Source organism: Medicago sativa, chromosome 7 (genome assembly GCF_051527215.1).
Source record: "Medicago sativa cultivar Bolivia chromosome 7, Bolivia_mono, whole genome shotgun sequence".
NCBI classification, from domain to species: domain Eukaryota; kingdom Viridiplantae; phylum Streptophyta; class Magnoliopsida; order Fabales; family Fabaceae; genus Medicago; species Medicago sativa.
The window spans coordinates 31,455,348-31,701,308 of record NC_140755.1 but is presented as its reverse complement, the minus strand read 5'-3'; the positions used below and the strand labels follow the sequence as shown (position 1 = coordinate 31,701,308).

General features: G+C 34.9%; 16 protein-coding genes, 5 long non-coding RNA genes and 2 other non-coding genes across 36 annotated transcripts; 13 read left to right on the top strand and 10 right to left on the bottom strand.

Moving 5' to 3' along the window:
• Positions 1-632: 632 nt before the first annotated feature.
• CRK42 (cysteine-rich RLK (RECEPTOR-like protein kinase) 42) lies at positions 633-4,475 on the top strand. The gene is made up of 6 exons (XM_085724349.1): positions 633-1,447; positions 2,205-2,315; positions 2,409-2,759; positions 3,043-3,277; positions 3,458-3,602; positions 3,923-4,475. Exons 1-6 carry the CDS (start codon positions 706-708, stop codon positions 4,301-4,303), a joined length of 1,965 nt encoding a protein of 654 aa, XP_085580475.1. The 5' UTR covers positions 633-705; the 3' UTR covers positions 4,304-4,475.
• Positions 3,771-12,324, bottom strand: LOC146905629 (putative 2-isopropylmalate synthase). Of its 3 annotated transcripts, none has more exons than XM_085724353.1 (10): positions 11,551-12,324; positions 9,903-10,116; positions 9,693-9,773; positions 8,063-8,155; positions 7,831-7,917; positions 6,515-6,615; positions 5,762-5,795; positions 5,603-5,677; positions 4,941-5,024; positions 3,771-4,139 (listed from the first exon to the last, which is right to left on the bottom strand). In XM_085724353.1, the coding sequence occupies exons 1-9, from the start codon at positions 12,090-12,092 to the stop codon at positions 4,941-4,943; spliced, it is 1,311 nt and encodes a 436-aa protein (XP_085580479.1). In that variant the 5' UTR covers positions 12,093-12,324; the 3' UTR covers positions 3,771-4,139. The 3 variants fall into 3 exon arrangements, with proteins under 3 accessions (XP_085580479.1, XP_085580477.1, XP_085580478.1); XM_085724351.1 differs by lacking the exon at positions 3,771-4,139 and adding an exon at positions 4,674-4,847 and having other exon boundaries at positions 4,938-5,024; XM_085724352.1 differs by lacking the exon at positions 3,771-4,139 and adding an exon at positions 4,674-4,850.
• A 1,357-nt stretch (positions 12,325-13,681) lies between these two features.
• On the bottom strand, positions 13,682-17,324 carry LOC146905628 (Surfeit locus protein 2 (SURF2)). 2 transcript variants are annotated; one of them, XM_085731096.1, is made up of 5 exons: positions 16,994-17,324; positions 16,797-16,894; positions 15,166-15,492; positions 14,177-14,225; positions 13,682-14,060 (listed from the first exon to the last, which is right to left on the bottom strand). In XM_085731096.1, the coding sequence occupies exons 1-5, from the start codon at positions 17,254-17,256 to the stop codon at positions 13,976-13,978; spliced, it is 822 nt and encodes a 273-aa protein (XP_085587222.1). In that variant the 5' UTR covers positions 17,257-17,324; the 3' UTR covers positions 13,682-13,975. The 2 variants fall into 2 exon arrangements, with proteins under 2 accessions (XP_085587222.1, XP_085587223.1); XM_085731097.1 differs by having other exon boundaries at positions 13,682-14,057.
• Positions 17,325-31,696: 14,372 nt separating this feature from the next.
• On the bottom strand, positions 31,697-33,035 carry LOC146905627 (uncharacterized). Its single transcript, XR_015019584.1, has 2 exons — positions 32,895-33,035; positions 31,697-32,790 (listed from the first exon to the last, which is right to left on the bottom strand). It is a non-coding gene; the product is annotated as an uncharacterized LOC146905627 (long non-coding RNA).
• An 8,038-nt stretch (positions 33,036-41,073) lies between these two features.
• LOC146905626 (E3 ubiquitin-protein ligase RGLG2-like) lies at positions 41,074-48,449 on the top strand. 4 transcript variants are annotated; one of them, XM_085722664.1, is made up of 12 exons: positions 41,074-41,150; positions 41,851-42,138; positions 42,539-42,623; positions 42,714-42,854; positions 42,946-43,059; positions 43,150-43,247; positions 43,352-43,431; positions 43,508-43,613; positions 43,721-43,848; positions 43,958-44,129; positions 48,016-48,086; positions 48,189-48,449. In XM_085722664.1, exons 2-11 carry the CDS (start codon positions 41,860-41,862, stop codon positions 48,046-48,048), a joined length of 1,236 nt encoding a protein of 411 aa, XP_085578790.1. In that variant the 5' UTR covers positions 41,074-41,150; positions 41,851-41,859; the 3' UTR covers positions 48,049-48,086; positions 48,189-48,449. The 4 variants fall into 4 exon arrangements, with proteins under 4 accessions (XP_085578790.1, XP_085578788.1, XP_085578787.1 ...); XM_085722662.1 differs by having other exon boundaries at positions 41,849-42,138; positions 48,030-48,086; XM_085722661.1 differs by having other exon boundaries at positions 41,845-42,138; positions 48,030-48,086.
• A 965-nt stretch (positions 48,450-49,414) lies between these two features.
• Positions 49,415-50,101, top strand: LOC146905625 (uncharacterized). The gene has a single exon (XM_085722660.1). The coding sequence runs from the start codon at positions 49,675-49,677 to the stop codon at positions 50,032-50,034; it is 360 nt and encodes a 119-aa protein (XP_085578786.1). The 5' UTR covers positions 49,415-49,674; the 3' UTR covers positions 50,035-50,101.
• Positions 50,102-56,168: 6,067 nt separating this feature from the next.
• Positions 56,169-58,546, top strand: LOC146905624 (uncharacterized). Its single transcript, XR_015017541.1, has 2 exons — positions 56,169-57,799; positions 57,901-58,546. It is a non-coding gene; the product is annotated as an uncharacterized LOC146905624 (long non-coding RNA).
• A 3,208-nt stretch (positions 58,547-61,754) lies between these two features.
• LOC146905623 (uncharacterized) lies at positions 61,755-66,808 on the top strand. The gene is made up of 2 exons (XM_085728590.1): positions 61,755-63,192; positions 65,784-66,808. Exons 1-2 carry the CDS (start codon positions 61,764-61,766, stop codon positions 66,806-66,808), a joined length of 2,454 nt encoding a protein of 817 aa, XP_085584716.1. The 5' UTR covers positions 61,755-61,763.
• A 3,687-nt stretch (positions 66,809-70,495) lies between these two features.
• LOC146905622 (uncharacterized) lies at positions 70,496-71,503 on the bottom strand. Its single transcript, XM_085728589.1, has one exon. It carries the CDS (start codon positions 71,501-71,503, stop codon positions 70,496-70,498), a length of 1,008 nt encoding a protein of 335 aa, XP_085584715.1.
• Positions 71,504-86,996: 15,493 nt separating this feature from the next.
• Positions 86,997-92,127, bottom strand: CYP724A1 (cytochrome P450, family 724, subfamily A, polypeptide 1). Its single transcript, XM_085725374.1, has 9 exons — positions 91,861-92,127; positions 90,914-91,241; positions 89,816-89,968; positions 89,472-89,717; positions 88,877-88,963; positions 88,690-88,768; positions 88,014-88,120; positions 87,800-87,921; positions 86,997-87,285 (listed from the first exon to the last, which is right to left on the bottom strand). The coding sequence occupies exons 1-9, from the start codon at positions 92,061-92,063 to the stop codon at positions 87,174-87,176; spliced, it is 1,437 nt and encodes a 478-aa protein (XP_085581500.1). The 5' UTR covers positions 92,064-92,127; the 3' UTR covers positions 86,997-87,173.
• A 2,965-nt stretch (positions 92,128-95,092) lies between these two features.
• LOC146905620 (protein ENHANCED DISEASE RESISTANCE 2-like) lies at positions 95,093-103,340 on the top strand. Of its 6 annotated transcripts, XM_085727550.1 has the most exons (8): positions 95,095-95,306; positions 95,422-95,597; positions 95,850-95,951; positions 96,064-96,114; positions 96,201-96,334; positions 101,306-101,351; positions 102,546-102,594; positions 103,023-103,340. In XM_085727550.1, exons 2-5 carry the CDS (start codon positions 95,439-95,441, stop codon positions 96,315-96,317), a joined length of 429 nt encoding a protein of 142 aa, XP_085583676.1. In that variant the 5' UTR covers positions 95,095-95,306; positions 95,422-95,438; the 3' UTR covers positions 96,318-96,334; positions 101,306-101,351; positions 102,546-102,594; positions 103,023-103,340. The 6 variants fall into 6 exon arrangements, with proteins under 6 accessions (XP_085583679.1, XP_085583680.1, XP_085583676.1 ...); XM_085727553.1 differs by lacking the exon at positions 96,201-96,334 and having other exon boundaries at positions 95,093-95,306; XM_085727551.1 differs by lacking the exon at positions 102,546-102,594 and having other exon boundaries at positions 103,011-103,340.
• A 10,160-nt stretch (positions 103,341-113,500) lies between these two features.
• On the top strand, positions 113,501-113,607 carry LOC146905619 (small nucleolar RNA R71). The gene has a single exon (XR_015020860.1). It is a non-coding gene; the product is annotated as a small nucleolar RNA R71 (small nucleolar RNA).
• Positions 113,608-129,302: 15,695 nt separating this feature from the next.
• On the bottom strand, positions 129,303-133,071 carry LOC146905618 (uncharacterized). The gene is made up of 4 exons (XR_015018355.1): positions 132,714-133,071; positions 131,747-131,873; positions 130,102-130,329; positions 129,303-129,474 (listed from the first exon to the last, which is right to left on the bottom strand). It is a non-coding gene; the product is annotated as an uncharacterized LOC146905618 (long non-coding RNA).
• A 5,638-nt stretch (positions 133,072-138,709) lies between these two features.
• Positions 138,710-150,850, bottom strand: LOC146905616 (uncharacterized). The gene is made up of 3 exons (XM_085728588.1): positions 150,518-150,850; positions 149,772-150,283; positions 138,710-139,253 (listed from the first exon to the last, which is right to left on the bottom strand). The coding sequence occupies exons 1-3, from the start codon at positions 150,848-150,850 to the stop codon at positions 138,710-138,712; spliced, it is 1,389 nt and encodes a 462-aa protein (XP_085584714.1).
• LOC146905617 (small nucleolar RNA R71) lies at positions 150,381-150,487 on the top strand. Its single transcript, XR_015020802.1, has one exon. It is a non-coding gene; the product is annotated as a small nucleolar RNA R71 (small nucleolar RNA).
• Positions 150,851-166,134: 15,284 nt separating the features above from the next.
• Positions 166,135-174,511, top strand: LOC146905615 (proteasome subunit beta type-7-B-like). The gene is made up of 9 exons (XM_085722485.1): positions 166,135-166,191; positions 168,617-168,788; positions 169,389-169,530; positions 169,668-169,764; positions 169,844-169,913; positions 170,014-170,118; positions 171,554-171,652; positions 171,742-171,829; positions 174,239-174,511. Exons 2-9 carry the CDS (start codon positions 168,648-168,650, stop codon positions 174,310-174,312), a joined length of 816 nt encoding a protein of 271 aa, XP_085578611.1. The 5' UTR covers positions 166,135-166,191; positions 168,617-168,647; the 3' UTR covers positions 174,313-174,511.
• A 3,295-nt stretch (positions 174,512-177,806) lies between these two features.
• On the top strand, positions 177,807-182,156 carry LOC146905614 (uncharacterized). Of its 2 annotated transcripts, none has more exons than XR_015017473.1 (3): positions 177,807-178,012; positions 178,122-178,232; positions 181,973-182,156. It is a non-coding gene; the product is annotated as an uncharacterized LOC146905614 (long non-coding RNA). The 2 variants fall into 2 exon arrangements; XR_015017474.1 differs by having other exon boundaries at positions 181,707-182,156.
• A 1,936-nt stretch (positions 182,157-184,092) lies between these two features.
• LOC146905613 (S-adenosyl-L-methionine-dependent methyltransferases superfamily protein) lies at positions 184,093-185,658 on the top strand. Its single transcript, XM_085722924.1, has 2 exons — positions 184,093-184,647; positions 185,221-185,658. The coding sequence occupies exons 1-2, from the start codon at positions 184,150-184,152 to the stop codon at positions 185,533-185,535; spliced, it is 813 nt and encodes a 270-aa protein (XP_085579050.1). The 5' UTR covers positions 184,093-184,149; the 3' UTR covers positions 185,536-185,658.
• Positions 185,659-186,016: 358 nt separating this feature from the next.
• On the bottom strand, positions 186,017-193,287 carry LOC146905612 (uncharacterized). Of its 2 annotated transcripts, none has more exons than XM_085722922.1 (7): positions 193,069-193,287; positions 189,817-190,163; positions 189,086-189,286; positions 187,582-187,671; positions 187,429-187,487; positions 186,736-186,886; positions 186,017-186,492 (listed from the first exon to the last, which is right to left on the bottom strand). In XM_085722922.1, the coding sequence occupies exons 2-7, from the start codon at positions 190,132-190,134 to the stop codon at positions 186,409-186,411; spliced, it is 903 nt and encodes a 300-aa protein (XP_085579048.1). In that variant the 5' UTR covers positions 190,135-190,163; positions 193,069-193,287; the 3' UTR covers positions 186,017-186,408. The 2 variants fall into 2 exon arrangements, with proteins under 2 accessions (XP_085579048.1, XP_085579049.1); XM_085722923.1 differs by having other exon boundaries at positions 187,582-187,641.
• Positions 193,288-197,797: 4,510 nt separating this feature from the next.
• On the bottom strand, positions 197,798-198,652 carry LOC146905611 (glutathione S-transferase T2-like). The gene has a single exon (XM_085728587.1). It carries the CDS (start codon positions 198,650-198,652, stop codon positions 197,798-197,800), a length of 855 nt encoding a protein of 284 aa, XP_085584713.1.
• Positions 198,653-201,149: 2,497 nt separating this feature from the next.
• LOC146905610 (uncharacterized) lies at positions 201,150-201,791 on the top strand. Its single transcript, XM_085728586.1, has one exon. It carries the CDS (start codon positions 201,150-201,152, stop codon positions 201,789-201,791), a length of 642 nt encoding a protein of 213 aa, XP_085584712.1.
• A 10,947-nt stretch (positions 201,792-212,738) lies between these two features.
• Positions 212,739-215,047, top strand: LOC146905609 (uncharacterized). Its single transcript, XR_015017447.1, has 2 exons — positions 212,739-212,914; positions 214,833-215,047. It is a non-coding gene; the product is annotated as an uncharacterized LOC146905609 (long non-coding RNA).
• A 7,551-nt stretch (positions 215,048-222,598) lies between these two features.
• LOC146905608 (uncharacterized) lies at positions 222,599-225,169 on the bottom strand. Its single transcript, XM_085728585.1, has 2 exons — positions 224,847-225,169; positions 222,599-222,803 (listed from the first exon to the last, which is right to left on the bottom strand). Exons 1-2 carry the CDS (start codon positions 225,167-225,169, stop codon positions 222,599-222,601), a joined length of 528 nt encoding a protein of 175 aa, XP_085584711.1.
• Positions 225,170-245,961: the final 20,792 nt, after the last annotated feature.

Here is a 245,961-nt window from a genome sequence, read left to right as displayed (position 1 = left end):
TTATCTCTCTTCTTGTTCCTATTTCTTTAGTTTTATAGCAATTTTCAAGATTTTATTTTTACTTTTGGTTTCTTATCTTGTGTCCTTGAGGAACAAGTTAGCATATCCCAAACTAACATTCTCGTCCCTTATTAATTTTTTTGTGAACAACACAAGTTGTTTAGAGTACGGAAATAATATTTTGTCTACCAAACATTGTACAAGACAAAAAATTATTCAATACTTTAAAAATTTGTCTTGTATTATTCTATCTTATGTTGTTTTGTCATTGTTGGTCCGTTCATTATTTAATTTTTAGTGAATCAAACACACATTTAATAATAAAGTAGATTTAATTATTCACACAATTCTAGTCAGCCGAACAACAAAAATGGAAAATTTATACTATATATAAAGAAAACTACATCTTTCAGCTTTTTTGAACTATCCTTTTTCTCTTTTCAAAAATGCCTTTAATTTTCAATATAAATAATACATGTAACAAATAAATAAGAATAAATTTAAATATTAAAATAAAAGTGTAATAAACACAAATGTCTAGTTTTTTTCTTTATCATTTAAAAAGAATTTAGCATTGAAATTTTTTGTCACAATTTGACAATTTCAAAAAGTATGTCCAGTCTTTTAACCTTTGACAATTTGACAACGCTAAACTCTCACATAAACTCTTCCCAAAAGGTTGGATAACAGAACAGAAACAAAATAATGAGTTCCAAAATGAACAACCAACCACAGGTTATACTTTTCATCATGTCATGTTTATTTTCTCACACAATTTCAGACCCAAGAATCTCAGAAGCTGGACTCTACTGTGGTAAAGACAAAGCACCACAAAAATCAAACTTCATCCCAAGTTTCATCAAAGAAATGGAGAATCTCTCACAGCTTGTGACTGATCATAATTGGGGAACTCAATCAGTAAATATCTCAGGATCTGTTACAATCTATGGCTTTGCACAATGTTTTCAAGATCTCTCTCATACTGATTGTCTTCTTTGCTATGCTGCAAGTCGGACTAAGCTCCCTCGTTGCCTCCCTTCGCTTTCTGCTTGCATATATCTTGATGGTTGCTTCCTTCGTTACGATAATTATAGTTTTTACTCAGAGGAAACTGATCCTTTGAGGGATAAAGTAATTTGCACTTCTTCTGAGAGGTTGGAGGTGCAGATGGAAAGGAGTGTTGAAAGAGTGGTTGATGTTGTGGCCAAGGATGCTGGTGGTGGTGGTGGTGGATTTGCGGTTGGAGAAGTTGAGGGTGTTTATGCCTTAGCACAATGCTGGAAAACTCTTGGGATTGATGGGTGTAGAGATTGTTTAGGAAATGCTGTGAAGAAGGTTAGGGGGTGTTTGCCAAATAGTGAAGGTAGGGCGTTGAATGCTGGATGTTATTTGAGATACTCAACACACAAATTTTTCAATGAAGGAGGTGGAAAAGATGGTGGAAATGGTGAGATATTGTGTTCTTTCTTGATTTTGATACACTAAAGTTTTAGTGCCAACAAATCATAGTCAATTATCTAGACTATATTATAAACAAGATAAATTATTATTAAGTGAATGTTTGGTTCCACTTCTTCTAGAGGGGCCAAAATTGATTTTAGAAGTGTTGAATTGATTCTGATAGGTTTTGTTGTTTTTGAGTAAAATTGATTCTGCCTCAAAAATTGATTTTACTTAAAGCTATGATTTGTAATTTTTCATTTTAGAATTGATTTTTACGCACAAATTTAAAGTTCAACCAACTTTTACATTATTATATCCAAACATAAATCAATTTACTTTAGTCAGATTCAATTTTACAGAATCAATTCATCCAAAAATCAATTCTTGTTACTGCAGAACCAAACATACACAATGAACCTGAAACATGGATATTTGCTTATAATTGTGACCAGAGCGAGTATCTAGGATCACGGAGTAGCTGCTGCTGCAACTTGAACCTTTTACTTGATTTTGGGTAGTTTGTAGTGAGTTAAAATGACATTTGGAATTGAAATTTGAAACCTATCTTGGGATTTTCATGTATTTTGTTTTGATGTTATTGTTTCAAATTTGTTCCTCTTTTAGAAGCAAGATTCTTTCATACTTTTATATTTTCCTAAATAGATCCTGTGATCTCATCTAACACATGCCATTGAGTGAGAAAGTACAATACTTTGTCTTTTCCTTTTATTGATGTCATTGCTTGTGTTTCATTATTTCAGCATCTTTAAGAGGAGTTGTAATAGCAGCAGTGTTAGCAACAGCTGCAATTATTATGCTTGCTCTCTCTGCCTCTTTTGCAGTCTACAAAAAATTGTCGAATCTGAAAAAAGGTTAACATTTCATATTGAAAATGAAATTATTCACACACTATAAACTGTTTGTATGTTAACTTTCTTTCGTTGTTTATCTTTTTCTTTATGCAGAAAAAAATAACCGGGATCAAATTTCATCGTCCATAACAAAATCTAGTTTGAATTACAAATACGAAACGCTAGAGAAGGCAACAGATTATTTCAACTCCTCAAGAAAAATAGGCCAAGGAGGATCAGGTTCAGTTTTCAAAGGTATTCTCCCTAACGGAAACGTTGTTGCAGTAAAGAGATTGGTATTCAATAATAGGCAATGGGTGGATGAGTTCTTCAATGAAGTAGATTTGATCAGTGGAATTGAACACAAAAATCTTGTCAAACTATTAGGCTGTAGCATTGAAGGACCCGAGAGCCTACTTGTATACGAGTACTTACCCAACAAGAGTTTGGACCAATTTATCTTTGGTAAGTTTTCTTACATCTCTTTATCTTAACACATACATTACATAGGTTCTAAAACATGTGTCATCACAAGTGTTTATCTAAGTAGTAGTGATGACACTCGAGTACTAATAATACGTTTTAGGTGGGAAAAAAATTATATAGAGATGATACATGTTTGTCGGAACATTTTGTTATTAATGGTAACTAGATAGATACCGACAGGTCAATATGTTAGCAGATAGAGATGGTTAGATAGATCAAAGTTTGGGGATTGTGGAAAATAAATCTTTGTTTTCGTTTTCAGAAAAGAGCAGAACTCAAATTCTAAATTGGAAGCAGAGGTTTAACATCATTCGTGGAACAGCCGAAGGGCTTGCATATCTTCATCAAGGTTCTATTAAAAGAATCATCCATAGAGATATCAAAAGCAGCAATGTTCTTCTCGATGATAATCTCTCGCCTAAGATTGCAGATTTCGGCCTTGCGCGATGTTTTGCTACTGATAAAACACATTTGAGTACTGGAATTGCTGGAACACTGTAAGTCCTTGGCTTTAGGTAGATCATATGATATTTCTAGTAGAACACTTTGTGTGAAAAAGCATTCATTGCATTTTAAAAACCATATTAAACAAATGTCTTAGGTGTTACTTGATGCCAGTACAGTGTAATATATTATTCAAAGTCGTATTAACAGTCGCATTTCAATACTTGGAGCAGTGGTTACATGGCTCCGGAGTACCTAATTCGAGGACAGCTTACAGATAAAGCCGATGTCTATAGTTTTGGAGTACTTGTTCTTGAGATTGTATGTGGCAGAAGGAATAATGTCATCAGAGAGGACTCTGGATCACTTCTACAAACTGTAAGACTTTAAAACATGAAACTATACTGATTGGTTAATAATTATCCTTATAAAATTGAAAATATACTGATTTTTTCACTAAAACTTTCACTTTTTAGTCCAAATATATCTTATGGAATCAAAGCTTTATGCTTGTTATTCTCTTCGCTCCACAATATAAGTAACGTTAGAAAATAAAATTGTCGATTATATAAGTCGTCTTACACTCTCATCAGAGAAGTATTAAATTTGTATTCCAATTAAATACCTTGCTACTCATCACACTCATTATCCAATTCTTGAAATCTCTCTTTCCCATACCATTGTCTTTTTGGCACCAGGTTTGGAAACATTACCGATCAAACACATTAGTCAAGACTATCGATTCTAGCGTGGGAGATGATATTCCTGAAGTTGAGGCATCCAGGGTGTTACAAATTGGTTTGCTTTGCACACAAGCTTCTGCTTCGCTTAGACCATCCATGACTCAAGTTGTTAAAATGTTAAGTAATTCAGATTTAGATGTTCCTACACCAAATCAGCCACCATTTTTGAGCTCTGCAATTTTAGACTCAGAAAGTTCCATTAGATCTTATAGTACAAACAGCTTTGTATCCAATGCTTTAAAAACGATTGGAGTTTCATACAGCTATTCGGAGTCCTCTTGTTCTCGCAACTCAGACGAGCCATCAAGAAGTGAAGAACCAACTTTCCAAGTTTGATTATAAAATGTAATTATTGGTTTTGAAGGTCTAGTCAAGTGTTTATATTGTTTATAGTAAGAAAAACTGAAAGATTAATTAGATGTAAGACTTACCAAGTCAGAAAATTTAGCAAAATAGGTGTTACAAAGGACAATGTAACAATCTAAATAGTATCAATTTTGTTATGAAATTGAATTTTCTTTCACGATTCAGAAGCACGATGTATAAGAGCAAAAACAAATCAGAAAATGCATGGAGCTGAAATTATATTAAGGACTTGATTCAGATCAAATTGGATAAATACGCTTAATTAGGGGACGCGAGTTGAAACATTTGAATAGAATAGATTACAAATCTAGTGAACTGTAAGTTCTTGAATCAAGAGATATATGTAAAGAAAAAAGTATATAAACCTTAAAACGTATGAACAATTGAGTGAATGAAAATTTATGAATTCCTCTAATATAATTGCTCCACTAAATGCAGCTGATTTATGAATATGAACTATTTCCTTTCAATAGATTAATAGTCTTTCTTGAATTGGATTGAGAAATCCACAAGTAACTTGCATTTAGATATATTGGAATTATTTTGTATTTTTACTTGAGCTATTACATCAAACATTTAGTTTCAATAAAAGAAAATTTCAATTTACCTATAAATCATGCAGATTGTGGACAAGTTCATCTTGGTATGCTTCATTTGACATCAATAACTTGAGGTCTGCATTGGTTACTCTCTATAAGAACATAAAACATTGAAGTCAGGTAGCATCAAGAATAATTAAAGCAAATGCATTATAGTTTTATTAGATTCACACACACACACACACAAATAGAATTAGACTAAGCTTGTTACCAAAACAACCATTGAGACAAGAGGCTCAATTAAGCTTTTATTAGTAAATATTTTAGGGAATTTAATTAGGAGGATATTCATAAATTATTCTGAAGAACCTTTCAATGTTTTTTTTTTTTTTTGGTGGTGTGTTAGATATTTTTAGCTGGTGAGAATCTTTCAAAGTTTAAAATAGCTCATTAATATTTTAAAAGTTGTTTTTATAAGTGTTCTTTCTAAATGTACAAAACCATTAATTTTATATAGATTTATAGGGAAATGCTAACCAGTGCTTGGACACTGGTTAAGCAATCAAATAGTAGTCTTACATTGCAAGTTGTACGATCAAAGTTTCAAAAGTCTAAAAAGTATTATTTTCAACTTAAAACTTCTTCTTTTAACTTCTTTAAACAGTGCCTCTGGGACACTGATTAACTTCTTTAAATGGAAACGGGGGAAGGGAAACAACTAGCTCTTAACCTTTTTGGTCCCAGCCAAAGCTTTGAATTTCCAGAATAGAGTCTCAAGTTCATCATCCTTTAGTTTATAACCATGCTGAAATAACAAAAAATAACACATGAAACACAATTACCAAATAGTTAATATGCTTTTATTGCATATGAATGAAATGATGATTACCTCTTCAAGTCTTTTTCTTAATGCTTGGCGTCCACTGTATCAATTGGTGCAAAATAGTTATTGAAATGGATAAAACATGTCACAAAATAATTGAACAATTACTAATGAAATTAACAATTAGCACAAAACTATAAGCAAAATATAAAATGTAAATCCACTGAATAAACAAATATATAAACCCTTGTGTTTTTATTCATAAACAAAAGGCCCTTATGTTTTTATTTGTTAAAAGAAGCTTTGTATCAAATAGAAAAGTGTTAACTTAAAAGAAGCCTTATAAAGTAAATTATGATGCCGGAGTGTAAATATATAAATTTAAGACATGCCTAAAATTTGAATAATAAAGATAACTTTATGTTCCTGTCAACTTAACTCATATGGTAAAGACATTGTATTATATATGCAGGGGTCGGGGTTTGAATTTCAGATTCCTCTTTTATTCATCTTTTAAAGGTGGAATTATATAGTCACTAGACTACTTAATCAAAAATAAAACGGTAACTCTGCTATCAGAAGTAAATTTTGTACACTTAATTTTTTTATAGATTAAAAATAAATTGAAAAGTTGTTTAGAGATTAACATCAGTAAAACAAAAATATCTGACAATGAATTAATATTAAAACTTGAGAAAGGAAAACATTATAAACTTCTGTATTATGTTGGATTTTATTTATCCCATTCTCTTTTAAATCCTTATAAAGTTCTTAACCTTGCCTAATAATAGGTAATTTAAAAAAGGCCAAATGACATACCTAAGTTTCCCCAACACAATACTAGCCTCAATGGATCTTTCAAGACCAATATCCTCAGGAGATATTATTTCATATGTACCTTTATGTTTTAACATGCCATCCTATATATAAAGCATAAAATTAAGTTAGAGAATTAAAAAGTCACAAGACCAAAGGAAAACTCTAACAATGGTTTATAAATGTATAACTGGAAAATATTAAACGAATTAAACTCTCACAATAGCTATATTGTCTAATGTTTCTGAGTAAGGTTAAGCCACTAGTGTTAGGTAACAAAGGGGTAGGATAGAATTGCGAATATGTTAAGTTAGAGATGTTTGCGACAAATAAGTCACAGTGAGTTGGTGTGTCGATGATTATGTGTTCTACGAATGCAAGAAGATTTGGGGAAGGATGAAGAATAGGAAGATTTGATCTTTAGTTCATGAGAATCATCTTGACTTCATCGCGATTCAACAAAGTTTGAAAGGGTTACTAAAGACTACAATCCTAGAGTAACATGTTTGTTATTGTTGATTCTATGTTAAATAATATTCCTTTTTTTAACTCACATTCCTGAAAACACCTCCAATGGTATGAAATAATGTGATCCAATTATAGTGGGGGGTTTCTGCAGGGTTGGTCGATAAGAGGGAAAATAATATCATGCGTTTAGTTGTTGGATGTTTCATGTTTGTAAGCCAAGACTAGGGTTTGGCTTACAATGAGGAATCTCAAACTCTTCAACCTTATTCTTTTGAGTAAATAGAGGTGGAGGCTCTTTCGTCATAATCTGATCATCTAGAGTAATGATTGACAAAAGAGCCTCCATACTAAGAGTGGCAGCTCGCCACTCTTAGATCAGTAGAGATGGGCTTCGTCTGTATACATGCGGCAGAAGACATTCGTGTGATGCGTGTAAGTAAGGGTTTGACTCATACTAGTTTTATGACAGTGTTACAACTTACAAAGCGAATGGATATGGATCCTCTCCTTCACTTGGTTAGGGGGCCTTTACTTTCTTTTGGTCCGATGCTTGGTTGGGCCAATAACCTTTGTGTAATAAGTTCAAACTCATAACAAATATGTTTTAATTGTCCTCTAAGTACAACTTAGATTATAAAAGACTGTAGAAACAATTGATATGCTGAGGGACATAGTCGAACCCGCAATTCCCGACTTCTTTGCATTTAATGTGCTTGAATTCGATGTTAGGTTCTTTAGAGAGAGAAAAAAAAAGTTAAAATATTTAGGAATTAACTTAAAACACAATGAAAAAGTGTCTTTTATATGTACATTTTCATAAATATAGTAGCAAACATATTGATATCACAAACCTGATGAATGCCACTCTCATGAAGAAAAGCATTAGCACCAACAAGAGCCTTGTGCGGCTGTAAAAGCATGCCTGAGTATTCTTCAACCTATTGACAAAAATTAAAAACATTAGATGTGCGTGCAAAATTATTTTGGACCGTCAATCCACCATCGTTAAACTCAATTTGAATTGTAAAAAAGGAAATTCAATGAAAGGAAATTTAAAAATAACAAGAGTTTCAAATATGTAACCATTTTGCTTGTCCTTATTATGTGTCTTGTATTAATTCCTGTATGTAGACCACCTAAGACATCATTACCCCTGCATGTCAAGGCCATTACAACCTTGAATGTACAAAGATAATATGAGAGTGAGTTATAAAGAACTAGATGTAATAATTTAATTAAAAAATGAAGAACAAGAGTAACTTCTGCTTATAATTCAGCAAGTAGAGAGATGGAGATAAGTATGGACATTAATTAATATAAATAACTTGTCTATGAACTACAACGACAATGAATGAAATGAATGAAAGGGGAACACATTTTTAATAATTATATTCAGCAAAATTGTTGCAGCAAGTTAATTTATATCTGGTAAATGTTTAATTCTATTTTGGTCTTTTTACTCAAAAAAAAACCCCTACATTAATTACCACCAAAAGACCAAAACAGAATTAAACATTTACCGTGTGTACCGGATATAAATTAACATGATGCAACAATTTTGCTAAGTATAATATGAATAGGGGTTTGGTTTTAGGTTTCCACGGATGCATGATGTGGGTTCGATGTACGTGCAGTGGCAAGGGCAAAGTTGAATGTAAGGCATTAATTGGTTATCTGATAGATAAATGATATAAACACTCTCTTAATACTCTTTTAACACTCACTCTTCTATTAGTTCCCCTCACTTTATATGGGATCAATTTCCAAAGTGTGGTACACACATTGATTTCACTCAAGAAAATAGTAAATGTTATGGAAAGTGTTCATAACACTTCACTATCAGATAATATGTAGTGTCGTAGGATATATGATGGTAATTAGCTTACTAACAACATTAGTATGATCTGGTGCGCGTTAATGTGAGCCGTCACTTACAATATTAGTTTCTTATTCTTTCTTCACAAAAGAGGGGTGATAAATTGACTCAAAATCATCACTATAAATCGTGTTTCTCTTTCCCTTTTTTTAAAGAAGTAATTTTCACATATTCTTTTCTCATGATTTCGTTGTTTTAATATATACATATGTACACACACATGTATGTATGTATATTCCAAGACAAACTTTTATTTCTGGGCGATGCTATTTATCGAGAGAACAAAACTCACGAAGTTGTCCCCAAAGCATTATGGCCGTTAGATTTTGCACTAGATTGAATGCATGGGTGGGTCAAGGTTGAAAGGGGGTCCCACATCAAACACACTTCTGAGTGTCGTGATGCTCTCGTGATACATATTCTCGCGAGATGAAGCATTCTCCTTCAAAACTCTACAATTTAGACTTATTGTCCATCAAGGGGACTTATTGTTACGGTTGTGTCGGATATCCAAATCTTGAACCTTATCATTATGGATAATGAATGGTAGTTATAGAATAAATGGCTAGAATTGATAGACTGGCTAGATCATCTGTAAAGAATAACTTAGATAAATAAATAAATAAATAAAAATTCAAAATTTAATAACACATTCCTACTTCTCCATCGGGCTCTGATATCAAACGGGGTTCGGAAGCAGATAAAAATTAATATATAGTGACTAAAAGAGAAGTAATGCCTCATTATTATTTATTTAAAAATAAAAAGTAGAAGATAAACTTCAGTTTTAATCCCTCTTTTATATATTTACAAATAAAAAGTAGAAAATAAACTCACCTCTTCTAATGAGGCATTACCAGCCCTTTCACCAATACCATTAATTGTTACTTCTAATTGTCTTGCACCTGCACGTGCACCCTGAAAGTAGAGAATGAATGTGTAAAATCAGTATTATATTTTTCAAGACTGAATGCTTAAACTTTTTTTAGCCTCAAATATATTTTATTCAAAAAAATTATATATAGTAAAGTGATGGTTATATGGTACCTCAATGGTGTTAGCAGTAGCCAGTCCAAGATCATTATGACAATGGGTTGCAATGATAACATTTTCAATTCCTGGGGTATTCATTTTTATATCAGCAATAAGATTTCCATATTCAAATGGCATTGCTATTCCAACAGTGTCAGGTATGACCACAGTTGTTGCCCCAGCTTTGATAACTTCTCCTAAAACTTGGTAAAGGAATTCCTTCTCTGATCTGGTTCCACAATAAATAAGCATAATTATAATAATTAGAGAATTTATACAATACATGTACAACATCAATGTACTGGGTACTATTGTTACTTTCTTTTTTGGTAGTGGCCGGGATTTGAACCCTGGACCTTGCATATTTTATGCATTGTCCCTGCCAACTGAGCTAAGCTCACGAGGACGAGTACTATTGTTACTAGTTGTAGCTCAGCTAGCTTCAAACTAGCTTTTATTTGTAGGCAAGTTAATAGAGTCGCTCACAATCTTGTTAGAGCATCTATAATTCAGAATGATCCAAATATTTTCTACTCACATTCTAGTTGTATTGAGGCTATTATTTTGAATGAAATGCTATGAGTTTACTTTGCCTCAAAAAGTGTGCAACATCAATGTGATCGGTATAATCGGTCTTTAAATATTGAATGGAATCTTATTTAACTAAATTTATATAATATTAATTAAAAATTGCAATATCTTAATATTATTTACCTCCCTTAAAAAAGTAAATATTATTTACGAAAATATTCAATGAAATAACATTAAAAAAATTCAATTTTTTATAACTAATAATAGTGAATATTGAATTTAAAAAAACAAAATACATTAGAAAGTTAGTATAATGTCTATAGATAATACAATAATGGTCCTCTTGAGCTTAGCTCTGTTGATAGGACAATGCATATTATATGTAAGATTCGGAGTTCAAACCTCAACCACCACAAAAAAAAATACAATACAATGATGTTTTTTATTATATTTAAAGTAGAATAGTTTACAAATAGTTCCTTTCGTCCTCTATCATAAAAAATAGTTCCTTTCATTCATAAAAATGATCATAAGCAATTGCATTGAAATCTTCAATTTGTCAATGCAGGGTAGAGACTCTAGTTTTTTTTTTTTTTTTGAGGAGCAGGGTAGAGACTCTAGTATTGACCATTTTGCCTAGTATGATGTCGACATTCAATTCTATTATTATTTGGCTTTTTTGGATGTTGAAATTCAAAATATTTAATTTCCTCTAATTATTGGCCTTTAAGAATGGTTCTATTCCAAAAATTTATAATTCTTTTGTTTCTATCCTTTTGATATTTTTTTCACTAAAATAGTTATCTTTTAGAATGTGTATGAGCTGTTAAAAAAATATTACTAGCAACACAATCTTTAATATTGTCTCTACAATACACTTATTTATGAGTGTGTAAAATTTATGTGGCTTCAATAGGATCCCAGTAAACAGGTAATGGGATACATTAATTTAGTATGATAAATTTAGTAGAATTTATATAAATTTGATTTAATTTGATTAGTAAGAGTATAAAGAGAGAATATTTTAAAAGTGTTTAGTCCTTTTAATTATGTGTTAGGGTTTTTCCCTTTAAAAAAAATGTGTTAGGGTTTTTCAAAACATATTCACAATAGCAAAATTATGTTGTGTAACCTGGAAGCATCTTCGACACCAAACTGGATATCACAACAACCTAAACTCCGCGCAAACTTCACTGTTTCATGAGCAATCTCAAGAACTTGATCTTTCGTCTTTCTTAGCTTGTACTCCATGTGAATGGGACTAGTGGCTAGAAAAGTACAAATCCTTGGTCTTTTGGCATGTTTGACAGCCTCCCAAGTAATGGCAATGTCCTTCTCATTGCACCTACACATACCACCTATCACGGGAACATGTCCATCATTATCAACGTCGTTCCCAACTTCTTGCGCTATCATTTTGACAGCCATGAAGTCGTCATTGGAAGCAGAAGGGAAACCTGCCTCAATGACGTCAACACGTAGCTTTGCTAGTAGGTGCGCGATGTCAAGTTTCTCTTTGCAAGACATCGCGGCACCAGGGGATTGTTCACCATCGCGTAGGGTTGTGTCCAATATGCGAACATAGGTTGGTATAGGAATTTGGTTAGGAGTGTATAAAATGGTACCGTTTGTGCCATTAGGGGATTTAGAATTTGAAATAGGTTTACTTGCCATGAAATATTAATATAATCAATGAAATGGAGAAGTTTTGAACTTTTATATCTATGAAGCATGCCCTGAATGTTTTATCTCCACTCATACATATTAAATGAATTAAGCAATTTCTACTTGCAAATACCACTATTTTTCACAATAATATTATTATATTTAAATAAAAGATGTCGGGTTTGATTATAAATATTTAAACATTATACATAGGTTTCAGCTTTTCATGGTAATCTCTCAATTGCCCCTCTCTCTCTAGGTTCATTAAAGGTTAACACACGGTTGAAGTGTGAAAAACAACTATACTTTGCTTTGATTGATCAGACAATATTTTTTTGAGTTTGCCATAGGTTAATTTCATCAAATTAATATTATTTGAGATGTGTCTCTTAAAAATGAGTATATCTATTAGTTTGAGAATTTAACATTGATTCGCTACATATGCACTTGGGTTGGTCCGATAGTGTTGACAACAAATCTAGAAGAGTACATTCATCCCAAAGTCTCACGCTCGATTCTCATTAGTGTCAATTATAATTTTAGTGGGTTAGTTTGATTTCTTATGAAAATATGAAAACGTTGATTCCCTCCATTATAGGAGTCTGGTCTAGACTGAACCCTCATATATTAGGATATATTTTCTACTTCTCTTCATGCTTAAAATAAGTTATAGATCAAACAGTACATTTTAAAAGATCTTATAATATGAAAGAAAGAAAAAAAAAAAGTAATTTTCTATGTATAATTTAAAGAACTTTTCAAGAGTCGTTGAGATAAAATTTCAAAACCAAATACGAGACATTTCGTAAATCTGTCTATTTTATTCACAAGTTGCAAGTGAAATTCATTTTTTAGGTCCTACAATATTTGAGAATTTTTAAAAATGCAATAAGTTTAAAATGAACATCATAAGCTAGTAAAAAAATTAATAAGCTCATAGAAATTTAAAAATGCAATAGGTTTGTACTTGTATAGAGTTTTGGAGTATATTGCAAGATTGGTGTGACTCATTTTAAAGTTTTAGAAAAGTGGTATGAATATTTAAAAAATTTAGTTGAATGATATAAATAATTAAGAAATATAAAGTAATGTATTAAATGGGGTCTATTTATACCACTCGTATAGATGACATGGATTAACGAGTGAGATTGGCAACCCTTTGTGCAACTGCACTTGTACTATAAGGAAATTGCTGGAAATCTAGAAAGTGATCCGAAGTAAGCTACATTTTTGGCTCATAAGTAGCAAACAATGTTAAATGATTCACAAGTGTTTGAAGAAATACAAGGGACTTGCTAGAAGCTTGTTTTCCGTAGTGTATTTTGAAAATTAAAATTAGTTAGAACGTTAGTGTTCAATAACCACAATAAATAAGATTACCAATGCATAATTTCATAACTTATATCAAAATTTTACCACATCAGTATTCGGATACACTCCCCTCATGTGAGTTCATACTCTAGCTCTCACACCCTATGAGACTTAACAACATGGGGATAACATACATGAACCTGCATTGAGTTGTTCTTTCATTTGGCATTACATGTGGCACTCTTTTCGACGAATATAGGAACCAATCACAACAGAACAAAAGCTACTAACTCATCCAGAGTTAGAAGTTTATTCAGTCTCCACAAAATTTGCAACTCATATAACTGATGTAAAGGAATATTACAACCATTGTGGTGAAATCATGAAATAATTGTTTAATTGAAACAAAATCATGAAACAAAATTTACTACTGAAAAAGAAGGAAAAATACAGCTTCTTGATACAAGTTACAGTTCAGTTTGTACCCGAATCCGCATTGTTTCATAATGCATAGAGCCTGATCTGACATAACTTAATTCACCTATTTGCTGCAAAACTTGGCTTAATTCAACCAACATATATCAAGTCTCGTCGTTCTTCTTACTTTTCTTCTTTCTAGAAGCAAAGCTGCTGGGTCCAACTTCTATTGACAGTCTTTTTGTTCTGCTGGGTATAAGGAAAAAGAAACTCAACATATAGATTTGGTAATATGGAAAACTAGGTATTACTATTGGTAAGTCCTAATGTTTGGAAACTAGTAATTTCATGCTGAAGTAAAATACCTTGAGGATAACTCTTCTGACTCCTTGCAATCCACATCAGCATCACCGTCTAAAAAAAAAAAATGTCATCTGGTCTGTTAATTTTCTTGTACAAGTAAAATAGAAACCATGTAATATATCACTAATCTCACCCACAATTGTGATAAGGAATAAAGAAATAATATGAACATGTGAACAGTAAAACTTAACCAAAGTTAACATGGTTCGTTGTGCCAAGTCTAATCCTCATATCAGATGAGTAGATAAGAAATAACTATCACAGTTATATTTTATTATTAATTGGCAGTTATGGTGTACTTAAGCTTAGGAATAAAATAGGGAAAGATAAGGAGAGCCCAGGACTCTCGAATTTCTTGGAGGAAACTGCTCTACTATCTTTGATTTTCCTCTTAACTTATCTCTAGTAACTATATATAAACCGGATTTCCCATTTTGTGTAATTTTAAATAAAAGGAGTTTAGGACACAGGCAGCGATTGGGTTGGGAGAGATAGGCTCTCAAATTCCTAGTGGTTACTAGCAGTTACAATTATCCATCTCTTTATTGTATTTCCTTTTCTCCCTTTGTAACAAATCTCTGTTGGAAGATAATTCCCAGATTTTGAACAGTAAAATTTAGAAGTATTATTAGGTAAATCAAAGTAGTTTCATGCCGGTTCTACCAAAGTATCAGTACTTACTATTAGAACAGCAAAATCAATCACTCAAATTTTCACTAGTGTCCTTCTACCTTTGTTATAACAATTATAATCTGTCAACAAAAAACAAGCTAAGCGATAGCATCTAGCTGTTTATGTTTCGGTCAATATTTAGATGTTAAGTACTGATTCCTATTTTCATCCTGTGTCTTCTTTATAAACTTCGGTAAGTATTTATCAGTATAAGTAACGTCTTGTAATAGGCTCTAAGCTATTGAATTGACTTTACAACTTATCGTAACATTAAATCTTATTTGAGTTTAGATAAAATGTGTTACGGTAATATACATACCAATTACATCCCCTTCTTCAGCTTCCGGTTCTGACTCTGAATCGGACCCTGAATCTGAACACCATCGATCTCCTCCATCATCGTTGTCCCAGCGTTCTCCAGCAGGAGGCATCCAGAAGTCTTCCTCTTCTGTCTCACTTTCTTCATTAGAAGACTTCCTAACTTCAGAAATAAGTTCTTCAACTCTCTTATCTTTCTTCTTCTTTGTCTTCTTTTTCTTCTTGTTCTTTTGCTTATTCTTCATCTTCATTTCAGCTTTCGTTCCACAATCTACACTTTGCTGCTCTTGCAAGCTCTCGCCATTTTCCATTCCTTCTTCCTGTTGCTCTGTTTATGAAACCATTAATGCATAAGCTAATGAAGTCCACAAAATACACATTCATCCATTATATAATCAACAAATGAATTTTCATCATCTGCAATCATGCAGTTGTGGATCTCTAATGTCTAGATGAAGACCGAATACTCATATTTCAATATGTATATTTAAAACAATTAGATGAAATCAAAATAGTCTAACATCCAACAGTCGAGATCCCTTGGCTGTGTGAGCGGGTGTTTAGCCCAACCGAAGAGAACTAGGTCCATCAACTAATACTAGTAGGGAAACCGAGGCTTGTCATTTCATTTAAGCACCCACGTTATTTCAAACAAAAAATTGGGTGAATCATAATTTTGGTCCTCCAGATGGTAACGGATGGACAGTTTAGTCTCTTCCAAATTCACAAAATGACAAATTGTACATGCAATTGAAGGTTGTCAGCTATGAAGCACGTACACTCCTCGGATTAGCCGCGTGTCCGACACCAACACAACACAGACACGTATAATTACACTGAATTATGTGATTTTGTCAAATTATTAGCTATGTCGACGTGTCAGTATCCGTGTTGTGTCCGGTCTCTGTGTCAATTAAGTCTTTCTTATCTAACAAGATCATAAATGTTTAGTTGACAAGTTGTTTGAAAAATTCTCAATTAAAGCAAGCTTCTAGAAATTTGTTAAAAACTTCCATGGATATCTAAAGCATCCAAATGAAACTAGATTGAAAAACAATCTTCAAATATAGAAGACGTATTTGGATTTGGCTTATTTGAGTATATCTACTAACATTAATACTTGTGAAACTGTTTGTGAAAAATTATGTAAACAACTTATCACATGTCTGTAAGCTGTTTTCAGTTTATGCAAACAGTTTCTAAGAAAACAGCTTGACTTTACCTTATCTTCTTTCATAAAAATATAGGCCTGTTTGGATAAACTGCTTATTTGCAGCTTATCGCACAAACGCTTACTACAACAAGCACTTATACACAAGCTATATTTATAGGAAAAAGATAAAATAAAGTTAAATTGTTTTTGTATATGCAATAAGCTGTTTTTCCAAGCTAAATTGGAGAGCTTATGAAAATAAGACCAAAAAACTTATAAAAATTGTCACAAACTTTTCATAAGTTCTCCCAAACAGTCTCACAAAACTTATATCAGTAAATAAGCTCAAATAAATCAATCCAAACAGTAGTTAATACATAAGTTGTTTATCCACATTGCTCTAATCCCTACAATTTAAAGTACTAAAACAACATCATTCACCAAAAATTGAATCAATAAAAAAAAAAAAAAAAACTGACCTAGTTTATTGAGGAATCTTTTCCCAGTCATATGCTTCCAAATATGTTCCTCTGACTTATTAACCTTATGACCAGTCAACTTACATATCAACTTCGAACTGCAAACACAAACAAACCAATAACCAACTTGTTCGCGGTGCGGTTTGGATCGGTTTTGAGACGAAAACATAAAAGTGCAAAAGGAACGAAGAAATTACCGGCAAAGAGGATCTTGATTAAACATATTAAGAGGAGATTTATTATTAGCCAAAGCGAAATCGATGAGACCCAAACGACATTTTTTACTGTTGGAGTAAAAAGGTATGTCTTTGGAGAGTACTTCGTGACCTGTCTCTACGCATTTGAATCTACCGTTTCCGATTTCTTTGAATTTCGGTGAACCTAATAGGTTGCTTCCTTCTTTCTGCTTAACATTCTCCTCCGTCGTCGCCACCTCCACCGCCGCCGTCGTCTCCGCCATAACGGAGAAATCTAAGTTTTTATTTATTTTTAGTTTAAAAAATATCGACTCTGTTGTAGCCAAGACCTAACTGTCTCAGCTGAAGTCTATTGCAAATAAGGATTCAGTATACTCATTTAACGGTGTCGTTTCATAAAAAAGACAAAAACCCATTTTGGTCGTAAAAGAAAAAAAAAAATACTTCTTTTTTTTTTTTTTTTGTATTTTTGGTGTGCCAAAGTGGAACCTAGATTATTACTAATGGGCAAAATTTCACCCAAATAATTTTTTAGGTTTTTTTTTATCAGGAGGAAAACAATAAAAAAACAAAAGACTAAGCAACTCGCTGCCTAAAAATTTCAGAGGAGTAGGCGAATCTAGTTGCGAAGGAGGAGATGTTTATATCTTCAAAGTGTCAATGTTGTCAGTATCATATTTAGCCAGTCAATCGGCACATTCATTGTCTTCCCTCAAGGTGTGGGAAAAAGAAACCAACCAAGGAAGAGCTGAGAGCTTTCTAATAAGCGAAAGAATAGTCGCATGAGGATGAAATTATTCCTTCTATTTTAGGTTTAATTAGTCCTTCTATTTTCACTCACTTTTAAAATTGATCATCCATTTTAAAATTATTTAGTTTTGGTTTATTTTTTAGATTTTTGAACTTAAAAATCATGATAAATCATATTTGAATTGAAGTTTTTAGAGTTTTCAGTTAACTTTATGAGTATTGATTAATTTATATCATCAGGTTGTATGATACATCATTTAAAATATGTCACATCATCATTTTTAAGTTCAAAAATATAAGATATTGCCAAATCTTAGTAACTTTAAAATGGAGGGACCAACTTCATTATTATCAAAACTATAGGGACTAAAAATGTAATTAAGTTATAAGCTCATAAATAAGTTCATTCAAACGGGCTCGTAATCTCTACCTTATTTATTCTTTGTTAGATTGATGAAGGAAAGATAAAGAAAAAAGTTAAAATACAATATAATAATATGATTTTTTTTTTAAGAAGAAAATAATATGATTGTTTAGTTATATTTTATAGAAAGGAGAAAATGAGAGGAAAGAAATATGTTTATTAATAAAATTAAAATAAAAAACAAATCAAAAATTATAAATATTTGTATACATTTACACTATATACTATGATTAATAAATTGTAGAGAAACCTCGATAGATGAAAATAAGATAAAAAAATTACAAATCAAATATTATTAAATTATTACAAGGTTAAATATGTTTTTCATCTTTATAAAATTATAATTTTTTCTTTTAATCCTTCAAACAAATATCCGGCGTCAAATTTAGTCCATAAATCATGTTTTGTGTTGAGTAAATAAACATAATTGACAATCAACTTACCAAATTATCCGGCGTGGACTTGGAGGCATGAAAAGAAAGGTAAATATACTTGCTCGAGTGGATACCATTGGCTTCTTCAACAAAATAGAGATTGGAATGTGAGTTGTAACATGAATTGGCTTTGGCGCCTTAAAGTACCAGCAAAACTTCAACACTTTCTATGGCTTTGTTTTCATAATGCTCTCCCTATTAATGCCCGTCGGCATCATTGCAACATGGTAGCTTCCCCAAGTTGTACCCGTTGCTCTTCACCTATAGAGGATATTCTTCATTGTTTACATGATTGCCCGCACTCTAAAGAATTTTGGCTTCGCTTGAATATGGGGCGTTATAATAATTTTTTCTCTGAATTTGATGTCAATGTTTGGCTTCATGAGATGACAAAGGGTACTTCCTCTATCTTGTTTGTTACAGGAGTATGGTATGCTTGGTGTTGGAGAAACAATACTATTTTTAAGGATCAACATTGGCGTATCCAAGTTGTAGTGCGAAAGACTTTTTTGTTACATGATGAATGCATTTCTTACTATCCCAATCTTGGTTTAGACCCACACTCATCGCGCCTCGTAGCTCATTGGATCCCCCCTCCGGAAGGTACACTCAAACTCAATATTGATGGTAGCTTTCTAGAAGATTTTGGTTATTTAGGTGCGGGTGGTGTTGTTCGCAACCATAATGGAGATTGGATAGCTGGTTTTTCTCACTATGAAGCTGGAGGTGATGCGTTATTAGCTGAGTTACGTGCTATCCAGATAGGTCTTGTTTTTTGCAGTAAAAAAGGTTATGTCAACATTATTTCCGAGAGTGATTGTTTGGAAGCAGTTGACATGATTATTTCTGGTCGTGATCATTCCTTGCACACTTATGCTACTGACATCCTTCATATTAAAGATGCTCTACAATGAAATGGAAATACAACATTGGTGCATGTTCTTAGGGAACAAAATATGTGTGCAGATTTTATGGCTAAGGAAGGATCACATGCAAGGTGCTCTGCTCACTGGAACTGTCCTCCGCCTGGCATGGAATCTCTCATCCTGAGAGATAAGCTTGGAACTTAATTTCTTCTGTCCCTCTTTTTTTCTTTTCTTTTTGCCTCGTTACATTGTAACACTACCCAAAAAAAAAAAATATGTGGCATTTGAGTGACATGTGTCGCGTCTTATTATTAATTTTATATTATTAACTACACTTAACTTTATTCAGAGTTTAGGAGAAAGATATAACAGATCTCGAAATCGCTAATCGCAAATCGCTCCAAGAATTAGGGTTTTTTCTTGCATCTCAATTATGGTTTCTTCTTTTCACATCTCTTCTGTCCTTTTGATTTCTGATGAGTCATAAATTAGTATATTTTAATGCTTTATTTAGTTTAGTTTTAAATAAGATTTGATTTGATTTTATTGCATTTTATTTCCTTTTAGAATATTTTACTTTAAATTGCTTTTTATTATATTTTAGGAACGAATATATGATGGAAGGTGTCTTGGAGCAAAAGAAAGGAGTATGGAGCTGATTTGGAGCAAAAATACGAAAGATTCGGAACAAAAATATAAAGCCCCCAAGTCAGAAGCTTGGCACGGCCCGTGCCAATATGTGGCACGGCCGTGCCACCTCACAGAAGGCCTTTTGCTGCTTTTTCTTCGGGCCCAAGTTACCCTATTGCAGCTTTACTGTTTTACCCTTTTAGTTGCTTAGTTTTTAAGTCAAATGTAAAGCTATAAATAGAGTAGCACTCCATCATAAACATTCATCTTTTGTTCTTGGAATAAAAGTTCACTTTTATATTATTGTTCTTTTACTTTATTGCTTTCTCTCTTCTTCCCCTACGTCTACAATGAACGTTAGTGAGTAGACACTTCTTTGTCTTGGGATTGTTGGTAAGTCTAATGACATAATCCTAAACAAACCAAGCTTAAACCCTAATTTCTATGTAACCCTAATTTCTAATCTAGATTCACCTTCTTAACGTGGATTAACAATTATCAAACTGTGGAAGCGAAAGCGGAGGGTTTGATAATCGTTAATCCATCATCCCAAACATCAATTCATAAAGCGAGAGCGGAGCTTTGATGTTAGAACAAGTGAATCTAGACAATAATTGCAAAACAGTGAAATAGTCTTTGCAATTATCGAGACAAAGAGTAGTTTCAATCCTCTATGCATCTTCTAGTAATCAAGTCAGCGAAATAGGCTTGGTTACTAGAAGTAAACTCTCACCGGACTTTCATCGGAAAGGTGAGGGGCTAAGGGAAACCGGTCTTTAGAAATTAAGGTGTAAACCATGAAATTAGATGTTTAAGTCTTGTTTAGTGAAGGGTTTGTTATTATGATAAACCAATAATCCCAAGGCTCTTTTATTATTATTGTTATTTATCTTCAGCAATTAACCCCCTATTTCATAATCTTTCTTCTTTTCTAATCATTCTCTAAAAGTTAATTGAATTCACAACTCCCTAGCGGAACGATACTCTTCTTACTATTATTACTTCGATAGGCCGTGCATTTGCGGTTTGGCCCTATCAATTTCTTCCTCTCTCTATTCCCTTTCTCAGTAATTGTTACCTTTTTGATCCCAATCTGCTATCCTTTTCCCCGTCTTTTCTTCCCTCCTGCCTCTCTTTGTTTTCCTCCCTCACCTTTGGGTGTTTCTGGGTAATTCTATTATGTTTCCATCTTTGGATGAGTTTATGGGTTTGTTAGATATCTTCTAGGTTGTTATCTTGTTTCTTTGAGTTTATCATCGTTTCTCTTTTGGTTTTCATCTTTTAGTTGGGGTTGGGGACTATTCTCTAAACCGTAGTTTCTTCCCATCTTTTCTTCTCGTGTTTCTTGTTTTCCTCTTTTCTCCTTCTTTTTGATCTTCTTGTTCCTCTTTTTTCCTCCCTTACCATGAATACTTAACACGGTAAGGAAACTATTCAGGAACCTCCATCCTCTCTGAACCAAAGTCCAGGCAACTCGGTGCAAAGGCCCTTCAAAATACAGAAAGTCCAACTCCCCCATATGGAACCTATCCTCCATTATCTAGATTGTCACAACCCTGATGGCATTGGATCTTGCAATGGAGCAAGCTTTTCACCCTCAAGTCCTGTTACAAAACAATATCAGCAACATCAGCAAAACTCTACTGAGAATCTAAACCAGTCACTAAAATCCAGCAAGGAGGATCCTTTCTTTTACTATGAAGAGACTCATGTCCAAGAAAGTGTGATATACTGTCAAAAAAGTGTGATTGGAAAATTTTTGACATCCAAGATCATACCTTTCGAGCAGATCAACAATTCTTTGCTAGGTATTTGGGGTAACCCTGCAGGATTCAAGATCATTGAGTTAGAAGATAAACACTACCAAATTACTATGGAAAAAGAAGCAAATTTACAAAATATACTAAAGGGGAGCCCGTGGATCATTAGGAATGTGTGGCTTGTTGTTCACCTATGGGATAGAAAGCTTTGATTGAAAGATCTGGACTTTACTCATGTCCCTCTCTGGATTCAACTGTGGGGTTTCCCTCTTCACTGTGAGTCAGCTCGTGTGGGGTTTCCCTCTAGGGAGTTGTAGTAATTTATTTTATTTACCGGTAAGTATTAGTATTACATTTTACCGTTAGGTGATTAGCAACATTTTGGGTTAGAATAGAAATGGGTTAGGCCCATTAAGGATTGTGAGTTGAGCCCAATTAAGTAAAGCCTATTTAAACACTAGTGTTAATAGAGGAATAGGATTTTACCAACATTTTCACATTTGGGAAGAGATAGAGACAAGAGAAGAGAAAAGGTTTGAAGGAGGAGAGCTAGAGAGAGCTAGAGATCCAAGCTTTAGGAGCTAAAGTGAAACCTTAGCTTGATTTTGTGGAGAATTAAGGTAAGGGGGTTAGTCTTTACTCATAATCACTTAGTTGTAGCTTCTACCCTAATTTCCTACATAAGTGCTTATTTGAATAATTGATTATTTGTGAAATTAATTGTGAAATTCGTGCTTATGTTGTAATGCAATGTTTGGGTATGTAAATTGAATGTTAATTGAGTGGTTGTTGATGGAATTGCAAGCTTAAATCATGTACATATGTATGCTTTGTGTTTTACCCAAAAATTGATGATATGAGATGTTGTTGTTGATGAATTGTGATAAATTCATGATTGGGTGTTGTTGTTGATGTTGTGAGGTGCTGTTGTTGATGTTAGAAACCTTGGGTAATCATAATCTTTGATGTGGATATGAATTTGTGTTGTTCATGAAGTTTTCATAAAAATGGGTCAAATGATGATTTTTGTTGTAAGGATGTTTTGATGCAAGTTTTACATGATTTTGAGTGTCTTTTCATGTTTAGAAATGTTTGGACAAACCTTGGGATCAAATTTGGGCATTGGGAAGTCAAAATTGGGGTTTTGGGGTGAAAATGGAGGCTTTCCCGAGACTGAACTGTCATAACTCGCCACTGCGCTCGCGAGGTGAGATGGATGCGAGCAGTAGGGGCTCCCTGGAGCTTACTTGCCTCGCGAGTAAAGTTACTCGCAATGGCCAGTTGCACAGGGCAGTACCCCCTGTTTCGCGTTCTTGCATCTTTTTCCCTAATCTCTATTTTGATTTGGTTTTTGGTGTAAACATGAAAGTTCTAGATAATTTTGTTATCTTTCCAATGGCGTTGGTTTGACTTGAAAATGATTCTTGGATTTTAAGTTATGAGGAAGATGCTCTAAGGATGTCTTAGAGGAATTTTACGAAAACTCTGCATAACCACTTTTAAGTCAACCCAAACCTTATGGATTGTTTCCTACTTTCAAACTTGGGTTCTATAAGTTCAATTGTGGTTTTCAAACTGTGATGTGTTGGGTCTAACTTGTTTTGGTTAGAAAATGGGGAATTCTTGAAAAATGATAAGAGAAACGAACTTTGGGTTTTTCATGATTTCGTTGCATTTGGCCGGTGAAACGCCAAAGTATCCTCTACTACACCCACATGTGGCCTAGAGGTATACTTAGTTGAGGCATTGAATCTTGTTTACTTGGTTTTGGTTCAATACTTTAATTATTTTGAAAATGAGATATCAATAGACGAACTTGGTTGAAGATGGTTCTTTTAAACCAATTACCTTATAAATCTTTCATGAATGACGTTATATGATTAATTGAGGATATATGAATGGTTGTTGAAGGATGAATATGATGTTTATCATAAATGTTGTATTATCTCACTTTGTTTGGTTTATGAGAAGTATGTGGGATTGTTGCGAGATATTGTGTAGTTGATAATGATGTGTGTGATGATGACTCTTATGTGAATTATAATTGTTGAGTGTGTGGACATGTATACTTGATAATGCAATGTTGTTGAGATAGTCAATGTAATGGGAGGTGTACTTTTACATTGTCGTTGTGATGTTGAAGTTGTGCATTATTGGGTCGTTGTTGTATGTCCATGCATCATATCATATTGAGTCATATGTTGAAATGTAAAAGGAGGTGTACTTTTACATAGTTGTTGTAAGAGGAGGTGTACTCTTACATGTAAGAGGAGGTGTACTCTTACATAGATGTGCAGTTGGCACCTAATGACTGTTGTTTCGGTACCGCATGCATATATGTGTCGAGTGTAGGCGCTTTGCATATTGAAATGTTATCTTGTTGTTGCATGTGAATGGTGACTGTTGATGATAAGTATGGTTGATGAATACATACTTGTGACATTTGGAATTAATGGTTGATGAGTTGTGACATAATTAAATATGTGAATTGATGAATTTGTGTATTGGTGAAATTTGGCGAATGTTGTGATTGTGTGGATTAGTGTATGTGTACATTGGTGGATTTTGTTGATGGTTGTGAATAATTGAACTATGTTCTAATTTCATGTCTTACTTGCTTGTACTTATACACTTGGTGAGTCTATTTGATGATAATTAATTTGATAATAATGATGAGGTGAGAATTGTATATGTATATACATATGATGTGGTGATTTCTTTGATAATGATGATTGCTTGCTTATAACTTTGAAATGATGAATTGTACTTGTTGTGTTAAGCATGCTAGATGAGCAATGAGGTGAGTAATATTTTAATTGGTTGATGTTGATAACGATGAATTCTTGTCGATGACTTGACTAGAGATTGAATATGTTTGATATGCTATGTTAGTAATGTGATGGCTTGAGATGCTAGTAATGGGGGATAATAATCATGTGTTGCTACTATTCTAGGTGGGATGGTTAAGTATATGTGATATGTATGAATCCTTGAATGCTATGTTTTTATATGTTGATTATGATTAATGTAATGCTTACCCTTAGTGGTTTTTGCCGCCTACCTGTCTGTATGGATGGGTAGACGTTGTGCAGGATTAGTTGCTTGGTGAGTTTGCTTGGTGGATGTTTGGATGGCGGGAGCTTTCTCCGCTGTCGTGTCTTAGAGTCTAGGACAGGCTCTGATTAGGCTTTAGTGTCTTGTGTCTGTTGTTGTTTGACTTTTTTGTCTGTGTGTTTAGGACTTGGAGGATTTATATGTTGATGTATTTTGATCATGGCATATGTATTGTTGATGTGGAGATGTATGATTATATCCGTTGTGACTAATGAGATATTATATATATATATGCATGACTGTTGTTATTTGTTTAGACGTAGCGTCTAATTCTTGAATATTTGCTAGATTCACATGTTTTATTGCTTTAATAGAATTAGGGTGTTACAACAGCCAGTTGGGAGAGGTTCAGATGCTGCAGTCTATTAGTTACCAGATAAAGCTAGCTTTGTGAAGATCAAAATTTGGTTCAATGTGGATGACCCAATCAGGGCAGGCATGTATATTGGCAATGAAGTGGATGGGGTCAATTGGATTGATTTCAGATACGAAAACCTCCCAATGTTTTATTTTCACTGTGGTTTAGTGGGACACTCTGAAGAAAATTGCATAAAGAAACAGATGGAAAGTGTGGCTGCAGAGATGAATGGAATGAACCCTAGAGGAGCTTGGCTACGCTCCAATAGCTATGGCAGGAGGATAATGCAACACACAGAAAAAACCTTTAGGAGCAACCCTAGAAACTCCCTTAGTGGTGGGCAATTTAGTCCTATCCCAAAGGGGCTGATGGAGAAGATGGCTAGTCTCAAAGTGCATCATGATTCTCCAAGCCATACTCCTACTGGTCAGAAAGTTAAACCCCAGAGATCTCAGCAACAGAATGCTACAGACTCTGAGGTACGCATGCACAAAGCTCTCTTAAAAAGGAAATCTGAAGATGCTACTAGTTACATTGATAGTTCTCCTGACACTCAGATGGATACTCTAATGATGGCAGGCCTTGAGAACAAGGTCAGCCAAGGCAGATGAAAATTTTAAGCTGGAACTACAAGGGTTTGGGCATCCCTGGTGCAGTTAGAGCCTACAAGAGGCTCCTTAGGTCCAAGTGCCCAGAGGTTGTCTTTTTAATGGAAATCAAGCTGAGAGAGTCTGATCTTAATGTCCCTAGTAAGTTGTGTCTTGGCCACCTTCAGAATCACTTCATTGTGAATTGCAACTCTGAAGGTGGAGGTAGGTCTGGTGTTCTTGCTTTAATTTGACATAATGATGTAAATCTTCACCTTGTGAATCATAATAAAATGCTGATTGAATTTTATGTCTTGGACTCCCCTAATAATGATATTTGGTATGCTACTGGCATGTATGGCTATCCCATTCAAAGCAAAAAACATCTCACTTGTGATACTATTAATACCCACTATAATAGTTATCATAATAAAAAATGGTTACTTTTTGGTGATTTTAATTTGTACATCAATAGCTCTGAGAAAATGGGAGGTAGAAATGTGGATTATGTCCACTGTGACCTCTTTCAGAACACTTTTAATAATTGTGAGCTTTTTGACTTAGGTTATCATGGAAATAAATTCACTTGGGCTAACAATCCAGAGGATTCTCACCACATTAAGGAAAGGCTGGACAGATTATGTGCCAACCTCTCTTGGACTAATTTCTTCCCTAGATATACTAACTATCATTTATTAAGATTTACTTCTGACCACTCCCCCATTTTGTTAGAATTTTGGGATAAGTTTGCTTGCAGGACGACTCACCATAATAGGAAGCATCTCATTAGATTTGAGGAGGTTTGGAGTCATGATAAAGAAAGTTTTAAAATTGTACAAGATAATTGGGTGAAAACTCAAAGGGACAGTGTTTCTAAGTGTAAGGCAGTCCTCCACCAACTGCATCAATGGGGACTTAAGAAATTTGGAGACATTCCTTGTAGGATAGGCTTCAGAGGCTGAAGGACAAGATCCCTAATGCTGAGACTATAAGACTGATATAGAATAATGAAAAACTTCTCAGTGAAGCTCTACTCTAGGAGGAAGTTTGGTGGGCTCAAAGGGCCAAAACTCAATGGTTAAAGTATGGTGATATCAACACTAAATTCTTCCATTTCAAGGCCAGTCAGAGAAGAAAGAAGAGCTCCATTTACTCCATTACTGACAATCAGGGAGTACAGTGGCATGATAATCAACATATTCATGACACTTTTATTTCATATTTTACTAATATTTTATCTTCTTCTAAGCCTATTATTATGCAACACAATTTGGATGTTATTAATAACAGAGTTCCTAAAATGATGCAGGATGAACTCATTGCTGATTTCACTCCAGGGGAAATAGTGGAAGCAATGAAATCTATGAAGAGTACCTCTTCCCCTAGCCTAGATGGGTTGCCTGCTCTTTTTTATCAAACCTATTGGCAACTCATTGACACTAATGTCATCCAGCTAGCCTTACATATTCTGAATCATGGGGGGGGGGGGGGGGGGAATCCCTCTGCTATTAATAAAACATATATTACTCTTATTCCCAAAATTAATAACCCCACTACCCCTTCTGACTATAGACCTATTAGTCTTTGCAATGTCATTCTTAAGATCATTACTAAAACCATTGCAAATAGAATCAATAAAGTTCTTCCTATTATCATTAGTGATCATCAGAGTGCTTTTCTGTCTAATAGGTTGATTGTTGATAATATCTTAGTGGCTTTTGAGGCTTTTCATAAAATCAACAATACCCACAATTCTAGAAATGGACCGGTTGATATTAAATTAGACATGGCCAATGCCTATGATAGAATTGAGTGGACTTTTCTTAATAAAACTCTTCTTGCTATAGGTTTCCCTCTTAGTATTGTTTCAACTATCATGAAATGTGTCTCCAATGTTTCCTTCTCTCTTCTTATTAATGGACAACCTACTAATAGTTTTACTCATCAAAGAGGATTAAGGCAGGGTGATCCTCTCTCTCCCTATTTGTTTATCATCTGTGCAGAAGTCCTTTCTGGACTCCTAACAAAAGGTCAAGCTGAGGGGAGTTTCCAGGGGATCACAGCAGCCCATAATGCCCCTCCTATCTCTTACTTGTTTTTTTGCTGATGACAATTTATTATTTTGCAGATCTGACCTTAAGGAGGCTAGATTTCTCTTAAATACTTTACAACTGTACCAGAGCATATCAGGTCAGAAAGTCAATTTGGTCAAATCTGAAATGGTGTTCAGCCTAGGAATCAAGGAAGATATTAAAAAAGCTTTCCATGACCAGCTTCCTATTAATATTTCCAACAAAATCTCAAAATATTTTGGCTTACCTACTCAGTTTGGAAGATCTAAAACTCAAGACTTCAATTTCATCATGGACAAGGTGACTAAGAAACTAAAGGGTTGGAAGGAAAGAAACTTATCTTTTGCAGGCAGAAGTACTCTTATTCAAGCAGTTGCCCAGTCTATTCCTGTTTTTGTGATAAGCTGTTTTATGCTCCCTCAACAAATATGTGACAAAATTAAGAGTGCTTTGTGTAGGTTTTGGTGGGGCAGTAAAGGTGACTCCAACAAAATTCACTAGGTCAACAAGGACAGACTCCTTAAATCTAAAACAAAAGGTGGCTTGGGATTCAGGATCCTAAAGGACTTTAACATAGCCATGCTAGCCAAACAAATTTGGAGACTTCATACAAATCCTGATTCTCTTATTGCCAAAATCTTTAAAGCCAAGTATTATCCCAATGATGATGTTCCAAAAGCTTCTCTAGGCCCCCTCTCCCAGTTATGCTTGGAGAAGTCTCTATAATTCGATTTGGGTCGTTAACAAGGGATGTTGCTGGCAAGTTGGGAATGGTGCTAATATTCATATTTGGGAAGATAGGTGGCTTCCCTACCAAAATGAGTTTAAGATTCTGTCCCAAAACACTAACAACCTAAATCCTAGGTTGTTGAAGGATTTGATTCTGCAGGATCCCCCCAGATGGAAGGCTGAGATTATTGATAATACTTTTCTTCTTGTGGAAAGGATCTAGATTCAGCAACTTCGCATTCCCCATCAAGGAACTCAAGACATCATTTTGTGGATGTACACAGACAAGGGGTTTACTCTGTAAAATCTGGTTATCAAGCTATTCAATTATGGAAAGCTCATAGAGAACAAGAAGCTTCTAATTCAGAGTTAATGAATACTATTTGGAAGAAAGTCTGGGACCTTGATACCATCCCTAGACATAGAGTTCTTCTATGGAGGATTATTAATAAAGCACTTCCATTCAGAAGCAACCTCCACAAAAGAGGCATTAACTGTTCCATACTTTGTTCCAGGTGTGAATATGGGATTGAAACTTTAGATCACATGTTTATACATTGTGATCAGACTAAAAGGGAGATGTTTGGTTCCCAACTTGGGATAAACTTTCAGAACTTCCCTAGTACTAGCTTCATAGATTGGCTTATAGACTTTATCTTTAGAGTTGATAGAACAACTATTATCAATCTTGCAGCATTACTTTATAGCATATGGCATGCTAGAAACCAGAAATTTTTTGAGGATAAAACTGTACCAGGAGAGTTGGTTATTCAACGAGCTTGCAACAACGTTCTCAGCTTCAAAATGGCTAAAGCAGCAGGACCAGATCTCCAACCACAGCCGCCTCATTCATCCAGATCTCCACTCTCGAGTATTGCTCGCAGCAATAGGTCCCCTCCTCCGAGATCCACACATATTTCGAGATCCACTCATCTTCCTCGATCTCCTGAGGTGGTGAAATGGTTAAGACCGGAAGCTGGATTTATCAAATTAAACAGTGATGCATGTCTTACCTTGGTCGATTTTTGGGGGATTGGAGTCATAGCTCGTGATGATTGTGGAATGGTTGTAGATTCCGGTACATGGCTTTGCCCAGGCTTTGAGTGCGCCGCTGCTGCTGAAGCCTGGGGTTTGTATCAAGCTGCGCTTCATGCTGTGGAAAGAGGGTTCCAAAAAGTACACTTTGAAAGCGATAGTGAACGAGTTAATAAGCTGATTCTGAAGGAAGAAGAAGAGCAAAGGACATACTTAGGGTCTATTGTTCGTTGCATTAAGTCTTTAGTTTCTATGTTTTCTGAGTCTAAGTTTACTCATGTTAAGAGAAAGGGCAACTCAGTGGCCCATTGTCTAGCCCATCTGGCTACCACTAACCCTAATCGAGTTTGGGCAGGAGAAGTTCCTGACCCGGCCCAATCTTTGTACTTTCACGATTTAATTTCTTAAAATATGATCAGTTTACATTCAAAAAAAAAACTTTATTCAATTAAATAATTTTATTATTATGGGATGAAAGCTATTATTGTTCTTTTTATTATTTATCTTTTTAACCATTTAGGAGAATAATTTCTATAATGAATATTTGTTTTAGTCCCTGAAATATGTTTATTTTAATTTTTATAATTATCATAAGAAAAAAAATATTTTATATGTGTAAACATATCTCCAGCTATTATAATTATTTTAAGGGGCATACTAACTTGTGTCCTTAGGGCACATGTTAAACAACCAAAAGTAGAAATATTTTCTTAAATTTTGTACAACAATTAATTAAAAGTAAAAAAATTAAATTCAAATACATTAATTGTAACAAAATATTTTCTTAAATTCAAATACAAGATGGAATGTCATAGATTTGAATTGTTGGAACCAAGTTGCCCTTAGTAAACCGTTCTGGAATTCGACCAATAAAAAAGATGTCTTATGGGTGAAGTGGGTTCATAAATATTACATAAAAGGAAGAAATGTGCTTCTAGTGGAAGTACCCTCACAAGCTTCATGTATAATAAAAAAAGTTTTTGATGGAGCTAACACTTTTTCTATTGCCAATGGTAATGCTTTTCAACAAGCTAACTTCCCTATTAAGCGAATGTATAATGCTTTAAGAGGTGGTTTTGTCAAAGTTAGGTGGAGGAAAATGACATGTAATAATCCAGCTCCTCCTAAGTGTTTGTTTGTTACCATGCTAGCTATTCATGGTCGATTGCAACCTTGTGACAGATTGAGTAAAGTTGGAATTCATTGTGACCAAATGTACATATTGTGTAAAAAAGAGAATGAAACTCATTCTCACTTATTCTTTACTTGTGAGTATTTGGAGGTTGTATGGAAAGGTGCAATGCAATGGAGTAACATGAACATTAATACTAGCAACTGGCAAGTTGTGATGCAACATATTCAAAGTCAATGCAACAGGAACATTGATACTCATCAAATGAGCAAAATGGACTTGAGTATTACGGAGTATATGATTTGGAAGGAAAGGAATGCCAGAAGATTTCAGCACATTCATCAATCGGTCCAGGAACTCCTTAACCAAATCATAAGGGTTGTTTACATTAGTGGGTTGAGATCTAAAAATATGAAGAGCCTAATGTTAAGCTTGTGAGGCCTTTGGCTTTTCTTGTTTTTTGTGAGATTTACTCTTATTTTCTTTGGTTTGTGGCTTCTTGTTGCCATATAGTTTGTAATAACTGTTTTGGTTAAAGAAAGTTATCTCTATTTACCAAAAAAATTACAACAAAATATTTTTATTTTTGACTCATTAACTTGTATCTTAAGAGCACAAGTTAGCATTTCCCTTATTTTAAAGAGATTTTATTCAAGGAATGAATATAGGTGATTGTATCTTCCTTGATTTGAAGCAATCAATTTTTTCCCCATATATTTGAAAAGAGAACAGGCATTTGAGATTGTTACAAGATCAAAGTGTAATATATATATATATATATATATATATATATATATATATATGAGGATGTATACTATGAGAATAAGTATCTTATATTAGAACGGTAAGAATGATCATCAACCATTAGATCAAAAATAAATGGTTGAGATTAAAAAGTTACATTTTAAAACACGTGCACTAAATTCTCATATACTCAACCTGTTCATCTTCTTTAACCCACAATCTCTACAATCAGTTTTCACAAATTAATTGAATCTGATTTCGCAAAACAACCCATTTGAGTAAATTACACTCTCCTCCCTTGAAAGATGCTTGAATTACACTTTCCTCTCCTATTATGTTAAAGTATACACTTCCCTCCCCTCTTACTCAAAACATATTAGAAAATATTTCACTCTCCTCCCTTAAGAGAAGCTTGAATTACATTCCCCACCCCTCTTATGTTAAAATATACGCTTTACTCCCTCAATATTTTTTTTTTATTTCTAATAATCTAGCAAAAAAATCTAACACACTTCGAAGAAAAATAGTATTGCGGGTCCATTTTTGTATAATCAAATTTTGAATACATATTTTTCGCTATTTTTTATTCACAATTACGTTAACACGTAGTTTTAAACCTTATTATAAAATATGAAACAACCCAAAATAAAATTAAAATATGTGAAAAATTACTAAAGTGGATTAAGTAGGGTTATTTAAAAGTGAATATTTTACTCAAAATTATAAAATTAATAACAAAATATTTAAATTTAATTATCACTAATATTTAAATTATAAAGAAACAAATTTATTTTTTCTAAATGGTGATTCAAAATTAGTATATATTATAAAAGTCTTTATCTAAGTTAAAATAGATTAAAAGATAGTGCATATTTAATTATTAAGGGAGAAGATTGTAATTCAAGCATCTCATAGGGAAGGGGAGTATAAATTTTACTTTTCAGTGGAGGGGAGTGTATATTTTAACATAAGAGGGAAGATGAGTGTAATTCAACATTCTTTTAGGGGAGGGAGTGTAATTTACTCTATAATTTTCAAGTAGAATCTTATGGACACATCACTCAAGCACATGCACATATGTTGTGTTTATTACACCATGATATATCAGGAAACGGGCACATATCATCCGGACAATCATAATTTTGAGTACAATATGTAACCGCTGTAAGGAAAAATAAGAGATAATAAAAGGATGTTACTAAAATGGGATCATACATTATGCAGAAATTAACTCACGAAATTTGAGAATGAGAAAAAATGACTTACCATCAACATTCATTGCAATAAGATATATGAAAAGAATGATAATCAAACCATAAATAAACTTGACTATTTCAACCATATTTTTTCCGTATACATGTAAGAAATAGAATATGATTTTAGCATTTTATAATTTATAAAGTTTCATCCGCTCCTTAAGTACATTAAATAGTTTTTATCCCTTATAGATATGTAAACAACTTCCTAAAATAATAATAATTATAAAATGTTTCTTAAGAATAGAGTTTGTCTTTTTAGCACACTTAGTAAATAGGCAAAATAAAAACTCCAATCATAAGAATTTATTCTTATTTTACCAAGTTTTTATTATTTTATAACCTTTTGTGACTAAAATGGAAAAATTAGGATTGTTTTAAGGTTTTTTTCTGATAGGGTTTTGCACTTTATGCCTAGTGTAACACCCTTATAAACTCTTTGTATTTTTACATGACTTTGTTATGTAGAACTTGAATTAAGTCTGGTACCACAAAGTGGTTTTATAAATAGAACCCTTTTGCTGATGCAAAATACACTTCTTCACATAATTCACTTCAGAAACCCTAGCCTCTACATAGGTTCTAAAACGCCTTCTCTCTCTAGATAGGTAGGCGGTTAAAACCACTGGAGGTTAGTATTACATCAATCATAATCAAAAATAATAATTTGAAATGAATAAGACAATTCGGTTTTCCAATAGCTTGCATAAACAAATAACCTCCAAATATTCATTCATTCGACCAATCCAAATATTACAAGCAAGCATCCACATGTCACCAACAAACAACATTCACATATCACATCAAGATTTCATTTCAATATGCAATGCGCCTATACTCGACACATACATGCATGTGGTACCATACAACAACATTAGATGCCAACTGCACATCTAAGTAAGAGTACACCTCCTCTTACTATGTAAAAGTACACCTCCTTTTACATTTCGCAACTAACTTCATATGATATGATGCATGGACATACAACAAAGACCTGATAATGCACAACTTCAACATACAACTACCAACGACAATGTAAATGTACACCTCCAATTACATTGACTAGCTCAACAACATTGCATTATCAAATACTCATGTCCATACACATTCAACCAATCACAATTCACATATGAGTCATCATCAACTACACAATATCTCACAACAATCCCACATACTTCTCACAACCCAAGCAAAGTGGAATAACACTACATTTATGATAAGCATCATATTCAACCTTCAACAACCATTCATATATCCTCAATTAATCACATAAAGTCATTCACAAAAGATTTACAAGGTAATTGGTTCGAAGGAACCGTTTTCAACAAAGTCCATCTATCGGTATCTCATTTTCAAAATAAATGAAGTTATTGAACCAAACCACGTAAACAAGATTCAATGCCTCAACTAAGTATACCTCTAGGCCAAATGAGACGAAATCATGAAAAACTCAAAGTTCGTCTCTCTTTATTCTTTTTACAAGAGAATCCCATTTTCAAAAACAAAACATGTTAAGCTTGATGAAACCAATAATAACTACTTTTAAAAAAGTCATATGAACATGAGCCTAGGCCACTTACAAACAATCAAGCCTTAATTCAAAAATTAGCCTAAGTTCGTTTGAGAAAATCCCAAGTTCACATATTCCACGATTCCACCCGAAAATCAAGTTCAACATGATTAGGACATTGCACCAACTTTACAAGCCTTGCCTAAGTCTATATAAACTGTAGACTAAGCTTGAAATCCCTTATGTTCACAAAAGATCATTTTCCAACACGTTCCGAAAAACCGAATATCGTGTACACAAGCTTGAAGCCATTTGAAAAACCTAAAGATTTGATAAAGCCAAGTTGGTTCCAGTTGAAAAGTAAGTGAAAACAGTACAAGAACACCTTCAAACGGTCGCTACGGACCCCTACACGACTGCCCCCGACCCCCCGAACACGGAGCAACAAGGGTGTTGCCCTGTCCTGGGCGCCTGGCGCCAGGAGTGCAGCGCTGGGCGCTGGCTCTCTGAGTGTGGGCGCCTAGCGCCCTAGCTCAGGCGCAGCGCCCCGTAACGTGTTTTCGTGCGTTTCAGGAGCGGGTTTACGCCATTTTCACCCCAAAATCAGATGTTTAAAACCCTTCAATGTCAAAAGTGATCTGAGGCATAACCAGAGGCTCCAACACATCAAACTCACACGTTTCGTGGCATTTGAATAAGTTATACGAATCTTTTAAAAATTCATTTTCTCAACAATAACAAGTTTTCAACTATAATCAAAACCAATAATCACAACAACTATTTTCAACAACAACACAACAATTCTCATCACCAATTCATAATTAATGATACCCAATGTATCAATGCAACAACAACATGATTCAAATCATCAACAACAACAATTGAACATGAATCCATTCATAATTCAACAACCACAACTTCACAATTTATCAATTTCATACAAAAGCATACTATGTTCATATCTACCCATTTTGACATACAAATTCAACAACAACAACACAATTATCAATCAATTCATGTACATAATCATATCATTATAATTAAGCACGAATTTCTACAACAAAATCTCAATTAACAACTTAAGCAAAGAATTAGGGATGAACTACAACTATTGATTATGCTTGAATTCTAACCCCCTTACCTTAATTCTCCACAATCTCTAGCTAGTGCTTCACTTTAGCTCCAACCCTTGATTCTCTAGCCTCTTCTAGCTCTCTCTAGATCCTTCTCTTCAAAACCCTTTTTCTCCTCTTGTGCTTTCTCTCTCTATCTCTCTCTAATTGTGAAAATGAAATGAAATGTTGGTAAAACCCCAATTCCACTACCAACTAGAGTTTATATAGGCTCTACTCAATTGGGCTCAACTCACAATGTCTTAATGGGTCTAACCCATTTCTATTCTAACCCAAAATGTTACTACTCACTTAACGGTAAAATACAACACTAACAGTCACTTAACGGTAAACTAAATAATTACACTCCTCTCCAACACTTAGTAAAATAATAACTCTCACTAAGCACTAAAAATAACCTTCAGCAAAATTACAAATTTACCCCTGCTCTCAAAATGACCAAAATGCCCCTAAGTTCAAAATGACTAAAATACCCTTCTAACACCGAATTATGCGAATCCCGACCAAAATACACACAGAGGCAAATAATCACACAAGAGCACATATAACACAATTAAGAATAATAAAAATAAATCTAATCGAAAAATCGGGTTGTTACATTGTCGTTCTATAGGTGCTCGTACACGGTTAATTGTGAATGTGAGAAAAACACAAGAAGGGGGTTGAATTGTGTTGACTTTTTCTAAAAACTTTTTCTATGTTGCTAACAAAATAGAGCAAGCAAAGATAAACACACACGCGCGCGCGCACACACACAAACACAGAGAGAAGAGAAGCACAATAAATTAACATGGTTCACCTCACAGTCCGAGGTTAGTCCAATCCCTTGCACTTTCAAGGAATTTTTGACTATAATCACACAAGATTACAATAACTTAGACACACAAGTCTAATATTTCCTTGTCTCACACTTAAGGACTTGTACAATCAGAGTATACAAATAAAGTTGATTGTGCTTACACTTTGATACTCAGAGAGAGGTAATCTAACTTAAAGCTCAATATACTTCTAACACTTAAAAAATACTAGGATTAACAGTTTGTAAGAATTTTTCTAAGTGTTTGTGCACTATGAATTCTGACAGAGTTTTGGCACACTTAAATTTCGTGAAGTCTCTTATATTCTTCAAACGCTCAAGTTCCTTAAATAGGAGAAGAGAATAGAGACATTGTTTAAAGAAGTGCTAACACATTAAATCTTCCTTGAGAAGCTTTGCCAGCACATTAAATCTTCCTCGAAAAGCTCTGTCATACCAAGCTCTGGGAGCTTGTTTGAGACCATAAAGTGATTTTTTCAGTTTGTATACATTGATTAAGGTCTAAAACCTTTAGGGATTTAATAGGGACCTCAACATTTAGAGGAAAATTTTGGTTTCTTACTTCATCTGGGTTTTCCAAGTTCACCATTCGTATGATCAACAAAAAACAAATAGTAAACAGAGAGGAAGATGAAGTAGCTTTGTGTTATCTTAAATCGCGTGAAGGATGGCAAAGAAAACACAAAACAAGGTGAATACTCAACGAGAGATAATAGCAAGGGGTTTCAGAAAGTTTCTAAAATCTGAAAGTTCTCACTTTATAGTATCACTCAAAAGACAAATCAATAGTCAAGATCCATCGGAATACGAATAAAGCCTTCATACACTCCTAATTGTCGCTCGAAGCTACATCCACTCTCAAACAACCATGGTATATCACTACCAAATCCACACACATGTGAGACATGTGTAGACAGTTAGTGCGAAAAGTGTCGCTTTAATTATGTAGACATTTAATGTAACTACTCCCCATCCACATCGTCGATCCAATACATAACTGACCATTAACCCATTATCCTCACTATTCAGGGCAACATAGAAGACCTTCTGAGTGCCTCATTCAATCTGGACCGTTGAACTAATCTCTAGTGGCTTCCAACATATCCCGCCGAGTTTCATGGAGATATCTATTGCCGTGCTTCGCGTATAAGTGTGGAAAATTATATAATTTTTTTTGGTCAAGTAGTCTAGTGGTCAGAGCTCACATATTTTAAATGTGGAGAAGTGGGGTGTTCGGGGTTCGAACCCCGTGAAGTTGATAAAATAGTCACAAGGAAAGGGGGTTTGAATTGTCACCCTTTAAAAATTAACATGCAACTTAAAATTAATTCTCAAGTGGTTTACTTGGAAAAGTTAAGTTAGTGAGATTGCTTCAGAAAGTTCTGACGTTCTTGTGCAGATTATGCAGAAACTGTTTTAATCAAGTAACTGTGTTGTGTGTGTATAGTGTATATTGAATTTATAAGAGTAAAGGGAAGAGAAAGAACACACACAGAGTTATAGTGGTTCACCCAATGTGGGCTAGTCCACTCCTCACAATCTTGTGAGAGTTTCCACTATGATGCTTGAGATAACCTCTCAAATCATGCACCTTACAATCTTTTTTTTTTTTTTGAAGAAGAAAGCACCTTACAATCTTTGTTCACCTGAATAATTACAACACCTGTATTCTCTAAGCCTCAGCAGGCTTGCACCTTCTGACTAAGTTACCCACTTAGACTTTTACACCTTCTGCTCAAACTAACACTTTAGTACCCCTAAAGCTATATGAGACTTTGATTACAATTTGTATGGAGTTTGAATGTTTGAAAACAAATAAGTGGAGAATGGAAAAAGTTATCTTTAAAGAGATAACAGAAAGAATTGATTTACACTTAGAAAGACTTCTTGGAATCTTTGGGATGATCAATATTCGAATGCTAAAGCTTCAAACAATCTTTGTTGTTTTCTTGTATGCTTTGCAATGGTGAAAGTTATACTGAGGCCTTGATCTCTATTTATAGAGTTTTTGGGCTCATATAGCCATTGTAGGGTGACCAATGGTCTTTTTCCACGTGTCCTGTGCCCCACTAGCTTTTACTTGAAAAACTGGGTGAACATTTTGACCATCAGAATGTTGTTGTGTTCTTCAGGATGAACATCAGAATGTTGTTGTGTTCTTCATCAGAATGTTGATGTTCATTATGTTCTTCATCTGGGTTCATCATTGATGAATGTATGATGAGTTTCTGGGTTTTTTCAATGTGTGCCATATGATTTTTCTGGACTATATCCATAAAAAGTAACTTCTCCATATGCATCAAAAAGTTGCTGGATAAAGTTAATCAAATTTGCATTAAACATTGTGCAGGAGAGAGAGAGAGAGTAGTGAATCTGCAACTTCAGACCCATGCTTTGAGAGATATGCAAGATACTGTACAATATCATATCTCAGACATGTCCATCACTGATTGATTAAGACAAGATCTTCACTTTTGCTTTACTTTTTAACTTTTCACCTATTGTACTATTCACAATATAAAGCATGTGCAGAGCTGAACATTCTGACCATCAGAATGTTTCATCTGTTTCACTTAGGATGATTTGTAAGACTTGTATAAGGTGTAATCAATCCTAATAGTGAAAACAGAACTGAAGTGTAGTGATTGCAACATTTAGGATGATAGTCTCATTGGAATATTCCTAGTACTTCAAGTGTTCATAGTCTTGAATGAACATTGAATATCCTTTTTGACATTAATCTTGTAAATGCCTTTATTGTTTGATTGATCCATGCCAATGTACTTTACTGGACATTTATTCATGTCACGTGTACCTTGCATGTTCTTGAGATTCTGAGCTTGTATAAGAACAACCTTCTGAACTCTGCTTGAACATTCTGATCAACTTTCTGAGCAACATTCTGAACTCAGAGTTAGTTCATGAAATCAAATGTCCTTTGATTTCTTGTATCTTGGTATGATTTAAACTTTGTTTGTGTCTTGGTTTATTACTCAAGAATGCACAAATACCAAGAACTATCAAAATCCATTAATCCTTTAATCACCATAGATGCCTTTAATGATTTCTTGATCCAAAGTCAAAATCATTGTCTGCATAAGATATGTTCATGTCACATCTGTTCTTGCATGTTCTTGGTGTGGACATTGATTTATGGGTTTGCTCTAATGAACCTTCTGAACAACCTTTTGAACTCCTTCTGGGTTCATACATATGAACTTCAGAATGTTTCTTCTAGGTTCCTTCCTTTTTGACGGTTGTGCTTTGTGTTGAACATTATGATGTTCTTAAACATTCTATTGTTCTTCAACACTTTGAACCTTATGAAGGTTGTTTATTTATTCCCTTCAAAAACTACTTGAAGCATATAAAGGAGAGATCATTTGTTTTGACAAACAATATGATTCTTTCTTTGAAGTCCAAAAGAATATTTCTTTGCATCTAGTTCAATATTGCTTGTAACCGATGACTTTAAATATTCTTGTTTATCCATGAAATAATCCTTTATGATTTCTGGAAATATTCTGGTTTATGTTCATGATCATTATGAACTCCATTCATATGAACATTCTGAACTCTGTTCATAGGAACATTCTGAACTTTGAACTTCTTATCTTTAGAAGATTTGGAAGTGTGATACTTTGAGGAGGTTCTCAAAATCTTCCTAACTTGTATGCATATTTCCTTTTATCTTCTTTACCCATGGTGGATCTTCAAATCATATAACATAAAACTCAATGTGAGTTTTGTCACATAACTTCAAGCACATTCTTATGTAGCTTGTGATGTAAGTTCTTCCATCATGATTCAAGTTCTTCCATCATGATTCTTGAGTTATGAATCTTCATGGAGATATGATCATGTTGTTTCAACTGATGATATACTCATTCTTTCATTGTTGAGTAGATATAATGCACTTATCAATGTGTGTGGTAGATCACCATTCATAAAACTTATCATTTATTCCACGAGGTTTGTTATCATTAAAACATTCATAATTTTTTTTTTGTTTCAACACCCCGACCCTTGCATATATTATGCAATATCTCTACTAACTGAGTAAAGCTCACGAGGATGAAAATCATATAATTTTATAGAGTAATACTAGCAACACTCTCTTTTGAACACACTCTCTAATACTCACTTTCATATTAGTTTAAATCATTGTGGGTCTACACTTTGAAAATTGAACCTGCACAAAGTGGTGGGACATACATTGATTTCATCCAATAAAAGAGTGAGTAGTAGAGAGTGTTGAAAAGTGAGTGTTGCTAGCATTCCACAATTTTATAATATAGATATAATAAACTTAAAATAAACAACTTAGATATAAATTGATACTATACAAGTAGAAAATGATAGATAGACATGGCTTGTAAATATAAAGGCAGAAGAAACATTTGATATGTTTCGAATATGAATTTACACAAAACTTGAAATTTCCATGTCCTATCATCCCACCACAAAGTCTAAAAATAAGAAAGAAAACTAAAGAGCCTCTCCTTTTGCTTTGCTTTGCTTTGTCTCCCTAAGTGCTGCAACTTTTCAAATTTTCAAAAAGCTTATTATTCGAATCTTCAATTATTGATCATTAGCGTATACACCATTCAAGATTCTCTATCTTACACATAAATAAATAACTTCACGCACTAACCCAAAACGTTCAAACGACACCGTATAATGAATGTATTAGTCTTTATCTTCATCACTTTCACCATTTATTTCAGCTATCACTTCACTTCCTTTTTCCCTTTTCTTCACCTAAACGCAAGTCCTTTTCGTTGCATGAAACATTTTCCGAATCTCGTGCGTTACACGAAACACAAAGCTGTTATGTTTTCTTTGCTTTTGTTGGTTAATTTGTTGATTGATTCTGTTACATATGTTTGCTTTCATATCAATGATTGGTTCTACATTTTATATTTTATTTCTTTTCCTTTCTCTAACTTGAACTAAACTTTGTCTTGTGTTGTCTTTTCATGAAAAGAATCTTGTTGTTGCTAACACTTCATATTGAAGGTTTGTCTGGTGTTTGACATGTGTCGTTGTCCGCCACTGATGAGTGTGGTTATATTTAATGACGTCTATTTTTCTTAGAGGATGTCTAGTTAAGGAAGCAAATATAGTAATAATGTCTTGGAAAATATGTTAATATTGTGTCTCGTATCCGTGTTTGTATTAGTGCTTCATAAGTTGCTTGTAGTTGAAGCCATTAGTAGCTATAACTTGACAATGTTGTGTTACTTAAATTGATGGATTTTGTATTGACTATTGAGGAGTCGTGTTGGTGTGTTGAAAAGTTACTTTTAAATGATTGGAAAAGATTGAGAAGTTGTTTGGAAAGTGGAAGCTGGAACCTCGAAGATGATACCTTAACTCGTTTTTATTTATAGCTTTCGGAATTGGTGTCTATTTGCAACTTTTCATGTTATTTGATTTTTTTTATTTAGCACTTGAAAAAACATAAGATTGGTTTTGTTTGTTTTTTTTTTTTTATAAGAAAGAGTGAGTTGATATGGGGGGACGAAGTTCTAAGGAGGAAAGTTGGAGGCAGAGTTCAAATTCTTGGAGGGAATATATCGATCCACAATCAAGTTATGGTCAAGGGAGTTATGCTTACGAATATGATCCACATCCCTCTTATTCTTCTTCGCAGCTGTATTATAACCCGTCTCCTCCAAGTTATTATGGTGCTGGCGAACTTTATGAGAGTCGCAGAGTGGCCCTTGATGATGGTACGAAGTTACAAAGGAAATACTCAAGAATTGCTGATAACTACAATTCCATAGATGAGGTAAGAGATTCTAATTTGGTAGAGCTTTGTTGAGAAATGTATATTTAATCCTTACGATAACTTTGCGGATATTAGTTGCCTTATGTAAATGACCACATGTTCATCTTTCTTCAACATGCATTTAAAGTATGTTAATTTGAGTTCTCTGAAAAGAAAGATAAATACTCTGCATATTTAGTTAACTATTTTGCAATTTTAATTATAATGATAAATCTAGCATTATAGCTACTTCAGAGTGTATTTTTCGTGTGATTATTAGGGATAATTTGTGTTGCGTGTTGAACATTGACACTGTCTTGTAATTTTCAGATTCCTTTCTCACCGTATTTTGGTGCTCATCTTCGTTCGATACTTTGTTATTATTTTAGCTATAACATTTATATCATTGACTATATTGCAGGTTACCGAGGCTCTTGGACGTGCAGGCCTTGAATCTTCCAATCTTATTGTCGGTGTTGATTTCACAAAGAGCAATGAGTGGACAGGTTAGTATTTACTACATTATTTTTCTCGCTAAAGTTAGAATTTACGCAGTATGTTATAGTGAAACATGTTGAACTTGGTTTTGATTTTAGGGAAGAATTCATTTCGCAGACAAAGCTTGCATCATACTGGGAGTGATCTAAATCCCTATGAACAAGCAATATCAATTATTGGGAAAACCATGGCAGAATTCGACGACGATAACTTGATACCTTGTTTTGGATTTGGAGATGGTAGGTATCTCATAAACTATAATTTAACAATATGGAATTTATTCTTTCCAAAGTTTAGAGCTGTTGTAAGAATTATGTGATGTTGTGGCAGCATCAACGCATGATCAAGATGTATTCAGTTTCTATCCTGATGGAAGTTTTTGCAATGGATTTGAAGACGTGCTGAGTCGGTATAGGGAAATTGTTCCTCATCTTCGACTTGCAGGTTACCTTTCAAAAAAAAAATTCTTGTTCCTAGGTATATTCTACTTATCGATGTCATTGTTAAAAGAACATTTGTGCTTACTATTTTCAGGTCCTACCTCATTTGGGCCAATAGTTGAAATGGCCATGACAATTGTTGAGCAGAGTGGGGGTCAGTACCATGTTTTGGTGATAATAGCAGATGGCCAGGTATTCTTTCAAAAAACCGTGTCTCTTTCGTATGGAGTTGCTATTATGTTTTACAATGAAGTGTAAACATTATACTCACCCGACATCAACAATGGTCGATACAGGTAACAAGAAGTGTTGACACTGAATATGGAAAGCTAAGTCCACAGGAACAGAAGACTATGGATGCCATTGTCCGGGCTAGGTGACTCTGATGTAGTTTTTGCATCAGAATATATATTTTTTGAAATATCATATCTTATATACTTTCTTTATAACAGTAAGCTTCCTCTTTCAATCATATTGGTTGGTGTTGGAGATGGACCATGGGACATGATGAAAGAATTTGACGATAATATTCCAGCTCGAGCCTTCGATAATTTCCAGGTTTGTGATGAGAGGCACACAGAACTTCCTTTAAATCTTGTTCAAATGACATTACTTGTCGAAATTGATCCACTAAATCATTGCAAATTCCCCTTTGTTCTCATCAGTTTGTGAATTTCACGGAGATTATGTCAAAGAATATCCCTCCTTCACGAAAAGAAGCAGCATTTGCACTTGCAGCATTGATGGAAATTCCTTCTCAGTATAAGGCAGCAATAGAGCTTAGTCTATTAGGGTATGTATTTCGGTTCCTTACCGATCCCATTGGTTTTATTTTTTAATTCATATTTTCGAGGAAGTTTTTGTCATCTCATGCCATTTATGCATATTGTTATATCCTTTAGTCGCAAAATTGAGGTCAATGCTTCTCAAAGAGTTCCCTTGCCAACCCCATCTATGGGAACTTCAAAGCCTTCTCATGCAGCTAGGTTTGAGCCAATTATCCCTCCCCAGTATGGTAACAGCCTCCCAATGGGAACAGCTCCTTCTGCTCCAAGTTCGACTTATGACAATCAAGTACAAATTCTCTAATATAATTAGCTCTTCTTAATTTCATAATTTTGTTTTTTTTTTTATCACTATCTTTGAAGAACGTGGTTTTGAATACATGAAATTGTTTGAATGTGTATTTTTTGTCTTATTTGTCATGTTTATTCAATTTAGCTGCTATTCATTATATTACCTATCCACATTACTTACTCTAAGGCTCCTTATATTAATTTATAATACAAAAAACAGAGTTTGTGATCCGAGGTGATCAAGAAAACAGCGTCCGCTGAGCTTGTGTGGTGTTCTTTGTAGAGGTGGTACCTACAAAAGGCGTTTCGACGCTCAATCAGTATATTAGCAAGAGTGGAAGGTTTAGGTTAGATTGATCGTACGTACCTTTAAAGGGCAGCAAAGTGCCCCCCTTTTTATGTGGGATGGAGAGCCTTGTGAGTAAAGCGAGATAGCCGTTGAGCTAGAGTTACAGACAGCTGGGTCTCGTAACCACAGTAATCCTTATTCGTAGTAGAAAGGAGGGTGTAAATAGTGTTTTGGCCTCTTGCAGGATTAATCCTCTTATTGGGCTTCTGCTCGGTTGTAATGTGATGGACTAAAGATACATTATGGAAAATTGCTGTTCCCACTTGTGTTTAGGCTCAAAAACACTAGTAAAATACGCAAATACCCACTCAGTAGTTAACTGCCGTTGGTTCATACCATCGGTAGTTAACTACCGAAGTTTCATCGGCAGTTTGTTGCCGTCAGTTTCATCGACAGTTAATTGCCGATGCGTACTGATGCCTCTGCATTGGCAGAAGCTTCATTTTCTGGACCTATTATGTGTTTTAAACACATAACACAACCTATTCCAATATTTGCGCATCAACAACAATAATAAATTATCAACATTTGATTCAAAATAAACGCAAATTACAACGATGAAATAAAAATATACCAACATCAGTTAAAGTACAAAATGTCAACCTCATAGAAACAATAGTCATCAATGTTTGAAAATGAAACTAACTAAGGCCAAAACGAACAAGTCCTAAAACTAAGAACATAACACTACTCATGGTAGTCCTCATAATACACCTTCAGCGCTTTATAACTAACGTAAGCACTGAACTCGCCCTTGCAATTCTTCTCAGCCTCCGTCCGTGTCACACCTAAGTGTCTCACCATCAGTTCCACTCCATCAGCCTGGGACACCTTTGGATGGCTCAACATTCGCCCTTCAATCGGAAGATGCAACAGACAGGTGACATCATCCAAAGTAATGGTCAACTCCCCCATAGACAAGTGAAAACTGTTGGTCTCGGCATGCCACCTCTCGCATAAAGTAATCAGCAAAGCATGAGGCACAGTGGCGTAACCCGTGTAAACCAAATCATGTAGCCTGCTCGCCCTAAGCGGACCCCAAAACCACGCCTGATTATCGGGTGGACGTCGGAGATCCAAAATCTTAGCCCCATGATTAATGGCTTTTACTTTACGCTCTTTACGAATCTGAAATAATAAAAACAAAAACATATTTTAAACAACATAAACATTGTAAACATTTAAATAAAAAAATATAAATTAACACATTTAAAAATAAAAATCACGAATTTAAATTGGCGCACGTATTTCTAATTTAAGACATAACACATTTAAAACTTAAAAAAAAAATACATAACACATATAAAAAAAAAAATTAAAACATTTAAATTGGCACGCACGTGTGCGTGTGATTTCAATTTATATTACGCGCGACATTTTAAAATTAAATTTCGCGCGCCAATTTAAAACATAACATAAACATCATTCACAACATACATTCATCTATAACATTCAAAACCGCATTCAACCTAAACATAACCTAAACATCTCATTTGGGCATTTTATCAAACACTTTGTGTGCAAAGTATCAAACATATTCAAATTGTGTTCATTTGGCACCACCATTCAAAACCACATTATACTTAAACATCATTTAAACATCAATTACAACAACTACATTCATTTCTCAATTCATAAACTACACATGCCATCTTCAAAATGTCAATTCATTCATAAACCCTAACGACATGCAAACTACTCAAATTTTTTTAAAAAATGAACCTAAACAAACTAACATTAAGATTACAATGATTAATGCTACTTACTTGTGATAATGTGAGGATGATTGGCTTGCAAATCGTGAAAATTTATTTGGTGAGAATTGAAGAGAATTTGGGAAGTTTTGGAGGAAATGAGAAACTGTAAAACTGAGTATCTGTTTTTGCATATGTTCAAGATGCATCGGCAGCTAACTGCCGATGGAACCGGCGGTAGTTCACTGCCAAAGTTTTCCTCGGTAGTTAACTGTCGCTGGTCCTTTTCCTCGGTAGTTAACTGTAGCCGGGGTATTTACATCTTTTACTGGTGTTTTCCGGCCTTCTTTAGTGTGTCAACAACAAATTTCTACATTATGGGCATTTTGCAAGTATTGAGCCTCGAGAGTTGCTCTTCTCTGATTTAGAATTGTTCATTCCTCTAAAAAAGTCGAACGTGAATTAACTCGCGTAGGTGTATTTTCAACGTGAGTTAACTCACGTAGCACGTGAATGAGCAAAAACAAATGGGAGAAGAGCCTCTGCTTGTAGTCCAGACTATCGAACATAGCCTTTTGGGCAGCCTTCTATCTCATATTACTTTTTCGCTTCCTCTTAGTTTTCCTTTCTGTTCCTTTCTCATCACATTCTTGTACACTCTTCTTCTTAATTTCTCGATCTATCTCCCTCTTTCTTACACCACACGCACCTTCTATCAGGCGTGAGAGCAACATTTTGCTGTAAGAAAATTAACATGATCCAAGGTCATGTTGAGTTATTGTATTTGTAGGTCAGAATATTATATGTCAAGTATGGCAGCAGGCAGTAGTAGCTATGCCATCATTATGAAAACACAGTGTGCTTGTGAAAGATGAAAAACTCTGATCTCATTAATTGAATTTAAAGAGGTACAATGAGGTTTTATATAGGTAGATAGCTCTCTAACTACCAAACCTAACTAAAATCAGAAACAGTTACAAACAGATATGCCAATGTGAGCTAGTTAAGCCTAAGCTAATTAGTAACTTCATCCTCTATGATTGATACCTACCATTTTGAAATCCTTACAATAAAATAATTGATTTCGTGTACATTCTTGTAGAAGAAATCAATTAATGTATTAATCATTTTGTGTAAAATAGTTCATGATTTGTAAATCCTGCTCTAGTTAGTAGTTAGTGATAGGATTTGTGAATAATCTTATTTCATATGAGTTAATTTTTATTACAAATAGAGTTGCAAATAAGGGTGGTAATTTGATCCACCAAATCGTTATTCATCCAATCAATCTACTACAAAATTCATCCTATCGATCAATTTAAAAATATGGATGATTCCAATCCTTCCAACTTATTTTAAAGATTCAATTGATCGCTGTTCATTATTTATTTTTAATCCAATGGACCGGACTATTTTATTAAAAAAAAAAATAAAAAATTAACACAAACATACAATTGAAATGTTTCAGTAGTGGTAAAATAAAATGTTTTATTATTTTCAGTTGTTACTGTTGCCTCTTGGATAGATGTCCTCTATATTTACCTAAATAAAAGATAGGAAAATTCTTTTACTCTTGCCTAGGCATACTTTATTGAGATTTTGTGACATAATTGAGTCATTATACAACCAACATAATATTAAATGAGCTCTTTATTTCAGATGAGAAATGATAGGACCTCTATTTCTTAACTTTAATGTCTTTTAGTTTACTCCTCCATTTTATAGGTCTAATTAACATCCTAAAATAATTTCATTGTTTAGTTTCTCTTTTTATTGTTCAATTCAATAGCAATGAATTTATGTTTCCAAATGTGGTTGTAATGTCAAGTTGATTAATTCAGTTGATCTTATCCAGCTTTGTCCTATTTGTCTGACTAATACAAAAGACATGGCCTTTGGATGTGGACATCAGGTAAATGCAACTATTTTTTATTTTTTTTTTTCATTTTGCATTATTCAAAATACATCAAATGAGATATGTTATTTGATGTTTTTGTTTTATGTTTTTTTGAAGACTTGTTGTGAATGTGGAAAAGAGCTTAAGTCATGCCCCATCTGCAGAAGCTGCATTAAGACTAGAATTAAGCTTTACTAAGCTTATTGTTGTTTTTCACCATATTCATGTACGTATCAATCCAATTAATGAATTTTATATTAGTTTTTCTTTCTTTGCATAATTGTTTTGAATGTACTCTTGAATAATTGAATTGTAAAAACTAAATTCATATGTTATTGAGATTGGGGATATCAATCAATTTTTATTGAATGTTTTAAATGTTGATGTAACTCAATGACATTTTTTTTCTTTATTGAGATTTGAGTAGTAACTTAATGACATATGAATAGTTATAGACATATGAATAGTTATAGATTTATATATACTCTCTCTTGTTCAGTTTAACTGAGTTAGTTGACCATTTCACACAGATTAAGAAAAATGTATAAATGAAAGAGAGAGAAAAATGATTTTGAGTGTTTTTGTCAAGTATTGGTGCATTCTTCTTTATCATAAATGTAAAGTAGAATATATTTAATTGGAGTGGTGAAAGTAGTATTAATTAAAGTTATAATTGGAAAAAAGTAATTAGTGTTGTATTGAAAAGTGAAATGAGTCAACGTTCTTGGGACAATATTTTTTTAGAAATGGCTAAGTTATTATGGAACGGATATAGTATTTTTTAAGATGCTCTATACAATATAAAATTTTAATTCATTAGCAAATTTTGTAAAATATGTAAATGATAAACAAGTTATTGAGAACTTGTCTAACAAGTAGGCACTGTTTACTCACCTCCATATTTTGTACAATTTTTCGTTAAAATATCTCCTTAGCATTTTTGTAATTTTAGTGTTCCATTAGTCCCATAATATATCCTCCATATTTTAAATTTTTATTCGTTTTAAATTATGTCAAGATTTGATTAATTGTATACCACAATTTTTCCAGCATCGATATCTCAGGTTACTATACATTAATCAGACATTCCACCTAATATTTAATCAACAAATGTATTTTAGTACAAAAAAAGGTGTTTTAGTAAATTCAACTTTCTCATGTGTCTATTATCTTGAGTAATAGATAATGAAAGTGCCACAAATAAGATAGGTACCTCTTCATTGAAAATAATTGACAAAGAAATAATTGCAAAAGAAATAAAAAAATGACTTGCTCATTAAGATAGAGTGAAACTTCCTAACTAGATGGGTACATAACTGAATTGAGAAATGAAGTAAATTTATCACATGAAGTAAAATATAAATATGTACACTCATTACTCAACAACCTCTTCATATTGCATTTAATACATTCAACAACTTCTTCATACTCACCTCTCCATTTCTATCCATTGAACTTTCCCTTCTCTTCTTTTCATCTCACATTTCTCATTACAAAACCCTATTTATCCACACTCATCAAGAAGGACAAGTTAGTTTTTTTCATTGATATTTTCTCATTTTTGTAGTTTGTTTCATAAGTTTTTTTTTAAAAAACTTCAACCATGTCTTCCTCTTCCATTCAGATGGTATCTTTTAACAAATTTGGTTACCAAAAACTAAGACATGAAGTTGTGTTGGATGATGAAAGAGTGATTCAAAGACCAAAGAATTTTTTTAGGTTTAGAAGGATTCCTATGAGGAGAAGGCTTAGGTTGAAAATACCAAGCTTGAGAAGACTTTGGAGGAAGAAAACAAAGGTGGTATCTTCCATGAGAGTTTCTTGTGCTAAAGTGGTGAAGAGATTCAAAGATGGACAAGTTCATTTTGGTGATCTTTTTGCTGGAAACTACTTGTTCATGCAAGTCAATCCTTCATCACTCAACTACCTTGGAAAAGATATCTCTATTCCAAAAATTGCTTAATGCATGTCTTGTTTAATTACTTTTGGTATGCACTTTCTTAAGAAATAAATATTTTGGTTTTCTTGTCTCTTTATGTTTCATGTTATAAAGCCTAGCTAGTTTGCAACAAAGGTTCATAACTATGCAAAATTACTTTCATGTATATTTTCCTTCAAATTTACTCATATGATAGGGATCTAGTTTACTTGTATAGGGTCGGATCAGTTATGAAGATTGGAATACTTATATTTTAACAACAACCATAAATCAGAATAAAAAAAAGAGTCATTTGATCTTCATAATAGTTAAGATTCACGGATTGTGTGATTCATAAGTACTTTCTTGACCTCAAGGAATTCAGATCCTTATGCTTGTAAACCAAAAATGTTTGCCACTTGGTAATTGTAATTTACTGATCCACAACTAATAATAAATATAGTAGCAGTACTAGTAGTAAGTATAACATTAATTATTCACCCTGCCATTTCCAGAAGAGTTTATTTTGGTTACACAATATACTCCCTCATTCCCTTGGTATAAGAATATTTTATAAAAAATCACGGTATAAGAAAAAATTGTTAGAGTAGTAAATTTGTTTGAAAAGTGTGTGACCAGTGCTAAATCACCTTTTATTTATAAATGTATTTGATATTTATTTTTCATATTCCAAAATATTTGGTAGTATTAATAAGGGGTATATAGTTGAAAAAGAGTAAAGAATGCATCTAAAAATTTCTAAATGATCTTATATTTAAGGACAAACAAATTTTTGCGAATAATTTTATAATTAGGGACAAAGGGGTATATTGTTAGAGCTATTTTCAAGTGTTCTATAAGGAAAGGAAATTCAATATAACGAGTAAGGTTTCTTATTTTTTTTACTCCCTCCGTCTCACAATATTAGTCGTTTAAGGTTTGTGCACGATAATTAAGGAAATGATTAGTTGTGTTGATTTCAATGGTAAAATTAGTGGCATTTACTGAAATACCCTTATTAAATGTAGTTAGTGGAGTAGTTAAGTTGGATGAAATTCAATAAATAAGGGTATAATAGTGGAAAAACATAATAAATGATGCATTGGTATTGTAAAGTGACAATTATTTTGGGAAAAATAAAAAATACTAAAGAGACAATTATTGTGAGACGGAGGGAGTAACAATCAAATCGACAAATTATTAAAAAAAAACTTGAGTTCGATTTTTAGGTGGAACAATTTTTTATCTAACTTTATTTATCTTACGGTTGAAGGTCGAAGAAAACAGTTTCTTATTTTTCTTGAAATTGATAATTAATGGATAGAAAATCCCAATCGTCATACTATAAACTTGTTAATACGAGTATCATATATTATTTTATCTTGTGCAAATAAAAATAGCAATTTTTAATTAAAAAACAACAATTATTTATTTAAAAATTATATATTTAATATAAATTCCATAAATTTCAATAAAGCTCACTATATTAAACTTTTTGTACATATAGAAAAACCCTTTTATCATATATAAATACTAGACCATCGACCCGTGCTCCGCACGGGTCCTACCAGCTTACACATGCGCGTTTGAAGTTACGATTATTAGTCTCTTCCTATATTAATTGGTTATAACTGAATCAATATGTAAGTAATATTTTATAAAATTCCAATTACGATAAATATTAGTCGCATAATGGTGGCTTTAGTAATATAATTTGTTGCTACCATTGGAATGCAATAAATCAAAATATCGTACAAAAATCATTGATTTTTAGCACAACTTATCTTACATTACGAAATACTTTTGGATATACTACATTTGAAGTCACATTGGCATCTTGAACATTTTCATCCATTGTAAGCATCTTCAATCCATCTCTTGAGGTAACTCTTGATATTGCAACATATAACTGACCATGTGAGAACACATGACTTGGCAAATATATCTCAACTTTCATCAGAGATTGTTCTTGACTTTTGTTAATAGTCATTGCGAAAGAAACAACTATCGAAAACTGTCTCCGTTGAAATTTGAAAGGTATCATGACATCAGAAGGAGTAAGAGATAATCTTGGTATAAAAAAATTTCTTGCATATATTGCTTCGAAATATGACCTTTCCTTCAGGCACAAATTTACCCATTCTAGTTATGATTAGTCTTGTGCCATTGCATAATCCTGATCTTTGATCTGTATTCCTTAACAACATCACTGGAACACCAACCTTTAACTTGAGTTTGTGATTTGGAAGACCAGGTGTATTAATTGTGTTGAGAAATTCAGGAGTGAGGACAACATCAATTGCATCGCCATTCGGGTTTGTTGCTAACGGCGAATCTTAACTCAGATACATTTTTGCTTCGCCTGGAATCAAATCCAATATATAATCGTTTATTTGTTTCACAAAAATTTCACAGTGAAAATTAATTTTTATTGTGGTTTCCCGTAAATCTTTTTAGCTCTTCACGCATGACTGTTAACATTCTCAATGTTTAACAGTTACTAAGAGCATCCACAATGGTGAGGTCTTCACCATTTAAGACCTCGTACCTAATAGGTACTCCCATTGTGGAAAAAAAAATTGGGAGTCTTAAAAGATCCAAGGTCTAACTTAAGACCCCCATTCTTAAATGGGCCCACATCACTTTTTATTAAAATAATCATTTTCATGGCCATTAAATAATATTTGTGGGACCCTATTAGACCTTTTGTTATAGGATCTCCATTGGAGTGGTTGAGTACCTATTAAGTACTATTATTAAAAAATTATTAAAAAGTAATGTGTCCATGTGGGACCCATTTAAGACCTCAAAGTTGAGGGTCTCCATTGTGGATGCTCTAACACCATTTAACACAGTAATTATTGAGGCATGCTACACACCATCCAATCCACACATCTATCCATACTAAAAAACTGATATTCTCTATGTAGTTGAACCATGTAAAATCACTTGACATTTATTCCATATTTTGTTAATTGAGACTATTCAGCTTCTCCACACTCAGCAAGATTTGTAACTAAAAAATACATATGTATCTTAATAAATAATTATCCATACATAATATAAGGTTGTAAATACGTATCAAGCATTTTTTATCATGTGCAGATAAATATTAAGAGCTTTGACTATTCATAAAGCATAAAAAAAATTAATCCAATCTCATTAAAATAATATAAATGTATCACCAAAATATTATTATCATTATAATTTGAAGTTGATGCAATTACTTAATTCTTGAAGTAGGTTCTTCATAATGTAGCAAAATTTGAACGGTACAATATCTTGGTAGTTTTTTTTTTTTTTTTGTTGATCAAAATATCTTGGTAGGTTATTTTGACGTTCCAATGTGGCCATTTTTTTATTAAATAAATAAATGACATTAAAAAGGAGCATACATCCTTTCATTAAAAAGGAGCATTAAAAAGGACATGAAAAAAAAATGTCTTTAATAATGACAATGAAAATGGAAGAATACCCAAATAAATGAATATACGTCCTTGCCATATTTTCGATGCATACATATATAAATTGAACAATACTACTTTAAAATGTCTTTGCCATATCTCTTATACTTCCAATTCATAATTTTCCCCGAATATTTATTAAATTTGAAAAATACTACTTCATATCCAAATATTGTTGAAGGGCACAATAAGAAATAAATGATGTAACCTTGAATTAGAGAACTGCATAATAATAATCCCTCAAAAAAAAGAACTGCATATTAATATGGATTCAGCAATAGACCAAACATAATAGATAGATTTTAAAATGCCACATTACATAATTGTTGGAATTGAAACGCACTAAATATAAAAGACAGCCAATTCTCTAATAGCTACTGCCTTACAACATAAAAACTGTCCCATAAACCATACAAAAATTAAGAAGCATAAAAAGCATAAAAAAAAATATTAAGAGCTTTGACTATTCATAAAGCATAAAAAAATTAATCCAAACTCATTAAAATAATATAAATGTATCACCAAAATATTATTATCATTATAATTTGAAGTTGATGCAATTACTTAATTCTTGAAGTAGATTCTTCATAATGTAGCAAAATTTGAACGGTACAATATCTTGGTAGTTTTTTTTTTTTTTTTGAGCAAAATATCTTGGTAGGTTATTTTGACGTTCCAATGTGGCCATTTTTTTATTAAATTAAATAAATGACATTAAAAAGATGGTTATCCACTTGTGAATATACGTCCTTGCCATATTTTCGATGCATACATATTTAAATTGAACAATACTACTTTAAAATGTCTTTGCCATATCTCTTATACTTCCAATTCATAATTTTCGCTGAATATTTATTAAATTTGAAAAATACTACTTCATATCCAAATATTGTTGAAGGCCACAATAAGAAATAAATGATGTAACCTTGAATTAGAGAACTGCATAATAATATGGATTCAGCAATAGACCAAATATAATAGATAGATTTTAAAATGCCACATTACATAATTGTTGGAATTGAAACGCACTAAATATAAAAGATAGCCAATTCTCTAATAGCTACTGCCTTGCAACATAAAAACTGTCCCATAAACCATACAAAAATTGGGACAACCCATTAGAATACCTAAAAACAAAGACAGTAGCACATCATAACAAAAGACAAAATCCCCATCCTACAAATCTCCATGACTCAATTCATAACTTGTGGGCGTTTCACAATCAAGTAGATCTTGTCGTTATTTCCTGCATATGGAGCCCCAATCTTGATGTTGGTACCAACTTTAATCCTGCGTGCATCCACCATACGTTTCCATCCTCCTCCGATCTTGAGATGGTTATATGGACATGTACCATATATGGTGATGCAGTTCCACTTGTTACCGCAGTCATCAATAAGCAACACAGAAGTAGACTTCTTACCCAAAGTCAATTAACAGAAACCTTGATAGAATAGCTTCTGGAAAAAAAAAAAAACACAAACATGCATATTAGATAGTGGCTTTGGCATTATAATAAACCTCTGCAAGATGAAAAAATATAAAGATAAAACTATACCAAAAAACCAGATTCAACATCTTTCTTAGTCAGTTCTTTCTCATAATAAAGCTGGAAATTCTTCTCATCATGACGAAATGATAAGATTTCAGTGGAGACTGGTACACCCTGGAATACAAAATGTGGATCCATTTTTTTCTCTATTTCAAACAACATTGGCGGTGAGAAATGGGGAGGATCAACGATACGGCCAATCCTACTGATAAGGTTAATCCCAAATTGCCCTAATCCCGTAAACACCATCATGACCCATCCCCCCCAAGTTAGGTCATAGAAATCACGGATGGCACTGAACCCTGTAGTAAGAAAAATGCAACCATTAATCTTCTCGGTTAGAACCTCGAACTGGTTGTTATTAGGATCAACAAAAGTAACATAGCTTCCAATCTGGTCACCGAAATCGTAAGAAAACAACTTTGGAAGCATAACAGCACCCTGTCAAAAATAAATCAAACAGTCATGTACAAATGAATACGTGCTATTTAACAACCAAACCGAACTACATGATGGACTCACTTCATGGGCATGGAACTCAACGCATATGGTCCTGTACTGCAGGCGCAAATCATTCACGAGTTTGTCCAGGTCAGTTGCTGGGTTTGGATCCAAAGGAGCTGTTCATGAAAATATACAGCATAAAAGTTAATTAATGCATACAACGAAAATAGAATACAACAACAAAAGGTGTTAACCAAGATTAAACAGTAAGGATACTATACCCTTCAAGCAATGCAATGCAAGCAAGCTTTGGAACTCAGGAAAGGCCATTGAAATGATGAGCAGATGTAATGTTTTTTTGATTTAGGGTTAAAAGTGAATGAAACAGTACCATGAGTGAGTATATATAGAGAACCAAGGTTGAGAGAAGACTCATTGATAGAAGATACGATTTAATTATAGGGAGAGGGAATTAAAATTTCAAAATGAGAATACAAACAGTTACCAAGGCAAGTGTGGGTCTGGCATTAAATAAACGCATAACAGCTTCCAAAGGAAGCTAGGGTTAGTTGTTTTTTTTCCTAAGAATATTGTTGGTGTTGTTACACGTGTAAAAGCTTAGTGTGGAAGCTAGGATTAGTTGATTAAGGAGGGAATTAAGGAGTGTGATTAGGGTTTAGTTATAGCTAAACCTTACAAGCTTTTAAAGTAAGAAGATGTGAATTTTGCTGTATTTATTATTTTCATAACTTTGAAAAACGGAGAAGTCAGAAGACAGTTTTAAAAGAAATTTCAAAATAATAAGAGGTATTACATTATAACTTTGATTGTTGACATTGATATTTTTTTGTTGTATTAATTATTTTCTGTTGTTGTTTTTGTGATAATTGCTTGTTTAGTAAGTAAAGTAGTTTCTAGGTAATGATGTCTAATGTCCTTAGATAATGATAACTAGTGTTTGAAGTAGATTTATTGCGAGTTTTATTTTCAGTTTTACAAGGAAGGTTATGGTTTGACTCTATATATTTGTAATGTATGCTTCAGTTTAATGTATCAAAGTATCTTAACTTTTTTACTTTGTTTTCTAAAACATTATTGTCTTTTCTATATTTCTAGTATTTCTTCTTCACTATTTTCACCATAAGGTCATTTTTTCTACCTAGTATCAAGAGCCTCATTGATCTTTACGGGTATGTGAGGTTAGAAAACCAGTGTGAAACTTTGAGGGTGAGAGAAAACCAGCAAAAAAACCTTCACAAAAAAGTTTTAAACACTAAAAATGGCTTCTAATAGTGGTTTTTTTTACCTCCATCTCATGTGTTTTCAGGACAAAACTATTATTTTTGGGCTGTAAAAATGAAGGCTTATTTAAGAGCTCAAAGTTTATGAGACATAATTGAAAAGGGTAGCAACCTACCACCTCTCCCAAACAACCTAACATTAGTTCAACTCATAAATTAGAGTGATGAAGTGGCAAAAGAAGGTAGAAACCTTACCATAATACATGAATCTCTACATGATGATATTTTTATCAAGATTTTGAATCTTGAAATTGCAAAATAAGTTTAGAACAAGCTGAAGGAGGAGTAGGAGTACCAAGGAAGTGAAAAAACAGAAAATTAAAGTGTTGAACTTGAGAATAGAGTTTAAAGCACTAATAATGAAAGAAACTAAACCTGATAGAGTAATTTCATAATTTGTTACACAAATCAGATTGTTGGGAGAAGATCTCAGTGATCAAAGAGTTGTAGAATTTTTTGGCGTGTCTTCTAGAAATGTTTGAAGCAAAAATTTCATCTCTTGAAAAAATAAGAATTTTTTTAAATCACGGTTGTAGAGTTTGATAATGCTTTCTAAGCTTCTGAGAAAATAACATCTTTAAGGATGGAAGAAAATGTTGAAGGTGCTTTTTTGGACAGCTACAAAGGCAAAAACCAAAGCTTTAAATTTTTTTGGAAAAAGAACTTTCCACCTTGTCTACACTGCAAAAATGATACTCATTTAGATTAGTCTTGTTGGTACAGGCCAGAAGTTAAATGTAGAGCTTGTAATCAACTTGGTCATGTGGAGAAGGTTTGCAAAAACAAAACAAACCAACAGGAACAACTAGCTTGAGTTGTTGAGCACCACCAAGAAAATGTGCAGCAATTATTTAAGGCTTCTTGCTATTTAGTTTGTAGTAGCAATGAAACATGACTAATAGATAGTGGATGCACCAATCATATAACTAACAATGTTAGTTTTTTTTTTAAAGAACTTGATAAATCTTTTTACTACAAAGTTGTTATAGGCAATAAACAAAATTTTAAGGTCAAATGCAAAGGAGTTGTGGCTATTGAAACTCTTTCAGGTATAAAATATATTTCTGATATTTTATTTTTGTCTTATATACATCAAAGTCTTTTGAGTGTTGGACAAATGATGGACAAAAACTATTCTTTGCAATTTAAGGATATAAAGTGTAACATCCCGCTCTTCAGCAATAAGAATTTTACCCATCGGATGTATCAGAGGTTAAGTGATGAAGAATTCTTAGTACTACGGAAGATTTTTTTATGTAATGTCCGTCAAATACGGGTTGAGCCGTCAGTGACGGAGAATATTTATCAAACGATATCAGTTATGTATGAGGATATGTATCAGTGCCAGGCCAGACGCGATTAAGCCGCAGGAGTATTTAAGGCCACAAGGGCCATTTTTCCTTCATTTCCATTTCTCTTTCTCTCTCTAGCTTTTGAGAGAAAGAATTCTCTCCCCCTTCTCCCTAGAATCGCCCCATCCTTCCCTCTTCAAGCAATCAAGCAAGCATCATGGTAGCTTCATGGCTAAGAATCAAATGGAAGAAGAGATTAAAGCTTGATTTCCAACTCTATAACACCAAAGACAGGATTGAGAAGCTTGGGTTTGAGGTGTGAAGTGGTGTGAATCTTGGAGATATTGCAAGATTATGTTAAGGTGAGTTCTATAGATAGTTTTTCCTCCTTTGGGTTGTGTAATTCTTGTGAGAAAACTATGAAATTATGCTTAGTTAGTAAGATGTGAATTTGGCACCCCAAAGCAATTCTTGTTGTTCATATGTTAAAATTGTCATGAAATATGTTTATTAAAGTCTATATATGATGCTGGATGTGTATGGTGCATTGCAGGATCGAATTGGAAGAGTTTTGGGTCAAAATTGCAAAATTTGCACTACAGACCCGAAGAAACTCGCTATTAGCGAAATAATTTAGCTAATAGCGAAATAATTTTGCTAATAGCGAAATTACCCAGATGAAAGTCGCTATTAGCTCAATTTTCGCTAATAGCTAAATTTCCAGAACCTGCCCAGAAAAAGTTAGCTAATAGCGAAATTCTCTGACTTGGCCAACTTCCTTTTGGCTTGTTGGCCCATTTTAGGGCCGGTGGTGCAATCCGAAGCCTTTCTTTCATCGATTTACAACTTGATAACCCCAAAACAACATCTAATCCATGCACATAACATCAAATGATTCTTGAAATGGAAATCATGGCAAAATTAACATATACATCAAAAATGGTATAAGAGAGTTTAAGCCGAGTTACTCGGGTATCAATGAATTAAGAAAGGGAATGAATGTAGAGCCTCGACATAGTTTGTCGAAAACTAGAATGATAGCATGAATCCCTATGTATGTTAAGGCGCGAAGTGTTTTCTCTTTGCACATGAACATGAATGATCAAGTATGTAATTTACCGCTAATCGGATCGACCCCAGATCAGAGGTAAATGAGAAAGCATGTATAGGTTAGAAACCTTTCATGAATGATTAAGATTATGATTATAATGAATGATGTAGGTGTCATGTCTCTTGTGATCCACACTAGGTTGGATTTCAAGGGGTTCTCATCATGGGAACGGGATAAGCTCCGCAAGGGAGGCCCACATGTCACTGAGTATGCAAGACGTAGGTGTTCTGTCTCTTGTCATCCACACTAGGTTGGATTTCAAGGGGTTTCCACTAGGAGAAACGGGATAAACTCCTCAAGGGGGCCCGCACGTCACTGAGGGAGTCCGATGTGCCTTAGCTGGGTTTTCATCGGTTATGTAAGGTTTTGTACTCGGGGTTACTCCACCCGGGACACTCCGTAAAATGAACCAAGATAATGATGTTTGTTCAACGCTAATATAATGAATGAATATGACTATGTATGATTATGATTATGATTATGATATGTTAGCCATGAACAAGTCGAGCAATAGAGCAAGATATTAATGATATACCGATGACGATCTTAGGTTTCCCTAATTGTCCGGTTTAGGACCATGTCATGAATATGTTTTGTTTAGGCCTCGATGCATTAGCGAATCTTGGCATATCGGTCTTAGGTTCCCTTAAACCGCCATGACACGTATGATGTTAGTAAAGACCTATGACAAGTAAAATGAACCTATGACGGATCTAGTATGCACGACCGTCTAGGAAAGCATGACCACACACGTATAATCAACCGCCAGGTTGTATTGTAGACACGTAGTGACCGTAGGTTTCCCCCGAGGTTACCCATAGCCTAGGACTAGGTAGAACTCACTGAGACATTATGTCTCATTCCAATCCTTATTTGTTTCAGATAAGCAAGATGGTTTTGCAAGCTTGTAGCCGGATGGATATTTCAGCAAGTGCTCGTTCGTATCACTGCAGGATGTCTTGGATTCAAGGATGTTTTTATTATGTATGATCGAGATGTATTGTTATTTGTAGTACGAACGTGATTTGTTGTATATAATATTCATTCAAACTTTTATTGTTGTAAATTTTAATGAATCCAATACTGAATATAACGCACATGCTAAACTTCCTAGGTACGTTTAGTATGGGTGTTACATAAAATGCACTATTTTTTATCTTTATGGATCTAAATTTATGATTGTTGAAATAGGAGGTAAAAGCTTTCGAGTAGAGTCGAAGTAAACATCTTTGCGTATTTTTCCAAGTAAAGTCAAAGCAAAATTTTCGGCTTGATAAAAGGGAACATTGGATGATATTTATGTTAGATGCAATATTGCTATGTTTGATACTGAAGGTATACTAAAGATGCTGATTTTGAGGGGTGTAAAGTTACCATGCCAGAGGAGAAAAATATAATAAAGAAGTTTGTTGGTTGTAATATTGGTAATCCCTCTATTTATGACTTGTGTATTTTTTTAAAATAAAAGTGAAGACTTTCCAGGTTATGAAGATAATGATTGTGTAGGAAGTATAAGTGATATCAAGACTACATTTGATTGTTTTTTTTTTATATGGCCATTTTTTGTCGGTATCAAATACAAAGAAGCAAGAAGGGATCACCAATCATCAACTGAAGCTGAGTGTATTTCCGCTGCAACAGATCAAAAATTTGGCCAATGAAGTTTTATCAGATGAAGGTTAAAAAGATGAGATCAATGCTTGGAGTTTTCCCAAGAAAAATATCAAGGCGGAGTGTTGGAGTTTGATATTTTTCTGTTTTATTAATTATTTTCTGCTACTGTTTTTTTATAATTAGATTATTGCTTGCTTAGTAAGTAAAGTAGTCCCTGGGTAATGATGTTTAATGTCATTAGCAGTGGCGGAGGGACCATGGGGGCCAAGGGTGGCCATGGTCCCCCCACGTTTTGCAATTTTTTTTTCATACTAGTAATATTCATGTAGGATGTGGTCAATATTGTATAATGTAGAACAGTGGTCCCCCCATAGTTGATGCTGATAAAAAAAATGATACTAGTAACATATGATGATTTTATATGTTGTTTAATGTGGTCCCCTATCAATATTATATTTCTATTGGGCCTTTGTCTTTTATTGAAAAAAAACCTTTTAACTTCTACAAAAAAAAGCTCTTTATTTTGTCTCTTCTCCCAATTAGTTAAACCTAGTTTTTCTCTCTTCTCCCAATTTTTCAATCGATGCTTTGGCTTGGCCGCTGAACCACTGTTTCGTCTTCTTCCTCTTCACATTCCGTCTTCTTCTGGTAAGTTTTTAACTTCCCTTTTTCACAATAATAATAGTTTAATGCTTTTATTTTGTTGGATTGTTGATAGAGTATTCTATAGTAGTTTGTTAGTACATGTTGTTTTGTCCTTTATTTAGTTGTAGCATAGCACACCATTATAATTTTTGACTTTTGTAGTCTTTTTAACCATTATCATTTATCAATTTATTGATTTTTTTAAAATGATTTTTCTTTTTGCATTAAAATATCGGTTTTTATGCACTATTTTTTAATTGGAAATTCGATGTGCATTATGTTACTTTCTTTAAATTTCATTGAATAATTTGTTTATGTTTTTTAGGTTGAAATATGGTTAAAGTAAAAACAATGCTCTCATTTTATAAGAGGCAAAAGAGAGATGATGAAGAAGTAGAACCATTATGTCCAAAATCAGCAACAAATTCACTGGCTAATGATGAAAGTGTTGATATTGATAATGTTGAACAACCAAAAGAGTCATCAAGTGAGCAACTTCCCCAACCGCCTCTTTTCAAAGTTCCAAAGATTGAACAAGAAAAAATCAGTATTGATGCTTTGATCCATGATCCTGGAAAACGTCCACAAATATGGGATTATTGTGTGAATCAACAAGATGAAATTCGTAGGGCGTATATGATGTTTGGACCATATCAATTTTTGATGGACGTATATCCACTTTCTGGTCAAGAAGCTCATCCTCGACGATTTCAAGCTCATTGGTATAAAGCTTTTCCTTGGTTAGAGTACTCACCTGAAGAAGATGCTGCCTTTTGCTTTCCTTGTTATTTGTTTTCTAAAAAGTTAAGTCCTTTTACTTCAAAGGGATTTAGAAATTGGAAAAAAGTAAACAGTGGAAAAGATTGTGCATTTTTATCTCATATTGGGAAAAGTCCTAATTCCGCACACAATGTTGCTCTTAGATGCTATGAAGATTTCAAGAACCACTCTCGTCACATTGAAAAAATTCTACACAAGCAAGCTAAACACCTAATATTGAGTAACCGGTTGCGACTTAAAACATCGGTTGATGTTGTTAGATGGTTAACATTTCAAGCTTGTCCTTTTAGAGGTCATGACGAGTCATTGGATTCTAGAAATCGAGGTAACTTCCTTCAAATGATAAAGATTTTGGCTGATTACAATAAGGAAGTATATGATGTTGTGTTGGAAAATGCTCCTCAGAATGCAAAATACACTTCACCAACTATCCAAAAAGAAATTTTGCATGTATTTGCTAGGAAGGTACAAAATGAAATTAGAGAAGAGATTGGCAATGCAAGGTTTTGTTTACTTGTTGATGAAGCTCGTGATGAATTGAAAAGAGAACAAATGGCCGTTGTTATAAGATTTGTTGATAAGAATGGTTGTGTCAAAGAGCGTTTCTTGGATATCACTCATGTGGGAGATACCACATCATCCACACTTAAGGAAGGGATTTGTTCAATATTGTCTCGTCATAATCTTGACATTCAAAATGTTCGAGGCCAAGGATATGATGGTGCTAGTAATATGCGCGGAGGTGTGAATGGTTTACAAGCTTTGATTCTCCAAGAATGTCCTTATGCATATTATGTACATTGTTTGGCTCATCAATTACAACTTGTTCTTGTTGCATCAGCTAAAGAAGTAGCTGAAGTTCATACTTTTTTTCAAACTCTGAGTATGATTGTCAATGTTGTGTGTTCTTCTTGTAAACACAATGATGAGTTGCAAGCTGCGTTTCAAAATGAAATTATCCATTTGGTTGAAAATGGTGATATTGAAACCGGAAGAGGGGCTAATTGTAACGCCCTATTTTATTACTTATTTATTTTATTGAGATTAGATGTCTTTTTATAATTTAGTTGATATATTTTTTGAGTGATATTTTGTTATGTTATATGTTGGTATTTATTAGTATAATATATTTGTTATTTTGTGTAGAAATATATATGTTAACTGGTGTAGAAATATATTTGTTATTTTGTGTAGAAATATATTTGTTATTTGATGTAGAGATATATTTGTTATTTGGTGTTAAAATATTATATACATATATATTTTGATGAAATATGCTATTATGTGTTATTTAGTGGGAGAATATATTTAGTGGAAGAATATATTTAGTGGAGAAATATATTTAGTGGAAAAATATAATTATTTAGAATAATGAGGCTTTGGGGCAGAATTGGAAATAAGGGAAAATAAGTAGGTTAAGGATTTATATATATAGAGGAGAGTTAGAGTTAGAAAATAAGGATTATGTGCAAACTGTTTTTGGGAGAAAGAGGAGAAACCTAAAGAAAGAGGAGAAACGAAGAGATGAGAAGAGTCAGAGAAGGAGAAGTTTGTAGAACCTTGCTGTCAATTAATCTAAGGTAAGGGTGGGACTAACCTTCTTTAATCATAATTATATGGTTCTGAAATAGGGTTTAACATGTTTGTTGTTGTTTTATTTTGATGATTAAAGAAGTTAGGGTTTTGAATTGCAATTTAATTGATGAAATTCGTGCTCTAGTTGTAGTGATATGTTTGGGTATGTTAATTTGTTGATAAATGAATTGTTGATGATGAAATTGCATGCTCTTGGTATATGTATTTGAATACTTGATGAATTATGCTCAATTGATGAATTATATTATGTTGTTGTTGATTGTGATGATTTTGAATGAATGTGAAGTTTGAATAATATAAGTTGCTTTTTCTGATTTTTTTTCATCTCTGCCCCGAATTTTAAAATGAAAACTGGTATTGATCCGTGCAGAATTGGTCTTAAGTGTAAACACAAAAGTTGTAGGTATGGATGTTAGCTTTTTAATGCCGTTGGTCTGATGTCAAAATGATTTATAGAACTTGAGTTATGATCAAATTACTGCACGTAGGTCACAGTGAATTTTTATGGACTTCTGCACAACTTTTTCGAATTTAAAATGAAAACTGGTATTGATCGGTACAGAATTGGCCTTTTGGTGTAAACATTAAAGTTTTAGATAATTTTGTTAGCTTTCCAGTGGCTTTGGTTTGATGTGAATATGATTTTTAGTTTTTTAGTTATGATGAAAATACTCCAAGGAGGTCTTAGCGAAATTGTACGGTGACAACATTCTCTGTTTCATGTTTTTGCGTTTGTTTCACATGTTTCTGTTCTAAATTAGTCTTTGGTATAAACATGAAAGTTGTTGATATTTGTGATATCTTTCTAGTAGCTTTGGTTTGACATGAAAATATATTGTGGATAATTTATTATGTTTTTACAAAGATACATAGTGAATTACTGTTGTTGTTTAAATACGATGTTATATGATGTTGTTTATGATTGATGAATATGATGTTTTATGATGTTGTTCATGATTTATGAAGTATTATATGAAGGTATATGTTATTTAATATGATGATATAAGATGTTGTCTATAATTGATGAATTATGATATTATCATGATAAGATGTTGTTGTTGTCGTTGTCACTGTTGTCGTCAATGTCATTAAGTTGTAAGTTGTTGTTGATGTCGTTGAAGTTGTTGATTTGTTGTTGAGTCCATGCATACATCATTCAAGTTGAGGGCTTGATGCCCTGGAGCTTTTGCTTAATTATGTTGGGGGCTTGATGCCTTGGAGCCTTTGCTCAATCACGTTGGGGGCTTGATGCCCTGGAGCTTTTGCTCAATTAAGTTGGGGGTTTGATGCCCTGGAGCCTTTTTACGCTCAAATATGTTGGGGGCTTGATGCCCTGAATTGGTACCACATGCATTTGCATTATCAAGATGGTTTTAAGAAGTTGAAGTTGCATAGTCGAGTCAAAGTCGTCAAGTTGATTAAGTTGATTAAGAAGTTGTTATTATTGATGACTAATTATGAAGTTGTTTATGATGATGCTATGATTTTATATGATTATTAATATGATATGATGATGATGTTTATGTTGTTAAATTCTGTTGAAGAATTATATGCTTATTATTAATGAATGTGAAATCTCACCCCTTCTGCTTGAAAATGTTGCTCTTCGTATGGGTAACTTGCAGGTAACCAAGATTAGTCTCGGTCGTGAGTGGACTCCTCACAAGTGTGTCCTAGGTGCTCTGATACGTAACGGGATGAGAATTTTGTTATTGCTTTTCTGTTCCTTACGTATTAATTTCAGAAGCTTTTCAAGAATTATTGTTGAACCAAGATTTTATGAGATTTTATGTTGAGGCCCTTGTGCCAAAGATTATTTAAGATGTTGAAATATTTCTGCTGCGAAGTTTTAAATATTACGTTGTTGGATTTTTGAAGGATAAATATTTATTTATTCCGTTTACGATTTTAAGAAAAGAAATGTAACATTCCGTTTACGTTGAGAAACTCTGATTTATTTTTGAAATTTTTATGTTGGGAAAACGGGGTGTTACACTAATCAAGTTGGAACATTACAAAGATCCAGAGATACTAGATGGAGTTCCCATTTCAATTCAATATGCAGCCATTTACGTATGTATAATGCCACTATTTCTGTTCTTGAAGATTATGCGGTTAAAGGATCGAATGTTGCTCAAAGAGGTGATGCTAAATATGCTTTTAATGTAATGATGTCATTTGATTTTGCTTTTATTCTACATGTGATGAAAGAAATAATGGGAATCACTGATAGACTTTGTCAAGCTTTGCAACAAAAATCCCAAGACATTTTGAATGCTATGTGTTTAGTCTCTAGCAAAAAAGCACTAATTCAAAATTTCAGGGACTCTGGCTGGGATTCTCTTCTAGAAAAAGTCAAAGTGTTTTGCGACATCCGTCTCATTCAAATTCCTGATATGAGTTCTTCTTTTTCTGATTTAATTCGATCTCGTCGTCAACAGGACTCTATGACAGTTGAACATCATTATCATGTAGACATATTTAATGCCATCATAGATTTTGAACTAAATGAGTTGAATTGTAGATTCAATGAGCAATCAACTCAGCTTCTCATGTTGAGCAGATCTTTAAATCCCAATGATGCATTCAAGTCATTTAATGCTGGTGACATTTGTAGTCTTGTTGAGAAATTTTACGATTCAGATTTTTCTATTCAAGAAATGACTCAGTTTGAGTATGAGGTGCAACGCTATGAGTTTGAGGTGCTAAAAGATGTTAACTTCCAGAATTTGTCAACTATTGGTGAATTATGTCAAAAATTAGTTGAAACAGGGAAACCAATTTCGTTTCCATTGATTGATAGAGTGCTCCGACTTGTTTTGACTCTTCCTGTGTCAACAGCAACAACAAAACGTGCATTTTCAGCTATGAAACTTATAAAAACAAGGTTGCGCAACAAGATGGAAGATGATTTTCTCAAAGATTACATGGTTGTTTATATTGAAGACGAGGTTGCTGCAAAATTCACATCAGATATGATAATTGATGATTTTGACTTCATGAAACCACGACGAGTGTAACGCCCACTTTGATATTTAATTATTTTTATTAAGTTAGAGTCTATTTATGTGATTTATTTTAAATATGTGAGGTGTTGGTATTTTATTAAGTGGCTTTATTCTATTATTTACTATAATATGAGAATTATTAGAGTAAGTAGATTTGGGGGGTTAGAATAGAAAGAAGAAAGAGTTATTGGGCCTAAACAGATTTAGGAAGAGTATTTAGTATTATAAATAAGGAAGCTTAGGTTAGAAAGAGTTTTTACGTAAAACTGCTTTTTGGAAAAGAGGAGAACAAGGAGAGAAGAGAAGAGGCTGCATCGATTGTTAAGGTAAGGGTGAGACTAGCATTCAATACTATTATGTGTATGAATATAATGATTAGATTTAACGAGTTGTAGGAAGAGTTTGTGAGGATTAAGGAATTAGGGTTTTAAGTGAAGAATTGAGGATTAACCGATAAAAAGTTGTTAGATTGATGTAGAAACTGTGTACAGACCTTAGATAATCCATAGGATGATTATTGGATGTAGTTTTGAGGTTAGAACCATGGAATTGGATGAGATGTTGGTGAGTTTAAGAATTAGGGTTTAAGAATTGTAATAGGTTGTTAATATATTTGAGAACCCTTTGAATTTGCATACAGTATGTTGATGAATAATTAGTGTTCTAATGATAGGGTAATTATGGGTAATGATTAGGGTCAAGTATGGAGAGTATTGGATCGAAAACGGAGTCGAAAAGATTTCCCCAAGGCGAAATCGCAGCTGAACTGCGATATTGCTGTCAATGTGCAAAACACGTTTTTATTGTCTCCGTTTGACAAGTTTAAGTTTTGAACTGGGTTTAGGTGTAAACACGGAAGTTGTAGTGAAATTCTAGTGTACTTGTTTTATTAGGTTCTGTCAGATGTTTAAACGTTTGCGATGTTCCGATTAATGTTTCAACATCATGCGATAAACAGAAAATAAAACAAGAAAATAAAGTGCAGAAAAATAAAGAACACAGGAAGTTTGTTGACCCAGTTCAGCACAACACGCTTACATCTGGGGGCTACCAAGCCAGGAAGGAAATCCACTAGTGTAGTCCTTATTCAATAGCTCTCAGCAAACTCCTCGTTTACACTATATGACCTAGGACCTACCCGTCTAGACTTCAACCTAGGAACTCCTAGATCTGAGATCCCATCTCACTATCCTAATGGTCAGTCACTGCCCCAGTGACCTATCAGACCTCAAACACAAAAGATAGAAGTTACCTTCCAACACAAACAACCAAACCTTGTTTCACAACTTCGGTTTGATGCACAAGAGTATCAATACTCACAAAACTAGTCCTAAAAAAGTATCTAAACACGACACTAGCAAGAACACAGTAAAGATCCTAAACCTGCATCACAATCGATACAAGAGTAGAATACATGAAGACTCAAACCCTAAAAATCTAAACTTTTTAGCGTGACGGCTTGATTGAATAATTAGGTCTTCAAGTCTTCCTTTTATACTGAAGCAGCTTGGGCTAAATAATCATTGGGCTTCAGTAAACTTGCAGATCGGTTCAGCAAACCTGCAAAACAGAATCAGAAACAATTCTGGAAAGTCCAAATATGTCGGAACCTATTAGGAAACATTCCAAATCGTAACAAATATTTTCCTAAAATAAATTATCTATTTTAGTAATATTCCATAGCTGATTCTAATAAGATATGCGCGTTACTTGGTCAGTAAGTAAAGGAAATATGGTTTCCTTAATGGATAAACTACGCGCGTACAAATAAGGCAGAACCCAGGCACATTGAACCATGCCAGGATGTTGGAACATTGTATCCAACATCTCACAGAGCTGCCTAACCACATGCTGGAACATTGGTTCCAACTTACAGAACAAGGATATTTGTTTTAGCAATAATGCAGCCAATACAAATACCCAACAATCTCCCCCTTTGGCAAATTTTTGGCTAAAACAAATTAAGCCCAATTCTTATGAAACTGAGGGATACATAAAAAATACCATTCCTCCAAAAGCATGAGCACACACCTATGAAGAAACAGCTAGAACACAAAATCCAAAGAGACACCATAGATACACTTCCTCAAGTCATCACGAACACATATTCAAGAAGAAGAAGTAGCAGATAGTATCACTCTTTGAAGAAAAACAAAGTGTGCATACATAGAATACCTCTCAGATCTTCAATCACAGCTTAAGCTGGCAGAGGTATTACACTAGATCAGAGACATGCAGCAGCGGATCAGATCAGTAGCATAATCTCAAGAGCTAAGGAAAAATAAATTCCTGAGCTACACCTAGGGAACCTAAGTTCTTGTACAGAGGATGAAGAGAGAACCAATTTCTCTCAAAAGCAGAGGAAAAATAAATTCCAAAGCTACAGTCAAGGAAGATAACCTCCAACACAGAAGTGGAGAGAAGCAAGATCTCTCAAGAGCAGAGGAAAAACAAGTTCCAATGCTACAGACATAGGATGTTCCAACATCCTTTAGCACATCAGACAGGAGTACCTGCCACACACAGAGGCAAGGGAAAAAATAAATTTCCCATACCTACAGAGTACTGTCACCCACCAACCATAGAAGCACAAAAACCTAAATTCCTATACTTACATGTGACAGACTAGGATGTCTTCAGATACCTATCACCAACAGCAACAGAAGTCAGGAAACACAAGTTCCCAAACTTACAAGTGATAGATGCAGATGTTTAAACCTTTGACTCAACATCCTTCAACCAGCTTGGACTTAGCACAAGCACACATAGAAGTAGCACTCCCCCTGAATATAAGATCTCATGAGTGACTACTTACAGGAATATTCCAATACTCCCCCTGAATACATGCATACTGAAAATCTGAACAGATAAACTCCTAATGCATAGACATAAAAGATTCAGGATCTGGACACAGATATTCAAGGAATATTCACAAACTAGCAACCATCAGCAGATACATGCTAGGAGACCTATCAAGGGTCACACACATCAACTTTGACTTTAAGAAGTCATTCAGACAGATTCCATAATATAAGCCAGAGGTAGGAAACCTGTACACTAAGAATCCTAAAATAGACTCTCAGGATTACACCAAGATGTTGCAGCTTGAGTGCCAACATTTCCACAGAGTCTCAAAGACATGTTCCAACCTAGGATAGAGCATTTGCAGGGAACATGTACAACATCTGAGAAAGCCAGAATTCTCAGAAGCAGAGAGATGTTTTAGCACAAGTGCTAACATCTACACTAGTCTTCATAGACATGTTCCAACATATCATAGAATGTCAGCAAGGAACATGTACAGACAAAATAGCTGAGAACAGATTCTCAGACTAACATGAAGACCTAACAAATCATCAAGATGTTGCAACATAAGAGCCAACATCTACACATAACCTGAAATAATTGCAACAGAAATGCAACAACATAGAGCAGCAACAGCAGAAGTCATAATCGAAAACAGGCATATATAGATACATGCAAAGCAGCACATATACAGAAAGGAAGTATAAGAAAAGAAACATCAATATCAATTTTTCTTCCCCTTTTTAGTCACAAAATATGCCAAACAGAGATAAATATCACTAGAGGGATAGACCAGAAGAATGATTTCAGAATTGCAGAGTACTAGTAGAATACCAAAAAATAGGCACACATAGGTGCACAAAAGTTCAGGGCATACCACACAAAATAAAAACATCATTCAGCAGTTCCAGAACTGCTATCAGAACCCCCCTTGTTGTCCTCATTATCATTTTCTGCTTTATCTACTCCTTCTCCATCCAAGGAGTGAATCATCAGTTCAAACTGAGCTTTTCTTTTATCCATCAAGACACAAGTGTCTTTAAGTGCCGCTATAATCTCTTGCTTTGTCATAGTAGGTGTACTTCCAGATGTTCCAACAAGGTCTGAAACATGATCAGTACCGACACATTTAGGGTACAAGGTAAGAGGTTGTTCCCTCTTTTCTGGAACATCAGCAACAGTTATAAGTCCTGGATGTTGTTTTAACATAACGCCACACAGCAAAGTAGGAAAAGCAATGGGACACCTTACAGCATCAGTTTTAGCATGCTTGACAGTTTGTTCAAAGATGTACTGTCCAAAGTTCATTTTAGTCTTAGTGCCTACACAGAAGATAAATTTTCCCAAACTTATAGCAATATCAGAGGTATGATTTGTTGGAACCCAGTTGGATGCAGCTATTTGATTGAGAATAACATATTTAACTGACAGCTTTCCAGAGGAAATTTTTCCCTTTTTAGGCCAAATTCTTATACGATCAGCAGTGATTTCTCTACACATCTGGTTATTAGTTACTTTCAGCTCAGCATCATTAATCTCTTCTATCCCCAGAAATCTGTTGATGATATCAGGAGAGAAGTTGACACATTCACCCTTAACATACACCTTCTGATAATCCTGACTCAGAAAATTATCACAGTCTCTAGGCATATTTACCAAGAATTCTCTTACTAGTTTTTCATAGCAATTACCAATATTGCACACAGTTTTCAGTAGCCCTGCTTCTTTGATCATACTAATTACTTGTTCCATTTCCACAGCTTCCTTGCCTAGTTCTCTCTCCATAGCCAACCTTCTGTGAAATATGTACTTCCATCTTAGTGCATTTTCAGGAAAGTGAAATGATACCTTATCAATAGGTACATTTGAAACAGTCTTCACAACTTTCCTCTCAGCAACCATATTTGAAGTAGATACGTTAATGTTTGACACATCTTCTTCAACATAGTAGTCAGACTCATCTTAAGAACCCACATTCTTCCTCCTTGTTCTTCTGTCAGTAGATTTCACTTTTACCTTGCTCCAACTTTTCTTGGGACCGATACCAACAGTCTTGTTCTTTGATTTTGGAGTTTCACCCTCATGGTAGACTACCTTCCTTTTGTTACTCCTAAGTCTTTTGCCTATACATTCAACTTCTCTCTCTGGAGTTGAAATGTCACCAGATACTTTGTCATGATTGCTCACCAGGTCCTTTTTGACCTTATTTGCACATATATCTTTTTCTGGACCAACTTCAATCCTGATATGTTCCTTTTTCTCAGGAGAAGTTTTGTTAACAGGAAGTTCAGAAGGAATTCTCTTGTCTGAGTTAGTCTCCTGATTTGACTCATTATTATTAAGGCCTCCATTAGTCTTACACCCAGATTCTACATTTCCTTTAGAGTGGACAATAACAACCACCCTATCAGAATTCTCTTTCTCTGCTGAAGTGGTCTCAGAACTAGAATTCTTATTTTCAACAGTGATAGCAGTAGACTCATGGTTATCAAGTTTACTCAAGGATGTTTCATCATTTCCCTCAACATTCATGTCTCCATGTTCTTGTGCAGGAACATTAAAGTTTGTCACCTTACCATCATTAGAAGGATCCATGTCTATTAACACAGTTCTATTTAAAGCTCACAAGTTCTCCAAAACTGACTTTTCACTAGATACAGATATATCAAAAATCAGAGAGGCATTAGAGTTACCTTCATCATTCTCAGAAGAGGAAGTAGTTTTGAGGAATCCTTTAGCATCAATATTGTTAGCATCCTTCACACAAGTCTCAACATTGGGTTTGACAGCAGTAGTAACACATGGAGTTGCTTGGTCAACCATACATAAGGTTGTCACAGGTATTCCCACATCAGATTTATCACGTTTCTTCTTCTTTGGACTGGAGTTAGTGGGTGATTTCCTTTTAACCTTTCTGGGAAGAACAGTAGTGATTGGTTCGACCATCAAAGGAACTGAAGTGTTGGTTTCTTGGTGTTCAGTTGCCATGGCTTGTTTGAGAACAGGGTCTGAGTTTTTGCTGGTCTGAAACTGTTGGTTCTGATTGGTGAGAATGTAAGGATGAGCTGTTTGAAAAGGGTAAGGTACAAAAGGTTGTATGTATTTGAACTTGGGAGGATTGAGAGAAAAGGTAGAAATAGGGAAGGAGTTTCTGTGTGTTGTTGGTGTGTTTATGTGGGTTTGAGGCTGAAGAACCGGATTAGTGTGTCCTAATGAATGTGGAACCATGTGCACAAAGTTGTTCAACTCCTTAAGTGGACAGATTTCAGGTTTATCATTCAAATCAACAGGTAGCCTGTCTTTCAAGTTTTTAGCTACAATACTACTTGATTGTTCCTTATGAGTGCAGAAGAACTGATTAACCTTCTTATCATACATTTCATCAGGATGTGACCTATTATATTTATTGAAGGTGATTAGATGTTCCAACATCATGTTTGACATACCAGTTAAGTTACCTGTCAGACCTATTTCTTGTGGTGCCCTCAAACAGTTATTTCCCTCATAGTTTACACCCCTTGGTGCTACACCTTTTTCAATATGAGGCAACACACATTCACCAACAGTTGGAGTTGTTTTACCAGTTTCCCTTTTTACCTGATTCATAGCTTGACTAAGATGTGAGTTCAACAGAGTTACCTTGTGATTTAATTCTGAAATTTTGGCTTGATGACTGATCCTATCATTCTCCAATTTACTGGTGATATTTTTCTGCTCTTCAAGTTGTCTGCATGCGTTGTAGTTTCTTTCCGCAAGACATTTGTAGGATGCAATGAGTTCAGCAACACCCAAGTCTTCTACACATGAGTCAACATCAGGAACAATCTTGCTAGTCAAGGCTGCTATGTGCTTAGCATATTCTCTTTCTCCATCTTCTTCAGATTCATCATCATCAGACCAGGAGGCAGTCAAGCTCTTCTTCTGCTTCTTCAGAAATGTGGCACATTCTGTTTTGATATGTCCATACCCTCCACATTCATAACATTGAACTCCTTTGTAGTGAGAGTCTACTCCTCCATCAGGTCTTGCCACCTTCTCTTTGCTAGACTGATCGTCAATGTTGGGACGGATGTTCTGATCATTTGGCCTGGACCTTCTATCAATTCTTCTTAAAATCTTCTTGAACTGTTTCCCAAGAAGTGCCAGTGAATCTGCCATGTCTTCATCATCTTCTTGCTTTGCTTGTGACTCATCAGATTCTACACAAGAAGCAAAAGCGATACCTTTGCCCTTTTTGTCAGTTTTGCTGTTGACAGTTATTTCAAAGTTTTGCAGAGACCCTATCAACTCATCAACCTTTAAACTAGATATGTCCTGAGCCTCCTCAATAGCAGTGACCTTCATGTCAAATCTCTTAGGTAGAGATCTGAGAATTTTCCTCACAAGCGTTTCTTCAGAGACTTTCTCTCCAAGGGACTCAAAAGAGTTTGCAATGTCTAGGATATTTAGATGATAATCCTGAATGCTCTCATCTTCTAACATTTTCAGATTCTCAAATTTAGTGGTAAGAAGTTGGATTTTAGCACTTTTTACCTTAGTTGTGCCTTCATGTGCAGTTTTGAGAATCTTCCAAGCATCCTTAGCCATAGTGCATTGCTTGATTAATCTGAACATATTTTTGTCCACACCATTAAACAGAGCATTCAAAGCCTTTGAGTTTCCAAGAGCCAATTCATCTTCATTAGCACTCCATTCTTCTTCTGGTGTCAACACATCAGTCATGTTGCCATCAGCATCAAGTTGTACAGGATGTTCCCAACCTCTCAGAACCGCCTTCCATGTTTTGCTGTCAATGGATTTGAGAAAAGCACACATACATGATTTCCAATAGTCATAGTTAGATCCATCCAACAGAGGGGGCCTGTTTACAAATCCACCTTCCTTGTCCATAGTGCTAGAATAAAACTCCCTGGAGCTCACCCTAAAACAGACAGGGTGCCTGCTCTGATGCCAATTGAAATTCTAGCGTACTTGTTTTATTAGGTTCTGTCAGATGTTTAAACGTTTGCGATGTTCTGATTAATGTTTCAACATCATGCGATAAACAGAAAATAAAACAAGAAAATAAAGTGCAGAAAAATAAAGAACACAGGAAGTTTGTTGACCCAGTTCAGCACAACACGCTTACATCTGGGGGCTACCAAGCCAGGAAGGAAATCCACTAGTGTAGTTCTTATTCAATAGCTCTCAGCAAACTCCTCGTTTACACTATATGACCTAGGACCTACCCGTCTAGACTTCAACCTAGGAACTCCTAGATCTGAGATCCCATCTCACTATCCTAATGGTCAGTCACTGCCCCAGTGACCTATCAGACCTCAAACACAAAAGATAGAAGTTACCTTCCAACACAAACAACCAAACCTTGTTTCACAACTTCGGTTTGATGCACAAGAGTATCAATACTCACAAAACTAGTCCTAAACAAGTATCTAAACACGCACTAGCAAGAACACAGTAAAGATCCTAAACCTGCATCACAATCGATACAAGAATAGAATACATGAAGACTCAAACCCTAAAAATCTAAACTTTTTAGCGTGACGGCTTGAATGAATAATTAGGTCTTCAAGTCTTCCTTTTATACTGAAGCAGCTTGGGCTAAATAATCATTGGGCTTCAGTAAACTTGCAGATCGGTTCAGCAAACCTGCAAAACAGAATCAGAAACAATTCTGGAAAGTCCTAATATGTCGGAACCTATTAGGAAACATTCCAAATCGTAACAAATATTTTCCTATTATCTATTTTAGTAATATTCCACAGCTAATTCTAATAAGATATACGCGTTACTTGGTCAGTAAGTAAAGGAAATATGGTTTCCTTAATGGATAAACTACGCGCGTACAAATAAGGCAAAACCCAGGCACACTGAACCATGCCAGGATGTTGGAACATTGTATCCAACATCTCACAGAGCTGCCTAACCACATGCTGGAACATTGGTTCCAACTTACAGAACAAGGATATTTGTTTTAGCAATAATGCAGCCAATACAAATACCCAACATGTAGGTATGGATGTTAGTTTTCTAATGTCGTTGGTCTGGTGTCAAAATGATTTATAGAACTTGAGTTATGGTTAAATTACTGCACATAGATCACAATGAATTTTTATGGACTTTCTGCTCAACTTTTCCTAATTTAAAACGAAAACTGGTATTGATCGGTACAGAATTGGCCTTTGGTGTAAACATGAAAGTTTTAGATAATTTTGTTAGCTTTCCAGTGGCTTTGGTTTGACGTGAAAATGACTTTTAGTTTCTGAGTTATGATGAAAATACTCCAAGGAGGTCTTAACAAAATTGTACGGTGACAACATTCTTGTTTCATGTTTTTGCGTCTGTTTCACATGGTTCTGTTCTGAATTAGTCTTTAGTATAAACATGAAAGTTGTTGAAAATTGTGATATCTTTCCAGTAGCTTTGGTTTGGCATGAAAATATGTTGTGGATAATTTATTATGTTTTTACAAAGATGCATGATGAATTGTTGATGTTTAAATACGATGTTATATGATGAATTGTTGATGTTTAAATACGATGTTATATGATGAATTGTTGATGTTTAAATACGATGTTATATGATGAATTGTTGATGTTTAAGCACGATGTTATATGACGTTGTTTATGATTGATGAATATGAAATTATGGTGTGAAGTCGTTGTCGTTGTTGTTACCACAGTTGTCGTCAATGTCTTCAAAATTGTAAGTTGTTTGTCGATGTTGTTGAAGTTGTTAAGTTATCAAGTCGTTATGAAGTCGTCAAGTTGTTAAGACGTTATGTTGTCAAGATGTTAAGATGTTAAGAAGCTATAAGATGTTCATGATGTTTCTAAGATGTAAGATATTGAGTCCATGCATACTCATTTAAAGCGACGAGGGCTCAAGCCCTGGAGCATTTGCTCAAAAGCGACGAGGGCTCAAGCCCTGGAGCCTTGTGCTCAAAAGTGACGAGGGCTCAAGTCCTGGGAGCCTATTTATGCTCAATAGCGACGAGGGCTTATGCCCTAGAATGGTACCACATGCATTTGCATTGTCAAGACGTTTTAAGACGAAAGAGTTGCATAGTCGAGTCGAGATGATTTAAGACGAAGAGTTGCATAGTCGAGTCAAGTCGTTAAGTTGTGATGTTTGAAGAAGTATCTAATGATGTATTATGATTAAGGTGATATATGATGTTATGACATACGATGATATAGGAAGATGATATATGATGTTTATGTTTATGATTAAGATGATATGTGATATTTATGATTATTATGATGATGATATTTGATGATGCTTATGACTAATGTTTGATGATATATGAAGATGTTCATGATTATTATGTCGATGATACGTGATGATGTTTGTGATATTATTGTTGACATGTGATGATGTTTATGACTAATGTAGGGAGATTAATGATACTAGTTAATGAAGTTTAAGATGTTAGATATAATTGTTGAATTATATGCTTAATATTATTGTTTTGTGAATCTCACCCCTTCTGCTTGAAAATGTTGCTCTTCGTATGAGTAACTTGCAGGAAATCAAGATTAGGTGTGGTCGTGAGTGGACTCCTCACAAGTGTGTCTTAGGTGCTCTGATACGTAACGGGATGGGGACTTTGCTAATGTTTTCTATTCCTTACGTATTGTTTTACGAGATTTATGATTAAGTTACTGGATTTGATTTGTTCAAAAAAAAGTTACTGGATTTGAACTAATGATATGTTTTAAACTATTATGAGACTTTTATGATGAGACCTTTTGTGCCAAAGACTATTTTTAGGTGTTGAATGATTCCGCTGCAAGATATTAAGTACTTTGTTGATTGAATTTTGAAGGATAAATTATTATTTTTTCATTTCTGATTTTTATGAAATGTGACATTCAGTTTACGATGAATTACATATATATATATATATATATATATATATATATATATATATATATTTGACAATATTAGCTTTTTTTTTTTTTTAGTAAATGACAATATTAACTTTGAATGTAGTTGTTTTTCTTCTTTAAATATGTAGTGCATTTGAGAATTTATTTTTACCTTTTAAACTTGGTCACCCCGATGTTTAAATCCTGGCTCCGCCCCTGGTCATTAGGTAAAGGTAACTAGTGTTTAAAATTGATCTACTGTAGAGTTTTATTTTAAGTTTTACAGGCAAGGTTATGACTTGGCCAGGGATGGTCTAAGGGCAAAGCAACACAAGTAAGGGCTTTAGGCCTCAAAATTTTGGGTGAAAAAAAAGGTCTCTAAAAATTTAATTTGGTTATAAGTATATTATATGACAGATAAATTACAGAAATTTGGATAGCTTAACTGATTACCAAAAAGCCCTCAATTACTCTTGATCATGAATTCAAATTTCAATCTCCACAAAATTGATTTTATATAAATATTCTGTTAAAAAAATATATTTGTAAAGGCCACATTAAAAATGTTGCTTTAGGCCTCTTAATCCGTTGAGCCGGTCCTGGACTCACCTCTATATATTTGTAGCTTATTTTTAGTATAATGTATTAAAGTATCTTAGTTTTTTTTACTTTGTTCTCCAAAACTTAATTGTCTTTTCTATTTTTCTGGTTTTTTTCTTTTTTCTTCTCTACCATTTTCACTTTAAGGTCATTTTCTACATATATATTGAGTTTTCTCAGAAACCATGTGAGAAGATACCGCAACAACCGAAAATCATAACTAGGCAAATTAACCGATCCTTAGCGTTTCATTTCATGTAAAGCAACCTTGTGATCTCCTACAAAGATTGCAAATGTGACTCTAGTTCTCGCTGAACCATAACTAGTACATGATCTGTCTATAGGATGGTAGTCATGGACAGTGACAAATTTTTTATTTTATTAATGAGTTTTTTTTAAGTTTTAAGTAATGAGTTAATTTCTTATAAAAAAAAATCGGAGAATGAAAAATTTGTCATAAGTAGCAATTTATAGTTAGAGTTAGAGGTGACAAATGGAAGGAATGGATGAATATGAATATAGATCATAATGAATGGATAAAAAAAAATCTATTAGTTTTTATTAGCCTTTAATTTTTCGTTTTAAATCCATCCAACTAATCTATTAAATATAAAATTCATCCAACCCATCTATTATTAGACTATTAATTGATGGATGAATATCCATTTGATCCATCAATTAAAGTTTTTTTTTGTTACAATGATAAATAGAAGAAACAACAAAACAAACGAAAAATTCTAACTACTCCCAGAGGAACAAAGTGTCATCGGTATCGCTTCTGAGAAGATTGATAAGACCAGCAAATGGTGACTCATGAAGAAAAAGATCAACATTAGAAGAAGCTTCAAGCTTTTCCATGAAGTTTGCACATTGAGTGTGAGAAACCATCAGATTGATTTGATGGAACCCAAATAAATTAGTAGATAAAGAATTCAGCCCAATTTTTTTTGAAAATTGTTGTTGACACATTTTAAAGGGCTGAAAAACACATGTAAATGACTCAAAAGCCCCGACGGCAGTTAACTGCCGATGAATTGCGAAATCCGCGTCAGTTAACTGCCGATGGAATCCATCGGCTGTTAACTGCCGATGCGATCTTGCTACAAATCTGGCAGAAGCTCTCTCATCCATTATTACTCTCAATCTCTAAAAAAATTATAATCTCTCTAAAAATCTCTCTACAAAACCCAACCAAATTTATTCAACAAAATCACAAGTAAGTAATCATAATGCTATTAACTTACATTTTAGTTGTTATAAATGTTTTTTTTTAGTTTTTGAGTAGATTTTGAGTAGATTTGTTTTATTTTAGTTTTTGAGTAGATTTACATGTTATAATTCATTTTTAGAGTAGAAGTAAGTGAAGCCTCTAGCTACAGTTTTGATGATGTTTGGTTTTGTATCTCTGATTGTTTTAGTTCATACCATGTTTGTCTAGCTTTTCTTTTTGATTAGACTATGTTAAAGCACCCTAGTGAGGCAACTTGTAACTGTCCATGTTTGTACCATTTCATTTGTGTCTTGTGTCTGCATGAATCGACTCATTCCTATTTGAATCGTCTCAAAAAAGTTTCCGACTTAGTATGAATCGATTCACACGTATATGAATCGATTCATGTTTAAATCGTATCACTCCTTTTTGAGTCGTATCATCAAACTCTCTGACTCTCTCTGAATCGATTCATTGTTATCCTGAATCGATTCAAACATCCAGCTGGGCAGCTTGAATGGTTTCATACATCTCTTGACTTGCATCAATCTTCATATATTTTCCTTCATCTGGATTTAATCTTCCTAATGTCTGAATCGATTCAATAGGTAATTGAATCGATTCAATCTGTTATTTTGGTGCGAAATTTGTGTCTTTTATCCCTCCTCTATATAAACACTTTTCCTTCTCAACTTCAAAGTATTGAATCATTTGCGACTATTCTCTCTAGGTCTAAAAAACTCATTGTTCATACATTCTTCAAGATTAAACACTTTTTCTTAGAATCACTTTGTTCTTTGTGTGCAGATTCTCTAGGGTGCTAGTAGGGATTGTAAGTTGGTTCTCTCAAGAAGATTGATTGGGCTTAATCAAAAAGGAAGTGAATAATCTCATTCCACCTCCAAAGGACTTGGGGGTCTTTCTAACCGTTCTTGAAGTCGAAGGGGGTTCGTTTGCCGGACGTAGCATTGAAGATTCGAGTGAAGAGTTCGAAGGAGTGCACGGGTAAATCAAGGATCCAAAGATTCAAGGAGCATCAAATTCAAGGGGTACTTGAAGTTTGGGGGAGTAGTTTACATAGGAGTTGAAGAATTAGGGATTTAATATGAAGGAACTCTTGTAAACATTGTAATCAACATTTGTTACATAGTGGATGACCTTGGTGAAGGAGTACTTCATCAAGTAGAGTAGACGTATCTCTAAGCGAGGATGAAATAGGGTGAACTACTATAAACACCGGTGTTCTCTCTCTTTCCCTATCCTTTTTACTTTTCAATATTGCTTGTGATTAATTGAATAATTGATAGGTTAATTGCTAGTATTGATCTAAGTAGTTTTTCATTGAAAATTGACCTAATTCATTGAGTTAGGTTTCATACAATTTGCTTAGATCAATTGATTGTTAAGTCTATTCAATTCATCAATTACACTTGCATTGTATTTTTTATTTGATAGCATATTATTCTTGTTCTTAGGTTTGGTTTAAAATTATGTATTGTTTTGTACCTTGTTCAATGATTGTTAATAATTGATTGTGTACAAAGATTTGTATCGTGAATCTCTCAATTCTAAGATAAAATCTTATTCCACATATATTTGCTATTTGTTGATTCATTAATTGTGATTGTTCAAGCTAATTTCAAATAGTCAATTTATTAAAATCATTTCTCACTAAATCTCCGAAAAGTTTTTCAAACGCGCTATTCACCCCTCCTCTAGCTTGGTAACCATCTAGCCATATAGACCAACAGTAAGTTGATTAATTTAGTTAAAATGTTTGCATGATGTTGATGTTATAGTTTAGAATTTTAGGGTTATTTTTAATTTTGGTGTTTTATATTCATTTTTTTATTTTAGTTTTAAAGTAGATTTACATGTAAGAGTATATGATTTATTTTAAGAGTAGATATAAGTTGATTAATTTTGTTATATTTTTTGCATTTTTATGTTTTTTTTAGAGTAAAACATTTTAGGGTTATAGTTATGATATTTAGGGTTTATGTATAATTTGCACTCCAAGTGTTTGATTAAATGTTTGAATGAGTTTTTCATTGATTGTTTTTAATTTCTTATTGTGTAGATCTGAAACAATGATCGATATGTTCGACGTTCATGCACAATTCAACGGTGGAGAACCTCAGAGGTTGAAGGTTCGACACCTTGGTGTCACGTTAAGAGGTATCAAGGATCAACTGAATGAATTCAACCAAGAAGTCAACCCCGGAGACACAAGGAGGGTGGAATACGTTCGCTATAACCTTCCAACGCTCGACAATTGGAGAATATCATTCATTCAGTGAGGAGCATGTTTTGGGAGCACAACATGTTCTAGTGGATCGATATGCGTGTAACGTTGCTAAGATCAACTGAAGATATTATCAACAGTTTGATTCCGCCAGAAGATCGTGATTAGGTAGGGAATGGACCTTCCAACTACAACAAATGTCTTACCTCTAAAATGTGGTAATTCAAACTTGTTAAACGACAGTTCTCAAGCATTCACCCGACGGTTCTATTGTTCCTTCCAAAAGATTAAATTCTTGTGCTTTGAGTATGAATTAATTTGGATAAAAAAAAAATTGACCCTTGCATTAATATAATGTTGTAGGTACCAAAGATGAAATATGAAGCTTGATGTGTGATGAAACGCTTACGGGACAAATTGGGTTTTTAAATGAAAAAGAAGATTAGTTTTCATTAATTTTTAATTGCAACTTTTAAATTTTTTTTTGAACTCAATTATTTCTTTCTTTAGGAAATGATTAATCTTAAAGAGTAATTTTCCATTAATTTATTTTAATAGTTTATCTTTCTATTAGTTTCGTTCAAGTAGTTTGTTAAAAAAAAATATTTTCATACTTTCTAAAGAAGTGAACATTTTCAAATAATGTTTAGGATGAAAATCCGAGGCGTTACAATGGGGATATGCACATCGCCCCACCTACCGAGCTAACCACACTCACCTCTCCATGTCCTTTTACATGGTGGGGAATCGAGAAACTATGACCTTTCCCTAAATTAGTGGGGAAGGTCAAATACCTAGTGGTCGTTGTCGACCACTCGATAGAATGGATTGAGGTGGAAACCCTCACAAAAATAACAACGTACCATGTTTCTTCAAAATAAACACATCACCAAATCCGGAGTACACACAATTGTAGTCACCGACAATGAGACTCAATTCACTAACGGAAAATTCCAAAAATATCTAAGGGATTTGAAAATCAAACACCAGTTCACTTATGTCGAACATCCCCAAACCAATAGGCAAACTAAATTCGTCAATCAAGTTATCCTACGAGGATTAAGTCGACGATCGGACATCACGAAGGGAACTAGGTTGAGGAGTTACATATTGTGTTGTGGGCTTATCTCAAGACTCTTCATTCAACCACTGACGAGTCCCCATTCTGTCTTACATACATAACATAAGCTATCTATGTTGTGACCATTTTTAAAATTAAATTTTGTACTTAAAAATATTTCTCAAGTTGAGACTTGGAAGATCAAAGTTAAAGCAGACTTCAAAACGTTCTGAACTGTTAGTATAAAACAAAATAACAAGGATAAATAATTATTTGTGTGATGTGCATGATGTAAGTAAAGAGTATAGGGATAGAAAAGAAGAACACACATAAATTATAGTGGTTCATCCAATGTGGGCTAGTCCACTCCTCACAACTTGTGAGATTTCCACTATGATGCTTGAGACAACCTTCTTAACTCCTGCACCTTACACCTTTGTTCCCTTGGAACAATTACAACCTGTATTCTGTAAGCCTCAGTAGGCTCACAACTTTCTTTGCTAAGTCACGCATGACTATACACTTTTTTTACTCAACTAACACTTTAATACCCTTAAAGCTAGATGAGATTTCTCTAACAAATGATTTGGAAGTTTGAATGAAATTGGATAAGAAGAAGAAGAGAAGAGAAGATTGTTACACACTCTTTAATATTTTAGGAATCTTTAGAGTTGATTTGTGCAATCAGTTTTGCTATGAAGCTTTAAACACTTTTAATAAGTTGTTTAAGCATGCTTGGAAGTTGTGTGCTTCAATGTTGAGTCTTCTGCCTTTTTTATAGAGTTTCTTGACCTCATGTAGTTGTTAGGACGTGTTCAATAGTCTTGTGCCACGTGTCCTAGTACTTTGCAACTTTTTCTTTAAAATCTGGAACAACATTCTGAACTTCAGTATGTTTCTGGATTCATCAGATGAACTTCAGAATGTTCTTGGGTTCATATGTATGAATGTCGGATTAGATTTTGGGTTCCTCATATCAATGTCAGATGAACTTCTGGGTTTATCCATGAACTTTGCAGATCTGTCTTGGAACTTGTGTAGGAGAGAGGAAAGTGGATCTGTCACTTCATACTCATGCTAGGGAATTTGCTGGTCTGTGTATAGTACCTGCTCCCATATGTGTCTAATTCTAATTGAATAAGACTTGAGCTTGCTTTTTACTTTTGCTTTTTACCTACTGTATTGTTAAGTCAGATAAAACATGTAGCTGGAAACGAACCTTATGAACTTAGAATGTTCATTTGTTTTACTTAGGATGATTTGTAAGACTTCCATTTCATGTAATCAAATCCTAATAGTAAAACATCAATGAAGTGTAGTATGCATAACATCTAGGATGATATTCTTAGAGGAATATTCCTAATGTTTTGTACTTCTTTTGTTCATTAGTCCTTAATGAATATGTCTTTTGACTTTTATCCAAATAGATGCCTCTATTGATCTAAGTCATAGTATTTTTCTGGACTTTTATTTATGTCACATATGTCTTGAATGCTCTTGATAATGTTCATAGATTTATGGGCTTGCTCTTGATAAACCATAAGAACAATCTTCTGAACTCTGACTGGGTTCAGAGGCTTTCATGTTCTTTGATTACTTAAATCTTTTTATGATTTATACTTTGTTCATGTCTTAGTTAAACACTCAAGAAGACATATTAAATACCAAGAAATTAATCAAAGTTTATTAATCATTTAATCATCAAGGTTTGTTATCTTTAAAATTAATTAGGGATTTTACATCAACAATCAAAAGTGAAGATGCATTAAAAGAAGCAGCCATTAAAAAAAAGATAATTGCTCGCCACAACAAAAAATTTGTAAAACAAGAATTCAAAGTATGTGATTTCGTCCTCCAACGAAAACAGAAGGACTCTAAGGAAGGCAAGTTTGCTACCAACTGGGGCGGGTCATACCGTATCTTTCTCAAAATGGGGATGGGAGCCTCTGGCCTCGAAGTAGGTCCTCGTCACTTTTCTATGAGAAACTTATGAGGTACTACAGTTGAATTAATTCACAAATTCCAAGTAGGTCCTCATCACTTTTCTACGAGCATTCGATAAATTACAAATTGCATTTTTAAAATTACCCATATTCCCTCAAAAAAAAAAAAAAACCCATATTATCATAAACATGTTACCGACCATCACAATCAAACAAAAATAAATGAAATGCACTACTCAAAGTACCAAACAGTCCAACATTAATACCATCCACAATGCAGCACCTCGTTTGGGTGCTAGAATAGGTTCCGATGGTACACGTCACTCGTTTAATAATTAATTTGGGTCTAATTAGTTTGCACCACCAAATAGATAGGAAAATTATTCTTCTCCCATATAGTTTTGCTCATTCCTAAACGTTGCATGTTGTTTTATATTTGAACAGAGAGAACACAACAATATTGTGTTTTCTTCCATTTCTAACCCAAACCTAATCGAATTTCTCCCATTTTTGCGATTCCCTTCAACTTTGATCAAAACAACATCAAGTTCTACTTCCATTACAAGTAAGTGTTCTCTAACCTTTTGCTTTGGATTTTTTTTTTTGTTTAAATGTTAAGAGTTTTTGTTGAAAATTGTGAAATTTATATTTTTAGGGTTGATTTGCATTTTGATTTTTGGATTGTTAATGATCAAATATTTAGGAATTGTAGTTTAGATGTTGTTTAGAGTAAGTTTGACTCCAATGTGGTAGTTTAGGGTTTAAAAATTGTTAGATTTTATATTCATTGAATATTGCACTCTAGGTATTAGAAAAAATGTTTCAATGTTTTTATTTTTGCATTGGTAATGATGAAAGTAGTTAGAAATTGAATTGTTAATGTTGATTATAGTGAGTTTGAGTGCAATGTGTCAGGTTAGAGATTGAAATGACATTGCCGAAATTGAACAGTTGTTGTTGATTAGTTAGAAATGACATAATGTCCTTATGAAAATCATTGATTTTTTTCTTTTAAAAATGTTACGTATATATGTCTGAGAGGCCGAACAGAGTGAGAGCAGGCCGGGAGAGCATGACACAAAGTGCACAGGCCGAAAAGGCGTCTGCATGCCCTCCTGCTCGAAGGAGACATGGCCTTTTGTTGGATTTTAGTTTAATTCTTATTAGTTTGCTGAAGATATTGACATTGAAGTGTCTTATACGTAGCGTAAATGTTTGCAAGTCTCTCTAAAAACTCAAAAGAATCAACTATATAGGTTTTCACATCAAATTTCTTCGTATATGATGAGTGCTACAAAAGGGAATGCATTTCTAAGATGTTTTGAGCTTGTTCATGCTTCTCTGCCAATTGAAACTTGTCAGTTGGCAGGGCAGTAGGATTGAGTTCAAAAGAATATTTTGGGATTCATTCCTCTTTTCTGAGTACTCATCATATATGAAGGGATTCGATGTGATAACCTATACAGTTGATTTGATACAGTGTGTTCTCTTCATTCTTTTGAGTTTTCAAAGGGACTAGCAAAATTTTACACTAAGTATAAGAAACTTCAATGCCAACATTTTCAATAAACTTTCAAGAATTTAATTTATACCCAATATCATGATGATACCACATATTTAGGGAGAATTTAATGTAATGTAACGTAGATGGAATTAAAACTAAATAAAATTGTGTATTTTTGGAATTGATTTCGTGTACTTGTGTATTTTTAGTTATGATTTATTTTGGATCATGAATGAATTGTTGTTACTGTTGTTTCTAAGACATGACTTGCTTTTAAAAAATGAACATAACATATTGTACGTTTGGGGTATTAAAAAAATAGCATCTTTATGGGAATTTGCAAAAATTGATGAAATTTTAACTTACCTAAAAGTAACATGACTTAAGTCACATTGACTTTGTACCTGCGTGACTTAACTCACGTTGACTCAACGTGACTTAAGTCACGTTCATGCTACTGAACATGACTTCGAATAACAAAGTCTCTAAAATAATTTTTTTAAGTCAACGATAAAATTTTGATACATATTTATATCCACCAAGATATTTTTACTGCACTTTTCTGTTTTTTTAACACTTTTGGCAATTCATAAAATTTCACTTCAAAAATTTCAGCAAAGCTTTCATCCGTTTGTACAACATTAACATTCAACAAATTCTAGTGCTCAATAGTCGCAACAAATTTTCATCAATCACATTTCGATTCCAATTCTGACATTTGTGTAAAAATCACAACTCAATGTATATATGCATCTGAATACCATGTATCATATGTCCATTTCAAGGATTTTGATGACACCAATCAAGATCATCTATTTGTCTTCCACTATATATGTTATTGACATAATAAATAGACGAATGAATGATTTTGATTGATGTCAAATCATATTCGTATCCCCTATCCAAAATTTGTTGATGGGTAATGTATTTATCGCTTTCTTTCGATTTTCCCTTTTTTTTTATTAAAAAAACTTCCCCTATTTGAGAAAGGATTCCATACACCAATCATTATTACATATATGAAGGTAAATACTGCCTCTAATCTTATATACTTAAACAACCAAGTGACATTTTAGTTTCTTTGTTACAAAATGTTTGGGTTATTCCAGTACATACGTCTAGTAAAGTCCAAATAGCATTCAAGAGTGTTTCCAAAAAGTAGTGCCTGTAGGTTCAAGATCCAACAGCAGCCCTCCTTTGAATTCCACGAAAGGGAAAGCAATTGGGTGATCGTTTGCCTTCATTTTCCACCTGTTTCAAGATAATCAAGTATTTTACTTTTAAGGGTCATGGGACACTTGTTAGGGATTCAAAAATGGAAACAGTTGAATGAAAAAGTTGTTTTTTTAATGTTTCAATGTGTTCAATACACAATTCCTAAGATATTTTCACTTTAAACATTCTATCAAGTGCTCTACAGACATTTGTTAGCATTTCCCTAATTTTAAGTTTAATAATATTAGCAATACTCTTTTCACAAAAAGGTTTCTCTTATAGGGTCTTTGATAGTAAATCTTTGCAGGTAAAATATTTGCAGTTTTCAAGAATATTGGTTTTACTATTTAGACTAGAAATGTTAGTGGCACAGTTTATTGTCTATTTATCTTTCATTCATGTGTAATTTTCTACTTTAAGTTAATAAATTCATATATGAAAATTTTTATAGGAATTTCAATATAATTTTTTTCTTAAATACATGATTTGTACTACTAATTTATCTTAATATGTATTGCCTAATTTATAGCTAGTATTGTAAGGTAAGTACCTATAATTAAGGACAAGATGATGAAGGAAGAATGCTATCTCCACTTTAGCTAGATCAGCACCAGGACATAGACGTGGACCACCACCAAATGGTGCAACTTTCTTGCTGCTCGAATTTTCCTCCTAAGAGAGACAAAATTAGATTAGATGTGCAATAGAGTAATAAACAAAAGCATATATGCTTGAGTTTGTCTAATGCATTAATTGCAACATACATTCCATCGATAGGGATTGAATTCTAATGGATTTTCCATAAGGTTAGGATCCAAATGTGGTGCTGACAAGACAGGAAGAACCTTCCACCCTGCTGGTATCACAAACTCTGCAAAAATTTCAAGTGTGAGAAAGTTCTTGTTATATATAAGATGGTAGAGCATTGATATCAAGATGTCAAAGCATCCACCCATTTGAAAAATATAAGAAAAGGAATGTAACTATATGCGTCAATGTGATATTGATATAACTTATAAGATACCGACACATGTATTACCAACGCAATGTTAATATGGAGTGTAAGTGTTGCGTATCAATGGACCGAGAAATGAATAAGGTCTTAAATAAATTTTAAATGGAGAAACTTGTTACACCTAAAAAATATATTTTTTGTTTTGTCCAAAAGTGTACTTTGAGACAAATTGTGTCGTTTGAAAGTATCCTTTTAAAATTTTGTGTGGTTCTTAAGAGAATGTGAGTGAGAAATCTTTTGAGGGCGTTTAAATAGACATTTTATAAGTGAAACTTCTCTCCTTTAAAAAAATATCATTTACAAGGTAAAATATTTTTTGAATCCCAAATATAAGTGGTTTGACCCTTAGACCCACCCTATCAAAAAGAGTATCATATATTTTCTTATTGTATCACAATTATAAAAGCTATAAACTTTACAAATACCTTTGAATTTGATATCTTGAACAGCTTTCCGGTGAAGATATTTGACAACATTCCCACATCTCATAGCTTCATTAATCACCTAGTGTCAACAATATTTTTAATACCACACGTGAGAAAGAACAAAATCATGAGGAGGAAAAATCATATACAAAGTCACTTAATATTTAATTGGTTGATAATTTCCTACATTTTGAGTGAACTGCATTTGCCTATAGTCCTCCCAGTTCAATAGCTCCCCTTCCACTTTACTTTTCCTTATCACTTGATGCTCTTCCTGCAAAGTTTTTCAATGGTTAATTTAATAAAATACATTTGATTAATATATATGGTTAATATAAAAAAAAAAAAAAAAAAGAATTCAATGATTCATTGTCACGTCATTTAATGAGTTTGAAAACATGATATGTCATATTAAAGAGTAATGCTCATTGTTACGGAAACGAAACACATGAAGTATTGTAGTCTCTTGAAAATTTGTTATAAAGTCTCACATCGGATAAGAGATGAACAAACAATGTGTTTATAAGTGAGGGCAATCGTCAGACTTACGTCCAACAACAATTTCTAAGATCCTACATCGGATAAGAGATCCTACCTCACACAAACCGGTTTTGTGAGGTAGTGTTAGGTCCAATCATGATTTCTAAGACAATTTGGCAAGGCAAAGTATCAATGAATGTTTCTGTAAATATTTTTTATTTTTTATATTGTCATTGTATATACATTAATCAAATTAGTGATAATTTTATAACATATATATATATATATATATAGCTAAGTACCTTTAAGCTTTCCAAAGCATTAGGGGCACCCTCAAGGAAATAGACAATCAAAGACAGAAGTTTTGAGGTTGTCTCATATCCCCCAAACAAAAGGTCCATAACAATGCTCACCATCTCTTCATCACATAAATTCTGCTTTGATAAAATCAAATCCAAGAGGTCCCCTCCTTCCACAGGTCCAGCAATATTAACTTTACGCCTCTCTATTATAATATCTTTGATAATATATGAGAGTCTTATTCTAGCCTAAAACAAGCCAAAAATAGGAAAGTCTCTTGTTAGAATCAAGACAAGACACTTTTTTTGGAACTTTGTTACTAACTAGTTAACTTATTTGTTAGTACCTTCACAGCTTTGGAGTATGTAGTCCCTGGAATATTTATTGGCAATGTAATGAAACCCTTTATATAATTCTCAAAGTTCCCCAAAATCTTGATAGCTAGGGGATCATCAGGATTGATATTCAGAAGGTGCTTCAGCATAACATTGATGGAAAACTGTTACTTAGAAGAAAACAACATATTTCAGTCAGTAAAATATTATTATAATAGTCTTTTTCTTTTTTTTGAGTTAAATTATAATAGTCTGTTCTTCAACTTTTGTTGACCATATATATACATTATTTCCAAAAAAAAAAAACTTGTTGACCATACATTAATAAAAGTAACATAATATTTATTTTAGGAGATGTGATTATTATTGCATTACTATATTATATTATGATACTCAGTTCATGTACTAGTTGATTGACAATACAATTACAAAAATAACCTTATTTTTATTTATTTTTTGGTGAAAAAGTTAAGGCCTAGGCCAACTCTGTCATAGATAGGGTTGTTTTAAGATATGAGCCTTGTCCTTTTTAAATCCTGGCATGACTTGTTATTCAAATCTTTAAATAAGTAATTTTACATATTTTTAAATAGGTTATAACAAGATAATAAATCAATGAGATTAATATTACCTTTCGATATTTTATAACATATTTAACTCTACCCTACTTTAAAATACCCCGTAAAATATCGAAAAGGTAATATTAATCTCATTGATTTATTATCTTGTTATAACTTATTTAAAAATAGGTACAATTTACCTAAATGTTTAAAAAAGTTTTACTTTTCTATCTTTAAAAAAATAAATTGGTCTATCGTGTTTCTAACATAAGCTAGGATGTAGACTTGGTCAGTCTACCTGTTGTTGGTTTTTGGATGTAGGTGTTCCCAACTCTAGCTTAAAATTTGTCAAGTAATAAAAAAAATTAAAATTAAATTAAAAACAGAAACAGTCAGAATTTATATTTATATACAATATTTTTGCAAATGAAGCTTTATATTTTTTTTTTGAGGGAAAATGAAGCTTTATATATAAATTAGCAAAAAAAAAAAAAAAAAGCTTTATATTTAAGAAAGAAAAGAGGTAGTAGTTGATAGAAGCATGCATACCCTTTTAGCTTCTTTATAGAAAGCAACTTGTTTACAATTTGAACCCCATGAGTTAATCCTTGAGAGTGCAAGCATTTCAACAAAATGAAGGAAGTTGGATTCAGACTTTGATGCACTTACAAAACTGATGACGGTGCTTCTTAGTTTCTTGTGAAGTTCTCCTGTGACAAGAATTAGAGCATATTTCCCTAAGATTTTGTGCATTACCTTAGGGTAATCAACAGGGAATAGTTTCCCTTCATTTTGAAGAATAAACATGTTGAGCTCAAAGTCACATGAAACTATGGTGGGATAGCCAAATAGATGTGACTTGAAAACTTTGCCATACCTACATAACAACGATTGTTTAGTCATTTATACAACGATTCTTTGTTTTTGTGTGGCGGATATAGTTGATGTAGAATGAATTGAATCTTTAAAATTGATTTTAGTAAAATCGAGTTTTTTTTTTTTTTGAAAGGAAGTAAAATCGAGTTAAATAGTAAATCTTTGACTACATTTATATAAAAGTGAACTGAATAATAAAAATCTTTGACTACATTTATATAAAAGTGAACTACATAATAAATTTTGTGTCAAAAAAAAACTAAATAATAAATTTGAATAAAAACAATCTTAGAGTCAAAAGCTAAAATCATAGGTTCAAATAAAAATCAATTTTACTTGGAAATATGCAAATATGTCGAAATAAATTCTACATTTTGAAAATTAATTTTAAAACATCAAAATGTGAATCCAAACATACGCTAAACAACAAATCTCTTATACATGTTGTTTGGAGCTGGATTTAAAAAAACAGGCACACATGACATCAATTCTCCGCAAGATCAACAATACTTATTCAATTCGCGATTTAAAAAGACCTTGGTTATGAGGATTGTTACAACATTAGAGAAAAAAAAATGACTTCAAAGAATAGAAGGTGAAGGTAGAAAATGGAAATTTACCTAGAACAACGTTCTTGTAAGAAGCTTCCTAAGGAGTTTGATCTATGAGGCTTGAGGAATTCAAGAGTTTCTCCAATGAATGGCCACCCCATAGTTCCATGGGGCAATTTGTGTAAGGAACCTTGGTTGCTAAGATATTTAACAAGATAGGCAAAGGCTAAGATTGAGATGATAGCTAAAATGATGGTCATAAACTCAACCATGGTAGCTATTATAGATTCTCTTTATGTGAGTGAAGGATTTCAATTCTGCTTCAGATTGTTGGAACTTTGCAGCACCTTTTATGTGATTCTAATCTGTTCAGGGCAATATATAGATGTCCAAACCTATAGTTCTATTCATGTACTATGTAAATCTTTCAAACTTTAGAGCATGTTTGGTAAGTTTTTTTATTCTTTTGACTAAATGTACTAGGTAAATTTTTATACTTTGGATGAATCTTTTGACTAAATAATATTTTATGGGGACTAAAATCAAATGTTGGTATATTTAGGGGAACTATTTACTTATTTAGCCCATAATTTTATTTATTTATTTTTAAAGGTAAATTTATTAATTATGTTATTATAATTGGTAAACACTTTTTTTGGTGTGACCTATTTTTAATATACAATTATCCTCAAATTTAAATTCAAATCTATCCTACAATTATAGGGAATTTAAATACATAGTTAGTTTTTTTTATAAAAAAAAAAACTATGTATTTGATGTGATCACAAATTCATTAAGCATGTGAAAAGAAATATAAAAAAAGGCACTAAAAATGAATAGTAAATTTCTTAATTTAATTTCAAGCTACCATCTTACTCCCTCCGTTTCAATATGAGTGTCATTTTTGCCAAAATAATTTATTTCAACATAAATGTGACTTTTAGTTTTCAATGCAATAATAACTTTTTCTTTTCAATTATACTCTTCAATTAATATTATATACACTATTTCTAAGATATTATTTTTTAGGATAATTTGGTAAAATAATATCTCTCTTTCTTTTAATTAATGCATTTCTTAATATGTGTGTAAAAATATTAAAATATATTCATTTTAAAACGGATGAAGTATATTTTATTTGAATAAATTGGTTATTAGCGTTGGAATTTGGTTGGGCTGCTCACCCGAAGACACTACTGAAACGGCCAAATAGCCAATTAACTCAATTGATGCTAATTCATTATGAGCACATTTCTGCACAATATTCATTAAAAAAATGCAAAAATTAACTTTTGGCCCCCATAAAATATTTGTTTTAGTCTTTATAAAATTTTTAATTTTTGTAATTTTTAATGAAACTGTGCAGAAATGTGAAGTATATTGTAAAAAATTTCCCTAAAAAAATAGAATTTTTTAACAAAACATAAATTAAATATGAATTTTTAACAGTCAAACATATAAAAATTCATATTAAATTCATGTTTTATTTAAAAATTCTAAATATTTTTGGGAGAGATTCTTATAATATTATAAATTTTTCTTCAAAATTTTATTCAAAAATATGAATTCTACACATGAGTTTACTTTAAAAGAGGGACCAAAAATGCATATGGAAAATTTTCTAGGGACTAAAGTTGAAGAAAATTTTAGAGTGACTAAAATGAAAAGTTGACATATTTATAGGGACCAAAAACATATTTAACCCTAATACTTACAAGTGTTATATTTAATCGATCAATTTTGAATTTTCAATAAAAGACTATTTTTTACTACAACAAATAATTTATTCATCTAAAAGTTAAAAAAGAAATCAAACGTATATAATTTATTATCATTTTATTTTTTCTCAGATTTTATTTTTTATTTTAATTATTAGTTTATAATATAAAAAAATTGTTCACTTTTTCATAATTTTTAATGAAATTAATTCAATATTTCAAAGTTATATAATTATGAATGAACAGATAAATTATTATTAAAATTTAATGATATGTAGTTATTATTGGAATCCATTTAATAATTTATTTTGGGTGTTGGATTGGAGAGATTAGGTACTTATTATATACTCCCTCCGGTCCTATATATAAGAAAAAAATTTAAAAAAAAAATTGGTCATATTTATAAGAAAATATAACAACTTAAAGAGAAAAAAAAAAGTCTCACTCAAAATACACATAGTGCAATTTTCATCAAAATTCTACTAACCCTCCGGTCCTATTTATAGGAAAAAATTTAAAAAATTTTGGTCCTATTTATAAGAAAATATCACAACTTTTAAGGTGTGGTTATTGCTTAAAAGACATTTTTACCCCTTATTTAATGTTTGTATTTTTAATATTAGAGGGTTTATCTGTAAAAATATTCAAAAAGTTACACTAATTAATGAGTGTATTGGTTTTGATGTTTTTGGTTTTTCTTCTTATAATAAGGATTCAACATCACGAGAAACAAATTTATTCAAAAAAAAAAACATCACGAGAAACAAATATTTATTTGACAAGTATTCCCCTTATTATACGCATCACAACTCTGACCCGCGCAGAAGCACCCGTATTTTACTAGTTATTATTATCTTACTTACTAAAACTTAACCCCTAAAGCTAACCCTAACCCTAATATTTTCTCCCATGTTTCCCTCCACTTTTCTAAGCCATTGGATCTTGCACATTTAGGCGTCATTCAATTTTATCCATTGATCATATTTCATATTTATCTCTTCTATTTTCCGAAACAACTATTTCATATTTATCTCTACTTCCGAAACAAATTAGCCCTACAACTATTTCATATTTATCTATAGCCCTATTTTTCCGAAACAACTATTTCATATTTATCTCTTCTGTTTTTCGAAACAACTATTTCATATTTATCTATAACCCTATTTTTCCGAAACAACTAAAGCTAACCCTAACCCTAATATTTTCCCCCCATTTTTCCCTCCACTTTTCTAAGCCATTGGATCTTGCACATTTAGGCGCCATTCAATTTTAGCCATTGATCATATTTCATATTTATGTCTTCTATTTTCTGAAACAACTATTTCATATTTATCTCTTCTATTCTCCGAAATAATTATTTCATATTTATCTCTACTTCCGAAACAAATTGGCCCTACAACTATTTCATATTTATCTATAGCCCTATTTTTCCAAAACAACTATTTCATATTTATCTCTACAGTTTTCCAAAACAACTATTTCATATTTATCTATAGCCCTATTTTTTCCGAAACAACTAAAGCTAACCCTAACCTTAATATCTGCTTACTAAAGCGTATCCCCTAATTGATGGGATTATGAAAAGATCTTAACTTGATTAATCAAAGTCTCCTCCTTTTACACCCACCGCTGCACTGTCGACCAAATCCTCCATCGAACAATCGAATTATGTCGCGCACCCCCTGCTGTCACCATGCTAATCAATGGCACTCTGACTTTCCTTCGAACAACTTGGTGTGCTCTAACCCAAACCATCGCCAGCTGGTTGTTTTGTGAAAAAGTTACAAGAACTTGCCGGTTAGTTTTAATTGAAGTTTCTCAATTAGAATATTTTGGGTTGTAATTTGAGGCTAAGGCCACTTTTTAAATGATTTTATGAGAAAGTGGTTTAATGTTTAAACATATGTTGCAGTTCATAAAAAGGGTTACATGGACTTGCAAGAGGTAGCTAAGGAGGAAAGTGCATCATGCTCTTATGGAAACACTCTTCAAAAAGATCCAAATTTTACTTTACCTTGCACCTGGGCTCCTTCTGATCGATCTTTATTTTTGGTTCGAGGAGAAACTTATTTACAAGACCATCAAAAGGTATTTAATTTTACCAATTTTAAACTTATATGAGTGAAGCAAATAATCTCAACTATATATAAGAAAGTTAATAATTAATGTTACACATAACAAATTCTGTGTATGATAATATATATCATTGATTTTCTTATCAATGATCGATATTACATACTTTCCTTTCCACTCTAAAGTGGATTACTCGCTTCAGAGAAGCCAAATCCATCGTAGAATTAAACACACTCACACATGACAGTGCAAATTTTTCTTTTATAGGTCAAGGAAAACGACACCTTGATGCAATTTGTAGGTGCAGATTGGCTTCGATGTAAGACACGAGAAGATGATTTGAGTAGTCGTCCTGGTTCCATAGTTCAGGTATTTTCTTTTTCGTTTCATTTTCTACTTGAGTTAGAGAGTACTTATCATTGTCAAAATATTACTGCTAGAAATTTCTTATCATATGTGCTATGGATTTTTATTTATTCAGAAATATGCAGCAAAAGGTGGTGCAGAATTCTTTTTTGTTATCCACATACAAGTGAGTATGACCTTATATCTTGATTATATATTATTAATCACCTTTAAGTATTGGACTGTCAATTTACTTATACTGTCATGAATCAGATGCCAGGAAATCCCATGTATAGCATTGCCCTCTATTACATGATGAAAACTCCTTTCCATTATTGCACAACTTTGTTGAAGGAGATGATACTGATAGAAATTCAAGATTTAAGCTGATAACATATATTTCTAAGGTTAACAACATTCTAAGATTTCAGCTGCATTTCTTAAGTTCATTACAAGTATAAATTTGGAACAAAATTGTAGGATAGAGTTTAAATTGACACACTTTCAACAAATCAAAATCAATAATTTGTGACTATAGTAGTTATTATGCTTAAAGACAAACTTTTTTAATGATTTGACAATTACAATTAATTGGCAGTGTAAAAAAATCTTTACACATATAGTAATTACAATTACAATCAATCAATCATTCTAATTAGGTTTGTTTTTATTACTGTCACTACAAGAATTTTCCTTATTACTGGTGGAAATAATCCCCCAGTAATGCAAAAAATCCCTCAGTAATACGCATTACTGGCGGATTCGAGTCCCTCAGTAATATGAGCGTCAGAAATGTTACTGGCGGAATTTTCCCTCAGTAATGGGGAGTTAGTTTTGACAAAGCATTACTGGCGGATTATTCCGTCAGTAATTACTGGCGGATTATTTCCGCCAGTAATTACTGACGGAATAATCCGCCAGTAATGTAGATTCAGATTTGTCATAATATTACTGGCGGATTTATCCCCCCAGTAATGTTAATCGAATTTGCATTACTGACGGAAATGTCCGCCAGTAATGTACTTCACCTTTTTTTTTTATCCCTTCCCCCACTTTTTGATTTTAATTAAAGAAATAAAATTAAATAAACACAAATAAATTAAAGAAATAATTTTTTTTATTTAATACGACAAATTAATTAAACCACGTATCATTATAATATTTGTACAATACATAAATAATTTTCATACAAAATCATAAATATTTTAATAATATTCCTACAATCTAGAAAACTAAGAAAAAAAACTAATTATCATAATATTCGGACAAATTTGATCTTGATCTCCTTCTCGGTGATCTTCGCTCCTATTTCCTCCTCTTCCCGTGTTTTGGGGATTTTCTTGCGAAGCCTCATCCATATAATTATTAAAGTATCCATATAATTATCCTGCTACCTTTGAAAAGCTTCAACAAATGCATATAACATGATATGATAATCTCATAAGAATAAAGACTACATTAATAGATAAATTTAACGAGTAGAAAAATAAAATAACGAAAAATTCATTCATTATATAGTTTAAAGAAATATTGATCTGTAACGAGAGTTCATATTTGTTCATCTTTATACGCCTTTGTGGTCCATACCAGTACACAATCATGGTTCAGAAAGTAATTTCATAATATCATATGAGTTCATATTTGTTCATCTATACAATAGACAATGAGTAAGAGTATTCGGAAGGGGTTACAGTTAATTCTAACATGAACACATATTAATCAGAAGATATGAACTTAACAGGTTTCAAATCTATACTATTGAAATTAACTTTTGTGTTTAAAATTTTATAAGATATGAACTTAACAGGTTTCAAATCTTGTACAAGACATATTCAAACTATTTCAGTTTGCTTCTGACATATTCAAACTATTAATCAACCTATTTTGAGTATTATCTTGTGGCTGTTAATCAAACTATTTCAGCTTGCTTTTGACATATTCAACTCAACCTAGTAATTTATTGCTAATTTGCTATGCAGTGCTGGACAAAGTGGAGTCAACAATATTGCTTCAACTTTGTTTAAATGTGTAAGATTCATAATTATATTTGAGACATGAAACATTCATCAACATTTCAATGTACATAAATTTATTTCTAAATTAAGTTTTCTTGAGAGTGGAATCAAAATCAATTAAATGTGTAAAATTCATAATTATATTTGAGACATGAAACATTCATCAACATTTCAATGTACATAAATTTATTTCTAAATTAAGTTTTCCGATACTAAGCATATGATAATTGAAGAAAATGCACCAACCCATGGACCATGACTGAATAACCATGTTTCAATTCATCCATGGGAATTTACATTCATTATAAGCTCTTTAGTTTGTATGAATAGAGAATATTTGTACAAAGACCAATACATTCATCCGAGATCTATTTAAAAGTAGGTCCAATCAATAAACATTGCATATACCATATTCCATAAACTGAGAGTCAGAAACTAATAAAGTAAATAAAATGTAAGAAGGATTAATCTAGAAAGAGAAGATATCATTACCTCTTGGCTTATGTACCATTTGCTATCAGGATTTCGATGAGGCTGGGAATCTGAATTGATGAGTCCATATAGTAACCCATGAGACACATTGATCCTCTTCAAAGAGGCTAGCACTATATCTACACGAACAAATGCATCATCATCTGTCTTCATGACAAACTTCGCTGAAACAACCTGTGTCTGTTCAAAAGATATTGCCAATGAGAAGAGGAAAGATTTTCCTGCCAAGTCAATTCTACTAATATTAAGAATCGTGTGAGACAAACACAAGTAACACCTACCAAACCAACAAAGAAGCGCACAACCGTTGTACTTGATCTAACAGCATTGTACTGCATCCAGGTTCTTCTATAATTCCAGATCTGTGCAGATAGAGGACTTGCTTTCAATAATTCCAGATCAACAACATGCTCTGAATCCTCTGATGTAGGCAGACCACTTGCAAGAATAGATTCTAGTTTTAGGTCCCCAGAAATTTTGATCGCACTGACAAGCCATGGCTCCAAAGTCTGAATCTAGCGAAGTTAGTCAAAACATTAAAACAAAAATTATTCTCAATCCCCCCGAATTCTAAAACCATAAAAAAATTCTAAAAACCTAAAAAAATCCCAATTCAAAACCCTAAAATAAGAAATTGGAGAATGAATGAGAAATTAGAGAATCGGTTGGCTTACCATGGCTTAAGGAGATTGTGAACTGAGAGAAAGAATCAGAGGCGGCGAACTGAGGACAAGCTTCAGCGGCGGCGAACTGAGTGATTTGTTTGTGAGAGGGGAGAGAACAGAGAACTGAGCACACTCATGGGAACACGGTAAAATTGTCATATGATAAGTCATTCAAATTGTCTTTAAACCTTTTATCATATCAAAAGTATATTACTACCTCCGGATTTTCTTGCAACTTCAAGGTTTGTTGATCAACATACTTGCTCTTGTCGGGAACAATAAGCCACGGATCAATTGGACAAGGTTCTTCTCCAGGCTACAAAAAAAAAACCGTTTATCATGTAAGAGACATCCTCAAAAACGCAAAAAATAGAACAGGAAGTATCCACTGCAATATAAGCAAAAGACAGCACAAACTAAACCTGAGGAACATGATCACATGAACGTGGAACAACTGCTCCCCCAAGTCCTGGCCGACACGGAACTTGCTTCCCCTTCTTACAATTCTTGCATATCAAGGTCACATATGTTGCTTTTGCCTTAGTCCTCGACGCAGCAATTGTTATCCCAGCAATTTTAACAAGCTTCGAAATGTATTAAGCCTACGAAAATGATAAAAAGGTAATCAACTTGATGTAACCTCAAATATACCAAATGCTCAAAATTAAATAAGAATCAACTTGTCCCGTTGCAACTAGCAAAAATCTCAATTCCTAAGCAGTCGAGATTCAACATAATCAACTGGTTTCATGACAACAAGCAAATGTCTCAATTGAAACCCTAAGCACTTGAATTTCAATAAGAATCAACTAGCTTTGTAGAAACTATAAAATACTTTGAAGCACACACATGGACACAAGACACAAAACTGACACCAATAATAATTTGTGAAAATGACCTAATTGAACTTAATCACATGTGTCAATGTCACACACCAGACACACCTTCGATTAAAAGTGTTCGTGCTACAGATATCAAATATCTCAATTGGAACCCTAATTCCCTAAACATCTTCCAAAACACAATTTTAAACCAAAATGAACAATTAAACACAAAATTAGTTAAAATCAACTCACCCCAAGTGATCTCATGGAAACAAAATCCTCTTTAGAAGTAAGAAGAATCTGAACATCACCAGGAGCAGCATATTCCATATCACCAGTATCTCCAGCAACCTTCGTCTTCAAACTCACCAAAACCTGCGCCGCCGCATTTTCAAACTACACAAACAAACAAACAAACAAACAAACAAAAAACAAATCAACACAAAAAAATCAACATCAACGAAGTCATCAACCGAAGAAAATCAGAGTTTAAAATGAATTACCAGAGGAAGAATATCGGCAGGGGCAGATCGGAGTTTAGAAGGAAGATCAGGGTCAAAAGAGTCAATATCTTCCATATCGACGAGAAGATATTTGGGATTGCGGAGAAGGCTTTCTCTGTAAGGGAAGACATTGTTACCGGTCTCGAAGTTACGGATGAATTCTTTGAATTTTTGGAGGATGGTGTGGTTGGAGATGGTGGCATCGGTTTCACCGCCACGGCCGTCGTCCCATGAGCGTGCTTGGTCGCTGTAGTATACGCCTCCTTCGTCCCAACCTGACATTTTTTAGATCTCTGATTTGGGATTAGAGAACAGAGAAACACGATGCTTCAGAGGGGAGAGAGGGGAGAGAACAGAGAACTGAGCGATTTTTGGTTTTTTTAATAAGTGTTATGTCAATACTGGCGGATTTGGGGGACTACTGGCGGATTTGCATCCTATCATTACTGGCGGATAAGGGGGACTACTGGCGGATTCTATGCTTTAATTACTGGCGGATTTTATTCGTTACTGACGGAATATTAAATGACTTACATTACTAGCGGCTACTTTGCATTATTGGCGGACTATTTAATCCGTTATAAAATTACTGACGGATATATATCCCTCAGTAAAACAAAGTCATGTTGTTTACATTATTGGCGGAATATTTCCGCCAGTAATAATTCGATGGTTCTTTATTGACGGATTTATCCGTCAGTAATGTAAGTCATGGAATTATTGAGGGTTTTTTCCGTCAGTAACTTTACTGAGGGTTTTTTTGATGTTATTGGAGGTTTATTCCGCCAGTAATTACTGAGGGTCTGAATCCCCCAGTAATGCAATTTTGAATTGGCTAGTATATTAAGGAATTCTTGTAGTGTGTGTGCATGTTCGAAGTTGAATTAAAAGGATGTGTATTGACAGTCAAGTGCTTCATCTCAAGGTATATGTTCTTAACAAACTTCTAGGACATTTAGAATCCAAAAACTTCATCTCAACATATTTAGAGCAAAGTTAGTATCCAAAAACGATTTGAAACTCTCATTTGGTATTATTTATTTTAAGCAACTTTTAGAACCTATATTTGGTTAGTTATGTGCCTTCAATATTGCTATCATTTGGTTATCGATGATGATTGTCTTCTGCATTCGTGTATTTTTCTTAAGAGATCATTTAAATTTTAAGTTTGAAATGTAATGATTTGGTTGAGAATTGCTAATTTGTTTCTGTGTGTGTAATTTAAAGTACAATGTTTGTAAGTTGGATTGCTAACTATAATTTTATTCATCTTAGTAACTGGACTGGTATGGAGGACCATACCACATGGACTTTTATATACATTGACTGTTCAACATGTACAGCTCAGCTTGATCATTCAGGTCACGTGAGCTCCACCTGCTTAGCTCAGCTTGATCGTTCAGGTCACGTGAGCTCCACCTGCTTAGCTCAGTTTGATTGTCTAAGTCATGTGATCACCACCATCAACATCACTAGCTCTCTCTCACGTCGTTGTCTGAGTAACATTGTGGACCTCCTCTTAAGAGCATCTCATAATGTGCCACACGTCCTGCACGGACAAATGACGTGAGCTGTGTACCCTTGACTCCACGCGCTTTGTACGGACGAGCACTGCGAGGAATCTTAATCAGCTCCACGCGCCTAGTACAGATGAGCCATATGGACCTCAAGATTAATGGGCCTGGACATCCAAAGAAAGGCCCACTAGGTCAGTAAAGTGAGACCTATAAAAGGAGTCAACTAGAGAGCAGGGGGGAATCCATTATCTCAAACACTGTATTTTACATCTAAGTCTTGTATTTTACATCTAAGTATTATTCAGAGTGCTCTTGGAATTCCACCTAGGACATTTCACTGAGCAGCTCACCTGTTGTAATTTAACTTATGTTTACATACGTGAACAGTAACAATAGTAAAATGTAACTTGAGAAAGGTATGATGCTCCTCTAGACTCACACTGCTTGGTGTTTTAAGAGCTTAGATAGAAAAATGGTGTCGTTGAAGTGCTTAAAAATGAAAGCAACTGATATAAGTTTCAAACACATGGACATGTATTCTAATACTAACCTTTGTAATTGATTTTTCCCTATTTAAATTTGATTGAGATTTTATTTTTGAGTAGGAAGAGCTGAATAATGTCTGCACATTTCATGATTCCTAGCTAAAAGGTTCATTTGATGATCTCCTCACTAATCCTTTATTGTTTACTCTGTGTTTATTATGTTTTACTATGTCTTTGTTCTACTATCCTTTATTATGTTGTAAAACATATCAAATTGATGATGGTGTTGAGTTCGACGAATATACATGAATGAACCTTACGAAATTCCGAACTTGCCACATGGAGTTTGACATCTCTAATGTCAGTGAGATTGGCTTATCTTGATATTTGCATTCTGTTGTTGAATTTTGGTTGCACAAATAAGCACAGACTGTAAAGATATCCTCTTTTCTATGTGTGTTGATAATGCAATGTTATAGATGTTTTTATCTCTTTTAGTGACATCTCTTCAATACAAACACTACATTTTCATTCATCTCACATTCAATCACAATCTCTATTCAATCACAATCTCTTATTAAGAATCATTGACAGAAATTGATATTGATGGTGGAGATGCATCTGTCACTAAAGCGCCGAAAAGTGTGTGAAAATTGAAGAAACTAAATGAAGATCCCACCAGAAACTGACATTAGCAGTTGTGTTTGAGTTTTTTTTTTTTTTTTTGTCAAGTCTTCTTCTTTGTCTTTATCATTGTTATTTTGTTTACAAGTTGAGCGTGTCTTAATTTGAATTATCTTTTTCAAGCATGTAACTACCAAATATAGCATGCTGACGATTATTTTGCTCAATTGTCAGTTATGTGGACTATTGTTGGATGTGATTTAATGCGATATTTTTTGTTGTTGATCCTGATCTAGAGCAATATATTAATATGATTTTGAGAATTTGTTTTAGCAGCGTTGTGTTTTGATCAACTGTTTGTGAGTAAATATCTCACTCAAGATTTATTGTTATTTTTATGTGTACATTAAATGATAGTATATTTTTTGAGTGATTATTATCGGTTGTATATATGTATGTTGCTTTATGTCTATGGTTTCATCAAAATCAAGTCTCCTTCATCTCAAAATTTACATTGCTCATCAATGCTATCGTCTTATTCGGATGTACACAAATTTGTCACAGGCCTGAAATAATTGATTTCACTTGCTACTATATCAGAAAAACATCAAAAGAATCTAAGGTAATTGGTGTTTAGACAAGATTTTTCTCACTATCATGAAAATTTGGCAGATGAAACACGTAGTATTTGGAAGGGCTATTGTGTCAACCAAAAAGTAATGCAAGTTCATTTTTCTAATCCAAAGTTATAGTGTCCCTGTCAAAATAAAAATGTATTGGATTATTCTCATAATGAGACAAACTAATTAAATCAAGGATTTTTGTCTAAAAAAAAAAAACCAAACATTTTTTTTATATGGATTGAGAATTGCTCTTATGCACCATTTAGTAGTATTACTATCATGAGCCTTGATTACCACTTTATACCTGCAAAGAAAAAGAAACTGAAAAGGTACCCAACACAACCAAATCAACAACTTCCTCACCATTGTCTTATCATAAACATAACGTAAATATCATATAATATACTCATCCGGTTATATATATATATATATATATATATATATATATATATATATATATATATATATATATATATATATATAATTTTTTTAGGGGATTGAATAATTAATGTATCTAAAAAAAATTAAATTATTTTTCAATGAGATTGGAGGGAGTGTATTAATATGATAATAACATATTAAATATCAATTGTTGAAACATATGACAGTCTTCAACTATAACAGACCCGTGCGATAGCACGGGTCAAGAGAAGTTTTTCGTAATATATCCCAAATTGTGTCCTTTGTTTGAATTAACCATGTTATAGTCCATCCATCTCTTGGTATGACTTATGTAATACTGTATCTTTAATTCTAAACTTTTTCCTTAGTGTTGAGTGTTCGATTACAAGTTTACATAATTTTTACGATCGATATGACCCGTGCGATAGCACGGGTCAGAGTTCTAGTCACACTACTAAACATCCTCGTCAATTTGGGATACATAAAAAGGGAGTATTTGGTCTTAAAACTCTACCTCGCTAAAATAGAATTAGAAAAACGTACAGACCAATAATGTATGATAATTGCAAATGGGGAAATATTTTGTCAATTTATTTTCCATCGTTATTCCTTTTCTTCCTCTCTCTTCTCTCCTTCTCAAACCCTAGTCGTCACCCCCTTTCTTCTTCTTCTTCTTCTTCTTTTCAGATGGGTGTTTTAGGGTTAATTTTGACCCAAAAATCACCCCTTCCGAATTGTTTTTCCTTCTATCCTAATTGAATAAGTGATTTCACATATTTTCTGTTTTCTTTCGTTTGTTTTTGTGATTTCGTCGTCTTTGAACGACTCTGTTTGTTTTGATTTCCCGTCTTTGGGTGGTGTGTTTTTTATTTCTCGTCTTAGTGCGGTGTTTGTTTGATTCAGGTTGAAAGATTAGCTTTGAACAAGTGCATATCCGATCAATGACAGTGACTTTGGGGTCGTCAACGTTGCAGATCCGGAGACATGAGTATTTCGGAGACATTAATATAGTCATATTAGTCATATTTGTAGGCATAGGTATTTTGCTGTTTTATGCTATTAACATGGATATTGTGAGCTTGTTCACAGATTCATCATTTTTGTTTTTAGCAAATTTGGATTTGTATTGTATACTCTATCAATTTGAATGAAAGAATATTTTTTATTTTTGTAAAAAAAAACATTGTTAATTCTTACGTGTGAATCATAGCCAAATTTTTTATTCTCGCATTTTTTTGTTACAATCATATATTGGTATGTGGTACGAAGATTTTTTTTTAATAAGCTAAATTAGCTTATTCAAATTGACACTAGAGGGGATCGAGACTTTGAAGATGAACATACTCCCAAGTCTCAGGCTAATACCACTAGGTCAATTCAATTGGGTTTATTTAATACGACGTTTCCACCACCATTAACGGCGATTCATCTTCGTTGGTAACATGTGAGATACAAAAGTTGGGTTCTCGTATCCAAACAGGATTTTTTTTTTCCTTATATGTATGAGTCAATCAATTGTTTGTAATTTCCTCATTTCATTTACTATAGTAGTATTTGAATTCACAGGTTAATCAATTGAATATAATGTGGGACTTATAAAAAAAAATCAATAAGAATACAAATAACGTGGCTTTGAGGATTTTTTTAAAAAAAGTTAAATCAACCACCTAAATAAACATTTGGGAGAATGACCTTGGAGCACACTCCGATATCCCAAACCAATACCAACAAACAAGTGTGGGTTCAACGTTGCTTCGAGGAATGAAATGCTCCATTGGAGGAAACATATTTGTCATAATAATGGAATAATTCAAATGTGATAAAACATTATATGGATTAATAAATAAAAACAGAAACATGAGTGAGAAAGCATGGTCCAGAGAGGGAGAGAGAGGCGGTTACCCTAGGCTCCGTCGTGGGCAACCGCGCCGGTATTCTTCATCGGACGAGAGGTACTATGGGGAGGATTGGGATCCAAGCAGGGTGCCACCATATGGGGGGATAGGGGAGATTGGGCTGTTGTGAGATCGAGGAGAAGGAAAGCGTCTGAACAGGTCGATGGAAAGCGAGACAGGCTTCGAGAGGATCAGCGGCGCGGAAGAGCATGGGAGGAGGATCAGCGACAGTCTAGGTTTAGGGTTCGGTACAGTTCAGCGGTTCGGTATGGTTCAGATCAATGGTACAGTGATATGGAGGATTTAAAGGATTTTCATGAACCTAGGGTTTCCTATGATGGTCGCGTGGTTTTACAGTATGAACGCCATGGACAGAAACGTGATGATGTTGGGCGCCGACCATTAAGACAGTATCAACATTCAAACTCGCGGCCTCAGATTCCTGTGGCAGGAGCTGAAGTCGCGGGCAATAACAGCAACACAGTCAGACGTTCTCGGGTGCAACTTCAGCAAGAAAAATCTGGTACTATTTCCCATAATTTTGTGTCCTTTTATTTTACAAATGTACCAGACAGTATTACCTATCGCTCGTTACGTGAAGGCTTTGAGGTGTGTGGAATCATGGAAGATGTTTACTTAGCTATGAAACGTAATGTTAACGGTGGTGTGTTTGGTTTTGTGCGGTATGATAAGGTGAAGGACGATGATAAGCTTCTGAAAGCTTTGAATAATTTCAGGTTTGGTGATTGGAATGTGGTGGCGAAGGTGGCGAGTTTTGATAGGTTTGGGAACTCTCGGACTGTCGTACGGGATAATGGTGAGGGAGAAAAAATTATTAAAGGACAAACAAACAAAGAGGGAGAAAAATTAAAGAGGGAGAAAAAAGTGAGATGGAGACTGATTGTGTGAGTGAGGGTTGTAGGAGGTGAGGTTAAGGGTGGTTCGAAGTCTGGTAATATGGTAAGTGAGAAGAAGGCGGTGGATGAGTTGAGGGTGAAAGAGGATGTTACTGTGTCCGATGGTGAGAAGTTGCGTGGAATGGTTTTGAAAGGTAGTCTGATGTATGTTTCGAAGTATGTTTCGACTGTTGATGACTTGGATTTGGCCACAAAGTGTCTGGTTGTTTCGGTGGTAAATGGAGAAGCTATACCGGCTTTACAGCGTCGGATCTCTGATGCGGGTTTTGGTTCTTTGTTAATTATACTGTTAGGAGCTGATAAGGTTATCTTGAAAAGTCCTGATGGAGGGGATGTAAAAACTATTTTATCGGAGGCACCAAATTTTTTCAACATCTTTTTTGCTAATCCTACTCGATGGAATAAGGATTTTTTAGTGCAAGAAAGGGGTGCATGGGTCAGAATATACGGTGTGCCGCTTCATGCATGGAACAATGATTTTTTAAAATTGAGTGTCATGGACTGTGGTCGTTTATTAAGGGTGGATGATATAACTGTGGAAAAAGAGCGGCTTGACTATGCACGTGTTCTAGTGTCGACATGTTCTTTGGATATATTGAATTTGAGTACATCGTTGGTGATTGACGGAGTTCTTTTTAAGCTTAAAATTATTGAAGAACTGGGTTTTTCATTGGGTGAGGATGCTTGCTTACTTGATGAGGATGTTAATTATGTCGAAGAAAATTCAGGTATGGGTGTAAATCACGTTGATGTTGGGGGTTGTGGTGATGTTAATGATTTATTACTTCATTTATCTGAAGATTGGAATTATGAGGTGCAACAGAAACAACCTGTTAGCAGGCGTTCGGATGATCAAGGTGTTGTTAACGACAAGAAAGAGCAAGAGTTTATTGATTTGTTGATAGCAGAACCTGCGGCCTCCTTTTTGCAGCAGAAAGTGCAACCATCATTTTATGTTGCGGCTCCAAAGGTTCGGGTACAGACATCTTTGGTTAAGAATTGTAATGTAGCTTCTGACATCCCTCAACCCACTATTGCTCGTGAAAGTGTTAGAGGTCAAGTTCCTAACTCTAAAAAAAATTTAAACCAAGCTAAAAGGGTTGTCAAGAGCACCATATCTTGTCCACCATGCAAGGACCGTTCTTTGAAAGCAGGATCGTGGAGTTTGGATTGGGTTAATAGAAATAAAGTGATTGTTGTGGGTGAAGCGGCAAAAACAGCAAGTACTCCTATTGTTTCATCTTCTTACCGTGCCCATAGAGTGACTAAGAAGAAGGGTTGTGGATATCTCCGCAATTGTGCTCAGAATTTAAAATGTATAGCCAGACTATCTAATAAGGATCGGCAGGAGGTGCTTCGTGTTTTGAGAAAGAATGAAAGGAAACGTCAAAGGGTGTCTGCTTCATCCAAGGTTTTGGTGTCTTCGGTTGAAGGTTCCTCCCGTGGTGATTCTCAATCTTCAGTTAATAATGATTTAGAAAATTGGTTAGTCCTTCATGGTAATACAAATGTGGTTTCTGATGATGTTTGTGGGTTAGCCAAGAAGGTGAGCATTAAATTTAATGGTGACAAAAATAATATGTTTGATGTCTTGTCAGGGGTGGGAAGAAAAAATCCAGAGGTTGGAGGGAGTGGGGTTAGGTCGTGAGAGAGGTTGGTGGTGGGGGAGGGGTTGGAGTCATGTTTGTGTGTGTGTCATGAAGATAGTGTCTTCGAATGTAAGGGGTTTGAGTGGTTTTGAAAAACGGAGGGAGGTGACTCATATGGTGAGGGAGAAACAACCTTTTATTCTTTATATTCAAGAAACGAAATTAGTTGTGCTTGATGCTTATGTTTGTAAAGCTATGTGGGGGGATGTGAATGTGGATTTTTCTTTTTAACCGTCGATTGGCGCGTCGCGATTGATAGGCCAAACCGCAAGTGCACGGTCTATCGAAGTAATAGTAGTAAGAGAGAGTATCGTTCCGCTAGGGAGTTATGAATTTAATTAACTTTTAATAATGATTAGATGGAAGTTTGAAAGGTTAAAAAGTTTGGATTTTTAATTAAAAGAAATAACAATAATAAAATAAAAGAGTCTTTGAATTATTGGTTCATCCTAATGACAAGTCCTTCACTAGCCAAGACTTTAACTTCTAATTTCATGTTTTACACCTAATTTCTAAAGACCGGTTTCCCTTTAGCCCCTCACCTTTCCGATCAAGTCTGGTGAGAGTTTACCTCTAGCAACCAAGCCTATTTCGCTGACTTGATTACTAGAAGAGGCTTTTAGGATTGAAACTACACATGTCTCAAGAATTGCAAAGACTATTTCACTGCCTTTGCAATTCTTGTCTAGATTCACTTGTTCCAATATCAAAGCTCCGCTTTCGCATTATGAATTGATATTTGAGATGATGGATTAACAATTATCAAACCCTCCACTTTCGTTTCCACGGTTTGATAATGGTTAATTCATGTTAAAACGGTGAATCTAGATTAGAAATTACGGTTACATGAAATTAGGGTTAAAGCTTGGTTCGATTAGGATTATGTCATTAGACTTATCCAACAATCCCAAGACAAGAAGAGTCTACTCACTAACGTTCATTGTAGACATAGAGAAGAAGGAGAAGAAGAAGAATATAAAATAAAGTAAAAGTGAACTTTTATTCCAAGAACAAAAGATGAATATTTGTGATGGAGAGCTACTCTATTTATAGCTTTACAATCGACTTAAAATCTAAGCAATTACAAGGGCTTTTCAGTAAAACTAAAACAGAGTAACTTGGGCTTGAAGAAAAAGCAGCAAAAGGTATCTTGGAGGGTGGCACGGCCGTGCCACATGTTGGCACGGGTCGTGCCAAGCTTCTGACTTGTGGGAGACATATTTTTGTCTCCGTATCTTTGTATTCTTGCCCCAAATTTGCTCCAGACTCCTTTCTTTTGCTCCAAGGCTCCTTCCATCATATATTCGTTCCTGAAATATAAAATATGCAATTGTAGTAAAAAGATTCAAAACGGAAATAATATTGATATTATGAGGAACAGGCTCAAGTGAGTGTGTGTGTGCAGTCCAGCCCTTTTCTTGCTCCTGTATAAGACAGATATTATGAGGAACAGGCTCTATCCTTAATGCTAAAGTAACCGAGAAAAGTCCTTTCTTCATTTCGTATAAGAGAGATGGGAATTTAGTTATAATTAAATTAGATTAACAATTTTAAGCACAAGGGGCTGCAGATGCTTAGGGGCTATCTATCCTCATAGGAAGTCTTTATGGAGAGGGTGTCCTTTCCTCCTAGATTCAAAATCACCTTAAGCAGTGCTGCAAAATTTTAATCATCTCCGCGTAGGAAGTCTTTTTGGAGAGGGTGTCCTTTCCCCCTAGCTTTGATGAATTTATTTCCTCATTTGAGGGATTTAAGTTCAATTAGGGAGTCACCATCACATTTAGGAAGACAGAGAGGGAGTGTCCTTTCCTCCACATGTTGATGCCATTCTCCCGCCCCATTTTTAATTCAACAATTATAATAAAACAATAAAGCACATTAATTATTTCCCACACAAACTTATACTACTTTTACTCTAAAGACTTTTAAGGGTCTAAGTTACCATTAAAGTTAGAACGTGTTCCTTAAAATACATACTCATACACTTACTCAAAGATTGCAACTGAGTGCTTTTCTCATTGGAGAATTTTTCACAATAAAACAAGATGTGGGTATAGCAAGAATACTAAAAACACAAGAAATCACTTTCATGTACAAGAAACAACCTTTTAAGAGAAGACAACAAAAAAATTTATGTCATAATTTCCATTAAAAACAAGCTACTTAATCATGCCTTTTGCCATAAAAACAAAACAAAAGAATAAAGTTCAAGGGAGTTTGGAAACACTACGACTCAAGACACTTTATTAGGCTCCCCCCACACTTAGGAGAAGCATTGTCCTCAATGATTCAAAGAAAGGCTAAATTAAAAGAAAAAAGAAAAAGAAGAAGAAGAAGAAGAAGAAGAAGAAGAAGAAGAAGAAGAAGTAGAAGAAAGGGAAAGAAGGAGAGGAGAGATGAGGGAAGAGAGGAAGAGGAAAGCTCACAATTGTTCATTGAGGTCCATAAGGAGGACCTTGGAGATTGAATTGGTGCATCATCCTCCGGAGCATCTCATTATTGTCTTCCGACAAGCGGTTGCCCCTTTGGACATCACTTCTTAGCCCCAGTAGTTCAACACCTTGCATTTGTTGCTCGGTGCTTATCCTCTCAACCTCGGTTCGCATCCATGCCCATCTTTCATTGTCATTGAGCTCTCCGGTTTCTTGGTCATGGTGCTCTCCCTCATGGTGCAAGTTAGCACCTTCTCCTTCATCAAGATTTTGCTCTTCATGTACCTGGTCATCATCAACATACAACAAATTTGCTTCCACCTCGATGCTAGTTCGAGATAGGTTAGGAAGTAGTATCAAAATAGGCACATTAAGCTTGAGTTTGTATTGCATGGGCGGTTGATGTTTTATGAAATGCATAGCATGGAGGGTGTCTATGTTCAGCCTATTGTTTTCCTGAATTGGTTTTATCCCCTCATCTTCACCCACTCCAAATTGCCTAGTTATGTATGTGATGATTCCCCCCACCACTATCTCTCCCTTACCGGCAGGCCTATTACCTACATTGGCAAGATAATCAAGCAAATAGAAACAAGTGTTTACGGGGTGGTTATAGAGCATAGTCCAAAGCATGAAGAGTTCATCGGTTCTAGTGTTCCCTAACTCGGTTCTACTCTAAATGGAAAATTTCCCACTTCTTCTTGAAGCCATTGTCCTTGACCTTGGTTGGACTTTGTGTTTTGATGAAGGTTAGGGTCTAGAAAGATTTTTGGTGGAAAAGGTTGGTTTAGGTTTGGGGTTTATGTTTGAGTAAGGTTTATGAGTTTAGGTGTGGAGATTGGTTAAGAATTTGTGGTTTTTAGGGTTAGGTTTAAGGAGAAAAGGGGTTGGTGAATTATGGGTTTGGGTGGATGAAAGTTGTTTTTGATGGAAGGGTTTTGTTTAGAATTTGGGGAAAAAATTGGTTGAATTGGTGAAGATGTGATGGAGATATGAAGGTTTGAAGGTTGTTGGTTATGGAGGTTTTAGAGAGAAGTTTGAAGGTAGAGAGATGTTTGTGTGTGAGAATGAGGGAAGAAGAAGAAAAATTTTGAGGTAATACTTACCTAGAGATGTGGCACGGCCGTGCCACATATTGGCACGGGCCGTGCCAGGCTTCTGGAGTTTGGGTTTGGCTTAGTGATGTTTGGCACGGCCGTGCCATCTGGGAGCACGGGCCGTGCCAGCCTTCTGGTCAAGGGGGCTTCGAAATTTTTTCACTTTTCTTGAACCTACTCGGACAATTACCTACAAAAAAACTTAAAACAACAAAAAACAAACAAAATAAAAGCAAAATAAATGCGTGGGTTGCCTCCCACAAAGCGCTTGTTTAGAGTCATTAGCTTGACGGTAAGAAAGTGGTTTGTCTATCCTATATTCAATCTTTCAGAAAGGGACAACGGCATCAAACTGACATTCTCTCCCAAATCACACATGGCTTTTGCTATAGTTCCAGATCCTATGACACAAGGTATGGGAAAGCTCTCTGGATCATTAAGTTTAGGTGGCAATTTGTTTGGAAGTATTTCAATAAAATTTCTAAACTGGTCATCTAACTTGGATTTAGCAAACTCTTGTGTTAAAGGAATTTTAGGCTCGTGAGATGGTGAAACAAATGACTTATCATTCTCTCCTATGGCTCATCACTCCCTATCTCTCCTTCATTATTCTTAACTTACACAACGGGGTCCTCTAATTGTTTACCATCCCTAAGAGTAATAGCACTTATATGGTCTTTGGGGTTGGTTTTGGTTTGACCTAGAAGGACTTCGGAGGTTTGAGAGGAAGCAGCCGCTTGTTGGGCTACTTGAGAGATTTGAGTCTCTAGCAATTTTTGGTGAGTATAAATAGAGTCCACTTTAGATGTAAGCTTGACAACAGAGTCGTTCAAAAATCCAATTTGATTTTTAAGCTCTGCTTGGATTGATCCATAACCCATTTTTCTAGTAAAATTTCCAAGCTGGATTTCTGAGGGACTCCTTGGCTGTTTGCATAACCGGGCGGTGTTGTTTGTTGTCGAAAGGGATTTTGAGGTGTTTTGTTATAAAAAAATTTGTTTGTCCTCATCCCTTGATTATATTTATCAAAGTTTAATGGCTCGAGACTTTCAACAGTACTACCTAGTTAGCATTCAACGCTAGTATGACCGAGTATTCCACAAAATTTACATGGTGGTGAAACAGGAGTAGGTGTGACAACACTAGTATTTATTTTATCAAATTTTTGTGTGAGTGCGTCAACCTTAGCAGCTAGATGATCAAGGGAAGAAATTTCATACATACCTACCTCTTTTTTAGAGGGCGAAGGAGCAACATTAGTGATGTCCCTTCCGTAGGTCCACTGATAGTGGTTTTGTGTCATGTCCTCGATCAAAGCATATGCTCCTGTGTATGTTTTATTCATCAAAGCTCCACCTGCAGCTGCATCAACATAAATTTTTATGGGATACAAAAGACCATTATAAAAAGTGTGAATAATAAGCCACTTCTCTAAACCATGATGGGGACAAAGTCTAAGCATTTCTTTGAAACGCTCCCACGTATCTTTAAGAGATTATCCATCTTTTTGAGTGAATTGTGTGATTCAATTTCTTAATTTAACAGTTTTAGAATGAGGAAAGAATCGAGAAAGAAAAGTTTGTCTCATTTGGTGACATGAAGTGATAGAACCAAATTCCAATGAATGAAACCAAGAACTAGCTCTACCCCCTAAGGAAAAAGGAAAGTAGTGCAGCCTTACGACCTCTTGGTTTGCATTCACGGTTCCACTGAGTCTTAAAAAGGTTGAAATATGAAAATTCGGATCCTCAGTGGGTGATCCGAAAAATTGATTTTGCTGCACTAAGTGAACAAGTGCAGGTTCTATTTCAAAATTGTCCTCAACCGTTGGGTACACAATAGCATCGTATGACTCATTTGAAGATGGGATTGCATACTCTTTGAGAGAGCGTTCCTTAGCCATAACGTTATTATCTTCCCAAGAAGTTAAAGGCAAAAGAAGAAATAGAAAAAGAAAGAAATAAAATAAAATAAAATAAAATAAAATAAAGGAAAAGATTTTTTTTTCAATCTAATCCTAAAAAAATTAATCAAATTGCAATAACTTCCCGGCAACGGCGCCAAAAATTTGATAGGCCAAACCGCAAGTGCACGGTCTATCGAAGTAATAGTAGTAAGAGAGAGTATCGTTCCGCTAGGGAGTTATGAATTTAATTAACTTTTAATAATGATTAGATGGAAGTTTGAAAGGTTAAAAATTTTGGATTTTTAATTAAAAGAAATAACAATAATAAAATAAAAGAGTCTTGGAATTATTAGTTGATCCTAATGACAAGTCCTTCACTAGCCAAGACTTTAACTTCTAATTTCATGTTTTACACCTAATTTCTAAAGACCGGTTTCCCTTTAGCCCCTCACCTTTCCGATCAAGTCCGGTGAGAGTTTACCTCTAGCAACCAAGCCTATTTCGCTGACTTGATTACTAGAAGAGGCTTTTAGGATTGAAACTACACATGTCTCAAGAATTGCAAAGACTATTTCACTGCCTTTGCAATTCTTGTCTAGATTCACTTGTTCCAATATCAAAGCTCCGCTTTCGCATTATGAATTGATATTTGAGATGATGGATTAACAATTATCAAACCCTCCACTTTCGTTTCCACAGTTTGATAATGGTTAATTCATGTTAAAACGGTGAATCTAGATTAGAAATTACGGTTACATGAAATTAGGGTTAAAGCTTGGTTCGATTAGGATTATGTCATTAGACTTATCCAACAATCCCAAGACAAGAAGAGTCTACTCACTAATGTTCATTGTAGACATAGAGAAGAAGGAGAAGAAGAAGAAGAATATAAAATAAAGTAAAAGTGAAATTTTATTCCAAGAACAAAAGATGAATATTTGTGATGGAGAGCTACTCTATTTATAGCTTTACAGTCGACTTAAAATCTAAGCAATTACAAGGGCTTTTCGGTAAAACTAAAACAGAGTAACTTGGGCTTGAAGAAAAAGCAGCAAAAGGTATCCTGGAGGGTGGCACTGGCCGTGCCAAGCTTCTGACTTGTGGGAGACATATTTTTGTCTCCGTATCTTCGTATTTTTGCTCCGAATTTGCTTCAGACTCTTTTCTTTTGCTCCAAGGCTCCTTCCATCATATATTCGCTCCTGAAATATAAAATATGCAATTGTAGTAGAAAGATTCAAAAAGGAAATAATATTGCAATAAAATAAAATAAAATCTAAATAAAACTAAACTAAATAATATATAAAACTAAACTAAATAAAGACTCATCAGGGAGGTTTAGCCATCATTTGGGATACAAATGAGGTAGAAGTGTGGTCGTCAATGTCATTTGATAATGTTTTGGTGGTTGCCGGAAAATTTGTGAAGTCAGGAGAACATTTTGTTTTATTTAATGTTTATGCACCGTGCGATGTAAACTGTCAGGAGGCTTTTTGGATCAGTATTTCAAATAGATTGCATTCTTTAACGGTCAAAATGTCTGCATTTGTGGTGATTTTAATGTTGTAGTGATGAAAGGAGAAGTATGGGCAGTGTTTCTAGCCTAGCAGATGGCGTCGACCCATGGGTTGTCTGATCATTGTCCTTTAGTGCTTACTGTTGATGAGGATAATTGGGGTCCAAGACCGCTACGGTTGTTAAAATGTTGGGAAAATATTCGGGGTTGTAGTAATTTTGTTCGTGAAAGATGGAATTCCCTCCATGTTGAAGGATGGGGTGGTTATGTGTTGAAATAAAAATTAAAATTGATCAAATTGGCCTTGTGGGAGTGGCATCAGAGTCATTCTCAAAATTTACCAGCAAAAATTTTGTCTTTAAAAGATAGAATTTCTACTTTTGATTTAAAGGGGGAATCTACTGTTTTACTTGATGAGGAGGTTAAGGATCTTCATGGGTTCACAGAGGAGTTGTTTTCTTTATCCCGGATTAACTCTAGTATTTGTTGGCAACAGTCGAGGCTGAACTGGTTACAGGAAGGGGATGCAAATTCTAACTTCTTTCATGGTATTATATCTAGTCGAAAACGAAGAAATGTTATTCAATTTTTTCTAGTGGATGGTGTATTGGTTGAAGGTGTTGACAATGTCCGAAATGCTGTTTTTTCACACTCTCAATCTCATTTTCGGTCTTCATGTGTTGTGCGCCCCTCTATGGGCAATATGCAGTTTCGATCTCTGTCTCTTAGAGAAGGGGCTGGTTTGATTAAAATCTTTACTGTTGAAGAGGTGAAGGCGGCGGTGTGGGACTGTGACAGTTACAAATGTCCTGGACCGGATGGAATTTCTTTTGGTTTTATTAAAGACTTTTGGGACATTTTGAAGGATGATTTGATGCGCTTTTTGCTTGAATTCCATAGGAATGGGAGATTGTCTAAGGGGATAAATAGCACTTTTATTGCTCTTATTCCTAAGGTCAATAGCCCGCAACGTCTGAATGATTTCCGCCCCATCTCTTTGGTGGGAAGTATTTATAAAATTTTGGCTAAGGTTCTTGCGAATCGTCTTCGTGCGGTGATTGGCTCGGTCATATCGGACTCTCAGTCTGCTTTTATTAAGGGGCGACAGATTCTTGATGGTATCTTGGTGCCTAATGAAATAGTTGATGAAGCTCATATACATAAAAAGGAATTGTTACTTTTTAAGGTAGATTTTGAAAAGGCGTACGACTCAATTGATTAGGGGTATTTACAAGAGGTGATGCTGAATATGGGGTTTCCTACCCTCTAGAGGAAATGGATAAAGGAATGCACTGAGACAGCTACTGCTTCTGTTTTGGTAAATGGCTCTCCAACGGATGAATTCTCCCTTGGGAGGGGATTGAGGCAGGGTGATCCTCTTTCTCCTTTCTTGTTTTTCTTGACGGCGGAAGGCTTCCATGTTTTGATGAAATCAATGTCTGAAAATAATTTCTTCTGTGGTTATCAAGTGGGTAGTAGTGAACCTATGGTAGTGTCCCATCTTCAGTTTGCGGATGATACTTTGATCTTGGGAGAGAAGTCGTGGGCTAATATTAGAGCCATGAGAGCGATTCTGCTTCTTTTTGAAGCTTTGTCTGGTTTGAAGGCGAATTTTTCAAAGTGTCAGTTGGTTGGGTAAATATTCATGATTCTTGGTTGTCAGAGGCAGTTATGGTGTTAAATTGTAAGGTGGGTTCTATTCCTTTTATGTATATGGGGCTGCCCATTGGGGGAAATCCGAGAAGGTTGGCTTTTTGGGAACCGCTTCTGTACCGAATCAAGTCTAGACTATCAAGCTGGAATTCCAAACATTTATCCTTCGGTGGCCGCCTGGTTTTATTGAAGTCTGTCATGTCATCTCTTCTTGTTTATGCACTTTCCTTTTTCAAAGCTCCTTCAGGTATCATTTCCTCTATTGAATCTATTTTAAATTGTTTTTTATTTGGGGGGGAGTGAGGACCACAGGAAAATATCATGGGTTGATTGGAACACTATTTGTAGGAGTAAGGAGGTTGGTGGTTTGGGGGTAAGGAGAATTAGGGAGTTTAATGTGGCGTTATTAGGGAAGTGGTGTTGGCGGATGTTAGTGGAGCGGGGTAGTTTGTGGTTTAAGGTGTTGTCGGCTAGGTATGGCTTGATGGATGGGAGGTTGAGGGGTGGGGGGCGCCTAGCTTCCATGTGGTGGCGTGATTTAGAGGTGTTGTGTAGGGATGAGTGGTTTACGGACAGCGTAGACCGTGTTGTTGGGAATGGGGTTGATACGTTGTTTTTGTCGGATGTTTGGGTAGGTGATGTGTCATTTCGAGTCAGGTTTCCTAGATTATATGACCTGTCGATGTTTATGGAGGCGTCAGTGGCGGAAATGTGTCAGTTAGGTTGGGGGGATGACGGACAGGTGAGGTGTTGGAGGAGGGGGCTGTTTGTGTGGGAAGAGGAGTTGGTGGGGGAACTTAAATTATTACTTCACAGGGTGGCTTTGCAGGTTGACAAAGAAGACAGGTGGCTTTGGAATTTAGAAACATCTCATATTTCTTCAGTTCGTAGTGCATATAAATTGCTTACTTCTCAACCTCTGACTGCTGGTGTGGTGTCTGTTTCCTCGTTTTGGAATAAAGACATCCCTCTGAAGGTTGTTTTGTTTGCTTGGCGTCTATTTTGTGACAAGTTACCATCGAAGAACAATCTTCTTCGTCGTGGGGTGATTTCTAATGATGCCCTTTTGTGTGCTACTGGTTGTGGTATTGAGGAGACTTCTGAACATTTATTTTTACATTGTAATATCTTCGGTTCTATTTGGCATCATATCTTTAAATGGCTGAATGTATCGTCAGTTGTTCCTTTTGCGGTGGGGGACCATTTTATTCAGTTTACAGCTCTTGGTGGTCTTGCAAAGGCGCGTCAATCCATTTTATAGGTTCTTTGGTTTGCAACTACGTGGGAGATATGGAAAGAAAGAAACAATAGGCTCTTCAACGGTAAACAATGCTCAATTTTGCAGGTGGTTGATAAAATCAAGTCGCTTTCTTTTTTCTGGTTGAAGGCGAAGTTTCCATCACTTCACCTCAATTATCACGGATGGTGGCTTTCACCCTTCACTATTTTAGGCATTGGTTAATTTTTTTGTCTGTTTGTTTCTGTCGCCGTTTCAGTTTGGTGACCTTTGTAAATATTGTATAAACTCTGTTTCTCCTGGCATGTCTTATGCTAGGAAGGACTTTTTGTGGTGGTAATATATTTCATTTTAACCTCTTCAGAAAAAAAATTATATGGATTAATAATTTATTCAAAAAAAAAACATTATATGGATTAATAATTGAGGAGGGATCCATTGACTCCAAGAGTAACTTTAAAGAGTTACTCCACATCCTCACCCTCCATTTTATCAAAATTTAATGGTCTAGATTTAATTCCTATTACTTATCATGTGACCTCATTTACTTTAACAATTATCACAGTAATTAATGGTCACATGATTAGTAATAAGAATTAACTCTTTAGAGTTACTCTTGGAGTCAATATATCCCCCTCTAAATAATTTATTCAAATTGGTGCATAATTTAATCGAGTTTTCGTAATATGTTCACTGTGCGACCGTCCTAGCGGTTCCACAAATTTATATATTGCGTGGTTTTCAATTTTTCGGTAAAAATAATTGCCACTTTGTTGAAAGGAAAAAGGTTGTTCTAACACAATATTTTGTTGAAGTAACACATATTGTTTGTTTACAAGAGAGAATTATAAAAAGTGAAAGAAATAAAAATTGCAAATTTTAAACCATAGAAATAAAAAATGCAAATGAAAACTTTTCACTAGCTCCAATACAGAAACAAATATATTGTTTCCATTTTATTTATAACACTACCAAAAGTTGATTCAACATAAAACATAAAGAATCAAATAATAATATTCTTAATCAAAATATAAAGCAGTTAAATTAGAAATATTTGTAATGTGCTTATTGAACGTCCCTTCTTGCATTCACGGTGACATTGAACCTTCATCGTTGTGTATGTACTTCATCTTCTTCTTGGTAGGGTTCTTCCCAAGATCCTCATCACTCCTCAAATTTGCTAATGAATAAAAAGACCGTGACTTTCCATCATAGCATTTCGAAAGCCCCCTTCTATATAATATAATATATATACCAACATCAAAAAAGAGAAACTTTAATTAACAAATTGATCATATACATGCAAAAAAATAAAAAAAATAAAAAAAAAAAAGATAGAGAAAAAAAAAATATTACTTCCTTAGAAGTCCTTTGAACTCAGTTACGAGTTGATAATCTGTTGGTAATGTTGACTCATCATAAACTTTTGGTTTCTTATATTCTTCATTCATGGAATTGTTTCTTGGTTGCTCCATTTCTAATGTTTCTATTTTCGAATAGTTACATGACTGAGAATATATTTATAGAGTGTGACCTATGTTAAGACCAAAAAAAAAAAAAAAGAGTGTGACTTTTTTTTTTGACAAGAAAAGAGTGTGACTTATGTCCGTATTTATTATGATGGATAAATGTGGGCGAGATTATCCCATATCGACGTCAGAAAATATCAGCCATCTCTAAAAATGAAAATAAAAGATCAGCCATGATCATGTAATTAAATTATATTAACTTACGGTGATAATTAAGGATCTGTTTGATGATTAGGATAACATTAAACATTTATCTTATCGATGGTGACTCGTCACGACTTATGTAAATATTTAACTTATGTTTTTCAATCACACTAGTATGGACACCCGTGCCAAGCACGGGCTAGAATTTTGTCATACTTGAGAGAATATTGTAATGTATCAAGAGTCAACTAAATCCTAACATTGAATAAAAAAGTGGAGATTTAACAACAAATAAGTGAAAAAATTCACATAATTATGGCTTAAAATTTTGGATGAAGATGTGGTATCATTCTCACTTGTGTGGTAGCTCTTTCTCTAAGGTGTCGATCCACATTAGTGTTGGCTTCCACAAAGGTCCCAACGGTGGCATCATATTTTGGTTCAACGTCGTGTGGGGAGCGAGAGTGGCTTATGGTGGTGGATCACATGCATAGAGAGTCTCACAATTGAAAGAGAGATGTTAATGTGTCAAATGCGAGTTATAATTTCACATTACATGCAAGAATAAATGTTTAAAAACATATAAGTGGGTTAATGCCTTAAGACTTTTGGTGAAGAAGTTATGTCAACCTCATTTATGTTGTTGCTCTCAGCCTAATGTAGGCTCGCACTGAAGTCTCAATATTATGATGATTTGTCCCACTGAAGTCTCGATATTACGATGATTTGTTTTGTTAGTTTTGGAGTGTCGTTGGTTTAATTTTTTTTATCTTAAATTTTAGTTTTTAGATGTCATCTGCTTTTCACTTTTGATATTTGATGGGATTTGACAACGGAAAATTATAGATGTGCTATGCTGAATTGACAAAGTACATGCTAATTAAAAACATAAATTTACGTGGTGTTTTTAAATTAGTCTAATATTTTTGTAGCATTAATACCCAGTAATCTCCAACTCATTCAACAAATCCATTAAATTATCAGTCGACAAAACATACACTCCTTATTTTTTTTCCCTTATTATTTCTCTCATGTTCAAATTATTTTTACATCTTATTTTTTACAAATTTACTTTCTATCTTCTCATAAAATATAGTAATAAAAACAACCTTATATGAAATCGCCACAAACCCACATGTTTTACCATTTTCTGCCTCTGACTTTATCTGGTCGTCTCATCATATCACAAACACATAACATCCCACACTTAAGGGAGGGATGTTAATGTGCTATGTGTGAGTATATATTGAATTGAATAACATAGATTAAGGAATCTTCAAATGGAAAGTTTGCTTTGAAAATATAAGTTTTTACTTATGATGAAGGAATAATTACATTACTTTTTATAATTGCCTATTTTGTTTCCTTAACCTCCACGGGCATTGGTTAGCATTCTCCTAATGTCTTAATTTTTTGGGTGCAGATGTCATGTCAATATTATTTGTGGGGTTTCTCTTAGTCAAATGTGATGATCCAACCCAATCAAATTCATAAAATGCAACTTTTTCAACTAACCCATGAAATTATCATTGACTCACACTATTCTCAATACTTCTACGAACAAAACAACACACCATTTTTATTACTTATCATCTCTCTCATGTTCAATTTTTTTTTTCTTCATATTCTTTATTTTTCTAATTTTCTTTCTCTCTTTTACCGAAATATAGGAACGTAAATCTCTCTTCATGAAACCATCATCAACCCACTTTTTTTACAATGGTATGCCACCGCCTGACCATATTGGGCTATGTCACCATGTCATAGAGAGTCTTATACTTAAGGGAGATATATTGATGTGTCAATTGTGACTTAAAGTTCCACATTGGATGCAAGAGTGAATATTGAGAAACAAATAAGTGAAATTATCAATATATCTAATGTCTTAAGGTTTTGGATGATGATGTTGTGTCAATCTCACAAGTTTGGTTGCTATTAATTTAATGTGATTTTCCAACCCATTGGCTCTCACAAAACTTTGAACATTATGATGAGCTAATTTGTTAGTTTTAGGATATCGTTTATTTAATTTTCATACTAAATTGAAGTTTTTGGATGTCGTTCGCTTTCATGCAATATTTTTTACTTAATCTCTGTTATGTCAAATTCATTCCATTTTGGTCTTTGATGTGATTTAACCATAGAAAAAGCAAATGTGTTATGATGAGATGAAAAAATACTTGCTTATTTTAAATTTTTAAATGTTGCGGCGAAAAAAAAATCTCTGAATCCTTCAACAAACCAATAAAATTACAAACAACTCCCCCCTTTTCTTATAACCTTTTCTTGAATTTCTTTTTCGCCTATTTTTTTTCTTTCTAATTTCCTTTCTCCATTAAATTACCACCAAACCACCTTTTTTACCATGTTGTGCGTTCATTTGACCTTATTTAACTATATCACATAATTAGAGACACACACACTTGAGAGAGATGATAATGCGTTAAATATGAGTTAAAGTTCAACAATGGATGGAAGAGTAAATATTGATTAACATATAAATGAGATGACTCATATACATGTTCATAAGATTTTGGATGAAAATGTGGTGTCAATCTCATTTGTGTGGTTTATCTTAGTCTAATGCAATGATACAACTCAATGTAGGCTCTAGTGAAAGTTTCAACATTATGATAATTTGCTTTGTTAGTTTTTAGGTGTTATTTGTTGGATTTTTTTTAATCTTAAATTTTGGATGTCATCCACTTTCATACAATTTTTTTTTTTTGTCAAGGCAATATTTTTTTTATTCGACCTCTATTATTTCAATTTTTTTATTCTTGGCAGCATAATTACCCTGTCAATTTTTCCTAATCAAATATATAGGCATGCCAATATGAATGCTAAAATATTTTTGACTTGTTGGCGCATGTAGTTAAATCTGATGAAATTGATTTATGAAATTAATATGAATTATTTTTATATTAATGTATAATATGGAAGTACACTTCTTATGGTGATCTTTATTTCCAAGAGACATACTCGTTCAAGTTTCATCAATCTCAAAAGTTACACTTGGCAAAAGCTATTTAGAGCATAATAGATGTTACTCCTTCAAAATCTCTTCTTTATTGGAAGCTCTATGATAGGTAAATAGTTAGAAGAAAAGGTAACACTAATCGAGCTTCTACATCTGCCATTGTATCATATGGAAGTATTTTTAGTAATATTGAAGGTTCTTTTCTTGGTTTCTTTAATGAAAACCATGGTAAAGCTTCAACTTTTCATGCAGAGATCTCGGGAGCAATGAGCACAATTGAGCTTACATTTAACAATAATTTGAAGAATCTTGGGTTGGAGACATATTCCACTCTAGTAGATTTGGCCCTCAAATCTCCCAAAATAGTTCCTTGACATTTAAGCAACAAATGACGAAATTTTCCGATGCTTTTAAGAAGTATGAATTTCATAGTTATTCACATATTTAGCGAAGAAAATCATTGTGTTGATTGCCTAGCTAACATAAATCTTGCTCTTAACAATTTCTTCTATTGGAACGATATTCTCCCCTCTATTTTAGACAAATTTTTTTCTGATTTGATCATGGCTAAGAGGGTTTCAATTTCAATTCTCCATTGTGCCAATTTCGATGAGATAATTTGTCGTCTTTAAAAAAATCAAATAGTTACACAATTTATTGAAAACAAATAAAGACAGTGCTTTTAATTAAGAAACAAAAGCATTGTAATTATTATTTTTCGTTATTACATTGAGATGACTCTCTCAAAAACAATTGGGATTTTTTTTGTTGAGAGGTCCAATTGAGAGTGTTATTATATACGAAATACAAAGAAAATTTAAAAAATTTCGGCAACTATTTATTTTAGAGGGTCATCAACTATTTTATAAAGGAGATATTTCGGATACATGAGAAATATGATATTTATATTTTTTTTTGAAATAACATATGATATTTATATTAAATGCAATATTATTATTCGTAAATATCACCTATAAAATAAAAATTGACATAAAACAATGTCAAATTTGTTAGTTTCACACAAGTTTCATATGTCATTTACAACTGCAACCAAAAAGGCATACAAAATTATTACTTCATTCTTTTTTAAGCATCGTTTTAGAATACTACACTCCTTTATTTTTAAGCGTTGTTTTAGAATACTACACTCCTTTATTTTTAAAGGTCAATTTTAGAATATTACTCTTACTCATTTTAATCCACCAATAAATTCATATTTTTTAGACCACGCTTGCTTTTTGCAATAAATTCAATTAATAGTGTTAGAAAAAAAACAAACAAACTTGATTTTCTTAATATATAACATTTTTAGTTTTATTGAAAAAGAGTATTGAAGAATTGAGAAAGAGTATAATTGTCGATTCAAATGCTAAACCCAAATTCACCTAATGCCTATCAAGTTGTCAATTGAATTTTCCTTAAAAAAACTGTGAATTGAATTATGTCCTCAACCTAACAAATTAAATGATGAATTATTTTATATTCTGATAGAACATTGTAGACAATTAGATCTATGTAACCGATCTCACTCCGTGAAAAAGGACATAGTTAATATCCAAGAAAATAAGTATGCATCTGGATTAAAACTCGCTCGCTGATAGATAAACAATATAGAGTAGTTAGTGTCATTTGTGAAAAGCTTCAAATACTTCTCCTCAAAATACACAATGGTAAAAGATAATCAAACCAACCATTATCCATGAAAGAGATCTAAATGAAATTGGAATTGAAAATAATGTCAACAGTGTTAAACGTATTTTATACAAACGTTATTGAATTTAGAGATGTAACTTTTTTCATTTTCTGATTCTATAATTTTTTTCCTTAATCAACCAATTCAATTCCATGAAATTGTCTATGTTACATCCACCAGGACGTTAAACTTTGCCGTTTAGCTGATAATATTTAGACCAATTAGAAAACTTTTTCAATGATAAATCTATGAATCTTCCAGGAGATCAATATTTTCAAGTTAAACAGTTTCTTCCTTCAGAATATAAAAAATTAGATGAATTCAATGTTTTGAATATATATTCAAAAGCTCCATTATTAATATGCGTAAAAATATGAAAAAACAAAATATGTGGTTGACTATGGCGATTCTTGAGTATTAACCAATGAGCTTCCTTAAATTCCAAATACATAATGCTAAACTGTGTTATGCAATTAACATTGCAAACTTAGTAATCTACGAAGAGAACAAATGCAATACAATTAGTATGAAAAAAAAAAGAATGATGAAGCATAGAGAACATATGCATATGAATACGTAAACCAAACACATGTACACACAAATACACATAGAAGAAATAAGAAATTGAACGATCGATGGTTAATATGTCGTATGCAAAGATGACATTGTGTTTATTTTATAATTGAATAGTAGGGATCAATAACGCACGATTCATGCTAAAATTTTATTGGTATATAAATAAAATTAATTACATGATTTGATTTTAAGTTGACCATCATTTCCTTAAAAATCATGATTTGATGATATGTAATAATAAATGGAAAATCAAAATAAATCAGTGTAATGAATGGAGAGTTCAAATTTGCATCAAAATGTTGATGTTGATTCAATATATGCAAACGTTGATTAGTGATTAAACAATAAACACTAAACAAATTAATATACTTGATTAGGGAACAACATTTTCGGTTACTGAATTATGTGTTTAGGGAATAACTTTTTGAAAGATTATTCTTAATAAAGCAATAAAAAACATATTTTCAATAATAGTGTGGTTAAAATTTCTTGACCAAACAAAATTAAAGATTGATCACTTCATACCTTTCTAGTAAGAACAAAATTTGAAGTACTTAAAAAAAATAAAAAAATAAGACGTACGATGCAATATAGTTGGCTCAACAACACAATAATGACACATGTTATAATATAATCGAACGTAAAATTTTAATTGACGTGTTCAAAAATAATTTTAAAATTTGATTTTTCATTAATAAATAAAATCATTTAATAATGAAATAATAATTTTTAAAATAGATTCTAGGTAACTAACATTTTCATTTGCACAATAAAAATGCTATTTTCGGTTACCAAAAGCTAAGAATGAAATCAAACGAATATTGATTTTTTTAAGTATGACTTTTTGTTGTGGAAATCAAAAAAATAACTAATTTGATCTTCTTAATTACTACTATAACCAATGACTACAATTAAGGAAGCAAACTAATTCTTGATTACGTGTACATTTATTTGTCACAAGCATAACATTAAATGAGACTTAGAACATCAAAGTGACACGTGTACTCTTAAAAAAAAAATATTAAGGAAAATGTTTATAATAGATAGATAGATAGATATAGATATAGAGATAGAGATAGAGATTTAGATAAAGAAATAAAACATAAATGATTACTGGGTTTATTATTTTTTAAAATGCACTTAAAATTTTACGATAACACCTTGCTCCCTTTTAGTTAAAGAAAAATGAACTTTTTACTGAAAAAAATAAATTAAAGATGCCAAAAAAAAAATTGAAAAGAGAGAATATGAATAAGAAAACAACAACATAAGAAATCACAATATAAAGTAACATAAGAATAAGAAATGTTAAATAAATTAAACAATAAAACAATAAAAAAAAAAGAAATAAATCAATAGTATATATATAAAGTAAGGTTTTTTATGCCACGTGTCGCTTCCACGTTTATTCTCAATATTTTTATATTTTTTTCTATATTTTATTTGACATCTTATTTGACATAAAAATCTCAGCAAACTTTTGATCTTATCCACTAAATATTTTATTTAATTTTATATTTAATTCCTAATGTTTTGTGTAGCCAAAATATTTCAACAAACTGCATATAATACTTTCAATACTATCCATTAAATCTTCCTTTATTTTTTTCTTTCTTTTTTTTAGGAAAAGAAGTTTCTATTAGTTTTTTTCATTGAGGAAAAAAAGGCTTCGATTTATTTTTTTTAACTATAAATAAAGGAGAATTTTTTAATCACGTAAACACATATTTTGAGGAGAAACTGAAACTCAAACCTTCTTTTGGTATAAGCTTTTTCTTTCTTCAGGTTTGACAAACACCTATACTATTGTTTCTTTTACTTATGCTTAAATTTTTATTTTTATATATAATATGAGAGGGAACTAACACCTACGAGTGAGTTTACCGATTGTGTTTTTTTTTCTTTCAGGTCCTTGAACTATTGTTGCTTGCATCCATTACAAACACCTACGAGTTTCAGGTCCTTGAACTAACACCTATACTATTGTTTCTGTTTCAAGTCCTTGAACTAACACATATACTATTTTTTTTCCTTTTCGTTTTAACAGTAGCGTTTTAATATTATTAATCACCTATACTATTATCACCTATACTATTTTTTCAGGTCCTTTTCGTTTTAATATTATTAATCAGTAGCGTTTTGATTTTAATAATAATATTTCAGGACGTGAAATATTTTTATTTAATTTTATAATTAATTCCTAATATTTTATGTAGCCAAAATGTCTCAACAAACTATATATAATACTTTCAATACTATCCATTAAATATTTCTTTTTTTAGGAAAAGAAGTTTCAATTAGTTACTATCTCTTTTAGCACCATATTATTCAATTAGTTTTTTCATTGAGGAAAAAAAGGCTTCGGTTTGTTTTTTTTCACTATAAATAAAGGAGAATTTTTTAATCACGTAATCACATATTTTGAGCAGAAACTGAAACTCAAACCTTCTTTTGACCTAAGCTTTTTCTTTCTTTAGGTTTGACAAACACCTATACTATTGTTTCTTTTACTTTTACTTATGCTTAGATTTTTATTTTTATATATAATATAAGAGGGAACTAACACACCTACGAGTGAGTTTACTGATTGTTTTTTTTTTTTTGCAGGTCCTTGAACTATTATTGTTGGCATCCATTACAAACACCTACGAGTTTCAGGTGCTTGAACTAACACCTACACTATTGTTTCTGTTTCACGTCCTTGAACTAACACCTATACTATTTTTTTTTTCTCTTTTCGATTCAACAATAGCGTTTTAATATTATTAATCAGCTATACTATTATCACATATACTATTTTTTCAGGTCCTTTTCGTTTCAATATTATTAATCAGTAGCGTTTTGATTTTAATAATAATATTTCAGGTCCTAAAATATTATTATTTCACCAGTAGCGTTTTAATATTATTAATCACCTATACTATCAGTTTATGATAACACCTATACTATTATTTCAGATCCTTATTTCTAAATCAATCAATAGTATATATATAAAGGAAGGTATGTTATGCCATGTGTCACTTCCACATTCATTCTCAATATTTTTATTATTTTTTCTATTTTTAAAAACCAATAATTTATTTTTTGTCAAAAAAAAACAAATATTTTATTTAACATAAATATCTCAACAAACTTTTGATCTTATGCACTCAGTATTTATTTTTATTTTTATTGAATTTCTAATATTTTATGTAGCAGAAATATCTCAACAAACTACACATCAATCAATCAATCAATCAATAGTATATTCATTCTCAATATTTTTATTATTTTTTCTATTATTAAAAACCAATATTTTATTTAACATAAATATCTCAACAAACTTTTGATCTTATGCACTCAGTATTTTCTTTAAATTTTTATTGAATTTCTAATATCTTATGTAGGAGAAATATCTCAACAAACTACACATCAATCAATCAATCAATAGTATATATATAAAGTAAGGTTTTTTATGTCACGTGCCACTTCCACATTCATTCTCAATATTTTCATTATTTTTTCTATTTTTAAAAAACCAATATTTTATTTAACGTAAATATCTCAACAACCACTACAAGAAAATGGTGTTTTAGATTCAGCAGGAAAATGGATGCTAAAAGGCAAATTGTGGATGCTAATAGCCTTTTAGAGTCAGCATAGAGTCCAAAAAATTGACGACAGTAAAAGCTTGGATGCTAAACACTAGCTTCCTGCTGACGCTAAAATAGCATCTTTAAAAGTGGACGCTAAAATTGAAGCTAAAAGCACAATCAGAATGAATATAAATGCAGACGCTACTTAGCATCTACAAAAGTGGACGCTAAAAGTGCTAAATTTAGCATCAGTAAATGTGAATGCTAAATCAAATGGGAAAACTAATTCCTGTCAAATTTAGCGCTCAAAATTGTGGACTCTAACTAGGCTAAAATTTACTTTTGAAATCTGTTAATATTTTAACCGACTTAGAACATCAATTAAAAAAAAAATTATCCTCCAAACAGAAATGCATAACCAAAATATAAACATTGGAACCAAATTTAATAACATACTCATAAGTAGAGACCATCCATCCTTTGATAACAAATCCTCAAAAAATAAAATATTTAATAACAGTTACAAAATTATTTAATAGTATGATATAGTCTCGCAGTGCATTAACCTCCTTTCAACATTGCTCAGCATAATTGTTCCCTAGAAAATATCATGAGATTAAAACACAAACTCATAAGCATACTCTCTATTTGGATTATAAAAATGATAAAACAAGTGTTGAGAAAGAAAATGTATGCATATTGTTGAATACTTGTCATCAGAGTCTTACATAAGCTAAAAGCTTGATATGACTATTTTTATAAAGTATAAGGTTATCTGGTTTTATACCACTACAAGCAGAATACCATCAACTCAGCATAATACTAAACATTCTCAATAAGTATGATCACCTGAAGACACAACATTATTGAAAAACAAATTAACTGTACTATAATTTAATATAACTCATGTAACGACAACATAAAAGTGGATAATGACGGCAGAGTGTCCCTACCTATAATCATTTAGAATCTAATGACAAGCTAAATATAATTTGCATTGGATCTATTCAACACCTGCATTTCTTGTTAATATGGTAAGTAGCTTACATGTAAAATAATGCTTATTTACTACTTTAGAGCAGGGTGTTTTCTATTTGTTAGACCAAGTCATAAGCTAGGATGTACCTTCCAATTGTTCTCTGCCCAAAACTCATATCATGTTATGCATAAACTGACTATTGCCAACTAATAGAACAAAAAACAAACAAATCGAAAATAGACATACCTATGTAGATAGTTGTGCTGATGTATTGAGTTGATGGCAAGAATAATTTGAGCAATGTAGAAGCGAGCAACGTTTTCAGAAAGAATATCCCCCCTCATTAACTACTACCAGGTAAATATTCCACGAGGTATAGAAAATTTGAATATTGGAATGAATAAAAGTTTTACTTTGCATCTGCTATCAACCTTTGCCAGCCAGCAAGTACCTCTTACATTGTACATATTCCACCTAAATTAGAAGAATGACATCACAACGTAAATAAAATCACACAAATTGATACCAAAGTCCAAAGGAGAGAATAACTTCATAGAATAAATTTTTTTTATTCTTTCACAACGTATATATGGAAGAAGGTAGAAGAAAATGAGTGAAGGCAAGGTGATTAATTAATAATGGTTGGAAGTGAATCGTACACAATAAATAAGAGTAAAACATGTACAAGCACTCCACCAATTAATAATCTTGTTTTCTACTATAACTACTACAAGAAAGAGACAACTATTGTCATGTCATGCATATCTAAGTAACTGACAACAATAAACAAACAAGCATTACAAATTTATCATGACTAACATTGTTCACATAGAGAATACTTTTGATAACCACATACAATGCAAACCATGAGAGTGTTGCTCTTTTAAAATTTCAGTACAAGAGATATTATCAATTATAAGTGAGTATAAGTGATATCTTGTCTCCATCCTCTGATCTTGGACCAAGTTAATAGCAAAGAAAAATGATAAAAATTATTAAAAATAGAAAAAAAGCTAGATATACATCAGTATAGCCAACAACCAATTAAGTTGACACCAATTAAATTGACATAAGCAAGGGATGAATTAAGGTACTTCATCTGGAAACCTAAAGAGTTTGAGTGCAAATATAGTTCATTCATACTCTGTACAAGCTTAACTAGAAAAACGCCAAACTGTTTCATTGTCATAAAACATATGAAGTACCTTCTTTAAGGTCCGACAAACTTTAGAAAAATCATCAATTGAAATTATTTCAGTTGGTGCACACTTTGTTAGTTCAGTGTTGGGATGACCATAGAAGAGCATGTAGGTCAGTGTAAAACAAGAACAAAGTGAATCAATGAGAGCAATTAATTGAAGAAGAGGAAGAACAAAATGTATTGACTATAAATTAACAAATCAGCGAATCAATTTGAAAAGAGTGAGAACTGATTTACATAACACAAAAAATAGATCTAAAATATACTACAAATTAATTGACGAGGAAGAACAAAATATATTGACAAACAAAATTCCCAAATAGAATAAATGGTTTCATTGAAACAACACACATACATATCCATTACTCATTGCACAATACTCAAACATATTCATTCAACAGAATACACAAACACACCTGCTACATATCCGTTCAACATACATATTCATTGAACACAGTGCACAAACATGCTAGATATATTCCACAAATCATTCAACATACATATCCTAGAAGTCAAAATCATCACACTTATAGACCGACATTAAAGCAAATTAAAACCCCCAAAATAAAACATCATCTAACAGTGACCCACAATATTCATCTAAACCAATCTAACTACAAGAACACCAAACAAAATAGCAGCATGTAAACAAAAAATCTGCAAAATGCAGCTTTGAAAGAGCGTACTTACATTCAATCGAAGAAAACCGAAAACAGAAAAGTGCATCCTTTAAGCTCACCATCAGCAGAATCCCTAGCATGCCAAACACAAGATTTCTCATTCCCAGCATGCTCTTGAATACTCATCATAGGTATAACTACAACACAATCACAATCAATAACCACAACAATCAAAATCACAAAACAAATACACAAAAGCAGTAAAATCAATCACAAAATTAAAATTAAAATCACAACACATACTAAGATGATTAGCGCAGATCTTGAGGGTTTTGGATTGCCTCATAAGAAGCCTAACTTTTAAAGTAACCTTATGCTTAAGAACTCCACCGTACCAGTCAAGAACTCATAAAGTTATGCACACAAAAGAAGTGAAAAAACAACCGAGCCGTACTAAATTGGATCCTCCGCAGCTAATATATTTGCTGCTCCCTCTGCTGTGCTATTATTAGCCCTTAGGATCCAATTCCAGGCATACTAATTAAGTAAAGATCTTAAATAAATCCAAAATCCCAAAGTTTAAAATAAATAAGTAAAAAGGATTTTGCAGACCCAGTAAAGGATACTATTTGGGAATGACTTTTGTGGGTTTTAAGGTGTTCTTTGGATAAACAAATAATGTTTTGAAAGGCACAAATCATTTGTTTCACACATTTCATGGGAATAAAAGAATAAACATACCATAGCATCTCAACACAACATCGTACAAGACCACAAACCACAAAATTCCCAAAAAAACCACAAACAACAAAACCCATTCCTAGAAACCCTAAGAGACCATCAAAAACAATAAACCACAAACAAAATGTCATAAAAAATCAAATATCTTTAGAAGCCACAAACCCTAAAAACTAAAGGAAAGAAACTGAAACCCAACAACATCCAACAAAACAATAAATAGTGATTTGGGTGAGGAAAATTGAACAGAGCAACCGTGAACATGAGAACAAAGGAGTTAAGAGATAAAATAAACATACCTTTTTGAAGAATCAAGAGCAAGAGCAACAATGAGCAGCAAACGATTACCCCTCCCGACGAGTACGACGCGAGAACGGAAACAAATTAAGGAATTGTGATTATAGGTTTGAGAAGTGAAATCCCGATTTAGGAGTGTGAAATCGTGATAATAGCTAACGATTTTGGTGGATTTGTGATTTGGGTTGTGAAATTGCGAGTAAAGATCACGAATTTTGTCAAATTGTGAGTTGGGTGAACTGGTGATTTTGGTGAAATCTGATTTAGGTTAACGATGTTTGGTTGTAAATTATTTTGGGAAAGTGTTATTTAGTGAAAGTGTAAAAAAAAAATTGGGGGAAAAAATGAAAAAAAGTGTGGGTAACTAAATATTGACAAAAAAAAGAAAATGATGATAAAAAAAATATGAGTAAAATCTAATTTAGCATCAGATTTTGTGGATGCTAATTAGATAATTAAATTAAAAAATATAGCTTCAACAAATAGCTTCCATATGAATGAAGCTAAATTTCATAAAATAAATGAATTGCAAAAAACACATTTGCATCAGAATTTGTGGATGCTAAGCAGACACTAACATACAAAATTAGCATCAGAAATGGTCTGAAGCTAAAATCATTGAAGCTAAATGACAACTTTCTTGTAGTGAACATTTTGATCTTATCCACTCAATATTTTCTTTAACTTTTTTTTGAATTTCTAATATTTTATGTAGCAGAAATATCTCAACAAACTACACATAATACTTTCAACAAAGTTTACATGTATGATCTTATTTTATGATTAAAAGACTTCAATTTGTTTATTTGTTTTTAGGAAAAGAAACTTCAATTAGTTATTACTAATCTTTTAGCACTGTATCGTTCAATTAGTTTTTATGTTTGAGGAAAAAAAGGGTTCGATTAGTTTTATTTTTGATAAAAAAAAGGTTCGATTAGTTATTATGTTATCTTTTAGCAGCATATTCTAATGCGAATGTTAATTATAAATAAATAAATTTTTGTTAATCACATATTTACATATTTTGAGCACAAGCAGAAACCCCAAACCTTCTTTTCATCTAACATTTTTCCTTTTTCAGGTTTGCCAAACACCAATTTTATTCCCTCTCAATCGATTTTTTTCTCTCATACGCATGGGCCACGAAACAAACCCATGACCACAAGTTTAAAGGGACCCAAAACTCTTACCACTTGGACTAATTCATTATTGATTTTGTTACACTTTTTATTCTTGCATTGGACATTCATCTCATCATTTATATATATATTTTTAAGATATTATTATAATTGTAAATTTAAATAAATTCAATCTAATATACTTACATGTGTATTTGTGCACACAAACTTATAAAACTTACTATTTAATATCTAACCCGGGCAACGCCGGGTCTCTAAACTAGTAAATAAATAAAATAAAAGAGAATGGGGTTGAAAACAATGATTTTTTTTATTTTATGGAAGAAAGAGGTAGATGAAAATAATGAAAATCAAATTGTTTATATATATAGGAAAGAATATGTCATAATCAACTTTGATTGGTTGATGAAAAATAGATGAGTCATATGATTCATTTTGATTGGCTAATAGAAAATGAATGAGTAAAGATCCATTTTGATTGGTTGATGAAAAAACATTAAATGAGATGGAGAATATGAAAACGCCACGTGTACTATTGCTTAGCTCGTGTTTGTTTCAAGTTTACCAAATTTATTCCTAGGAATAACATTCCTTGAAACATAAAGATCAAAATTTTATTCCAAGGTATATAGAAAAAAGATGCTTGTTTAACATTATAATATTCCCGGGAACCATAAAAATAGAGATTATAATAGGTAATTACATATGAAATTATTCCCATCTTCATGGGAACTTTATTCCCACCCTTTTCTTTAGGAAAAATTTTCTATTCCCAGGAACGTTTTATACCTGGGAATAAAATTTAGTAAACTTGTAACAAACATAGGCATGCATATTTCTATCATTTTATTCCCGGGAATCTACGAATATAACTTGAAACAAACGCACTGCTTTTGTATTATATAAAGATTACTGTTTCTTTGTTGCTCCATTTTTAATGTTTCTATTTCAAAATTGTTACATGACTTATGCATGTACGGCTCATGTAAATATTTATTATGAAAAATGTGATTTGCACAAGATTGTCTCAATATCAAACCTTTACTTACTTATTGCTCTGACGTCAAAAAGACCAGCCATTATTATATAATAAATTATTACCTTGTTTAGAAGAATAAGTTACTAACTTTTGGTGAAGAATAATTTCAAGGATTTGATTGAGACAATATAAGACTGATCATATTATATAGAGTAAATTACACTCCCCTCCCCTCAAAGTTGCTTGAATTACACTCTCCTCTCCTCTTATGTTAAAATATACACTTCCCTCCTTCGAAAAGTAAAATTTATATTTCCCTCCCTTATAAGATGCTTGAATTACAACCCCTCCCTTAATAATTAAATATGCACTGTGATCTATTTTGACAAACAAATATTTTTATGATATATATTATTTTAGAACCACCATTGAAGAAAAATTAATTCATTTTTTGATAATTTAAATGTCAATGATAATTAAATTTAAATATTTTTCTATTAATTTTATCATTTAGAGTATAAAATTAACTTTTAAATAACCATGCTTTATTGTCTTTAGTAATTTTTCACATATTTTAATTTTATTTTAGGTTGTTTCATATTTTATAATAGCGTTTAAAACCACATGTTAATGAAATTGTGAATAAAAAATAGCGAAAAAATATGTATTCAATTTTTTATTATATTAAAATAGATCCGCAATACTATTTTTTTCGAATTGTGTTAGATTATTATTTTTTTGCTAGATTATTAAAAATAAAAAATATATATTGAGGGAGTAAAGTGTAGATTTTAACATAAGAGGGGAGGGGAATGTAATTCAAGCTTCTCTTGGGGGAGGGGAGTGAAAAGTTTTCTAATATATTTTGAATAAGAGGGGAGGGGAGTGTATATTTTAACATAAGAGGGGAGGGGAGTGTAATTCAAGCATCTTTGAGAGGAGGGGAGTGTAATTTACTCTATTATATATGGGTAACACTAATGTTGCTTAAAAAAAAGTGTAACACTAATGTGTATACTTGTGCTATAGACGAGATAAAAAAATTGTAAAGTAGGTTAGTGGATAAAATTTCGCATTTTTGAAGGTGAATAAGTGGGATGTTCAAGATTCTAACCCCGACCCTTGTATATATTATGCATTAATGTCCCTGCTAACATAGATAATAACATTTGAAGAGGAAGAAGAGAAAAACCATGGAGGCAAGGGTTTGATAAACATAATGAGCAAAACATGAATGTGTAGTCTTACAAAAAGAATATATACCAAAGAATATAAATGTCTAAAATACCCTTACTAATAATTAATAACTATATTATTTAACATCTCCCCTCAAACTCGCGATGCATTAGCAGAGCATCGAGAGTTTGTCAACTAAAAAACTAAAACGTTTTGTGGAGTGCATCTTTGTAAACAAATCAGCAATCTGCAATGATGAGGAGTTAAACGGTAGAGTGATTGATCCATGCTAAAGATGACGACGAGTAAGATAACAGTTGATCTTAATGTGCTTAGTGCGTTCATGGAAGACCGTGTTAGGAGCAATTTGAATAGCACCCTTGTTATCACAAAACATCAGATTTAGTTTAGAAAGAGAGATACCCATATCAGACAGGAGCCAACGCAACCAAATAATTTCAGTAGTAGTGGATGTCATAGCACGATACTCAGCTTTTGTAGATGATTGAGAGACAATTTCATGTTTCTTAATTTTCCAGGTAATAAGAGAGTCTCCAAGAAAGATACAAAACCCTGTAGTGGACTTACGATCAGCAGGATCACCTGCCCAGTCTGCATCAGAATAAGCACACAACTCTAATGAAGATGATGAGGGAAAGAGAATACTCTGAAATTAAGATCCCCGAAGATAACGAATAATATGAAGAACTACTTTTCAATGAAATATAGTGGGAGAGACAACAAATTGACTGACCCCATTAACAACATAAGCAATATCAGGTCTAGTTGTCATAAGATACACTGATGGTTGGATTAGGCAAGTGTACCAAATCATTTACCAAGTAATAAAGTGATAAGTAGAGTATTGTATCCACATGGATTGTCGTTTCGTCTAAACAACTTGTGTTAATTAATTTAAGTTAACGATATAAAATAAAAAGAGTTAAGGGTTAGAAATTGCATTTTTTATCTGTTTGCAACATAGCAAGTTACCTTGTTTGGATGCAGAAAAGTACGCAGCGGTTATGACTCTTTGAATCCCCCTATTTATTTTGTTGGTTTTAAATATCAATCATGTTGCATTTAGTTATCTTAAGTAGACTATACAAATGACGAGGTTGTTGGACGTTCTAACCTATTCAGTTGTCAAGTTGCACCTGATGATCGCACGGTGATCCTTACGTGCGGAGTCTATACTATCTCGGTTGATCTAGGTCCATCCCTGTGATGAATAATTGTACCTACTGATCGCACGGTGATCCTTGCATGTGGGGTTTTGCTAATTCAAAAGTAATTGAAACATAAACCGACTAAAATTGACTGAAAAACATGCTAAGAATAACGTAAGATGACATGTCATCACAAGCCCAAACTTAAACTGTTGTTTGTCGTCAAGTTAGGAAAGAAAAAACATAAGTTATTATTTACATTTTTTTCCAGGAAAAATATACCTTTTCTAGGAGTTGTGCTCAAAATATCATTCATCACATCTACAACTTAGGCTAAACTTACCATGTTACATTCAAGCGGGTCCGGCCTAGATAAAGTAGCTCATATTCTCAGTCATACTCTTTTCCATGATACACATATGTATCACCTAAAGCCAGTAGAGATGGTCACAACATTTTCCCACTCTAGTCGTCACATGAATGTACCTTGCTGTAAATTTGAGACAATTCTAAACAGATAGTCAGTATTAAATTAGATGCACACTTTGAGGACTTGAATGGTTATAACTTGGCTTAGGTTAAAGATGGATATATTTGGGAAAGTAGGCTAACAAAAGAACTTGAAGTTAGTTTACTAACCTAGGGATTCCTACTAAACATTGATGATCTGCCAACCTTCCTTCCTTGAATCAGACAAAATGGGTAAAACAGTAGAACTATTTTTCTTTTTCTTTTTGATCGAAATAGACACATTTTTTTTTCAGAGACCAAAATTTTTGATGTTTTTGCCTCTTGATTTTTTTTTTCTATTATTTTCTGTAGACCCATGACAATCTACATTTTTTCTTTTTCTCATAAATAAGTTCTACTGTTACCACACCCCAAACTTAAAATGTTGCTAATTCCAAAGAGCAACCCCAAACTTAACTTTAAACCATATTCAATCATAATAATATCCTATCTAACTCCAAGAGAAATCAAAGCGGGTGCTTTTAAGGTTCAGGACTGTGACATGCTTCGTCATTAAGAAAGAAATTTCATCTGAAGGCTCAAAGTGGTTTCACAAATGATAATAAGAATATAAAGAGGGTGGCCTCAAAGGCTCAAGGTACTAAAAAAAATGCCTCGTGTGTATTAGAATCTAACTGATTGTCCGTAAAGAACGACCACAAATTCGAGCAAAAATAGCATTCATATGGAGCACTCATAATGGAAAGTATTTATGTATCTAACAACCTTGAATGGATATAGAAATATTTGAGTCTAAATCTCACCGGTTATGCTATTCAGAAAAGAGATGGTGATCCTATAAATACCTTTAGTAGCAGGCCCCAGAAAGTATTGTGCTCTTGAATGTAAGGGTAAACTAGCCTCCATTGTAAACGCATTGAAATGACTTCCTAAGACTAAAACAAAATTAAAGCATAAAAGGAAATGTTGTAAATGTAAATGCAATAGAATAAAATTTTAGAAGATAAAACTTGGAGATTAGCAACAGATTAAGAAATGAAATTAATTAGTCAGAAAGTCTCAGCTTAGTAGAAAATAAACATGCAGAAAAATAAATCAATGGGTCTCAGCTTAGACTTAATGTCGTTACTAAGAACATAATGAGATTCTTTTATCGACAACTTCCCAATAGAATTGGAACTTCTCGGGTCCATCTTCTTTAGAGGTAATTGTCTGCCAACGATGGCATTACATCTTTTGGTTCCAGCAAAAGACTCTTCCCTTGACAATTTCCCTTTTTTAGAGAGAAGTTCTTTCATGACCTTGCTATCAACAGGACTTCTCTCTAACATCTCCACAAAGGGAAGAATAATTTGAAGTTTTCCCATGAGATTCACGAATTCTTCGGGTTGTCGGTCCCTTTTTTCCCTCCGACTTGTTCCTACATCGGGTTCTTGCTCTCTAAGTGGTTCCTTCGACTGAACTATTATTTGCTCTTCATCTCTTGAGTCCTTCTCATTTTTAATCGAGGGAAGGTTTTCCTCTATTATCTTCTTCTTAACCTGTAAAGGAACCAACACATTTTTGCTTCTTGATTCTACTGCCATCCCAATTTGACAAGTTTCCTTTCTGAAATCCAGCATGCATCCTTATGATATGTTAAACATTGTGCCTAACCGTGTGATCGTTTGTTCGTTTGCTTGGTTTGTTTCTTTGTAAATTTTTGCAAGCCAACGGATGATTCACTGTGTGGTGCTCATAAATGATATGTAAGCATTTTCTAACGAAAAATGCTTCGCATCTCTTAGTCCATAAGAACTGGTTGGGTTTCCCCGTTCATACCACCTAGCATAGAGATTGGATCAGTGTGACTCCATAGGGTATGTATTGTTGTAATGATTGAATTGGGTTGTTTCAAAATTATTCATGAATCGTTTCCTGAAACAATCATAACCGAAAAAATACCCAAAGTAGCACTGTTATGGGAGTGACTGTAAATAATAGGGTAAATACCTCTTTTCGTCCTTGTAATATTAGCAAATTCCAATTTTAGTCACTGTAAAAAAAATTAGATTCTGTCCCTGTAATTTCAAATTCTTCCACTTTTGGTCCCTCATTTCACCATGTTAGCAGAATTTGCATACATGGCACGTGAAATGAGGGACCAAAAGTGGAGGAATCTGAAATTACAGGGACCAAAAGTGGGAGGAATCTGAAATTACAGGGACGTAATTTATGCAGATTCTGCTGACATGATGAAAGGAGTGACCAAAAGTGGAAGAATCTGAAATTACAGGGACAAAATCTAATTTTTTTTTTCAGGGACTAAAACCGGAATTCGCTAATATTGCAAGGACGAAAAGAGGTATTTACCCTCAATAATAATTATTATTACGATTACAATATCCCTCTTTTTTATTTTTTATTTTTATAAATAAATAACTAAAACAATAAACAAAAATAAAAACAATTTTGAATAATTAATTTAATTGCTTAGTCGAAATAATCTACAATCCTCGGCAACGGCGCCAAAAACTTGATGCTCTGATTAGGCAAGTGTACCAACTCGTTTACCAAGTAATTAAGTGATAAGTAGAGTATCGTATCCACAGGGATTGTCGTTTCATTTAAACAACTCACGTTACTTATTTTAAGTTGACGATATAAAATAAGAGAGTTAAGGTTTAGAAATTGAAATTTTTATCTGTTTGCAAAAGAGCAAGTTACATGGTTTCATTGCAGAAAATTAAGCAGCGGTTTTGACTCTTTGAATCCCCCCGTATTTATTTTGTTGGATTTAAATAATAGTTGTTATACCCTAATTTTAAACCTAAAAATACTTGCTCAAAATGTTTTTTCATCTCTGATATGGTCTTTAACTTTTAAAAGATTGCCAATTTGCTATTGTTTTACACTGATATTTTACCCTGCTTTATCTGCCAATTTTGCTATCTTTGTTTTGAAAATATTTTCAATTGTGATTTTGTCTATGTTTTCTTGTGTTTGAAACCACACAAAGGTTTTTCTTGCATATCAAGTCATTTGAAATTGTCTCTGATCAATTGCATATTTCTCTGCATTTTATTTCAGTCTTATTTGTAAAAATCATTGAAAAGGGCATTTTAATCATTTCCTGTATTAAAACTCTTTTTAATCCCTGAAAATTGTCTCTGAGTCTTTTCATTTAGTTTGTATAAATCCTTGCTTTAATTCTATGATAAAATTCATTTCAAAAATTGCATTTGAGTCATTTCGAGGCAATTTAGTCCCTAGGGGCATTTTGATCATTTCACATAAAATTTTGACAGAGAGAGGTTACTTTAAAGTACCTCATTTGGTAGTTGGTTCATTTTAGTCCTTTTGTTGATTTTATTTTTGTGTCACTTTACGTTATTTTCAATTTACCAATTTTAAACCAAATTTTATTATTATTTGCAATTTAGTCCTTCCTTTCATTTTTTCTTTTTAGTCTTTTTGCATTTTAGTCCTTTTAGTCCTTCAAATTGCAGTTCAGTCCTTTTCTTATTTTGCAGTTTTGTCCTTTTAATTGCAGATTAGTCCTCCTAGTTGTTAAAATTGCATTTTTTAGTCCTTTTTTCAAAATTGCAGTTTGGTCCTTTAAGTTTGTCAAATTGCAGAAAGGTCCCAAGTCCCAAAATTCAGCAAGGCCGAGTTTGTTAGAGCTCCAAGCACAGGTGGCATTATCTCATTGGCTTACAGGTCCAAGTGTCAGCCTATAAAATGCCATATCATCAACGCACAGTGCCAACACACCCACTCATTACGAGCCAAATCATCACAAACACATTCCCATTTCCATTTTCCAGAAAAACGGATCAAAACCTCAAGTTCACATGAACTTCATCAAGAACACGTGAACCAGAAACCCTAACCGTTTTCCAGATTCACCAAAACAAGCACAAATCAACAAATTCAACACGAATTCCATCGTTTCATCACAATCCAGAACATTCATCCCCAAATCCAAACCCTAAATTTCCAAAACACAAAATTGAAGCAAAATCAAATGAATTCATCACAGTTCTCAGAGATTCAAGCATGAATCATCATCATTGAACCAGTTTCTTCGCAATTCAAGTGTGAATTCATCACTGACAGTGACGAATTCGCCACGATCAGAAGAGAAGTTTGAGAGAGAAGAAGAAGGATCGAAGCAAGGTTTTGAACCGGCGAAGAAGAAGAAAAGGTTCACCGATTTATTTTCGGTCTCCAGAAGCTTCAAAACACTTACCAAAAGAATCTGAAGCAACTGTGAAGTTCTCCGAAGAGTTCTTTGTTTGAATCTCCAAGTAAACTCAGGTAACTTCATAAAACCTTCTCGTTTTTCATTTCAAAGACTCAACGAAGGCGCGTGAGCGTCTTTAATCGACGAATCTGTGTAGATCGAGGAAGATTAAAAGGTTTTCTTGCGAAAAACTTTGAAAACCTAAGAAGATTTTCAAAACCGAAAGTTAAAACTCCGATCTACGTAGATTCAAGCCTTGCATGTGTTTTTTGATGCGTGATTCGTATTTAGAATTAAAAAAGAAGTGGTTTAGGTTTTGATTCGAGTGTGAAACTCGCCGGAACCTGGAATTCACGGCGGAGCTGATGAAGATTCCGATGAATCTTCATCTTTTCCGGCCGTTTCATTCCAGAAACCGGCAGGGAAGATGAACGGAGAAGAAGAGGGAGGTGAGAGCTTCTCTCACTAGGAGAGAAGTTAGAGAGAGAAAGAAGAAAGGAAAATGAGGAAACCGGTGAAGTTAGGCTTATATAGACCTCTAGGACGCGCCTTCACCATTGGATCTAGGTTTAGATGGAGCTGGATCAATCCAACGCTCCTGATGCGTTTGGATAGTCCAGGTCCATCAAGGATTTCGGGCTTGGGCTTTTTTTTGTGCTGGATTTCGTCCTCTTGTTATGTTTTTGCTATTTTAACCCTGTTGCTTGATAATCAAACCCCTGTTTTGCCTAAATTCTCTTGAAAAATTTCTAAAAAATTCCTTATGTATTTTTGATGTGTTTCTTGATATTTTTTTGTGAATATTTTACATGTTAAAAAATTGATAAAAATGTATGTGATGTCTCTTGTGATTTGTTTGATTTCTTTGTTAAATTCTTATGAATTCTTTCTAGGTTTTGCTATGATATTTTGTCAACTTGATATTGGTACTTGATATGCAATTTTGTGATGTGTTTTATCCCTGATTGGATGCTATTTTTAGTGGTTGTGATTGCATTTTTGTTAGTGTCTTGTGTTACAAGTTATGTGAATATTGTTTGTGAAAATAAATGCAAGATATGCTTAAAAATGCACCATAATTTCTTGGCTTGATACTTTCTTCTAATTCTCATTATTAACACTGAAATGAAACCTTTGGAAAATTGTTGAAATGTGAGGATTAGAGGCCATGTATTTGCTTTGTATTTGTGGTTGATTTTTAGGAGTATTTTGCTACTTTCTTTGTCATGTTTGATATTTCTTTGTGATGTTAGTTTTACCATTTGTTATGCCACTCTTCTTTGCCTATATTTTCTACTATTTCTTATGCCTTATTCTACTAACAATCTCATCTATTTGTTTCATACATTTCATAAGCATCTCATCCTCCATCTTATATTCTTAGCATTTATTTCTTGCACTTTAAATTTTGCCAAGACTTAGCATGCAAAGACTTAGGGATTTTGTAATTTTCTTTATGCTTTTAATTTCTTGCAAGAAGTAGTGTGTAAACTAGGACCCAATGTAACGGACAATGGACTCTAAAGATGTACACCGACACTCACCGACACATGCACACACATCACATGTATGCTTTAGATGTATGCTTAGGGAATGTATGCTTTAGATGTATGCTTAGGAATCACGGTACTTAGAAAAATTCTCTTTTCCAAAAAATGTGAACAACTTCACTCAAATAATTTTCCAAAGAAACCTTGGGATAAAAATCCCCTTGAAATTTCCCTTTCATTTTCTTAATAAATGATAAAACAATTGCTAAATACTTTGATTAGAGTTTTGTAAATAAATTGACCAACCTCACTCTTTTCCAATCCTATGCCCTTGAGGCCTCCCTCTCTTATTCTTCAAAATTCCATTTTCAAAATTAAAATCAACCAACAAAAACAAAATCAATTTTTGGAAGAGAACTACATGGATTTTGATCCCTTAAAAGGGTATGTAGGCAAGAAGTCAAAACTTCTCCAATTCCAATAAAACAAAAATTCAGACACATTCTTCTTCCTCCAATTCTTAACCTAGCAAACCCTTAGGTGTAAATAACATTTTCAAATAGCATTTAAAAATAAAGCGCGTGTGTAGAAAGTAAAGACGGTTCCTATAGGATACTATAGTCGTTATGGGTGCCTAACACCTTCCCATAGCGAAAACAACTCCCGGACCTCGGTTCTCAAGGGTTTTTTCCACATTTTGCCCTTCCCAAGAAAAAATGGAGATATCAAAGGTTAAAAATGTTCAAACTTAATCAATGTTTGATACCCGAAAAACCAAGATAAAACAGCTGGCGACTCCGCTGGGGGATTTGAGGGTTACGCCTAGTCTTTATTTTCACGCTTGCGCTTTTGTTTTTACTTGCTTCTTTTATTTGCTTTCTTATGTGAATGAATGTTTAAATTCTTGCAAACGTGTGGGGGTGAGAATAATAAAGCCCTACGCCCGGGCTGAGTGAACTTAGGAATTAGGGGGGTGATAGGGCCAAACCGCAAGTGCACGGCCTATCGAAGTAATAGTAGTAAGTAGAGTTATCGTTCCGCTAGGGAGTTGTTCAACTTAATTAACTTTTAATGAATTATTAGAGGAGAGAAAGTTAATAAAAGAGAGTTTGATTGCTGAAGGTAAAAACAATAATAATAAAGGGGCCTTAGGATCATTGGTTCATCATAATGACTAATCCTTCACTAGACAAAACCTAAACATCTAATTTCATGGTTTACACACTAATTTCTAAAGACCGGTTTCCCTTAGCCCCTCACCTTTCCGATGAAAGTCCGGTGAGAGTTTACTTCTAGTAACCAAGCCTATTTCACTGACATGATTACTAGAAGATGCATGGAGGATTGAAACTACTCTTTGTCTCAATAATTGCAAAGACTATTTCACTGTTTTGCAATTATTGTCTAGATTCACTTGTTCCAACATCAAGACTCCGCTCTCGCTTTATGAATTGATGATGGATAACGATTATCAAACCCTCCGCTTTCGCTTCCACAGTTTGATAATTGTTAATCCACGTTAAGACGGTGAATCTAGATTAGAAATTAGGGTTACATAGAAATTAGGGTTTAGACATGTTTTGTTTAGGATTGGGTCATTAGACTCCCCAACAATCCCAAGACGAAGAAGTCTACTCACTCATGTTCATCGTAGACATGGGGGAAGAAGAGAGAAAATAACAGTAAAGTAAATTGCGAAGAAAGTAAAAGGGAAAATAAAGACTTTTATTAAAATAGCAATTGAAATAAACAAAGTAAAGGATAATTGTTTTATGGTGGAGAGCTACTCTATTTATAGCTTTACAATCGACTTAGAAACTAAGCAACTAAAGGGATAAAACGGTAAAGCTGCAACAGGGTAACTTGGGCTTGAAGAAAAGCAGCAAAAGTGGATTCTGGGACGGGCACGGCCGTGCCACATGTTGGCATGGGCCGTGCCAAGCTTCTGACTTTGGGGGAACATATTTTTGTCCCGTATCTTCGTATTCTTGCGCTGTATTTGTTTCAGTCCTCTTTCTTTTGCTCCAAGGCACCTTCCACCATATATTTATTCCTAAAATAAAATAAAACACAATTTGAAGTAAAATATTCTAAACTAAAATAAAATGCAATAAAATAAAATCAAATCTAAAATAAAACTAAACTAAATAAGGCAATAAATTAGACTATCTATGACTCATCAAACTCCCCCACACTTGAATCTTTGCTTGTCCTCAAGCAAAAGGCAACAAACATAGTAGCAACAAAAGATTGATTATGGCAATATTAAGAACAATATGTCTCAAAAGAAAGGTCTTGCTTCAAGTACACTAATTACAACTTCAAACACTTCTCATGAACCTATTCTACCCAACATCAAGTCTCAAGTGAGTGTGTGTGTGTGCAGTCCAACCCTTTTCTTGCTCCTGTATAAGACAGATATTATGAGGAATAGGTTCTATCCCTAGTGCTAAAGTAACCGAGAAAAGTCCTTTCTTCATTTCATATAAGAGTGATGGGAATTTAAGTTAAGATTGATTTAATTTAAAAATTAAGCACAAGGGGCTGCAGATGCTTAGGGGCTATCTATCCTCGTAGGAAGTCTTCTCGGATGTAATTGTCCTTTCCCCCTAGATTCAAAATCACCCTAAGCAGTGCTGCAAAATTATTATTTGTTTCATCTCCGTGTAGGAAGTCTTTTTGGATGTAATTGTCCTTTCCCCCTAGCATTGATGAATTTGTTTCACTTTAAGTTCAAATTAAGGAGTCACCACCACAATTAGGAAGTTAGGATGTAATTGTCCTTTCCCCCACATGTTGGTGCCATTCTCCCGCCCCATTTAACATTAACAAATTAAGAAGAATATAACGATTAAGAACAATTTGATTAATTTTCCCACACAAACTTATACTACTTTTACTCTTAAGACTTTAAAGGGTCTAAGTTAACACTAAAGATAGAACGTGTTCCTTAAAATACATATTCATACATTTGCTCAAGGATTGCAACCGGGTGCTTTTCTCATTGGAGAATTTTCACAATAAAACATGATATGGGTATAGCAAGAACATAAGAAACACAAGAAACTACTTTCATGTTCAAGAGGCAACCTTTAAGAAAGAGACAAAACAAAAAATTTTATGCCATATTTACATTAAAAACAAGCTACTTAGTTATGCCTCTTGCTATAAAAACAAAACAAAAGAATAAAGTTCAAGGGAGTTTGGACACTACGACTCTAGACACTTTATTAGGCCCCCCCACACTTAGGGGAAGCATTGTCCTCAATGATTCTAAAGAAAAAGAAATTAAAAGAAGAAGAAGAAGAAGAAGAAGAAGAAGTAGAAGGAGAAGAAAGAAGGAGATGAGTAGAAGAAGAATGAGAGAGATAGGAAGAAGAAGAAGAGAAGAGAGGAAGAGGAAAGCTCACATTTGTTTATTGAGGTCCGTAAGGAGGACCTTGAAGTTGGAGGTGTTGCATCATCCGACGAAGCATCTCATTATTTTCATCATTGACACGGTTGCCCCTTTGAACTTTATTGCGAAGGCCGGAGATTTCAACACCTTGCCTTTGTTGCTCGGTGCTCATCCTCTCGATCTCATTATGAATCCATGTCCATCTTTGATTTTCATTAAGCTCACCGGCTGCATGGCCATGGTGCCCCTCTTGGTGCAAGTGAGCACCTTCTCCCTCATCATGGTGCAAGTTAGCACCTTCTCCCTCTTCATCATCTTGCTCACCAAGAACCTGCACATCATTAACATACAACCAATTTTCTTCCACCTCGGTGGTAGTCCGAGATGGGTTAGGGAATAAAAACACGATTGGCATATTTAGCTTAAGTTGGTAATGGAGCGGTGGACGATGTTTGATGAAATTCATAGCAATAAGGTTTTCTATGTTAAGCCTATTGTTTCCCTCAATTGGTTTGATCCCCTCATCTTCACCCACTCCAAAATACCTAGCTATATATGTAATGATGCCACCCACCACTATGTCTCCTCTACCGGCCGGTCTAGTACCGACAAAGTCTAGGTAATCAATCAAGTAAAAACAAGTATTGACGGGGTGGTCGTGGAGCATTGCCCATAGCATGAACAATTCATCGGTTCTAGTGTTTCCTAGCTCGGTTCTACCCCAAATAGTGCAAGCCATTACCCTTTGGAGGTACCTAAGTACGGGGTTGTGGATGTTGCTAGCTTTGTTGGCTCTAGGAACATAGTTGGAAACGCCGGTGATACGTGTCCAAAAGGCAGCTGGGTCATAGTTATCCGGTTTTAGGCTAGGATCCCAATGATCATGAATATATCCTTCATTTGCAAAACCTAAGGCCTCACAAAAGTGCTGAAGTGACATGTCATAATCAATATTCATCAACCGAAAAACAACTCTATGGTTAGGGTTATCAAAATTCAACTTATCTTTAGTGAAAACAATTGAGCTTAAAAATTCATAAGTGAAGTTTTCATAACCCCGCATAGGTTTCAGCAAATCAGTCCAACCTAACTTTCCTATCAACCTAGAAACATCATCAAACAGCTCTAGCACATCTAAAGTATTGGGATCAGGATAACGAGAAGGATGCAAGTGTTTAGAGATTAGAATTTTATACCTGTCCCGTTGCTTGTTGTTTTTGAAGTTTATTCCATGATTCTTCACTTGTGCTTGCTTCTTTGGGGGAGGTCCTCCTTGAGAGCTTGCTGGTTCTTTACCACTTCTTCTTGAAGCCATTGACCCTTGTTGGAATTGGTTTTGAAGGTTTAGGGTTTGGGAGGATTTTTGGTGGAAAGGATTGGTTTAGGGTTGGGGTTGATGTTTAAGGAAGGTTTGTTGGTTTGGATGTGGAGATTGGTTAAGGTTTTATGGTGTTTAGGTTAGGTTTTGAAAGATTAGGGTTTTGGTGAATTATGGGTTTGAATGGATGAAAGATGTTTTTGATTGGTGGTCTTTGTTTTGGATGAAGTTTGTGGTTGATTGGTGAAAGAATTGAGTGATTTGGTTAAGAATTGAGGGAGATATGAGGGTTTGAAGGTTATGGAGGTTTAGAGAGAAGTTTGAAAGATGAAAGAGGGTTGTTGTTTGTGAATGAGGAAGAAGAAAGAAAAATTTGTATATATGGGGGTGTAGAGCTCGGGCACGGCCGTGCCACCTATTGGCACGGGCCGTGCCATCTTTCTGACTTCAGGGCTTGATTTTTGCCTTAAAAACTTGGCACGGCCGTGCCATACCTAGCACGGGCCGTGCCACCTTTCTGACTTCGTGGCTTCAAAATTTTTCCACTTTCTTCGAATCAACTTGGACAATTACCTACAAAAACGCTTAAAACAAAGAAAAACAAAACAAAAGCAATTTAAATGCGTGGGTTGCTCCCACGAAGCGCTCTTTTAATGTCATTAGCTTGACGGTTAGAAAGAGTCCTTAGAATGGATCAAAGATATCATATTGTGCAGATGACGCTATAAAACGTTCTTTCACAACATGATCGTTAAGCATGCAACAAGAGTAAAGAGCGGGACCCTTCATAACATTTTCCAACTCGTATCCTACCATTTGATCACTCACTTGAAAGACTATCCTACCAAGTTTAACATCAATGAGAGCTCCCGCAGTTGCGAGGAAAGGTCTACCTAGGATTATAGGGACGTCATCGTCCTCTTCAATGTCAACGACTACAAAATCAGTGGGGATGTATATCCCCTCTATCTTAACAGGTATGTCCTCGACAAATCCTACAAGTTTCATGGTAGAACGGTCAGCTAAATTTAATTCCATTTCGGTAGGTTTCAACTCTCCTATCCCTATCCTTTTAAGAAGAGACAAAGGTAGCAAACTAACACTAGCTCCTAAGTCACATAAGGCTTTGTTTATGGTTTCATTCCCAATTTCACACGGTATGGCAAAGCTACCGGGATCTCTAAGCTTAGGGGGTGCTTCTTGGATGATTGCACTAGTTTCCTTAGCCAAGGCTATTGTCTCATTATGCTCTATAGCCCTTTTCTTTGAAAAAATTTCCTTTAAAAACTTGGCATATAGAGGCATCCTAGACAAAGCTTCAGCAAAGGGAAGTTTAATGCAAATCTTCCTAAGTATGTTAACAAATTTTTCAAACTTACCCTCTAGTTTAAGCTTTTCAGGATTTAAGGGGGATGGAGTTTTGTTTTCTTCAAGTGGTTTTGCTTCTTCTATCACAATTTTATCACCTAAGGGCTTGACATTTTCCTTCCCAATGTTTTTAACCTTAGCAAAAGTTTCGCCTAACTTACTACCCCCAAAAGATATGACATTAACTTGGGCTTTGGGATTGGCTTCGGTTTGACCAGGAAAGACTCCCGGTGTTTGGGAAGATGTAGCCATTTGTTGGGCTATTTGGGCGATTTGTGTTTCAAGCATTTTAGAGTGAGTAGCAATAGAATCAACCTTGGTATTGAGCTTGGAAAGAGAATCATTCAGAAATCCAGTTTGGTTTTTAAGTTCTTGAAGTTGTTTGTTTTGGTTGGCAATAGAATTTTCCAACAAAATTTCCAAATTGGATTTCTGAGTGAATCTTTGGTTGTTTGCATAACCGGGTAGTGCTACTTGTCCATAGGGATTTTGGTTTTTATAAAAGTTTTTATTTTGTCTCATCCCTTGGTTGTATTGAGCATAATTCATTTTCTCAACACCATTAATAGCACTACCTAGTTGGCAATCAACACCTGCATGACCAGTTATACCACATATTTCACAAGAAGGAGTAGAAGCAGAATTGATAGCACTAACATTGAGTTTTTCAAGTTTTTCGGTTAGTGTATCAATTTTAGAAGCAAGGTGGTCATAGTTAGAGACTTCGTACATACCTGCCTCCTTTTTGGAGGTTGAAGAACTAGTGATGACTCTCTCGTCGGTCCATTTGTAATGATTTTGAGCCATGTCTTCAATCAAGGCATACGCCTCCGTGTAGTTCTTATTCATAAGTGCTCCACCTGCAGCTGCATCAACAGACATCTTAGTGGTATAAGACAAGCCATTATAAAAAGTGTGGACTATAAGCCACTTCTCTAGGCCATGGTGGGGACAAAGTCTTAGCATTTCTTTGAAACGCTCCCACGCCTCATAGAGAGATTCCCCATCTTTTTGGTTGAACCGCGTGATTTGGTCTCTAAGTTTAGCGGTTTTAGATGGTGGAAAGAAACGGGCAAGGAATGATTGCCTCATCTGATCCCATGAAGTAATGGAACCGACTTCGAGGGAATGGAACCAAGCGCTAGCTCTATCCCTTAAGGAAAAGGGAAAGAGATGAAGTCTTACGGCTTCTTGGTTCTCCTTCATGGTTCCACTAATTCGTAGGAAAACAGAGATGTGAAGATTGGGATCCTCAGTGGGGGATCCCGAGAATTGGTTTTGCTGCACCAAGTTAAGTAGGGCAGGCTTAATTTCAAAATTGTCATCCTCAACCGTTGGGTACACAATAACAGCTTGTGGCTCAGCCGTAGACGGCGTTGCATACTCTTTGAGAGTGTGATTGGCCATGGCGGTGTTATTTTGTGCTGCTCTCCTTCTTCTATGTAAGAACCTTTCGATCTCGGGTATGAATACCGCTTGATTTCTAGTTCTTCGCATAAAAGGTTGAGAACCCAAGAAGTTAACGATAACAGAAAAATAAAAAGTTAAAAATAAAAAGAAAAGAGAAAGAAGAGAGAATTCTAATCACTAAGAAAAAGCTAATTAAATTAGTTAACTCCCCGGCAACGGCGCCAAAAACTTGATAGGGCCAAACCGCAAGTGCACGGCCTATCGAAGTAATAGTAGTAAGTAGAGTTATCGTTCCGCTAGGGAGTTGTTCAACTTAATTAACTTTTAATGAATGATTAGAGGAGAGAAAGTTAATAAAAGAGAGTTTGATTGCTGAAGGTAAAAACAATAATAATAAAGGGGCCTTAGGATCATTGGTTCATCATAATGACTAATCCTTCACTAGACAAAACCTAAACATCTAATTTCATGGTTTACACACTAATTTCTAAAGACCGGTTTCCCTTAGCCCCTCACCTTTCCGATGAAAGTCCGGTGAGAGTTTACTTCTAGTAACCAAGCCTATTTCACTGACATGATTACTAGAAGATGCATGGAGGATTGAAACTACTCTTTGTCTCAATAATTGCAAAGACTATTTCACTGTTTTGCAATTATTGTCTAGATTCACTTGTTCCAACATCAAGACTCCGCTCTCGCTTTATGAATTGATGTTTGGGATGATGGATTAACGATTATCAAACCCTCCACTTTCGCTTCCACAGTTTGATAATTGTTAATCCACGTTAAGACGGTGAATTTAGATTAGAAATTAGGGTTACATAGAAATTAGGGTTTAGACATGTTTTGTTTAGGATTGGGTCATTAGACTCCCCAACAATCCCAAGACGAAGAAGTCTACTCACTCATGTTCATCGTAGACATGGGGGAAGAAGAGAGAAAATAACAGTAAAGTAAATTGCGAAGAAAGTAAAAGGGAAAATAAAGACTTTTATTAAAATAGCAATTGAAATAAACAAAGTAAAGGATAATTGTTTTATGGTGGAGAGCTACTCTATTTATAGCTTTACAATCGACTTAGAAACTAAGCAACTAAAGGGATAAAACGGTAAAGCTGCAACAGGGTAACTTGGGCTTGAAGAAAAGCAGCAAAAGTGGATTCTGGGACGGGCACGGCCGTGCCACATGTTGGCACGGGCCGTGCCAAGCTTCTGACTTTGGGGGAACATATTTTTGTCCCGTATCTTCGTATTCTTGCGCTGTATTTGTTCCAGTCCTCTTTATTTTGCTCCAAGGCACCTTCCACCATATATTTATTCCTAAAATAAAATAAAACACAATTTGAAGTAAAATATTCTAAACTAAAATAAAATGCAATAAAATAAAATCAAATCTAAAATAAAACTAAACTAAATAAGGCAATAAATTAGACTATCTATGACTCATTAGGGGGATATAGTCGACAATTCATTCCAAGGGTTGCCTCGTGAATTGGATTATGCGATCAATCCCACATAGCTGAGGCATTTTGGGGGTTGATGTTGTCGGCGCGTGTTTGTCGCGTTTAGGCACTTTGCTTCCAATTGTTCTATGACGCTATGGACCGTAGATAACCGAACCCATCCATGGCCATTTTCTAGGATGTAGTGTGGAGGCTAAACCGAGTGTTTGTCTCGAGTTTTAGTCGTCACGCGATGCTACACTCAAGTTAAACCTTCTTACGGATAATCATGGAGCGAGTGTTTGTCTCGTGGCACCATGATATACGTAGGAGAGGTTGCGACTTGGGAACCTTTTGTAGAACCCGGTTACTATTACCCAAAGCCCTAGTATCACCGGACACCGTGTCCACCCATGGCTCCTTGACTTTAAACTTTAACCCACCATGTTCTCTCCGTACTTGAATGTGATCATGCATACATGCATACATGCATACATGCATAAACCTTTTTCATGCATTTATCGAAGGGCTTAGACAAATTGAATTTGTAAACATTGTAGGAATGGGGAAGACTAAGTCCTACAAGTTCATGAAGGTTGATTTGGCTAGTTTGAGAGATTTGGCACTCAAGGTCAAGGATCCGACCGGTTTTCGACGTCGTTACGGGGACTTACTTACTCTTCTCCGGACTAATTCGGATGAGAAGCTTGTACACACTCTAGTTCAATTTTATGATCGGGATTATCAGTGCTTCACTTTTCCCGACTTTCAGTTGGTGCCCACACTCGAGGCTTATTCTTGCTTGATGGATTTATCTATTGCCGAGGGGACACCTTTCACGGGTCTTGAGCATCCCCCTACTCCCTTGGTCATTGCTAAGGAGCTCCATCTCAAGACCTCTGATGTCTCCAAGAATCTTGTCACTAAGGCTCACATCCGAGGGTTCACTTCGAAGTATCTACTTGAGAAAGCCAATCTCAAAACCACTTGTCAGGACACTCTTGAGGCTATTCTTGCACTACTCATCTATGGGCTTATCCTCTTTCCAAATCTTGATGACTTCGTGGATATGAATGCTATTATGATCTTCCGCTCCAAGAATCTGGTTCTTACTTTGCTGGCTGACACATACCATGCTATTCACGATCGATCCGGCAAGGGTCGTGGATACATTCTTTGTTGTGTACCTCTCCTATATAGGTGGTTTATTTCGCACCTTCCGAAGTCTTTCCATGATAATCCAGAGAATTGGACTATTTCACAGCAGATTATGGCTCTCACCCCTAACGAAGTGGTTTGGCTCACTCCCGCCGCTAGGGTCAAAGAAATTATCTTCGGTGGTGGGAAGTTTCTTAATGTACCTCTTCTTGGTACCCGAGGTGGAATCAACTATAACCCGGAGCTCGCTTTGCGACAATTTGGTTTTCCGATGAAAGAGAAGCCCATCTATCTTGCTACATCTCCTTATTTCTTCCATTACTCCAATGCTCCTACGGGAATAAGAGAAGATTTCATGGAAGCTTGGTCCAAGATTCGGAAGAAAGATGTGAAGCATATGGGTGTGAGATCCGGTATTGCTCATGAGGCCTATACTCAATGGGTAATAAACCAGGTCGAGAAGATTGGCATGCCTTACCCCGCCATGAGATATGTGTCCGCATCTATTCCAACCATGCATTTACCTCTACCTCTGCCTACTCAGGAGATGTATCAGGAGCATCTAGCTATGGAGAGCCGAGAGAAGCATCAGTAGAAGACCAGATACTATGAGGCTGAGAATCTGATCATGACTTTGGATGGAAAAGATGAGCAAAAGACTCAGGAGGTTTCGATGTTGAAGAGGGAGTTGGCTAAGGCTAGAAGAGAAATTGAAGAAAAAGATAAGTTGCTTATGAGGGATTCCAAGAGGGCTAGGGGGCCCGTGACTTCTATGTCCGATACTGCAGCTATGAGTCTGAGTCTGAGTCTGAAGATGATCCTTCTACTTCCTATGCTTGAGGATTTCTGTTTCCTGTTGTTGTTTCCAGTTGTTGCTTATGATTGTTTTACATTTCAAAGTCTAACCCTTGGCTTAGCATTTCAAAGGGAATTATCTTGTAAGACCTTGTGATGTTTGCATGTTTCGTCTGGTTATGATGTTTCAGTTGTTTAGTAATGTTTACAAATTTCTAATTTGTCTAAAACCCTTCGATCACACAAAAAAGAGTCTTTTTTGCATATGCATTTACACATTGCATGCATCATATGCATTCATTGGTCACAAAAAACTTCCCTTGTGCTCATTACCTCCTGGTTCTTCTGCCACAGTCTGAAAGGTGGCTCAAGCTCGTAAGGTTTACCAACCAACCAGAGTTCATCAAACAAGATTATATAGAAGGAGACACATGGCTAATTTCGAAGAAGAAAACGCTCAGCTCCGCGCTGAATTGGCTGTTATGAAAGAAGACTTGGCTAAGGCTCATGACACTATGTCTACCTTGCTGGCCGCACAAGAACAACCGGCCACGTCTATTCCGGCTACTGCTGAAATGATTCCATCCATCCCGTTGTCCACAGTGGCTTCTGACACTCGGTTTGTTATGCCCAATGGACGCCCTTATGGACTCTCAGCTTTCTATGCTCCTAATACTGCAGCCGGTATTTCTGGTATTGCCCATCAAGGACAGATTCCTGCAACAACCTTTGCTCCTACAAATACCTATATGCCTCAAGTGACTACTGTTGTTACCGATCCTGTTGTACACACTGTGCAACAGGTAATCGATGTTGACACTCCGCGCGGACAAGACCCTATAATGGAGGCTATGAGAGAACAGTTAAGAGAGCTAGCTGGAGAGCTCCGTGAGGTCAAAGCTAGCCGTGGGAACGGTGTTTCTGCTAAGGCTCGTGCTCTATGCTTGGTATCCCGATTTGAGGTTCCTAAGAAGTTCAAAGTGCCAGATTTTGACAAGTACAATGGATCTTCTTGTCCACATAGCCATGTCATTCGGTACGTCCGAAAGATGGCCAACTACGCAGATAATGATGCGCTGATGATCCACTGCTTCTAGGATAGCCTGACGGAAGATGCGGCAGACTGGTACACTGGCTTGAGTAAAGACAATATCCATACTTTTGAAAATCATTACGAGTTTAACACCCGCTTGAAGCCGAATAGGGATTCTCTTAAGTCTTTGTCTCAGAAGACAGACGAAACTTTCCGTGAATATGCTCAGAGATGGAGAGGGGCAGCCGCCCGTATTTCTCCTCGGCTTGATGAGGAAGAACTGACACAGACATTCCTGAGGACTTTGAAGAAGGAATATGTTGAAAGGATGATAGTCTCTGCACCAAATAATTTCTCCGACATGGTTACTATGAGAACTCGTCTAGAGGATGCTGTCAGAGAAGGTATCATTATTCTTGAAAAAGGTGAGTCCTCAGCTAGTGCGCCAAAGAAGTATGGTAACGGCCACCATTAGAAGAAGGAATCCGAAGTAGGGATGGTGTCCGGTAACCAGTCTACAACTGTTGTCGCTCCAATTAATGCTGCTCAGTTACCTCTACCCTACCAATATATGCAGTACTCTCAACATCCTTTCTTCCCACCGTTCTACCAGCAATATCCCCTGCCACCGGGTCCACCACCAGTGCCCGTGAATGCCATTGCCCAGCAGGTACAACAACAGCCTCCTGCTCAACAGCAACAGCCGCAACAATAGGGCCCTCGGCCCAGGCCTTATTTTCCACCAATACCAATGCGGTATGCTGATCTGCTCCCAACTCTACTTGCTAAAGGGCATTGCGTCACCAAACCAGGCAAGCCTCTGCCTACGCCATTACCTCCCAGGTTCCGACAGGATCTCAGATGTGAATTCCATCAGGGCGCTCAGGGCCACGATGTTGAAGGGTGCTATGCTTTGAAGTACGTTGTAAAGGATCTAATAGACAGAGGACGATTGACTTTTGAAAATAGTGTTCCGCACGTTCTTGACAATCCACTTCCAGACCATGCAGCTGTTAACATGATTGAGGCTTTTGATAAAATTGAAACATCTCGGATTCCTCGAGAGGCTCCCGCTTTAGATGTCCGTAATGTTGCTACTCCTTTGGTGCTGCTACATGTCAAGCTTTGCCAAGCTTCCTTGTTTAATCACGATCATGCTTCCTGTTCAGAGTGTCTTCGAAAACCTATGGGCTGTTGTATCGTGCAGGGTGATATACAGAGTCTAATGGACAACAAGCACTTGGTCGCTAGTGACGTTTGTATGATTGTGCCAGTGTTTCATGATTTCCCTACCAAAAGTGCACCTCAGACAAGGAAAGTCGAACCCTTGGTGATCAGGCTACCTGGCCCGGTATCTTATGCCTCTACTAAGGCGATCCCTTACAAGTATGATGCGACTATGATTGAGAATGGGGTAGAAGTGCCTCTGGTATCCCCAGCTGCGGTTGGTAACATTGCTGAAGAAACTACAACCCTGAGAAGTGGAAGGGTCCGTCCACCCTTGTTCCAGAAGAAGGTCGTTACACCTGTGCCATAGTAACTCCACCGGTTGCTGATAAGTGTTTAAAAGTGATATATTTCATATAGGAGTTTAGGCATTTTAGTGACTTGTTTTGCAAGATTCTCTATGGAAAACTCCAAATATTGTGCTAATATGTCATTTATGCTTTTGAGCCTTATTCTACCCTTTTTGTGCAGGAAAATACAAGTAAGGAGCAAGAAAAGTCAAAATTCAAGGAAGCCACGCCATTAGCGTAACCTACGCTATTAGCGTGAGGAAGAAAAGCCCAAGGTCAGAAGGGTACGCCAATGGCGCACCTGGAGTGTGAAATCTGGAGCACTTGTGAAGAACACGCCATTAGCGTAAGCTACGCTATTAGCGTAATCACTCCAGAAAGGTACGCTAATAGCGTACCTGGAGCGTAGCAAGCCATGAAGAACCACGCCCAGTTTTGTAAGTATTTTTTCTGTTTATTGCATATAGTAGTAGTAAATAAGCATTGAAAGCTGAATTGAAACAACAAAGAAAAAAAACTGATCCTGAAGCATCACGCTAATAGCGTAAATTTCGCTATTAGCGTCATGGCTACAGAAAGCTACGCTAATAGCGTAGGTTTGGCGTAGGAGAAAATTTTTTGTGGGCCCAGGGGAGTAACTCCCCTTAACTTCCCACAACCCCTCATTTACCCATTTTTCACGGTTTCATTCATTCACACACACAACCCTAACTCACAAACTTCTTCTCTCACACACATAACCCTAACTCACAAACCCATTTTCATTGTTTCAATTCAAGTCAAGTACCACACTTTGCATTGCATTTCTGCTTGAATTTGCATCATTCTGACAGGTTTGTTTTCCTTTTCTCCTTTGCTTTAATTGAATTGAAAATATCATGTTTCTAGCAATTTTAGAAATGGTTAGGTTAGGGTTAGAATTTTGCTTTGTGATTAGAGACTGTAATTCATTGATTATAGTTTGAAAAGGAACAAGAATCATAACCCACATGCAACAAACATTCATCTTTTGATTTTGACCCATTTTGTAAAAATTGAAAAATAAGGGTTTTGAATGATTTGTGTGCCAATGTTGTGATTCTGATTCCTTTTCAAGATTATATTGTGTTTTAGAGACATAGGATGAATCCTAGGGCTGAAAATTGCTGGTTTGTGCTGAGAAATTGCAAGAACAAGAATTTTGAAAATTTGAAAATTGCAGGTACGAAGAAATACGCTAATAGCGAAATCTACGCTAATAGCGAAATTTTTCCAGAAAATTTCGCTATTAGTGTGGCAGGCGCTAATAGCGTAGTTCTTCATACTTGCCCAGATTTTCAAAATTTTTGATGTTTTTAAATGACCAATTCTAGTTTGTGCTAATATTTTCTATGCAATATGTTGGTTTTTCCTGGTTTTGTTGCAGATGGCACCTAAAAATGTTGAGAAAACTACTGGGACCAAACGTCCTAGAGGCAAAGGTGCCTCAACCTCTGCTACACCTGTGGCCCCAAACCGTTTCCCCACCCCTGTCCACTCTGCCAAGTTTAAGAAGATGGCTCAATACAAAACCTGGCACGAGAAAACTTTTGACATTCACCCCGATGGTGAACATTGTGACCTCCTCTACATTTTCACCGATCGTAAGTGGCATAAACTCCTTTACCCTACAACTGAGATTAACACTGATTTAGTAAAGGAGTTCTATTGCAATGCTACACCTGATGCCTCACCCACTACCCTGGCTGATGCCTTTTCTTGGACTTCATATGTGAGAGGGAAGCAAATCCCTTTTGATAGGGATTCAATCAATGAATTCCTAGGCAATCCCTTAGTCCTTCCACCTTCAGAAGATCCAACTGACCCTCCTTTGTGTACTTATGCTAAGAGAAATGCTCAAGGAAATTGGACCTATGAGCAAATTGAGCGGGATATCATGAACAAGGGAAGGTACTTTGTGAAAAATGATAGGGGAGAGATCAGGCATGCTCTCATAAAAGAGATGAATGCCAAGGCCTGCTTAGTGTTCCAATTTCTTGTCCACAATGCTTTACCCCGAGCCCATACATCCGATGCCCCAAAAGCTGTCCTACCACTCATCTGGTGTATTATGAAGAAAGTCAAGGTTGATATTGCTCGCATAATAGCCAATGAGCTGAAGGCTGTGGCGTTAAAGGTTGCCACTGGTGCTAAGAAGGTTGCACTATTCTATCCCGGACTTATCATGGCCTTGCTTAAGGCCCATGGAGTACCCATTACTGGACCCTTTGATGAAGATATTGAAGGGACCATTAATGATACTTCTATCCGCACCTGGGAGAAGAGACAGCAGCGGTGTTCCCAAAGCCATTTTTCTGATGATGAGGGTGGCCCATCTGAGGGCCCTGGTTCCTTTGATTTTTCAGCTTTTCAGACTTTCATGCTGGAGCAACAAATGCATAACCAGTATGTGAGGGACCAGAACAGCTTCTTGATAGATCAGAACGAGGCAATCTATAGGAGCAACATGGGCATTCATCAGGACCTCTACAATGCTCACATGCATCCGGGGAATGCTGATTACCCGGTTATGACACCTGACCAGTACCAGAGCTATGTTCACTGGCCTGAGGGCATGTCAGGTCCTTTTGTGGGGGTGGCAGATGCTATGGATGAAGAGGCTACACCTGATGCTGATTCTGGAGGTGAAGATGATGATTTGGATGTGGACGTGGATCTGGATATGGATGATGATGGAGAGGATGATCAGTGATATCATGGATTTTTAGTGATGTTTTTTCTTTTCGCTTTCGAACTTTTGCTTTCCTTATTTCATGTTGAAACTTTTTTAATTTGGTTGTATTTTGCATTTTGGTTATATTTTGTACTCTTCGAGCACTGTCGTTTTTAGTGCTCGACCTGATACTTTAGTACTTTATTTTATTGTGGTTTAACTTAGCTTTTTGGTTTTTAACTTATGCTTTGGATGAATTTTTGTTGTTTACATCTTGCTTGTGTCTCTCAAAAGAAATTGCTCATGAACAATAAATTTTAAAGTGCTCCATGGAGCCATGTTTGAGCAAAAGCAGGTGAGTGATAATGATATTACTTGCGAGAAAGCGTAAGGCCAAGGTATTAGTTTCCTGTTATTCTAGGTTTTTAATAAGAATTTGAAACTTGTACTTTGCACAAAACATATATCATTTAATTCTTTTCATAAACATAATTATTTTTGAACCACTTAGTACTTAACATAAATGTGAGGTAGCTTCAATCTGTTGTATATATGCTGGAGACCGATAATCACCGTCTAACTTGTTTTAGTTATGTTAAATCTGATAATTATTTTGAACTGTTTGAAATCATGGAAAGGATCAAGGCACTTTTTGAATTGAGAGTAACCTACTTGACCACATAAAGCCTACCTGTGAGAAGAGCGAGTATCTGATACCCCAATCTGAGCCTAATGAATCAAGTCCTCAAACATGAACTGTCAATATTCATAAGCACAATGCTTAGTGAATTTGTCTGAAATTTTTCATAAATCCAGTTCATGCTTGTCTCTGAAAGGACTTTGATAATTTTTAATTTGTTGAACCCTTAACCTTTTTGTACTTTGTCCCTTGCCTTAGGATATGGGAACATTCAATTAGAGTTTTGATGTGTTCAAGTTGGGGAGAAAAGGAGGCATTATATGTCAAGTTTATGGTGAAATTGTTAAAATAACCTGACAACATTGAATCAAAGAAAAAAAAATTGTACATTTGAAAAAGAAAAGAAAAGAAAAGAAAAAGATAGAGAAAAATCAAAAATAGAATAAGTTGTCAAGGTTATAAGTTTGATTGTTAATCACCAAAGGTTGTAATTCTTGGTAGGGAAGTATATGGATTTCAAGTTGTGATACAAAAAAAAATGTTCCTCTTTGATAGGCTTTCTGATCAATTGCCCCACATATGACATTTCTTTTGTAGCCCGGCCAAGTTATAACCCTTGCAAGACCTTTTGATCCATGCTTTTATGCTTTTTGAGACGATATTTGGATGGACACCTAACTTAAATAGGATGTTAGCCTGATTGTTGGATGTGTGTTCATTACTTCACTTATTGTTATCATTTCATTGCATTTACTTTTAAAGAAGTGTGTTAGGTGTGGTTCATAGATAGATATGTTTATGTTTTGAAGTTTCTGATGTATAATTTGTGCTTAGGACATTTTTCGCATTCTTAATTTGAATCTAGACTAGCGGAGGACTTCATACTTGTCCACGCGATCTTATTTGAATCACCATTTGTTTATTTTTGTTTTGAATTGTTTGACACCATGTTGAAAACCTTGTCCAAAGCCTTGTTAGTTTCCTTGTCAATTGATTTGTTTGAGGACAAACAAAAAGCCAAGTTGGGGAGAGTTTGATAAGTGTTTAAAAGTGATACATTTCATATAGGAGTTTAGGCATTTTAGTGACTTGTTTTGCAAGATTCTCTATGGAAAACTCCAAATATTGTATTAATATGTCATTTATGCTTTTGAGCCTTATTCTACCCTTTTTGTGCAGGAAAATACAAGCAAGGAGCAAGAAAAGTCAAAATTCAAGGAAGCCACGCCATTAGCGTAACCTACGCTATTAGCGTGAGGAAGAAAAGCCCAAGGTCAGAAGGGTACGCCAATGGCGCACCTGGAGCGTGAAATCTGGAGCACTTGTGAAGAACACGCCATTAGCATAAGCTATGCTATTAGCGTAATCACTCCAGAAAGGTACGCTAATAGCGTACCTGGAGCGTAGCAGGCCATGAAGAACCACGCCATTAGCGTGAGAGACGCTATTAGCGTAATGAGTCCAGAAAGCTACGCCATTAGCGTGGCTGGAGCGTAGAAGCAGGGCAAGGCCAACGTGGCAGCAGCCCATTGGCCATATTATAGGCCGACTTACCACGCTATTAGCGTGACAGGCGCTATTAGCGTAGGTACAAAAATACAGGCCCATATAAATAGCATTCTTACCTCTCTTTTAGACTATTCACTATTCCATTGAAACATTTTATACATTTCTAGAGAGAGGTTAGAGCTATTTCATAGAGAGAAACACAAAGCAAGTGATTAAGGAGTATATTCAACCCTAGATTCATTGAGACATCAAGGATCTTGGCATGGAATCTTCATCTTTCCTTCATTCCTTGCATTAGTTTACATGTCTATGTGTAACTATCACCTTCTATGTAGTATTGAGGTAACAACCAAGCTATTATGTAATCTTTTGATCTTTTAATATATAAGGTTCTAGCTTAATGATTCAATATTGTTGTTATTCTTGCTTTTAATGCTTTCAAAGAGATTCAAGATGATTTGGACACAAACTCTTGAATCTAGAACTAGAATAACAATCTATCTTATGTTATATCACTCTTGACAAGCTTGTAAACCTTTGATAATTACTTTTAATCAAGATTTTAATGCTTTCGGATACTTAATCAGGCTGGACACGGTCGATTAAGTTATCCGATCGACTTTGTTATCGTTTAAGGAATTTGGACACGAATGTTTAAACGCTAACTTGGAAATAACGATGTCGCTTTGGACACGAAGGATGTTGTAGAAATGATTGTAATAATATTGGTTATAAAGCTAGAGTCTGTTAATCGATCGAGAGATTGCTGCTGTTATGCTTGCTCGTTATCTTATACCGCAAGTGAAATAGTTCGATCCCCTCTCGTTTTTACTTTTATGTCAATTGTGGATATAGTGTTACAAACAAACAAATTATATCCAAACCCTTAATGTGAACTATTGTGAAAACACTTATGATATAACGCAACTCCCTGTGGAAAACGATCCTATATATACTCACGTGTACATAGTTATATGACATGTAGAAAAACTACATCAGTTGCTCCTCCTGTTGACAAAGATACCTGCCCGTCGGGCCAGTCTATTGAAGAGTCTAATCTGGATGAGATTTTAAGGCTCATTAAAAAGAGCGATTATAAGATTGTAGACCAGCTGCTGCAAACTCCGTCAAAAATATCCATTTTGTCTTTGCTCCTGAGCTCGGAAGCTCACAGGAAAGTATTGATGAAAGTACTGGAACAGGCCTATGTTGATCATGAAGTCTTCGTGGATCAGTTCGATGGAATAGTGGGTAACATTACTGCTTGTAATAACTTATGGTTTGGTGACGATGAACTCCCCGAAGCGGGGAAATACCATAACTTAGCTTTGCATATCTCAGTGCACTGTAAGTCTGACATGATATCCAATGTGTTGGTGGACACTGGATCATCCTTAAATGTAATGCCTGAGTCTACACTAAGACAGTTGAGTCATCATGGAATTTCTCTAAGGGGAAGCAGTTATTTGGTTAAGGCTTTTGACGGATCTCGTAAGGATGTTCTTGGAGAGGTAGATCTGCCAATTACCATTGGTCCGGGGACGTTTCAGGTCACTTTCCAGATCATGGACATCAACGCCTCTTACAGTTGCCTCCTTGGAAGACCGTGGATTCACGATGCTGGGGCAGTTGAAGGAAAATCGAATACAACAGAAGGGAGTAGAAGCAGCAGAATAATTTCGATATTCTTTCCTTGGATCATTACGAAATTCAAACATGAATCATTGATTCGATTGTTACCTCGAAGTGTGAAATCTGAAAGCTCAAAACTGGAAACTGGAATCTCGATCACAGCCAAGCAAGCAGCAAGCAGCAAAGCCTCTAGCAAGTCCACACGAACAGTGCTCCTCCAAAACTCGGTGCTAGCCAAGGAGTCAGAAGTGCAGAGAAGAGGATTGCTTCAAAACGTGTAACCTAAAACTTCAGCACTAGGGTTCTATTTATAGAACTTCTAGTGTGCTCTGCAAGTCAGAAGTCATTATTGGGCTTCATTAAGCCCAACAACGAGTTTAGTAGTTTTTGCTAACTAACTAGCGTCATTTACTAAACACACCCCTTTATATAATTCATACTAGAAAGTAACGAGGTTACTTTAAAGTACCTCATTTGGTAGTTGGTTCATTTTAGTCCTTTTGTTGATTTTATTTTTGTTTCACTTTACGTTATTTTCAATTTACCAATTTTAAACCAAATTTTATTATTATTTGCAATTTAGTCCTTCCTTTCATTTTTTCTTTTTAGTCTTTTTGCATTTTAGTCCTTTTAGTCCTTCAAATTGCAGTTCAGTCCTTTTCTTATTTTGCAGTTTTGTCCTTTTAATTGCAGATTAGTCCTCCTAGTTGTTAAAACTGCATTTTTTAGTCCTTTTTTCAAAATTGCAGTTTGGTCTTTTAAGTTTGTCAAATTGCAGAAAGGTCCCAAGTCCCAAAATTCAGCAAGGCCGAGTTCTATTATTGCACTTTTTAATCTTGTATTTGTTTTTTTCTCAATATCTTATAAATACAAGTATTACATTTTGCTGATGACAAAAAAAAAGAGTATAAGTATTATGTAATTATTTGCTAAAATTGTTTATCTCGCAGAATTTATGATTGCTTATGATTTCTGTCTTATGATTTCTTATTTGCTTATATGTTTTAATCAACCTAGGAAGCTTAAAGACCTCATCCTCTATTGAGTTAAATTAATTAACAAAGACAATTGTTCTTTTAAATCCATAAGTTTATCATCATAAAAAAGGGGGAGATTGTTAAACCAAAGTGAGTTTTAGGACAATATCTCTAAGGTTTTGATGACAATAATGTATAGAAGAACAATTGGGTAGTCTTAAAGTTTGTTCAATGTGCATGACCATATAATAAAATTCTGACTCTGAAGTCAACATTCTGGATCTGAAAGAACTCACTTTGAACATAGAAGAGAAACTCTGATACCCAAAACAAAGCTATGATGACAAGACTCTAATGGTCAACAAAAAGCCAAAGCTATGATCAATATGCATCAAGACATGAAGACAAGCTCTAATATGAAGGCAAACTCTGAAGGACGAAGTCAATGATCGACGTTCTAAATATTATCTGACCAGTTTTCTTTTCTTAGATGGAACATCGCTTTCCAAGTTATGTAATACATTTTGTCTCTGTTGAATTAAATGAAGACCAAGTTACCGAAACGAACGAAGCACTTACAAGACAAAGCAGAAGCAACCAATCATTCTAAAAGAAGCAAAGAAATTATGATGTACTATTCAACAAAATTATCTTTTAGAGGCAAAGATCAAATGTGAAGAAAGCTTTTAATGCGCTGACAAATCTCTTCAAACAACAACTCTTTCCAAATCTCCTATAAAAAAAACCCTGGGCATTTGAAGAATTAAGAGAATCACACGCTTTTAAACTGTGCCAAAACTCTAATAAAATCTCAAGCACAAAAACACTTCGAAAAATTATTACAAACTTTTTATCTTAGAATTTCTTAAGTGTTTAGAAATCATTTGAGCTTAATTTAGTTTAGCACTCGTTGGGTCTAAAGTTTAAACAACAATCCATCTTTTTTCGTAAACTCTGATTTTAGAAGTCCTGAAGTTAAGGAAGGAAATCTTAGACTTGTGTGTCTAAGTAAATTGTAACATTGTGTGAATATAATGGATAAAGCTCTCTAGTGAGAGGGGACTGGACATATGATTATCCAGAAATATGAATGTTATCTTTACTATTATCCTGAAATATGAAGGTTATCTTGACATGATTAGCGTGAATCCATATTTATGATACGACTTATATGGGTACTATATTTTATTTTGGTATAATATATTTTTCTTGACAAGTATTATAGACAGACGAGTTAGTGCCTCTTTAGTCAGTAGGGACCCTTACAGAGCAAAGGTCGACGGTCTAGTGTGTGTGTGTGTGTGTGTCTGATGTATCAAATGAGGGTAAGGGTTATAATGAAAGATGAGAGGAGTCATCTATGTCCATTGAATCCAATTTAATGGCTGAGATTAAAATGTTCTTTTTAGTGGGACACATGACTTCTTTTACCAATAAAAGATACAACCACACACCTTCAGGTTTTGTTAATTCCGTCGTCCTCTTCCTTTACACAGTGCTCACAAGTCTCTTTTGCGGCAATTTACATCCCACTTCGTTATTGTCTGATGAAACACAGTTTGAAAATTTGTTATGTTCTACCATATCCGGTAAAGCCACACAAAATTGCATTTTGGACTTTAGAAATGAATATTTTCAAATTGTGTTCTGCTAAAAATTCATATTTAATTTATGTTTTATTAAAAATTTCTATTTTTTTTCAATGAATTTTTACAAAATTCTACACAATTTCATTAAAAAAAATAAAAAATTATGATTAAAAAGTTTTATAGGAACTAAAAATTAATGGAAAATTTTAAAGAGTTTAAAATAAAAACATATTTTTATTTTACTCAACCACGTACGTATACAGTAGCATATATACTGAACTCTTGAACACGAAAGTCCAATCAGCTTCTCTCTCCCGACCTCGTTCCAACTCAGCTCAATCTCCATCTTCCTCCGGTGAGCTCTCTCTCTCTCTCTCTCTCTCTCTCTCTCTCTCTCTCTCTCTCTCTCTGATTTTTCAATCGCTAGATCTCAAACCCTAACCTCTTTTCCCGTTTCTTTTTCACGAATTAGTTGCTTCGTTTTTAAACCCTAACTTCTTGATTTATCTGAATCTTAACATCATTTTTGGTTTTCTTCAATTTCATCTCATTCGATTCTCGTATGCGTTTTTGTTCATTCACGATCTAATATTCAAAATTTTGATTTTGCACCATTGTTTATGTGAGTAATTCTTGGGGTCTGTTTGGATAAACAACTTATTTGCAGCTTATTGCACAAACACTTATTTATAAGCTTGCATAAGCTATTTTTTTTTATAGCAAAAGATAAAATAAGTTGTTTTAATATTTTATTTGGATATGCTATCAATTGTTTTTATAAGCTATAAGCTATATTGGAGAACTTATGAAATTAAGTTGAAAAAAGCTTATGAAAATTGTCGTAAGTTGTTTTCTTAAATTCTCCCAAACAGTTTCACAAAGCTTATGCCAGTAGATAAGCTCAAATAAGCCAATCCAAACAGACCCTTGATTGTGAATCTGCTATAGACCCTTCCACTGATGAGTTTTAGAGTAAAGATCCTAATTTGATCCCTAGCAATTTCTATGCGGCCAAATTTAGTCCCTTACAAAAAAATAATGCCCAAATTAGGACAAATTAGTCCCGACTCATTATAACAGAGGGACTAATTTCTGGGACGGACGGCCCAATGTACAATGGTATGTAGGCCACGCCTGAGCCCTCGCCACTTTTGAGAAAAAAATATTACCTATATATATACACCATGTAATAAATAGATGGAAGTGAAGTTAGACTAAATCACCATGTTAATAAAGATGAACTGAAAACTATTTTTTAGATGTATGCTCTTACAGTGATTTTTTAGAATTAGGGGGATTGGTGATCTTTTTATAAAGCTAGTGGAGATCAGAAAATATAGCGTAACCTTTGGTATATTTGCTTTTGAGTTGTCTTTGATCTTACTTGTGGCCGCTGCAAGAGTTGAAAGAGATTTCTCTGCTATGAGTATTATCATGAATCAGATACGAAATCACATGAGATGAATAATTAAATGATTGTTTAGTTACTATTATTGAAAGTGATATTTTTATTGATATTGAAAATTAGAAAATCATTCAATGTTTCTAGAATATAAAAAATCGTAGAGAACAGTTATCATGTATCTAAAATTTCTGGGTCTGTCCTGACTAATTTGCTCCTAATTTTGAAATGTAAGGGACTAGTTTGATATTATTTTTTGTCGGTAACTAAATCAGGCCGCGAAAACTTGTCAGGGACCAAATTGGGTCTTCACTCTCGGTTCTATTATGTCATGTTCATACAGTTATTATTATTAAGTGCATTTTTGGATTGCTGGTAAGATTGATGGAATCAAAGAGAGCCATTTTGGCAAAAGCTACACTTTGGAACTTCAACCATATCACAATGGCACTGATTTTGATATATTCACTGTCAATTAAAACTAGTTGGGCTGACCCTACTCATATGTAGGACCATATAATATTTCGGCCTATGTTTTCTTTATTGGAGGTCCTTGATTCGATTCGTCTATTCTGTTTTCTCTTTTTTGCGAGTCGATTAGAAAAACTTTTGGTTTGTGGGGATTGAATTCTTCCTGGTTTTGAACCTTTTTTGTTAAATGGATATATGTATTTTTTAAACACTAATGTCTTGAGCTGTGTATTGATTGTGTACTGATTCAAATGCCTTAATATTTGTTTGTGTTTCATTTGATAGTGTGGATAATTCTTGATATGTGAGATTGTAAAGAATCATATGCTTGCTTAATTTTTAATTTTGATGTATTTTTGTTATGTAAAGATGATTGGTTTTCTTCTACATTGTGGTTATATAAAGACATGCCTGGAGTTTGTTGTTGATAAATGATTTTGAAAACTTTGTAAAGTTGTATGTCCTGGAAACAACCTCTTGTGTAAAAAACAGGGTAAGGCTGCGGACAATACACCAAATAGTGGGACCCCTTCCTGGACCTGCGTATGCGGGAGCTTTAGTGCACCGGGTTGCCCTTATTTTATCATGCAGGAGTTTTGATTATCTCCTAAGTGGTTATAGTGACATACATCTTTTGGTTAAGTAGTTTTGTATTGAGATTTTTTTCTTATTTTCTATGAGTTTATGATTGCTTAATGTTCATCAATATGTGATTCTGTGTTTCTGTAGTTGTGTTGAATCAATTTTATGCTAATGTATGTGTTTCACAACGATTGTGAAGCATTTGAAAATGTAGTTTGATGTTTGCCATTTGAAAATGCCTTCAAGGCTTTTTGTAGTTTCGTGCTGCTAGTTTTTGAGTATTTGTTGAATTTATTAATAATCATTGCCATTTTTTTGCTCTCAGTTCGTTTTCAGGGTTGATTTGAATTTCTAGTATGACTAAGTCTGTCGATCTTCCTCCCAAGGGTGGGTTCAGTTTTGATCTCTGCAGAAGAAATGATATGCTCGAAAAGAAGGGTCTTAAAGCCCCTACTTATTTGAAGACAGGAACCACCATTGTTGGTTTAGTTTTCCAGGTCTGAATAATAATTGTTTTAATTACTGTTATATTATTTTTATGCCATTCTCTGAAGTATTTATTTTTGCTCATTTGCTTGCATCTTTATCATGAGTTCATGAAGTGGGGTCTTCCTTGGGATGATGTATCCAAACACTGATTGTAAAGTTTAGTCTTAGATTGTACTCTATAGTGACTTGAAACATGGTTTGTTATTTTTATTGTGTGGCATTCTAGGGATGTCACAAGGAAAGTCAAACAAATGTTGTAAGTTAAGTTAATTTGTGGTAAGGAGGATTTGATTATATTATGATGATAATGCAATGTTTAGCTCTAACATTATGAATTATGCATTATTATGTTATTATTATAATAAAGAAGGGGGTCGGGAAGTGAGAATATGTTATCCTTCATAAATTTGAGTTCGAGTTCCTCCTTTTACTGATTTCTTTTTTACGAAATGTGCTACATAAACAAAATTGTACCTTCTGGCGTCTGTTTTTCATGATTTTCCATGAAGCAGTCACCCATTCCACATGCTTTTTTGTAACTCTGTATTTATGTTTAATTTGTCAAGTTTTTTGGATGTTGACATTTCCCACAAATAAAATTTCTTCAGGATGGTATCATTCTTGGAGCAGATACCAGGGCAACCGAAGGACCCATTGTCGCTGATAAAAATTGTGAGAAAATTCATTATATGGCACCCAACATATATTGTTGTGGAGCAGGCACTGCTGCTGATACAGAGGCTGTAACAGGTATCTTTAATAATGCATATATCTTGTTGCACATTTATATTTCATTCTCTATGAAAGTTTGCATATGGCTCGTCTCTAGGTTTCATCTTGTTAATATAGTAAAACCATTGAAAATGAGATATTTGTTATTATTGCAGACATGGTCAGCTCACAGCTGCAACTACATCGCTACCATACTGGTAGAGAATCAAGAGTTGTTACAGCACTGACTCTTCTTAAGAGACACCTTTTCAAGTTGAGTTTCAGAACTAATGTTTTATGCAATTTTGATCCTTGTATGTACACTGATTCTGACTCTTTTAAACATCTGCAGTTACCAAGGTCATGTCTCAGCTGCATTAGTTCTTGGTGGGGTTGACATCACTGGACCTCATTTGCATACTGTTAGTTCATTGTCTAAACTTTCCTTTAATATTTAAAGTTTTATTATTTGGAATTCATACAGTTGGATTTCTCGTGACTATTTGAGTTTATGATTTGCAGATCTATCCACATGGGTCAACCGACACCCTTCCATTTGCTACAATGGGATCTGGTTCACTTGCTGCGATGTCTGTATTTGAGTCTAAATACAAGGAAAGCTTAAGTGTAAGTAAACATATTAAGGCTAAAAAATGATGCTTGCTTCAGTTTTACTCTTTATTAAAATAACTAGACTGCGCCCACATTGTGCTGTATAGAAAAGAAAACAAAAAGCTCCCATCCAATTCAAAATGTTCACTGTACTTCTGTTAGAAACCGGTACCAAGTTACTAAAGCAAACTGACTTTTATCGATAATATGGCAGAATTACAAATAATCAGAAAATTACAGAAATGCATACATCAGAATGTTTACAATAGTTCCCTACAAGGAATTAGAGAGCTTGACCTCTCCCTCCCTAGTTATTCTTAAACATAATCACACATAACTGAGACAATTGATTATAATAAAACTTAACTGCATAACTAACTGCTATAATTATAATAAAACTGACAATGTTTTTTTTTTTTTAAAAAAAAAAAAAAACCGACACAATAATATGAGGTCTGACAATATTCCCCCTCCCCCCAAATAATCACCCTGTTCTCTAGGCAAAGGGTTACACGAGTCTACCAAGGTCCCATATCCTGATAGAGTGATTAAACAATGTGTGAAAGTGAAACATGAGAATTTCCTGGATCTTATGCAGAGTGTAACAGCAGTAGGCCTTGTTTCCACCAAAAGACCTCAGCCACCCCCTCACAACGGTCATTGGTGCTCCAATGACAAAATCCTTTAATAGCGGCGAATAAAGGACTCGGCAGCACGATGATGATGGGGTGAACATTATGGTGCACGGGCAAAACTCATTTTTCTGCATTCTCGGCCTTGGTCTCTTCAGCCTTTCCATTGATATGTGGTCTAACAACTTCCAATTAGGGGTGTTTGTATCCAATCCAATTCAATATAAACCACAACCACCAAACACCAAACCTAGAAGCCATAAATCAAACAATGATGAAAAAGAAACAGATATATATGGGTGGGTATAATTAGTAGAGATTGGCACGTACGTAGTCTCCTTTGCACTTATTGTTGTTGTAAACTATGTGGAAGGACACCCTTGAGACTTCTTAAACTACTACATTTGATAATCCTCTGTCAAATGTATTGTGTTCACATTCATTTTTAGTTGTAAGAAAATTCTTGCTAGACCTACTAGACCTATCTAATGTCATTATTCCAAAATTACCCTTCACATGATTCAAGACAAGCGAAATGTGAGAATCCTCTACATTAAGTACCACTAAGGGTAGTTCAAGAAAATTATATGAACTTAACTATAATTGTAACTAACATCCTTAATAATTGTAAAAAAAAAAAGAACCAACATCCTTAATCTGTGTGTTGGTTGTTAGCTTTGCTTCTAATTTAGCCTGGAGGAAATACACTATAATTGTTGTTGTAATTGATGCCGATGGTGTTTGTAACTTCAATCATGTCTGGATTTTGCAATTCAATAGAGATTTTAATTTGCTATAAACATTTTGATCTGGTGCAGAGAGATGAAGGAGTCAAGTTAGTTGTTGAGTCGATATGTGCTGGTATATTTAATGACTTGGGAAGTGGAAGTAATGTTGATGTTTGTGTGATAACCAAGGTTAGTTCCTAGATGCGGAATCCTGTCAGTTGTTTGAGGGATGCATATACATCTAATTTGTGTACTAATTCTTCGTTAATACTGCACAGGGACATAAGGAATATCTAAGGAATCACCTCACGCCAAATCCCCGTACTTTCGTCAATCCAAGAGGCTTTACATTCTCCAAAAAGACTGGTTTGTTCTGAACTTTACTTATTTTCTTACCCTTGAGACTGCCATAAAATGTTACAGAGATGGTTGTCAATAACCGCCTAGTGTGTGGCACTATACACGTCCCTTATGGTACAAAATGTTGTTAAACAGCAGCGCTATAGCATAGCATATTTTGATGCGTTGTCTATGAAAACTGCAATATTATCCTAGTTTTTCCATTGGAGTTTCTGGTAGCTGATGTAGTGACAGTATAGGAGAAAAGAGAATTTTAGGATTTTTTTTTTTTTTTTTGCTAATAAAATTCAGGGTGAGGGAATGGTGTGCCAATCCAAGGCAGGGAAGATCTTAGGGCTCAAAGAGCACTTACTAAGGTATTTACGTTTACCTCCCTCAAGGACACTAGCGGGGCTTGAACCCGGGACCTGAGATCCAAGGATTTGCATGCATGCCAAACATGGCCGATTATTATAATAGAGAAACTATAGAGTCAGTTAGTATTACTCCTCTAACTTTTAAATATATATCAGATTAAATATGTTGTAACTTCTAGATCTTGACGATGTAGAATATTGAGAGTTTTAGACGTAATGCCAATTTCGTATCCTTGATAATAACCTCTTAACCCTTCTTAATATGACTTCCAAATCTCGCGGGCATGAAACATTATGGAGTCAGTGTTTGATTGATGCAGGCTTGGTCAATATTCTTTTCATTACATATAAACAGATATAGATAAGGACAATAGGATGAGTAGGGGGCAACTTAACCTATTGTTGGAAAGAAAAAGATTTGGAAATGAATTAATTCCTACATAAAGGTTACAGATATGGGTGATTGGTAAGAGCTCTTAAGTTTTAGATATAGATTAGGTATACCCCAGAACAAAAACAATTGTATATTTGATTCATTTTGACATGTTATGGTATTTCTTGAGTAAGTAATGGTTTACAAGATTATGTTCATATCTTAACATTTTGAGAAAAATTATATTTGTTAAAAGGAAAATGAGGATGAGACCTTATAGCTTGACGTGTTAAGTATGAATGTTGGATAATTAGAATTTGGTACACAGCTTTTGTTCTCGGTCTGGCAACCACATTTTGCTTTTTAGCCCACCAATAGACTATGTTTTGACTAGAATATATGCATGTTCCTGAAGTAGAGCGCCTGTCGAAGGTCAGACGGCCAATTAACTATAGGAAAGCTTGTTAATGACAGAGGAAATGAAGTAGATGCTTGTTGGAGATGTAGCTCTTTGTTTAGACAGTGCAGGCTCCAACCATTGTAGAGATGTTTTTATCCCCTGCCATGTTACATCTTTATATTAAGTAAACATAAGAGAGCCATCTTTGAAATGCTTGACTTCAATACCCTAGTAGTCTAGTTCTCCAAGTTGATTTAGACCAAGCTAATAGTGCAGCTGAGTATAAGATGCTGAATAAGCTGAACAGACTATCAACATAGACAATCATATAAACAGCAGAAGACTTGCTGGAGATAGAAGAGATGAAATGGATCACATTTACTAGATATGAGTGAACTTGAACGTATAGGGCATTTTTCAGCCTTTTAAAACAGGCATTGGAAACATGTTTTCATGCCACAAAATGGTTTGTGAAATCTGCAGACCGAACTTTTGTTGCTTCAAACCCTCGTGGCTGCTCCATGTACACCATTTAGGGAACTGTTATTCACATCCACTTGGCTTTAGAGGCCAGAGTGAAAGTGAGGATGATTCCAACAGTAGGTTTAATTATACGGGAAATTTTCTTTGTAATCAAACCTCGACTTCTGTGTTCTTATTTATCTCATAGATTTGGCCTATTTAAAAGAAGTCATGGCTCTTCGTGCTATAAATAATCTAATACTGACTGTACCATTTTCGTCTCCCTCATTCTCATTATATAAAAATGCTCAGTTTCTAAGTCTAGTATCGAGACAACTTTGCCTATTCAAGAAGTCCACCAGCACCATCAAATTGTGCACATCTCATTTAGTACATATCCTTTATCTGTCCTAGAGAAAAGTCAAGGCTGCACATAACCAAATTCCTTTATGAAGCTATTTTTTTCTCCAAATAATACACAAAGCTACATAACATGTTGGGTGTATGCTTAGTTTCGTGATGTCGTATAAACAATTCCATTAAATATTCAAACATAATTGTAATTACTTGTATGACTTATTCAACCTTATATTGTAGTGTTAATTTGAAGCCCGAGGAGGCTAATTTTCCTTGACCATATGTTGATGAGTCTTTTATAGTTTAGCCTAGATGATATACATCAGACTTTCAGAAGGTAGTTAGAAATGATATCCGACTCTTCATGTTTGTTTTTCTGCCACCCTTCCTGCTGATTAAACAATATGGAGTGCATTCCTTATGAAATTTTTGATGTATAATATCTAATATATGTTTATCTGTTACAGAGGTTCTCTCAACAAAGATTACTCCTTTGAAGGAGAAGGTTGAAGTAATTGAAGCAGATGCTATGGAAGAGTAGCAAAATTGGTCGAGTCTGAAACTTTGATTAGTGCAATGTTTGTGATATTGTAACTGTACTTTCAGAAGCTTGGTTTTCATTGGCCTAAATTGATTTTTATTTAGTTAGATTACTGCATGTTTTATTTAATTCAATCAGATTGTTGCAAGTTATCAACCAGAAATTGCATCATTTGGAATGATAGTTCTCTGTCCTGTCATTTCTAGTTTTGGCTACGAATGCTTACGACATGTGCTCTCTACAATCATTAATTTGACACATTCATGTAGTTGGCACATCCGTGATGATTGGATCGAGATCGGACTATCCAAATTTTATATTTGGTCTTATTTATAAGAAAATTAAAATCTTGACCAACCAATCTTGATCAAACAACCACATATATGTTGATTTCCAATGCTTAAAAGAATTTGGATTGGCCATTGGCGTTAGATTGGGGCCGGGTCGGTTATAATTTTCTTACATATTATTTGTTATTTCTTTTTAATATAATATATTTAACAATACTATTAAATAAGAAAGATCCCAGCATATTCATGACCTTTGAAAATTAAAAGCTAAACTTCAGTAATTTGTTTGTTTTAATTCATAAAATGATTGATTTAATAATTAAAATATATAATATAAATCCAAATACTTTTTTTTTTTTTTGACAATAAATCCAAATATTGTTGATTGTTTGTAAAAAGAAAGATAGAAAAAAAGATGCAATGTTAAATGTAAGATTCGATGACAAATAATGTTAGATTCAAACGGCTGATTATCATGTAATAACTAGTAGAGGTTAATTTACAATTTGATTGTATTGAGAATGAAAAACTACATAGGCTTTCAATTCTGTTATTGCATTGGTTTGGGAATGTCTTTTGCATTTGCCTTTTCAATTAGAACAATGCTAGCAGTACGCTTTCAACACTCTTGTTCCAATAAGACGCTTTCAACACTCTTGTATTTGTTAAAAGAGTAATATTAGTGTCTGATGTGGATCCAATAAGATGCTTTCAACACTCTTGTATTTGTTAAAAGAGTAATATTAGTGTCTGATGTGGATCCAATAAGGATTCACCGTACAAGGATCTTTGACCTAAGTGTAAATTTCTTGAATTGAGATAGAAAATAAAGGAAAATGATGGAAAATTTAAGAAAATTGACTAAATTAGGAATGAAAAGAAAACAACATGATCAAGAGAGTATAACTCTTGTTTAGAACCTGAAGGCTATAGGCACCAGAGTCCGAAACCTTGAAAACATTGTTTCAATGTTTTCATCATCCATCATCCTGAACAATTCATACTGTTGCACCAAGAGGTTATCCTTAGCGTTCTTAACTTACTGGTTTCCTTAATAAGTAGAACACATTGACTCAAATATGGCTTTAACAATGGATTTATCAACTATTTTGGTATACCCTGAGTGAGGCAAAGCTTCAACCAAAATACAACGCACGCTATAATGCTTTATGTAGATCTTTCTCTAAGCCTCAGTGAGACTCTTTCTTCCCACTACCATACCTTCAGAATCAACAGTAAATCCAACATCATCTTCAATGATGTCCCACAACTCATCATTAACTCATATGATGTGACTGTACATCTTACTCTTCCACCATGAGAATTGAGCAACATCTCCATTAAAGGATGGAGGCCTGGCATAATAAGTATTCTTCTAGGAGGTAGAAGTGTTGTTGTAATCATACTATATTTGAGCACCACAACCACGAGTACCAAAACCAGTAGCAGAATCAACTTACATGTTTTTTGCTTAGGAATTTTTCTGTGACACAATTAAGTAGATGAGCACATACCATACTCTGATACCAACTAAAAGTGAGAAAAACACGGGGGGGGGGGGGGGGGGGGGGGGGGGGGTTGGGTTCTGTTGGATTGTTTTTTCTTTTTCGAAGTGTTTCACTGATCATAGTATGAAAGTAATATTTAGAGTCTGATGCAGAGTTTTGAATCCAGCGGTTTACAAACAAAGAGTATTCTAACTTAATCACAACTTAAAGAGACATGTGACAATCTAACTTAATCAAATAAAAGATTGTTTGGTTTTACACTTAATTTTTTTTTTTGAACGATGGTTTTACACTTAATATACAATCAAAGGTGTAAATAAATATAAATTAGAGTAGACTTTAAGACTTAAGAATTTCTAAGATATAAAGTTTGTAAGAAATTTTAAGTTCAAATGCGCTTTAGTTTTGATCGAATAATGACACTTTCAAAATATGCAGAGTCTTATAGTTTTGATCGAAGGATATGAGAGACGTTGGAGAGGTGCCAACACATAATATAGTCCTTGATAAGCTTGATTTCCTTTGATTCAATTGGAATTATATGTTTCATTCCTTTTGTCCTTGAATTTGACTTAACACGTGATTTAGAAGAAGACAACTTGTACTGTGTCAGATGCTGAAAGTGACCCTTCTTAGAAGAAGACAAAGCTGACATGTCATCCGAGTCTTCAGAGCCTTGGACTTCTAGAGTTTGAAGTCTTCAGATGGTGATGCTCAGCAGCCTCTGAGGGAAACTCCTTATGGTCCAAAAGTTGACTTATGGTTGATCTTTCTTCAAATGCTCTTATATATGTTCAGAACTTGATAAATTTTAATCTATGCTCTTGCAAACTTGAACACATATTAGTATATCCAATTGTTCTTTAGTACCTAATTATCATCAAAACTTCAGAGGCAATGTACAAAACACATTTTTTTTCAACATGACCCATATAGGGTTGTCGACCTTATACCATATTGGGTATATAACGTTATTGTGACCAGCAAGTGCAACTTGACAACTGAAGAGACATAAGAATCTCAAGAATTCCTCACTTAAATATAACCTTTATCTCATAACTGAATGTTTACTTGTCTCTAATCCAACAAGGAAGTAGAGGGGATTCAAAGAATCCTAACTACCGCTAAAAATCTACAATCACACCATGTTACTGAACTACTTCTTTTCAGAGTCAAATCAAACTCGCAATCTCCCCCCATTTTATTTTCTTTATTTAATTCATTTGCTTTTTATTTACTGTTTTAATAAGTTTAGCTAGTTGCCTAGTTGAAACAATAATCTCTTTAGAGACAATCTTACTTATCAATTTCTTACTTGAAAATGGTTTGGGGCACTTGTCAAATTAGTCAACAATTACACAATATCATAAACTCTAGATTCGCAGGAAAACTCTTAGGTTCAATTGATAAAATTCTAGTTATAGCCAATGCCAAAATTAGGGATGTTACACACACCAACATAATATAATGTTAATTGTCCACTATCTATTATGAAAGGCTAGATAAGAAATAAAAAATAATGTTAAAGGTTGATAACGAAGAAGTTTTTTTGAATAAAGGTTGGTAACAAAGAATAAAATCTAATTATAAGTAATAAGTCTATACAAGGTCTATTCTATGAGCTAAAGGGGCACATATTATGCATCAATGTACATCAATACATTTAATCATTATTTTATTTTAAATCAAATAATTCTTGTAACAACATAATTATTTAAAATTGTTTGATTGAAGTATACATATCATGAGTTTTTTTTTTTAAATATAAAGTAACCAAACAGATTTGTATTTATTATATGAAAATGTGAAGGAAAAAAAAAATGGTTGAAATTCACAAGTTTGTTTATGCAATGATCCTTCTTGTTTTCATGTTTATTGTTGTAGTTGACAGTTGGAGTTGGGGTGAGTTCATTCTAATTTTTTTCTTTATCACATAAAATTACTCACTCCTTATTATTACTATTTATTTATTCTTATTTTACATTATAATGGATTATGTTTTCTTTTTAAGGGCTTTCAACAGAGTGTGTTACTGAACTCGATTGTTATCAAAAATATCGATTGCCTGCTGATAAAAAAATGAAGTGCATTAGAGGGTCTTGTTATAGAGTTCGCGAATAAGGTAAAATTTATTTATCTATTTTGTCTAAAACTTTCATTTTTTTTTGCTCTTAATAATGTTGTTACTCTTCAAATTTCTCTCAAACTTCCACATATTTTCCAGACCTTGCAATTGACTTCATAGCCAAGGGGTAAATATTAAACAATTTGTACAAGGAGTATTCCAACCAACATAAAGTGATCCAACACATATGAAAGAGTAGGATATTAAATATATTATGAAATTCTTGTTGTCCTTGGTTGCTGGTGAATGATATAGAGATGTTTAAAGATAAATATGACCAAGGTGTTTGATATATAATCTAAGAAAATTAGAATTGTCTTTTAGAGCTTATGAGAGGAGAGAGAATAATTGAGTTTTACACTTTTGGAGTAATATCTTCGTACAACTACCCTCTAATCACCTAATAGAACAATTTTAGTGAGAGTGTGATCCACTCCAATATTCCCAAGTAAAACATAAGTAATTAACCTAACTAGTAAGCATATATAATCATCTTATGTCGAAAGCAAGAAGAAATTTAAAAATAGAATACACAAGAAGTAAGTACATACAACTAAGGATAAAAAAACTCATGCTAAAAGACTTCAGAAGACACCATAGTCATGAGTAAGACAATTATTCTTGTTGCATGAAATATACATATATATGGTCAATTGCAAAAAATATTGGGAAGAAGTACTCCATCTACAGCCACATAAAGCAAGAGTTAAGAATATGTAAAACGACCATGTAATAGTGATACAATATCCATAACCTCAGTCAATTGTCATACATGTACTAAACTAACGTCAAGTATTATTATTTATGAAAGTTTGTATCCACATGGGTTGTGAAATTTTGACTTACCAACTAAGATTATTATTAGGATATGTAACTTTGGGGTTTCAATTGGAAATGGTTGATGCACTTAACAAAGTAAAACAGATAAAACAATGATTAGACCATGTTAGTATCCATTCTCTTTCACTAATTGGGTCTTGTTTCTACAATTGCTTACTTAGTTTCACGATGTTTTTAAAAATATCTATGCCCATTGTCTTGGTGCATAACCTGCTTCTTTAGTCACAACCCTCAAATGTCTTACTTAGTTAAAACTCTTGTCGTAAAGGTGATAATAAAATATGTCTAATGCTATTACATATGCAACAGTTAAAATTAGGTCAAGTCCCAGAGCTAGAATTTATAATTATTAAGACCTGTATCATTTGTTGGACATTCTTAAACACATAAAAATATTAGGAATACAATTAACCGAATTAAAACAAACATCAAAACTGTATTCAAAGGTAACTCAATAGATTACATTGTTCAAGTAGCTACATAGAAGGCCATCTACATGAACTAACCTAGGAAATTAGCTACTCGTGCTAACTAAACATAAACAAATGAATATGTAAAGAAATAAATGAATGAGGATCACTATGTGATAATTGCTTAACTCCGGGATGTTTTTGGTCGCTCCTAGCCTTCCTCAATCTCGATTTCACCTGTATCTAATTGTCATAATGTAATTTTAAAATAAGGCAAAGCCTCTTTATATATAGGGGATAATTTAAAATATTTTCGGTAATGTCCATGCGTGACGCGCTTAACATTGTGCACGTGGTGCATGAGGAAAAAGTTGTACACTTGATAATTCTTCTAGTCCGGTGTGACGCACAACACAGTGCACACATCGAACATCTACCAGTGGTTGGAAATTTTTGAATTTCCTTCAATGGCGCGACAAGTGGCTTGAATCACACATTGTGCATGTACCAGTAGTTGATCCTTCATCTTTTCTACATTCCTTGTCCTATTTCTCCTCATGGAAACGTCTGCAGTGACTATACCCAAAGAAATCACTTGATATATCTCGTAAGAAAGTATAACATGGCCACTGAGTTGTCTGATTTGGGTAATGTGACATGTTTCAAGGTCTTATACGCCTAATAGCTCCTCCATGGTCATCCATTGATTTATTTACAAAAACTCAACTAAAACAATTTATAATTTGCTAGAATGATTCCAAAATGAGTTCTAAATGACGCTAAAAACATTATATGAGTGACCGTTACCACACAAACCCGCACTTTGTTTGTCCTTAAGCAATACACTTGAAAAATAAAATTTGACACCAACAAATCTCCCTAAATGATAAAAATACCAAAAGTTTTTACCTAAATCGATTACGGAACCACCTGCTTTATTGCATCCTTTTGCTCAAAAGATTTTGGTTCTTCTGACTTCAATCACGGAGGTCCAAATAATTCACCACAGATATGCTAGCCACAACAAAACTTTTTCTTACCTAATTACTCTACTTAATCATTGACAAAGAGTGATCACTCAGTCGACATGCTCATGCCACTTGACCATAAAACTTGAAGATATTCTAAATGTGGCCATAAAGCTTGATCATAATATCCAATGTTGCTCTTTCTAGTAACAAAACAAAGAAAACTTCTCTGGTTTCTATGTATGAATTCACCATATTGAAAGCTTCCATGGTAGATGTTCATCCCCATAAATCTCTAGTTATCAACAAAGTTCTTTGAATCCCTCCAATTCAGAACCTGATGAAAGTTATCACAGATATATCAGTTGTGAAGAACCCTGATAGAACACTGCTGGGGACATTTTTAGAGATGGGAAATGGATTATGCACGGGTTGTTTTGCTAAATTTCTAGATCCTGGTTTCTTTGAGGGAAAATTTCTATATCCTGCAATGATTGCAATTGAAGTGGATGCATCATGCATCTAAAGGATACACAAGCCTCTAGCTGGAGTCAAACTTTCAATTAGTTCTTCTGGACTTCCAAACAACCTCTGTGGTTCCTTGGAACCTGAGAAATAAATGGGAAAACTATTTATTTTTAACTATAAATATGAGGTTTTTTGTGACTCATGTATATAGGGAATGTAATTCTAATGCAGATAGGTCAACTAACATTGACTTTACTCTCACGTTTTCTTCTTTAGCTTGGTGGATAGATATCTCTGACTTCATCAGGATGGAGTACATTAGGAATAGGTTGAGAATGTCCAACTTCAGATTTATTTTCTTTTATAAAGGTCCATGGCCTAGTCCCCTTTTCTTTTATGTACTTCTCTTTTTGTTTTTTTTTTGCACATATATTTTGAGTGATGCTCCTTGCATCACTCTTTTGTTTAAAAAAACAAAAAATTTAATGAAATTTATTTTGCATTGGGTTAATCTCCTTATTTGTTATGCCTTGGCGCTGTTAGTGTTAGAACTTAGAAGAGATTGAAAATAACTTGGAATTATGGAAATAAGCTACCCTACACAATTCTTTTCTTCTAGAGTTTGTGTTATGAAAATATGGATAGTGTATATATTCAATTGTGTCCCTAAGTTAAGAGTGTTTTCACCCTAAGACCTAAGTAGCTAATTACTAAACTCAATTAGTGGAGTACTTTATTTTATTCATTAATTGTCAATTGATTTTTGGTAATTAATAGATTGTTAGGAATGACGTATTATATAAAGGGTCCGGCTAACTGGTGCCCCGGGCACTGGTTAAGCATACCATAAAAGGGAATTATTACTATAAAAGAAAATTGTTTTTGACTTTATTATAAATTAATTACACAATTTCAATGCATTAACTACTATATAATTTCCTTTTTCATATCCTTAATCAGTGCCCCGGGGGCACCTGTTAGCATTTCCCTTATATAAATTGGACGGTGAGCAAATAACTCACGGTGTTTCTCTTGTATGGATTATATACAGGATATCCTTCCGACAAGATTGAGGAGTAGTATCAAGGTGTTTGCTATAAAATAAAGTGGATAATTATTCTCTCACATATATGCTATGTTTTTCTTAAAAGTTTGTCAGAATATTATTTACTTTAAATTGTGTTGTAAGGATCTCATATTTTGACACCAAGGTAAGGTTTGATTATTTGGTTGGACACACTTTGTTGGATCTATAGAAAAAAATGTGTATGTTATTCTACTATACGAGGATAATTGTAATGCTTTAAAAGCTAAAATATATTGTGAATTATGAATGAAAATTATTACATATGTGATAGGCCACAAGCACTTGATTTTATCAAGTAGTAAAATTATTGATTCCACAGAGACTGAGTACCAATTCTTTTTCCTATGATGTTTAGCCAAAAAAAAATGATAATTTGAAGAGATGATATTTGGTATAAAATATGAAATTCTATAGAAACGTCTTAGAATTATGGTTTCATCGCAATGATATAGAAACTACAATCCAAATTCTACATGTTTGTTATAGAAATCAATATTTAAAGGTTGGATAAACTACGGTAACCAATGTCTCCTTTTAGAGATAAAGTGTGTTTTAAATCAGCATGACATCCTTTTTTTTCATGGTAGAATTGTTAACAAAACCTGTGAATAACAATACTAGTTTCATTATTTAAATCTCTTGTCAAATCTTATATTTTTTACAGTAACCTTTAACTTTCGGTCCATCAATTGACGTCTAATAACATATAACTATAGCCATTTGATTATCAAATCCCATTTTCCAAGCTTCACATTTCATTCCATATCTCGACATTTAGGATTAGATAATTATACTTCTATAGTTATAAATATTTTTGATAAGCCAAGAGATAGGGAAGATATCAAGGACAATCAGAAACATCTCAACGAGGTTGACACTTAACTGAGACCCCATCCTCTTCCGTCTACTCAATATAATTATTAAAAAAGGAAAAATATATAAACAGGAGGAGGGCCAAACTAAAACCCTCAGAGAAAAATAAAAACGGAAACAAAAACAAAGTAAGGAAAACAACCTAAATAAAACGAGAATTAGGCAATCCAAAGCGATATCTCGAAAAGTCCGCCAACAAAAGCCATGGAAGAGCGTTGAACCAAACCGTACCAAAAAGAGTGTGACCTAAGGTTGTCAAAATCGAGATTTTGCTTCAGGTCGAAAGAGAAGAGCAAAATCAACAATCGTAAAATCGCAACCAAAATCGAAGGATTTTACTCAACTACATTTGTAGAATCGATATAAGAAATTGTAAAATCGCAATCAAAATCGATGGATTTTACAAAAAAATAAAATAAAATAATACTAAATATATTTTGTAGATGGTATATAGTCATAAATGACTTAGTTTATAAGAATAGTTGTTTATAAAAAAATCGTAAAATCGCAATCAAAATCGATGGATTTTGCCTATTTTGGAATTCTTCTATGGATTTGAGTCATTGAAGGTGAAGAAAGTCGCAAAATCCTGGTTTTAGTATTTAAGTCGGGATTTTGACAACAATGGTGCGACCAACGCTCCTACATCCCAAGTCATTACCATCGGGCTAACCCAAGTGGGTTTATTTAGGCTATGTTACCATGATATGTTAGATGTATAATTCAAGAGGTAATCTTGTGTTAAGTGATGTAATTGTAGGATTTTGCAGTAATTTTGTATTTTACCGCAATAGATTAGTTGGTAGCTTTTTAAACATGGCGTAATCACTAGCTTTTTAGCTATCATTGAATGAAATATTGACAATATATATCTAAAAAAAATTGATATTTGTACAAACTGTATGACAACTTTTGAATAATTTTCTCTTTAATATTTCCATTTTATTCTTACTCTCTCTATTTCTCTCTTAATTGTTTTTAACAAATAAAAAAGATTAAAAAAAGTTGTTTTAAAAAATGTCGCAAAATAATTGTATAAATATCATTATTCATTCAAAGGCATACATAATGGCCGAACCAAAAGATGCCTTTAATTTCATTTCAGCTACAAAAACTACTAAACCTCTCTATCCTCTCACAACCATTGATTGCTTATCCCCTAATAATGCATATAGTATACAAAATAAGATTTTAAATTTCATGAATTTTAATTCATTCATATGAATCATATCCACTTTTCACCCAAATAGCTACTCCAAACTCCAACAATGCAAACCAATCTACATGCCATCTACACACCTCATATCAAAACTCAAACCAAAATAGTTAGCACATTAAATGAAAATAGCCAAACCAATCAACAATCTTCTTCAGTTGGCAAAATTAAACGTTTTGTTCTTACACAAGAAGGTAGAACCAAATTGAACCTTATCCAAGATAAAGAGTTTTATGCATATCCACGCCTTGTGACTCATGTTGATGATGGATTCATTTCAACACTAACAAATCTTTACAGAGAAAGGTTGAGACCTAACATAGAGATTCTTGATCTCATGAGTTCTTGGGTTAGTCATCTACCAAATGATGTAAAATACAAAAGAGTGGTAGGGCATGGGATGAATGGACAAGAACTTGCAAAGAATCCAAGGTTGGATTACTTTGTCATAAAGGATCTTAACAAAGATCAACAGTTTGAATTTGAGAGTTGCACTTTTGATGCAGTTTTGTGTACTGTTAGTGTGCAGTATCTCCAACAACCAGAGAAGGTCAGATATATTCCATGACATCATATAATTTTCCAAACCTTATCTATTGTCAATCTCAACGTTACTTTTTCTTAGGTTTTGGTAGGTTACCAAAACTATAGAGAAATTTCGAACAGTTAATCGAAGGAGTAAATAGTCGGTCTTGGGATGTTTGAAGCATTTTCTATAATATAGACCTAGAATGTATCAAAATTATAAAAATATCCAAGAGTCTTTCTTTTTGCCGTTTGTTTTTCATTAGTCAGTTTGGTCCACAAACATGTCTTCTGTTAGTCAGTTTAATCCATGATATTACTAGCAAAAGACACTAATGGATGTTTTTGAAATTTCAATATATTTTGATTGTAATAACATCGCATTGCAGATAAATATGAACAAAAATTACAATTTAGTCTGATCAAATGTGTCTCATGTGGCCTCAACAACAGTTGTGTTGTCGCAAATACATGAAATAACTGTGATGCCGCGGTCTTGATTGCGGCTGGAAATAAGTTTTTAGAACTGTTATTAATTTATTATCGACTATTGAGTTCATTAATATTACTGAACATCACTAATAAAGATAATTCACAGGTATTTGCAGAGGTGTTTAGGTTGCTAAAACCAGGAGGGGTGTTCATAGTGAGTTTTAGCAACAGAATGTTTTATGAGAAAGCCATAAGTGCATGGAGAGAAGGGACTACTTATAGTAGGGTGCGACTTGTGGTTCAGTACTTCCAATCAGTAGAAGGTTTCACTGATGCAGAGGTGGTTAGAAAACTTCCAACTACCATTGATGACAAGTCACCACTACTGAGCACGGTCATGAAGCTCTTTGGATTGTTTTCAGCGTCAGATCCTTTTTATGCAGTTATTGCTTATAGGAATTTTAAACCAATACATGATTAAATTGGGTTAAAAATGTGCTTCGTTGTTATTAGTCACTACTCACTCTTGAGGATGAAATTATGTTCACAACACTTGTATTAACAATATGAAAAGTGGTAATAGAAATGGACATCATGTTAACAATCCTTCATTTTTCTCATTCTCTTCAAAGCTAATTGTGTGACTCAATTATAGTCTGGCTGTTTAATTCACCATAACTTAATTAGCTTGTTCTCTTTTTTTTGGGTGTTATCCCTCTGTTTCCCGGAGAAAAGGGCTCCGGTAATTCGAAGTTCGGCCATGAGGTAAGTATAGTTTTGTTCTTTGTTTGAACTAGATAAATTTACACAAGGACAAAACTTTAATGCCTAATTTTTTTTTATCCATAAATCTTAAACACAACATTGCTTTAGAAAAACAAATCTCACTGCCAAAAGAATCAACCACCGTTGGAGAGGTTTTGAAGTTTTTAGAAAAATATTTTAAAAAGAAAAACAGCATATAGAAAATGTACATCTAATTACTATGAACTTTGTAAAAAAATAACTGGAGTTTTGCTGTCAATACATCATACAATTATGCATGATTTAAAATCTTAATCCTACAATTTAAGGCAATACACTGACTAATTTCTCGAAATTTACAGTTCCGTAGCGGTTTTTCTGTGGGGGTGTAGTCCTCGTCGATCAAGTAGATACTTCATTGTATCAGTAGCCTCTGATATCACAATATGCATCGGTAGTTCTAGCTTTCACAACATGTAGAGGTCATCACTTTTAGAATCTGCAACACTTTCAGTTAGGAAGATGAGATAAATCTATTGATGGTTTCGGATTGGACGAACTAGAAATACTGTCGAAGCTTTTTCCAGGCATTTAATGACTGCCAATGAAACTAAGCCTTACTCCTACAAGCAAGACTTTTGGCTTTCTCAACAGCTTCGACATAGTAATAGAGTCTCCAGAGTGTAGCATTATCCTGCAGAAGATCAGCATCATATCTTTTATAATGTTAATCAAGTTTATAATGCTTAATTAAAAAATACAATCAATATCATAGATTTAAAAAAATAAAAATAAAAAAAATTGTATGCTTGCCTAAATTACTCTTTACTCTCATATTAACAAATTATAATATGGGATGGGGGGAGTATCAAATTAGACAACAAATTTAAAAATGCTAATCAAAGTTCAGACACCATATCCTTGATTAGAGTATTACCTCTTTTTCCAAATCAACAAATATTTTGTCACAATTTTGTTCTTCTATTGGCCTATTTCGACAGATTATCTCCACCACACGGTCAAGATTTCCAGCAGGTAGCTTCTGAATTAATCTCTGTAGCTCTTGTTTCTCAACAAGAGTCATTGACCTGTAAATAGGTGTCAGAAACTCGGAATGTTAAACTAATGCAAGAAACTCCTAGATTATAATATACTTGAAGACAAAATTAACATATGCTAGAAACTCTTTTTAGGCCGTGGAGGTTTAGTTCTCCAACATGACAACCACCAAAACCACCGGACTTGATTGTGTCATCTGAGCTAGGCGTTTTTGACCTTACGGTCAACTCGCTGCCACTGCCGAAACCACTGATTTGACAACTGTTGCAGTTGGGGATTATTTAGCAGATATCCTAACGTTATCACTTGATGTTGCCAAATTTCAAGATCTCATATTCAAGGGGGAGCAATGATCCTTGTAATTTACATTTCAAACTTTCAGCTTATCACTTTATTCTAACTTATCTTGTTAGTTATAGCTTATACTTAATGATCAAGTTATAACAGGATCTTGAGTTTGTGTAACTAACAGTATTCCATATGAATGACTTATATATAAATGTATGGCTTTAATGAAACAATTGATTACTTCCTCTATAGCCTATATCCACATAAGATTATCACAACATACCTGCACTTTGACATCACTGCATCAAGAAGCAACTCAAGTCGCTGTTCCATATACCCTAGCTAATAGACAACATAAAACACCAATTAGATACACATAATTTCATATATAAAAATTATAATCATAGCTTTGAATGTAGAAGATTAAGAAAATTACAGTTCCAGTGAGTTCTTCAGAATATTTCTTCACCATCTCCTCGACCTCCACACTATCATTCTGCAAAAGGAACTGAATATCATTCCTCACCTAAAAATTACAAAGGGATGAAGAATGAAAATCTTTTTGTTGCCATTTTAAGCACATTTACACGCATATTTTAACTTACAAACATTAGAAACACAACCATATTTCTAAATATCTCCTACCAGTATTTTATTTCTTATGAGATATTTTTTACGTGTTAAGAGTGTCGATATTAGTTAAGTTTACTTGTTCTACATTTTTGTTGTATTAGTTATCTTGCAGTAAATGCTTTCAGTTTTAGTTTGCCCAAGCTCACGTATCTTCTAGTAGCTTATACTAGAAGGTTCTATAAGCCATTAGTAGTTATTAAGTGACAGTTGAGTGGTGGTTAGAATATCCCCATCTCTAAATTTACGCGTCAGAGTGTCGATATTATTTAAGTTTACTTGTTCTACATTTTTGTTGTATTTGATATCTTGCATTCAACGCTTTCAGTTTTAGTTTGCCCAAGCTCACGTATCTTCTAGTAGCTTATACTAGAAGGTTCTATAAGCCGTTAGTAGTTATTATTAAGTGACAGTTGAGTGGTGGTTAGAATATCCTCATCTCTAAATTTCTTCCACTTCCTCTCATGGTAATGATGTAATCGATCCATTTTTCTTCTCCGCCAGAACTTCGTCTTCCAATCCAGTTCAATCGCAAAAAGTTGCAAGACATCTACTTTACTTTGGAAACAACATTCTCCCATTGAATGACTCAAATTGGTTAAGATGAATTTCTTATCAAGGAAAAAGCAAATTGAGGATCTAATAAGAGGATTCAAGCTACACCATTGTGGTGTATCCCACCATGCCTCCAAGATTTCTGACAAAAAACAAATCAACACCTAGGTGATTTCTAATAGAATACCTGCAGTACATTCTGCTGTATACCACGCAGTAACTACACTGAAACTGACTGAATAACAGAATTTAAAAGATTAGGAGGTTAGAAGTATTGGGGTAGCTTTACAAATACCAATTTGCGAGTATCAAATCATTTCAAGAAAAGATTATCGATGCCATTTTAGAAGAGCATGTATATATGCAGCAACTCAACTGTCACTTAACAGCTCCGCGTTTTTCGGCTAATTTTTTGCTGCAGGTGCCATTCTATAGGCTAATTTATTTGTTAAGCTTATCCCTAATTCACTACTCCTCATCATTATCTTTTCTTGTATGTTCATTCATTCATTTTTTTGGATAGATGTAGGGTTTGATTAGAGGGAAAAAGAGGGCACATAAAGGATTATCTTAGATCTTGTGTTCAGTTCAATTTTCATTTTTATGGAGGGGAGAAAAACTTCTCCTTACTTGATTTTGGCTCCCTCAATCATTGACTACATATATATAAACAAAATACTAAATCAGTAAAGATTTAATTACAATTTTTGGGTAAGGGTGTAAAATCAGATCAAATCCATTGATGAAAAATATACCTCCATACTGCTTTGGGGATTGGCATCACTAGTTTCTGCAAGAAAGCCAGGCCTTGCTGAAGGAGATTGCGAAGACACCTTTTGCTTTTTACATGGAATTTGCAGTACATCATCAGATGTCATAGTTGTAAGATTCAACGAATGTGTTTTACTTCTTATCCCAGATTGCAAATCGTACATAGCGAAAACAGGGTCCACCACCTGATTTTGTGTTTACAGTCAACAACATGTCTAAATTCCATAAATTAACTCCTCAAGACAGCAAAGTATCTCGTGTGCCGATTGAAGCACCTAAGCACAGGCATAAATTTTAAATAAAGGCATTATGATTGATTTATATTAGAAATCAAATATTCACATCTAGTAGTTACATGATTCAAATCTCCATCAATGGCATGTAATTTTTTTGGTTTTCAAGGTGAAGGAACTAAAGTCGGGGAGGGGAATCGGTGGCCAAGTATTATAAGCTTGTTGATCAATATAATGCAATTTTTCTTATGACAATTCTATATCTTGTGAAAGTTCAAGCCTAATAAATGATTTGATGGGAAATAGACGACAGAAACAAATTAAATAGGAAGTACATCAGTAATAATTTTTCACACTGTTGAAGGGTACAAAGGCTATACCCCCATGATTCCTATTTCACAAATGACAAATGTAGTTACCACACTATGTTGACATATCCAACTTTTAGCAACAACCAAACAGGACCAAGATGCATGACATACCTCAGCAACTTCTGATGAAAGAGTAAATGCACTCTGTCTGAGCAGTGATTTCAGTCTGTCCTTTTCGAAGTCCGACAGCCCAGCTCCAACACCATCACTATACAATGGACCGGTAAAATTATAACTGTGATTAACAAGATTCTTTCCTCCCTCACCACATTTATTATGTGGTAGCTCAGATAATTGGGTAGAAACTGGCAAAACATCCTCATCTCGTGACAATAGATTTAATACTTCAGATGAATAATAGCCAAAGAAATCTGGCCCAACTCTTTCATATTTATCCAAAGGAACCAATCTCCCAGAGGCTTTTGACATGGCAAATTTTGAAGCACAACAAACAATATCTGCATTGAACACAAAAAATGAACTTGAAATCAATAGACATAAATAAATATTGGATGATGAAAACGCTTCAAACACACATGAGAGGAAAATAAACTAAATTTAGATAGAAGAAAGAAAAGCTTATAGATAGAGAAAAGAAAAGTTTACATAAATAATTGTTACAAGAAATGTTCACAAATTATCATCTCCTGTAAAACTATTTTCTATTCTGAACAACAGCCAGCCACCTCGGGTCTGGGCCAGCGCCGATTTCAGTCAGTTATCACTAATAATGATAATAATTTTTTTTTTCTAGGCAAGTAAAATTATAAATTGACAATAAAGAGTCTTGCTAACAAGTGCCCTTAGGGCACTTCTTAGGAAAGCAAAAAGTAGAAATTTATTAACATTTAAAACAACAACTTTTAAACATTCAAAAATTTGAATATTCACTTTCTCACCATTTCCCAAGAGAATGTTTCTATTTTAATTTCTTTAACAAGTGCCCTAAGGCACTCTTTAGCGTTTCCCAAAAATCAAAAGGCACCCTTGTGGTAAAAATTCACATGATAAGAAAGCTATGACACCTTAACTAAGTGTGGGATGCACACACACACTAAGACGTCAAGAGAGGAATAGATGTGATGCCAGCAGTTTTCCGTTTTAAACTTAGAAAATAATATTAACTATAGGATTAATTTTAACAAGTTAGGCCTCTCATCAAATGCCCAAGAATACACAATCCTAGGGTCTGAGTTGAAGTTTGTGCCTATTATATAGCCATAGTAAAGGGAAGGAGCAACCAAATGCCTTGAGAAAGTGATAGTCAAGGGATTGACAGAGAGGTTTGCATAAGTTACCTCAAAATTGAGAGAAGAGATGGGAAGCCTATCAATGCCATAAACATTGGTCCCAAAAGAAGCATCCCATAATTGGTATAAGAATGTGATGGAATAGAGGTGGCATTAGAAAGGGAGATTGGAGAAGGCAGCATTGCAGGTATGGACATGGAGGGATAAGGAATATGTTGTTAAGGTACAGAGAAGCTCCAGCTCCAGGCAAAGTAAGGCCAGGGGATTGTAACAAACCTGATGGGTGGAAATTAAGCTCTAAGAAGACCATGGAAGGGTTAAGTGAAGGTACATGGATGCATCATTGAGTGGTAATGGAGGAGTATAATCCTTCATGAAGCGATGATAGCAAATCAGGGCATCATGATCGTATTAGTGACACACTTGACACTAAACAGAGCTACCACGGCTGCCTTCAGTGTGGTAGGAAGTGTTTTCAAGAGTGTTTTCAAGAGTTACCGATGGTAGGAGGAGCTGTTTGAGAAACATTAACCTGAGAAAGAGATAAATCTGGAGGAGTGGATGCAGAAGTGGAATTTGGCGCCGTGGAGAATAAAATGAGATTCATCGTCGCATAAACAAGCGTTTGTTTGCAAAAACGATCAAGAGGAGCCTCTGGAGAGAGAAACAACGTTCTAACCTCCTCGATAGAACAGATACAACTTACCACTAAATAAGCTGATTGTTGACTCAAAATTGAGGAAGACCTTTTTACAATAACGTCAAGGTGTTCATGAGCTGAAATTGGCTCTCCAATCGCGTTGATAGATCTGATGAGATTTTTAATGCAAAGACGGAAATTGGAGACAGATTTCTTGCAATTTTCTAATCGCGTGTTGCAGATCCCTGATCAAACCTAACACAATTTTGCGTTTATGTGTTGTTGAAAATACGCATGGATCTTGACCCAAACAATCCACGGGCTTTTACAACCAATGATGTGAGTTAGCATTTCGTCGGAGGCCTCAGGAACAAACGCTGAATTAATAATGGACATCATGTTAGATTTCAAAGAATCTCATGGATTCTATGCAAAGAATGAGTATTTATTCGACGAGGAACTCGAGCTAATGAGAAGAGATGGTGAAGGAAGCATTGTTTCGCCGAAGGCTTCGAGAACGAGCTATGAATTCACCAATACCATTTTAGATTTTTAAGAATCACATGGATTCTATGGAAAAAGTTAAGATAGATTTCAATCTTCAATCGAATCACTTTCATTCTTCTGTATTTTTACAGCTAAATTGATTACAATGGTTAGGATCTATTTATAGATCCGTGTTACAATTTATGAGCCAACTAAGCTACCCCGACGACATCCCAGAATATAAACATGCCAACAAATAAAGATTCTGGATGGACTGGCATCAGTGGCGGAGCCAGACAAAAATTTTTGGGGTGGCCGCCAGCCCACCATCAAAATAAACTAAAATATAATATATAAATTATATTGCATACAACACATTTAAGTCGTAATAAACCAAAAACCGATCATTCGAAATTTAAACTACATAATATATCATATAAATTAAATCATCATTTTGGAATGATATATCATATAAATTAAAATTAATCATTTGTCAAGAATAGTAGTAGTAGTATTTTAACAAATTCAGCCATTGCAACATTGGTTAGTATATCAGAAACACAACTGGGTCTGAAGACAAGAACCAACAACAATTGCAAAATTGAATCACTATTTTAAGTTTTAACAGCAACACAGTATAACAGAAACCTTTGATTCAGAGACACAACTGCAGCTAGCGAAGACAAGAACCAACAACAATTGCAACATCTGATCACTATTTTAACAAGTAGTGGTATTTCTAGCATTGATATATACTCCACTATTTTAACAAGTAGTGGAGTACAAGAACCTTTGAACAGACTAAGGACTTTTCACATGGTTCAGAGAAAAAATTGAAATTTTTTTATGGAGAATTCTTACAAAAGAAACAATCATGTGATTATTTGCAAATCTAATTAACAAAGGAACTAATTAACCAAATCACAAATCAAATTCATTAACAAACAAACAAACAAACAAAAAAAATTGATTCAGAGATACACTTACAGTTTTAGGGTTTATAGAGAGATTGAGATGAAGAATTGACTCTGATTCTAGAGATTGATGCAGAGAGAGGAGATGTCGGTGCTGTGGCTGAGTTCGCCGGCAGTGAGTGAGGACCGACGGTGGTGAGTTTGCGCAGCGAGGGAGAAGAGAGAATACGTGTGCGATGCGTGCTTGGTTCTTCACGTTCCGAGGAAAATTGGTGGTAATGAGATTGGGATTGGGATAGTTAGTGAGTGGCATGATAATAATATTAAAATTACCTTAGGGGTATTATAGTCTTTTCACAAAATAAATGTGTAGGCCATGGCCTACCCCAGTCCTCATGTAGCTCCGCCACTGACTGGCATGCTTCTACTGTTCTGCACATATGTGTAACATTTATCCTAGATCCCATCCATCACGTAAATATATCAAAAATCAGCAACATAATTGAACACAAAACCACTATAAACAAGGGTTCACCCCAAAAGTATGAGCATTCCACTTATTTTACTTAAACTAGTTTACACCCTACCTTACTACATTGGACTGTCTTTGTAGGTACACCCTCCATTTACCAGCTTAGGTAATTGCTCGTGGCCTAAAGGGCCCAATAAAAACTTGCATATGACCTAAGATCCGATCAGTATGGCAGTAACCAGAAGACAAACTCACACTGAGCCATCTCAGAACGTACCAAGTCACCAAGAACACAATTCCAACATTCAGAATAGAGGATCGCACGTCCAATTTCATCACCCCGATGGCAAGCCAACAACGATAAGGGTTCTAGGCGTCGCCACCCACAATCACCAAGACGACGTGCTAACAGAGGTGTGGGGGACCCACACATTGAACGCCTCATCACCAAGATGGCGCAAGAACGAAATCAATTACCAAAAAATACCATGGACGAGATGGAGGCATGCACTGGCTAAAACGTAGAGGAGACAGTGTTCGAGTTGGGCTTGAAAAAGGAATAGACGAAGGCAAATATAGAAATGGTGAAAAAATAAAGATGTTAAGATTATAAATCAAAAGATTAAAAAATGATAAGATCAACAACTCCAAGGATGCGTATGATTTGCTAAAAAATGAAGGATAGTACAGGAAAACTCCAGCATTACGATGTTTGATGTTTGATTGTAAAACTATTACAAAGACAAGACAAATTGGGGTGCAAAACACGTGACAAAAACTGAAATTCGTGGCTCCGGCTAACACATAACACAAATCTTTTTCCAAAGTACAAGTTCTCAAAAATATCAAAATAGTCTTTGGTCTACCAAAAATCATATAGAACAAAACATTGTTCAATAGAGTGGGGCAAGATGGACCATATCAGTACAAAGACCTCACATTCGAAAAAAAAATTCATCTCAAATAAAATCTAATTTTCAAACTTCAAGACTTCTACACCAGTTGAAATAGGCCAAGGTCTCAAGAGCTCTTGCAAGGTATGGGGCCTAAGAACTCCAATGTTGGATCAAGCACCAAGATGACCTGCATTTAATGGAGCAAGCAGGCTCAATTGTAGGTACACCCTCCATTTAGAGGAGGAACGGGAAGGCGTAGAGATCGCAACACCAAGAGTGAAATTGACATCAGCAGTTTAGGTAATTGCAAGTGTATCATATAGGTACATTGGCTTCCACTAAAGCGCCGAATAAAACTTGCATTTGCCCTGAAATCCCATCGGTATTGTGGTCACTAGAACTCGAACTCACTCAGCCATCTCAAGACGAACCAAGTCACCATAAACACAATTTCAACGTCCAAAACAAAGGATCACACGTCCGAGTTCTTTACCCCAATGGGAAACCAACAATAAGGTTCTAGGTGTCACCACTCACAATCACCAAGACGGTGTGCTAACAAAGGTGTGGGGGACCCACACATTGAACGTCGAATCACCAGGATGGAGCAACAACAAATAGCACCGAATACTTGTCAAAAAAAAAAACAAATAGCACCGAATAAAACTTGCATATGCCCTGAGATCCCATCGGTATGGTGGTCCCTAGAACTCGAACTCACACTCAGCCATCTCAAGACGAACCAAGTCACCAAAAACACAATTTCAACGTCCAAAACAAAGGATCACACGTCCGAGTTCTTTACCCCAATGGCAAACCAACAATAAGGTTCTAGGTGTCACCACTCACGATCACCAAGATGGTGTGCTAACAAAGGTGTGGGGGACCCACACATTGAACGTCCAATCACCAGGATGGAGCAACAACGAATAGCACCGAATAAAGCATGCATATGCCCTGAGATCCCATCGGTATGGTGGTCACTAGAACTCGAACTCACACTCAGCCATCTCAAGACGAACCAAGTCACCAAATACACAATTTCAACGTCCAAAACAAAGGATCACACGTCCGATTTCTTTACCCCATTGGGAAACCAACAATAAGGTTCTAGGTGTCACCACTCACGATCGCCAAGACGGTGTGCTAACAAAGGTGTGGGGGACCCACACAATGAACGTCCAATCACCAGGATGGAGCAACAACGAATAGCACGGAATAAAAAGCATCATGGGCGAGATGGAGGGACATACCAAAAAACCTAGAGGAGTAAGTGCTTGAATTGGGCTTGAAAAAGGAGAAAATGACCAAAGTCTCTCCAATTTGATTTTTAAAACATTGAAATTGCGTGAAAAGAAGAAAAATGGATACAAATAAAAATGGATTTCATTTTTCACCTTTTTTCTATGTTATCCGAGATAAGCACAATATATATTATGTTTATCTCTCATAACATAAAGGAGAAAATGCAATGTTTGGATCTCTACCATCAATCTGAGGTTTGACCAAGAAAATGCAATATTTTGATATCAACCATCAATTTAAGAACTTACCATTTTTTTGCTGAATCACAAACAATGGAGAAGATCAGGAGGGGACAAGACATCCAACTAAGTTGGCACCCCAAAATCACCTCCATCCTTTCAACCATTAATTTGAGATCCGACCAAAATGCAATATTTTGATCTCAACCATCAATTTAAGATCTTACCATTTTTTCGATGAATCACAAACAATGGAGAACATCATGAGGGGGACAAGACATTCAACCAAGTTGGCACCCCAAAATCACCTCCATCCTCTCAGATCCGACCAAAATCAAACATCAATTTAAGAACTTACCATTTTTTCGCTTAATCACAAACAATGGAGAACATCAGGAGGGGACAAACATCCAACTAAGTTGGCACCCCAAAATCACCTCAATCCTCTTAACCATGAATTAGAGATTTGACCAAAATGCAATATTTTGATCTCAACCATAACTTACCATTTTTCACTGAATGACAAACAATGGAAGTCCAACTAAGTTGGCATCTCAAAATCACCTCCATCCTTTGACACCATACTCCAAAAATTTATTAAAAAAAGTAAAATTTTTAAAATGTAGAGGGTCAAAATTGTTTTTTTTGGTAAAATTGGGATCAAATTTGTTATTTTGTTCGGAGCCAAAATCGCAACTTTTTAGAAGTTAGCATCCAAAATACATCTAAATCTAACAAAATCAACCAAATCCAAGCACCAAAATCAAAAAGTGGAGGATTTTAATCCATTAAAAATAGAAAACAAAAGGAGATGAATAAAGAGAAAAAAGAAAAGCAAAAGAGATAATATATGTACGATCTATGCTGTAAATCTCACCACGATAGCTGTACGGAGTGTATATCTGAACTGATGGGACCCAATCGATCACTGTTGCGACAGTCTGAAATGGTGGAATCGCATCTCGTGGCGGAAGGAAAACCTGGAGTTTCTTTATCACGGTTTTCTGGCGGCGCTGCTTTTCCCTAATAGATGAACTGAGGCGGTTGCACTTGCTTCTAGGTTGGCGGCTCTGCAATGATTTGTTGGAAGTTGATAAGTTTTTATAGTATTAGGTTGGATATGGATTGAGAAAATCAAAAGTTTTTTTTTTTTAGAAAATTAAAAGTTGTTATTGTTATAAATATATTATAGTGGATGTTCCACATCAATTACTATGCTGTTCTGTTTTTCTCTGTAAATAGAGTGCTTTGTAAGACCATGTCCAACGGCAAAAAATATTCAATAACCTTCAACATCCACTTTTTCAATTCCCAACACTCCAAATCATTTTCTCTCTCTTAATTCAACACTCATTCAATTTTTACCATTCCAATAGTTTTCATTCAACACCCTACCCCACCACATTTTATTTCTTATTCTTATTTAATTTTTGTTTTTATAATTGCATAAAATTATAATTATCGATTATAATTAAATTAAAATAATACAAATATTTTTTTTAAAAAAACAATATTTTTTTAAATAATTTATTTTTATTTTCTTAACTTAAAATGCAATACAACAAACTAAGCATGCAATACAAAAAAGTATGCATAATTAAAGCAATACCATGGATGTAACACTGACAAAATAGTATGCATAATTAAAGTTTTGTATGCATAGTAAAGCAATACCATGAGCTGTGAAAAAACTAGTAAGGAATACCATGTGCTGTGAAATTAAAGTTTGTGAAAAAAGTCACGGGACAAATATTATGCATAATTATTAAAGCAACATTGAGGACTAGACAACACTGACAATTATTTAAAGCAACATTGAGGACTAGACAACACTGACAATTATTTAAAGTAAACATTGAAGACTAGACAACACTGACAATTATTAAAGTAAACACTGGGGACTAGACAACATTGACAATTTTGACCGAATACAAACAAATATTAGTGAAATTAATTTCCAAACAGCTCACGCTCCAAGTTTTCCACCATTTCTTTTTTTCTGTCACCGAGATGCTCTTGGGAAGTCAACTTTATGTACATGTCCATTTTCATCAATTTGTTTTTCTCTTGATGCACTGCGGTGTACTTTTCCATTTTTTCGGTGTACTCTTTAAAGTGTTCCATCTCTTGCACCTTCATTTCTTTGAATTGAACCCACTCATGTTCCACCTCCTCCAAGCCAGCGTCCTTGCTTTTCTTTTTTCCTTTTTTTTTAGCTGCCTCCCTACCCATTGGACGAGCACTAGATCCTACAGAGTCCTCGTGAGATCTCTTAGATCCACTACTTCCTGAGCCAACACTTCCTCCCACTTGACTGCCATAACAAGGTTGATCACGGAGAGCGCGCCATTCTTCCTTTAAAGTAAATTGAACATTCTTCCCACCTGCATATATTTCTTGGGCTTTTGCCAACACATCATCTTCCGACCAACCGCTTGCTTGCTGACGCTTAGCGGTATCATAAGCACCAACCCATTTATTTATTAATTTGCTCATATAATTAAAACGGTTTCGGCATGCAATGACATCGCGTGGAGAATCGAATGAGCAATGGTCATTACAATACTCAGCAATTTTACCCCAATATGATTCACTTGTCTGGTTTCTCCCGACAACACTGCATGTTCCATATTTTATCCACCCACTAATTAACACCAAATTTTGTTCAGTGTTCCATCCTGGTTGCTGGTTTTTCTTGCTCTTAGGAGTTGTATCCTCCGGAGTGACTTCATTAGCTATTGTCATTCCACCACGATTTATTTGTGATGAAAATTCAGGATATTCACCAACACTGAAAACTTTCATTCATCATTGGCATACAACCGTTAAATGGGGGTGTTTGAGATGAATATCCCATCATAGATCTAGAATATGGATGAAAGTTGTTTGGAACAGAGGATGGGTGATTGAAATTTGAGGCATAACCAAAATTAAGCATGTCTTGAGGATTTTGGTTGGGAAATTGATTTGGGTTTTGAGGATGTTGGTTGGGAAATTGATTTGGGTGTTGATAATTGTTGGGATTTTGGTAGCTAAATGGGTAATTAGAAGAATTTTGGGTGTTGAATTGATTGTTATTGGGATCCATTTTACTAATCAAAGACTAAAACTTCAAAAGAAATGCTAATAATAAGATTAAGAGAGTGAAAAACTTGATTTTTTTCTGTGTCCAAATCAAATGATCCAAGTCTCTATTTATAGAGAAAAAAAATCACGAATTTTGGTAAAAAAATAAAAAAATAAAAAAATAATTTGCAATGAAATAATTGAGTCTAAATTATTAAGAAGATAAAAATTCAGGCAGCCAACCAGATAACACCACGTGTCACAGCTTTATTCAAAAGCTTCTTCTCTCTCCGCGTTTGCAGCGTTCCACGCGCCCTGTCGGTGCGTGTGTTACACGTGCTCGCCTGGACCAACAGAAACGCGCCGCGTGGCATGGCCGGTGCAGGTCTCAACATATTGAATGCATTCATCACTTCCCTCCTTCATCTCATCTTCAATACCCTCTTCTCCAATCATTCAACAACTCTAAATACCCTTTCAATACCCCCATTGGACTTGGTCTAAGAGAAACGAATATAGAAGAAAATACTGCTTCTCTCACTTGTCCCTCTTTCTCTTCATTAATCTATATTTTTATAACTCGTTATAAGCACGATTGTTTCTACCGGAAGTTTACACTACTGCTAGGTATGCTACATATACTTATCACTTTAATATCATTATTTAATATTGCTATGTATATCATTTATCTTTATCATCTTAATATTATTATTATCTGTCCCGGTTATAGAAAACTGCAATCCGTCAAGTGATTTATAACTAGAGTGACTATTATTGTTATTATTACTTTACCTCTTATTATAGAAAACTGACAACTCGTCAAGTGATCTATAATAAGTATGTATATTATTATTTAAAGTGGTGATCTAAAATCTCATATATACTATATTATCACGAAAGATAATTTCGAGTAGTGATACTAATTTTTATATTTAATGGAGGTCTAAAACCCCATATATACTATATTATCACGAAAGATAATTTCGAGTAGTGATACTAACCAAAGCTATGCAATCTTTTCACACCAAATTCATCTAACCAAAGTGTGAAACCTGTATGTGAATGACATGCTTTCAAACTTAGCAACCTATGGTTCTGCACCGAGCTATACCATGGGCTATTTGAAAGAAAAATGCAACCTGCAATAAATGGATAAGACTTTGTGTGACAATTTGCTTCAGCAAATTGCTTTGGCTGGTTATCCCACATGCATGTGGGTAGGAGTAGTATTGTAAACAAACAAAAACCATGTGTTAACCACTTGTCCGCGTGTAGTTCTCTGTAGCATTTGACTGGACTAAAAATTGTATTGCAGACCATTTGAAAAACAAAATCATGTCCTAACTTAGATGATATTTAACACTTAAAATATTTTTCTCATTATTCAACGATCATGAACAGTGATTTCAACGGTCATGAACAGTGTTTTCAACGGCTATGAACAGTGAAATTAACGGACATTTTTACAAAATTCACTCTATAAATACCTCACCTTCATTCATAATTTTCACATCTCAAAATATTTACCCATACTTTCAAAATGGCTAAAATCTTTCTTCTATGCATCACTCTACTTGTTGTTATTTTGTTCTTATCATTTTCACTCATATTGAAGAATTAGGAAAAGATTTTGTAGGATTAGCAATAATTAGCGTTTTACCATTATTAGGCTTAGCTTGTGTGGTTACTTTTTGTTTTGGTAGAGACATAGATTAAAATATTATAATGTTTTGTAATCGTTGCTATTCAATAAAATGGTATTTTTATTTTCGTCATAGTATATATATTAAATGTTGATTATGCTTTTCTGTATTCTAGATAGAATCATGTCGAACCTTTCAAAACTTGATTTTGAGGTTCTTGATATTTCGGGAAAAAATTATCTGGTTGGGCCCTTGATGCCGAAATTGATTTAAATGTCGAAGGTCATGGAGATACTATTAAAGAAGGAAACAAAACAACTGATCAACAAAAGGCTAAGGCCATGATATTCCTTCGTCACCACCTTCATCAGGATCTGAAAAATGAATACCTTACCGTAAAAGATCCAAAAGTTCTTTGGAACAATTTAAAAGAAAGGTTTGACCATCAAAAAACTGTCATTCTTCCTAAAGCTCGTTACGAATGGATGCATTTGCGTTTATAGGACTTTAAGTCTGTAACCGAATATAACTCGGCTGTATTTAAAATTACTTCTCTATTGACATTGTGTGGAGAAAAAGTGACTGATACGGATATGTTAGAAAAAACATTCTCCACTTTTCATGCATCTAATGTGCTCCTGCAGCAGCAACACCGCGAAAAAGGTTTTAAAAAGTATCCTGACATGATATCTTTCCTGCTTATGGCAGAACAAAATAACGAGCTTTTGATGAAAAATCACGAGGCCCGTCCCACTGGTAGTGCTCCATTCCTAGAAGTGAATGTAGCAACACATGATCACTATGGACAAACTCGTGGTCGTGGTCGTCGCCATGGTCGTAGTCGTGGTCGTAGGCAAGGTCATGATCGTGGACGTGGTCGTGGTCTCAATCGTAATCACAATGGAGATTACAAAAACACATTTTCTCACCAGAAGATGAAAAATGTTGGAAAGAATGAGATTGGTCAAAGCAGCAAAAATAATGAGAATATTTGCTATCGTTGTGGAGGCAAAGGCCATTGGAGTCGTACATGTCGTACGCAAAAGCATCTAGTTGATCTTTACCAACAATCATTTAAAAATAAAGATAAAAAGGCTGAAACTCATTTTGCATGTGAAGATGATGACTATGATTATGGTAATATGGATGTTACCCACTTAGATGCTGCTGATTTCTTTGTTGATCCTGATGGAATGATTGATCATCTCATTGGAGATGGAAGTGTCCAGAAATAGAACTCCACCAATAAATAATCATATTTAAGAGTGCCTTTTTATTTTCCTATAAAAAAAAAAAAGGGAGGGGGGGGGGGGGGGGGGGGGGGGGGGTTATGTTATGTTTTTATCTTTCTTATGCTAATGATAATAAAAGTTTTATTTCTAAGTGTGTTTTCAACCTTCACTGCTAGTCATTACCCTTATCTAATTTTTACATTTATACTTATCTCTTATTTGTTCATTTTTAGATAGAATGAGTATTAACATTAACCTCAATAATGGAGATATGTGTCTCACCGATAGTGGAACAACTCATACAATTTTCAAGGATAAAAAATATTTCTCTTCTTTGATAAAGCGACAAACCGGTGTTAGTACTATATCTGGAAGTTCAAAAATAATTGAAGGCTCCGGAAGAGCTAATGTAATATTGTGTGGAGGAACAAATTTAAACATTGAGAATGCATTATATTCTCCCAAGTCTCATAGGAATTTACTAAGTTTCAAGGATATTCGTCTAAATGGATATCATATTGAAACAAGAAATGAAGGAAATATTGAATATCTTTATATAACGAGACATAATTTGGATAAAATAAGTGTAGTGGAAAAGTTACATGTCTTTTCCTCTGGTTTGTACTACACTTATATAAGTGCAATTGAAGCACATGTGATTGTTAACCAGAAGTTTACAAATCATAATAAATTTGTTGTTTGGCATGACTGGTTGGGCCATCCCGGGTCTATAATGATGCGAAAAATAATTAATAATTCTTGTGGTCATCAGTTGAAGAGCCAGGAGAATCTTCAATCTGATAAGTTCTCATGTACCTTTTGTTCACAAGGGAAGTTGATAATCAGGCCATCACCAACAAAAATTGGAAGTGAATCTCTAAATTTTTTAGAGCGAATACATGGTGATATTTGTGGGCCAATACACCCACCATGTGGACCATTTAGATACTTTATGGTTTTAATTGATGCATCAACTAGATGGTGTTGGAGTAAGCCCTAATAGCCAATCTATGTTGATTGGGTTTGGCTTTATATCATGATATTGATATAAGTATATATTGTGAATATATAATAATAAGGCATTTCTTTATTGATTTTGTTTTGTTTCAAAATAATAAAGTACCCATAATAGTTAGTCCGTTTAATGGAACATTAAGTATAACTTAATTGTGAGACCCCATTAAACATAAGGAAACTATTCTCAAAGTATCCGTAGTCAAGCTTTATTGAGAAGTGGGATATCATTAAAGCATAGAGACTAATATGTGGGTAGACTGATGATCACATCTCACATATCATGGATAAAGTGTTATCAAGTCTTCACATAGATATAAATATTAGGAGTAATATTTATATTGGATTGACCCATCATGAGAATACTACATAGTAAAAGTTATGAAAAGTGTCACAAGATATTCTTATAGTGATAGTGCTGTATTCCACCCTTTGACCTGAAACCACTATGTACCCTAGATGTTGGAGTCGAGTGCTTTGTCACCATTCAAACGTTGTCCGTAACAAGATGACTATAAAGTTGGTTGATGGGTACTCCATGAATCATGCTGAGGGACATGAGTGACCTAGATGGAATTTGCCCCTCCTACATAACAGAAGAAATGTCTACGGGCCAATATTGAACTAGACAAGGATGACACAGCCTATGCCTTGTGTTCAATATAGACATGAGGGCAAAAGGGTAATTATACACATGATCATTATCACATAAAGGTTTCGTCAGATCACATGACATTCTCGTCACTTGGGTAGCAGTGATGTGTTGCTAGATACCGCTCACTGTTTATAATATTAAATATGTGATTTAATATTATTGTCAACGTTATGAGAACCTATAGGGTCACACACAAAGGACAGACAAATGAGAGAAATAAATAAGTAAGACTTATTTATATAATAAATAAGTGAGACTAATTTATAAAATAATAAGTAAGACTTATTAGTAATTAAACAATTAAATATGACTTTATTATTTAATTTACGAAAAATAGAGAAACGCGGTCCACCGTACGGTACGGTGTGTTTAAGTGAGATATGGTGCACCGTAAGGTACGATGTATTTAAGTGATTGGCTTGATGACCACACAAGTGGTTCTATAAATAGAACCCTTGTGCTGAAGCATTACTAACTTTTTGGTTGAAACACTTAACCTAATTCTAAAAGCTAGAAACCCTAGCCGCCGCTCTCTAAACCTAGTCTCTCTGAATCTCTGTTGGAATTGGCTAGCACCGGTCATCGGAGAAGTTCTGTTCGTGTGGACTAAGTAGAGGCATCGCTGCTTTGCTTTGCTCGTGATCAGAAATATATCTTCTACAAAGGTTCTGTTCTTCAAGAGGTTACTGTTCTTCAAGAGGTGAACACATGAATCTTAAAGTGTTTAAGTTTCTGTTTGATTTGTGATTAATGATTTAATAAAGATCCGTTTCATTGAGATTTCTTCCGCAAAGAGGATTAAAATTTTGAAAAACCCCTCTTAAAATCCCTTTAGTGATATCAGAGCTCCTGGTTGTGATTAAATCATTAAATTCGAATGTTATTCATGCATTATTATGTTTATATGATGATGTATTCATAGTCTATGCATGGTGATTAAATTTGTTTAATCAAGTTTTGGATGCGATTCAAAATGCTTGACGTTTCTAATTATTTTAAGAGCGTTGCGAGCTGTTCGGTCATAAGAATTACGAGGTATATGTTTTTGTTTTGAATTCGATTCAAACAAGTTACGTTGCCTTTGTTTTCTTAATTGAGCTCTGTGCAAATCATAATTAATAAACAATTATCTAAACAAGTTGAGCTCTTTTGCGTTGCCTTTGTTTTCTATGCCATATTGTTTTCTTTCGATCTAAATAATATTTTTAAACCATGATTTGATCATGTAAAGAAAAACTAGTTGTTTAAATATATGGACCATATTATCGTGTATTTGATTCTCTAATTATTTGATTAATTTGGAATGCAAATCCGTTAATAATGATAATAATATTAAGTGTTAATATTATATTATTTAAATAATAAGAATTAATTAAAATTGATTGATCAATATCATATATGTGATATATGATTCTAATACAACATCATTATATGTGATATATTGATGATGTCATTTGTTCAATAGAATTTATGAAATTGATTGTGAAACTGTAGACAATTCGTGAGATTGAGTTTCGATATCCGATTCGATATCTGATTCTGGTGAAACATCAAAGATCCAGTTGTCCATACTGAGCAAATAATTGTTAAAACTATTGATGTTTGATTGTTGTATTGGGATACCTAACTATACAAGAGTTGTATTATTATGGTTGTCTCATTCGATCAATTGTTTTCAAAGAGATTGTTGTGAATTTGAACAATTCGTGAAATTGAGCTTCGATATCCGAATCTGGTGAAGAATCAAAGATCCGATTGTTTATGGTAAACAAACAATCCTTGAAACTATTTATGTTTAATTAATTTCTTCAAATAGAGAAAGGTGGTAAATTTAAAAGATTGTGATTTTGAAAGGGTTTTGTTCTAGACCGACCCAGAGGATCTTTGGCCCATTAACCTAGGCCCAATATCTTCTAAAGCCCAAACTCCACGTTTGGAAACATTGCTTGCAACATACCTCCTCCCTGCGAGGGGGGTGCACGAAGCAAACGAGACCGGTTCAAAAGAACTCCAACGTCTCTTTGCACATTCTGCACGTTCCCGCAATAAACTCTCTGCCGGTTACACTTCCCATGATTTCGTAACCGCCAGAGTCAGGTGTGCCACCATAACGGCTCTGCAGCCCTCCATCACTATAAATAGGGGACTCAATGCAGTCCCCAAGGTAGAACTCTTTCTTCCTCTAAAACCCTCACTCTCTGAATCTCTACTGACTTGAGCGTCGGAGTGCCTGCAGGTACACACCCCCCATCCGCTCCAGGAAGCATTCCAACACATTCTACCACCGTAGCAACCACCGTATTCAAAGCACCGGTAGTCACCTTATGGTCAGGTACGATCAGTGGCGCCGTATGTGGGAAAACATAAGCTCCCCCGTTTTTATACTCCTAAAAACCAAAGCTTTCTGTAAAAAACTACCATGACTACCAACAGTGCTCATTCCCAGTTACGAAGTGAGGTGCACGTCCTTTAACAGGATGGCATGACATCTACACCTTCACCTGTGGAAACAAACAGGGAGGAACCAACTCACATTATTCCTCTCCAACAAAGGCCTTTAAAAGGTCCCCCACGACCTACGGAGACACCCGAGGATGCCACACCAACCAGTGTCCTCGTCGGTAACCTGATTGGCACGGTTCAACGACAGACGTTGTTAATCGAGGAACAGAACTAGGGCTTGATGGATCTAGAGCAAGCGCGTCACATCGTCTCCACCAGGCGAACTCCTTCCCCAACACATAGCAGAAGGGGAACGAGCCTTCACAGGCCCCGTTCTAGATCCCCTCGACGTTCTGTCAGCATCAAATCTCTGAGCTACACCAAGAGGTCATCAAGGAGGTCACCAAGACGATCTCCTCCCAGGCGATCTTCACCCAGACGATCTCCCTTGAGGAGATCTCCTCTGAGAAGATCCCCGCTTAGACGAAACAGATGCTCTTGGCCTCCCTCTGGGTTTGAGGACACTCGCGATGCTCGTTACGACCGTAACGCTTATGGTCCGTTCACACGACGCATCCGAGAAGCTCCTATCCCTCGCGGACTGGAGAAACCTCCGCAAATGGACTCATACGATGGGATAACTGATCCAAACGAGCACATCGAGAGCATCGAGGCGGTTCTCACTTACAGTCGGTGCGAGGCGCCGTCAAATGTAAGCTCTTCGTCACCACTCTGAGACGAGGAACGGTCACATGGTTTAAGAAATTAAGGAGAAACTCCATTGAATCATGGAGCGACCTCTACAACGAGTTCACAACCCACTTCACAGCTTCAAGGACGCAACCGAAAATGATCGCGTCCCTTGAAGCCATTGTTCAAGGAAGGAGCGAACCCCTCCAAGACTACATCGAGAAGTTCAACAAAGAAGCTATCCAGGTATGAGGTGCCAATGAAACAATGAAACTGTACCTCATCGCCAAGGGTTTGCGCGAGGACACCGACATAAAGAAGGCTGTCCGCTTGGATTGCCCAATGACTCTCAACGAGTTCTTAGCGATCGCCAAGATCTACATCGCCTATGAGGAGGAGCTGTATATGGACCGCCTCAATAAATACTAGAAAGAGGAGCTTGCTGCTGAATCCTCCAAAAAGCCCTTCCACGAGAAAAAGAAGGAAGGCAAAGCTGCTCAGGAAAGCAAGAGGCCTAACGGTCACTTCACAGAGTACACTCCTTTGGCCATGTCAAGGGAGAAGACCTCGCCGAGATCGCCGTAGCCGATCTGACAGAAGTTGGCATCAAGCCACCCAAGGCTCCATCTCAGAAGAGGAAGGGGATCAACAAGACGAAATACTGCCGATTCCACAAATGCCATGGCTACACCACCGATGAATGCATCCATCTGAAGGATGCCATTGAGCTACTCATTCAGAGAGGCAGGCTCAAACAGTTCATCAAGAACTCGGAGGCGGAAAGAAAGACTGTCAAACTCATCGGTGACAGTTCTAAACCGGGCAAAACCATCGCCATGTCCGTGGAACATCTCGGAGATTTCCCTGACAACGTGGAAATCACCCCCTACTCATGCACATGGGAACAGTTTCCCACCGTCAACGTCATCACTGCAGGGGCGCTGAACATTTCCATGGGAAGCATGAAGAGGAAATTTGAGGAGCTCATGAGCGTCAATACTATGGTTCCCTCCTATCGCGGAGGAAGGCCACATTTGGCGTTCTATGATTCCGAACTACCTGGTGGGGCTTCAAATTCCGCCATTCCTTTGCTCGTGTGAGCATCGATGGCCAATGCAGACGTCCGACGAGTCCTGATTGACACAGGGGCCTCGTGCGACATCATGTACACCAGCCTGTTCAAAACTCTTCAACTAACGGAGAAAAACCTTTCTCCCTACGTTGGGGACGAACTCTACGGCTTCAACGGCTCATCTACTCAGCCATGGGGGTATGTGGAACTACTGGTCACCTTCGGCGAAAAGGAGGCCAAGAAAACAATAAAAGTCCCATTATTGGTGATCGACTGCCCTTCTCTCTACAATTGCATTATAGGGAGAACCGGGCTTGCCCAACTAGGGGCTGCATGTTCAACCGCTCACCTGAAGTTGAAGTACCATGCAAAGGAGGGCATCATCGCCTCTCTCAATGGGGACATCGAAGCAGCAAGAAGATGTTTCCTCCAAGCCAACAAATCCCAGAACTCGGATTCCCAATCCAGCAAACCCGCTGAAGACAAAGGGAAAGCTGCTGCGAGCACTCTGGAAGCCAACTTGGTCGAACTTGACCCCATGTTCGCCAAGGAAGACCTGAAGGAACAAAAACGGGAGAAGAAGGATCCGCTCAACGCGAAACTTCTTAGACCCATTCCTGATGGTGAGTTCGAGCTGGTCCCTTTCGGAAGCGACCCTTCGAAAAATTTCAAAATTGGCAAGGATCTCCCCGAACTTGTCAAGAACCAGCTGATCGCCTGCCTCAGGGAGAACGCCGACCTATTCGCATGAAGTGCGGACGACATGCCCGGAATCGACCCTAGCGTCGCTTGTCACCAGCTGATAGTAGATTTCGGAGTTAGCATTGTAGCCCAGTGACGTATAAAACAGTCTCAAGAAAAATTAAAGGCTGCTGAAAAAGCTGTAAAAGACCTCCTAGAGGCAAACTTTATTTCTGAGGCCAAATACACCACCTGGCTCTCCAGTGTTGTACTTGTCACGAAATCTAATGGAAAATGGCGTATGTGTGTTGACTATACCGATCTTCATAGGGCCTGCCCTAAAGACGCATATCCTCTTCCTAACATCGATAAACTCGTAGATAATTCCTCGGGCTACAAACTTTTATCCTTCATGGACGCCTATTCTGGGTACAACCAGATACTCATGGCTGAAGAAGATAAAATGAAAACAGCCTTCATGACTGAATCAGGGAACTATTACTATAACGTAATGCCCTTCGGTCTGCGAAATGCGGGGGCTACTTATCAACGTATGATGAACAAAGTCTATGACAAGACACTTCTGGGCGACATTCTCGAGGTTTACATGGACGACATGATCGTAAAATCCTAACAAGAGGTGGATCATACATGAGACTCAACCTAGAAAAATGCACCTTTGGAGTCCAAGCGGGTAAATTCCTTGGTTTCTATCTGACAGAAAGAGGAACCGAGGAGAATCTAGACAAATGCCGCGCATTTACTGAGCTTCCAACACCCCACTCCAACAAGTGCATCCAAACACTCAACGGAATGCTAACTGCCCTCTCCAGATTCGTAGCTAAGTCTGCTCAACACGCACTTCCCTTCTTCAAACTCTTGAGGAAAGAAACGAAGTTCGATTGGATAGAGGAATGCGAGAATGCTCTGAGGCACCTCAAAGAAACCCTATCAGCACCGCCCGTACTCTCGCGACCCGACCAAGGTGAAACGATATACTTGTACCTATCCGTCTCTTCTGACGCGGTAAGCGCCGTGCTCATTAGAGAAACGACGGAGGGACAAAAGCCAGTCTACTTCACCAGCAAGGCACTGCTGGGTCCAGAGACGTGGTACCAGAGAATCGAAAAGGTAGCTCTCGCACTCCTCACAGCGGCCCGAAGGCTGAGGCAGTACTTTCTAGCTCACACGGTGGTGGTCCGGACGGACCAACCCATCAGAAAAATCTTTGGCCGCCCAGATGTAGCCGGTCGGATGATGAAATGGTCACTCGAATTATCCGAGTTCGACATACATTACGAATCCAGAAAGGCACTGAAGGCACAAGTGTTCGCGGACTTTCTCGCCGAGATGACTTTCCCAGCTGAGGATAGCTCTAAGGAATGAACTGTCTTCGTAGATGGATCATCTAACTCCAAGGGAAGCGGAGCCGGAATAATCGTAGAAGATAACAAAGGTATCGTTGTTGAAATCTCCCTCACTTTGTCTTTTCCTGTTACCAATAATAATGCAGAGTATGAGGCCTTCTTGGCTGGCTTGTGAACCGCCAAAGACATGGGGGCCAGAAAGGTGAAAATCTTTACCGATTCACAACTCGTGGCTTCCCAAGTCACCGGAGAGTTCTAGGTAAAAGAGGACCACCTCCAAAAGTACGTCCAGTTGGTACTAGAGAAAATGAAAGAGTTTGAAACCGTTGAAGTAACTCACGTTCCTCGCGAACAGAATACTCGGGCGGACATTCTTTCAAAACTCGCAAGTACATGAACTGCGAACGGAAACAAAACAATAATACAGGAGGTTCTCAGCGAACCAAGCATCCAGGATAGGGGAACTCTACCTCAAGAGATCAATGCGATCATCGGAATGGAAGACTAGAGGGGACCCATCTCTCGATACATAGAGAACGGGGAACTCCCTTCTGACCCGCAAGAAAAGACAAGGTTGAAGCGAAGGGCCTGCTCGTTCACTTTGGTGGAAGGAACCTTATACAAAAGAGGCTTCATCATTCAACTAATCAAGTGTTTAGGACCTAACGAGACCCAAGAAGTCCTTGCCGACGTTCATGACGGCATATGCGGACAACACCTTGGCGCCAAAGCTCTCGCAAAAAAGGTCCTACGAGCAGGGTACTATTGGCCCACCATGTTAAAAGACGCCCAAGATTACGTAAGCCTCTGCGATAAATGCCAACGACACGGGGACTTGCATCTAGCACCTCCTGCTGAGCTAACATCTTTGGTTTCTCCTTGGCCTTTTGCATGGTGGGGCATCGACCTTTTGGGACCATTCCCTAAAGCCGCCGGACTGCTGAAATACCTCTTAGTCGCCATCGACTACTCAACGAAGTGGATCGAAGCCGAACCACTGACTAAAATCACAGCTAGAAACGTATTCCGTTTCTTTAAGAGAAACATCCTAGCAAGATTCGGAGTACCAGCTATGGTCATATCCAACAATGGTACACAGTTCACGGACCAAAGGTTCCAAGACTACCTAAGGAATATCGGCATCAAACAAAGCTTCACCTCCGTCTAACACCCTCAAGCCAACGGCCTCGTCGAGGCTGCAAACAAGGTCATTTTACGGGGGATACAAAGAAGGCAAGACACGGCCAAAACTCAGTGGGCTGAAGAGTTACACGCGGTCCTTTGGGCCTACAGAACTACTCCCCATTCCACGACTGGCGAGTCACCTTTTTGACTCACGTACGCGACAGAGGCAGTTTTACCCATTGAGCTAACCGAACTCACATGGCGTACCGACGCCAACACTGACTTCCCTGCCAACACGACAAATCTACATGAAGAGCTCGAATTTGTTGACGAAGTCAGGATCGGAGCAACCTTGCGTGAGGCAGCGCTGAAACAAAAGATAGCCGCTTGCCACAGCAAGAACGTCATAAAAAGAGAATTTGAAGTGGGTGACCTCGTCCTCTGGCGAAACCAGAAGGATTCTGAAGAAGGGAAACTCGCCGCCAACTGGGACGGCCCCTACAGGATCCGGATGAAGACCGGGACGGGGGCTTACGGACTCGAAGATCTCCACCAAAACATAATTCCAAGGACTTGGAATGCAGAAAAACTCAAAAAGTATTACACTTAGATGGCAGACAACGCCAATTTACTCTAGTGTACAAACTCAGTTCTATACAATGAACTCTTCGCTCTCAAACGAACAAATAAACGGAGGAGGAAAGTCCTGCCACTCCAAATCCAAAAAGAAAAAGGATGAGACAAATTTACACAACAAATTCGCTTACTCCTCAGTATGTGTGCTTACCGCTGCGACATCACTGCTCGGCATGTTAGGTAGAACCCCAGCTCGCGATGAGTGATTCACACCTCAGTGCGTTGAACTTAGAATGGTTTCTTCGTTCATCCGTTGTTACACGTCCATAACTTATGACACACATTCAGATAAACAATCTCTTGGATGTGCAATACTTCTAACTAATACTCTGCGTAAACAGTTAGAAACCTCCTGCCCCAAAATCTTCCTTGCAAAACAACGCAAAGGTAGAACTTTTCACACAAAGTAACTAGCTACCTAGGAAGAAAGGGGCAAAACTTTGATTTCATCGAGTCAAAGTAGCAAAAAGCCAGGCGGGCATGTTAAACTCTCCAGTCATTAAATCACTTCGTCAAAATAATGACTGCGGGGGGTAGTCCATCTCGCCACGACAAAACGAATCTCGGCTTAAAAGCTTCGCATTTCAAAAGCGAACAACAATACAAGTCGAACAGTTAAGAGCATACGGATTATTGCAGTCTGACACACAAGATAGATAATTTGCTCTCAATAAATGCTTCAAACAGTATTAAAAAGCCTCACACAACGAGCAATCAAATTCAAAACATTATACTTGAAAGTAAATCATACATTTCAGACAAGTGTAATTGAGAATGAAGCAGTTATATTATAAAAGTGCTAAAACCAACAAGGGCACATAATGTCATTACAAGCATAATTGTTGAAGAAATTAATTACAAGGCCTCATTAGGCCTGTAACAGCCCGATTTTCGCTAGTTTTATTTTATTATTTATTTGTGTGTGTTATATGTGCTCTTATGTGATTATTTGCCTCTGTGTGTATTTTTGGTTGGGAATCGTAGAATTCGGTGTTAGAAGGGTATTTTAGTCATTTTGGACTTAGGGGCATTTTGGTCATTTTGAGGGCAGTGGCAATTTTGTAATTTTGCAGAAAGTTATTTTTAGTGTTTAGTGAGAGTTATTATTTTACCAAGTTACTAGAGAGGGTGTAGTAATTATTTTAATTACCGTTAAGTGACCGTTAGTGTTATATTTTACTAGTAAGTGAGTAGTAACATTTTTTAGGTTGAATTAGAAATGGGTTAGGCCCATTAAGGTTTGTGAGATAAGCCCATTAAGTGAGCCTTTATAAACTAATGTTAGTGAGAAGAGATAGGGTTACAACATTTTCATTTCATTTTTCATTTGAGAAGAGAAGAGATAGAGGCTAGAGAGAAGAACAAGTGCAAGGGTTAGAGGCAAGAGGGATTCATCATCTAGGAGCTAAATTGAAGCTTGGGTTAGAGAATCTTGGTGCTAGAGGTAAGAGGGTTAGGTTTCAACCATAATTCATAACTTTTTCTTTCTACCCATTTTTATGAAATTGATGAATTGATTTTAATTGATGTAAATTCGTGCATGATTGTTGTTGTTATGTTTGAGAACATGATTTGTATGATAATTGTGTTGTTGTTGTTGAATTTGTATGCCAAAATGGGTATATATGAATATGATATGATTTTGTGTGAAATTGATGAAGAATGAAGTTGTGGTTGTTAAATTATGGATGATTTCATGATTAGATGTTGTTGTCGTTGTTAGATGTGTTGTTGATGAATTGATGCATTGGGTATCATGAATTGGAGAATTATGATGAGATTTATTGTTATTGTTCAAATTTGTGAAGTTGTGTTAAATTGTTCATGTGAAGGACCAAAATGAAATTTTGATATATGAAATTGTTGGCTGAGTTCTTGATGTTGATGGATGAATTGAACTTGGTAGAATTTCTGTTTTCATGTTGTGATTTTGTTAGTCGAGTCGTTTGGGAGAAAACGAGATTTTCGTGTGAAAATTCGAGTGTTAACCGTTTTGAAAAATGAGTGTGATGTGAGGTTTTGGAAAATGATTTTGGGATGGTTGAAACTTGAATTTTTCTGTACATTATGATAGAGCTAAGTGTTAGGAGAATGTAGGCGAAAACGGCATCGAAAACGGATTAACGGTTTGATTTTTATGCGCGAAAACGTGAAGGTTAAAAATCTGGCGCTGTCTGTCAAACTAAGAACGTGCCACGATGCGGGGCCAACGTGCCACGATGGAGACCAGAAATTTCAGTGTTTTTGACTCTGGAAAAATCGTGCCACGATGGGAGACCCACGTGCCATGATCCTGTCTGACAAGAAACCTTAAAAACGCATTTTTCTTCAATCCAATTGCTTCCAAACTTGTTCCAAAGTGTAGGGGCTTTATCCTAACCATCTCGGGGTGTTTTATGAAGGAAATAACTTTGTTTAAAGGGGTCTATTGAGTTCTTATGTTGCTTGGCATTGAAATGAATTAATTAAGAGATGAACTTAGTGAATCCGATAATTTCGTTGTGTTTGGCCGATGAAATGCTTATGTAATCTCTACTGCACATATGTGTGACTTGAGAGGATACATGGCATAGACAATTGAACTCGTTTACTTGGTTTTGGCTTAGGTGCTCAATTATTTTCAATATTGTGATTTTTGAGACGAACTTGATTGAAAATGATCATTGAGGGCCAATTGCTTATGAACCCTCTATGATTAGATTGATATGATTATGAGATGATGTATGAATGGTTGTTAGGTGATGAATATGATGTTTGTGATCATATGTTGTAATTGTTCTTTTATTTGGAATGTAAGGAACTATGTGGAGATATGAACTATATGATATAGTTGAATGATGATTATAGCCGTTGACTTATAGCCATTGATTATAGCCGTTGAATTGTTGTGAACATATGCATAGTGAATTGAGTCATATGTTCATGCATCATATGTCGTGTCTGATGTTATATCCATATTGCCGTTGACTATAGCCGTTGATAATGATGTTTTTGTTGCATCATGGGTGACGACCTTGAGGAGAATTGGTACCACATGCATCTAGATGAGTCTAGAGCCATTGCATACTTGTTGGTGAATTGAAATACATTTGAGTTGCGAATGATGATTGAATTTGTTAATTGTTGATTAAGATGGTTGATTTTGTGATGTGTGTATGATACACTTGTGGATATGAATTTGAGATGTTGATATTGAATGATGTGAATGTTAAGAATACTTGTGAATACGTGTGTAGTTTGTTATCCATCGTTCTTAAATGTATCTTTCATTCTCAAAGTTTCTTGTTAATTTTAAGTGGATTATGATGATGTAACGCTAACCCTTAGTGGTTTACCACCTACCTTTCCGTATGGACGGGTAGATGGAGTGCAGGATGCTTAGTTGTTGCTTGTTGATGCCGAGGAGTGGAGTTCCTCATTTTCATGCAAGTGTCTAGATTAGGGCTCTGATCTAGGATAGTCTTTGCATGTTGTTTATTTGACTTTGTATTTCGGAGTTGTAGAGATATTCTGTTATTTGAGATTTGGATGATACATTTGTATTTAGTTTGGAGATCCAGAGATTGTTTATGAATTATATGTTGTTCCGCTGCTATGTGGTATTACATGATCCTTATGCATGTATGAATTGTGGTTATTCGGAGACGTAGCATCTATTTCTAGAATATTTCTGATGTATTCGCACGTTTTACCGCTTAATAGAAATAGGGTGTTACAAGTTGGTATCAGAGCCGTGGTCAGTCTTGTCTAGACTAGTAGACTAGTGTTTATTGATTTACCCTGTTAGTATGCGAATGGTAATGAGTTACCTTCGGTACTTGTTCTTGTGTTGTTGTGCTGTTGTTCTTATCTGTTGGTTGGTTTTGTGTAGAAGTGAGATGGCTGGTGGTAAAGATGATGCGACGATTGCGCAGGCTTTGGCTTCGATGGCTCAGGTGTTGGCTCAGGCTAATGAGCAGGCGGCGGTTGGTCATCGTGATCCTGTTGAGGCGAAGGAGCGAAGGTTGGATCGTTTCTTGCGAAACAGTCCACCGACGTTCAAAGGTAGATATGATCCGGATGGAGCTCAGGCATGGGTGCAAGCCATGGAGAGGATCTTTCGTGCTATGGTAACTAGTAAGGATCAGAAGGTCAGACTGGCTACTCATATGCTTGCTGAAGAGGCTGAGTATTGGTGGACCAATGCTAAGGGAAGGCTTGAGGCTGGTGGTGCTGTGACTTGGGCTAGGTTCAAGACTGAGTTTTTGAGGAAGTACTTTTCTGAGGATTTGAGGACTAAGAAGGAAGTGGAATTCTTGAACTTGAAGCAAGAGAACCGTTCAGTGGCTGAGTATGCAGCAAAGTTTGAGGAGCTTTCGAGGTTTTGTCCGTACATCAATGCAGAGGATGTTATGGTCTCTAAGTGTGTGAAGTTCGAGAGCGGTTTGAGGCCCGATATCTATCAGTACATGTGTATTCAGGAGATCCGTGATTTTGATACTTTGGTGCATAAGTGTCGCATGTTTGATGAAGCTGGAAAGGTCAAGGTGAATCATTATAAGGCAATGAATGAGAAGAAAGGAAAGAGTCATGGATTTGGGAAGCCGTACAACAAGGACAAAGGAAAGAAGAGGGAATCTGGTGGAGGCTCTAAGCCGAATGTTGCTGATGTGAGATGCTACAAGTGTGGAATCTTGGGTCATTACTCCAGTGATTGCAGGAAAGGTGATAGTTGCTATAAGTGTGGACAGAAGGGTCACAAGGCGTTTGAGTGCAAGAAGGATATTACTTGTTTCAACTGTGGTGAAGAGGGTCATCTTAGTACTAAGTGTACCAAGCCGAAGAAGGCGGCAGGGAAGGTGTTTGCATTGAATGCGGAAGAGGTGGAGCATCCGGATAATCTCATCCGAGGTATGTGTTTTATCAATAGTAGTCCTTTGATTGCAATTATTGATACTGGTGCTACTCATTCTTTTATTGCGGCTAGTTGTGTTGAGCGTTTGGGATTGGTTGTGACTCCGTTGTCGCGAGGGATGGTTATCGACACCCCGGCTAGTGGTTCGGTGACTACTTCCTTAGTATGTGCTAAGTGTCCTGTTAGTTTGGTAACGTGGATTTTGAGTTGGATCTTGTATGTCTTCTGTTGAAGCATATGGACGTGATTTTCGGTATGGATTGGATGTTGACTTTTGGTGTTAACATTAATTGTTTGACCAAGAGTGTGACGTTTTCTAAGTCGGTAGCTGAGGAAGGTGGGAAGTTCTTGACCGCAGAGCAAGTGAGGAAGTCCTTGGATGGTGAAGCTAGTGTGTTCATGATGTTTGCTTCCTTGGATGGTGAAGCTAGTGTGTTCATGGTGTTGGTGATTTGCCGGTTGTGCAAGAGTTTCCAGAAGTTTTTCCAGACGACATTACCGAGATATCGCCGGAGAGGGAAGTTGAGTTTGCAATTGATTTGGTACCAGGAACGAGTCCTATCTCGATTGCGCCGTATCGGATGTCTGCATCAGAGTTGGGTGAATTGAAGAAGCAATTGGAAGAGTTGCTCGAGAAGCAGTTTATCAGGCCGAGTGTTTCTCCGTGGGGTGCTCCAGTGTTGCTAGTTAAGAAGAAGGATGGAAGCATGAGGTTGTGTGTGGATTATTGGCAGTTGAACAAGGTGACAATCAAGAATCGGTATCCGCTTCCGAGGATTGATGATTTGATGGATCAGTTGGTTGGTGCAGAAGTGTTTAGCAAGATTGACTTGAGATCAGGATGTCATCAGATTAGAGTAAAGGCGGAAGATATATCCAAAACTGCGTTCAGAATGAGGTATGGACACTATGAGTATTCTGTGATGCCATTTGGAGTGTCTAATGCGCCAGGTGTTTTCATGGAATATATGAATAGAATATTTCATCCTTTTCTGGATCGTTTTGTGGTGGTGTTTATCGATGATATTTTGGTGTATTCGAAGTCTGAAGAAGAGCATGCCGAGCATTTGAGGATTGTGTTGGGAGTTTTGAAGGAGAAGAAGTTGTTTGCTAAGTTGTTTAAGTGTGAGTTTTGGTTGCGGGAATGAGTTTCCTTGGTCATGTGATTTCTAAAGGTGGCATTGCGGTGGACCCGTCGAAGGTTGATGCCGTGTTGCAGTGGGAATCACCTAAGTCTGTTTTTGAAGTTAGAAGTTTTCTTGGATTGGCAGGTTATTATCAGAGGTTCATTGAGGGATTCTCTAAGTTGGCGTTGCCATTGACGCAGTTGACTCAGAAAGGACAAGCTTATGTTTGGGATGCTAAGTGTGAGAAGAGTTTCCAAGAGTTGAAGAAGAGGTTGGCTTTGGCTCCAGTGTTGATTTTGCCGAATCCGAAGGAATCGTTTGTTGTGTATTGTGATGCTTCTAAGATGGGTCTTGGTGGTGTGCTTATGCAGAATCGTCAGGTTGTGGCTTATGCTTCGAGGCAGTTGAAAGTGCATGAGAAGAATTATCCGACTCATGATTTGGAATTAGCGGCCGTTGTGTATGTGTTGAAGATTTGGAGGCATTATCTGTATGGTTCTAAGTTTGAAGTGTATAGTGATCATAAGAGTTTGAAGTATCTGTTTGACCAGAAGGAGTTGAATATGAGGCAGAGGAGATGGTTGGAGTATCTTAAGGATTTTGATTTCCAGTTGAGCTATCATCCTGGAAGGACCAATGTTGTTGCTGATGCTTTGAGTAGGAAGTCGTTGCATATGTCTGCTTTGATGGTAAAAGAGTTAGAGTTGATTGAACAGTTTCGAGATTTGAGTTTGGTTAGTGAGTTGACACCGGATGGTGTGAGGTTGGGAATGTTGAAGCTGACAAGTAATATTCTGGAGGAGATCAAGAATGGTCAGAAGGAAGATTTGAGACTCGTAGATCGAGTAGTGTTGGTTAACCAAGGTAAGGGTGGAGATTTCAGGTTGGATGAGAACGGTGTTTTGATGTTTCGTGATCGTGTTTGTGTACCAAGTGTTCTTGAGCTTAAGAGGCAGATTTTGGAAGAAGGTCACATGAGTAGTTTGAGTATTCATCCAGGAGCGACTAAGATGTATCAGGACTTGAAGAGGTTGTTTTGGTGGCCTGGAATGAAGAAAGAGATCGCAGAGTTTGTGTATGCTTGTTTGGTTTGTCAGAAGTCTAAGATTGAACATCAGAAGCCGTCAGGTTTGATGCAGCCGTTGTTTGTGCCAGAATGGAAGTGGGATAGTATATCAATGGACTTTGTTGGAGCGTTGCCAAAGACTGTTAAGGGTTTTGATTCTATTTGGGTGATTGTTGATCGGTTGACGAAGTCGGCACATTTTGTTCCTATCAAGACCGGTATATCTGTGGCAAAGTTGGCTGAGATCTACATTGAGCAGATTGTTAGATTGCATGGTGTTCCTTCTAGTATTGTGCCGGATCGGGATCTGAGGTTTACTTCTAAGTTCTGGGAGAGTTTGCAAGCTGCTTTGGGAACTAAGTTGAGGTTGAGTTCTGCTTATCATCCCCAGACTGATGGTCAGACGGAGAGGACTATTCAGAGTTTGGAAGATTTGTTGAGAGCTTGTGTGTTGGAGCAAGGTGTCAGTTGGATTGAATGTTTACCGTTGATTGAGTTTACTTACAACAACAGTTTTCATTCTAGTATCGGGATGGCACCGTTTGAGGCTTTGTATGGTCGGAGGTGTAGAACTCCTTTATGTTGGTATGAGTCAGGAGAGAGTGCTTTGTTAGGACCGGAAGTTGTGCAAGAGACGACCGAGAAGGTTAAGATGATTCAAGAGAAGATGAGAGCATCTCAGAGTAGGCAGAAGAGTTATCGTGATAAGAGAAGGAAAGACCTTAAGTTTCAAGTTGGTGATCATGTGTTCTTGAGAGTGAATCCTATAACCGGTGTTGGTCGTGCTTTGAAGTGTCGGAAGTTGACTCCTCGTTTTGTTGGACCGTTTGAGATTATTGAGAAGGTTGGGGTTGTAGTGTATCGGATTGCGTTACCGCCATCTTTGTCGAATCTTCATGATGTGTTTCATGTATCTCAGTTGAGGAAGTATGTGTATGATGCGTCTCATGTGATTCAAGTGGATGATTTGGAAGTAAGGGATAATTTGACCGTTGAGACTTGGCCAGTGAGGATTGAGGATCGTGAAGTGAAGCGTTTGCGTGGCAAGGAGGTCGTTTTGGTTAAAGTGATTTGGGTTGGACCGACCGGTGAGAGTGCCACTTGGGAATCGGAGAGTAGGATTAGGGTTGCGTATCCAGAGTTGTTTCCTTCAGGTAATTTTCGAGGGCGAAAATTCTTTTTAGTGGGGGAGAGTTGTAACAGCCCGATTTTCGCTAGTTTTATTTTATTATTTATTTGTGTGTGTTATATGTGCTCTTATGTGATTATTTGCCTCTTTGTGTATTTTTGGTTGGGAATCGTAGAATTCGGTGTTAGAAGGGTATTTTAGTCATTTTGGACTTAGGGGCATTTTGGTCATTTTGAGGGCAGTGGCAATTTTGTAATTTTGCAGAAAGTTATTTTTAGTGTTTAGTGAGAGTTATTATTTTACCAAGTTACTAGAGAGGGTGTAGTAATTATTTTAATTACCGTTAAGTGACCGTTAGTGTTATATTTTACCGGTAAGTGAGTAGTAACATTTTTGAGGTTGAATTAGAAATGGGTTAGGCCCATTAAGGTTTGTGAGATAAGCCCATTAAGTGAGCCTTTATAAACTAATGTTAGTGAGAAGAGATAGGGTTACAACATTTTCATTTCATTTTTCATTTGAGAGGAGAAGAGATAGAGGCTAGAGAGAAGAACAAGTGCAAGGGTTAGAGGCAAGAGGGATTCATCATCTAGGAGCTAAATTGAAGCTTGGGTTAGAGAATCTTGGTGCTAGAGGTAATAGGGTTATGTTTCAACCATAATTCATAACTTTTTCTTTCTACCCATTTTTATGAAATTGATGAATTGATTTTAATTGATGTAAATTCGTGCATGATTGTTGTTGTTATGTTTGAGAACATGATTTGTATGATAATTGTGTTGTTGTTGTTGTTGTTGAATTTGTATGCCAAAATGGGTATATATGAATATGATATGATTTTGTGTGAAATTGATGAAGAATGAAGTTGTGGTTGTTAAATTATGGATGATTTCATGATTAGATGTTGTTGTTGTTGTTGTTAGATGTGTTGTTGATGAATTGATGCATTGGGTATCATGAATTGGAGAATTATGATGAGATTTGTTGTTGTTGTTCAAATTTGTGAAGTTGTGTTAAGATGTTCATGTGAAGGACCAAAATGAAATTTTGATATATGAAATTGTTGGCTGAGTTCTTGATGTTGATGGATGAATTGAACTTGGTAGAATTTCTGTTTTCATGTTGTGATTTTGTTAGTCGAGTCGTTTGGGAGAAAACGGGATTTTCGTGTGAAAATTCGAGTGTTAACCGTTTTGAAAAATGAGTGTGATGTGAGGTTTTGGAAAATGATTTTGGGATGGTTGAAACTTGAATTTTTCTGTACATTATGATAGAGCTAAGTGTTAGGAGAATGTAGGCGAAAACGGCATCGAAAACGGATTAACGGTTTGATTTTTATGCGCGAAAACGTGAAGGTTAAAAATCTGGCGCTGTCTGTCAAACTAAGAACGTGCCACGATGCGGGGCCAACGTGCCACGATGGAGACCAGAAATTTCAGTGTTTTTGACTCTGGAAAAATCGTGCCACGATGGGAGACCCACGTGCCACGATCCAGTCTGACAAGAAACCTTAAAAACGCATTTTTCTTCAATCCAATTGCTTCCAAACTTGTTCCAAAGTATAGGGGCTTTATCCTAACCATCTATGGGTGTTTTATGCAGGAAATAACTTTGTTTAAAGGGGTCTATTGAGTTCTTATGTTGCTTGGCATTGAAATGAATTAATTAAGAGATGAACTTAGTGAATCCTATAATTTCGTTGTGTTTGGCCGATGAAATGCTTATGTAATCTCTACTGCACATATGTGTGACTTGAGAGGATACATGGCATAGGCAATTGAACTCGTTTACTTGGTTTTGGCTTAGGTGCCCAATTATTTTCAATATTGTGATTTTTGAGACGAACTTGATTGAAAATGATCATTGAGGGCCAATTACTTATGAACCCTCTATGATTAGATTGATATGATTATGAGATGATGTATGAATGGTTGTTAGGTGATGAATATGATGTTTGTGATCATATGTTGTAATTGTTCTTTTATTTGGAATGTAAGGAACTATGTGGAGATATGAACTATATGATATAGTTGAATGATGATTATAGCCGTTGACTTATAGCCGTTGATTATAGCCGTTGAATTGTTGTGAACATATGCATAGTGAATTGAGTCATATGTTCATGCATCATATGTCGTGTCGGATGTTATATCCATATTGCCGTTGACTATAGCCGTTGATAATGATGTTTTTGTTGCATCATGGATGACGACCTTGAGGAAAATTGGTACCACATGCATCTAGATGAGTCTAGAGCCATTGCATACTTGTTGGTGAATTGAAATACATTTGAGTTGCGAATGATGATTGAATTTGTTAATTATTGATTAAGATGGTTGATTTTGTGATGTGTGTATGATACACTTGTGGATATGAATTTGAGATGTTGATATTGAATGATGTGAATGTTAAGAATACTTGTGAATACGTGTGTAGTTTGTTATCCATCATTCTTAAGTGTATCTTTCATTCTCAAAGTTTCTTGTTAATTTTAAGTGGATTATGATGATGTAACGCTAACCCTCAGTGGTTTACCACCTACCTTTCCGTATGGACGGGTAGATGGAGTGCAGGATGCTTAGTTGTTGCTTGTTAATGCCGAGGAGTGGAGTTCCTCTTTTTCATGCAAGTGTCAAGATTAGAGCTCTGATCTAGGATAGTCTTTGCTTGTTGTTTATTTGACTTTGTATTTCGGAGTTGTTGAGATATTCTGTTATTTGAGATTTGGATGATACATTTGTATTTAGTTTGGAGATCCAGAGATTGTTTATGAATTATATGTTGTTCCGCTGCTATGTGGTATTACATGATCCTTATGCATGTATGAATTGTGGTTATTCGGAGACGTAACATCTATTTCTAGAATATTTCTGATGTATTCGCGCGTTTTACCGCTTAATAGAAATAGGGTGTTACAAGGCCTTGGCTTCAGTAACATGCCCATTATCTTCCTCAGGGTCAGGGGGAGGAGTGATCAGCCCATCTTGCACTTCACTGAGGGGATGAATTCCTTCGACGTTCAGCTCTATGCCCGGGTTCACCACCTTCAGCTGAGCCACCGCCCGATCGAAACCAAGCTTGACGGTGTCCACCAAGCTTCCTTCCAGCGCACCAATCCTGTCCACAAGACCAGCACGCCGCAGGATGTAACGCCCGTCGTAAATTATTTAGAAATATATATATATATTTATATGATTTATGAATTTAAGTGATTTATGAGGTTTACGTGATTTTATGAGAGATATATGATTTATCTGAAAATTATGTGATATATGCGATGTTATGACTTTTAGAGATGTTATGAGGCGTTGAGACTTATTTTATTATTTAATAAAATAAGATATGAAAATAAAATAAAAATATTAAGAAGTGGGGCTCTGTTGTGAGATGAGTAAGTTAGTGGTGAGAAGAGTAATACAAGTGTTATAAATAGAGGGTTAGGTTGAGAGAATAAGTTTTAGAACGTACGTGAAACGCTTTTGGAGAAAAAGGGAGAAAAGTCAAGAGAAGAGGAGAAACAAGAGAGGGCTGCGATTTCTGCATATTAAGGTAAGGGTGAGACTAACTTTCAATATTATTAAGGGTATAATTCTGTAGAATGAATTTAGCATGATTAGGTTGAGTTTTGGTGAGAATTGGGAATTAGGTTTAAGACCGATTTTGATGATTGAAGCATGAAAAGATGTTAGATTGATGCAAAATTAGTGTACAGACCTTAGATATTACCTAGGATGATAATTAGATGCTTTCAACCATGATAATTTGAAGATAGGTGAAAAGTTGTAATTTTTAGGTTTCTGGCCGTACTGACATTCATCGCTCGCAACTGCGAGCTAGGAACCAGAGCTCGCCACTGCGAGCAATACAACTCGCAACTGCGAGTGACCTGTAAGCTCGCCATTGCGAGCAGAATAGCTCGCCATTGCGAGCAAGGACTTTAGGAATCCCAGAATGCAAGCTTTGCTCGCCGTTGCGGCAAAGTTACTCGCCACTGCGAGTTAGGCTGTTAGTTGCCCCAAATTGTCCGATGCGATCCTTTTCGCACGTGTAGTCATGAGTTGATCTTAGAAGTAAGAAAGAGAGTTGTTTAGGATACTTTCAGAAGTTCCAGAAGTCTGTTTAGGTGACTGAGATTAGTAGTGATGATGTATAAGTGTTATTTATGATGCTTTATGATGATAGATTGATATGATTCATTCTCTTTTATGTTGATATGTTATTTAAACACTGTTATGTGCGGTAAATGTTGTTGGTTGCTGCGTTTAATTGTTAATGTCTTGAAGTCGCATGAGTCGGTCTAAGTTGCAAGAATTTAAGAAGTTGTCTATGATTATGGAGTTGTATAAGATGTTCACGTTGTTGCATTTAGCGTTCTGTCGTTGCATAGTCAGTGATGGGGGCTTAATGCCTGACAGGTCCTTTGTGACCTTGGCGATGGGGGCTTAATGCCCGACAGGTCCTTTGTGACCTTAGCGATGAGGGCTTAATACCCGACAGGTCCAAATATGACCTTAGCGAGGGGGGCTTAATGCCCTGATGGTACCACATGCATATTGAAGTTGTCCAAGATGTTGTTGTTTAAGATGAGGAGTTGTGTTGCATTGTAGAGTCGTCATAACATGAAATAAATGATGATTGCTTAAGATGTTGTTGTCGTTTTAGATGATGTTGAAGTTTATGATGTTCTGATGATGATATTTGATGATGATATTGGTATTATGCTAAGTGATAGATGTTATGATGTTTTATGTTGTTAAATGCATTTTAATGAATTATATGCTTAATTTATTGACTATGAAATCTCACCCCTTCTGTTGTAATGTTGCCCTTACGTTGGTAACGCGCAGGTAACCAGGACTAGCTGTGGTTCGTGTCTAGGTGCTCTGATACGTAATGGGATGGGGCTTGCTTTCTTATCTATTCCTTACGTGTCTTTTCTGAATAAATGTTGAACCAAAGTTTTATGAAGGCCTGCGTGCCAAGACTTTTAGTATGTTGAAATATTTTCCGCTGCATGATTATAGATTTTGACGTTGAATCTTGAAAGATAATTATTATTATCTATTTTGTGGTTTTAAAGAAGTATGTGACATTCCGTTTGTGATTTAAATACTCTGATTTATGATGAAATTTTCAAGTTGGTTAAACGGGGTGTTACACAGGACAGCAAGGTCTTCCGTCTCGTCCTCTCCAGGGAGGTCCGCCTTCTTCAGAGCTTCCTCTAAAGACGCCTTCTCCTCAGCCAGCTTCTGGGAGGAATTGGTTGCTTGCTCAAGAGCAACCGGAGCCCCTGACAACTGCTCCTTCAGGACAGCAAGTTGACGGTCACGCACCTCAGCGACAAACCTCTTCCTCCTTTGATCCTCCTCGAGGGCAGCAACCTTAGCGGCCAAAGCATCCCTCTCCTGCACCAAAGCATCGACCCGGACTTCACTCTCCAGCGAAGCGTTGTTCAGGGCAGCGGCGACCTCCAATGCCTTCATAGTAGCAATAACCCCGTCAGTTATCGCCTTACTCCGGCCAGCTGGACCTAGGTCTTGGATGATTTTCAGCTCAGGATCATCCAAGAAAAGGGTCGACTGGGGGCCGCACAGCTCCGCACTAGCTCAATTGGTAGTGAGAATGCATTGAAGTAGTACTTAACCCCAGGTACTAGGTTCGATTCCCACGGGAGGCAAAAACACTACTATAGGGGGAGGGGGTAGTGATTAAGCTTGTGAGTAACAGTGTCGGGGGGTACAGTGCCTAGCCGGGACCCGCCTGGGCTGTTACACGAGTTTCTTCGGGTCTGTGGTGCAAATTTTGCAATTTTGACCCAAAACTCGTCCAATTCGATCCTGCAATGCACTATGAACATCCAGCAACTTATATATCATTATAAAACGTCTTTCATGGCAATTTTAACATGAACAAAGCAAGATCAAAGGCAAGGGTACAAAATCTTATTTTTCTAAACTTAACTTATTTCATGTTTTCTTTGCAAAATTAAGCACATAATCCCAAAGGTAGGTTCTATCTAAGAACTCATATGATGATTGTAGCATCTTCAGGTCTCAACATCAACCTTTCTCCAATCCAAACCCTAGCTTGGTCCTCTTACATCATAGCTCAAACCATTCCAATCTTGAGGTTTTCTTGCAATTTAAGGCACCTTAATCCATGTTTGTTCATCAATTGCATAAAACTTGGAAGCTTGTTGGAAATAGATTGAGGAATGGGGGCGCCATCTAGAGAGAAGGAGGAGAGAAAATCTTTTCTCAAACCTAGAGAGAGATAGAGTAATGGAAAATGAAGATTTTGGCCCCAAAATCACTTATATACCTCTTTGCGTGCAAGTACCAGAATGCCCTTCGTCTTAACCGTTTTATCTTGACACTGATATGTAAGTCCTTACTTGACTAATATTACATAATAATATCTTCCGTCGTTCTTACTTTCCGTAACATTAATCCTCTGGCACGATCGACTGGTAATATTCCGGTACTGACAAGCGGAATATTACACTCTACCCCCCTTAAAGAAATTTTGTCCTCGAAATTTAGAGATCATCTACCAATCGCTGCGACTAAAACCTGCCTTCTTTGGTTTCAGTTATATAAAGTCTGATCAAACTCACTCCGAAGAGTTCGAAACATACTTTCCTCATCAATACATGTAATTCTTCCTCTTTCTTATTCTGCATATAATTGAATATGGTCTCTTGAATCTTACTATCTTTATAAAAAATCACAGAATTGTCTTAGAACATCGTGTTTGAAACACGCTCTTACTACAAGTGGACTGGTTGTCTTGAATCCATAACTTATCTACTGAGCATAACCATGCATCTAGGAAACCTTTCATTATCTAAAAACACTCAGGATTTTCCTTTAAACCGGGGTCCCACTGGAATCCAGGTTTGCCCTGCAGTGCTTACTTGCATCTAAAATATCTTATCATGCATACATCTTATCATGCATACATAATCTCTCTTACTGCACCTTGCGACCTCTGCTTCTTACTTATGTTTCTTATCTTGATGGTTCTATCAATCTCTTATCTCTTTTCAGAGTCTTAAGAAACCTTTCAATCTCTTCATAATCTTCTTGCACCCGAAATCATGGGTAACTCACATAACTTGACTTGGAGAAGCGAAATCAATTACGTCGATTCACCTGACGATCTGTTAATCAGTTTTATGGTTCACTTGCTCTTAACACTTTCTACTAAGTCCATTTGCACTTGCGTTGAACACTCTTAGCACAAATCCGTACATCCCGTATGATATTGGTGTCACACGGACATTGTCGTTCCTCAAAAAACCTCACCTTCTATAGTTTCTACATACTTTCTAGTACCGCTTCTTGTTAGTCAATAACGATACTCATTCTAGCATTTTGCTTCAAAAAAATTTCTAAACCTTGGTACATAGGTTCTTGGAACGAACAATTACTTGGCTAAAAAGAAAATCCTATTTTAAATCCGAGTTTATAACACTGCAGAACTACAGGACGAGTCTCTATATTTTGAAAAAGGTTTTCCAACTCGCCCAAAACTTGTCTATAACAAGTTGGTCTTGGAGTTTGTACGTCTTAAGTGAGCTTACTTGCTTACTACGTGCCTCATCAGTTTCAACAATGTAAAATATTATGCTTTTAAAATAAATATCGTTTCCAAGTTCCTTAATACCTATCTTAAATTTTAAAAGTTATAAGATCATGGTTTGACATATCATAGCAAGTATCGTTATCACTTAACAAGTATGGTATAAAAGGGTATGTACTTTATCGCGCATATCTCATGAACCGTGTTTCCTTAACATAACACATACTCTTCCCGACTAACCAACAACTCTTTTACGCATTCGACATCACCAGTTAGGCAACCCGATAACTTCATTTGTGGTAACTCTTGCTTTTCTCGTCTTACTTAAGTGAAGATACTCCCATTATACTTTTACCTTAGTCATCACTGACTGTATAAGCATCAATACTTACGTATCATATCGAGAACTCCTCGCTCGCCTCATAAAACTTATCACTAAAACTGTATTACTATCTCGAATTTTCTTCACGAAGATTCTTACTACCAATTTCCATGTTCCATGGTTACCGTCCACAATTTTACTGGTTAACTTCTGTTGCGCTACTCTGATTCCCACCGATTGGCAAATGTAATACCCACACTAAACGTATCTAGAAAGTTTAGCATGTGCATTAGTTTAGTACTGGATACATTAAAATTTACAACATTAAAACTTCGAATAAATGTTTTATACAACAATATGCGTTCGTACAATGATAATACTACTCAACTTCCTAAAAACATAGCAAACACGTCCTTGCATATCCATATCATCCTAACGAGCCTTAGCAAGTCAATTAAGCAAAACGTAGTTTCGAGAGATAATCTTAACTTCACGATATCTGGGGATCTTGTGATTTCCCAAATCTCTTTACCACTTTACTTTCCATCTCATGTCTTCACATCCACTACGTTCATTCCATAAACCGGAACCTTAAAACTCTTGATGCAAGCTTCTTCTTATCCCTTGGTACATTAACTTCTAATGTCACCTTGAATCGAATCGATTTCCGTTGATAGTTGTCCATGCCCTTTTTCCTTTAGAAACCTTAAAATGTGATATGCATCCGTTACTTGATATTATAAAGGGTTTTTATTGCATAAAAGATTGTGAAGACAACCCCCCAATAGCCACTACGGACCCTTGAGACGAATTGACAGTTTTCGAAAAAACTGAAATTTCGCCCCAGGTTCGCTATCAGCGAAATCCTCTGGAGTAATTTTGCTAATAGCGAAAATTTTTGCTATTGGCGAGTTTCTTCAGCTGAGTTTTCTAGAAAACATCTTTTGCATGAAAATATTACTTCTCAAGTAACCCAATGCACACCACTTATTCTAAACATAAAAGTTTTTACTTAAATCCTTAACTTCTTCCACTACGAGCAGCTTACCTCATTACGTTGCCGTTTAACACAACTTAGCGAACACTAGAACCTTGTCCACTCTGAACACACAAGTCCATAACACACAAGTCCATAACTTCAATCACATAACACTATACCTGAGAGCCTACTAATTCCGTCAACATCTGCTGACTTCTCCCTATCTTGTAGCCTTACATTCCCAGAGGATTCATACTTCTACTTGCTTAGTTCACCGGCCACCTACCGGCTCGATCAACTTCTTACTAATACTCATTCCGAGTTCTTACTTCTGACTTCACACTTTTAGTGCATCTTCATCACATACTTCGTTCCTCCTGGGTCCTATTCAGCTCTCAGGCATCTGTTCTAATCGTCGAATGCTAAATTGAGTTGATCAGGCTCAGCTAACAACAACAACTAGAACATTTACCCGGAACCCAATGGTCCCACTACCTTTGTTGTAACTTAATGAGCCAAGGCACGATCTGAATCGACCTGCTCTGATACCAAATGTAATACCCACACTAAACGTATCTAGAAAGTTTAGCGTGTGCATTAGTTTAGTACTGGATACATTAAAATTTACAACATTAAAACTTCGAATAAATGTTTTATACAACAATATGCGTTCGTACAATGATAATACTACTCAACTTCCTAAAAACATAGCAAACGCATCCTTGCATATCCATATCATCCTGCAGCGGGTGCAAACGAACACTTACTGAAACATCCATTCGGCTACTAGCTTGCCATCCAACCTGTTTATCTGAAACAAATAAGGATTGGGATGAGACATAATGTCTTAGTGAGTTCCACATAATCCTAGGCTATAGGTAACCTCAGGGGAAACCTACGGTCACCACGTGTCTACATTAGAACCTGCCGGTTGATTATACGTATGTGGGGACTTGCATACTTAGACGGTCGTGCATACTAGGGCCGTCATAAGAATCTTCTTACCTTGTTATAGGCTTCACTCCTTATACGTGTCATGGCGGTCAAGGGGAAACTAAAGCCGCAATTTCCAAGAATACGCTCTACGTATCGAGGCCTAGGCATAACATAATCATGACACGATTCTAAACCGGACGATTAGGGGAAAATAAGATCGTCATCGGCATAATTTTCTCTATTTGCTCTATGCATATTTACGTTGTGTCTAACAACATACCTTATCTTGTTATCATACTAGTTCTTGACGATCTACGCCAAGGCTTTACTAATTCTTGACAATCTACGTCAAGGCTCTATGACATAACATAAACATGTCTAATAATTATGCATAGTCAAATTCATTAGGTTAGCTTTTAACAAACAAATACTATATGAGTTAATTTTACGGAAAGCCCCGGGCGGAGTAAACCCGAAAGCAATCCCTATCTAATCGATGGAAACCTATCTAAGGTATAACCAACGGAACTCCCTCAGTGACGTGTGGGTTCCTTACGGCTAACCCCGTTTCACCTAGTGGAAACCCCTTGAGCCAACCTAGTGTCGATCACAAGGGACACGGCACCTACATCATTATTAAAGTCTTGGTCTATTCATGCATGAAGATTACATCTATACATGCTATCTCTTTTACCTCGGATCCTTAAACGATCCCACTAGAGGTAAACTATATGTTTGCTTCACTTTCTATGTGAATAGATATCTAATCGACTCACATCTAGTCATGCTTGCATGACCGTTCTAGTTCCTATGCGAAGAGAATACTCTATATCACTTCGCGTCTTATCAAGCATATTATCATATCTAGCATTCTATTTCTTACATACTATTCTAGTTCTTGACAAGCTATGTCAAGGCTCTACTTTAATCCCTTTCTTAGTTCATTTCTACCCGAGTATTCGGCTAAAACTCTCTCGTGCCGTTCTTGATGTACATGTTAAGATTACCATGATTCTTGATTCGAGGATCATTTGATGTTGTGTGCATTGCCTAGAAGTTATTTTGAGGTTACAAAGTTATAAAACGATGAAAGAAAGGCTCTGGAATGCACCACCGACCCTAGAATGGACCAACAGGCCAAAAGTAGACCAAAACAGAGAATTTCGCTATTAGCTAACTTTTTTCTGGGCAGGTTCTGAAAATTTACCTATTAGCGAAAATTGAGCTAATAACGACTTTCTTCTGGGTAATTTCGCTATTAGCGAAAATTGAGCTAATAGCGAGTTGTAACAGCCCAGGCGGGTCCCGGCTAGGCACTGTACCCTCCGGCACTGTTACTCGCAAGCTTAATCACTACCCCCCCTATAGTAGTGTTTTTGCCTCCCGTGGGAATCGAACCTAGTACCTGGGGTTAAGTACTACTTCAATGCATTCCCACTACCAATTGAGCTAGTAGCTCAATTGGTAGTGGGAATGCATTGAAGTAGTACTTAACCCCAGGTACTAGGTTTGATTCCCACGGGAGGCAAAAACACTACTATAGGGGGGGTAGTGATTAAGCTTGCGAGTAACAGTGCCGGGGGGTACAGTGCCTAGCCGGGACCCGCCTGGGCTGTTACACGAGTTTCTTCGGGTATGTGGTGCAAATTTTGCAATTTTGACCCAAAACTCATCCAATTCGATCCTGCAATGCACTATGAACTTCCAACAACTTATATATCATTATAAAACATCTTTCATGGCAATTTTAACATGAACAAAGCAAGATCAAAGGCAAGAGTACAAAATCTTATTTTTCTAAACTTAACTTATTTCATGTTTTCTTTGGAAAATTAAGCACATAATCTCAAAGGTAGGTTCTATCTAAGAACTCACATGATGATTGTAGCATCTTCAAGTCTCAACATCAACTTTTCTCCAATCCAAACCCTAGCTTGGTCCTCTTACATCATAGCTCAAACCATTCCAATCTTGAGGTTTTCTTGCAATTTAAGGCACCTTAATCCATGTTTGTTCATCAATTGCATAAAACTTGGAAGCTTGAGGGAAATAGATTAAGGAATGGGGGCGCCATCTAGAGAGAAGGAGGAGTGAAAATCTTTTCTCAAACCTAGAGAGAGAAAGAGAAATGGAAAATGAAGATTTTGGCCCCAAAATCACTTATATACCTCTTTGCGTGCAAGTACCTGAATGCCCTTCGTCTTAACCGTTTTATCTTGACACTGATACGTAAGTCCTTACTTGACTGATATTACATAATAATATCTTCCGTCGTTCTTACTTTCCGTAACATTAATCCTCTGGCACGATCGACTGGTAATATTCCGGTATTGACAAGCGGGATATTACATGTTTCATTTGTTTTCACTGAATAAAAAACATATAGTTCCTTCAGGAATCAAAATATACCAGAATCATTCACCTACCTAGCACCATTATTATCCACCATATCACTCACCCTCCATTAAAGCATAATATCTAAAAGTTTTTTAATCTTAGTACAATTCTTAACTTAAACACTCCTAAATCATGTATTGAAATATCATCATAGTTACTTGCTAAGTAGTTGTTGACTTGTTATGATGTCATAGTTAAACTCTTAGAGATGAGGCAAGGCATGAACACATCCCAACACTATAAAAAAATATTTCCACTAATAAAAATAGGGTTCTTCAAGCTAAATGATCATAAGTCATAACACATTCCCACTAACAGATAGATGAAAACAATGTAACAAGGCAGCAAACATCATACCAGCCAGTTATCATCCATTATACTTCAATCCAGATATTTGTAGTATGCTAGCTAAGCCCGGAAGAAATTGCTCAAAGAAATTCAATGTATGTTGATAGAATATTCTTGTCATTAATCAATAGTATTATTGTAATTATTTATAATTAATTCTATTTATGTATAGGTTTGACTAAACCTATTATTATTGTATATATATGTACCTTACAAAACATGAATGAGACGAGAAAGCAATTTTACAATATCACGTTACTATTCATCCTCTTTCACCATACGTTACTGTTCACAGTTAAATAATTACAATAATACTAGGAAAATGATTCGTAAACACCCCTTTTCATACCACTCCTCCATACATCTCCTAGCTGGCAGGTATTTTTGTAATTTCAAAAGAAAGAAAGTCTTTTAAACCAGTCCTCTCAAACCCCGGTTTAAAAAAGTCCAAAATAAAATAAAATAAATAATGAAACATTGGTATCTTCAAAATCCAAAAGGTAAGATTATTCTTCAACCTTTTATTTTTTGTCCAAACTATCAAGATATCACGATAGTAAAAGCACAAATTAAATGGTGCAAAGAAACAACTTGGTATTATCTAAAAGAAGATTTTGATTACTTTATTTTTAAAGAATACGTAGAAAGATCTTGAGTTTTAGAAAAAGAACTCAAAAGATTAGCTAGATAAATCATGGATTGGTTAATAAATCCATTTGGAAAAATAATACCACAACCATTCATATTAAATCCTAGTTATAATAAAATAACTAGAGTAAAAAACCAAATTGATTGATGCAGGGAAATATCATTTTGGTGCCTAATAATTGAAGATGATTATCTTACGTACTGGGAGTATGAAAACTTAGCAAACCTTTTAAGTCATAGAATACAAAAATTTGCACATGGCTAATAAAGGGGTAAGTGAAAAAATACAAGACATTTTTGAAAATCTGATAATACTCCAAGAACTATTGGATAAAATAGTAGAAGCACTACTAGAAAAAGAGTTCAAAGAAAAACTTGATGAAAAATTATCTAATCTAGAAGAAAACCAAAAGTTGTTAGATGAAAAACATTGCTTAAAAATAGACGATTTAATCGATCTGTTAAAACTCTTACCTATAAGAGATAAATGTCTAACCCTAGAAGAATTGCAAACTTTTGTCAAAAAAGAAGGGGGAGACATGATAGAAATTTCAGAAAAGCCTGAAAAATCAGAACAAGAATCTCACTTCACTTTTTCGCTCCAAAACCATAATGGACGAAACAGAAGAAGAGATAGCCAATTAGTTACAAGAATTACAAACCTTAATGGCTACCCTAGACATTAGTGAAAAAGGGAAAAATATCGAAGAACCAGAAGATGAAAGCAAATTCATTTATGACTTCGATTCAGAAAGTTCACTTGGTAACTTCGAGGAAGAAGAACCACAAGTAGGACTTGTTAAAATTGATAACCCAGAACCATCAGATCAAGGTCGTAAAAGAGGACGTCGTGACGGTAAAGAAGAATTTATCGACCAACAAATCATTCAAGACAAAATGGATGATAGAAAATTTAGACATATACCATCTAAGTATATACCTACCATAAATCGTCACAAGGAGGATGATGTTTTAGACATCGACTGTAGCGACGATACTGAAAAAGAGCTAAGAGATTGGTACCATAATAATATGGTGACTATCCAACTAGACTCTACATTAAAAAATTTAAGTCCAAAAAGTATTTTTAATTATCTAAAGACTAAAACTGTAGGAAATGCTTGGAAATTCATATCTGAAAACCCAGACCCAGCACTTCCATCAACAACTGAAGAAGTAATAAATTACGTTATATTCAGTTTTAAAAAAGGAATTTGTAGGTTTTGATGCACCTGAAGCACGATCAGACCTAGAAAATATTAATATTCATAGAATCTTTAACTTAAGAATTTGTGATATGTGCCAAATTGAACCATTTATATGTGAATTTAAAAAATACTACTATGCAGTATCATCACAGAAAAGGTTACAATATAATCTTTTAGGTCTATTTTATAATAAACTACCACCTACGGTAGGAACAAAAATGGATAAGGTGATCCAAGAACACCTAGAGGTAATTGTAGGGTTAGAAGATACTCTAGAAACTAGGATAACTGCATTGCGAAGATGGATGTCTGAACAATGCATGAACAAAATCGCTAAAAGAGAAGCGAAAATAAACATTTGTTGCGACAGACTTCAAGATAAAGTTGGTAACTATGGTTGTAATAAGAACAAAAGAAAAAGGAAGAGAAAGATCTTTAGGAAAATTGATCGATCAGAATACAAGAGGAAAAAGAAATTTCCTAAGAAATTTAACAAACAAAAATATTTTAGGAGAAAGAAAAAATATCCAAAAAAGAATTCATGCCCCAAAGGCAAGAAAACATGCACATGTTGGTTGTGTCATGAAGAAGGACATTATGCGAATGAGTGTCCCAAGAAGAAAGATTCTAAAAAAGAAACCTTAAAATTAATTTGGCAAGTAGGTTTCGAACCAATAGAATCAGATATAGATTCTGATAAAAGTAGTATTTTTGAATATACTACTAAAGAAGAGTTTGAAGAATGAGTAGGAAGATCCTAAAAAATGGAAATCCTAATTCAACATTTATTCAAGTTATCTTGAATAAAAAGAAAATCATGGGTTATATCGACTCTGGTGCAACTCTATGTTTTGGAAGAAAATCTATATCCAATGAATGGATTAGGCTAAAAAAACCAAAAGAAATAATAATTGCTGATAAAACAAAACATAAGATATGGTTTGTTTTAAAAAATACATTCATAAAAATCGAACATAGATATTTTTATGTAAGATCAATTTATGAACATGATTCTTGAATAGATCTAATAATAGGAAATAACTTTTTAAAGTTATATAATCCTTTTATTCAAAAGCTTGATACTATAACATTAAATATTGTTACTAAAAATGAAATTTTAAAAGCAATTTTAGAAAATCTTAACGTACTTAGATGTATGTGAGATAAAAGAAAGTTTTACTTGACGGTTGAACAAAATTTAGAACATCACTTAGATCAAGTTTGTTCTGAAAATCCATTAGATTCTGTAGTAAATAAGATACATGATTTAGTTGATATAAAACTTAAAGACCCTAAAAAGGGTGTTAAAGTTTTATATAAAATTCCTTATTCACCTGATGATAAGGAAGAATTCAAAAAAGAGATAGCAAAATTATTAGAAAAGGGTCTAATAAGAGCTTCTATCAGCCCACATTCAGCGCCAACTTTTTATGTCAGAAAACATAACGAGATAAAAAGAGATAAGACTCGAATGGTGATTAATTATAAGAAACTTAATGATGCAACTATAAGTGATTCTTATAAGTTACCAAGAAAAGATTACATTTTTGAAAAAATAAAAGGATTTAATTGGTTTTCATCTCTAGATGCAAAATCTGGATATTGGCAGTTAAGGTTATCTGAAGAAACAAAACCCTTAACAGCTTTTAGCTGTCCAGAAGGACATTTTGAATGGAATGTTTTGCCATTTGGTTTAAAACAAGCATCATCAATATATCAAAGATTTATGGACAACAATCTTAAAGGTCTTGACCATATTTGTTTTGTATATATCGATGACATTCTAATTTTTACTAAAAGAAGTAAAGAACAACATGCCAAAGATGTTATAACTTTTTTAAACAGGATAAAAGATAAAGGTATTGTTTTATCTAGGAAAAAGTCAACACTACTGAAACAAGAAATCGAATTTCTTGGTCTTATTTTAAGAGAAGGAGGAAACCTCGATTTATCACTACATGTTCAAGATTTTTTTTTTACTTTTCCTGATCAATTAGTGGATAGAAAACAAATCCAAAGATTTTTGGGATGTTTAAACTACGTTGCTAATGAAGGATTTCTCCAAGGATTAGCAAATGATAGAAATTTTTTACAAAAGAAGATATCTGAAAAAGTGTCATGGTCACGGACACAAAAAGATACTGAGGCTGTAAAATCTTTAAAAGAAAAACTAAAAGTTTTACCACAACTATACAACCCAATAGAAAATGATTTTTTGGTTGTAAATGTTGATGCAGATCAGTTTACTTGGGGAGGAGTCATGAGAGCTCTACCTAATGGTAAACAAAAACTGGGATTAAATCTCAGTGGATATGTTGAGGATGAAACCCCACAACAATCCTATACCATTGTGGGCGCAACCCCACAGTCAAAATCAGATATCCCTAATGGGCGATCAGATATAAAATCAGTTTCGACTGATACAAGACTTGATTATTCAAGCAATAATATCCGAATTAAGGATAATGAACTTGTCTTGTGCAAGTATATTTCAGGATTTTTTAAGGATGCTAAAACAAGATATCATATCAACAAGAAATAAACTCTTTCTTGTCTAAAAGTTTTAGAAAAATGGAGAATGGATTTAATTCCATCGAGAATTTTATTAAAAACTGATTCAACTTATGTTAGCGGATTTTGGCGCTACAATTTAAAAGTTGATCATAAACAGGGAAGACTTGTTCGGTGGCAAATGCACATCCAACAATTCTATCCTTATATTCAACTAATAAAATCAGAAAATAATTGTTTTGCAGATACACTTACAAGAGGATGGAGCAGTGCTTCAGAACAATCTAAAGCAAAAAGACGAGCAGATAGAAATCTATCATCAGAAACTTCAAATTCTCTCTTCCGAAAGGGGGGAAATGGTAAAAATGATTGACGAATTTCTGAAAATTATGAAAACAACAACAGGAGCTGAAATTCCTAAAAATGATGAAAAATGGGACTTGTTAGGACAAGATTCTGGAAAATACAACTACTATGTAAAGTACACAGCCCCAGAAGAATCAAAAATCCCCATTGAATCAATAGAACCTAATGGTTGGAGTCCAATGACTAAACCAGAATTAACAACCTCAGATAGCAAAAAATCTTGGAGTGATATAGCTGAAGAAGCAGAAGAGTCAAAAAACGACTTTGCAGAATCAAACGTTGTCGTCGATCCTATCGATGAGCAACTGGGAAAAAATGTCTATGTTATTTTTGATGGTCCTATGAAAGGGATTTACAGTAACTGGGCAATTGCAAAACTCCACATTGAGGGAAAAAATGTCCGTCATAAGGCATATCCAACTATGGAAAAGGCAAAAGCTGCTTACAACTCAGCATACAAGGAGATTACAACTTCAATTGACATGGGTCAACCATCAACAATGGAGGTCAAAAAGAAAGTCTCTGTAGACACAATACTCAACCTTGAAAGGTTGAAAAATAAAGAAAAAACATTTGACGATTTCATCGGAAAATGGAGGTGGTTAACTAGTTACAAATAAGAACTCGCTCTAGAGTGCTTCTATCCAGTAAACACCAACTTAAGTGCAAAAGCAAATACAGTACCAGGTATTTCAAAAGAACTCTTAAAAGATTTCTATGATATGGGTTTGCTAAAAACAGTTTACCTAGAGGAAGATGTAGGACGAAGGTTTCAAGAACTTAGCCTCCTTGCAAAAGAAATTGGAGATATAGCCAAGAGATTCAATGATCTCTTTGCAAAAGGGAAAGAAATATTCCTTCAATTTGAACAAACATACCCATGGTATGATCCAACAAACAATATCATGGCAGCCGGGCCAAGAAAAGTCATAAAAATAGGTATATCAAACAAAACCTATTTACCAGCAAATTTAGAGAGCATTGGATTGTCTGTCCATTCATATGTACAACAAATGAAACGTTTTTATGATAATCTTATTAGTTATGGTTCATCCATTACCAATTTTAAGGTCTTATATTCATCAGACTTATGTCTCATGGTCTGTGACTCCAAGAAAAAAGTGACAGATGAACATTTGAAGCAAGTTCTGCAGTTTGAAGATCTCTTCTCAGGATTTGAACAAGGTCTGTATAGGATTCCTGAGGAAGTACAGAAAGAATGCTGTTTGTATTTCCAAAAATACAAGGGGCATATGTGTAAATGGTGTGCCTCATCAAAAGTGTCCGCACTTGAAGACAAAGCTGAGGAAAAAGCTTGAAACGTGTCATGTAAATGATAAAAGTGTACATTGGTACCTTATCATCTGAGTCAGATGGGGACCACTTAGAGATAAGAATCCTATCACCTTAGGTGATAATGCGTTTGCTTTTTCTTTGCGTGTTTTAATTGTCTTTCTTTTTAGCTGGCTTGGAAAAGGACATGTGAACTACTTGTAAGTCCTTTCCACCTATAAATAAGAGCCTTCAGCTCATTGTAAAAGAAAAGTAAATGAACTAAGTTTTCCTTGTGTGAAATTGTTCTCTTAAACTCTTCCTAGTTTTTAACTAGTTGATCCTGGAGTTTCTACTCTGGAGGGATCACGTATTCCTTAGGAATACACCTCAGTTAATTAAAAATATAACCTCAGGTTATACCCAAAAAAGATCGAAAGATCAGAAATATTAAAAGCTTGAGCTAAAATCAGATACACCAACGAACCTTTCGGTTAATTAGAAGCATCAAAAAACTCTAGCCAAAGTCAGGTATGATTCTAAATATTTTATATTTTACAATTTTTTGTAATTTATAATGGAATTTGACATGATAAAAGAAGATTCATCTGGTTTTATAGCCGATGTGTTAATAGATCATATAGAAAAAGTAGATTTTACCTTAAAACCTGAAGAGAATTTCAGAGAAAAACAAAAGAATATTTTTTCTTTAATAAAAGAAAAATTATCCAGAGAAAACATTCTAAAATATGGAATGATGGTAGGAGAAGTACCCCCAATGGAATCAACAGATGGATCTGTTGTAATATCCATGATTGATAATCAACAAATAAGCGAAAGATTAAAACACTTATCGCTAGAAAAAAGGAAAAAGATAGGATATATTCATATATCAACTATCCAAATAACCATAAAAAGTACTTTTATGAAAGGAATAGATTCAGAACTAGAACTTCTTATAGAAGATGCTAGAATGAATAAAAAACATTCACTAATAGCCAAAGGTGAAGGAAATTTAAAATGGAAAAATAAAATTCTACATAAAATTACAAATAGGATTGAGCCTAAATGATATAGATCTGAATAGATCTTTAGTGATTCATTATAAACTCAAAGACCAAAATCTTATGAGACCAGGAAATCATCCTTTTAGTATAAGTTATAAAATGAATTTTGCACTAAGTAACTCTCATTATAGCATAGAGTTTAGTGGAAAAGAAAAGATACAAATAGATGAATTATTTGCATCATTAATAAAATTAGAATCACCAATTCTAAAACCATTAAAAAGATCAAAATCTATTATGACAATAGAAAGGACACCTCTTTTAGAGCAAGAGGAAAGCACTAGTGAACCAAGATTCTTACCACCAAGAACTTCACTAGATAGTAAAAAGTTTGACAAAACTTTATCAGAAATAAGAACTGAACTTTTAAATATTAATAGAAAACTATAATGCCGGGAATAACAATAAAAAACGAATTAAGCTTATTCAAAATAAAGCTAAAAAATTTAGCTGACAAAATAGAATTTTTTTTTTAAGAATAGAAATGTAAAATACTCTTTGGGGAGTCCGTGACTTAATAATTCCACATATTCCATATGTGGAAGAAATTATAAGAGAATTGGAAGGAACAGAAAATATTTCTACCCAACAAAGAGAAAGAGCTGAAACCTTGCTATGGCCTGCTCAAAGATTAATTCACTTAGAAAACCTTTTGAAAAAGGCTGAAGAAAATTCCACCAATAACTCCGTGTCTAATCAATAATGCCTGGATTAAATCTTAAAACAGAGTTAAGACTCTTTAAAAAGAGACTAGAAAACATAGTTTTTGAAATAGAATTTTATAATAAAAGAATTGTGCTAAGACAAATTCTTTTCCATGCTCAAGGTTTAGTATCCTATCATATAGAATATGTTGATAATTTACTAAAAGAAATAGAAGATTTAGAAAATCTTACCAGTATACAACAAGAAGATAAAACACTCTTAAAACCATTCCAAGGTCTATCTAAAATCGAACAAATGTTAGAACAAGTTTGAGAAAATTCCGCTGGCGATTCTGCGCCAAACCTGGTATCAGAGCCAGTAATACAATCCTAAGGGATAAAAAAAAACCTTTTAAAGTCGCTTTTTTAATCAACCGACTTAGAAAGCTAAGAGGTGTACAAGGTGGTATGCCACGTAAGGTGGTTCACCTATCACCACTCTAATACTATTGATTAATGACAAGAATATTCTATCAGAACCCTCTGGTCAGAGAAGAATAACTGATTAAGCATAGCAACCCTCTATTGGGGTTCGATAATGTCCTGGTTGCTGGGTTCCATAAATAAAATGAGAACCCTCTGGTTTCTCACGGATCGCATAAGGTGTAGTTTTGCGAAAGTTAAATCAGATATTAGAGTTTTCCACGATTTGATGACGCACTTGAGTTCCACGATAAGTTTTCCACGGATCGCATAAGAGATTTCACCGGAAGGAATGATATGACTTCCACGATAAGTTCATCAGGGAGGAATATGCCGTGCAACATTTGAGTGTCGTTAGAAGGCCGCAACTTGGGTTGAGGTGGATTCTTCGTGAGGGATTTACACGTTGTCTGCTGCCAATGATGAACCCTAATAAAGTAACACAGTCCAGTAGCAAAACACAATTATGAAACTTTCACGAAAGGTTTAAATATATATTTTTTTTAAATATTATCGAAACACATATTATGCAATTCAAAAGACATTTGCAATGATCCCTAAAAAAAACACATTTGCAATGTTATTCGCATTGGGCCATAAGAAAAAATATTTTCTACTTATTTTTTTTTTTGAGTAAATTCTTTTCTCTCTCTTTTTTTTGGGTAGATAGACGAAATGGCAAAGTCATTATAAACTCACACACAAGTGGAAGCGCCGGGGTTCGATCCCCGGTCAAGGTGTCCGACCTAACAATTTCGGTATTTTACCAGTTGAGCTAGGACTTCTGGACAAATTTTTTTCTCTTATAAAAATACAATATTTATATAAACAAATATTTTAGAATAATTACTATTATTTATTTCATTTTTTCCAATCACACCCAAAAATACCTTGTTACACCCAAATTTAATTAAAATTCATGACAAAAAAATAAGAATTCAATAATAATGCAATTCATATAAATTTATCAAACATCTCTCCCTCTCTCTCTCTCTCTCTCTCTCTCTCTCACACACACACACACACACACACACACACACACACACAATACTCTATTGCATAGATAAGCAAATTATCGTTTTTTTTCAACGATGATTGTTTACGTTTTGGTTTGTTTTCTTCGTCTGCAAATCGTAGGTGAACTCGGTTCACGCATGTGTTGTTTAAATTTGTCTGCAAATGATGTGCCTGAATTTGATTACATAATCAAATTAGATGAAATGTTATAGGTCTAAGAGAAACGTTTTGTGAAAAGAGAGGAGAGAAACTCTTGCAACAGAGGGGTTTTCGAAGATGAAAGAAAGGGTTTTAGTCATTTCAGTGGTGTAACCAAAATTTTAAGCGGGTGTTACTTGAAAATTTTACATCCTAACTAAGAAATGAGGTGAATAAAAAAGTCAATGTTAGTTATTCAATTTGAATTTAAATGTTTATTTTTTGTCTGTAAGGCCTAATACAATGCATATAATATTCAAACTTGCGACCTCTAAGTTGTTTGTGTGAGTTTCAAGTGGTGACTTCTGCTTTTTCTACAGACAAAACAAAAAGTTATTTATTATTACTTTTAATCAAATTTATGTTATTAGAAAATACATTTTGATTTAAAATAATTAAATATATACATTTTCAAGTCTGGAAGAGTCTAGCGGCGAACTCACGCCTTAAGTGAGATATCATGGATTCAAAGTTGCTCTCCAACATATCAAATGTTCATGCAACTTTTTATCATCTTAACTGCACTAACAAATAATTAAATATATTTTTATATTTAAATTATATTTAGAGAACATGAGGTGATTTCTAAGATTCTTGATCACACACTTTAAATTCAAATCCTGATCCTCGTAAATAATGTTCTTTCTAACTACAAACTAAACTATATTTATGAGACTATTCGAACCTATCATATTTGGCAACAATTTAAAAAGGGTCTTGTTAACCAGTGCCCCTGGGGCACTAGTTAAGGAATCCAAAAATAGAATTTTATGTCTTGAAACTATAAACTGTCACTTTTGATCAAGTAATAATTACATTACTTTTTAACAAAAACTTACTTCTTTTGGTGCTTAACCAATGCCCCGGGGGCACTGGTTAACATTCTCCTTTAGAAAATTAGACCATATTCTTTTTTTTTTTGCGCAAAAGAGGGCAAAAGTCCAGTTAAACCCTGTTTTACCTAGTATAAAAAGGTTTTCTTATTCTTTTTAGAAATACTTTGTATCAAGAGTTAAATATGTTGATGTTAATTTATAATTCACCCTCAAACAATATAATATTCTACGTTAACCACTCCAAAAAGTTAAAAACTATTTTAACATCTAACCGTATAACCCTACCCTTTTAATGTTGGTTTAATAGCAGTTTTGACCCTCTAAGTATCACGATTTTGCGATTTTGACCCCCTAACAAAATAAATTACAACTCAGCCCCCTAAGTTTAGCTCCTTTTGCAGTTTTGGCACCCAGGCCAATTTTGACTAAGTCAATGCACACGTGGAGGCCATGTGTATAATTTTCAATTTAAAAATAAATAAAAATGCCACATGTGTAATGCTTTAATTAAAAAAAACAAAAAAAAAAAAAAAAAACTCCTTATTTCTCTTATCTCTCATCTCCTCTCTCGATCTCTTATTCTCTCTTCTTCCATCTTCAATCTTCCAAACCCTCCATCAAACACCTCTCGTCACCTCTGAGAAACATGAATCCAAAAACGGAGAGTATTATTTCATTCTTAGTTCTTACCTAACCAAGTGCACATTAGCACACTCACTCACTCACTCAGACACCTCTCATTCATTTCCCAAAACTACTTTCTTCTTCCTCCAACCATGGCGGCGCTACGACGTCGTTTTCTCCATCTATCTCCTCGACCTCCCAAACCCTTCATCACCACCAACAACCTCACACTCCAATATTCTTCTTCTTCCAAACTACCCTTCAAAACCCTAACTCTTTAGCATCTCGCACCGGCATCGTCGTCTCATCCCTCACCGCACGTATGGTATCTCCGCCACCGGCGATTAAGCTCTGCCTCACTCGATTTTGACACGTCGCCTTTTAAGAAGGAAAAAGTCATCCTCGCGGAACATGAAGATTGTTTGCATTTTTTCAGATTGTGAATGTTGAATTTGTTTAGATTAATGTTTGGATGATAAAAAATTGCAGTTTATAGTAAGGGGTGGCTTGGGACTGGGACGGTTTATCGAGCGGCGAGAGGGGGTGAGATCGGCTGCTGTTGCTGGTGCTATTGGTGGTGTGGTTGTTGGAACTGTTGTGGCGGCGAAACGCTATGTGCCTATGTGGCGGCGAAACGCTATGTGCCTATTTGAAGTTGGTGGTGTTTTTGTATTTTAAAGTGTCCACGTGTGCGTTGACTTGGCTAAAATTGGCCTAAGAGGCCAAAACTGCAAAAGGGGCTAAACTTAAACTTAGGGGGCTGGGTTGTAATTTATTTAATTAGGGGGTCAAACAAAATCGCAAGATCATGATACTTCGAGGACCAAAACTGCTATTAAGCCTTTAATGTTTTAAGAATTAATATCACCATACTCATTTTTCTAGAGTTATTCAAATTTTACTTCCTTAGCAAGTAAACAAAAACATTTCCCAAACCCTTTCTTCTTCGATGGTTCCTTGCCAAACTTCTTCGTCCAGAGAATTCTCTGTCTCAACCAAACCAATTGCGTCTTCAAAGGGTTGTGAATTGGTGGAGACTTGGACCTTGGAGTTGTTCTTGGAAGGTATCTGGATGGGTCTTATTTTTCCTCAAATTCATGAAAGGTTGGTGGACGTGGTCTTATGTTGTCTAGTCTACAACTGGGTTTCCATTCTAGGTATTATGTTGTACAAATTAATATCAAATATGTAAATCAGGTTGATATTAAATTCCATCATTAAAATTATATGTTTTAAACAAGGCCAGTGCCTAAATAACAAGAGCTTAAAAGTATATAGCCTATTCAAGGTGCCTATCTTAAATCTTGAGCATCCCTTTTTTCTCTCTGCCCAAAAATATAATGGCTTACAACATCACTAGTGTATGATGGACAAGTTTACTACTCTCTATGTTAAAATCCACCATTATCCAAACTAAAATTGAATGCATTCCCACATTTGAATAAAATTTGTTCAAGAGTTAGGGATCCTCCTTTATTTCCAAAGAAATACACAGCTTCATAAAATAATGTCACACTTATCATTAAGCCACGAGACTCTCCCAACCAGGTAACAATCTAGTGTTTTGTGTTGGTTCCTTATCATATGCTAAAGTCCAAACTATTTTTGCATGCATGTGCCACGGAAAGGGAAATCTATAGGTTAAGCTAATGTGCTTCATTAAATATTATTAGAAGAATGATGCCACCAAAAAGGAAAGGGATATCATTAGTCAATACCGGTAAAGTGAAATTGGTTATGGACATTGGCTAATAAAGTCAAAATATTATTCTTCATATTTATTCACACATATGGTTGCTTGCGCTAGTGTCAAGGTAAACTAAATTTTTATCTTTCTTAATTGCTTCCATGTTCTAAAAGCATGATTTCCAATATCTCCTCCTTTTATACTACGTAGTTAGTCTCATTCTCGACTCCATTCATGAAAAATCTACATTATGAAGAATAGTGGCCAAATTTCATACAACTGTATTACATAAATAGAATGAACTAGAGTAGGCATTTGACAAGAATCCAAGCCAAAAAAGTTTGGTCAAAGTTTAGACAACAAAGGTTCCTCCTTTGGAGACGAACTTAGTTTAAACTTTATTTTAGGGAAGTAACTTGTTAATTATGTCCATTATTATCATACAATGAGATTTCTAATTTGAGTGTCCTCTTCGACGTTCACTAATTGAGATTTCTAATTTATTTTAATTGTTTCTAGTGAAATTTGAAGTTTGTCCACCTTTGCCACATGCATATTGTCCTTGGCCACGACCTCTACCTCGTCCTCTATCTTTGGTGAATTTTTTTATTCTCATTTTGTTTCATCATGAAAAGATTCTCTGTCATCTCTTTTTTCTTCTCGTTCTTCTCATCACAGGTTTCAATTATTCTTGAAGCTGTTATATTATCTTCTTCATAATTATACATCTTCTAACTTCTTTGAGTTTCTTTTTAATTGATTTGAAACGACGGTAAAAGATTATGACTCTCGAAAAATATTCATAAATAGATTGAGAATCTTAAATATGCAAGGATTCAAACTTACCTCATAGATTTTGGAAAAGTATGTTCTTTACTTTTTGTTCTATGTCGAATGAGGTCTAAAAATATTCCTTAGTGGATGTTGGATTTGAAATCTTCTCAAACTTTCTTGTCTCTCTTTCTTGAATCTTCAAAATTTCTCTTTGTGCTTGTGCTATAGAGAATCCTTTTCCTTTGATTCCATATAATATTTTTCAACGATATCCCAAACATATATAGTTTTCTCCAAGAAGAGCCTTTAATTTTTGGAACTAGGAAGGGTGCTTCTCCTTTTATTACCATGATTATGAAATGATTTCTTATTAG

Coding starts and splice junctions, on each gene's coding strand:
- CRK42 (XM_085724349.1), top strand. CDS start 706: ATGAGTTCCAAAATGAACAACCAACCACAGGTTATACTTTTCATCATG. Junction 3,278..3,457: donor ACTGGAATTGCTGGAACACT/GTAAGTCCTTGG, acceptor TACTTGGAGCAG/TGGTTACATGGCTCCGGAGT. Junction 3,603..3,922: donor CTGGATCACTTCTACAAACT/GTAAGACTTTAA, acceptor TTTTGGCACCAG/GTTTGGAAACATTACCGATC.
- LOC146905629 (XM_085724353.1), bottom strand. CDS start 12,092: ATGGCAAGTAAACCTATTTCAAATTCTAAATCCCCTAATGGCACAAAC. Junction 6,616..7,830: donor ATGAGAGTGGCATTCATCAG/GTTTGTGATATC, acceptor CTTTATATATAG/GATGGCATGTTAAAACATAA. Junction 5,796..6,514: donor ATTGTGTTGGGGAAACTTAG/GTATGTCATTTG, acceptor CAATTGATACAG/TGGACGCCAAGCATTAAGAA.
- LOC146905628 (XM_085731096.1), bottom strand. CDS start 17,256: ATGGCGGAGACGACGGCGGCGGTGGAGGTGGCGACGACGGAGGAGAAT. Junction 15,493..16,796: donor AAGATTCCTCAATAAACTAG/GTCAGTTTTTTT, acceptor TTTCATAAACAG/AGCAACAGGAAGAAGGAATG. Junction 14,061..14,176: donor TCAGAAGAGTTATCCTCAAG/GTATTTTACTTC, acceptor CCTTATACCCAG/CAGAACAAAAAGACTGTCAA.
- LOC146905626 (XM_085722662.1), top strand. CDS start 41,860: ATGGGGGGACGAAGTTCTAAGGAGGAAAGTTGGAGGCAGAGTTCAAAT. Junction 42,139..42,538: donor ACTACAATTCCATAGATGAG/GTAAGAGATTCT, acceptor ACTATATTGCAG/GTTACCGAGGCTCTTGGACG. Junction 44,130..48,029: donor GTTCGACTTATGACAATCAA/GTACAAATTCTC, acceptor GATCTTATCCAG/CTTTGTCCTATTTGTCTGAC.
- LOC146905625 (XM_085722660.1), top strand. CDS start 49,675: ATGTCTTCCTCTTCCATTCAGATGGTATCTTTTAACAAATTTGGTTAC.
- LOC146905623 (XM_085728590.1), top strand. CDS start 61,764: ATGCTCTCATTTTATAAGAGGCAAAAGAGAGATGATGAAGAAGTAGAA. Junction 63,193..65,783: donor TATTGAAACCGGAAGAGGGG/CTAATTGTAACG, acceptor CGGGGTGTTACA/CTAATCAAGTTGGAACATTA.
- LOC146905622 (XM_085728589.1), bottom strand. CDS start 71,503: ATGGTTGCTGAGAGGAAAGTTGTGAAGACTGTTTCAAATGTACCTATT.
- CYP724A1 (XM_085725374.1), bottom strand. CDS start 92,063: ATGGTTGAGTTTATGACCATCATTTTAGCTATCATCTCAATCTTAGCC. Junction 91,242..91,860: donor TTACAAGAACGTTGTTCTAG/GTAAATTTCCAT, acceptor GTTGTTATGTAG/GTATGGCAAAGTTTTCAAGT. Junction 88,964..89,471: donor ATGCTTTGGAAAGCTTAAAG/GTACTTAGCTAT, acceptor AAAACTTTGCAG/GAAGAGCATCAAGTGATAAG.
- LOC146905620 (XM_085727551.1), top strand. CDS start 95,439: ATGGACTTGCAAGAGGTAGCTAAGGAGGAAAGTGCATCATGCTCTTAT. Junction 95,598..95,849: donor ATTTACAAGACCATCAAAAG/GTATTTAATTTT, acceptor TTTCTTTTATAG/GTCAAGGAAAACGACACCTT. Junction 95,952..96,063: donor GTCCTGGTTCCATAGTTCAG/GTATTTTCTTTT, acceptor TTATTTATTCAG/AAATATGCAGCAAAAGGTGG.
- LOC146905616 (XM_085728588.1), bottom strand. CDS start 150,850: ATGGCCAATCACACTCTCAAAGAGTATGCAACGCCGTCTACGGCTGAG. Junction 150,284..150,517: donor AGATGAGGCAATCATTCCTT/GCCCGTTTCTTT, acceptor CTTATGAATAAG/AACTACACGGAGGCGTATGC. Junction 139,254..149,771: donor CTGAATGATTCTCTTTCCAA/GCTCAATACCAA, acceptor GCTGGATTTCAG/AAAGGAAACTTGTCAAATTG.
- LOC146905615 (XM_085722485.1), top strand. CDS start 168,648: ATGACTAAGTCTGTCGATCTTCCTCCCAAGGGTGGGTTCAGTTTTGAT. Junction 168,789..169,388: donor TTGTTGGTTTAGTTTTCCAG/GTCTGAATAATA, acceptor AAATTTCTTCAG/GATGGTATCATTCTTGGAGC. Junction 171,830..174,238: donor TACATTCTCCAAAAAGACTG/GTTTGTTCTGAA, acceptor TATCTGTTACAG/AGGTTCTCTCAACAAAGATT.
- LOC146905613 (XM_085722924.1), top strand. CDS start 184,150: ATGCAAACCAATCTACATGCCATCTACACACCTCATATCAAAACTCAA. Junction 184,648..185,220: donor ATCTCCAACAACCAGAGAAG/GTCAGATATATT, acceptor GATAATTCACAG/GTATTTGCAGAGGTGTTTAG.
- LOC146905612 (XM_085722922.1), bottom strand. CDS start 190,134: ATGTCAAAAGCCTCTGGGAGATTGGTTCCTTTGGATAAATATGAAAGA. Junction 189,287..189,816: donor TTTCATCAGAAGTTGCTGAG/GTATGTCATGCA, acceptor ACACAAAATCAG/GTGGTGGACCCTGTTTTCGC. Junction 186,887..187,428: donor GCAGTGATGTCAAAGTGCAG/GTATGTTGTGAT, acceptor ACCTATTTACAG/GTCAATGACTCTTGTTGAGA.
- LOC146905611 (XM_085728587.1), bottom strand. CDS start 198,652: ATGAAAGTTTTCAGTGTTGGTGAATATCCTGAATTTTCATCACAAATA.
- LOC146905610 (XM_085728586.1), top strand. CDS start 201,150: ATGTTAGAAAAAACATTCTCCACTTTTCATGCATCTAATGTGCTCCTG.
- LOC146905608 (XM_085728585.1), bottom strand. CDS start 225,169: ATGAAGGCATTGGAGGTCGCCGCTGCCCTGAACAACGCTTCGCTGGAG. Junction 222,804..224,846: donor ACGGAAGACCTTGCTGTCCT/GTGTAACACCCC, acceptor TCTTGTGGACAG/GATTGGTGCGCTGGAAGGAA.